At 44.6% G+C, this 288,358-nt stretch overlaps 2 protein-coding genes and 1 pseudogene across 4 annotated transcripts in view; 1 reads left to right on the top strand and 2 right to left on the bottom strand.

The window, feature by feature from the left end:
- ZMYND12 (zinc finger MYND-type containing 12) overlaps nt 1–32,655 on the top strand; it is an 88,205-nt gene extending 55,550 nt beyond the window's left edge. For 2 of the 3 annotated variants that reach the window (XM_088453970.1, XM_088453969.1), the window contains exons 8-9: nt 1,376–1,521; nt 31,236–31,324. In XM_088453970.1, coding sequence (XP_088310096.1) covers nt 1,376–1,486 — 111 coding nt within the window. In that variant the 3' untranslated portion in view covers nt 1,487–1,521; nt 31,236–31,324. Of the gene's footprint in view, nt 1–1,375; nt 1,522–31,235 lie in introns of all 3 variants that reach the window. The other variant, XM_088453967.1, reaches the window with a different exon arrangement.
- A 55,242-nt stretch (nt 32,656–87,897) lies between these two features.
- LOC148480708 (5S ribosomal RNA) lies at nt 87,898–88,015 on the bottom strand (annotated as a pseudogene).
- Nucleotides 88,016–127,182: 39,167 nt separating this feature from the next.
- On the bottom strand, nt 127,183–284,884 carry RIMKLA (ribosomal modification protein rimK like family member A). Its single transcript, XM_088453963.1, has 5 exons — nt 284,722–284,884; nt 172,248–172,478; nt 156,500–156,586; nt 128,710–128,913; nt 127,183–127,682 (listed from the first exon to the last, which is right to left on the bottom strand). The coding sequence occupies exons 1-5, from the start codon at nt 284,882–284,884 to the stop codon at nt 127,234–127,236; spliced, it is 1,134 nt and encodes a 377-aa protein (XP_088310089.1). The 3' UTR covers nt 127,183–127,233.
- Nucleotides 284,885–288,358: the final 3,474 nt, after the last annotated feature.

Here is a 288,358-nt window from a genome sequence, read left to right as displayed (position 1 = left end):
AAGTTTGTGTACATACATGAAATTAATTTATGTTTCATATACACCTTACACACACTGCCTGAAGGTTATTTTATACTATATTTTTAATAATTAGGTGCCTTAAACAAAGTTTGTGTACATTGAACCATCAAAAAGCAATGGTTTCACTATCTCAGTCATGCTAAAAATATTCCGTATTTCGGAATATTTGGATATGGGAGACTCAACCTGTATATTGTGTTTACCTGTCACCCTTAGGTTCATCTATGTGGTGGAGGACAGGGTTGTGCTTCTGTTTGTACACATTTTTAGTCATTGGCAGCCACCAGCATTGGTTTTGCCTATGACATTGACCATAAATATTTTAAGTTAGTCCTTCACCACCAATCCATGGCACCCCTGCATGTGTCCCGAGGCACTCCAGGGTGCCACGGTACCGTGTTTGGGAACCACTGAGTTAATGTATGGGGCAAACGGGATGTAGTTCCGCCGGTCTCAATACCAACATCCGAATCCCGACAAAGGACTTAAGACAGGTGTCGAAGTATTTCGACATCTATCTTAATCAGGGCGCCGGAATGCCAAAGGACACTGGACCAAACGAGGTAAGTCCGGGCGCCCTTAGCATTAACGGCGTGGGGGGGGGAGGGTTAGCTTGAAGGAGCGTAGTGGGGTTAGGGTTAGGTTTTGGGGGGGAGAGTTAGGGTTAGGCACCCCTAGGGGGAAGGGTTAGGGATAGGCACCCCCAGGGAGGAGGTTAGGGCTAGATACCCTCCCTGGAGGGTTAGGTTTAGGGTACTGTAAGGGGGGGTTAGGCACCCCAGGGGGAGGTTAGGGTTAGGCACCACTAAGGGAGAGTTAGGGTGGGGGAGAGGGGTAGGGATAGAGTACTTACCTGCCTTGTTGGGATCTTCTCCCTTAGGGCTGCCAGCATCAGGATATGAACCAGCAGCTATTCAGCCACCGGGACTTCATACCCATTCCTGGGCAAACTACTGCTATGTGTATATTTAACAAGGTACATAAAGTGCAAATGTGCAGTAACCAATCAGATATTTGCCTTTATTTTCTAACTTCCAGTAACTCAAGAAAGCACCAACTTAGTTACTTCCGATTTTCACTTTGTCTGTAAATAACAATAGTTGCTTACTATGAATAATTTTATTTCAACTAGGCTCCTGGCCGCAGTACAGATGGTACATGGAGAATGTGATATGTGTGAAGCTATTGTGAAAATGGATGGGGTAAAAGAAAATTAGGGATAATGAGGGGGGATAAGAATGAACTTATAGTGACAGTCATGGGTAAAGCACTTATTATGTACATGAGCTGACTATGTCCTTCATTACTTAGCCTGTCTCCTGATGAATTAACTAATTTATTTCCCTTGCCATAGATGAAAATCAGGAAGCCAAAGCACTCCAGATCCTCAGTGCTATACTGGATCTCAGAGCACAGGCTCCAAAAAAAGAGCCAGCCAAGATGGCAAAGATACTACATGGACTAACTATGCTGTTCTTCCTCCGCCGGGATTTCCACAAAGTAAGAATCTACAGCAAGGCTTACATATTTGTTAATATACTTGGCTCCTTTTGTAATGAGTTGACTGGAAAAAGGCAAAGCCAGATGTTTTATCAACAGAACATGCAGATTTTCAGGTTAGAACTGGAATTTATTCAGAGTCTTCTAAAATGACTTGTCTGACTTTTGGCAAATTTAACTTTATCTGTACAGTGTGTGTGTAGAGTTGAGCTGCCTTTCGCATAGGCAGATCTGGTTTTCCCATTTTGTCCTACATTGTTTCATATGTGGGTCTACAGTGACCAAACTAGGATTATAATTAATCAGATTTTGATTGGACTGGCTGTAGCCTGTAAATTCAGATGACCAATGGGAGACTGAGATGATGCAAACAAGTAAGCTTTTTTGAAAAGGCAGAACCAGTGTATTAACTTATTACATAAGGTAAACACAGTTCAGGAACAATAATATGGCTTACATGAGACAGCATCTTAAACAAGCAGAGTATTCCCAGCACATTCATGGTTCAGATTGTCCAGCATAGGGAGAGCTGCTGAAGGTGCAATCTCTCCCTCACATTTCCACTGACTAACTAAACTTACCATGTCTTTATACCTTAGCTGGTCTTAATTGAGGTAAGGGTGTGGTTCCTCCCTAGCTACAGGGAAGTTAACCCTTTCCTCAGAATGGGATCACATACCTCCCCCGTTAAAGGGCAAACCTAAATCGCCCGTGGTGGAAGCCCGACTCTCCAGCCCAGTTTGGGACAAAAAAATTTGTATTCATATGTAGACGTTCCGGTCTATGCCGGACTTCAAAGGAAAAAGGCTGGAGAGCCAGGTACCACCTAGTCAGTCAGTTAGAATTTTTCATAGACTGTAACCATTTTAACGGTGCATGATCAGTAACCACAGTAAACCTAGCCCCACAAAGATAATATCTCAATGACTCAAGAGCCCATTTTATAGCGAGGCATTATTTTTCTATTACAGAATACCTAGTCTCTCATGGGAACAACTTTCCACTAAGCTAGAATCGGATGTTCAATGCTGTCAAACTCCTGACACAAAACTGTCCCCAAACACAGAAAAAAGAGATTTTCCCCCCAGCACACTGCAGCAAAAACAATACTTAAATCCTACATGATAATAGAGATTCAGAGGTATTAGTTACATACATTTGCAAATATATGAATATATGTCCCCAAGCCCACATCTGAGGCGTCTGTTTGCACGACAAAATGCTTGGTAAAATCTGGAGACTTTAAAACAGGGCTTTTACACAAAAGATATTTAATTTTGGTGAATGCAGACTGACAGTCCCTAGACCACTCAAGTTTATTTGGAGCACAATTTTTCAAACGATCTCTTAAGGGAGCCGCTAAGGTAGAAAACTGAGGCAAAAACCTCCTGTAATAGCCTGCTAAACCCAAGAAGGACCTTAACTCTTTTTTGGTAGTCAAAACTGGGGCATCAGCTAGTGCCTGTACCTTACTCACAAGGGGCTTTAGACACCCACTGCCCACCACATACCCTAAGTACTTGGTTTCATTTTTACCTAGAACCCATTTTTTAAAATTAGCAGTTAAACCTGCCTCTCTCAAAGACTGAAGAACAACCCTAAGCCTATTAACATGGGCATTCCTATGATGACTATATATGACAATATCGTCCAAGTATGCTGCAGCGTAATTTTGATGAGGATGAAGCACTCAGTCCATTACCCTCTGAAAAGAGGCTGGGGCATTGTTTTCTACTGAAAGAGGCCCAACAGAGTAGAAAAAGCAGTTTTCTTCCCAGCTTCCTCTGTCAGCTCAATTTGCCAATATCCCTTCGTAAGATCAAGGGTAGAAATATATCTGGCCGAACCTAACCTATCAAGCAGGTCATCGACCCTTGGCATTGGGTAGGCATCAATTTGGACACTGCATTAACTCTGCGGAAGTCTATGCAGAAGCTTGTAGAACCATCTGGTTTCGGGACCAAAACAATGGGGCTACACCAGTCGCTAGACGACTCCTCAGTTACCCCTAACTTAAAAATGTCTTGTATTTCCTTGATTTCCTGCGCTTGTTTTTCCCACGGAAGCCTATAGGGTCTTTGTCGAACTACTACTCCAGGCGGGCTTACCAGTTCATGTAAGACTAAATTGGTCCTCTGCGGTTTCTCAGAAAAAACATCTGAGAATTCATTAACAAGGTTCCCCAGGGGAGACTTCAGCTTGTCTGAATTCAAAGGTTCGAGGGATGGAGAGACCCCATCGGACTGAGGAATCTGTGGAACAAGTTCACTATGGCCATTTCCAGGGTCTACAAAAAAACACCTCTTGATCCTTCCATACTTTCAACAGGTTAACATGGTAAATCTGCCTACCTCTACGAGAGTCAGGTTGAGAGACTTCATAATTTACTTTGCCAACATTTCTAATTACTTCAAATGGCCCTTGCCACTTTGCTAATTTACTTCCCTGAGTAGGTAACAACAAACAGACTTTATCACCAGGTATAAAACTCGAGTTTGAGCATTACGGTTATAGAGAATTTTTGGTGCCTCCTGTGCATTTACCAAATTTTCCCAGGCCAATTGACCTAGTAGGTCTATGCGATTACGCATCTGGACCACATATTGAAGTATGCTTTCGCCCTCTATTGGTTGTTCTTCCCATGCATCCCACAGAAGGTCGAGAACACCCTGTGGCTTCCTCTCATGAAGAAGCTCAAAAGGGGAAAAGCCAGTAGGAGCCTGGGGGACTTCTCTGATTGCAAATAACTGTCTCTATAAACTTTAACATAACGTAGACTTTAGTGTACTGTTGAATCTCTCGACTAAACCATCCGTTTGGTGATGATATACTGAGTTCTGACAGATTTAATTTTTAACAACTTTAACACCCCCTGAATTGACTTGGCATAGTTTGTTCCTTGGTCGGTAATAAAATCCAACACTCGAAAAAAGCTTTAATAACTAAGTCGCTACCTGTATGGCTGTAGTGACCCTTAAGGGAAATGCCTCCAGATAACGGGTGGCATAGTTAACCACAACTAAAATTAATTTATAGCCTTTAGACGGTGGTTCAATCGGATCCACTAAATCAACCCCTATTTTTTCAAAGCTGACCCCTACAATTGGGAGAGGGATCATTGGGGCAGGAGAGGGTCGGTTTATTGTTGTCTTTTGACACTCTGGGCCTGATTCAGAGCCGCTCGTAAGCGGCCGCTCGTTCGCTCTGAGCGATGATCGCACAACTGCGCATGCGTATGGGTCGTAATGCGCATGCACAAAACAGTCATTGCAGTCGAAAATCCTGCGCTCGTAAAACAGCGAGGGGCTGCTAATTTGATTGACAGAATGTGCCGTTTGTGGGTGGTAACAGGGGAAGGTGCTTGAAAACGGGGGAGTGGAGATCCGAATGCAGGCGTGCCTAACGGTCAAAAAGGCATTTAATGGTAGTGAATAATTAGTAAAGGAGCGTCATCGACCACGTCACTTGGTTGTCTTTTAGCCTGAACTGCTCGCAGTGATAGCGGGAAGAAAACCACAAGCACTGCGAGCAGTTCAGATGCCTTTCGATGTTCCTGATTAATCTAATAAATAGCGGAGATGACGTGTGATGCGAACGGCAAAGGGGCGTCTTTACAAAATAGCGAGTGCATTTTTCGGACGCTCGCTCAGACATAGAGGCGTCAACACACTGCAAAGAGCAAGCGCTCAATTTAAATATCCGGCCCCTTTTTTAGAACGAGAGTCCGCAAATAGCGCCCGGCTCTGAATCAGGCCCTCTGAACAAGCGGAACAGAACTGTGAAACTTCAGTATAAACACCTGGCCAATAGAACCGGGAGGTTATTCTCTCCACCGTCTTATCCCATCTCAAATGACCACCCCAAGGAACTGCATGGGCTACAACCAAAACCTGCTTTCTGAAAGGGCTCGGGACCACCAACTGTCGTATCACCTCCCCGTTTGTTTGTGCAAAATGGGGATATTTTACTTCTGTTACATGTGACAAGAGGACACCATCCACTGAAAGAACCTGTACAAAGGCCCTTTTTAAAGCAGGATCTTCCCATTTGCCCTTTCTTCAATCATGTTGAGGCGCAAGGGAAAGTGTTAAGACCTCTTCATTAATACTATTTAATTGAACCTCAGCATTATTCCCAGCGCCATGAGGATTAGACGAGCTGCTAGACACATCAGTGTTCCTAGACCTTTCAGCATTACCATGGACATCAGAATGCATAGGCACATTACTAATGAGAGATTCACCCTCGACCAGTCTATTACCGACTTGCACACGTACATGTATTCTAGGCGGAAGAGGGCAAGTCTCTATAGCTGTAAAGACACCAGAAAAATTAGCAATCAATCTGTGGACACATTCCTGATGCCCACCTTAACCACATGAGGAACACACTTGAGCTGGAGTTATTGGGGAAGTCCTTAACTCTGGATCTCCATCTTCTGGAAAATGGGCAGCCATCACCTTCCCCATAGTATGACTTCTGTGCCGAAAACCCTCTTTACGTGAAGAGAAGGGTGAAGCTGTATGTCAGGATTCGTGCTGCTGGATCACACCGGAGGCTGCTGGAGCCGCGCTCCGTCTGACCGGGCTCTGGCGCACTCCGGTGTGTGCCCGCTCTCCCCGCAGCTGTCTACGGCATTCGCTGCATGGAACTTCCTAATGCTGCTGGAGGGATTGCCATTTAGCCATGCTGCCAGCCACTGCCTCTCTCTGCTCCACTTACCTAAGGATGTCTTCACTACCTGGCACTGTTCCTCTGCATCCAAGTTGACTTTTCATGTTCATGGGCGCAGTCATCTTGGATTGGTCACCTGATTCAGCATCTGCCAATCCTGCTTAACTCTGGGGTCAGCTGTGAGTAATCGTCCAACCAGCAACAGACACTGGGTATTTAAACCCTTCCTGGACTCTCAGTCAGTGCCTGTGCAAAGTCTCCTAAAAGTTTTCTTTTGGCTCCTGTTGGATCTACGTTTGTTCCTGATATGAATACCTTTAAGTCACTATTTAGTGCTGCAAGTCACTTAAGAAAGAATTGCTTTCCAGTCCAATTGTGTGGTTCCAAAGCACAAAAAGTTATTTATGTAAAAGGGATAACACGATGTAAGAGTTAAGAATTAGAGTAAAAAGCAATAAAATAGTACAGCCGATACATACGCGTGCGCACTGGTCCCAGTATACAGTCATCAATCCAGAAGTCTGCGGTCTCAAGAAGATGTGTATACACTGAGGTCAGAACACAGCCTATATACCTTACAGGTTTCAGAGTTAACAAAGGAACAAATTGACAGGTTCTCATTGGTTCTTGCTACTGGTCAATCTGGTCATTGGTCAGTTCATACGGTGTCATCAGGGGTGTGGCTCAGTCTTCCAACAGTCACATTTTGTGGCTTCTCGCTGAAGAACTGGTTAATACTGGCTACAACACTGCATACAAGTTATAACATTCTATTCAATAACTCCCTATCATCCATAACTAGCAGACGCATGATGCGACTTCTTTGCAGATAGAAATGGATGTCTGCAAATAAACAGGGATTTAGTATGATACCAAACATGACATGTACACTGTATTCTGAACCTTAGATCTCTTTTAAGTACATCTCACATCATAATTATTAGATAACAATACCTTTAATAACTCTGGTTATTAACTATAATGTGTGGGAACCATTTTATATGTATGCGTTCGCATATGTGCATCTGTGTATTGAAACCAAATATGTGTCTGTATGTATGTGCATACGCATATGAGCGTCTATGTGTACGTTTGTGAATATATATACGAACGTCTATGTGTATATATATATATGTGTATATATATATATAAGATATGTGCGTCAGTGTATGTGTATTGTGGATTCGCATTTGTGCGCATTGGATTGCACCGGCGCAAAGTAGTGCCCTAGTAACACGTCATCCGACCATAGACGACTATATCGTCAGATAATTGTAAAGCGATCATATCCAATTATTTGGCTTTGACAGTCCACCCTTTGATAGCAAACATAAAACTATCACATTCTTAACCTTTTTAGTCATGCATAATAAATTATGGTATGACATAACTCGGTCATTGAACCATCAACATTGCGTTTCAAGAAAGGGTAAAACAACCCTTATACGCCATCTGCGGATCTATAGGGGACCATTGGTAGGATGTGGGACCTCATCGAACCTATAAAGGAAGTTTGGGGGGATTGAGACTACATTATCTATGATGTTTAACGGAACATTTACAATATATTTTATTATACATGACCAAGCCTATTCACATGTTATTATCTGATGGTATATTCAATTTCAGGATTGTAATGCAGTTCTTTATCAACCTTAGTACCTATACCACCACCACTTACCACCATTAGGATTTAATTTTCACGGTTTACCTTGGTGGTACATTTTCCATACTTTAACACAGTAAGAACACATCTGGCACATAAACCAATTACTAAAATGACAACAAGTATAAGAATAAGGAGCTTACCTACAATAGCAATCATTTCCTGGGCCCACTGCCCTAGACCGTAGAACCATTTTATAGGGTTTAGCCATGAGAACCATTCCTCTACCTTTACCTCAATCTCCTCGTACAAGAAGGTATTATGGTCCTTCCAAAATTCCCATTTCAGTTGTAGGATTTCATCCATTCTCCAGTCAATCACCTCTTTGGGGTCATTAGTATTATTGGTGATGTACGTGCAACACTTGACACCAAATTGGGTGGCCAAAGTCTCACAATATCCACCAGTAATAGCTGTCAGGTAGTTTAACACTAGCCTATGTTGTAACAATTCCTTTTTATAAGCCTGTAGCTCCTCACCCGTATACCTGAAAGTGATCATACAGCTCGGTGATGTTGTCTATTAATTTAGCCAGGTCTTGGATGTATCTAAAATTTAAAGTTCCCCGAGTGATCCTGTTGGGATCTAATGCTACCAAACTTTGGAAGCCAGTTGTTTCACTAGTCAACTGCGTGGCTATATGTTCTTCACCAGGGATCACATTTCTTTTGTCATGATGTTCATACTGCGTGTGTATGTATGGAGGTGGTGCGGTTTTATGGATACCAATCATTTCATCATGTGTAAGGGTCATTACCTCTGGGACCAATTTACCTATAAAACATAAACCCTTGGAACTCGGAGATAACCATGAATATGCCCTTTTCCACAAACATAGTATACATTATCTGGGAGGACATAAGGTATATTACGGTCTTGCACAATATCACAAAGTTTTAACAAAACTACCTATGCCTATTGTCCTCATCTGCTCAAGGCACGTTTCGGCCTGAATAACATTTTTATAATAACCCGTAGGAACTTTTCCAATAGATACCACATTCGGTTTGTTCCTACGTCCTCGTCTCTGGGGTTTGTCACTGCTGGTGTGGTGAGCCATTGTCTGTTCCAATAAGTCTGCTTCCCAATCTCCAGTCTTTCTATGTATGAAATGTTCAGACACAGCAAAGACCGATGTATGGAATATTGGCACAGCTTTAAACTAGGGGACCTTGTGATGTTATACTTCCCGTCTATGGACCTCTCTACCCGTAATTCAAGGACCTCAGAGAATTTTAATGGGAATGATAATAATCCTACATTATGTTGTCCCTGAGGCACGTGAGTGCACACCCAACATTCAGTCTTGTTTAAGATCCTCTAAAGGATGCCCGCCCAAATACAGATTTTTCTTGGACTTGCATCGTTGGATGCATTTCTCATCAACTAGGGATCCACAGTGCTCACAGATACAATATTCCTCAGACAATAGCCCCTCACACTGTCTCCGAGTTCCATGGCTAACAGATCTCTTAACAATCCCTGAACTGGGTTTGACCATAGGTTGCCCTGATCATTCTATTGCTCTCTCCTCTGACTCCACTCTATCGACATCACTATCGGCCTCCCTCTCCGTCATCTGTCCTCCGTCACAGAAATAGGAAATCCTGAAACAAATAAGAATGAGAAGAACCCTGGAACAACAAAAAGAAACAGAAACAGATCACCACTCCATTGCTGGAATAGTAATCTGTACACATCTCTGACTCAGGTGTTTTCACTGCAGTCTTTAGTTCTCCCGAGGCTCGCAATCAACAGGTCCACGTTGTCTGTTTCGACTTCGCCTGATACCTCCTTCCGGTGGTTGACCTTTCTGCAGTCAGTGTAATGGACCCAGGTATCTCTTTCTGCTACCTTCAAGGATGTGGTATTGTCATCAACACCTGGTAAGGACCTTCCCACCAGTCTGTCAAACAACCTGAGTGTAAGAAATTTCGGATCATAACATATTCTCCAGGTTCAACATCATGAGTTTGTTTCTGGCATACCTGGTAACAACATTTTCAGTTTCAGCTGTCTACTCATTTTTTATAAGATATTATACAGTAACCTCATTATTACTCTTCAAATCATCCTGCAGACTTATAATCAAATGAGGTTGCCTTCCAAACAGTATCTCAAAGGGGGACAGATTAAGAGGAGGTCTGGAAGTGGTTCTGATGCTATGGAGGACGAGCGGTAAGGCTTCTGGCCATCGTAATCCAGTTTCAACCATGATCTTTCTCAGTTTATTCTTAATAGTACCGTTTACCCTCTCCACCTTGGCACTGGCTTGCGGTCGGTAGGGGGTGTGAAGTCTACTATTGATTCCCATAAGCTTACACATGTTCTGGAAAACATCACCAGTGAAATGAGTACCCCTATCACTTTCTATGATTCTAGGGTTACCGTATCTGCATTCAAACTCCTGAACAATCTTCTTAGCAGTAAACACAGCAGTATTAGTGGCAGCTGGATATGGCTCTACCCAATTAGAAAATACATCAGTACAAACTAATACATAATTGAGATTCCTGCAAGGTGGTAATTGAATTAAGTCAATTTGTATTACCTGAAAAGGACCATCTGTCGGAGGGATATGAGATAGCTTGTTTGGGATTGTCTTCCCGACATTTTTCCTCAAACAAGTCCGACTGGACATTGCCCTCTTTCCAGCTTGAGAAGAAAAGCTTGGTGCACACCAATATGCTCTGACCAACTTGCACATACCTTCTTTTCCCAGGTGAGTCAGACCGTGTGCTGCCTCAGCCAGGCTTGGGTAGTATGCCCTGGGAGCAACAGGCCAACCTTGTCCATCTCTCCAGAGTCCTGAGGACTCCTGACCACATCCCTTCGATCTCCAGACCGCCTTTTCCTGTAGGGAACACAAATCTTGCATTTGAATTAATTTCTGTGTGTCTATTGTCTGGAAGACCATCACTTTGTTAGTTGGTATATTTATGCGTAACCCTACTGCCCATTTGGCAGCTTCATCTGCTCTGTTATTACCCATTGACACCAGGTCTTCTTCGCATGTGTGGGCTTTGCATTTGATGACAGCTACTGCCTTTGGTAACTGAATTGCTGTCAGAAGTCCTTTTATGTGGTGTGAATGTGCTACTGGTGTGCCTGCCGCTGTCATAAAGTTCCTAAGACACCAAAGAGCCCCAAAATCATGTACTACCCCGAAGGCGTACCTAGAGTCAGTGTATATATTAGCTGATTTACCTTCTGCCAACTCACACGCTCTCCTAAATTGCCACCAGTTCAGCCACCTGTGCGTAGTGAGGTGGACCAGCTTCTACAACATCCTTGTCATTTACAACAGCATAACCTGTGCATAATTCTCCTGTGTCTGTCTATGACAACTCCCATCCATGCAAAACGTCAAATCTACATCTTCTAATGGTGTGTCACGTATGTCTGGTCTTGCAGTAAAGGTCTGATTCAAATATTCCATACAATCATGTGTGTCACTATACCTGCAAAACTCACCTCCAACCAGAAACTCACCTCCTTCCACCCTTTGTGCATCTCGAGGTACATATGGTAAGTACGTTGCTGGATTTAACGTATTGCACCGTTTAATGGTAGTATTTGCAGGTGCCATCAGAGCTAGTTCCCATTTCGTGAATCTTGCTGAAAAGACATGTCTGGTTTGGGCAGAATTTAACAAAGCAGATACTGCATGCGTTGTATAGACAGTTGTATCATGCCCTAATACTACGTCCTCGCTCTTATTTACCAGAAGAGCAGTTGCAGCTACACTTCTTAAACACGTCGGTAGTGATCTTGCCACAGTGTCCAATTGTGCACTGTAGTATGCTACAGGTCTGCTAGCATCACCATGTTTCTGTGTGAGGACACCTGCTGCGCAGCCATCAGCTTCCAGACAATATAACTCAAAGGGTTTTTCATAATCTGGTAATCCCAAGGCAGGTGCTCTTGTCAGACTATCCTTAAGGTTAAGGAAAGCCTGCTCTGTTTCCTCTGTGTGTGTGTGACACGGTTGAGTTTTGAGGATGACACTAAGGCCCTCATTCAGAGCCGTACGCTCTGAGCAGAGCGCACGCTCTGAATGAGGGCCGGGCTCCATTTTCATGGAGCGTCCTCCTGGACGCTCGTATAGCTGTGGGTCACCACCCACAGGCTATACGAGCGTGCTTTGTGATGGCCGCGATGGTCTCGACCATCGAAATTGCGAGCCGGAGCCTGCGGTTGAGGTTTTCAACCGCAAGCTCCGGAGTGATTTTGGCTCTATCAGAGCCAAAATCACTCCCACTGACATCACTAGTGATGTCAGTGGGCCGGCTTCTGACGGGAGGCGTTCCCGTGGGAACGCCCCCGTCAGGGAGGCACGCCCCCGGCACGCCCACCAAAGGGGGCGTGCTGTCAATCAACATTGACAGCACGCCCCCTTTGATCGGACACAACGAGCGAAGGACTTTCCTTCGCTCGTCGCGTCTGGCGCATGCGCACGACGGAGCTCCCTCCGTCGTGCGCATGCTCAGTCCATAACATCGACCCACTTGCGAGCGGACAGCCGCTCGCGAGTGGGTCTGAATCAGGCCCTAAGTCCTGCAATGGTAATGCCAAAATAGAAAAACCTGGGATCCACGTCCTGCAGTATCCACACATGCCCAAGAAGGTACAGATTTGCTGCTGGTTTTGCGGCAGGGTCATGGTCTGTATGGCCTGAATTCTGTCCGTTGTCAAGTGTCTTAGCCCCTGGGTTAGACAGTGTCCCAAGTATTTGACCTTAGTCTGGCATGGCTGTAATTTTTCCTTTGCAACTTTGTGCCCTGTTTGTGAAAGATGAAGCAACAACAGTTTAGTATCATTTAAACATGACATAAACGAATCAGAGCACTGCTTGCTGCTGTTTAAAGAAGTCCAACATTTGTTGCAAAACTGCTTCCATGGTGGTCTCTTTACGATCCTTGGCACATTACCCACTGTATCCCACTTCTGACACAACAATGTAACAGGTAAGTTCAGACGACCAATGGGAGACTGAGATGATGCAAACAGGTAAGCTTTTTATTCCAGGCTTGAAAAGGCAGAGCCAGTGTAATAACTTCTTACATAAGGCAAACACAGTTCAGGAACAATAATACAGCTTACATGAGACAGCAGTTCAAACAAGCAGAGTATTCCCATCACAGTCATAGTTCAGATTGTCCAGCATAACGAGATCTGATAAAGGTGTAATCTCTCCCTCACATTTCCACTGGCTAACTAAACTTACCATGTTATTATACCTTGGCTGGTCTTAATTGAGGTAAGGATGTGGTTCCTCCCTAGCTACAGGTAGGTTAACCCTTTCCTCAGAATGTGGGAGAGACCCACTGCGTCACACTGGCTATAAAAAAAATCCAATGTGAAATTATTGACAATCCCCTTCTCATGACCTCACTGACTACATGGAAACCCATACTCAAGAAATTAATAGGGAAATTTACTAAGGTCGAATGACACTGAATGGGGCAAAATCGGGCATTAAAAGCATATTCAGAATTTGCTAAAGGCTAAACACTGCCGACTTTGCTCCATTCGATGTCTAAATCTCGTCCGAGAACACCCGCAAATCAGATGGTAACATGTTTTCAGACACATACACCATCGGTACAACTCGGCAGCACTTTGCCATAGAAAGCAATAGGACCTTGAAAATTTACTAAGGATTTGTATTGTCATCACGGCCGATAAATAGTGCAAATCAGCAGCAAAAGATGCCAATATGAACCCCAAATAGAAATCTCAAATTGAACACCTTTTTCTATTCGAGTCTCACATCTCAACATACTTATCCATCACTGACAACTCCATTCTGGCTGACACAGAAGCACGGACAGATCAGTGAGTGTGCTTCTGTGCTTAAAAAATGAAAACCCGTGTAACAAAAAAAAGAGAAACGAGGTGCTCCCCCCCCCCACCCCAAAAGAACAGCCAGTCCCGGGCTTTGGAGACCCAGTACTGGTTGTGCTAAATACAAGGGGACAAACGACATAGGGGCAACCATCACTCGGCTGAGCTGGTCCTAGTTCTGGAAATAAAGGGGAAAAAATGTGTAGGGTTCCACTGTCAATTCCAGAACAAGCACTGAACTTTTTCTAGCAGGGGTGTAATCCCACAGCCAGGGGAACCCTTTCACTGGTTCCCCCAGCCAAAGCATTACCCCTGACCACTAGGCAGCCCAGGCCTGGGGAGCTGGGGACCCCCCCAATAAAGGGGTCTTCCTCTCCAGGGCACCCCAGGCCTAGGCTAATAGCCCGGGGCTATCCCCGGCACCCCTGGAGCATTGGTTTATCGGGTTAATTATGTAGTGTGGTACAATTGACAGTTGTAAAAATATTGTCTTTTGCTGTGGAACTACAGGTCCCAGCAAGCCTCCCCCGCATGCTGGTACTTGGAGAACCACAACCACATTGAAGACAATGGTGAGAACTGTTCATTGGCTGAGAGGCGGAAGGCTCGCCTCTCTCAGCCAATGAGCACTCAGCACCAGGATTTCTATACTGAAATCCAGCAGTCGAGCCGTCATTCGGGTAGTAGCGTCCTTAGGTACTAATGTCCACTGGTCTGGGATTTTTGGCTTGTTTTTTTGCCAAGACCTTGGATACCTACATGGACAGAAGAGAACGTGATCCACAAATAAGAGGAGGTGATTATGGATTTTTTTTCACATACCCTATAGATTCCTACTGGAGAAGGGGATATGATGGGCTTCAGAGATACATAGGTGAGTATGTGAGATAGTGAGTGTGAGTGTGCTTGTGTGTGTGTGCATGTATGTTTTATTAAACTTGTACTGTCACAGTGTATGTCTTCTGTGGCTTTTCTTCTTCAGGGTCCATAGGGATCCACAGGGATACCATGGGGTAATGTGGTTGGAGAGATCCAGGCACCATACAGTTAAAGCTTTCAGCTCCCAGGATGCCTCGGTTCTTCCTTCATATATACCCCGCCCCAGCCACAGGCCTTCAGTTGTTCATTTGGTGCAGCAGGTTTCAGACGCACCTTTGTAATGGGATTGCTCAGACAATCCTGAGCTTTTATTTTATGTTTTATTTTATTTTCTATTTTTGGGTTGGCAGTACTAAGCATCTGAATTAAGACACATGTACTGAGACAACGTCTACCTCCGCCGGGCCGCAACGCCAGTAACAGGGCTGGTGATTTTGGCGGGTCTCAGCTGAGCTTGCTAGCAGCAATGCTGGGACCCGGACTGCAACTGGATACATGGAGATGTCAGGTAAGGCAATTCCTCGCTTACTGGGAATCGCGCCCGGCAGTCCTTGCATCCGGCGCAGGAGAGGCAGCGGAAGTCGCTGAAGTCAGGTCCTGGAGCATCCTCATTAGACCACCGGGGCCTTATCATTTGACGCCAGGGAATGGCAGCAGACACTTCTGCTGCCACAAGGCAAGCGTACCTGGCCGGTTGTTGCAGCTTAAGGGCGGTAGGAGCTCCCACAGCAGCTCCTTTCCCCAAAAAAGACGCAGCCGCTTCAAAGGTTTTTGCGCGTCTGGGTCGCTCTTTCTAACCGCCTCGTGTAAAGGAGACGCTCACCGTCCACTATCGGTGCTCTGCTGTAACTGTTGGTCTCAGGAGGTTTTGGCTCCGTTTCCCTGTATACCTCTCCCATGGGTCAGGTATATAGTGCTCTATATCGTACCAAGCATTGTATTTTTAAGTAGTTGATTCATAGCCCAGTGCAACTAAATTTGTATATGCATTGTATGTGACTATTTGCTAGCTGTTGTGTTAAATCTGCCTTTTATTTCTGACTGTCAGTTATAACTATCACTGTTTTTCTCCTCATCCCTTGCAGGTGTGTGGGGTTTTTCTTTATACTTCACATTTATTTGTGAAGGTTGTCACATTACATTGCATTGTTACCTTTATACTTGATGTCAAAAAGTAAAGGTAATCAGGAGGGGGAGGCCCCTGTGTTGGTTTCATGTAAAGCCTGTTTGGCGGGCTTGTCCTGTCAGGACTTTATAAAGGATGGTTTGTGTGCTGTCTTTATAAAGAACCACCTCACCAGTCCAGTATACCAGTCCCTGTACAAGAGCCATCTTGGGTGTTCTCCTTGTCTCAGGTTATGAAGTAGTTTGTGGATCATATGGCTACTCCCATACTGCCTCCTTGTATGGGGTACCCACAGCATGCTATGTTTGCACCTCCTATTCATCCTTCCTGGATAGATGTTTATGCCCACTCAAGTCAGAGTATGACTAAGTCAGCTGTTGCAAGCAGACCGGGAGTTACTAAGGCACCTAAGCAAAAGTTATCTTTTTTTCGGTCTGTTCAGCATATGGATTCAGACGCATCATCAGATGATGCACAGGGTTCTTCTCCAGGGTATAGCTCGGGAGAGGAGGACCATCTGTACACAGTGGATGTTCCTTCTTTGGTGAGGGTGGTTAAATCAATCCTAGATATTCAGGATGATGAACCAACCCATAGTAAGAAGGCTCCAGTGTTTAAACACCGGAAGGTGGCCAAAACGGAGTTTCCTAAATCTGAGCAGCTCACTGAGCTTATGGAAGAGGCATGGGGTAACCCGGATAAAAGGTTTTATGTGAATAAATGATTAACATCGTTGTATCCTTTCCCAGCTTCTGAATGTACTAAGTGGGAGGTACCTCCTACTGTGGATGCTCACGTTACGCACGCAGCCTCCCGATGTTTGCAATCTGCACATGCGTACGCATCGCAGTGCGCGAACTAGTCCATACGATCGGGAAGCGTTCACTCTCTGCGCATAGACAGCTTGCTAGAATGAGTCACAGGACACGCCGTTTGTGGGTGGTGACATGGGTTGGTCGATGAAAACGGTGGAGTGGTGGTGCGAACGCATGCGTCCCTGAGCATCTTAATGCCATTTCAGAGGCGTGCATAATTAAGATGCAGCTTCGGTACTTGTCACACGGTTGAAAGTCACATTGAAGCACTTGCAGTGCTTGCAGTAGGGTATGGTCAGCCACAAGTGCTGCGATCGCTTCCGATGGTACTCGATGTTACTGATGTTACATACACATTCTGGAGATGATGTGTATAAATGGGCGTCCTAAGACAGGCTGCTGGGTGTCTACATACACAACGCGATCACACGCCAAGACATAGTGGGCGTGCTAATGCTTTGCCGTGCGATCGCAGATTTGCATACTTTCGCTGCGTGCAAACGCATCTAGCGAGCGGGTCTGAATCGAGCCCTTAGTCAGAAATGCTACGTTGCTTATTCCGTCAGCATCTTCTCTTAAGGATTCTACAGATAGGAAAATTGAAACATGTCTTAAGGCAATATTTTCATAATCGGGAGCTGTTACTCGTCCAGCTATGGCTGGAGCCTGGTTAGCCAAAGCTGTTGAAGAATGGACGGAGGCATTGGAAGACTCTCTACCAGATGCTACCAGATGATGTATATCTCCCACATACGAGAAGCAGCCTATTTGTGAGGAGCTGCAGTAGATGGTATTTGTTAGGAGCTGCAGTAGATGCTGAAATTTTAGCTTTTAAAGCATTAGCAGTTTTAGTAGTGGAGTGCAGGATCCTTTGGTTATGATCCTGGAAAGAAGGCTCTGGAAACCTTACCTTTCTATAAAAATATACTGTTCGGAGCAGAGTTAGATAAGATAATAGCTACTCTGGCAGCTTCAAAGTCTGCAGGTCTGCCATCTACAGGTACGATAAAATCTAGGCAGTTTTCTTTTCGGAACAATCTTCCTCCAAGCCGTCTAGTTTTTGCAGTACATCCAGGCGACAAACTAAGAGGTCTGGGCCGGCCAGACGTCCTTCTTCTAAGCCGGAGGACAAACCCCCGGCCTGATGGGGCGGGCCTCATGGGGCGGGGTTTTTTTTACAGATCCTCCATCAGGTGCGGTCAAGGCCTTGGCCCTTCAGAAGGCCATTCACTCTCTGCTGCAGGCAGGGGTAATAATCCCGGTTCCTGTGTTGCAACAAGGAAGGGGTTGTTATTCCAATCTATTTTTGGTTCAGAAACCAAATGGGTCTCATCACCCTATTCTAAATCTAAAACCCCTCAACAATTTCTGTATGGAAACTCTCCGGTCAATTATTTTGTCAATGAAGCCTGAGGATTTTATGGTTTCCCTAGACATTCAGGATGCGTATCTGCATGCTCCTATTACGCCATCCCACCAACAATTTCTACGATTGCTGTCCTAGAACAACATTATTAATTTCAGGCACTGCCCTTTGCTCTATCAACGCCCCCCTGGGTATTTACCAAGATAATGGCAGTCATGATGGCCTATCTCAGGCATCAAGGAATTAGAATACTACCATATCTGATATTGGCACAAACTCCATTTGTTTTACAACGCCATCTTCAGCTGACCATAGTCTGTCTACAAAATCACGGCTGGATCATCAATTGGAAGAAATCCTCTCTTTCTCCAACACAGCAGATGATACATCTGGGAGCACTTCTGGATTTTCAGGTACAAAGGGTGTTTCTCCCAAAGGACCAGATTGCGGCCCTATTGCAAGTATGCAAACTGTTACTCAAGCGAATGGTATCCATTGTATCAGCGAAGCAGGTCCTGGGATCAATGGTATCCATCTTCGACATGGTGGAGTATGCTCAGTTTCATTCCAGGCCTCTGCAAAAATTGATTCTCCCCAGGTGGAATGTTCAGTATCAGCTAATAAAGTTCCAGAGGATCCTTCTCACTCCAGAGGTTCGTCTCTCCCTCTTGTGGTGCCTGAAAAATGATCATCTGGACAAAGGTCACCCATTCTGGATTCCAAGTTGGGTGCTTCTCACCACGGACGCCAGTCTTCGCGCATAGGGGGCAGTGACAAGTCATCACACCTTTCAGGGAAGATGGACAAATCAGGAAAATCATCTGCCAATAAACATTCTGGAGCTGCGAGCATTATACAAAGCACTTATAAAGGCACAGGACCTACAACCAGTCCAGATCCAGGCTGACAACATGACTACAGTGGCCTATCGCAATCATCAGGGAGGCACGCAAAGTCATGAAGGAAGTGACAAAGGTTCTGATTTGGGCAGAATGTCATCTTCCGGCCATCTAGGCAATATACATACCGGGAGTCCTCAATTGGGAAGCAGACTTCCTAAGTCGTTAGGACATACAGTACATGCCGGAGATTAGTCTGTCCACCTGGGAGTGTTTCAGCTCTTGGGGAACAAAAGGGGTCTACCAGATGTAGACCTCATGGCATCACATCACAACCACAAGATCCTCTGGTAGGGGTCCAGGTCCAGAGCCCCATCAGCAGCATTCCTGGACACCTGGCATTAAGATGGGACCTCAAGCTGGTGTAAATCTTTCCTCCAATTTCCCTCCTCCCAAGAGTCCTCAGAAAATTGAAGCAGGAAGGCGAAACAGTATTACTAGTAGCTCCAGCTTGGCCCAGACGTCATTGGTTCAATGACATACAGAATCTATCCATAGACAGTCCGTATCCTTTTCCTTTATGGCAGGATCTGTTAACACGGGGTCCCTGCTGGCATCCATACTTACCTCGTCTGGCTTTGATGGCATGGCTCTTGAATTTTCCATCTTAAGAGCTAAAGTGATTAAAATCTAAATGCGGCTCTGTGATTCAAACGATGCTTAGAGTATGGAAGCCTGCCTCTGCCCGCATCTATTAGGGTTTGATATTCTTTTGGTCAATGGTTTACCACAGAAAGTATGATCCTAAGGTGTTTACGGTTTTAGACCTTGGTCTCCGCCTGGCCACTTTGAGAGTTCAGGTTTCTGCATTGACAGTCTGGTTCCAGAGAAAGATTGCTTCATTACCAGATGTTAGAATCTTTTTTCAGGGAGTTCTGCGAGTTCAGCCTCCTTTAGTCCCACCAGTAGCACCATGGGATCTGTCTTTGGTTCTTAAGCAGCTACAAGCTCCCCCATTTGAACCTTTTATGAATACCCTTACATTGCTAGAGAGAAATAATCGCTGTCCAGACAATAATTGTGGTTCCAAAGCACAAAAATTCGTATTGCATTCAAAAAGAAAAGTACACGCTTTGATCTAGCACAATTAGCGCAAAGGCAATTAAATACAGAAAATAAGATACAGCCCAATACATATACATGCACACTGGTCCCAGCATACAGTCATCAGTCCGGAAGCCTGTGGTCATCCAAGAAGAATGGCTGTATGTTGGGATATATACTTTACAGATCACAGATAACAACAATGTAGACAAACATAATTCCATTGGTTCTTGGTCTTTATAGTACGCTGTGGTTCATAGGACAGTTCATATGTTGTCACTAAGGGTATGTCCCAGTTCCTCAGATGTTGCTTTGTGTGGTTTTCCCGCTGAAGAACTGGTTTAAACTAGTAAAAACACTTCATACAGCTTTACATTCTAACCACTAATTTCATATAGTTCATATCTTGTGAACGCATGATGCGATTTCCTTGTGGGTCGAACCAGAAATCTGCATATAAACAGTGATTTAGAATGGTACCAAACATGATATGTCTACTAGCTTATGTTCATTAAATATCGTATACATTACATCCCGTGGGCTGTTTTATCAGCAAATGTGTGTTTACTGGGCATAGTTGATGAAAATGGGCCGGGTTGGGCACACTAAACAATATATTGTGAATCTATGCAGCCTGGCTAAAGTATGCATAGCCCATACGTAGATGGCCCAGGAAGGTCGAGTGTTTAAATTATAGATATGGTTAGTTAATACCACCCTGACCCATGAGAAGTATGCATATTTGGTCAGACAAGCGTAATCCAAGTTTGATAAAATCTGGTATAAGTGGATTAATTTGAAATATTATACAAATTTGTCAGAGTAAAGGTGTGTATCCATTAATAGATGGAGAAACGAGAGCACCATTACGACATTGTAATTGTGCTGTCATTTCATAGTCTGTGATGTGCCTACACTGAACGTTCAGTCATTCAGTGTAGGCACATCCATCATCCCCGTACATGCTGAACCTGACATGATCGATGATAGATGTCAAAACTGACCAGTGGGCACGCACATCGCTGGTCGTTTCTGACACTTAAATGCCATGATTTACGGCTGATTACTGAGCGATTGCACATTTACGATGTCGTAATCGTGCAATCGTTCAGTAAGGTCGCGTAGTGGATACGCACCATTAGATTCATCTACTGTGTCCATTTTGCAGTTTGTTTGGCTTGGGCAGGGAGTTGGGGGGAGGGGGCGAGGAGATATATATATATTTTTTTTTTTTGGTGCCTTGATCTGTTTCTGTGTTTAGCTATGTGACTGTATAGAGTGTACAGTTAACACCTAAGATGTGCAATGTGTATGTATTCTATATGTTGCTTGCGATAATTTAATTTGTCCTATTTTTTTGACATGGGACAATTAATAAAAGAATATTGAATATAAACAGGCAGTACACTATACCCAGAAGAATACCTTGATCTCCTACTATTTACTCCTATGTTTGCTGGTAGAATAATTTCTAAACATTATAAATGTCTTTACTCTTTTATTAATACGCTACTACCAAAACTGGCCACTGACTGGATGTCTTCCCCCACCAATTGTTAGAAATAATTCTTTTTTTGTTATTTATTTTTTATATATTTTTTTATAAGAAGGATCACAATGAATAACAGAGATCATAATAATCTAAATCTCACTTATACAAATGATTATCAACCATAAAAGGCCTGTTCCTTCTGAAATGAAAACAGAGATTGTGATCCATTTTTACAATTTAACACAGGAAATAAAACAAAAAAAATTCAGCATACACAACAGTAAAGTAGACCGAACAAAAAAACAGGAAAGGGATAAAGAAGAGAATAGGAAAGAAGAGAAGGAGAAGAGAAAAGGAAAAAAGGGGTCAAAGGAACGATCCCTGGGGTGGATCCCTAAACTGAAAATAAGTAACTACATATATACGTATACATATCCTGTAAATATACACAGATACTTATACATATGCCAATATAAATGGCTGTCACAGGGCGAAAGGGGAGGGAACAGATTGAGAAGCTAACCATGGGCTCCAAATTTTAGCAAAAGATTTAGAAGAATGGTTAATAATACTAGTCATATATTCCATGCGATAAGTATACCAAATGCGAGATAGAATTGTCTGCATAGAGGGAGAATCAAGCATTTTCCAATACGAAGCTAGCTGACCCTTTGTTGCATTAACAATATGGCGCATCAATTTGTTTTGGTGCCTAGTCAGCGTAGGAAGGTCTAAAGGGAGAAGAATATACTTAGGATCATAAGGGATAGGTATAGTGAGTAAATTACTTCCTTCCAAAGACCTACTATTTTAGGACAAGTCCACCAGATGTGGAGAAAGGTGCCCTCAGCGGCACAACCTCTCCAGCACCTATCTGATGTACCAGAATACATTTTGCTCAATCAAGAGGGAACATTGGAGCTGATTCAGAGCCGCTTTCACGATGTGTATGCAAATTGTTTAGGCAGTGCAATCGCACAGCAATGCATTAGCACGCCCAGTATTTCTTAGAGAGCGATCACATAGTGTATCCAGACACCTACCAGCCTGTCTTAAGACGCCCACTTGTGCCCATCATGTGCAGGAAGTGTATGCAACCATCTGTACATGGGATAACATCGGATGCAATCACAGTGCTTGAGGTTGACCATAACCTGCCGCAAGCACTGGGAGCACTTCAGTATAAAAACAAGCCAGGTGACGTGTACTATGATGCTGTCTTATCATTATAAACACCTTTAAAACAGCGTTGAGATGCTCAGGCACGTCTGCGTTTGCACCTCCACTCCCCCGTTTTTAATGGCCAGCCCCTACAAAGGGATTCCCCTGTCACTCACTCTGCTGGGCTGTCTATGCGCAGCGAGCGGATGCATTGTGAACCTTCGCTAAGGTATGTGCACGCGCACTGCGATGCATACACACAATGCATACATACTGCATACCATCGGCAGCAGCAAGCATTTGCATCTTAGTGAGTGGGTCTAAATGAGCTCCATAGTACCATCTATATAATAGCTTGTATGTATTTGCTTTGATTTTAACTAGGGGTGAGCGGGTTCGGATTTCTGAAATCCGAACCCCCCCGAGCCCCCCCGATCCGAGTCCGATCCGAGTCAGGCTCGACTTTTCCCGCCTGACTCGGATCTGAAATCGAGGCAAAACGTCATCATCCCGCCTTCCGAGTCTCGCGGGTTTTGGATCCTATATAAGGTACCCGCGTCGGCGCCATTTTCTCACTCGGCTGTGGACAGTGAAGAGGGAGGGTGGGAGTTAGGGCTGTGTAGTGTAATGTAGTGCTGCTGTTGTCCACTACTTCAAAGTCCATAGGGGCTGGCTGTGTTGTGCTGTGCTGCTGTTGTTAATAAGGGCTGTGTCCACTACTTCAAAGTCCATAGGGGCTGGCTGGACTGTGTTGTGCAGTCAGTTCTCCATAGGGGCTGTGTCCACTCCAAAGTCCTGTGCAGTGTCCCAGTCCTAAAGGGGTGCTGTAGTGTTGTCCAGGGGGTGCTCTGTCCATCAGGGGTGCTCCCCCCAAGTGCTAAAAAAATAATATATTTTCTGTGTTTGTGAATTGTGTGCGCAGTAGCCGCATGTGCATCAACAAAGTAGTGCCAAGCGTGCGCCTGTGTCATAAGTAAAGGGCCGGCTGGCTTGACCGTTAAAGGGTGCTGTAACCCCCAAAGTACACTCCAGTCCAAACCAAAAAAAAAATTATTTTCTGTGTTTGTGAATTGTGTGCGCAGTAGCCGCACGTGCATCAACAAAGTGGTGCCAAGCGTGCGCCTGTGTCATAAGTAAAGGGCCGGCTGGCTTGACCGTTAAAGGGTGCTGTAACCCCCGAAAGTACACTCCAATCCAAACCAAAAAAAAATTATTTTCTGTGTTTGTGAATTGTGTGCGCAGTAGCCGCACGTGCATCAACAAAGTAGTGCCAAGCGTGCGCCTGTGTCATAAGTAAAGGGCCGGCTGGCTTGACCGTTAAAGGGTGCTGTAACCCCCAAAGTACACTCCAGTCCAAACCAAAAAAAAAATTATTTTCTGTGTTTGTGAATTGTGTGCGCAGTAGCCGCACGTGCATCAACAAAGTAGTGCCAAGCGTGCGCCTGTGTCATAAGTAAAGGGCCGGCTGGCTTGACCGTTAAGGGTGCTGTAACCCCCGAAAGTACACTCCAGTCCAAACCAAAAAAAAAATTATTTTCTGTGTTTGTGAATTGTGTGCGCAGTAGCCGCACGTGCATCAACAAAGTAGTGCCAAGCGTGCGCCTGTGTCATAAGTAAAGGGCCGGCTGGCTTGACCGTTAAAGGGTGCTGTAACCCCCGAAAGTACACTCCAGTCCAAACCAAAAAAAAATTATTTTCTGTGTTTGTGAATTGTGTGCGCAGTAGCCGCACGTGCATCAACAAAGTAGTGCCAAGCGTGTGCCTGTGTCATAAGTAAAGGGCCGGCTGGCTTGACCGTTAAAGGGTGCTGTAACCCCCAAAGTACACTCCAGTCCAAACCAAAAAAAAAATTATTTTCTGTGTTTGTGAATTGTGTGCGCAGTAGCCGCACGTGCATCAACAAAGTAGTGCCAAGCGTGCGCCTGTGTCATAAGTAAAGGGCCGGCTGGCTTGACCGTTAAAGGGTTCTGTAACCCCCAAAGTACACTCCAAAACAAAAAAATATATATTTTCTGTTTGTGACTTGTGTGCACTGTGGCTGCACGTGCATCAACAAAGGAGCAGCGCCAAGCGTGCACCTGTGTCCCATAAGTAAAGAGCCGGCTGGCTCATTTCTTAAAGGGTGGTGTAACCCACAAAGTGCACTACTCTCCAGCAAAAATAAAAAAATATTTTCTGTGTTTGTGTGCGCTTTAGCCGCACGTATATATCAATATAACATAAATGGAGGACCAAACTTTCTCCGATAAAAATAAAATAGGGAAAGATCAAGAACCACTTCCTCCTAGTGCTGTTGCTGCTGCTGGGAGTTGTTCATCATCCCAGAGAGGAAGTAGGAACATCACTACTTTTACTAAACAATTGACCCTCCAACAGTCCCTAGCGATGAGGATGAAGTACGACAGCAGTCATCCTGAAGCAAAACGTATAACTGAGGCCTTGACTGCTATGTTGGTGTTAGACGTGCGTCCGGTATCCGCCATTAGTGCAGTGGGATTTAGACAATTGATGGAGGTAGTGTGTCCTCGGTTCCAAATCCCGTCTAGATTCCACCAGCATCCTCAAAGCAGCAGCGACAAGCGTGCGTCTGTCTGTTAAAGGGTGGTGACACCCTCAAAGTGTGCTACACAAACAATTAAAATATTGTTCTTTTTTTTCTGTCTTTGTGAAATGTGTGGGCTGTAGCCGCACCTGCATCCTTAAAGCAGCAGCGACAAGCGTGCGTCTGTCTGTTAAAGGGTGGTGACACCCTCAAAGTGTGCTACACAAACAATTAAAATATTGTTCTTTTTTTTTCGGTCTTTGTGAAATGTGTGGGCTGTAGCCGCACCTGCATCCTTAAAGCAGCAGCGACAAGCGTGCGTCTGTCTGTTAAAGGGTGGTGTAACCCTCAAAGTGCGCTCCACAAACAATAAAAATATTCTTTTTTTTTTTCTGTCTTTGTGAATTGTGTGGGCTGTAGCCGCACTTGCATCCTCAAAGCAGCAGCGACAAGCGTGCGTCTGTCTGTTAAAGGATTACATCGGTGACAGCATCCAAGTAGGCATGTCAGACAGTCCGTACCTGTACTGGCAGGAAAAAGAAGCAATTTGGAGGTCCCTGTACAAACTGGCTCTATTTTACCTGAGTTGCCCCCCCTCCAGTGTGTACTCCGAAAGAGTGTTTAGTGCAGCCGGGAACCTTGTCAGCGAAAGGCGTAGGAGGTTGCTTCCACAAAATGTGGAGAAGATGATGTTCATAAAATGAATTAGCAACTCTTCCAGGGAGACCAGCCTCCAGAACGTACAGAGGGACCTGTGGTTCCAGCAGGGACGAATTAATACTCTGTGAGGATGAGGATGTACACACTGAAGAGGGTGAGGAATCGGTGGATGAGGAGGATGAGGATGACATCTTGCCTCCGTAGAGCCAGTTTGTGCAGGGACAGATTAATTGCCAGCTTGTTTTGTGGGGGCCCAAACGAACCAATCATTTCAGCCACAGTTGTGTGGCAGACCCTGGCGCTGAAATGATTGGTTTGTTAAAGTGTGCATGTCCTGTTTATACAACATAAGGGTGAATGGGAGGGCCCAAGGACAATTCCATCTTGCACCTCTTTTTTTTCTTTGCATTATGTACAGTTTGGGGCCTAGTTTTTCAAACTGCCATCCTGTCTGCCACTGCAGTTTCACGCCTAGATGGGTCACGTGTTTGTGCCGCCCACTCGTGTCGCGTAGCATAGTCATCCAGCTACCTCGGTGCAACCTTTTGGACATAAAAACACTATTGTGAGGTGTGAGGTGTTCAGAATAGACTGGAAATGAGTGGAAATTAAGGTTATTGAGGTTAATAATAGCATAGGAGCAGAAAAACCTACAAATTCTGTGATTTTAGCTGTTTTTATGCTTTTTCAAAAAAATACAGATCCAAAACACAAAACCCAGAACCCAAAACACGGAAGGGTGGTTTTGGCAAAACCAATCCAGATCTAAAACACGAAGAAAGATCCAGATCCAAAACCAAAACACAAAACACGAAAAGTGGCCGGTGCACACCCCTAATTTTAACACAAATTGAGCTAGAGGCAGCATTATCCCAAACCTCGGCCTATTCCTCATAATCTAAGGAGGTACCCAAATCCACCTCTCAAGCCCTTTCATGAGAATCACATTGTGGAGACAGCTCCACAACAGGCATTGTATATAGGGAGAAAATTAAACCTCTGGTTGAGGAGCGTCTCAAGCATAAAGCCTCGAAGTTGTATAGGGGTCTATTAATTAGAAGGTGTTTCACTTTTGAGTGGAAATGCCTAAGTTGCAAAAATTGGATCCTCCTGGATCTGAGAGAACTGGGGAAAACTCAAATCTTTAGTGATATGATTTAAATAGAAAATGTTCCTTTCCTTCGATGGATAAAAAAAAGTCTTGTTTATACCCGGAGGGATATCGGGATTGTGAAAAATTAGAATAACAGGAGAAGGGCTGGGGGCCAGAGCAATTTTTCTATTAGCATAATCCCACATAAATAGCGAGCTGGAAACAATCTGATGAGAGGTGATGTTCTTAGGTCGACGTGGTCCCGGAAGCCAGAGGAGAGAGGATACCGCGGAAAGACCCAATTCAGCAGCCTCAATAGCAACCCAGACCTTCCCAGCACCAGGGTTACACCACTGCACACATTGAGCAAGTTGCGTGGCTAAATAATATCATTTAAAATCAGATATACCCAACCCCCCACTATGTGTAGGATGTGGCAGTAATTTCAATCGTACCCAAGGATGTTTGTTTGCACAAATAAATCGTGAGGTATGGAACTGTAAAAATGTAAAAACATAGAGAGGAATAAAAATTGGGAGAGTCTGAAAAAGTTAGAGTATCCGAGGGAGAACATTCATTTTTACAGAGTTCACTCTGCCTATCCATGAAATAAAGTGACCAGACCAAGAATTCAAGTCTGACTTTATCTGGTCTAAACTACGGGGAAAAGTCGCCTGGAATAACTGGTGGTGGCGATGTGTTAAGAAGATACCTAGATATTTGATTTTTTGTTTTTGCCAGTTAAATGGGAAAGATGTCTCCAGAAAGAGTTTTGTTGACCCAGGAATATAGAAGTCAAGCACTTCTGTTTTACTCGTATTAATGTTGTAGCCTGAATAACCGGAATAAAGGTCAATTTCAGCGAGGAGAGGCTGCAACGATTGAGCTGGGTTCCCAAGAGATATTATAACGTCATCCACATATAATGAAATTTTATGCTTTGAGGAACCAGCTTTTATACCGACAATGTCTGGAGTGTGGCGAATCCTTGCTGCCAGAGGTTCCATGACTAGAGCAAAGGGGAAAGCGAGCATCCTTGACTGGTACTGTTGGCAATGCCAAAAGGGGAATAAGTGGTGCGATTGACAGAGACTGTAGCAGTGGGGGTTCGATATGGGGGTAAAATATCATCTAAATATTTTCTGGAAAACCCCATTTTCTGAAGCACCCCAAAAACAAAACCCAGGAAATACAATCGAATGCCTTCACAGCATCTAATTCCATAATTAGAGAGGGTAACTTCTGAGTATGAATAGAGTGAATCAGGTCGATGGCTCTTCTAGGCCTGACCTCCTGGAATAAAGACTACCTGATATGGGTGACTTGAATGGGTAAGAAGGGAGGCTAAACGGTTAGCCAAAATTTTTGCATACATTTTAAGGTCTACATTTAGCAATGAGATTGGCCTATAATTAGAGCACTGTGTAGGGTCTCTGTCAGGTTTTGGAATTACCACGATATCAGCTAGCATGGAAGCTGGTGCAAAGGATACGCCATCCAAAATATTGTTGAAAAGAGAGGTAAGATGCGAAGTGAGCTCCTTCACATATGATTTATAGTACTGATCTGTGAAGCCGCCTGGACCCGGGGCAGCTGAGGACCGCATGGACTTAATAGCAGACGTCGTCCCCTCTAGTGAAATCTCCTCATTAAGCACAGAAAGCTGGGATTCTGATACACATGGTAAAGGAATATTGGAAAGATATAAACGTACTGTACTCCCTCAGTACCAGTGGAAGAAGAAAGGGGGGGTTCTGGTAAGTTATAGAGAGAGCTATAGAAGTCTCTAAACTCCTCCACCATCACCGCAGGGTCATATGTAAGGGCTCCTAGTTTGTGGGAATAAAATTTGTCTATCGTACTCGAAGCCTGCTTACGCCTCAACTTATTGGCTAAAAGAGTATCAATTTTATCAGCTTTGTCATAAACCCGCTGGTGTAGTTTCTGTAAAATAGCTGCAGCCCGACGTGACAAAAGGGCATTCAGCTGCCCTATCAGACATTCTATCTGAGAAGGAAGAGAATCCCTGGGGGAGCATTTATGTTGGGCCAAAAGAGTGGCGATTTGGGAATCTAAAGACAGAATTTCTTGGGCTGCCCTTTTGCGAATTGCAGAAGCCTTTGCCATTAAATGGCGTCGAATGGGGGCCTTATGGGCCTCCCAGATTATTCCATGTGAGAGATCAGGGGATGCATTTTCCTCAATATAAGGCAACAAAGCACTTATAGTTTCCAAAAGAGTAGAGGGATGCAACAAAAGAGAATCGTCTAAACGCCATTTACGAGTCCCACGTGGAGCCCTATATATATCTGACAAAATATAAACCCCTGCATGGTTGGTCTATGTAAACGGAGTAATTCCAGCATCACTAACTATTGTCGTATTTGATTGAGAAATGTGAATCATATCAATGCGGGAGTAGTGTTGATGTCGTGCAGAGAAATGTCTCTACCGGGAAGAGTGGCAAAGGCGGCAAGAGTCACACAAATTAAGCTGTTTGAGGGAGGATATAAGGGTGAGAGAGGCACTAGATGCTGTTGCTTCTTTCTTCTTTTTAGGGGAACCAGACTTATCCAAGAGAGGGTCATGAACAGTATTAAAGTCCCCTCCCAAGATTATGTGACCCTGTGCAACTCTACCTAATTGTTGGAACAAAGAATTAAAAAATAAGAACCTCTGTACTATAACATAGCGTCCCTCTGTATCAGCTATCGTTTAAGTGTGCACAAATGGGATATTACGGTGAATTAAAATAGCAACCCCCTTTTCTTACAATCTGCAGATGCAAACAAGGTCTGGGTAATTTACTTACCTTGAAGGTGAGAATGAAAACCAGTGAAATTAGTCTCTTGTAGAAAACGATATCTGCTTTCTATCTCCTACAGGTGCCCAGGACCACAGTTCGTTTTCTGGGTGAATTAAGCCCGATAACATTTATAGATAGTAATTTGAGGGCCATGGTAGAGTATAAACAAAATTCCCGAGTAGCGATATGTATAACAGCCAAAAAATTGCAGGAAGGGCATCAACGGCCCACCCCAGGGGGAAGAAAAAAATATAGAATAAGGATAAATATAAAGAGCATTGAGAAAAAATTAGAAAGAGTAAATAGAAAAGAGAAGGATTTCCAAAAGGGCAGAAACCTTGCAAATGAGGTCCTTAATAAGGACCGCTACAAATAGAAATAAATAGACAACAAGAGCATTTACGATAGGGTGCATGGTGTCAGTGGTATGAAAAAAAATGACAAGGAGAGCCTGGTCCCCAACTAGTCAGATAATTCTGAAATATCAAAAACCTTCCCTTAATGGTGGGAAAGAAAACGTGTCACCTAAAAAAGGTCAATATAGGTAAAACATAAGGGAGAGGGGGGTAAAAAAAGGAAAGGAGGTATGTGGAGGGAAGGAAGGGAGAAAAATGGTCTAAAACAGTACATAGTAGAAATATAGAACTAAAACTTGTTACTAAAACTATTTTATATAGCAAGGATATATGTCCTATGACAATTAGCACATTTGCAACAATTCACATATCAAAACATTAATAATTGATATTTAAAGACAAAAACAAACAAAACATTTTCAGCAAGAGAGAATCAACAAAGTAACTGGTAAAGGATACAGCGGAACAAGCCACTGAAGTAAAGAAACAAGTCCTGTGAAGGGTAAATAGATCGCTGGAGTGATGAAGTGGGGCCAGATAGAACAGAAGTACTTCTTGTGTTAGAAATAATTCTTAATGCTCCGTCATTACTGCTAGTTCCAGTAGAGAGATGTTCCTGAATATCTTTCATAGAAGCTATTCCTCCCCCCACCATTGCTTTTTTATTGGCATCACTAATACTGACTCCTGCAATGTGGCCGACTTGAAGCATCCTTTTTCCAAGGCATGTGGGATTGCCCACCAATCAAACATTTGTGGAGACGGGCAGCTTTATGCCTCTATTTACTTGCTGAACTATACCCCTCTTTCTGCAGAATGGGCAATCTTAGGTGTTGTAGACCTGAGCCTCCACATTTCTAAAGTACTTTATAAAAAATGTATATTAAAAAAAAAATGCATTTGGCTGATGACTATCAGATCAAAAGTCAACTGCATTATATGGAGCCCCTGTAATTTAGACCATATATAGATTTTATTTATTAGTAGAAAAACCATATCTGTCCAAATGTAGCGATGAAGTATAAATACCAGTAACAAGTTGTTTTATTGTCATTGTATATAATGTATAATGTGTGTGTATATATACAAACTATTAGTTCAGTGAAAGACTAGTGGCTATTTGTAAAAGGCTAAATCAGGTGAGTCAGGGAGTAGGATTTAGGGTGCAACAAATACAAAAAAAAAAGAGTAATATTAGACAAGGTCGCAATATGTGAGCAGAACTGTGATAGAAAATTAGCATAATGGGCTGTAGTCTGCAGTAACAGGTAGTTTTGCTTTCTTACAGGCACATGAATGGGGCAAGAAACTCCTTCAAATGACTGAACAACTGCCAAAGTATGATAAATCAGACAGCATTGCAGCTCTGCTGGAGAACATTGAAAGGAAATTATCTACTAAACATGTTACCTCCACCTTACAAACAGCTGTGTGATTCACAAAGATGTTATCTCCTCCTTACAAACAGCTGTATGACTAACAAAGATGTTACCTCCTCCTTACAAACAGCTGTATGACTCACAAAGATGTTACCACGTCCTTACAAACAGCTGTATGACTAACAAAGATGTTACCTCCTCCTTACAAACAGCTGTATGACTCACAAAGATGTTATCTCCTCCTTACAAACAGCTGTATGACTAACAAAGATGTTACCTCCTCCTTACAAACAGCTGTATGACTCAAAGATGTTACCACCTCCTTACAAACAGCTGTATGACTAACAAAGATGTTACCTCCTCCTTACAAACAGCTGTATGACTCACAAAGATGTTACCTCCTTACAAACAGCTGTATGACTAACAAAGATGCTGTTTGTCACAAAGTCAGGAATACTGAAGGGTAACCTGGGCAAATTGTATTTCATGCTTATACCTGATTCAGAGTTGGACGCTATTGCAGCCGCTGTTGCAATTTTTGCAGAGTCGCAGTACCGGTAATATGCAAATGCTATTTGCCAGCCTTTTCCCTTGTGCACTAGTCTGCTGTGCAAGCCCTGAGACTCCCACTCTCAATGCCTTTGGACAGTAACTCGGGCGGTACTACTAAATACTCCACCATCAGGCACCATTGCATCCATCATCGACCCATGCACCAGCCTTTGGCTGGCACAGTGTCTCCTTCTGAAATTGCTCTAAACATAGCTTCTGTGGCTGGGAATGCATCTGCACTCATAACCAGGCGCTGGCACTCCTGTGAGACGGTCTTTTTGTTGTGTCGTCTTCAGGTCACCTCCCAGGAATGCCCATAATCCTGCACCGCCAGTACTAATGCCAGAAATCCTGCACACAACAGTATACTCTGTATACACTCAGGTGACTCCATGCGCGTTGGGGTTTTCAGGACTTTTCACACATGTGCAGTAGCAAATAATCGCTCATCTGTGCAAACATCGGCATTGAGTCCACCTCTGAATCAGGCCCGCAGAGTATATTATCCTATAACTGTATAAACACTTGAAAATTATATAATCATTAGCAATCATATACTCTATAATTAGGACATCAGAAGTTATGTTGGCGTTTAGTGCCATTTATAGAACCGTTTTTAGATCATTACAAGACAAGAGACATTTTTGTTGTAAAGTATAAATTCTGTCTGTATGAGAGGTGTTTAATTGTGTTATCAGTTTAATAATAACTATGATAGTGTTTTATTATTTCCTGTAGTAGTGTATGTATGAATTAAACATATACTTTTATCTAACTTGCTGCATCTAAATTATGTATTAAATATTGAAACAGATCATCACTGCACCTTCTAGTTATTGATTTCAGGCTGCTACTAGGTAGCCGGAGTATTTTTCTTGCTTTAAAAAGTCTGCCCTTGATCCCATGAAAGAAATAACTTATTTCAAGAAGCTATAACTTTGCAAGGAGCAGTAATAGTAATGATGTTTATGAACAGGTTAGCCGCCAGATAGGGGGAAAGTAAAAACTCCTCCCTCCGGTGATCTCAGCAAGTCCCGTAGCCCATTACGTCATGGCTCCTGTCCGAACCCAATGCACATGCTTGAGATCTTGCAAGATCTCATTGTGGGCGAACTGCGCATGTACAAGGAAGTCCGGAGATGGCGATAGTACTAGGAAGTATATCATAGCGCCATCTTCATATGGTCAGGGCCGGATTAACAATGTGGCGAGTAGAGCTGCAGCTCCAGGCATCCCCATGAAATAGGACCACAGGACTAGGCGCCGGGCACCGGCAATGTCACTGTGCCCACCTGTCACCTGCAGCCTGCCCATCTTACTGCCTGCCCCCGCTAGCATTGGTGTGCTAACATAGGAAATGGGGGGGGCGCGTACGCAAGGGCTGTTCTTGGCGCTCTGCTCGGTGCGCTGTATGTAAGTGTCGCACATACAGAGAGATAGGAGCAGCAGCAGGCACAGCAGTGCCTTACTCCACTGTCTGAGGAGGAAGCAGCCGAGGCTGCCACGAGGACACCAGGTGTAAATGAGCAATGAGATGAAGAGGGGTATATAAAGGCTCCTTGCACACATTATTTCCACCTTTGAAAAAGCTGTCAAACTACACCGCAAAACACGTTAGTTGTTATTTGCTATAACCCACTAAGTGATCCACAGCTTCATCTAAAGCCTGAACCAACTTGCTAGATATTGAAAGTGCTGCTACCACTTTGGATTTATACTTCATTTTTACACTCCTTTTGGACTGGTCCAGATCTACACACCGCGAACATCTGAGGGCTCCAAGCTCTGCACATAGAATCCGTATGCTAACGGGACCATCCCTCTACCGGTGGAAAGCTTTGATAACTTTAACTATTGAACAGTCCTATTACCAAGGGAGACTGACTATCATTGTATTCTTCTATTAATCATTGAATCCGGAAGTATACATAGGAACATGCTATGTTCATGTGGACCATCACTAGGGTGAGGCATCTTGCTCATATATGATATTTTATATTGTATGTCAAACAATAATTTTTTTATTCAATTGTTTTTATAATTTTAACCATATTTATGTATTACTGTCTACTCAATTTAGCGCCACTATATTGTTTATTTGTTTACCTTTAAGGGTTTGACTGCCCCTATTTTGCTAGTGGCTGCTTGGAAAAACAAACCATTTCAGCAACTACATATAACCTTATTGGTAATTTCGACTTGCCACGCGGACACAGAATTGAAAGGCACTGAAGTACTTCTATGGGAGACAGTGACCGTCAGCTGAGCAGCTCGGTAACAGCCCAATATGACGGATGATTGGGATGCAGTCAGAGGACGCTCCCCAGCAGTTCTGTAATAAGTACAATCTGAGCGGTTGGGCAGCATCTTCTCCCAGCCACCTTTCACAGTCCCAGTGTAACAACATGTGCAGGCATTTAGGTACACTACAGCAGTGCCACAGCCGTTGCCGTTCTGCTAAAGCCTAGATTGCAGTGCCGCTGCTTGTTCCTGATTGGTGGATAGCTTTGGCCATCTGCCAATCAAAGGGGTGGGAAATCTCGCGCTGAAGGTATACACCAATCAAAGTGCAGGGAGCAGCAGCAGCGTGCTGTTCCTGTGAGACAGTGAGGGAGCAAAGGATCAGCTGGTGAGTAATTTCATTATTGTAATATTGTGTTCGACTCAAAAGTTTGAAGAATGGCAGACGAGGCACAAGTTACATTTAGACCATAAAATCCGATTAAGTAGATGATAATCAGACTTTTGCAATGCACTATTGACTGGGATGAGATTCTTTCCTCAATTCCCAGTGTCCTTGATGGGGAGATTTGGTGGGTGGTTGTACAGCATCAGCATGTTAACTTGATCATTACCTGTCATGATAAAAACTGCAGAATACTGAGCCTTCTATAGCCTACATTATTATTCACCATTTCCCAGGCATTTTCACATGGGATGCAGCCACAGGCAGGTGTGTTTTCCCTGCCACTGTCACATCCCATGTGACTGCTGGGTCTGCTTCTCCCCCAGCCATCTCCTCAGACTCATTGGGCTCGATTCTATTCAACGCGATGTAAATAGCGCCGGGAGTGAGCTCCCGGAGCTATTCAATACACCGCGCTGCCAAGTCCGACTAATTATTTCTTCTCTCATCCCTCCGGAGATGAGAGAAGAAATCCGACAAAAGTCCCAGCGCGAGGCTGTTTTCTGCCCTTCGCGCCTGGAAAATAGCCTCGTGCCGGGAAGTTAGGACGGGGAATGCCTGTTATCGCGCCTAAACACCCTGTTTAAGGCGCGAGAACGAGCCTTCCCCGACCTAACATCGCGATGAATTGAATAGCTCCAGGAGCTATCTCCCGGCGCTATTTACATCGCGTTAAATAGAATCGTGCCCACTGAGTCAGAGGAAGTCATTTTCTCTCTAATGAAGGAGCTGGGCAGTGATGTCACCGGTCAGTATGACCACCGACATCATGTGTCCCTTGTGCGCCATGGAATGTCTTGTGATCGGCATTCAGGAGCAGGGGGCATGGAAGTACCCCACTGTGAGCACTATATTGTTCAGTCTGTGCACTGCTCTGCTGCTTCCTGCTCAGAAGGGACACATCGGAATAAAGTCTACAGGGGTGTTACAATGATAAAGGGGTATGCTAGACACTCTCACAGTATTGTGCTGGACCCCCTAGCAATATTGGTTTTCTAAAATATTAAATATGTTATTAAATACATGGGGAGATGTACTAAGCCTTGGAGAGTAATATATTGGAGATAAAGTAGCTGCCAATCAGCTCTTGTCATGTTACATGTTTTAAAATGACAAGAGCTGATTGTTTGGTAGTTTATTTCCCTCCACTTTATCTCTCTCCAAGGCTTATTCCATCTACCCCACATTATTTACCTTATTCATTCATTTTTTTTAAAAATCAACTATTTTGGAAACCTTTTTAAAAAAATATTTGCCAGTTAAGAGACTCCTTGAAAATCAGCCATTCTATGTGTATGTCTGGTTGCTACATCCTGCCTTCACAATACCTTCTAATATCTGTAATCTACCAAGAACTATTTAATTTGAATATTTCATGAAATAAAAGAGAGAGTATTGTGGTAAACAGGTGATAACAGGCAGATGATGGTGGTGATACCAGGCAGGAGGTGGTAGTGATACCAGGCAGGTGATGGTGGTGATAACAGGCAGATGATGGTGGTGATACCAGGCAGGTGATGGTGGTGATAACAGGCAGGTGATGGTGGTGATACCAGGCAGGTGGTGGTAGTGATACCAGGCAGGTGATGGTGGTGATAACAGGCAGGTGATGGTGATAACAGGCAGGTGATGGTGGTGATACTAGGCAGGTGATGGTGATACCAGGCAGATGATGGTGGTGATACCAGGCAGGTGGTGGTAGTGATACCAGGCAGGTGATGGTGGTGATAACAGGCAGGTGATGGTGATAACAGGCAGGTGATGGTGGTGATACCAGGCAGGTGATGGTGGTGATAACAGGCAGGTGATGGTGGTGATACCAGGCAGGTGATGGTGGTGATACTAGGCAGGTGATGGTGGTGATAACAGGCAGGTGATGGTGCTGATAACAGGCAGGTGATGGTGGTGATAACAGGCAGGTGATGGTGCTGATAACAGGCAGGTGATGGTGCTGATAACAGGCAGGTGATGGTGCTGATAACAGGCAGGTGATGGTGCTGATAACAGGCAGGTGATGGTGGTGATAACAGGCAGGTGACTGTGGTGATAACAGGCGGGTGATGGTGGTGATACCAGGCGGGTGATGGTGGTGATAACAGGCGGGTGATGGTGGTGATACCAGGCAGGTGATGGTGGTGATACCAGGCAGGTGATGGTGGTGATACCAGGCAGGTGATGGTGGTGATACCAGGCAAGTGATGGTGATGATAACAGGCAGGTGATGGTGGTGATACCAGGCAAGTGATGGTGGTGATACCAGGCAGGTGATGGTGATAACAGGCAGGTGATGATGGTGATACCAGGCAGGTGATGATGGTGATACCAGGCAGGTGATGGTGATATCAGGCAGGTGATGGTGGTGATAACATCTTGCCTTTTAGATAAATTATATGAAAAATGTCAATATTTATAAATCTTTAAATACATTAGAATTCATTAGCAGTGGTTGTGCATTTTTGAGGGGGGCTACTCAGGGCAGCATCAGCACCTAATTTTTAGTTTTTCATCAGAAATCAGTGAAATAATTTCAGAAATGAATAAAATAAGCATCTGCAACTTATGCAAAGAGTGGTACATGCAATAAATCTAGGGCTGTCACTAGCGGAGTACGAACTGTGGTGTCGCACAAAGGCCCGTGGAGCGGCTTTGTGGCTGCCCCACAGCACCTATATGTGGCTTACAGGGTACCTGGAACAGCATCCTGCAGCCAGTAGCACAGGGTACAGCCTGTGGAGCTGACTGGAGCCACGTTAGGATTCTCCAGGCAGTACTCTGCTTCCTAGAGCCGGCAGCCCCGCCCCCCTAGGAGTGACATCACGGGTTTAGGGGACGGCACAGGGCAACATGGAGCCAATATCAACTTGTGTAGTACGTAGCATCGGGGAAGACTTTGGTATATCCTTCTTATACTGCTATTATGCACATACTGTATTAAGGGAGAAAAAAGGGGGAAATAAGACTTGTTAAAATACAATTTTTAATATATATGTATTAAAAATATATATATGGAGCAATATTGTCTAAAAACAAATATTTATATACAAATTGTGATTTGACAAAACAGTTTCCACTGCAAGAAGCAAAATATATTCTTTAATATGAACAAATATTAAGCAGTGTCATACTGCAATATAACTGCCAGCTATAGCTCTCATATATCAATCAAGAGGATGATACTCCTAGTAGTGAGCACAGATGTCTCCCTCTCTATGTACTATATATATATATATATATATATATATACTCTTTATATTTAACTTGTTAACATCTTCCTCTATTTAGTTATCAATTGTATTCAAAACATCTGAGCATGGGGACAAGTTGCTCCCTCTATCCAGTAAATTCAGAGAGGATATCCCCCTTAATCAAGCATGAGCAGGCAACAGATTAATCTAGGATACAAATATATACATGCGCTGTTCCTCCAGGTTAAATCATTATAACACAGAAAACACATAAGCATAATAATATTGGTTTGATTAAACAATTGTGTGTATGTTGTAGATGGGTAACAGAGGGGTAAGTGTATAATATAATCTTCCCCTTGGAATCTACCTCAATTTAGATATGTCCACCAACAGCCTTTCCTCATAAGTCTATGGGTAAACCATATCACGAGGAGATCCAATTACCGTATCCCTATTGTATTTTCAGTTCCACCTATATGATAACATAGGATTAATATATAATGTTGTAGACCTATAATAGGTAATAAATATTTCATGATAAGATTACCATCTTAAGAGTGGTGGTACGGTACATTCAATAGGGACTTGTGTGCCCATATAATAGGTTTTATACAGTGCATCCAGAAAGCATTCACAACGCTTCACTTATTCCACATTTTGTTATGTTACAGCCTAATTCCAAAATGGAATAAATTAATTTTTGTCCTAAAAATTCCACACGCCATACCCCATAATGACAACATGTAAAAAAATGTTTTGCGATTTTTTGCAAATTTAATAAAAAAACCTACGAAATTACACGTACATAAGTATTCACAGCCTTTGCTCAATACTTTGTTGATGTAACTTTGGCAGCAATTACAACCTCAAGTCTTTTTGAATATGATGCCACAAGCTTGGCAAACTATCTTTGGGCAATTTCACCCATTCCTCTTTGCAGCACCTCTCAAGCTCCATCAGGTTGGATGGGAAGAGTCGGTGCACAGCCATTTTCAGATCTCTCCAGAGATGTTCAATTGGATTCAAGTCTGGGATCTGGCTGGGCCACTCAAGGACATTCACAGAGTTGTCCTGAAGCCACTCCTTTGATATCTTGGCTGTGTGCTTAGGGTCGTTGTCCTGCTAAAAATGAACCGTCGCCCCAGTCTGAGGTCAAGAGAGCGCTGTAGCAGGTTTTCATCCAGGATGTCTCTGTACATTGCTGTATTCATCTTTCCTTCTATCCTGACTAGTCTCCCAGTTCCTGCTGCTGAAATACATCCCCACAGCATGATGCTGCCACCACCATGCTTCACTGTAGGGATAGTATTGGCCTGGTGATGAGCGGTGCCTGGTTTCCTCCAAACACAACACCTGGCATTCACGCCAAAGAGTTCAATCTTTGTCTCATCAGACCAGAGTGTCCTTCAGGTGCATTTTGGCAAACTCCAGGTGGGCTGCCATGTGCTTTTTACTAATTAGTGGCTTCCATCTGGCCACTCTAATATACAGGCCTGATTGGTGGATTGCTGCAGAGATGGTTATCGGTTCTCCACTCTCCACAGAGGAATGCTGTAGTTCTGACAGAGTGACCATCGGGTTCTTGGTCACCTCCCTGACTAGGGCCCTTCTCCCACGATCGCTCAGTTTAGACAGCCGGCCAACTCTAGGAAGAGCCCTGGTGGTTTCGAACTTCTTCCATTTACGGATGATAGAGGCCACTGTGCTCATTGGGACAAAGCAGCAGATATTTTTCTGTACCCATCCCCAGATTTGTGTCTAGAGACAATCCTGTCTCTGATGTCTACAGACAATTCCTTGGATTTCATGCTTGGTTTGTGCTCTGACATGCACTGTCAAGCGTGGGACCTTATATAGACGGGTGTATGCCTTTCAAAATCATGTTCAATCAACTGAATTTACCACAGGTGTACTCCAATTAAACTGTAGGAACATCTGAAGGATGATCAGTGTAAACAGGATGCACCTGAGCTGAATTTTGAGCTTCATGGCAAAGGCCATGAGTATTTATGTACATGTGATTTCTTAGTGTTTTTTTTTTTTTTATTAAATTTGCAAAAATCTCAAAAAAACTTTTTACACGTTGTCATTATGGGGTATTGTGTGTAGAATTTTGAGGACTAAAATTAATTTATTCCATTTTGGAATAAGGCTGTAACATAACAAAATGTGGAAAAAGGGAAGCGTTGTGAATACTTTACGGATGCACTGTATATATATCCTCCAGGAGACATCCTCTTTTTTAGTGACGTGCTTCCCTCTTACATCTGAATAGCTTAAGCACGCTATAAGGGGTTATTGGAGCCATATCCCGAATGTAATGTAGGTATTTTATATAACCAAAAGTTAATGCTAGGATGATACAGGCTATTCATATGTCTACATGGGTTTACTTTAGATGGGATACATTTTTGATACATGAAGTAACACTTTAGAATATATTTGATTAATACACTTTTGAGAAGTCATAGGCTGATGTGAATAGGTTGTTTTTACTAGAAACAAAGGTGTAGAAATCATATGAAATTGTTTGGCTTTACTTATTATAGTATACCTACATAATGATGCATATTAAGAATGCAGGAATATGTTTGCAATTTTCTTTGTATAGCAGCCATTTTTTATGCTCCAGTAAGGGGCTTATCGATCATTGAATGTATTTATGGTTTCACGCTCCATTATGGGGTTTATTGATTATCATATGTATGAATGTTTTATCCTCCCTTGTGGGGCTTAATAATCACTGCAAGTGATACACAAACATGCCATCTAAACTAGGATTATTTGAGCAACACAAAGCCAAAATGTTTGTACATTATTGTTATAGCATAGAGAAGCATCACTGCCCATTTACCATAGTAACCCGGAATGCTAATCATTTGATCGGACAATGGTTAATGTCAATCAAAAAGGAAAACTCTGATTGGATCTCACTAAAATCTCTAGCATTGGAGGAATCTAATGTCCATTACGCTACAAACGCTCTGATTGGTTCTCCACAGATACAATATGAGAGCCAGAGAAGGGAGGTATTCGGGCTGCACTGTGATCAAGCACAGCGAATTGCGTGTCAGAGTAGTCAAGTTTTGGGTCACGTAGGGCACACATGTGAATCGCCAAGCTGGCCTGCTCTCCAAGTATGAGCAGGCAAAGCGCTAGTGCTCTCTCTCATCTCATTCTCCATACAGAACTGTATCACTCAAAAGGTAAGTGGCGTTCTACCCAGGGCCAGATTAAAGCTTGTGGGGTACTCGGGACAACTAAGTTGTGATGAAAAGAATAAAAAATCAGACTGAAAAAGCATCCTCTCCTTATGGGCTCTATTTATTAACATTATTTTTGCTAAAATAATGTGAAAAAGGGTGTTTTCACACCCTTTTCACATTATTTTAGTATTACCTACAGTTACTAAAGGGCAATTGGGGTAGAATTCGTAAAATTCTACTCCAACCCCTAAGTATCACTTATTTTTAGTAAGCAGATCGCATTTCCCATCAATGTAATGGGAAATGTGATCTGACCAAAGTTACTAAAAATAAATTGTGAAAAAATATTGGGGAAAGCCCTGTGATAATAACGCCACCTGGAGGTGGCGTTAACCAGGGTTTCCCACGGTTACCAGACTCCTGCTCCACTCTAACGTGCAGAGCAGAGCCCAGAGCCAGCCCCAGCAATCAGCTGTGTGGTCTAAACAGACCACATGCTGAATTACTGTAAAAAAAAAAGTAAAGAAAAAAAAAAACTTACTTGAGTCCAGGGACCGGAGTTCGTGGCTACGGTGATGTCCTCCCTCCGGTCAGCTGGTCTCCCATGCTGCACTGGGGCCCGGTTGTCACCTGACAGGGTCCCAGTGCAGTATGGGATGTCAGCTGACAGGAGCAACAGAAGACATCACCAGAGGCCCAATAACTGCAGGTAAGTGTAATTAAGGGAGGGGGGATCACGGGAGGGGGGATTGCGGGGGGTCCACGATCATGGGGGGTGGGCTTAGCGACAGGGGCGAGGCTTGGCGACAGGGGGTAGCAGCGATTGCCGATTGGCGCATGTGCGGGGCACTTGTCACGGTATTTTTTGCGAAAATACTGTGATAAGGCTTCAGAGGGGATTCGCAGGGACAGAGCTTTCTCGCAAGCTCTGTCCCTGCAAGGGATTTGTAGTAAATCCCTGTGATATTGCCTGAATTCGCAATGTGAATTCAGTCAGTAATATCACACTACAATCTGCATTACAAATGCGGATTGTAGTAAATAGAGCCCTATATCGTAACAGAGGATCTCTTCCTAGGTTTTTAAGTTCTATTTTGTTCTTTTCCACCTTTACTGACATCAAGTCAGTAGATTGTTCCTCGTAATCTTCCATTCTGGTGAAATTTCTCCTTGTCCTTCTTAGCTGTTCTCTGGGAATATTAGAGATCCATCTTTTATGGCGATTGCTATGGGCATCTAGGTAGCTATTACAATCTACGTAGTTTTTGTATCTAAGATTTTTTTATCTATGATCTTTCATCTAGATTTTTATCTACATTTTTTATCTAGTTGTCTTGCCATCTATCTATTCATATGCTTTCTACTTAGTTCTATTTTGATAATTGTATAAATCTCATGAACTGCACTAGCATTATTAATTACTAATTAATAATAATCTAACAACATCCTTATTATAGTTGATTATCCATTTCCATATCTTAAATGTTTTTTTTCTCCATTTAATATACCTTTTTTATATACCTCTTCCATTCACTAATATATAGATTCACCTTTATATCTATCTATGTTGCTAATATAGATACATAATATTTTTATAATATATTTTTTTATAATATATACATATATATATATATATATATATATATATATATATATATGTAATAGCAGCCTAAGGGGTGAGCGTTGATGAGCGGTGTATGTGTCGTACCTACTTCCTTCTGTATTTGTAATTGGTCCCGACCTTCCATCAGCTTTTGGACCACGCTCCACTCCTGGAATCCCTTAGTCGGTGTGCAGAGAGACAAGGACCCCCCGAGAACCCCCCAGCAAAGTCACTACTCGTTTGACTATGAATTTTATTTAACTGGAACACGGTGTCATGTTACTTTGGTGAATAAAAGGTCAGTTATGCAAATCAACATACAGTATTGGAATTACTGTTGGCTGTAACCGCATTTCAGAGTAAAACAGAATTCACAAATGCAACTACAATCTCAGGATCACATTACATATTCAGATAGCCCTTCAAGACAGTACTCTTAGCTGACTGTGAAACAGATATAGCAGTCCTCCCTGCTAGTATTGGTAGCAGACAACACAGTTCTCAAAGTATGTGGTAGCAATTATTGCTGTTTTCCTTGCAGCACTAGAATAGCAAGTTATGCAAATCTCCTTGTAGAATTAGGGGAGCAGTTATGGCAATCTCCCTGTAGAATTAGTGCAGCAGGTTATACAGATCTCCCTGTAGATTAGGGTAGTGAGTATGAGTTCAGTTTTCACTTCCTTACAGTGGGTAGGCTGAATACTGCAGCTAGCTTATACTGGCTGCCTAGTTACTGAAAGTCAATTCCTTGGGTGCAGGGTTGGCTAGATCACTCCTCAGTGAGGAACAAACTAGTGGGCTAACAATTGGGGATGAGCACTGAGGGCTCTTGACCTGTCCATTTGCGCTATCTCTGTTTTACCTGGCCACCCCCTTCAGCTGGTCTCCCCTGTGGCTTACCCGGAGGATCAGCTGTCTCGGATGTCTACGGCTCCTGGTTAAAACTGGTGTCCTGGCCCCTGCCGTCAGTCCCAGACCCGTGGCAGTATCACAGGCACAGCTCCTGCCCGTCGTATGTTCGCTAACTGTCTGCTCTCCTTATCTGAGCGACTGACACCTGCAGCGTGGCTCTCACTCAGCAGCCCCTGCAGCCTCTGCTCTTCGCTGATTCTTGCAGCTCACATTGGATCCTGACAAGCTCCGTGCCTGCTCTTGTCAGTCCAGCTCTCCTCACAGCTCTGTTTTCCCTCCTAAAAGGCTCCGCCTCCTCAGTTCACATGTCAGGCTGCTCTTTCCTCTCAGGGCTCTTCCTGCTCCTCACTTACTCTGTTTGAGTCCCCTGGGTCCTAAAGCCCTCCTGCTACCCACTGATGTCACAATGTGAGGGGAATGATTAACCCCCTCAATGCCAGTGTTCTTTCACATAAACAAGACCTTCAATTAGGGCCAGACAGTCTGTGTTGGGGCATCACATACTCCCCCGCTAGAACTTTGCGTGTCCTCACGCAATCTCATTAGTAACACAAAGGGCGGAATTCAATTCTCTCCAGCCCCTATCGCGCCTGACGGAGCTATTCTATTCTTGCTCCTGTCGGGCGCGATCAGCTGCCAAGCGCTACATTTCAGCTCGCAGCCCATGGGGGATGAGAGCTGAAATGTGCGAAAAGTGACATGTTTGGGCGCCCAAACATCACTTTTCGCGATCGCGCCCAGCACTTTGGTCGGGTTTAGCTGCTTTACGCGGCTAAACCTGACCTCTATGGGCGCGATCAGCGTGAAATTCTGGCACAATTGAATAGCGGCCCGTGATCTCCTGTCACTTTAGACGGGAGATGCGGGCCGCAAAATCAATTGAATTCCACCCAAAAAGTCCTTATCAACACTTCTTCACACTCCAGGCAGATAATAATTTGTCATTTAACTTTACAACAAAAAGTAAGTATAGACATATATATATATATATATATATATATATATGTGTCCTCTGAACACTTATAATCGGTATCTCAAAGGTCAAACCCCTTTCGTGCCACACTCTGACCTCCTGACCTCTGTGGCAAGCCTATTATTCTCAACCTGGTCAGTGGCAGGAAAGGGGTCAGCTTCACTTTCTATGGGTTGAGCACCTTCCGGACTATGGGCCTGATTCAGAGCCGCTCGTAAGAGGCCGCTCGTTCTTTTCTGACCGATGTTCGCACATCTGCGCATGCATACGGATTTTAATACGCATGCGTGAACCAGTCAGTGCAACCGAAAATCGTTTGTTCACTATATAGCGAATGCCTGCTATTTTGAGTGACAGAAGGAGGCGTATGTGGGTGGTAACAGGGGAAGGTGCTTGAAAACGGGGGTGTGGAATTAGATCGCAGGCGTGCTTAAAGGTCAAAACGGGCGTTTTAAGGGAGTGCATAATTAATACAGCAGCGTCATTGACCACGTCACTTGGTTTTCTTTTACTCCGAACTGCTCGCAAAATAGCGGTTGAAAAAACCAGCCACAAGAAAAGCGAGCAGTTCATACGCTGTTCGATGTGCTCGATTAATCTAATAAATTGCGGACATGACGTAGGATGCGAGCAGCCAGGGGGCATATTTTTCAAAGTTACAACCGCAAGTTTTGCTCGCACGTTCAGACTTAGAGGCGTGAACAGACCGCAATTAGCGAACGGTTCATTTGAATAGCCGCCCCTTGTTTTAGAACGAATGACTGCAAATAGCGAGCGGCTCTGAATCAGGCCCTATGCTCTGACCTCCTGACCTCTGTGGCAGGTCTATCATTCTCAACCTGGTCAATGACAGGAAAGGAATCAGTTTCACTCTCTATGGGCTGAATTGCCAATGGCTCTGGGGTTACACCCCCTACGGTATTTAGCAAAACCGGGCCACACATAAACATAGCAATTCTATGGGATCTTTGAAAAGAGGGCCCCCAGGAGATCCCCGTCTCTCTGCCCTGAACACATCCTCTGGTGGTAATGCTGGAACTTCCGCAGTGCACAACTTTAGCTGCTCTCTAGACACTGTGCTGACTTGTCCATCTCTCTCCCTTCTGATCTGGTAGGCCTATAGGTCGTCACCTGGAATGCCAGCCACTGTGTAGGGGACACTTTCCCACATGGCATCCAACTTGCTGGAACAGTGATTTTTCTTCTTCCAGACTTTATCCCCTATTTGTAAGGGAGTAGCTCTGGCATCAGAATTATAATTTCTCTGTTAAAGGTGTTGCGCAGTCCCCATTTTCTTCGTCACAATTTCTCTGGCTGTCTCTATCCGGTGCTTGTGTTCGCGAACCCACTCATTTTTGGTAGCAGCAGGTTCAGCCACTTCAGGAGTCAGCTCTAAGTCCATGGGCAGCTTGCCCTGCCTTCCGAACATCAGGTAGAAAGGTGTGAAACCTGTGGAGCAGTGTTCAGTCTTATTATACAAGTATGCAAGCTCTGGCAAGAGGATAGGCCACTGGGATCGTTTTTCCGCTGAGAGACTTCTTAACATTCCAATGATAGTCTGGTTGGCCCTTTCACACAGACTATTACACTGAGGATGATAGGCAGTTGTCCGCACCTTCTTACATCCATACAAGGTACAGAGATCTTGAAACAACTGTGATTCAAATGCCGGGCCTTGGTCTGTCAGGATCTGATCAGGGTACCCATATGGCCGGGCAAAGTGCTTGAGGAAGAGTTCGGCGGTAGTCTTTGTGGTCAGATCACGTACTGGGGCAACTACCAGGAACTTGCTGTAGTGGTCGGTGACGGTCAATGCATATTGAAACCCGCTTGGACTGGGCTCAAGTTTAACGTGGTCGAGGGCGATGATTTCCAGTGGACGCTGGCTCTTTATCGGATGTAGTGGGTCTTTCTGACTAGCCACAGGGGTCCTCTTGAGGCAACAGGCTACGCAGCTTCGACACCACTTTTCAACGTCCTCTCTCATTCCTACCCAAAAGAATCTCTTTCTTAGCACAGCTTCTGTCTTCTGGGTTCCAAAATGTTCAGATTGGTCGTGATAAGCCTTGAGCAAGAACTCTGCCTGTTGTCTGGGCACAACTATTTGTACAATGATGTGTTCCGGGGTCAAGGCTGGCTCGAATGATTAGCCCCTGTTTGGGCTTGATGCGATCTCTGTGTCTAAGCAGTTTCATCAACTCAGGGTCAGCGTCAGCCCTCTGTAGCTTAGTTAGATGGCTCTTTTGACAAATGATATCCATTAATTCTCGTAGCACAGGGCTCTCTTTCTGAATCTTTTCCCAGTCAAATCCAAGGGTGTCTGCGTGAGGGTTATCTGGCCTCGGATCTGTTGTGGCAGACACAGGATCGGAGGTTACGATGCGTTGCTTAGTTTTTGGAGGCTTGAATAATGGCATCTCCACATCTTCAGCCCAGTCTCTATCTTCCTCTGTGATGTCTGCAGTAGGCAGGCGGGACAGAGCATCGGCATTGCCGTTAGATTTCCCGCTTCGGTAGGTCACAGTATAACGAAAGTTGGCAGGCGTGACATCCACCTTTGCTCTAGGGCTCCCAGGTGGGCGGTAGACAGGTGTGCCAGCGGGTTGTTGTCGGTCACAATGACAAATGGTGTGGCAGCCAGGTAGTTTTAAAACTTTTCAGTGATGGCCCAGATGAGGGCAAGAAGTTCTAGTTTGAAGGTGCTATAATTCTCGCTGTTTCTTTCGGTCTTTCGCAGGCCTCAGCTGGCATAAGCGATGACTCTTTCACATCCACCCTGCATCTGGGACAACACGGCTCCCAACCCGCGGTGACTAGCATCTGTGTAGGCTTCTCATAGTCTGGGTATGCCAGTAGAGGGGCCTCGATCAGGGACAACTTTAGTTGCTCAAAGGAGATTTGTTGGTCTTCGGTCCATGCGACCAGGGAAGTGCTTCGCCTCTCTTGACCAGACTTGCCTCGCAGAAGCTCATGTAATGGTGCGGCCACCCTTGCAAAGTTCTCAATAAATCGCCTGTAGTAGCTGACAAAACCTAGGAAGCTACGGACATCCTTCACCGTTCTGGGTATAGGCCTGGGTGTCGCTTCTCCTTGCGACCCTTCAATAAATAAGTTGATGAGGGTTTCATCTTCTTGTTCTGCCTCTCATGGTTCTAAAGCTTGAATAGTATGCATGGCTTCCTGTAGGCCCAGGGCAAACTCCCTTAATGACTCCTGAGGTTTTTGTTTTCTAGCATAAAGACGGCCCTTAAGTTCTGACAGGGAGCGTGAGTCAAAGATGCTGGCTAATTTTTTAAATGTGGCTTCCACTGTTTCACGTTGTGCATCAGACCACGCTTTGACCTCACATCGTGCAGCCCCTTTCAGTTGTCCAAGCAAGATCTCTACATTTGCGTGTCGCTCAGTGGATATAGCCGAAACATAGACTGCATTTTGTCTTTAAATTCTTTGAAAGTACTCGTACCTGGTGTACGTGCATCTCCTGAGTACATCGGTAGCCATGGGGCCCCAAAATAATATGGCATGGTAATAGGTGAAGTCTCTGTCGTTGGTAACCTCCTTCTGTTGGGTGAGGCATTTATTGCAGGTAAAAATTTTCGGCCTGATGTTGATATAGAAGATTGGGGTTCTGACATCTTGTCTATTGTAGTTTGCTTCGATCCTGTTCGCGGATGCCAAGTTGTAATAGCAGCCTAAGGGGTGAGCGTTGATGAGTGGTGTATGTGTCGTACCTACTTCCTTCTGTATTTGTTATCGGTCCCGACCTTTCCGTCAGCTTTTGGACCATGCTCCACTCCTGGAATCCCTTAGTTGGTGTGCAGAGAGACAAGGACCGCCCGAGAACCCCCCAGCAAAGTCACTACTCATTTCGATAGTGACTATGAATTTTATTTAACTGGAACACGGTGTCATGGTACTTTGGTGAATAGTTCTCAAAGTATGTGGTAGCAATTATTGCTGTTTTTCTTGTAGCACTAGAATACCAATTTATGCAAATCTCCTTGTAGAATTAGGGGAGCAGTTATGGCAATCTCCCTGTAGAATTAGTGCAGCAGGTTATGCAGATCTCCCTGTAGATTAGGGTAGTGAGTATGAGTTCAGTTTTCACTTCCTTACAGTGGGTAGGCTGAATACTGCAGCTAGCTTATACTGGCTGCCTATTTACTAAAAGTCATTTCCTTGGGTGCAGGGTTGGCTGGATCACTCCTCAGTGAGGAAAAAACTAGTGGGCTAACAATTGGGGATGAGCACTGAGGGCTCTTGACCTATCCATTTGCGCTCTGTTTTATCTGGCCACCCCCTTCAGCTGGTCTCCCCTGTGGCTTACCCGGAGGATCAGCTGTCTCGGATGTCTACGGCTCCTGGTTAAAACTGGTGTCCTGGCCCCTGCCTTCAGTCCCAGACCTGTAGCAGTATCACAGGCACAGCTCCTGCCCGTCATATGTTCGCTCGCTGTCCGCTCTCCTTATCTGAGCGACTGACACCTGCAGCGTGGCTCTCACTCAGCAGCCTCTGCTCTTCGCTGATTCTTGCAGCTCACACTGGATCCTGACAAGCTCCGTACCTGCTCTTGTCAGCCCAGCTCTCCTCACAGCTCTGTTTTCCCTCCTAACAGGCTCCGCCTCCTCAGTTCACATGTCAGGCTGCTCTTTCCTCTCAGGGCTCTTCCTGCTCCTCACTTACTCTGTTTGAGTCCCCTGGGTCCTAAAGCCCTCCTGCTACCCACTGATGTCACAATGTGAGGGGAATGATTAACCCCCTCAATGCCAGTGTTCTTTCACATAAACAAGACCTTCCATTAGGGCCAAACAGTCTGTGTTGGGGTATCATATATATTTATATATATATATATATATATATATATATATATATATATATCTTTATCTATCTGTTATATGTTTGTCTACACATTTGATAATGCCATTTGTTTTGGATAGTATTTATAAACCTTACTTATTATAAGAAGAAATGAAATAATTCACACCAATACCAACTCTAAAATAAATGATAATGTTTTACTTAAAAGCAAATTAATTATACATGTATTATTGTATTATTGTCAAAGCAGACTTACAACATAAAAAACATAAGTTCAGCAGCAGTGACAAAATGATTATCTGCAATGCCTAGCATAGACTCACAAGGTGACAGTCAGCCATGTTTATACTTACAGCCCAGCGCCCCGGGACTCTCTCGACCTACGATCGCTCCTGCTCAACTCGACTGCCTCACCCCTCCCCTATTTCATCAATCTTTTATACTTTTTCCCTCTCTGCTACTGACATATTCTAAAATGACGAATATTAATTAATTAATTCAATATTCATGCGCACTAAACATTTCACTGATAATATGTTATAATCATAACAAAACCTATAATCTCCTTTCTATGTTCTTAAAATTCTGGTGATTGCTTATAGGCCAAGGTTATCCTGATTAGCTCCCTCCTTGTTTAGCCAGATCTGAGACCTATTGTCTCCTAGTCTGTTCGTATTAAACTAACCCATTATTCTGTCTTGCTAGAGAAGAAATGGTTTTCATCAGTTCTAATTTACACCTATTTCCGTAATAACACCTATCCCTTTAGATTAAACAATAATAACTGTTGCTTCAGACACACACCTGCCTACTTTAGAGAGAGGGTATACCTCTTCTCTAGGCCTGAGGCCATTCGACACATGTTGTCCTCTGCAACTTACAACTAATATATATCCTGAATCATTTCTATGTACTCTTAATTGCAATGAAAATAATAATGAAAGACATAAGCATGCATATATTCGTGAATTGCTGAAGGAATATGTACGGCCACATATTCCAGCGTTATCAGTCCATCCTCTGAACATTCTGAACACAACTCAGAAGAAAGTTCATATCTCTCATAAATTGTGTAACACCCCTTTACCTGGGTCTCCTAGGTAATGAGCTGTATTTAAAGATACTCTCCTTGCAATGCTTCACTCCATGCAGTTCTCTTAATTTCAGTGCCTCCACCCGAATCTTCATAGAAAGTGCTCTTCTGGGGAGTGTTCAGGGTCAGGAATACCAGGGGGAGACTCGGGGAACCCCCTGCCCAACATGTACTTAGGCCACCAACACCACAGTAATGTATCACACAGATATGTTGCAAAAGCCACCCTGGCACATTTATTAATGGGTTTGGGATTGCTATTGCTTTTTGTGGTTTTATATCAAAAATATTTGGTAAGATAAACAAATATAACCATATACAAAATAAAGATAAATTGTACAGTCAGTTGTGTATCCAAACATCTAAAGGGCATATACAGCATTAATCAAAAACAAACATAACACATTGTCTTTTCTGTCTTTCGGTTATAAAACCTTCCTTCCGAGTACAAATAATACACAGGCCTATGCAATCACTGACTGGGTAGTAGCTACATCAAAAGCAGCATCACACAGGAACATCACACATACCTCACTCAGCATTAGACCCCACTATCTATAGTGCACTGATGAGTTGGAGCTCATTATCTTCTGCATGCTGTATACTTGGAGAAAGCTGTACCTTAAGGATTTCCACTTGAATGTCAAACACATGAACAAATAACTTTATCAAAGTTCCTCCTTCCTTCTTGTCACTTCCAACAAAGCTTGGACTTGTAGTTCCACAAACTGATTGGTGATGAAATCACACCTTTCTACTTAGTCTTTAGTGCTAAACACATGCACAGAATACAATATTTCTTCAGGGCTAGTTCCCCAGCTTTCCCTAGTCTTCGCTCTACTAGCAATCTCAGTATTTATCAGGAAACATAACACTGTAAATAGCTGCCACTCAGGGTACTTATCTCACATGTCTCCACAGTGTGTGTCTGTCTCTGCAAACTCTCTTCAGTGGATCCAAAGTGATGTTTTGAAATGCTTTATCCTCTTTAGGCTCCCTGGTCCATCAGACTGGAATTCTCCCCTTCAGCTGGGGTCTGTGCTGTGACTCTCCTCACTGTCCTCTCCAGTCATTGCAGCTGCTTCCTCCCTCTCTCCTTGTCTGGACAAAAGCATTCCATTCCTTGCTTCCCCCACTCCACGCCCAGTCTTCCCCGCCCCTGACAGCCTCTGCGTGTCTCTTTGAGCACTGTCTTACTCCAAGGCAGTCTGGGAGATGTAGTTTCTGCATAGTTTCACTGTGATCCTTTTTACTTGCGCTGCCGGCCACCGGCGCCAGCGCTACATACTCCCCCTGTGGAACTGGCACTCTACTAACAAGTTGATGAGCCTGTTCCACACCCCGAAAAGGAACATGGGCTAAAACACTTTGTTTACACATTCACACATACCCTGACAGGTTCCTACTAAGTTAGGTATGGGCCCAAAATAAGGCCATGGGTAGACCCGATGCAGGTGAACTACTTTGGGCACCTCAGTGGCCCTGCCTAACTTGTCATAAGTTAACATCATGGTAGCTCTAGTGGTCCACCTGGGTCGGCTAAGAGCTGAAGGGCCTCCCTCATCTCCCTCTGACACCCCTCCTGGGCATTCAACCTCTCCCCCAACACCTCTCTCTTCTTGTTGGCCTTGAGCCTGTCTCTCAGATACCCTAACTTCTGCAGGTACTTCAGGAACAACTTCCTCCAGCCTTTGTACCGGTCCCATTCTAGGCTGCCCCAAGGTCCTCTCAATAGACCTGGGAGGCCTAGTAGTCTCACGATTCTGAATGTTATCTTCGACTTCCATAGTGGGGGGATCAAATCGGCATTCATCCTCACTGCATTCCGTTTCTTCATTACCTTGAAGAGTTTCTTCTCTCCTCGCAGACCTCAGTCTCCCTGGCTTCCTCCATGGCACCCTATCAGTGGTCCCAATAACTTCTTCCTCTCTGAACCTCACATCTCTCCCAATCGGTAACAGGTGCTGCCTGTGATAGGTCTTTATTGGCCCACTTTGCCCTTCTGGCCTTACTCGATAAACGGGTGCCCCTGATAATTTGGCCACCACTTCATAGGGATCTCTTCTCCATCGATTTGCCAATTTATGCTTTCCTGATATCCCTAGGTACCATAGCAATACTCAATCTCCTACTGCCAATACATTCTCTTGAGTCTTGTTTCTCAAGCCAGATCTGGTAGAAACTTCTTGGGCCAACCTGTGAGCCTCTCTCAGCTCTTCTCGCAGTCTCTGAACATACTGTAAATGTGTCTCCCCCAAGTATAAAGCCTCCATTATTCCAAAGCAAATGTCTACAGGCAGTCGAGCTTCTCTTCCAAACAGGAGTAGGTATGGTGAGTATCCTGTTGACTAATTTTTTGTGCAGTTGTATGCATGTACCAATTGGCTGATATGCCTACTCCAGTTCGCCTTCCTGCTAGTGCCCGAAGTTCCCATCATATTGAGAAGAGTTCGGTTGAATCTCTCTGGCTGTGGGTCCCCTTGTGTGTGGAAAGGTGTGGTCCTGGACTTCTGTATCCCGCACAATTCACATATCTATTTTATCAGCCGACTTTCAAAATCTCTCCCTTGATCAGAATGGATTCGAGCAGGAAGTCCATAGTGCACAAACAATTTCTCCCACAAAATCTCTGCTACAGTCGTAGCTCTTTGATCTTTGGCTGGGTATGCTTGAGCGTATCTGGTGAAGTGATCAGTCACAACCAGAATATTGGCAGTGTTGCTTTCATCCGGCTCTACGGAGAGAAAATCAATACACACCAGCTCCAGTGGCCCATCACTTGAAATGTTTTTGAATGGTGCTGCTCTTTCAGGCAGTGTTTTCCTCAGGATGCAAGTCCCACAAGTTCTGCAATATTTTTCAATGGCAGCTTCCATCTTTGGCCAATAGAAATGATCAGTGATTAACCCGCTTGTCTTCTCAACACCTAAGTGTCCATGCTGGTCATGCAGGGCTTTTAGCACAGCATCAAAATGCTTTTTTGGCAGTACCAACTGCCTTCTCACTCTTCCATCTCTGCGGGTGGTTTCCCTATAGAGGAGTCCCCCTCTGACCACCAGAAATTCTCTCTGTCTATGCAATAGGATGGCTTCTTCTGTTTTAAGGGCCTTTGGCCCCAGCCTCTCATTGTTCTGTATCATCCAATGAATTGCTCCTAGGGACAGATCTTTTTGCTGATCACTCTTCAGCTCTCTCCTACTGAGCCTCTGCAGGTCACCCAATTCTAATTGACTCAGCCAGCAGTACTGCTTAGGCAGTGCAGCTTCCGAAACTCCCAATGCCGTGACACATTCTCTCACAGGTGGTACCACCACTCTTCCTTTGTGGCACATGCCTTTTACTTCTGGAGCTAGCACTTCAACCCACTCCTCTTCAGGAGATTCAGCCTGTCTCCCAACCAACCTGGGCAAAGCATCAGCATCAATGTTTCCTTTGCCAGGACAGTACTTCAGTGTGAAGTCATACACAGCCAAAGCGGCCAGCCATCGATGCCCTGTGGCATCCAACTTTGCTGTAGTCTGGATGTAGGTCAACGGATTGTTGTCAGTATGGACTTCGAACGTAGCACCATACAAATAATCGTGAAGACGATCAACAATGGCCCATTTCAATGCCAAGAATTCCAGCTTGTGCACTGGGTAATTCTTCTCACTGGGCAATAGCCCTCTGCTCACATAGTGCACAGGCCTCATCTGCCCCCCATCTTCCTAGTAAAGAACTCCTCCCAGTCCGTCAAAAGATGCATCTATATGCAGGGTATATGGCAGGTCTGGGTTTGCATAGGCAAGCACTGGAGACTGCGTAAGATTCTCCTTCAATGTCTTGAATGCAGTTTCAATCTCCTTTGTCCACCTATCCCCAAATGGGTCATTAACACGAAGATAGTGTTTCTTCACTGGTTGGGGCACCTGCCCCTTCACCGGGGGGTACCCCTTGGTCAATTCTGTCAAAGGTTTGGCTAATCTGGAATATCCTGGAACAAATCTTCTGTAGTACCCACAGAATCCCAGAAAATACCTCAATTCTTTTAGTTTAGTAGGCCGAGGCCACTCTGCCACAGCTTCCACTTTGGCTGGGTCAGTGGATATCCCTTCTCTGCTAACAATGTGCCCAACATACTTGACTTGCTTCTGGCATAATCTACACTTTTCTAAAGACAAATTCAGTCCTTTGCTTTTCAGTCGGTTGAGGACTTTGAGCAACCTCTCATTATGTTCTTTTAGCGTTCTCCCAAAAATGATTAAGTCATCCAGATACACTATTACTTCATGGAAATTCATGTCTCCCACTATCTCATCCATGCATCTCTGAAAGGTGGCTAGGGCCCCCTTTACTCCCTGTGGCATCCTCTTGAACTGGAAGAATCCCTCAGGACAGATAAAGGCTGTCTTTTCAGCATCTTCTGGACTCATCAGAATCTGAAAGTACCCACTCCTGAGGTCTAGCACAGAGAACCACTGGCTTCCTTGCAGATAGTCAAGTGCCTCATCCACTCAGGGTACTGTGTACTGGTCTGGCACAGTTCGCTTATTAAGAGTCCTATAATCCACACACATCCGAATGTCACCATTCTTTTTACGGGCCACCACTATTGGAGAGGCATAGGGGCTTTCCGATTTTTCAATCACATCATTCTCCAATAAGCCCATCAGATGAATTCTCACATCATACAAATCAGCGGGGGCTAGTCTTCATGACCTCTCTCGAAAAGGTTTTTCATCGGTAAGTTGAATTTTATGTTGGACTCCCTTTGCCAGTCCTAGGTCCCAATCTCCTAGAGAGAAAACTTCTCTCTTCTTCAGCATTTCATTGGTCAGTCTATCCAGATCAGCTTTCTCTGCATCGGTGCCTTCAAAGCATAGCTGGAAACTGTCTTCATCCAACACGCTCTTCTTCTGAGATTCTTCTGTCTCCTCCTTCCGATAGGCAGCCAGACATACTGGGTGAATGGTGAGAACCTCGTAGTATTCTTTTCCACCTTCCTCTTGGCACCAGTGGGCTAGTGTATGGAACAAATGGGCATTTGTCCCTATGATAACTTGCACATCTCTATCCTCTTCATCCGGATCTGGACACACTAGTGCGACTACTTGCACTACTTTTTCAATCCCATCCACTTCTCTTGGAAACTTGAGGCCCACTGTGATGTATCCAAGATACAGATAGCTTTGTTCGCTGAGGCCCCAGATAATCAATCCTGATAATGGGTGTATTTCCACATCAGACAGATTCTCACGAAACTACTTTTCAAACACGATAGACACCTGTGATCCACTATCAAGTAGGGCAGTACACTTGTGTCGATTCAGCAAGGCAGGCACATGTGGTGCTGGGCCTACTAGTCCAGGGGGCAATCTACCCCAGGCAGCAGGCGAGTTCCCCACAGTATTGATGCTTACTTTCTGTAGGGGGCCAGTGTGGGGTCTTCTGGTCCCCCTTTCTCATTTCCCGAAGGCCACTCAGGGTGTCCCTTTCCAGAGCTGCTAGATAGTCCCATGCAGTAGCCTGAGTGTCACTCCGACGAGCGGCTTGCACAATCTCCATCATTGGGCCACGTAAACTCTCCACTATTCTTTGTCTCCTAGTAGTCTAAGGGCAGTGCCACTCTTCCATGTGTTGGATTGCAATGTCTTTCCACACCTCATAGGCATCTTCTCCAGTTGGAATAGGTTGGATACCAGAGAAAGGTCTCAATCTCCTGTACCCTCCATCATGTTGGGTTTTTCCCAGCTGCTCCACAAGTTTGTTCATAGCGGTCAAAAACAGTTTACTCTGTGTCTCAGAGCTTCCATCTGGACAGAGAGGCAAATCTTCTCTTCTCTGAATGTCAGGAGTCAAGCTTCCCACACTTTCTTCAGCAGGACTTGACTCTTGGGTAGCTTCCACCCGCTCACTCGGCTTCAGAGGCAACACTGTGTTCAAACGTCGACTTCCCCCATCGGAAATGACAGCAGGGATCAGTCCCCTCTCTAACCTGGCATGGCTCTGTAGCAGCACAGCACATGCTACCACCTGGCCATCACCTTGCCTGTTCAGGACCTTTGGCCACTGCATCCCTGTCTGATCTGCAATTATCTTAGCGACCTCCTCATCTGAAACTTCAAACATTTCACCACTTAACACAAAGCAGTATTCTGGATCTTTGGATAGTTGTTCACACCAACCATATACCTCTTCTGGTGTCAATCTTGCCATGGTGCCCACCTGGTAGCAAATTCTGAGTTTGTTGCACAAATCTCAGCAGTGCACTCCACTGTAACACCCCTTTACCTGGGTCTCCTAGGTAATGAGCTGTATTTAAAGATACTCTCCTTGCAATGCTTCACTCCATGCAGTTCTCTTAATTTCAGTGCCTCCACCCGAATCTTCATAGAAAGTGCTCTTCTGGAGAGTGTTCAGGGTCAGGAACACCAGGGGGAGACTTGGGGAACCCCCTGCCCAACATGTACTTAGGCCACCAACACCACAGTAATGTATCACACAGATATGTTGCAAAAGCCACCCTGGCACATTTATTAATGGGTTTGGGATTGCTATTGCTTTTTGTGGTTTTATATCAAAAATATTTGGTAAGATAAACAAATATAACCATATACAAAATAGGCATATAAAGATAAATTGTACAGTCAGTTGTGTATCCAAACATCTAAAGGGCGTATACAGCATTAATCAAAAACAAACATAACACATTGTCTTTTCTGTCTTTCGGTTATAAAACCTTCCTTCCGAGTACAAATAATACACAGGCCTATGCAATCACTGACTGGGTAATAGCTACATCAAAAGCAGCATCACACAGGAACATCACACATACCTCACTCAGCATTAGACCACACTATCTATAGTGCACTGATGAGTTGGAGCTCATTATCTTCTGCATGCTGGATACTTGGAGAAAGCTGTACCTTAAGGATTTCCACTTGAATGTCAAACACATGAACAAATAACTTTATCAAAGTTCCTCCTTGCTTCTTGTCACTTCCAACAAAGCTTGGACTTGTAGTTCCACAAACTGATTGGTGATGAAATCACACCTTTCTACTTAGTCTTTAGTGCTAAACACATGCACAGAATACAATATTTCTTCAGGGCTAGTTCCCCATCTTTCCCTAGTCTTCGCTCTACTAGCAATCTCAGTATTTATCAGGAAACATAACACTGTAAATAGCTGCCACTCAGGGTACTTATCACATGTCTCCACAGTGTGCGTCTGTCTCTGCAAACTCTCTTCAGTGGATCCAAAGTGATGTTTTGAAATGCTTTATCCTCTTTAGGCTCCCTGGTCCATCAGACTGGAATTCTCCCCTTCAGCTGGGGTCTGTGCTGTGACTCTCCTCACTGTCCTCTCCAGTAATTGCAGCTGCTTCCTCCCTCTCTCCTTGTCTGGACAAAAGCATTCAATTCCTTGCTTCCCCCACTCCACGCCCAGTCTTCCCCGCTCCTGACAGCCTCTGCGGGTCTCTTTGAGCACTGTCTTACTCCAAGGCAGTCTGGGAGATGTAGTTTCTGCATAGTTTCACTGTGATCCTTTTTACTTGCGCTGCCGGCCACCGGCGCCAGAGCTACAATTGCATCGTCTGGTTTCTTCTTAATCCATTGGAAAACCTTCTTGAAGCATTTCACTTATAGAAAATCAACAACATCATCATGACAAAAAAATATGAATCTTCCCAATGTGTACATAACATTGCTTTACCAATTTCCAACCAATGCGAACTAGGTACTGGGGTTCGACCAGGGGAACCAGCTGTCGGGAATCACACCCTCATGTTTATTTATTCAGCAAATTCATTTTTAACCTATGTAATTTCATTTAACCTTTATTTTATTTCTTCATAAGAATTTGTGATGTATGTATAACACTTTAACTCATACACTGTTTGTAATGTGACACAATATCCAAAGTTGCAGCTGTAAGGTAGTGTGTGCTGCATTTTAATTCAGAATTTCATTGCTTGAAACTCTCTTACCACAATGTCTGTGATATTGTTTATTAATTCCCTATGTACCAAATGTTATTATGTTACTAAATCCTAAACCAACCTTATAACTGTGGGATAGTGTAAAGAGGTGCTTGTACTTTTCCATATACCATTTGTATTTCTATTTTCCGTTAGTAATTATTTAATATGTTTCTTTTAGATTTTTCTGTTGTATTACCTTTGCATCATATTCCTGTGTTATCACATTGTATGCTACAAGCATGTAGTTAAGTGTTACATGATCGCATAGGTATTCCTTTCTCCTGTTTAAGATATGTTACACACATCGGGAGGTAAGGGCAAGTAGCACATCTGACTACCCCTTGGGCAATATACCCCTTGGTCAATTCAAACGGGTCAGGAGGAATTGCAGTAGCACATCTGACTACCGGATACAAGGGCAATTGATGAATCAACAGTTCATAGATAAAGGCTACAAACCAGAAACGGTTCAGGCAGCATTTGAACAAGTAGAAAGAGAAGAGAGAAGAGAGAGAACCCCTTTTGACATATACAGCTAGAGGTACCACACAAAACAAGGCAAATACTTCATTTATCACTCAATATAGTAAAGACTACAGACATCTTAATCGAATTATACAACGACACTGGCATATCCTCCTTGAGGATGAGATTTTGAATGATTTCCTGCCACCCCAACCAAAGTTGATTTTTAGAAGGGCACCCATTTTGAAACAAAAACTTGTACGGAATCATCTAAAGACCAATTTGTTCACACAGAGGACACTTTTAGGTACACAACTGACCCCAGGTTTCTACCAATGTGGGACATGTCAAGCATGTAAATTAAACCCTATTTCCACCAAAAAAAAAATGGTGTTCTTTCAGTTCTAATCAAAACAAGAAAACATATACAATCAAAGATCACCTCACATGCAACAGTATGGGAGTGATTTATCTCCTCACCTGCCATTGCGGGCAGCAGTATGTGGTCTAAGAGAAAACTGAAGGTGAAATTATCAGAACATATTAGGAATATCAGAAAAGGGCTGGAGACCCACAGTCTGTCCAAACACTTTAAGGATAAGCATAAACAGAATCCAACAGACCTTAACTGTCTAGGTATTGTACAAGTACAAAAGAACTGGAGAGGGGGGAAATTTGACAGAAAGATAAATAAAGAGGAGCTCAAATGGATCCTAGAGCTAGGAACCCTTGCCCCAAATGGATTGAATTCAGAAAATGAAGTTACTGCAATCATTACAGGATAATACCTGTTCACTGATAGGTATTGTGTCAACGCGCAACACATGCCGTGCATATAAATTGTTACCCATTGCAACCTTTTTATTTACCCACCCATCATATATGACTTACAAGCTGTCCTAACACTTAACTGTTCATTTCCTGTGGTCAGGTGTTGCAAACCAACAGGAACTTATGTAATTCCAGTTTATTAATTCTTTATTACTGTATCTATCAGGAAGCTAACATTTACTAGCACTATATGAGAGTTTTGACATCATGTTATACCTGGGTACATTAGCATACACAAACATTATGTAATAAAATCCTGATACTTATACCGTTAGTGTTGTCCTGACAAACCAGGCAACCAATCCACCCTATACAAGCAACATTTATGATAACCTTTCTTGTCATTAGCACCATCTGCTTAGTTTCTACAACAACCCCTTGCTACTTAGTGACGTGGATTTGTTTGAGACAAGACTTATCAAATCACCTTGGCAACTCCCCGACACAGGTGACTTGAATAGGTCATCACAGATTCCCCGCCTACAAGACTATATAATCCCACTCCATGAGTTACTCATTACTCCCTGAGGAAGGCCATTTGAGAGCTGACACGCGTAGGAGATCACCACACATCATTAACCTCCACTGTGCCCTCCCGCTTGCCACAAGTCTCCTCCCCGAGAGAGTTGAGCGCGCAGGAGTCCGTGTCTATCTTCTCTTCCGGCCCGCGAGATCTCGCGAGATCGAAGGACAGGACGAGATTTCGACACCGGCACACTGCGGAGACCCAGCCAGTGGTCTGCTGAATCATGGTCTGGACATCGGCAGCGGCCAGAGTGGTCGAAGACCGCCAGAAGAAGCGACTAGTAATGGAGACTAAAAGAAGAAGACAAGATGAGGCCTCACCAAGACTTTGCGGACATTGACTATATACCCCTCCCCCAGGTTCTGTCCCCATTGACTCTGAACACCAGTACAGGCAGTGCAGCGGGTGTGGGACGCCCTCCCTCTGCATTCATTTATCCACGTCACTGACTTGTTCAGGACCATTGCCCCAGCTACACACCCCATTACTCCTTTCGCCCCCTTCCCCCCCTTCTGTTACCTGCTCTTACACCCATCTAGTTTATATTGCACAAGCAATATTTGTACCCCCTAGGTCTACCCATTTAGTAATCATTAACAGTACATTTTCCAATTAAATTAGAGTTTATTTTACTTACACTGGTCTTTGGAATCATTAATTGTTCATATTTCAAGGGAATGTCTTGAACGTCACAAGGTTACTTGCCCTATTCTTTGCAGTTAGCACGGTTTCAAACATAATTTGGGTCCTTTATACATTACTGGGGTTCTCTCACATATAGGACTTCATTCAGAGTCGGTCGAAGCGGCCGCACGGGAAAAGGGGCCGGATATGCAAATGATTCCCTTGCAAGTTGCGTCTCTAAGTTCGGATCGGTAGCTGGCCGACCAAGGGGAGGAAGCGGCCGGAAGACAAAAAAATATGCCCCCTTCTCGTACGCATTACATGTCATCTCCGGGCATATAAGGATTAATCGAGACCATCGGGAACCATCGGAACTGGTCGTAGAGCTTAAGGTTGACCATACCCTCTCTTAAGCTCTACGATCATGTCAGTGTATAAACCTCCCATGTCACATGTGCCATGACGCTACTTTGTTAATTATGCACTCCCATAAACCGTATGCACTCCCATAAAACGCTGTTCGCATAATTAGGCACGCCTGTGTTTGGATCTCCACTCCCCGTTTTCAAGCACCTTCCCCTGTTACCACCCACAAACGCCTCATTCTGTCACTCAAACTACCGACCTGGCTGTGTTCAAGGAGAGAGAAATTTCTGATCGTAGCGGCTAGTTTGCGCACGTGCATTGCGAACTTTACGCATGCGCAGTATAGCGAACATTGGTGGCGTACGACCGTGGGGCCGCTTCGACCGACTCTGAATGAGGTCCATAGTCCGCAGCAGAGCGCGATCCCCACTTACATAAAGGTGGCTGACTTTTATGTTCCCTTGTTCTTATTGTTTGTAGATTTGGGGAATCTATATATAGGGATGTGCAGCACTAGTATCTACCCCATTATATCATTAGTGAGCGCGGAGGCACGGATCCAAGTGATCCTTCTCTTTCAAGGGCAAACAGTATGACCATGGACTAAAAGGATGTAAGGGAGGAAGTGACGCCTGCAACTACAAACAATTATGACCCGATGTTTCAACGGGGATAAAAGAGCAGTGACTCTGCATCCTGACGAAGCCTGGCTACAGACGAAACGTGTCGATTGTGGACTTCATCGATGGGACGCTGATCGGGCAGTTCACCTTAGAACAGTGCTCCAAAGTCTGCCAGCTGACACCTTTTTACTCTCTTATTTTGGATCGCCAAGAAGTGGTGTAGAGGAGGATCATCCACCCATTCCATTCAGCTCCCAAATGGAGGTAAGCTCTTTCATTCAGGAACGGATTGTATGTTGCACCCTCAATCAAGGGAGAATTAATTATATCTTGCACCCTTAATTACGGGAGAACCTCACTGCAGGTAATTATATGCAAGAGCATCTATTTACAACACTTCTTTGAACCTAAGCTGAAGACTGGGGAGAATCACTAAGGTCTATTGACTGCACCTATTCTATATACTTTGCAATATTTCATTAAGTGCCAGTACAATAAGTCGCTGCTTTAGCGCATATCATTTGCACGGATCCTATTTGGAATACAATATTCATGTTGTCAGTTTTGTTTTGTCCTTCCATGTTGTTTTAAGTATACCAGTATTAGGATATTTAGGAGTGACATCCTCTTGATTGAGCTATAGCCGGAAATTATATTGCAGTATGATACTGTTTAATATTTGTTCAAATGAAATAATGTATTTTAGCTTCTTGCAGTGGAAACTGTTTTGTCAAATCACAACTTGTATAAAATATTTATGTTTAGACAATATTGCTCCATATATATATTTTGAATACAAATATATTAAAAAATCCATCTCCTTATAAGTGTGCCCCCACACAGAAGGCCTGATTCAGACCAGCTCGCAGGTCTGATGGGCGTTTTTTTTTCTTCAGGCCACTCACTAAGCTGTGGTTGAGCACCCACAGCTTTTGCGAGTGGCCTGGAGCCCGTCGCAAATATCGCGACCATCGGGCTTGCGAGGAGACCCTGTGGTAGGGTCTCAGCTCTCGCAATCTAGAGGGGACTCCCTGGTCTAATAGAGCAGGAAGTCCACTACTGACATCACTAACGCCAGGCGTTCCTAAGGGAACGCATTCATTTGTGCAGCCATCCCCCCTCCCCGCCTACAAAACAGGGCGAGCTGTCAATCAACATCGACAGCCGCCCCATCTTGTAGCGAGACCCGATGCAGCAGCCGTCGCTGGACAGGTCTCGCGCATGCGCAGTGGGGTACCATCGACCCGCTTGCGAGCGCTGTGCGCTTGCGAGCAGGTCTGAATCAGGCCCAGAGTCTTCTTTTTCCCTTTTTTTCTTCCTTAATACTATTGTTAATGCACGACTCTTGGGAGCACCACTGACTATCCCAGCGTTTTTCAACTACTGTGCTGTGGCACACTAGTGTGCCGCGAGTGGTTGTCAAGTGTGCCGTGGCAGTCAGCTCAGCGCACTAGTACTGTAGTGTGTTTTATTCCTGGGGAGGCCAATGTCGTGTGTGTTTTATTCCTATGGAGGCCAATATGTGTGTATATTTTTATGTGGGAGTAAATATCTATGTTTTTTTATTGGTCACGCACATCGCATCGCAGGATAGTGTGCCTTGGCAATTTTAAAATCTTGTGTAGTGTGCCTCGAGTTGAAAAGTTGAAAATCACTGGACTAACCAATATCACTACTAGTACATTATGTCAATACATAGTAGGATAGATTCCCAAGTTTAACCACTTGCCTGGCATGGTCGCATTTTTCCAACCATCCCAGTCTGTGCGTTACCTGATCTGGTTGCAATAATGCGACTAGTCTGATAAACAGCGTGGGCAGCTGCAGGAAGATAATCTTCCCGCAGCTGCTAGTCTCAAAGGGACCTTGCGGTCCCTCTGCTTCCCTGCACCCTCCCGACAGGGTCTGTTCTGCAGAGTCTAGCCCACTGGGAAAAAAGTAAATTAACCCCCCCTCACCCCCTAAAGTGTACCTGGTTCCTGAAGCTGCTGTGAAAAGGTAAGTTGCGATGGTTGCAATGTTCCCGATGTTCTGATGGTGGTGATCCGATGTTCCGATGTTTAAAAACCCGATTTTTTACCAATATTATTATTTTATTTTTTTTATTATGAAATAATTTTGGATAAGCTGAAATACTGTACATGCTCTTCACCTAATTCACTCAGACAAAAAACTCGACAATTTCTGAGCAGTTTTTAGAAACAAAAATGTCAGATAAGTGGTTAAGGAGAGGCAGACTGAAATTCATATTACTTCCCATTGACTGTTATGGTGCATACACACGGTCAGATTTTTGTTCAGATCTGAACGATAACGATTTAAAAAATCGTTCAATCGTTCATATCTGAAGGGAAAATCTGACATATCTGTCAGATGAACGATTTGAACGATGCGCGTTCCCGATGGTCAGATAATGATATCTGACATCTGATGTGTTTGCAGTCAGACTTGGACGATTCCATTAATTTTAATGCAGTCAAAAATCGTTCAATCGTTCAAATCTTTGGTAAAATCGTTCAAATCGTTCATCTGACAAACTGACAAATCTGACCGTGTGTATGCTCCATTAGTCCCCTCCTAATCCTCTGTGCGGTACTGCCCGACTTGTTAGATAGTAACTGCTATCATACATGACCAGACAGTCTGCTGTATGCTCCACTCCATCCCTGCTGCTGTTACTGTGAATACGGCGAGATGCAATCGGGAAGCCGGCTGACATTATACTGACAGCCGGCTTCCCGACTGTCATATCCCGGTGAGGGTGAAATGCCCAGCGTCTAGATGTAGACGCCACTCATTTCACCGACACCGGGAGACTGCCTTCGATCGGGATGCCGGGCGCCGCGAGCGGACAGCTGCGGAGGGGGAGGGTTAGGTTTAGGGCTCCTGGGGGGGACATAGGGTTAGGCACCCCACCGGGAGGTTAGGGTTAGGCTAGGGGGAGGGAGGGAGGGTTAGGGTCAGGCACCCTCAGGGGGAGGTTAGGGTTAGACAGCGGGGAAGGGGGGGGGGTTAGGTTTAGGCACAGAGGGGGGATTAGGGTTAGGCACTTGGGGGGAGGTTAGGGTTAGGCACCCCTAAGGGAGGGTTAGGGGGGTAGGTTAGGTTAGTTAATACTTACCTAGGGACGATCAGGATTTCCAGTGCTGTCGGGCTGCCGCTGCCGGGATCTGTTCCAGTGTCGGGCTGCCGCCGCCAGGATCTGTTCCAGTGTCGGGCTGCCGCTGCATGCGGCCGGCGGTATTTCATACCAATTCCAGTATGGCTGTACAAAACTGTGCACTGCAATAAACCGTGCTTGCCTACTCTCCCGGAGGAAGTGGGAGACTCATGATTTTTCAGGTAGTGCCCCACACTCCCAGAAGAGTGTCTGGTTCTCCCGCATCTCACCCACTTCCTAGTGAAGTGGGAAGGATGGGGAGATAATAGAAGGAATCATTGCTGTGTAGGGAGAGGTGGGGCAAAAATGGTGAGAATCATGCCATCTTAGCTCCGCCTCTCCCCACTGACTTGCAATTTGCTGGGTGGTTTTTAAATGTTGAGGGAGGGCCCTAATAACTCGTTAGTCCAACCCCGCCCCCTAAATTGGAGAGGAGACTTTATAACTAGGCAAGTATTTCAATTAATTCTGTTCTATCCCTAAACCTTCCTTTAGGAAAAGAATTAACTGGCTGAATACAGAAAGTACTTATACTAAATAGCAGCGTCATAATAGCCAGTCTTTTTGTGATACCCCCAGTCTTGGGAGTACCACTGATTGACATCCTCAAATGTAGAACCCTATAATTATATATTCATATATGTATTTGTGGTATTTGGAACTGTACTTTCAGCACAAATATTTAGTGCAGGCACTGTAGGACTCATGTTTGGCCCTTTATATAATTTCCATTCCCCCCCCCCGGTATTGAGGACTGCCCCCTGCTGTGGACTATTGCTGTTGAGGGGGCACGAGGCCAGAACTTCCCCACTGGACTGAAGGGGGGAGCCCGGCTTGCCCACCTGCTATAATATGTGGCCAGTAACTATGGTGTGGCATGCCGGAGCATGCAAGTACCCGGACAGAGACTTTAAAAAGGAGTTGCCCAGCTGACCGTTGAGCAGTCCTGAGGCGGCAGAAGTACAGTGCGGTGACCGAGGGCTGAGGAGATCGAGGACAGGAGCTGGAGGAGCCAAGCGAGCGGGTCCGCTGACTAGGAGGCGGCTGCTGCGGGTGTGACATGTGAGGGATGGTGCCAGCTGGGAGATGAGGCGGGCCGGAGCTTGTTCGGAGGCGCACAGTGGGAGGCTGCAAGTGCCAGAGGCTGACCTGAAGGAGGAGAAGACCAAAGAGAGCGGTGATTACCCAGTAATGGCCCGACTCATCTGTTAAAGCAGAAAGGTCAGGCACTTAAAACACACACACCAAGTCATCTTTCTGTGAGGTTACCCAGTGACTCAATCCCCAGTGAACAGGAAATTAACAGGGGGACAAAGGCCTTGATTCAGAGCCGGACGCTCTGACCAGAGCGCTCGCTCTGAATCAGGGCCCACCTCCATTAATATGGAGCGTCCTCCTGGACACTCGTATAGCTGTGGGTCACCACCCACAGCATATACGAGCGTGCAGAATGATGGTCGCGATGGTCTTGACCATCGCGACCATCGAAACTGCGAGCAAAAGCCTGCGGTTGGGTTTTTCAACCGCAAGGCCAGGAGTGATTTTGGCTCTATCAGAGCCAAAATCACTCCCACTGACATCACTAGTGATGTCAGTGGGGCCGGCCTCAGACGGTAGGTGTTCCCTTGGGAACGCCTCCGTCTGGCAGGCACGCCCCCGGCACGCCCACCAAAGGGGGCGTGCTGTCAGTCACCATCGACAGCACGCCCCCTTTGATAAGACACTCCGAGCGAAGGAAAGTCCTTCGCTCGTCGGGTCTCGCGCATGCGCACGACGGAGCTCCCTCCGTCGTGCGCATGCGCAGTGGGGACCATCGACCCACTTGCGAGCAGACAGCCGCTCGCGAGTGGGTCTGAATGAGGGCCAAAGACTTTACCAGGCAATGTCAGTAAGTAACCCAGATGGTACTTAATTCAGGCAATTCTAGCATTATAAACATTATCTAGACTGCAATCACCCGTTACTTTGCAATCACCCGTTACTTTGCCATAGCCTGTCAGTGATACCTTCCCTCCGCTGTGTAGGCAGTTTCAACACTCTTCATAACTCCGGCACTAGAAAGAACTGTGATTTCTTCATTGCAGCACCTGCGCCAGTGCAGGTGAGATACAGTATTAAAAGTGAGGATTATTTCCTAGAAGCTGCTACAGTGCTGAGTAAAGTACAGCCACAGTTCCATTATTAATTGCTGTGCATCATCTCCTTTGTCAAGGTCTTTTGCAACCTATCAATTGTTAGTGACAGCTAGAGTTAACCACCTGAACACAAAGTAATCATTCTCAGGATACTTCAGATTCCTCAGAGTGCAGCATAACTTATTGTACAGTAAAAACTGTATAGACTACGTATGAAAGTTACTACAGAAATATATCCATCATAGGCAGAGTCAGCCTTCCACAGTTACAGCTATAAGCGGGTCGATGTAGAGGCCCTGTGCATGCTCAGCGGCCGCACTGTGAGTGCGCAAGCCCTGGAGCGAGAGAGAAATTCTCTCGCTCCGGGGCTTACTACAAAAGGGGCAGCTGTCGATGGTGATCTGCAGCTCGCGCCATTTTGTATGCGGTGGGGGGGGTGGCTTGCCAAACGGAGGCGTTTCCGATGGAACGCCTGCCGTTTGGGGGCGGCCCCACTGACATCACTCGTGATGTCAGTGGTGAGCTTCCGGCTCTAATAGAGCCGAAAGCTCACTGGGGCTTGCGGCCAGGGGCGGATTGGGCCGCCGGGACGCCAGGCCATTTCCCGCTGGGCCGGTCCCTTTATATGCCTTCAGGGGCTGGTGGCAACCTGGTGCGCTTCCACCACCCACCACCTCTATTATATTCCGGGCCGGCCCCAGCTGCCGTGATCGGAGCTGTTCAGCTCCGATCAGGCAGTTACAACTTCTGCGCATGCTCAGTAGCTTACCCTACGAAAATAGCCTGCACTGGGCAGCTGTCTGTCCAATGTGCTCCGCCCCCTCCCTGGCCCGTCACTCTTCAGGGACAGGGAGAGACTTCATGACGGAAGTCTCTCCCATCCTGGCCCACTGTGCCCTGCACCGCCGAGCAAAACCATGGTGCTCGGCGGCATGACAGCTCCTCCTATCTCCAGTCCAGGACTGCCAGGAGCCGGAGCGCGACATCACTCTCTGCGTGGAAGAAGAGCCGTCTGCCCCACACAGAGAAGAGGACCATCCGACCATGCAGGCTGCAGACAGAATGAGCAAACCGGTAAGATAACGGGTGGGGGCGGGGAGGTATGGGGGGGGAGGGAGGGGAGACAGGAGGCTTGGAAAACGGGGCAGGGGCTTGCAGGACAGGAGGCAGGAAAGACAGAGTGTGTGTGTGTGTGTGGGGGGGGGTTATTGAAATTACAGAGGGGAGCAGGAGGCTTGAAAGACTGGTACAGGAGACTTGAAAAACAGGTGGTGGAGGCAGGATTGGCAGAGGGGGGCAAGAGGCTGGAAATACAGAGGAGGCTGGAAATACAGATGAGGCAGGAGGCTGGAAATACAGAGGGGGGCAAGAGGCTGAAATACAGAGGAGGCTGGAAATACAGATGAGGCAGGAGGCTGGAAATACAGAGAGAGGCAAGAGGCTGGAAATACAGAGGGGGCAAGAGGCTGGAAATACAGAGAGGGGCAAGAGGCTGGAAATACAGATGAGGCAGGAGGCTGGAAATACAGAGGGGAGGCAGGAGGCTGGAAATACAGAGGAAGCTGGAAATACAGAGGAGGCAGGAGGCTGGAAATACAGAGGGGTGCAGAGGCTTGCAAAGGCAGGTGGCAGGAACAGGAAAGACAGTGGGGTAGATGTATTATAGCGGCAGTTCCCATGTCGTTATACTGCTTCCTGCTTCGCCTCTTTACCGAGGTGAAGCAGGACGCACTACCGATGAGATGTAAGAACATCTCATCGGCTGGAGAGGGGGAGCGTTAACTCCCCCTCTGGCGCTCCCCGCTAGAGATAGCAGCGCATCAGCCTAGTGCTGATGCGCTGTGTCTCTGTCCCGGCCGGCTCCACTGAGCATGCGCAGGATCTCGCAAGAATCGCGAGATCCCCGCGCGCAGCCTGGAGCCGGCAGCAGCCGCAGCTGGGACAGCGCTATCCCTGCTGTGGGGATAGGCTAGTGCCAGGCTGTAGCTGTCGATAATGACAGCTACAGCCGGCCGAACAGTCATGCAGTATGACCGTTCGTACATAGCCCTGCCGCTCGGCACTGCTATCTTGTAGATAGCAGCGCCGATAATGACAGTGGCGCATAGCGCCCCTGTCATTTACCGCCCAGACCCCCGATCATACATCTGGGAGAAGCGGTATCAGCACACATAACGTGCGCTGATACCGCTTCTGGGCTTCGTACATCTACCCCAGTGGGGGCTGGTCTTGAAATTACAAAGGGGAGCAGGAGGCTTGAAAGGTAGCAGAGGAAGGAAACACAGTGGGACAGGAAGCTCAAGTGACATGGGGAAGGAGGTGATACAGCGAGCAGGAGGCTGGAATGATATGGAGCAGGAGGCTGGAATGTCACAGTGAGCTGGAGACAAAATGGAGTAGGAGGCTGGGGGGTCATGGGGCAGAACACGATACAGAGAGCTGGAGGAGACATTGGACAGGAGGTTGGAGATGACACAGGGAGCTGGAGGCAACATTGGGCAGGAGGTTGGGGAGACACAGAAGGTTGGTAGGGACTTGGAGCAGGAGGTAACACAGGGAGCAGAAGGCTGGAGGAGACACGGGGCACAAGACTTGAGAGACATGGGGCATGTAGCTTGAAAGACACATGGATGAATTGGACACAGAGCAGGAGGCTGGAGTGACACAGGTAGGAGGCTGGAGGGGACATGAGGCACGAGTTTGGTTGAACTTGTTGTATGATAATGACATTGGTTATATTCCTACACAAACAGGCATCTTCTGGTAAATGGGATTTCCTACATGAATAGTGAATACCGACTGTCTGCCAAAGGAGGATCAATTTCTTCAGAGGTTGCCCATCGCAGAGAAACCACCATATAGGTAAGGTGTATTTTTATTTAGTACACACATACACACTGTGTCTGTGCCAAATACATAGTATATGTGTAATATATAGTACATGTGCTGGGGTTTTGGAAAGAGTACAATGAGCTGCAAAACAAAAATGTGGAAAATCAATTCCACAGATGACATCTTTTGTGTTGCAGCTCATTGCTCTGCTCTCTCTATAATTCCAAAACCCCAGCACATCTACTATGTGCAATTCTATTCGGCTCAGGTACTATGCAAACAGTCCAGTCACAGTGATCCTACACCTTCTCATTGCCCCTTCCCATCCTGCCCAGTGCCCCCATTCACAAAGTGTTGCCCATCCAGCTCACCATCTCATGCCCCCCATACCAGTGTCTCCCACCTTGCCAGCCTAGTGTCTACCTCCTTCCCTAACCCAACCAGCCCACTGCAGCTCAGCAAGACCCCCCAGCCAGTCCAGTGTCCCCCATCATTTAATGCAGTAAACCCCCTTCTCCAGCCTAGTGTTCCCTCCCTCCCAGCACCATCTTACTGCCCCATTCCCATCCAGCCCAATGCCTCCCTATATATCACCCACTGCCTCTCCGTCTCTCACTATTTCTCCCCCGTCTCCTGTTACCCTCTCTACCTGTCACCCACTGCCTCTCCCTATCTTCCTCTACGTTACCCACTACCTCGCCATGGCGTCACCCACTGCCTCCCTTTGTCATTCATTCCCAGGTATAACCCACTTCCTCTCCAATGAGGGCACAGCTCGTGGATACAACACTACCTTTGAGGCCATGCCTCTTGTTGAGAAGTCACTCCCACTTTTCCATGAGCGTGCACACAGAGCATTTGTACTGTGTGGCATAATGTGAAAATGGGAGGGGATTACTACTGTGGACATAATATGTATGGAGCATTACAACTGTGGGCATAATGTGTAAGGGGCATTTCTACTTTGGGCATAATGTGTAAGGGTCAGTACTACTTTGGACACAATGTGTAAGGGGCTCTACTACTGTGTGGTCATAATGTGTAATAGGCAGTACTATTGCTGTGTATCGTAACATGTATAAGGGGCACTACTATGTCTCGTAATGTGAATTGGGGTACTATAGTGTGGCCATGACCTTCCCCTACAAGACCACAACCTTTTTTGAGCCGCACGGAGTGAGTATCCCATTCCATCAACAGACCCCGCCTTTCCACAGAGCCCGCCCCCATTAGGGCTGCTTTGAAAAATTTCCCGGGCTGGTTTATCATTCCAATCTGTCCCTGTTTGCGGCAGACGAGACCCTACCACAAAGGTCTTGTTGCAAGCCCCGATGGTCACGATGGTCTTGACCATCGCGACCATCAACCTGGCCGCTCGCTAAAGCTGTGGGTGGTCACACACAGCCTAGTGAGCGGCCAGGAGGCCGGGCCGGAAAATAGATACGGCCGCCCTCATTCAGAGCGAGCGCTCACATTATGCGAGCGCCTCTGAATGAGGTCCTTAGTGTATAAGTGCAAACTAACTCAGTTGCTTACAGTATAAAGAAAAGGAGCGTACCAGCTAAATAAAATCTTCGGGACAAAGCTTGTAAATTTATGTGACTAATGTCATTAAGGTAATAATACTGTTATGTTAGTAATTGCTATTTTGTAATACGTAAACCTTTGAATAAATTTCACTTCATTGGTCAGTCCATTGTTTATAATTGTACCGAAGTGTAGAAAGACTCACCGACGAATCAGGCACCGTATCTGGTAAGCAAATAGGTTACTTCACCACACCTAGCCTTACCTGTGTCGTAGGGGTATTACACTTTGGCGTCACAAGAACAGGATTCGGTGGGAGTCCAAAGTCAAACAGAATATAAAATGTCACGAGAACAACAAGCAATGGGAGATGCCTCCGGAGCAGGAGCACCAGGAGCATTCAATCCCATAACATTACCTTAGTATTTCGGTGCCCTGTGGTCAGGGCCGGATTTCCAACTAGGCATCCTAGGTGCTCGCCTAGGGCCCCGCGGGATCCAAGGGGCCCGTGGATGGGCCCCTTTGCCCGAAGAAGAGGAGCACTGCGTGAGTACCGCGTGACGTCATGACGTCACGTGGTCCCGCCTCCATTCCCAAAGAGCCCCGGAATGAGCTCTCTCGGAGACACAGAGTATGTGCCTGCCTGCGATTGGGGGAAGGAGAATGTGCTCCGTCCCCAGGTCACCTTGTCCGCGGCATGCCGCCCTGTCCCTCCCATCCATCATCTAACTAGCCCCGCCGCGGCCAGCCCCAGTAGCCACTCTGCTAACCAGCCTTCCAGGCCCACCAGCAGTAAACAGCAGCAGCAGCAGCAGTGCTGAAACCAGCAAGGCCAGGTAGGGGATCTGATGAGCTGAAATGATCTAACTAGATAGATATAGATGTATAGATATATATCTACATATATCTATATATAGTGCATATGATATAAAAATGTATCTCAATGGGAATATATATATATATATATATATATATATATATATATATATATTCTCATCTAGTGACATTGTGAAAACTCTACATATATCCAGTAGGTGTCACTAGGTCAAGACTTGACCTAGTGACACCTACTGGATATATGCACAGTTATATACATATAATCTTTATCTTTCTCTCGTGCCCTCCTCGGGGTATGCACCCCCAACATAGAGTCCACAAACAAGAGGCTGAAATATATTTATATAGTGGGCTGGCACTCAGTATAAATGTCCCGTTGCCTGTGTGCCTTTGCTATCAATTGATACACTCGTTGATGTGTTCGCCCACCAGGGGTTAGAGCACTGCACAGCGCAACAGGACTTTGAAGCATATAAAAGATTTTATTCCCAATCTTTTATATGCTTCAAAGTCCTGTAGTGCCATGCAGTGCTCTAACCCCTGGTGGGCGAACACCTCATCGAGAATATATATTGTATATGATATGAAAATGTGTATCTATGTCAATGGGAATAAATATATATATATGTATATATATATATAATACCTACTATTATAGGTAATACCTACTACACCCCTCCAAACAGCGACGGCACTGCGGGAGTCTTAATTAATATAATAAATAACTAGGCAGACACATCAGTGTCAATTTCAACGTTTCATGATAAACATAATTTCGTCTGCCTGGTTATTTATTCTATTAAGCTGAATATAAGGAGGAAAAACAAAAAAATTTTGTATTCACATATAGTGCTATGGATTGTTTGAGGGAGGGGGGCCCCAAATGGTATCTTGCCTAGGACCCTATGAGGCTTAAATCCGGCTCTGCCCATGGTTGCCAACCTACACCGGAGACATCCATGGAACAGATGGGACTACCGTTACCGAATTTATGAACAAAATTAAGGCAATGTTCCGACTCTATCCTCTAAGCGAAAAACAACAAGTTGAAGTGCTGATTGGACAGTTAAAAGGGTCGGCTCTCCGAGAGGTAACCTCATGGCCTGTGGAAGAAAAAAGAAGAGTAGATCAAATTCTACTTCGATTTGCCACTACCTTTGAGATTCGAACACTGTCAGAATTAAAAACCCGATTCTATTCTAGAAAACAGTTGCCGGGTGAAACTCTCTGTGACTTTGCACTAAGTTTGCAGGAATCCTTGCGTGCCATTCAGGCAAGAGATGCCGAAGAGATTAGGGATACAGATGAAACATTAGTGTCCCAATTCATCGAAGGCTCTGGTTCAGAAGGAATCAGATCACAGTTGCGCATGTTGAGAATGCAGTTGCCAGATCATTTGTTTTTTGGACTTTAAGGAAACAGCCATCCAAGTGGTGGGCCATACTCTAAATCAAGAGCTTAATTTCCCTGAAATGCTGGGATTCCAGGAATCCCTGTGTCCAGTCCTGACCCCGGGTTCAGTGGTAGGAAATGTTTTGTACAAAGAACCAATCATACAAAGCATCCAAACTTCTATTACGGAGTCGTTGAAAAATATACAAAGTCAAATAAAAGAGTTGGCCGAAGGTTTAGCTGACGTCTGCAAGGATGTCCGCAATTTGACCAAACAACCGGCTTCTGGTGCCTCTGAGCAGAGGTGGAGAGGAGAGAGGTGAAGAATGGATAATGAGTAGTGGTTGCCACCACCGAGGAGTGGAAGAAGACCAACTGATCAATTCAACACTCAAGGTCATCCAATTTGCAGACAGTGTCAAAGACCTGGACATATTGAGAAAAACTGCGGTTGGACGGAGAATTTAAATTCCCAGGCCCCGAGGATGGAGACCAAGCCTCGGGGAGAACAAGAGTAAGACCTACCAATGGAGAATGGTGGCTCCGCTATAACAAACCATGTCATACCAGTGAGGATGAATTGACCGCCATCATAGATGTTGACCCTCTGGTCCATAATGGGAAAAGTCATCTGGTTCCATGTGAGATGTGGGTATGGATTCATCAACCAGGATGACACTAAAGAAGATGTCCACTACACAGCCATCAAAAAGAACAATCCCAGGAAGTACCTCTGCAACTTGGGAAATGGAGAGAATGTAGAGTTTGATGTGGTCCAAGGAGCGAAAGGTCTGCAAGAAGCAAATGTCACTGGTCCTGGTGGCTTTCCAGTACAAGGCAGCAGATATGCCGAAGAGCGTAAGCATTATTGGTGCCATTAACATCGCAGAATTTTCTACACAATTACCAGAGAGACCGAATTATTAGCTGAAAAAGACGAATCCGTCATTAACAAAGAGAGGCACTGCTGCAGAGTCCACAGAACGTAATTGGGTCACGGTCTTCTCCCGAACCAGAGACTGAGAGCGAATCTAGAGCAGAAGACCTCTATCCTAAAACAAATTATCACAATCCAGAAAATTTGAATTTCGTTAAACAAGAAACGGATCCCAAAAGGGAGAACCATATGGTCACAGCGGAGGAATCGGAACTTCCTGAAACCAATTGTCCAGATCCTGTTAGCTTGAAGTTTGAACCTAACATCCCTAGTGACACTCCTAGTACAGATAAGGAAGCAGTGACGGATCTCTTCCCAGAGTGGTATCACCCTGACCGCGAGTACATCACAATAAGCTCTGAAGAGGTACCTGCAATTTTGAAACAAGTCTGTAGCAGGTCAGGGAAGAGATGGAAAAGGAACTCAACTCATTAGTTACAAGCAATTGGAGTGCCTAATAGCTGTTGTGATCGCCTAAAAGTATCAAACTAGAATGTTATTTGTATAATGGTTGTTGATAACACTTGTAACAAAGTTGTTCTTGCTACACTTGTCATAGTGTATCTAAAGATGAAAATTGTAAATACAGTTTGCTTAAACTTGTGTGAAACATGCCAGAGGACACGCATGATTCAGCGGGGAAGGATGTGATACCCCCAGTCTTGTGAGTACCACTGATGGATGTCCTCAAATGTAGAACCCTATAATTATATATTCATATATGTATTTGTGGTATTTGGAACTGTACTTTCAGGCACAAATGTTTAGTGCAGGCACTGTAGGACTCATGTTTGGCCCTTTATATAATTTCCATTTAGCCCCCCATTCCCGGTATTGTGGACTGCCTCCTGCTGTGGACGATTGCTGATGAGGGGGCATGAGGCCAGAACTTCCCCACTGGACTGAAGGGGGAAGCCTGGCTTGCCCACCTGCTATAATATGTGGCCAGTAACTATGGTGTGGCATGCGGCGGGAACTGTTAGTGCTGGTTGAAGGGATGGACAGGCACCTGGGCCATCTTGTACCCCCTATCAGAAATTCAATAAAAAGGCAGGCTTACGCAGTGGTCCACCGCCGGCTGCGTGCGCTTGGTTTTCTTCGGTATCAACTGTTTTTTTTTTTCGTTATTGCTTAACTTAAATTTGGACTTGTCATTTTTCTATTCTTAGGACAGGAGTGGAGACGGAGACGGACACGGCGTAGCAGATGCAATGCTGCGGAAAATTCCCCTCCTAACCCCTCCCCTTCCCAACCCATCTCTCCCTCCCCGCCCCCATACTCCCCAAGTAACCCTCCCTCCCTGGGCCAAAACTCGGAAAATGGCCCTCCCTCCCCTGCCCACTCATCCCAAAATTCCCCTACTGACCAAGCCTCTTCAGGGCAAATCACTCCCCCTGAAGATTTAAATGGCCACCCACCCCTGATGGAGGAGCAGCCATCTTCGCATGGACATATTTATGGTAATTTTATTTTTTAATTAACTATGTAGAATACAATTGTCTTCATATTTACAGGATATTTGTGTGTACTTGTACATGATTTTTAAAAAAAATTTAGGCCAAACAAATACAAATTGAATTTGGTTTATATATTTGATGGTTGTCCAAAAAAAAAAACATTAATACATTATCACAAAATACATGACCTTATTTTTTGTATTTGCTAGGCCTACAAATGTGCCTGCCTTTTTTTCTATAAAATTTTTGGTGTATATATCAACTTCATTATGTCCCACACACTTTGTAGGGCATAAAATAAACTGAAATTGTTCAATGTTTGTGACTCATATTTTAACCAATAATTAATTTTTACAATTTTCTACTCTACAGATCCACAGATGCTTTTCACATTTCTGCGGGAGGAGCTGGGTATTCTGGCGGAAACATTAGCCAATGCTCCAAATAGCATTGGCGAAATATTACAGGCATTGGACCTTGCCGGAGTTTAATTATTTTTTTTTGTGTGTGTTTTCTAATAAATTTTTGATAATTAACATATTTTGTCATCCTTTTTTTATAGTCAAGACCTGTCTAATCCAGGCATATAAATGGGTTTTGGCCTTAATATTTTGTAAAAAACGTAGTTATTAAATGTTTTTTTTTTTTTTTTAAATGGTCACATTGATTTGATATGTATTTTTGTTAACAACATATTAATGGAGCATTTGCTAAAATATCATACTTTAGCCAACATTGTAAGGCATACACAATAATAGTGCAAAGTAAAAACAAAAACATTTTGCCACAAAAATACATCGGGAAAATATTTGGACATTCAGTTACTCATTTTAAGAAAGCTTGTTTAATGTGTTTTTTGGTTTTTAAATTTTAAAATGAAAAAAAATAAAAACTGTAGCAGAAAATACAATAGGGTCCAAAAAAACAAACAAATCTCATGCCACAGAAATGTTTCCGGAACATGCTGAATGTATTATGGTTAATATTGGCTTATAGAAAATTAAAAAATTGCTAATATTTTTAAAAATAAATTCCTTTATTTTTCCAAAACACAGCAAGGAACATGATAACGAAGTTACATTAAAAAACACACACTTGGTGTACACAACGAAAAACTTGTGAGAAAACAAAATCAAGAACTGTACAAAAAGGAGAAACACATGGCTGTTCAAGCCAGCAAAAGGGATTGTTGTTTATCCAAGCATAGACAAGGGCATTCACAATGTGTTATTTTGGTTTGTTCATTGTTGTAATTGTGGTAGGGTATAGGGAAATAAAAATAAATGTACAAAATTAATAACATGTTGAAAATTAAAAACTCCCTAAAGTCAAAACAGAGAAACAATGACAAATATATGACAGTTAGTTAATATTTTAAACAAAATCATTTTGCAATACATACCTACCAAAATAAGAAACAACATCATTGCGTCTGGCCCCTCTGGACAGTCTCACACCGCCTACCTCCTGGGGGCCATCCTCTGGCTGCATGGGTACTCGACTTCTTATGGCGATGTTATGAAAAATCCCACACAGGACCACAATACGTGAAACCATAACTGGTGAATACATTAGGGCGCTACCAGAGTGGTGGAGACATCTGAACTGACCCTTCAATAGACCAATACAGCGTTCCACCACCTGCCTGGTGGCAGTAAATGCGGAATTATATTGGGTTTGTGGCCCTGTTGTGGGGGCCAAAAAAGGAGTCAGAAGCCAGGGCGTGCAAGGATATCCACTGTCACCTGTAGGGAAGGAGTTTATTTTTAGTAATATATGTGTTTTTAAATGTAATTTAATAAAAAAAATAATTTTTTTAAAAATTAAAAAAAAGTTTAACTTACCCAGAAGCCATGCATCACCAGCTTGCAGGGTTGTTAATTTTGGCCAAATCCCTGAATGTTGGATCACATATGCATCATGAGAGCTGCCAGGAAATTTTGTATTCAGGGAGAGGATCTGGAGGGAGGCATCACATAGCACCATCACATTCATGGAATGGTAATGTTTATGGTTGTGATATATGTGTTCCTTTCATGCTAGAGGCTAAAGTGCTATGTGAGTCCCATCCACTACCCCTATGATGTGTGGAAAGCAAGCAATCTCAAAAAACTGCTGCTTTGTCCACAACAAGGGCTTCCTGATCCAAAGGCATACTAATATATTGTGTAATATTTTTTAAAAAAGCATTCATCACACGCCTCAGGATCCTGAAGAATGATGACGGTGATATGCCACCCACCAGACCCACAGTGGTCTGGAAGGACCCTGAGGCGCAGAAATGTAACACCGCCAGCAACTGTGTCAGTGGTGATATTGATGTAGGAATGTGTATTTGGCTTTCTAGATCATTCTTTATTATTGAAAGAGTGTCTAGGATAATGGTGTGTAGTAGCCAGTAAGTAGTTAACACCTAATCATCAGGCATTCCAAAAAGGGTGACCTGTGTTCAAAATATCTGGGGCCTTGCATGCCTCCTATGCCTACGATGAGGAGGACCAGGTTGGTTAGGTGGTTGAAGCATGGTGAGGATTAACTCACCCATGTCTCTCTGAAATGTGGGTTCATAGAAATTAGTAGGACTGATGAGACAAACAAACACATAAATAACTTAACTTTGTCAGAATTAATCAGAATCTTACAGGGTTGGGTAGGGCCATCTTTCCAAAAACCTACATTTTTTTTGTTAGTTAAAAATAAATAAATAAGTATTTTCTGTAAATGCATTAAATGATGTCGGTGCACTAAACATTATTTAAATTTTAAGTTACAAATCTTCATTTTTAAAAACAAATTTATTCACGACTTTAGAAACAAAAAAATTAAACAAAAAAAAATAATAATTTACCTCAGACCACAATAAAATGGGCTGGAACAATCCTCAAAATGCCAATATACACACTCCAAAACTACATTAGGGACATAAAGATTATATATTTATTTAAAAAATAAATTAAAAATAAAAAAAACAGGACTCTGATACACTTACCTCCGACCACACTAAAGTGGGCAGGAATATTCCTAAAAAAAAAAAAAATAAGAAAAAACAAGATAAAAAAACTTTAAAAAAATAAATAAATAAATAAAAAATTTCAAGACTCGAATACACTTACCTGACTTGCAAGCCGATGATGTTTTGTACAAATAACCCAAGACACTCCAACAAACTCAAACAAACTCAAACAACCAACAATGCACAAGTAATGGACCATTTGGGTTGCCCTTAAATAGGGACGTAACACAGCAGAAAATTGAACAATGTGGGTTAGGTGTGCAATTTGCGCAGAGAAACAGGGATGTAGGCAACATGGATGCATGCTCAACCAATCCAATGATGCGCTCACATCTCATTAAAAGACCTTAATGTAGGTTAGGTGTGCAATTTGCGCAGGGAAACATGGATGGACACAACATGGATGCACGCTCAACCAATCCAATAATGTACTCACATCTCATTAAAGCCCACAATTAAGGTTAGGTGTGCAATTTGCGCAGGGAAACATGGATGGACACAACATGGATGCACGCTCAACCAATCCAATGATGCGCTCACATCTCATTAAAGCCCACAATTAAGGTTAGGTGTGCAATTTGCGCAGGGAAACATGGATGGACACAACATGGATGCACGCTCAACCAATCCAATGATGTACTCACATCTCATTAAAGCCCACAATTAAGGTTAGGTGTGCAATTTGCGCAGGGAAACATGGATGGACACAACATGGATGCACGCTCAACCAATCCAAAGTTGCGCTCACATGTATAAAAATGTCTCAAAATCACACTAGTACTCATGCTTTCTCAAATTTGACCATGGAGACAGAGGAGCATGGAAGCCAGAGTCAGCCATTAGAAAGTAAGTTTTTTGACCAATAATGACCAATTCCTTAAAATTTGTATGTTAAAAAAGGCAAACATTTTTTTTTTAAAATAACATGTTGTAGGTGGCCAACAGTAAGAAAGGAGGAGTGAGGAGGAGCCAGGCCCAAGCAGGAGAAGGTCCAGAAACCCTCTTTTTTCGAGGGCAGAAATGGAGGCCTTGGTGACTATGTGCAAGGCCAATATTGTCCATGCACCCAGAAATATGGGGGCTGGACAAAAAGACAGGATCTGGGAGGAGATAGCCAGGGCTGTTAATCGTGTTGGGAAGACACACAGAACCAATATTGTTATGCGTAAAAGGTACATATTTGCTAGTGTGAATGTTGGTTTATAAATGTTTTTATAAATGTTGAAGGAAATACATGACTAAATTAACACTAAACATTGACAGATGGACAGACTTCAAATATCGGCTGAAGAGGAAGCTAGGAAGTAGGGCCGACCATGCCAGGGGGACAGGTGGTGGTCCCATCCCTGAGGAGCTGACCTTAACAGCTTTGGAGCAGCAGGCTCAGGGGTGTATAGAGGAAGAGGAGTTAGTCGGCGTGTCCAATATGGACACTGACATGGCCGACTTTAATGCTCCACATGGCAGAGAAGGTAAATCTTTATGAAAAAAAATGTTTAAAAAAAAAAAAATGAAAAATTTGCCTAACAATACTCTTTCTTTACAGACCCCGAGGAGGAAGTGCCTGCTCCTGAGGTGATGGCTGGGCCCAGCACATATGAAGGTTCTGCAGGGGATGATCCAATTTCTCCATCTGGGGACCCTGTGGAGCCCACTCCAGGGTCACCACCCGCCCCAGCATTGTCTCTCCTCACCGAGTTGGTCGACAAAACTCAGGAGAATAATTCTGTTCTCCTGATGATGGAGACAATTCTGGTGAGGATGGATGGCAGATTGCTGAGGGTGGCGGAGGCCCTGGAGACATGTGCTGGGGCCTTGGTTCGATCGGCAGATGCCCAGGAGTAGACAAACAGAATTGCCATGATGGAACGAGGCTCCTTTCCTCCAAGGACCACTACCTCTGGCAGCCCAACAGCCACTCCCCAAAGTATGGCGAGCCCTATGCCTAGGCCAGAGCCAATTCCATCCGGCTCTGGCCAGGCCAGTCGGTGTGTTACACGCCAGTCGGCTGTTCCGAAAAAGCCTCTTCAGCTGAGCCGTCCCAAACAAAGAAAATAGCCCTGGCTATCTGATCCTACCCTTGTTGATGTCCAGTCCCCATATTTCTAGTCACCAATGCCTCCATCTCGGTCCTTTTTTTTTTTTTTTTTAATTATTTAAGTTTTGTCATAATTGTGCATGCTGACAAATGCGTACCGAAAATGATTGATATTCGTGGAAAAGAAACAACTGAAATAGTGTCTTTTTTAATTTTTAAAAATATACATGTTTATTAAAGGTATTGATAAAGCATAGGATTTGCAAATATTGGTGCAGGCTTAAAAATGGCAAAAAACCCTAAAATTAGGAAAAAACAACATATAATAAGCCTAAACCATGACATTAATTTAAACTTTTTATTCGCTAATGCAAACGCAACTAAAACAATTACAAGCCAATTACCAGTGTTATTAGCAACAACAAACGATTATTAGCTGCTTGCATTGTGTGGCACAAACTAGAAACATCAAACATAACATCAGTCACATTCGATAGTATCGATTGTACTCTGGTGCTTGAGAGAGCACATACCCAACCTCAAGCTGTATGATCAGCCAGGCCTCTAACCTGCTCGCAGAGTGACGTTTTACTAGAGTGACGTTTCCGGCCTTCTATGTCGGTCGTAGCAGGTAATTTATGTATGCCCCTAAAACGCCCTGAAAATGGTGAGGAACGCCTGCGTTTTTAGACCGCCACCCCCATCAACACCCACAAACAGCCTTTCATGTCAATCAACTCTCAAAGCCACTTCCTGTTCATAAGCCCAACAATCGACAGCATTTTGGATTGCAAGGTCTCGTACGCACATGCGCACAACTTACCGTACGAATGCGTGGTTTGGAAACATCGGATGCGTACGACCGAGCGGCCGCTTACGACCAACTCTGAATGAGGTCCAAAGACTTTACCAGGGAATGTCAGTATAAATAACCCAGAGGGTACTTAATTCAGGCAATTCTAGCATTATAAACATTATCTAGACTGCAATCACCCGTTACTTTGCCACAGCCTGTCAGTGATAGACTCAGCACCTAATATATGTAATCTCCCTCCATCCCTCCGCAGTGTAGGCAGTTTCAACACAGTATTAAAAGTGAGTATTATTTCCTAGAAGCTGCCACAGTGCCGAGTAGATTAAAGTACAGCCACAGTTCCTTGATTAATTGCTGTGCATCATCTCCTTTGTCAAGGTCCTTTACAATCTATCAATTGTTAGTGACAGCTAGAGTTAACCACCTGAATACAAAGTAATCATTCTCAGGATACTTCATATTCCTCAGAGTGCAGCATAACTTATTGTACAGTAAAAACTGTATAGACTACATAAGAAAGTTAAATACTACAGAAATATATCCATCGTAGACAGAGTCAGCCTTCTACAGGGACAGCTACAGTTTACTTAAAGGACTTCACAGGCCCGGGCTTGCAGCATCCAAGAGTAAGTGTCAGTACAAGCACAAGGGACAATATCAAGTGGCAGTGCAGTAACACCAGTCGTCAGGAAGTTTTAATATAGAAACTACAAAGTATTTAAAAGTGCACCAACGAAAAGGGTTTTTTTGGCCAGACTTTGGGGACTGCAACGGTTTTAACTATTGTTATACATAATTAGATAATGGTATTACTGTATTAAGTGTATGGTTCTTAGTGTATAAGTGCAAACTAACTCAGTTGCTTATAGTACAAGAAAAGAAGCCTTCCAGCTAAAAAAAATCTTCGGGACAATGCTTGTAAATTTATGCGACTAATGTCATTAATGTAATAATACTGTTGTGTTAGTAATTGCTATTTTGTAACACGAACACCTTTGTATAAATTTCACTTCACTGGTCAGTCCATTGTTTATAATTGTACCGAAGTGTAGAAAGACTCACCGACGAACCAGGCACCGTATCTGGTAAGCAAATAGGTTACTTTACGCCTTAATTGCCTTAATTATAAGGCATGTCAGCACATCTCCAACCGTTAGTTTTGTAAAATGGTTTTGGCATATTAATACAGCATAGCTAGATGGGAATTGTAAGAAGACAACTTAATAATGTGCTTGAAAACTTCAGAAAGCAAACAACGGGGAAGCTTTTTATTGTAGTGGCAAATCCTCTTCATGCTTCTGGCCACCAAAGGCCACAGCAAGTGATGCGGAAGTAGGATGGGGACAATATTTTGTTTCCTTTGAAATGTGTGGCCTACTGAACGGAACACTGGGCCTGATTCAGACCCGGTCGCAAGCGCTGTGCGCTCGCAACTGGGTCGATGGTGGCCCAGAGCACATGCGCACGATGGAGCCGGCTCCGTCGCGCATGCGCCAGACCCGGATAGCGACGGGCACTCCGTCGCTCCGGGTCTCGCACCAAAGGGGGCGAGCTGTCGATGTTGAGTGACAGCTCGCCCCCTTTGGTGGGCGGGCCGGTGGCATGGCTGCCTAAGCGGAGGCGTTCCCATGAGAATGCCTGCCGTTTGGGGGCGGCCCCACTGACATCACGAGTGATGTCAGTGGAGAGATTTTGGCTCTGTTAGAGCTGTAATCTCTCTGGGGCTTGCGGCCACGAGACCCTACCACAAGGGTCTCGTCGCAAGCCCGATGGTCGGGATGGTCTTGACCATCGCGACCATCATCATGGCCGCTTGCTGTAGCTGTGGGTGGTCACCCACAGCTATGCGAGCGGCCAGGAGACCGTTCTAAAAAATAAAAAATCCGGCCCGGATTCAGAGCAAGCGTTCTGTCAGAGTGTCCGGCTCTGAATCAGGGCCACTGCTCTTTCTTTTTTACCAAGATGCCTAGTATTAAAGTCTGGTTTCAGACATTAAAACTAGCAGGGGAAACGTTGGCTTGGGGTTAGCTATGGACAGGCACAGAGTTCTTGTTGAAGTGAAGGCCATTGCTGTGTTGCACTTGCAGGGAACGATGATGGCAATCTCAATGGTCTTCCCATTTAGGGGATAATTCTGATCGATCTTGTGGGAGTGTTGTGGGAATGTAGACAGACTTCCATGTACATTTGTGGTGTGTACACAGAGAAGGGATGCCTATTTTAGATGGAACTTTTGCACCCAGCATGGGCTGGGTATAAATCCCGATGCTAATGATCGTGGCTGTGAACAGAAAAACAGTGGGTGACTATGCTTTCCACATGAAGATTGACAGATACTCGGCATAGATGGGCCAATAATTGCATTAGTATAAGGTAGTGAGCAGGCTGCCGTGGTCAGGCCCGGCGACAGGGGGGTACATAGGGGACATTTGTACCAGGCCCCGAGAGTCCAAGGGGCCCCGACCCCTCAGGAATTTTGGGAGCCCACTTCATGTGTCCCCCTTGCCTCTGCCACCTACTGTGTAAGTTGCTTACACAGCAGCTGGCAGAGGCAACAATAAGCAGGGCACCCGGCACAGCTACTGCAGCTAGATCCACTGGGGCTGGCACAGACAGAGATGGTGGATAGCAGCCGGCGCAGTGTGCGTGACATCATTATGTCACGCCACTGGATCAGGGAGGAGACGCCGGCCGGGCCCAGACTGGGGAAAGCGTAAAACAGGCAGCTCAGCAGGTAAGTGTGGTGCGGGGCCAGGTGGTAAGGAGCTGCAGATGAAAGAGGGGGGTGACAGACGCGGGGGCTGGGGGAGAGGAGGGTGTACAAGACACAGGTCCTGGGGGAGAGGGGGGTGTAAAAGACACAGAGGAGGTGTAAAAGACCGGGGCAGGGGGAGTGTAAAAGACAGAGGCTGGGGGAGAGGTGGTGTAAAAGACACAGGGGCTGGGGGAGAGGTGGATGTACAAAGACACGGGCTGGGGGAGAGGGGGTGTAAAAGACACAGGGGCTGGGGGAGAGGTGGATGTAAAAAACACAGAGGCTGGAGGAGAGGGGGGTGTAAAAGACACAGGGGCTGGGGGAGAGGAGGGGGTGAAGACAGGGGCAGGGGGAGTGTAAAAGATGGGCTGGGGAGAGGGGGTGTAAAGACAGGCGCTGGGGATAGGGGGGAGTTAGAGACACAGGCTAGGGGAGAGGGGGGTGTAAAAGACACAGGTCCTGGGGGAGAGGGGGTTGTAAAAGACACAGGATGGGGAAAGTGTAAAAGACCAGGGCAGGGGGAGTGTAAAATACAGGGGCTGGAGGAGAGGGGGTGTAAAAGACACAGGGACTGCGGAGAGGGGGGGAGTAAAAGACACAGGGGCTGGGAAGAGGAGGGGGTGAAGACAGGGGCAGGGGGAGTGTAAAAGATGGGCTGGGGAGAGGGGGTGTAAACACACAGGGGCTGGGGATAGTGGGGAGTTAGAGACACAGGCTAGGGGAGAGGGGGGGTGTAAAAGACACAGGGACTGGGGAGAGGGGGGGGAGTAAAAGACACAGAGGCTGGAGGAGAGGGAAGTAAAAGACACAGGGGCTGGAGGAGAGGGGAAGTAAAAGACACAGGGGCTGGAGGAGAGGGGAAGTAAAAGACACAGGGGCTGGGAAAAAGGGAGAGTAAAAGACACAGAGGCTGGAGGAGAGGGGAAGTAAAAGAAACAGGGGCTGGAGGAGAGGGGAAGTAAAAGACACAGGGGCTGGGAAAAAGGGAGAGTAAAAGACAGAGGCTGGGGGAGAGGGGGGTGTAAAAGACACAGGGGCTGGGGGAGAGGAGGGGGTGAAGACAGGGGCTGGGGGAGTGTAAAAGATGGGCTGGGAGAGAGGGGGTGTAAAAGACACATGGGCTGGGGGAGAGGGGAGGTGTAAAAAACACAGGGACAGGGGGAGAGTGGGAGTGTAAAAGACACGGGCTGGGGGAGATTGGGGTGTGTGACAGACAGGCTGGCAATGAGGGGTGTGACAGACATGGGCTGATAAAGAGGAGGGGGCACAGGGCAGGGACAAATCAAGAAAACAAGTGGGCTGGGGAAAATGAGAGCTGAGATACACGAGGGCTCAGGAATACAGATGAATTAAGGCTTGGGGGATAATAATACTGAGAGATACAGGCGATATGAGTGGATGGCTGCAGAGGCACAGGGGATGAGGCTGGAGACAGAAATTGTACTGGAGTGAAGAGGGCTAAGGCTGGTACAACACAGGCAAGGATAAGGCTGAGAGACACAGGGGATGAGCCAAATGCCAACCTGTACTTACTGAGAGGGGATACGGGGCCCCAAGATTTCTGCTGCCGTCCCTGGTTATTAGCATTAGTATAAGGTAGTGAGGGGAGATATTACATTTAAGGGTAGGAAGCTGTTTATAGGTGACATGGCGTTTTGCAGGGGATAGGCCCCATCTGGGGGTTACATCAGGAAGGGCAATGTAGGCAGCTTCTAGATCTAGCCAGGAAGTGGACACTGGGGGCGAAAAAGAGGTGACAATTTGTGAGAAGTGGGAAGCCAGGTAATAGAGTTTAATGTCCAGGAGACCCCTGCCACTAGCATCTGCTGGTCTTTTCAAAACAGTGGTTGAAATCCGGGGGGGTCTTTGGTTCCAAATAAAATGGACCAGAGCCTTCTGGATATCATGAAGGAGAGTAGCTGGTACAGCCACAGGAAGTGTTTGAAACAGGAAGAGCCACTTGGGTATAATGTTCATTTTAAGCGATATGATCCTGCCCAGCCAGGAAATAATGAGGCGAATACAAGAAGTCAGGTCAGCCTGTATTTTAGAAAAGAGGTGGAAAGTTCTCGCGATAAAGGAGGTCATAGCGACAAAATAAATAAATCCCCAAATATCGAATCCGATTGGGTTGTCATTTGAACTTGAAATCGGCCTTTAGAATCTCGGTAATTTGAGGGGACACGTGGAGCAGCATGGCTTCTGATTTTGAGTAGTTAATCTTATAATTAGAGACAACACTAGAGGACCGCAGGACTTTGAAAAGATTGGGAAGGGAAATCAATGCCTGAGTTAGGGAAAGCAGGATATCATCTACATCTTGAAATGAGTGCGCCCCATCCGCCCCTCCCATATATTCGGGTGGGATCTGATCTGAGAGGTAAGCGGTTCTATCACAAGGGCAAAAATCAGGGGACAGGGGGCAACCCTGCCGGATACCATTGTTAATGAAAACGGGTTAGAGAGGGTACCATTGATAAGAACTGTAGCAGAAGGAGCAGAATACAAAGCTAGGACCCCTGTGAGGAAATCACCTGTGAAGCCAAACGCTTAGAGGGCGGCCTTCATGAAACCCCAGGAGATCCTATCTGCTTTTTTTGGCATCGAGGAAGAGCATGATAGTAGGAGATCTCCTGGTGTTTGCGACATGAATAAGATCAACGGCACATCTGGTGTTGTCTCTAGCTTGATGACCAGGGACAAAAGCGACATGATTGTAGTAGATCAGTTGGTTCACCAGAATCTTAGCATAGATCTTTAAATCTAGGTTAAGGAGGGAAATGGGTCTATAGCTGACGCAATTAAGTGGGTCTTTACCCTCTTTAGGGATCACAATGATTCTGCCTTCCAGCATTTCAGTAGGGAAACAGGTACCTTGGAAAGCGTTATTACAGAGGGCGTTCAGGTGGGCAGCAAGCAGATCTAAGAACTTCTTATAATATAATAAAACACTAAGAGAGAAGTAAGGCTTTTTGTTGGGGCACACTAGGAAGAAAAATTCAAAGATATTAAATTTAAAAATTAACCTTCAATATGTATATTAAAAATAATATTCAGAGGTACCAGTAGTAACAAAATTAATTGGCGAAAATATTTAAGACAATTTCTGCAATTCACAGACCACACAAGAAAAAACGATATCAGTGAATATACTTTAATGAAATAGGAGAGCACCATGGATAATGGTATACAAGTTACACCATGTGCCGTCCTATTAGCCCCATTGAAACAGTGCAGTTATTTTATCCTACAGTACCAGGTCTTCCTAGATGGTCTCCCATACCAGTACTAACCAGGCTTTTACTGTATCGCTTCCAAGATCAGACGGGTTTGGGCATAATCAGTAAAATATGACTGTAGGTTAATTAGTATCACTGAAAATAATTGGGGATCTGCCCTATGCACATGGTATAAACTTGTTAGAAAAATGTAGGACTATTTGCAACAAACGTCCAATTAATTGATGATAGATTTTCAAAAGAAGGAATGCAGAGGCATGCCTTACTACTAGTGATGCACACAGTTCATAGTAGATAATATAACTAAAGATAATGAAAATGGCATAAGTGTACAACACATGTGATAAAGTCCTAGATCAATTAGTATTACACTGAATACGCAAAGTAATAATAAATAATAAGTAAAATTTATAAATTAGCCACAGAATAACTGAGAGCCGCACCTAAATGTCTCTTGAGCTGTACATATACACTCAACATAGAGGATATAAGCACCCTTTATGTGCTGGGTGAAAACACTGTTAGATACTATAGAGTGTCAAATGCTAGGGTTTAGTGTCTCACATAAATCTCAACAATACACATCTATGTTTGAACAAGCAAACTAACAGAAAATCAGCATGTAAATAGGAACGTCATGTATACATTTATGTCAGTTCATCAGATACCAAACTCAACCTCAGTACATAGTTTAAACTGACCAATATAATAAGCTGTCAGTAAGTTGCAACCTGATCAAAAACATTAGGTTGTCAACCTAAATAGACAGCTATAGGTTGATCAGGCAAAATAAACCATCAGAAAAATACACAGATAAATCTTGCGCAGAACCTTCAATAGGGGTAATTATTAAATGGTTTGTTATAATTAAACCACCATAGAAAATCACTTTATAAAAAAAAAATTTCTCAAAACAAATGTTCTTGTAGCAATATGTTCGATATTAAATAATTTTCATGCTTCTAAATCTTCTTCTCAAGAGTATATCGGTCTGCCCAAAAAGTCACAAATATCACTCACTGATTTCTTCATATACACTGTGGTGTCTCTTTGTTCCTCAAATGAAAAATGGGAGACAAAAGAGGACCACAATAGTGTAATACAATTTTTTATTTGACAGTATGTTTAAAATATATTGAGGCTGCGTACCAGATTAAAGGGTGTATAATAACACCATCAAGCGTGTGTAGATAATAACAACAGGGTACCTCCTGGGTTCAAGAATCCACCCTCATCGCTTTACAGTCTGGGATAGCTGGTCCTCAAGATAGTCACCAACGCGTTTCAGCTTACTGAAGAGCCTTTGTCAAGGTGTGTTTGGGCTAGACCACAGATCTTTCTTATATCCCTCCCCATGTGTTGTGATTGGTTGATACCCGTTTCTTACAGTCAATAGGGATATGACTTCATTCACAAAAAATATAACATAAAGGACATTTTATGTGTCCCCCCTTGACTATTTGGATGTCAATAAATACTGCACAATGTGTATAATTTGTTAAAATCCGTATGCGTTCCACCGCGGTTTACGCGTGGAGCGCTTACACTTCCGGGGTCCCCTTCCGGGGCTTTGCCTGTTGTGCGTTCCACCGATGCTCGTGGGTGGAACGCATCAACTTCCAGCTTCTGCCGGAAGGATTGCTGGAGTTTCAGTCTGCCGGAAGTAGGTGGTGTCCACAGCGTTCCATCTCTTTGCCGCGTGGAACGCAGACACTTCCGCTACCTCCCTGCTAAGTACAGCTATGTAGTCATAGCAACGCGGTATCCATCAGAGCCATCACATACCATACGACTTCTATTAATTGATGGATTTAGTGTGGCCCATACCATCCAATAATCGGGGACACATAATTACAGTTATATAAAGTGCATAAGTGTATATAAATGTATATATAAAAATACATAAATATATAAAAAATTAATAAAAAATTCATGCCGATCTGAAGAAGTTAAAAATGGGAACAGTAAAAGGGATTAATATACATATAAAAAAACCGATTAAAAATGCATCTTTAAAAATCACCTTTTAAAACCATTATAAAAACCACTTCAGCTCAAAATCCATATTTAATCCTTTAGGGTGCAACGTTCCCATCTCATAGATCATCTTCATTTCTGTTTTTGCTAAACTGTTATCTATTTTCTTTTTCCTCCAATCCTTTTCAACTATTTTTATACTCATTATCTTATTAATGCCAGAAATAGAGCTATTGTGGTATTCTTTGAAATGACTGGAAACTGAGTGTTTATCGAACCCTTTTTTAATGTTTCTCACATGCTCAGACCATCTTTCTTTTAGGGAACGAGTTGTGCGGCCTATATATTGAAGACCGCATTTGCACTCAATGAGGTATATGCAACTGGTACTGTTGCATGTGATAAATTGAGAAATATCATGTACGATCCCAGTATTTTTTGAACAATATTGTTCTAATTTGTTAGCTTGTGTTAGATGGTGCTTACACATCTGACACATACCACAACGGTAAAATCCTTTTGATTTAATCCTATTTGTTCTTTTTAGTGGGATCGCACTCTTTACCAATTTGTTCTTTAAATTACCTGCTTTCCTATATATAAAAGTCGGTTTGTCAGGAATAAATGGTTTTAAAACTGGATCTTTTTGTAAAAGGTACCAATATTTTCTAATCAATTTTTCAATAGTTTTATATTGTCCATTAAAGGTGGTAATGAATGGTATTTTCAAAGTCTCTTGATTTGTATTTTTAGGTTTTGGTACCAGTAAGGATTCTCTGTTGATTTGTTCCATTTCTCTGATTGGGTTCTCTAATTCTTTGTTAGAGTAACCTTTGGCATACAATTTATTTTGCATAACTCCTGCTTGTTCCAGGAAAACGTCTTTTTCTGTACAGTTTCGCCTTATTCTTCTAATTTGTCCTTTCGGTATGTTCTTGAGCCAAACTGGATGGTGGTTACTTTTTATGTTTATATATGAATTACTATCAGTGGGTTTCGTATGATTCTTCATATGTATGTGATTATCCTTAATATAAATATTGAGGTCTAAAAATATAATATCTGTTTTACTATGATTGAATAAAAGACAAATATTAAAAACATTCAGATTCAATTTATCGCAAAAGGTTGTTAGTTCTTCTTCATTTCCTTTCCAGATAAATATAATATCATCTATGAATCTATACCATAATATTAGATTTTCCATGAATGCATTATTGGTCCATATGTTTTCTTCTTCCCATAATCCCATGAAAAGATTAGCATAAGAGGGGGCAAAACGAGTTCCCATAGCGGTCCCCCTCTTCTGTTCATAAAAAGTCCCATTATGCCAAAAGAAATTGTTTGTTAAAATAAAATAAATACTCTCTAGAATAAAATTCATTTTGTTCTCACTCATATCGCTTTTGCTTAAAAAGAACTTAGTGGCTTCTATGCCTTTTGTATGTTCAATAAGAGTATAAAGACTACTCACATCTGCCGTTACTAAGATGTAGTCCTCTTGCCACTCCAAATTATTAATTTTGTTTAGGATGTCTGTGGTATGCTAATCTTTTTATGGGATTATGGGAAGAAGAAAACATATGGACCAATAATGCATTCATGGAAAATCTAATATTATGGTATAGATTCATAGATGACATTATATTTATCTGTGATCCCACTAAAAAGAACAAATAGGATTAAATCAAAAGGATTTTACCGTTGTGGTATGTGTCAGATGTGTAAGCACCATCTAACACAAGCGAACAAATTAGAACAATATTGTTCAAAAAATACTGGGATCGTACATGATATTTCTCAATTTATCACATGCAACAGTACCAATTGCATATACCTCATTGAGTGCAAATGCGGTCTTCAATATATAGGCCGCACAACTCATTCCCTAAAAGAAAGATGGTCTGAGCATGTGAGAAACATTAAAAAAGGGTTCGATAAACACTCAGTTTCCAGTCATTTCAAAGAATACCACAATAGCTCTATTTCCGGCATTAATAAGATAATGGGTATAAAAATAGTTGAAAAGGATTGGAGGAAAAAGAAAATAGATAACAGTTTAGCAAAAACAGAAATGAAGATGATCTATGAGATGGGAACGTTACACCCTAAAGGATTAAATATGGATTTTGAGCTGAAGTGGTTTTTATAATGGTTTTAAAAGGTGATTTTTAAAGATGCATTTTTAATCGGTTTTTTTATATGTATATTAATCCCTTTTACTGTTCCCATTTTTAACTTCTTCAGATCGGCATGAATTTTTTATGAATTTTTTATATATTTATGTATTTTTATATATACATTTATATACACTTATGCACTTTATATAACTGTAATTATGTGTCCCCGATTATTGGATGGTATGGGCCACACTAAATCCATCAATTAATAGAAGTCGTATGGTATGTGATGGCTCTGATGGATACCGCGTTGCTATGACTACATAGCTGTACTTAGCAGGGAGGTAGCGGAAGTGTCTGCGTTCCACGCGGCAAAGAGATGGAACGCTGTGGACACCACCTACTTCCGGCAGACTGAAACTCCAGCAATCCTTCCGGCGGAAGCCGGAAGTTGATGCGTTCCACCCACGAGCATCGGTGGAACGCACAACAGGCAAAGCCCCGGAAGGGGACCCCGGAAGTGTAAGCATTCCACGCGGAAACCGCGGTGGAACGCATACGGATTTTAACAAATTATACACATTGTGCGGTATTTATTGACATCCAAATAGTCAAGGGGGGACACATAAAATGTCCTTTATGTTATATTTTTTGTGAATGAAGTCATATCCCTATTGACTGTAAGAAACGGGTATCAACCAATCACAACACATGGGGAGGGATATAAGAAAGATCTGTGGTCTAGCCCAAACACACCTTGACAAAGGCTCTTCAGTAAGCTGAAACGTGTTGGTGACTATCTTGAGGACCAGCTATCCCAGACTGTAAAGCGATGAGGGTGGATTCTTGAACCCAGGAGGTACCCTGTTGTTATTATCTACACATGCTTGATGGTGTTATTATACACCCTTTAATCTGGTACGCAGCCTCAATATATTTTAAACATACTGTCAAATAAAAAATTGTATTACACTATTGTGGTCCTCTTTTGTCTCCCATTTTTCATTTGAGGAACAAAGAGACACCACAGTGTATATGAAGAAATCAGCGAGTGATATTTGTGACTTTTTGGGCAGACCGATATACTCTTGAGAAGAAGATTTAGAAGCATGAAAATTATTTAATATCGAACATATTGCTACAAGAACATTTGTTTTGAGAAAAAAAATTTTTATAAAGTGATTTTCTATGGTGGTTTAATTATAACAAACCATTTAATAATTACCCCTATTGAAGGTTCTGCGCAAGGTTTATCTGTGTATTTTTCTGTTATAACTTAGGTGTATTGTGGGTATACATCTTTATAACCTGTTGAAGCATTTCCTTCTTACACGTGAAGCGCTCAGATTATTAATACCTTGTTTTACAAAATAAACCATCAGCAATGTAATTATATATTAATAAAGTTCAAGAAAGAAATTTGCAAGCTGACGAAAAACGTATGTAATATCAGCCTTAGTAGGCAGTTATGAACTGAAAATATATGATGCTCTATCAGCGATTTGCAGGCTAATCAAAACAATAGTAAACAATTGAAGCTGACCAGACAAAGTAAACTGTCAGCAACATACGATACCAGTGTGGAATGATAAGGAGTCCGGTCCGTGCACTGACTGGGTCTCCAAAAAACATTAGCAGATTAGTCATAAACCGAGAACGCGCATTTTGCCCATGTTAAGGCTTGTTCACCTCTTGTGAACCTCATGGCAATTAGCAGTCTAATTTAACCGTGTATTGTGTACACGTCACTTACCCCCAGATCGAATCCCAATACACGCTAAGAGTCAGCGCTAATCGGGGTAGTAACCCCACCCCCGTATTCACAGATTTGCTCCATAGGTCCTAATACAACACATTCTCCGGTTAACCATTGGAATGAATCAGGGCGGCCGCAATGCTTTCTGGTAATTGTAGTCAAGTAAATCAAAATATCACAGAAGAGTTAACCACTATAAATCATAATGGGACAATTTGAGGAACTTATGTAGAAACCTATATTTAATATTACATTAGCCATTTTGGTTCTGTGCAGAATTTTTCATTTTTCTCTTGTATGATAAACTTCTTATAATATGCAGCCGTGAACCCATCTAGGCTGGGGGACTTACCAGATATTTGGTTCGGTATAGCTTGTTCAGTTTCATCAGATGAGATCTCAGCATTGAGGTGCTCGAGAGCGCTAGTGGATAAATGTGGGACTTAGCAAGAAAGTCAGAAATGAGCTGGGAAGTAGGGATGGATAATGGTGTATCTGAGGTAGCTGTGAGGTTGAGATTGGAAGGCAGTCCTAATACCTGCCGTGTTGTGAATCAGTTGGCCATGGGAATTACGCATAGAAATAATAATTTTGTGGGTCCTAGCTGAACAAAGGCGAGCTGCAAGAATTTTGTCTGCTTTGTCCCCCTTCTCAGAAAAAGTTTGTCGAAGCCATCTAAGGTGCTTGGCCACATGTTTAGAGAGAAGGAGATCAAGTTTGGATTTGGTCTCCTGGAGGGTATTCAAATTAATAGGAGTGGGAGCAGATTTGTGTATAATTTCTAAGGTGTGAAGTCGAATAGAGAGTTTGTTGATCTGAGTAAGGGATTCTTTTTTTTTCGGGACGACATACTGATCAGGTGCCCTCGCAGTACTGCTTTATGTGCCATCCAAAGAGTAGCTCTAGAAATATCCGGGGGATCATTAAGGTCAAAATAATCTTTAATGTGAGATTTGATGGAGGAGAGTACTTCTGGGTTATGGAGTAGAGAGTCATTAAGACGCCAAGTCATGGGACGAGGGCGGAGTAATAAGCCAGAGATATCAATAGAGATGGGAGCATGGTCAGACCAAATGAAAGGGTGAGCCTGGGCTGAATTAAGATGTAGAGTAAGGTTGTGACTGAGCAGGATCATATCAATATGAAAATACGAATTGTGTGGGTGGGAGTAGAATGTATACTCACGAGCAGATGGTTCCTTAATTCTCCAGGAATCATAAAGGATTTGAGACTTCATGAGGCTGATGAGGGATCGCGAATGCCGCGAGTCCGGAAAAGGAGAAGATGGGGCCACAGGAGAAGAACGGTCTAGAGTATTATTTAGAACCGTGTTGAAATCCCCAGCAACAATAAGTTCACCGTGGCGGAAACGAGAAATGATGGGGTCTAGTTTGGAGAAAAACAAATGTTGACCTTGATTAGGAGCGTAAACATTTACTAGAGTACACAGTGAATTATTAAGCTTACCAACTAAGATAAGTGGCATTCCTTATTAGCACTTGAATCAGAAAGTTCAAAGGTGAGATGGCGAGCAAATAGGATCGCGACCCCAGGTTTTATAGTAGCATGATCACAAGCTTGATATGTGTCAGGGTAGGCCCAAGAACAGAGTTCAGGGTGGGAGTTATGCAAAAAATTAGTTTCCTGTAGGAAAATAAGTCACCCCGGTGGAGCTTAAGAGAAGCAAAAAGCTTTCCCCGTTTCTGTGGACTATTAAGCCCCTTCACATTAAAAGATTAGACACAGAGACCCATGGGCAGAAACTGGAAAGTGGGGGCTAATAAAAATGCAGGGGAGAAAGCAGAAAAGGATTAAAAGGTGTAATGAGAGGTCATCAGAAAAACAGGAGAGAATGCGAATGAAGGGTATAGGAGAGAATGTAGCATGGTCAGTGGAGGAGAGGGATGGGGACAGGGGAAAGACCGAGAGGAGGGAGCAGGGTAAATGCTCACTCGGCAAGGTAGGCCAGGACCAATAGTGCTGACAGTGGGAAGGGATACTATGTGACAACAAAGCACATAGGTTAGCGAAAGGGCTAAAGCCCTAAGGAGGCGTGGCTGGGCAGCACAAAAGTGCAACATGTGGATGATATGTGTGTGGGAGGGAGAAGGGCCCCTCTTGAGGAACCTGAGAAAACAAACAAAAAAGTGGGTAAAGAAAGAAAGTACATGAAAATCAGGGAGAAACACAGGAGGCAATAATAAGAAACTGAAATAAATGGCGAGAGAATAAAATTATACAATAACATAATTGACAAAATGATAATACAACAAAAAAAGAAAAAAATTCATAATACGATTGGTTACTCACATAAACCATAGCCAGAAGAATACTAAGAAAGGTTAGGAAATATGGGGAGGCCGGGGGGAAGAGTCAGGAAGACAACCCAGGGTGCCATTATAACAATAGCGTAACATAATGAACAACCTAATATATCAGATTACAGTGTAATAAATAAAAAAAACAAAAGTGATCCCTCAGTAGAGGGAGGAAGACCTCAGTGTGTCCATTGCAACAAGGTTGGGGAACAGTAAATAAACCTGGTGCAGAGGGTCAAGTCCCGGAGGGTGGAACCGGTGGCGAGGATGAGACAGGGATGGTTGACCAATCACACCATGGGGGTCTGCTCTAAAGGACCTAGATGGTAGTGGAGGTAAAGCAGCAGTCATGGCTCCGTCCGAGGTGAGACCCAAAGTAGAGAGTAGAGAGTAGGGATTGAGCTTCAGGAAGCAACTTGGCTGTAAGCAGTTTTCCCTGGTGCCAGACCATTAAACAAAAGGGAAATCCCCAGCGATATTTAATATCCTTTTGATGAAGCATAGTAGTGACGAGTTTGAAGTCCCTGCGTTTAGCCAGGGTAATCGGGGAAAGGTCTTGAAAAACTTGTAAGGAAGAATTATCGTAGGTTATCATATGAAGTTTACGGACTTCCTTCATGATGGCTTTGTTGGCGGTGAAATAATGCATTCTGGGAATGACATCCCTATGTTGGGATTGGTCTTGTGAGCGAGGACCTAGTGCATGCCCGTTCAAGAAAACGGGCATTGAGGATGGGCTCACTAGACCTAGTGAGCCCGCTCAAGAAAAAGATAGTCTTCAAGGGAGAGCTGGGTGAAGAGTTTTTTTAGATAAAGTTCAAGATGAGTAGGCTCAACCTATTCAGGGTTCCCTGAATTCTCAGGTTGTTTCTCTGTGCTCTGTTGTTCTGATCCTCTTGAACGTCTTGCAATTGAGTAATATCCTGACCTATATGATGAAAATCAGTTTCTATGGATTGTTGGAACAACACTACTTCTTTAATGCGACGTTCCAGCTGATCAGTCCTATCCCAATTTGACCGACATCAGACTTCAGTGAATGGAGGGCTTGAACAGAGGCTTTGACATCTTCTACTTGTTTGAGAAGGGAAAGAAAGTCTCGGCATGTAAGAGGTCCGAGATAGTCTTCTTCCGAGTCAGAATCAGAGCGTTCATGAGAAGAGTCAAGTTTATTGTGTTTGGATTTAGAAGGAGTTTTCTGTCGAGAGAGATAGGGAAGGAGGTCACCTCCTGAGGTTTTCTTCCCACTTTTAGGCATGTTAGGGAGAAAATGTGGAAGTAGGGGAAACAGAGAGGGAGCAGAGTTCCGCAGGTGTCACAACAAATAAAATCCCAGTGCAAAATCTATAGTGTATGGAAAAAGAGGAAAAACCAGAATATCTGATAGAGTTTATGTAATATTAATTTATTAAAGAAATAATGATCAGTTTTAATCATAAAAATAGTCCAAAACATCTTTTGGCGTAAATGTATAGGATAAAAATTAGAACTTAATACCGGTATACAAATAACATATCACATGATGAAGACAGCAAATAACACACAAACAGATATAAACAAAAGTCTGTGTCCTGCTAAAATCCGTAAAAAAATCCTCTTTATAGATCACAAAAAAGTAGTTGGCGGTGACGCGCTCCAGGCTTTTGATCACCCCGATATTGTAAAAAATTTAAGATTTTTAGAAAACGAGTATAGTCTTGTATGCTGGCATCAAGGTCATACCTTAATGTATCTTTAGTATGACACATGTAGCCAGCTGGTTCCCAGTCCCCTCAGAGTTCCAGGTTCCATATAGTAAATCAGTGTCCTGCTGCAGGCTAAAATAGCCGTATGATCCTCGCTGATTGCGCTTCCAGTGCTATGCTGAATGCCTCTAAGGCAATGAGTAGAGATGTCTGTCGGCAGACTTAAGGTCCTATCCATTTAACGACATGAAAGTATGAACGTCCAGCGTTCAGACTTTCATGTCGCTGAGGTGCGTGCACCACACTGAAAGATGTTCACTGAACGTCTTCAGTGCAGAAGCCCGACCTCCCTCTCTATTAACATGCCGAACCTGACGACTGTCGTCAGGTTGATGGACATGTTCAATAAATTGTCGGGGTCGGCAAGGACCCAGCGTGCACGCGCATCGCTGGTCCTTGCTGGCTATCCACTTGCAGACTTTCTGCATGTTCCGACCAAAACCTCGGCAAATGGATAGGTCCCTTTACCTTACACCTCTGTCCTCCAAACCTGACAGCCGGTGCGGGATCAATGTACTCTACTTTCGACGTTTCACCTGTTGCACAGGCTTATTCAGGATTGTAGAGAGATCAATCCTCTACCATTGCCTCCTCTTATATAGCGTGGTTTCTCTCTTGCACATCTAAGAAGTCACTTCCGCCCTTCTGATGCCAATATGGAATCTTTGTTCACCCCTTCTTCCTCGTATGTGGGTCTTTTAAAATCCTTCATGGGGAATATAGAATAAGAGGATCCTGTGTCTGTGGACCATCTAAGGTGGTATTATACCATATATTGCATATATTAAAGACACAAGGACAAACATATATACAACAAAATCTTTTTAGTGGAAATCGGGGGAAAGAGGGGATGGGCTAATTCTGTCATGATGATATGTCCCATCCAGAAAATTAAATAATAAATATAGATAATAAATATAGATAATAAATGTAGACACTTAAGCCTGAATTGCATCCTATATTCAATCCCACTAACATAAGGAGGGGAAGTGGATATAAATAAATAATAATAAATTAACAATGAATAATTAATGAGTAAGTCAGGGAATAGGGGAGATTCTACCGACATTTATTTTGTAGTGGTCACTCATTAAGGAATGGAGAAATCTCTAGATCTATATTCATACCTTTAGGATACCTTGTTTCAAGCATGAATATCATTTCCGCTTCTTTTTTGCCTGGGCTTTTTCAAACGTTGGTCCTCTCCAATTGCGAGAAACTTTTTTTATTTCTACAAAATGCAGGTCTGATGGATCTCTATTGTGTTTCTGCAGAAAATGTGCTGGAACACTATGGTTTTCCCTTCTATTTTGAATGTTACATAGGTGCTCCTGAATCCTCACGTCATTTCCTTCTGGTCATCCCTATATACTGTAGCCCGCAGGGGCAAGACAATAGGTAAATCACACCTTGTGTGTTACATGAAATGTGTTCCATTATTCTACATTCCCTGTCATTTGAAAATTATGTTATTTTTTTCACAGGTTTTGGATCTTTCCTCCTTCTTGTTTTTCTGCATGCTGTGCAGGCTTCACATCTATCGAAACCCTTTCCCTCCAGATTGAGCCATGTTCCTCCTTCACCCTTACTGGTTTTATGGTGGCTTTTGACCAAAGTAGATCTCAAAGTAGGAGCTCTTCTGTATATTACTCTCGGACGATTGTGTAAAATTTCTTTCAAATCTTCGTCCGCCAACAAAATATGCCAATGTTTCTGTAGACTTCTTTCCACAAGCTTGTTTTGCGCAGAATAAGTGGAAGTTTTGTAGGGCTGCTTTTGTACTTTAAAAGATCCTTGTGGTCCATAACATCAGCTTTTCGACATGGTTCCTCTACGTCTGTCCGATGGTAATTATTTTCCACGAAATGGTTTACCAGTTCTTTAGATTATATTTCGTAATCTGCTCTCCTCAAGCAGTTTCTCCTTATACATCTGAACTGGCCTCCTGGGATGTTTGAAATCCATGTTTGCTGGTGATTGTTATTTGCGTCCAAATAGCTATTGCAGTCAGTTGGTTTCGTAAAAGTCTTAGGGGCATATGTATCAAAGCATAATGTGAGTTAAAATTGTGAGATATATATCACCAACCAATCAGCTTCTAACTTACAGTTTGCAGGCTGTGTTTAAGAAATGATAGTTTGGAGCTGATTGGTTGGTGATATATATTTAACAATTGTATCTCGCATCAAGCTTTGATACATATGCCCCTTAGTCTTTAATTTATTATTCTCCGCGAAGATCGTCAAATCCAGAAAGTTTATGTTCTTTTCACTACTTTCACTAGTGAATTCCAAATTAAGTCCATTTTCATTTAAAGTATTAATGAAAGTTCCCAAATCTTCCTTTGTGCCCTTCCAGACGATAATAATATCATAATATACCTTGCCCACAATTTAAAATTTTCTTTGTATTTTATATTATTCCATATATTTTCTTGTTCCCATTGTGCAAGAAATAGGTTTGCGTAGGATGGTGCGAATTTAGAGCCCATGGCTGTACTTTTTTCTTGCAAATAAAAGACACTATTAAACCAAAAATAATTATGTTTTAAACTGAATTAAATAGCTTCCATAATAAAGTCTATTTGTAATTGTTGGAAGTCTGAATCCTCCTCTAGTCTTTTCCTTACATTGGTGCAACCTGCTGTGTGATCTATGCAGGTATACAGCAATTTTATATCGCACGTGGCTAGCAGGAAATCCTCTCCCCATGCAAAGTCACTCAAAATGTCCAAAACCTGTGTTGTGTCTTTTATACGTCCCTGCTTTTTTTATAACTACAGGTTGCAGGAAAGTATTCACAGGTTCGCTGTTAATGAACCTATACCTGCTACTATGGGTCTGCCTGGAGGATTTACTGGATCCTTATGTATCTTTGGTAAAAGATAATACACTGGTATAATTGGCTTCTTGGGGTATAGATAATCATATTCTTTCTTGAACAGTATACCAGTATATAGTCCTTTCTTCAACCATGGGATAAGGAGTTCTATATAATCCTTTGTGGGGTCTTTTGTTAATTGTTTGTATATTCCTTTATCCCATAATTGATTCAAGGCTTCTTTATTATAGGCTACTCGATCCATTATCACAATAGCCCCGCCTTTATCAGCTGGCTTAATGATAATGTCTTTGGCTTCACTGAGGGATTTTAGGGCTAGGTTTTCTTCATGATACTCCATTTTTTCTTATTATTTATTTTCTCAGGTATTCTTTGTATATCATTTTTTTAAATGTATTAATTAAATAGTGGGTAAAAAGTTGATTTTGCTTTAAGATCTGTATGTTTAAAACCCAATGTACTTTGACCTTCCTGATTGATCTCTGGTTTATTTCCTTTTTCCTTAAAATATTTATTCAGCGTAACTTTTTTATAAACTTATGCAGGTCTGTCACTATATCAAATTTCTTTCATTTGTTTGCAAATTTAAGTCCTTTTTGTAAAATCTTAGTTTTTACTCCACTAAGTTCGCATTTACTTATGTTGAGGATGCCCTTTGAATTGATTTCCTTGATCCCTTGTATCTCAAAGTCAAGAGGTGCAGGTAGGCAGTTAGAGGGGAGACATCGGTAGTCAAAAGTGTAAATATGGGTCACAGTTCACGTAAGTCCAGGAAGGGTCACCGCCCGGGAGAATCTGATTTGTTAGTATTTTTGGATGTTTGGTCAACTGGGGCACACACCAGTATATTTTCAATAATTTTGTGGCTCAGACAAAGTTTGTGTACGTACATTAAATTCAGTTATGTTTCATATACATCTTATACACACAGCCTGAAGGTAATTTTATACTTATTTGTAATAATTTGTGCCTTAGACAAAGTTTGTGTACATTAAACCATGAAAAATCAAAGGTTTCATTATCTCTGTCATGCCAAAATTATTCCGTATGGGAGACTCAACCTGTATGAGCTTTCTCACATAGCCACACTAATAGAACATTTCAAAATAGTGAGACTTATTGTTTCCCAAGTATCATTACTCAGTGGGTATCCCAAATCTGCCTCCCATGCAAGTTCATGGGTAGTGAGTGAGGGGGGCTCCAATGTCAAAGTAAAGTGGTATAGAAAGTACCCCTGTCGGTAGGTTGATATATGCAAAGCTTTTCTATTGAAGAAGGATTTTGAGGAGGAAGAGAAGATAGTGAGGAGGTAACAAAATGGCTATAATTGATTCTTTTGACTTGCATGATGTTTTGTTACTATCACTTATATGCACCAATAAATTGTATTTCTGTATTTTAATATAATACTGAGTCTCAGAGTATATTTACTGGTTGACATAGAATCATAAAAAGATGCAAAGGGCTACAATCCTAGACCTGATCAGTGAGAACTTATATTTCTCTCAACACATTTGAGGATTTTCTCAATTTGCACAACCAGGCCGGTATAACAACAGCATTCAATACAGATGACTGCAATAACAACAATTCCAACCAGAAACACAACTGGAGCATAATTACAGTCTATGGGGCATATTCAATTGGAAGTGAGGTTTAGCGAGCTAAAAAACCTTGCGCCCCTCGCACCCAAATTCAGAATACCGTGCGTATGCGTGCTCCCGATACCTGCGGTATCCAATTTAAAAAAAGTGGTCGCAGGGTTTTCAGCTCTGAAAACCCTGCGCCCAGGCATCTCCGGTGATTTCTGCGGCTCCCGATGGAGTCTATCTTCACACTGGAGAGGGGGCTGCTGGGAGTCCCGGGGGCTGCTAGGAGGCTCCAGGAGCTGGTGGGAGGGGATAGGGCTACTGAGATGTAGTTCTCAAAGCGCCCATTCCGGGGGGAGCACACAGACACTGGACACACACCAGGAGCCACACAATCACAACACTCATACACACACACTTACAAACACTCAACACACACACAATGACATGCTCACCCTGCAGCAGAGGACTCGGCTTCCGACGCTGGATACAGAAGAAGATGCAGAAGACAGCGCTGCAGAAGGTAAGTAATTAAGGACTAATTAAGCTAATGGGTAACTTCCAATTGCTTAATTAGTCCTAAGGAGGGGTTTCGCCGGGGTCCCAGAGCAAGTCCCACTGATTTTTCCTAAAGATAACGATTTTAGGAAAAATTACACTTGCTCTGATGTTGCGTGAAAAAAAAACTCCCGACAGTCAAAAAAGAAAAAAACCCAGCACCTAATTGAATTGCAAAAATCCCACACCTACAGAAAAAACCTCGCAGGTGCGTTATTTTTGCAATTCACGCACCCAATTGAATATGTCCCTATGTGGGGAGTATTCAACCTGCGCTGGAGCTATTCACTTAACTGAGATTACCCCACCACGTGGGTCCCCGAGTCCCACATCGTACTGAACCTCGCAGCTCATGAAGGTGCGAGGTAAAGTCCACGGAAAAATCACCAGATCGGTCACGATTTTTCGGCATGGGAAAAATGCTATTCAATTGATTCAAGGGATTTTGGTCGGCAAATAGTTGCAGGGTAAACCCCCTATAAATTCTTACCTCAGCATCAATCTGAGTAGTCAGGACAAATTAGGGCCAGTTAATTTTACTAGCTCTATTTATATCTTGAAAAAATGCTATAACACAGATCTCATCTGTAATGCTGGCCATACACGCTGCAATTATCGGGACGATCCATCCGATATCGGCGGATCGCCGCGATAATTGTAGCGTGGGGGGGCGACCGAGGGTTAAATATTGCTCGGTCGGGCATGCTGGATTGTCCAGCATGCCCGTCCGATGTGATATTTACCCGGTAACTGTCGGCCGCATCGGGCAGTGTATGCCCAGCGCGGCCGACAGACAGACATTTCCTGTGTTCCTTCCTACGAGGGTGGAGCGCAGATGTCGGGCTATACACTGTGAGATTTCTCTCACAGTGTATGCCGCGGACATCTGCGGCTGGCAGCCGGCCAGATAAAATGTCTGTCGGTCTGACAGACATTTTATCTTGCCGTGTATGCCCAGCATTAGGAGTAGAATTTAAAAATCTTGATAGAATGCGCTTTTTCTGCTATTATAGCAACAATATTTGCAAGAGATTTTCACCTGCTAAAATGTTTTTTTTTTATTATTATTATTATTATTATTACCAAAATGTATTTAGTTTTAATATCATAAAGAAAGAAAAAAAAACCCAATAATATGTCTTGTACCAGCAAGTTTATTAAAAATTATTATTTTTTTTTCATCAGGTTTAGCGCAAAACAGTCATTTTGGTGTTCCATTGCAATTGTGAATTTAAAGAATAATAAAATTCAACAGCAGAAATTGGACGTAAGCTGTGCCCCTCCCTCCAAACAAAAAAGAAAATATACATTAACAAGCTTTTAATAAATAGCATTACTTAGTATTACTTTTTTTACATGTTTTAATTTTACATTTATTTACAATTGCGAAGATCTTTATTAACACTGAAAATTGTCATTGTGAGATACAAGCAATTAGTACACATACAATTTACATTATAGCTTGCCTACAGGTGTATTTATATATCTATATCTATTGGTACACATTTGACTGCTCATGCCTCTTAATCCATACAGTGCACTCACAATGTTCCGATGTAAGGGTACATTTTTTCGTGAAGTAATGGAGCGTACACACGGTCAGATTTGTCAGACTTGTCAGATTTGTCAGATGAACGACTGAACGATTAAACGATTTGAACGATTTGGACGATTTGACCAAAGTTTTGAACGATTTGAACGATTGAACGATTTTTGACTGCATTAAAATGAATAGAATCGTCCAAGTCTGACTGCAAACCCATCAGATGTCAGATATCGTTATCTGACAAACGGGAACGCGCATCGTTGATCGTCCATCGTTCAGGCATGTCAGATATGAACGATTTTCCATCAGATATGAACGACTGAACGATTTTTAAATCGTTATCGTCCATATCTGAAGAAAAAATCTGATCGTGTGTATGCACCATAATGGTGCATACACACGATCAGATTTTTTCTTCAGATATGGACAATAACGATTTAAAAATCGTTCAGTCGTTCATATCTGATGGAAAATCGTTCATATCTGACATGCCTGAACGATGGACGATCAACGATGCGCGTTCCCGTTTGTCAGATAACGATATCTGACATCTGATGGGTTTGCAGTCAGACTTGGACGATTCCATTCATTTTAATGCAGTCAAAAATCGTTCAATCGTTCAAATCGTTCAAATCGTTTAAAACTTTGGACAAATCGTCCAAATCGTTAAATCGTTCAGTCGTTCATCTGACAAATCTGACAAGTCTGACAAATCTGACCGTGTGTACGCTCCATAAGACTGACTTCTAGCAGTGATATCTTTATTATTTAGATTATTTTCACGTGTGCATAACTATTTCACAGTGTCTGCAATCAAAAGTCCAGTTGTTTCAAAATTGCACATACAGTATCTAGCACAAAAAATTTGAACCATAAGCTGACAATGGCTGTAGTTATTTTGTTTGTTGTACTAGGCTGCACATACCTTGTGCACTAGACACTTACCAGTTAGTGAAATAACTTTTATTTTCTAAAATAAATACATCATGCTTAATTTTCATGCTAAACCCAGCTGAAAGCAGTACTATATTTGGGTTTCAGAACATATTTCCTCTCGCTTTTGTTTAAAAATAGCTTTTTGCATGTGTATTCAACACTGGATGTCATGTGAAGTACTGCTGAACTTAATCAACAGAGTGGAAAAAAGTGCATTTATGAACTAACAAGTTACAATATAATTAAAAGCAGAATAAAATGAAGCACATTCAAATGAACCAACCTCTACACGATTCTTATGTACTGAGTACTATTATTAACCCCATGGTATTAATGGCTTCCGCACCTTCAAATTGCTTTTATTTATTGATTGTATATGTCCTAATGCAACAAATATATTGCTTTATCAAGCTGTACTTTTCAGTCATGTATTTATATCATCAGACAGAACTAATTATATTGATGCCCTGAGATATAACACAGCTCTGTGTTTCTGCATGCAGACGGCACTTTAGAGGAAACTCAAATTCACAGCTCTGCTTGATGAAATAAGGGCAAGGCTGAAAAACACAGACGGAAGCCAAAAATATAAAGAATTTAGTACAAATTGCAGTAAGCCATGTACAACCCAGTAAATTATAAGTCTAGAGATGCACAACCTCGTTTGAGTGTATGAATCATGTTACGTTTAAGTTATGGAGTGTAAATACAGGGATTACAGGTGCTCGGGAGACATTTTTGGTGCATAGTTTATTCTTATAGAAAATCCACAAAATCTGTATCCCACACCCCTATGGTGTCATCAGACATGTCACCGGCCCTCTGAGCGCTCACTTGTGAGTACTCTGATCCTTTCTGAAATGTTGTCATATTTCTTGTAAAGCTTGCTTATAATGCCTGCGGATATACTATGACAGATTGGTGTCTCTTTCTATGATTAAATGTATTCAATTAACTTACAGTATTACTGAGATTAAGGGTGATGTCTGGTCCTTCTGAATATTAGGGAGCCCCTGAAGTGTATCAGGTTGTCTAGCACTGCACTAACGTCACCCCTGTTATCTTACCTTCCAAGGACAACATTTCATAGAAAGTTGATGCAGTTGGCAAATATATTTGTAGTAATTGGGTCAGTGCTTGTTCACACCTAATAATGATAATGCATGAAAATCACACTCAAAATAGTATAAATGTTCTTTTTATGGCTGAATCCTACCATCGCGTTCTAAAATTTGAATGCACTTTTACAATACACCAAACCGGTACAATGTATTTCTCATGCATTATTGCATTCTACCAGTATAATACGTTCAACCACATATGGAAAACTCATCGCTACAGATGGTCTACAGCTAGCATTAGTTTTCATGTTCATTCCACTGGCATATGTGTGAAGAAGGCATCAAGGTATGTATCATAAGTCTAAGCAATTGAGCAGGCCTGAAAGGAATAAAAGGGCATTTGTTCTGGCCCAACTTTATGCTTCCTTACAGAGGCACCGTGAAAGGTGAAGCCCTAAAATGGCTTCTGTCTCGTGCCAAAGGAATACAAGAGTCCCCTTGTTATGTATCTCCTCCATCAAGAGAATTCCTTTACCCGGATGTTCTAAAGATCCTGGAGTCAAATTGTATGTAGCCGTGGCATGTAGTCAGATTCAGAACCTAATGAAAATCTTTACCCTTAGACCGGATATTAGAGCAAAACCAAATCAGGTCCTAACCTAAAATCTAACAGGGAACCAAATTTCACCATAGGCACAATTAGCCTGTGCCTATGGCTGGCAGAGGGTGAGAAAAGGGTCCCTTCCCAGCACTGTCACTGTCAGGATAAAAGATGAGGCTAGTAAATGAAATGGCTCCCAACCAGGGCTGGGCAATAAGCGGCTGTCCAGCTGCTGTTGAACTACATATCCCAGCATGCCCTGCAACATTTTCAGCATGACCAAATATCAAACTGTGGCAGGGCATGCTGGGATGTGTAGTTCCATAGGAGCTGGAGGGCCGCTTATTACCCACCCCTGCCCCAAAGAATATGTGCCTGTAGTCTCTATTGATGTAATTCAGCCCTGAATCTAAAGGTGCGTACACACTGGGCGATTAAAGTGGACGACTGAACGATAACGTTATCGTTCAGTCGTCCACTTTATCGTCCATTGTTAACACAAAAACGGTGAACAATAATGACGACGCGCGTTCCCGTGGGTCATTCGTCATTATCGTTCATCGGGTTAACATGCAGGTCAACCTGACGATGTCGTCCGGTTGCTGCATGTTATGGAATGGGGGAGAGAGCCCAGCGCTGAACGATATAGTTAATGATATCGTTCAGCGGATGTGCTCAATGTCATGAACGACATTGAGCACAGCCTGCCAGGGACACACTAGACGATATTGCTCAGGGAGCATATCGTCTAGTGTGTACGCTCCTTAAGTCTTTTAAACTAGTCCGTCCGGCCAGAACCGTTTTTCACAAACTGTTATCCTGAGGATCTGAGGATATTAGTATGCATTCTACATTAACATTAATCTACATATAGATCTATATATACACACATGTAAAAGTTGCCCCTTGCTTAATAATGCAAACTTTTTCCTGACCCCAGTAATATGATATTTGCCGTGGACCCACTTAAAGCAGTCTGCATACTGTATAATAATGAAGTATGGTGTATAGAAAACAGCAAAGTCACTTACTGTACAAGGGCAAATTTGGCTGAAAATCTTTGAACTAATGCTGTTATAACAACTATTTTTTTCAAACACTAAAAATAGGTCAAACTTTTCAGAACTAAATAGTGGTTGTCTAAACTGTTCTGTCTGTCCTACATCAAGGATACAGGTTATTTATTTTTTAAGGAGCTGAGATTTTGTAAATATGTAACATGTATGGCACATTTTCAGCACCAGTATTTCCATCATTCATAATGACATTACAAAGCTTAACAGAAACCCAGCAGGACTTGGTAACAATAGCACATTTTATCAGCTAATGTGTAGGTATTTTATGGGCTGAAACAATATTGATGTGTACAGGATTCATTAGTAGTATATGTCAAATGAGGTAATCAAGGCATTATGTACAAAGCACCCAATGCCTCACTTATTTCACAAGTTCAATGGCAAACAGTATTTTACCAATACATTGAAAAAGTAGCAGCTATATTTTCCTTGTGATTAATGTGGGGCACATTTTAAAGCTGGGTACACACTATGCGATCTGTTGTACAATATATCGTTCCATCATGGACGCCCCATCTGTCGTTCATCGCATCGTCCCATCTCCTGTTCTGCACAGCAGATGGGACAATACAATGAACGACGCCAAGATGCATTGGAATGATTCAATGTGCCGTCATTTACCAGATTGTGTAGTGTGTACAGCTCTGGGAACACTCATCGTATAGTGTGTACAGCTCTGGGAACACACATCGTATAGTGTGTACAGCTCTGGGAACACACATCGTATAGTGTGTACAGCTCTGGGAACACACATCGTATAGTGTGTACCCATAAGTAACAGACTTTGGTTAAAGAATACCCTTCTTATCTGTTGCTTTTTGCAGAGAAGTTTGACCCCTATTTAACACTATAAAAAACTGACACCTCCTGACTTCCAGCCTATAGCTGATCATTCATATTATTGCATAGTTTAAAAAAAAAAACTGTACAATTATCATTTAACAAATGTTGCACTATTGTTTTTTAATGATTGTCCACATTATGTAAAGTCTCATCTGATCCTGCATACAGCATGGGACTGAGGCATGAAGGGCCATCGTGGGAGTGCAGTGATAGGGGATCTAATACACACCAACCAAACTCTATGAGAACTTAGTCTTGTAATGGCATAGTACATGCCACTGTAAAAAGATTAAATTATTGTAGGTCACATTTTTTTTTTCCAACTACATTCATAGCATACTTGCCTAGACTCCTGGAAGTTGCGGGATTCGATTTTTCGGGTAGCGCCCCGCCCCCCTGGAAGTGTAGGCAGACCTCCCGCATCCTGCTCTCTTCCTAGTGAATCAGGAAGGATGGGGAGATTTAATGGGGAATTTGCAGGTCCGTAGGGAGGGGGCGGGGCAAAATGGCGCAAATTGCGTCAATTAGCCCCGCCCCTCCTCGCACGAATTGCAAACTTTCCTGTGAAACGGTCGGGGCCTAATTACGTCAACATTCTGCCCCAAACCGACCTGCAGCAGGCTGCTCCCGGAGAGGACTTATCAAAGTCTTACCGATGATAGTATGATAGTTTTGCACAAGAAATCATTAGAACTGCTACATAATAATATCCAAAGCACGTGATGTAAAATAGTTTGGGGCTACATTAAACTTATAAGTTATAAAAGAGAAGTGACAGATAAGGTGTTAGAGGGCATACAATCATCAGATCCCCAATATGTTCTGCCTGGATTTATGTGCTTTATTGTCTGTTATTCATTACTGTTCTGAGTCTTCCTTAGCTTTATCCTTCTACTCCAGAACTCACAGGACCCACATTATTAATTAAAAAATAAGTTAGGAAGCAGCTGTTCAAATCAGTCTTGTTCTACTGTTCATATTGTAATTGAGTTGAGCTAAAATTTACTGGCTCCATTCCATATGCATATGGTTGTGTGAGCACGCTTAAAACAAACAAACAAACAAACAAACAGATGAAACATCTTACTTCACCACTACTTTTGAATAGATAGCCACAATGTGGGGTAGATGTACTAAGCCTTGGAGAGAGAGAAAGTGGAGGGAGATAAAATACCAACCAATCAGCTCCTGTAATTTTTTCAAACACAGGGCCTGATTCAGATTTGGGAATAGAGCGAGATATCTTTCTCAACTGTGAACCTGAACAAACCATATTGCAATGCAAGGGGTCTAAACACATAATTTATTTTACATGTGGGGTAAATACTGTCTGCTTTTGCATGTAGCCCACAAATACTGCACAGCTTTATTATTACTCTACAATTTAGATGTCAGTTTGGAAACACTCCTCCCAAATCTAAATCTCTCTGCACATTTTAAATCTGCCCCACCTGCAGTGCAGCATGGTTTCACCAAGATGATCAGTTGAGAGAGATATCTCACTCTATTCCCAAGTCTGAATCAGGCACACAGCCTGTAAAATGGCAGTTAGGAGCTGACTGGTTGAATCTGAATCTCCCCTCACTATGTAGTGTTAAATTCTAGCCAAATGCAAGTACATCAGTAAGGCCCAGCCCACTTCTATCTATAGCTGATGCTAAGCCACACCCTCTCACACTGTCAGCCAGAGACCTGTATTAACCACTTCTTCACCGCTAATGAATGAGTCCAGACTAACTATGTTATTCCATTTATTGACAGGAACAAAGCAGAGAGCCAATAAGGGATAGCAATCGATCAACAATGGATAACCACTGATGCCCGCTAGATTTTCCATTGATGACTGAGATCCAGTAGTTATCCACCGTCAATGGCATAGAGTCCCGCAATGTTTTTTTTCTCCCTGGCGTTGGGACATGGAGCATGGCTCCACCCCTGATGTGGCCTAATAAGCTCCGTCTCCAACTGATTGGTCCGCTGCCCAGTAGGTAAAAGAGCAGGCATGCCCAAGGGTGGGCGAAACCATCAAAAATTCCTCGTCAATTGTTAACCCAAAGATGGCCATCTCTAATAAGAGATGGAGCTGGATTGTATTAGGACTTCCAACTTTGATTGTCAGGAGAGCAAATAATGGTGTAACTTCCGTAGGAATGAACCAAGCACCCATCTTCATTGGTGGTCCTCCCCACCAGGTAACTGAACCCCTAACAGAGTAGCAATGTATAATTTGAGTGCACAGTGTGGAACCTGATCCCTAGAGGAGAGGGTAGGGCTCTCAAGCTGGAGGTGCCTACTGGGGATTTCTCATGTACCTCTGTGGGCCAGTCCGACCCAGTGATTATATAATCAGGATTATATAATGACTGCAGCACAGCTAAGCTATCTGGCCTAGATACAATGGAATTTAGCTTTACATTGTGTAAGAGAGAGGAACAAAAATAACCAACTCTGTCTTATGACGTAATACATGGCTACATGCAAGCAAAAAAAGGCAGAAGATAGAAATAAAAAATCAATGTTTGATAAAAATAATATATATAATAATCATCATCATCATCTGAAGGTTTTAACAGACAGAAGCTACTGGGTTCATGTTCATTTACGTATTTAGCTCCCTGTTCAGTAACATCATCTGCATAACTAAATTTTTATTTATTTTTTTCTAGTACGCTTTAATGTTCACCATACTAGTTGCATTGTCTGGAATATATTTACTGCAGAATATATATGGCTAATAGTGCTGTTTGGGTAATACTTTATTCATCTAAATGTCAATGGTTAATTTATGCTGCAGTGGGTGTACTTGTACTATCAGGAGTAGAACACTAAATCAGGCTCTATCTTTCTTGATATGGAGAGCAGCAATTTCGTACCAATCCTAGAAAGGGGTGCGTGCTTCTATAGTTTTGCCCTAGTACATTACCGAGGGACAATGTTTCTTAAGTTTATTATTTGGTAGATTATTATATTGTGTTGGGCAGGGATTCCTTAAGCATGTATATGCTTAAAACCTGGACTGTTAGGGTGCCTTGAGGACAGAGATTGGGAACTACTGCTGTAGGGTGTAAGTGTGACCATAGTGATGACCCCAAAATGTTCCTCTGGAGTAGCATGTCATTGAAAATGTGGACACCACTCAGCACTGTAAGGGCTGTAAACAATGTTAAAATTTCATGAAACTAAACTGCAGTAACAGATTAAGGGCATATTTTCTATTTATATGGGTCAATCCAATTACCCACGAATGCATCACATGTGCGAGTCAGCGCACTTTACTGCATCATTAATTAGCTCAAAACTGCTCGCAGCCCCATACGAATTCTGTCAGAGAGCGGGCCGCAAGGGGTGAGAAATGTGTTGCAATTGCGGGCGTTTTAGCACAGTGGCAACGGCAACTAGCACCCTTTGCGGTTTATTGGATTGAGCTGATAGTGTTTTAGACCTGATAATATAATTTGTTATTACCGCTATTTGCAGCAATAACAAATTATGAATCCTCTGGATGTAATATTAATCACACACAGGGACAGAGGCTCTGAAAGAAGTGTAATGTTCGCTGATGCGATACACCCCATGTGTGATACAGAGCATGCACGGTTTACTGACTGTGCATGTGCCGCGGCCATAAGAAATGATCACTCGCTGAAACAGGAGCTCTGAAAGGAGCCCGTCCTTGTGGTGTGTAAGAAGTTAAATGCTCGCTGATGCGATATAGCTCATGCACGATACAGCTCATGCACGATACAGCGCATGCACGATACAGCGCATGCACGTTTTACTGGCTGGGCATGTGCGGCGGCCATTGGCAGGTAAGGTTCCTAGGGAACCCTCTCACGGTCATTTCTGCTGTAAGTACAGTAGTCCATTGGCTACAGCAGCTAATGCAAACAATAATACAGATAACATAAAAAAACATGTGCAATACCATGGTATGCAGGTGGAGATAATAAGGCCAAAAATATGATTAATTAAATAATCCTAAAGCATAGGTAGCTAGAGAAATATATATATATAGGCCTAAAATAATATTAGAGCAAAGAAACCGGTCTGTAGGATTTTAATATCCAACTGGAGAAAAGCTGGTATAGTAATCACAGGCAGTATTAGTGCAGCAAATAGAGCAGATTAGTAAAGCTCAAGAGGAAAAAGATTCTATCAGTCCAAAATGTTAGTAAAATATCACAACATGGCATCAATTAGTGCAAGAAAGAGATTCCACAGAGTCTTATGGTCGCATCCAGCATCCAAACAATAATAGGAAAACCAATATTGTGCAAGGTAACTCAGCCAGTTCATATACATTCAACAGTATATTAAACAACAGCAATCTGCTGTAAATACTTAACAATCCGGAGATTTGTTGATGGCCGGCGGCAGAAGGACCTCCACTACTGGCCCGGTCTTCCCGGCTTTGTAATAGTGATGATGCAGAACTGCTTACCGCACGTGGTGCACTCTGCACTCCCAGCCGCTGATCGATGATGGCACAAGACCGCTGGCTGCAGGTGGTGCATTGTGTATTCCCCACTGTTGGTTGATGGTAAAGCAAGTCCGCTGGCCACACGTGGTGCACTGGATCCGTATGCGGTACTTCCGGTTTCCAATAATAGCGTTCCACCTGCGTCCCACAGGTCAACTGATGCGTTTCTCCGCCCAATGACGTGGCGGTTTCATCAGATGAAATCTGCATCATCACTATTACAAAGCGGAATGGAGATAATTGTGAGGGTGTAACAGTGCGCACAGAGAAAATGCCTGTAACATCCAATGCACCGCACCACAATGCCCTCATTGAATGTATATTCTTTGATATCTGCTGCAGTCCCTCCATTTCCGATAGCAGCCGCAGCCCCTATAGGTTACCTCCGGAACCCTCCCTGGCACCAGCTGCCGCACATGCATGGTTAGTACACCGCACATGCATGGTTAGTACACCGCGCAGGCGCAGCAGTCCCGATAGAGGAGTGAAGATGCAGTCACTTCCCTCTGATCACATCGTAGGGACAGGCTCCTTTTGGAGCCCCTGTCCCTGCCGGTGTATATTGATACATTGAGACTGTATCTAATTTCTTATTGCCATGAATAGCGGCGATAAGAAATTTCAATTACCGGATATAAAACCTGATAATGGAAAAATATGCCCCAGAGATTTAATGGTGGGTCGGGGTAGGGTCCTCATCTGGTGTCATAGGGAATTCTTTAGCTGGGCAGTGGAACAGGAGAATCTGAGAAAGCTAGGAGGGAGTCATCTGTAATGGATTCTGGAGAATAAGGGATGCAGAATGGTATGGTGGACGTTGAGTGGGCACTTGGGAGAGAGATCAGTCTTGCTACGACATTTAGGAAAGCTGGAAGCCCGTTTTGGTCTCTGGAAGGATCGTCGACCCTTGGCCTTGGGTAAGTGGTGTTATTTATTATTTTGTTTATTGTTGCTTGGTTTGCTACTATGTTTTATTATATTTTAATATATGTTTCTATATTATTTTGTTTTATTAGCAAAGTTTTCGAAAATGTGGAAATTGTCGGCTGTTTTAGCTGTCTTGAGACTATTGTTTGTAATCTTCTTCATCTGTTTTTGTAACAATTATCTCCTGTTGTTCTCTTGCCATTTTTATGTGATTATTGTCATGATCTTTAATAATCTGCAATAAAGATATTTTGAAAAGGAAAGCTGAAAGCATTGCTAAATGGAATGTAAACAGGGGTTAAAGTGGGCCACCGGAAAAGGGTGGAGCTGCCTTCCGCCACCTCTATTTGCTCAGTCTTGGCCCTGACTGCCCACGCTATGCCAGAGCACTCTGTGCTGTGCACCACTCAGCACAGTAGATGATGATGAGCAGTGCACTGTAATTGCAGAGATCAGGTGCCCAGCAACACCTGTTACTGTTACGAGCTAGTGCTGCAGAGCAGCAAAAATCACTAGGAAAATGGAAGCGGCCATTTCCCCGTTGACTAGCGCATGCGCAATGCTGATGTTCCCCGGGAACACGGCACAGGCGTAATTTTACTAGAGGCCCGCACATGCACAGTAGATTCTGGCACTAAGCCAGAATCTACTGCCAGTGCTGCACCGCGGGACCACCAGAGAGAGGGGGCCCGCACTAAGTCTGTACAAGGGCCCCCTCCTCTCTTGAAACGCCCCTGGTACTTGTGTCAGCGAGATAATATTTATATATTGCCTGTTCCTTTTAAGAACATATATACTAGAGTGATTAGGATCACCTCTGCACAATACGAGGATACTTAAAATCAATCATCCAATTGTCGAATGATTTTTGTTCCTATACTGCTTAAACTGCTCAAGGGATGAAGGAGAGCATTTCAGCTTGAAAAAGGCTACAGCGGTAGCCGAAACGCGTTGCTGCTCTCTTTTTACAATACCGGGGATTCTGTCTATATCCAGCTACCCACTACAAACCAAACGTGGCCACCTCCTGTTACCTGCTGCCTGCTACAGTCTGCACACTGCTAACTACCATGGAGACGAGAGCCGGACGCGGCACGGCTTGACATTGTATCCAGCTGCCACCCCGCATGACGACTGCAGCGATAGGCACATGCTGTTGGTGACAGACACACTTAAGGTGCATACACATGCAGCGATTTTTTGGACGACTAAACGATATCGTTATCGTTCAGTCGTCCAAAAAATGTCCAGTTTCTGTCCCAAAACAATGAACGATAACTGTATTAGCGCTTACACATACCTCTGTTCTAATACAATTTTTATGAGGTTGGGATACCTCCTGTGTGTATAGCAGCTAGAGGGAAACACAGACTCCTGGAGCGCGGACCTATTACAAAACCTGATGAACGATAACTACCAATGCATGCTCACGTTTGTAGTTGGTAGTTATTGTTCATCGCCCGGACCTCCCGTCCAACCTGACGATAATGTCAGGTTGAACATGTTCGGGGATGAGGGAGGGTGGCAGGAACTGAACAAAATCGTTCCTGATTTCGTTCAATGTTTCTGCTCAGTGTCATTAACGACACTGAGCACACCCCTGCCGGGGACACACGGGACAATTTCGTTCATGGAGCGAATCGTCCCGTGTGTACGCACCTTTACTGTAGGACCGTGTCTGTCGGCATGTGCACACAGGACAAAGAAGAGGCGGCAAGTTAATGTGATGTAACCTGTGATCTCGGGCTGAACGGGAACATAAGTCTGCTATACATTTACTGTGTTGGCTGATTAAAGCAGTGTACACACAAACATACTGTGACGGGCTATTTATCTCCATCCAATTAATGGAGAGCTGGTTCTGACACTACAAAATATACATTTTTTTTTTTTGTATGCTAAAATCTCCAGGAAATTGTTTTTTTACAGACACAATTCGCAACAGTGCCAGCTTTGTGGATACAATTTATAGTCTGGAATTAGGATATTAGCCAGAGGAGCACATGCCCTTTGGATTACTATAGAGATTTGGCTACATCCCTGCTCCACATTGAGACCAATATTGTCACTCATTTTTTATATATACAGCCTGATCAGCTCCACTTTTTATTAAATTGCATAATTTGCACATGATATATTGTGGAATATCTGTTTATATTGTCTTATTAATTTTTATGGTTTATGCTAGTTTTTTATTTGCTTATTAAGTAGAAAATGTAATTAACTTGTTTATGGTCTAAATTAATGTCCCAACAAGGGTATAATTAGCGCAGTATATATGTTTTTTGGTTTATGTGAGATTGGCAAATACCTCTTTTTTAATACTCCTGCAATCATACTTTGTTCTCCTGTCTGTATAGCGCTGGGTGTTTTCTATTTTCTTTTGCCCCTGTTACTTGTGCCAGATATTAAAATTGCACATAGCACATGTGCTGGGGTTTTGGAATTGTAGAGAGCAGAAAAATGAGCTGCAACACATAAAAATGTCACGTGGAATTGCTTTGCCACATCTTTTGTTTTGCAGCTCAAAAACCCCCAGCACATGTACTATGTGCAATTCTCATGTATTTGGCACATTCTCTCACAGCAGGTATATTACGCAATTCAGTTCTGAATGAGGGTCTGATTCAGAGATGGATGATATTGCATAGCCACAAGGAAGCGCCTGTGCAATATCGTCCAAATCAAATGCATCAGGAGCATACTTGCCTTCTTTTGAAAAAGCATTTCAGGGAGATTGTGAAAGCAGCACCTATGAGCGCGTGTTACAGTGGGCGTGTACTGATAGGCGTGTCATAAACCTGACTTACATCCAAATAAAAATGAGCCCCAAAGCAGTTAGTAAGGTCTACTTGTTGATGAAAACACACTGGGGTCTATTCATGGAGCAGAGAAAAGTCCTGTATTGCGGTAAACAGACCTGAAGTTCATTACTTCTCCAGCGGTACCAGCGGTACCCCCGCTCCATGGCTGAATCACATCACCATACTTTAGTATGGCATGTGCAATTTATTAAAGGACGGAAAGGTCTGCTTTCTGCTTCTCCTTTGTGTTCATATTCACCATCTCAGGATAGCATAATCTGAGCATCGTCACAAAGCAGGCAGGGAAGTTGCTCACCTCCCTGTCTTCTGCCCGCATTTCCCAGCGTTCGGCGCTGGCTCTGCCTCCTTGATGTCCCAGCAGCCACTGCAGCCTCCCCTGACCTCAGCCACCGATGCATGCGCAGGAAGGACCTGCCTTCGCGGACATGTATACACAAATTGCTACTTATCAAAGCTATATATCACATCAAACCAATGCGATATATAGTTATAGGTAACAATTTAGTTTTCATTTTATTTATGAATAAACCCCACTGACACTTTTCAGGGCTTGCTCATCTATTGTGTTTTACAAGGGGTTCCATATAAGTGGCCATGAGAAACCTTATATGAAAATGCATGTAGCCATAGGGATCATTGGGCCTGATTCAGACCCGCTCGCGAGCGCATAGTGCTCGCAAGCGGGTCGATGGTTGGGCAGTGCGCACGGGTGGCGTGCGCAGTGCGCGTGACCCGGAGCGAGTGAGAACTTCACTCGCTTGGGGCTCGCAGCAAAATGGGGAGGCTGTCGATGTTAATCGACAGCTTGCCTCATTTTGTAGGCGGGTCGGGGCGGGTGGCTGCACAAACGGAGGCATTCCCGAAGGAACGCCTGCCGTTTGTGGGCGGCCCTACTGACAACACACGTGATGTCAGTAGTTTACTTCCTGCTCTATTACAGCAGGAAGGTCACTGGGGCTTGCGGTGGACGAGACCCTACCACAGGGGTCTCGTCGCAGGCCCGATGGTCATGATAATCGCGACCATCGGCAGGCCGCCCACACAAGCTGTGGGTGGTCACCCAAAGCTATGCGAGCGGCCTGGAGGCAGATTTTTTTTTTTTAAATATCCACCCTGATTCAGAGTGAGCGCTCGCAAATAGCGAGCGCCTCTGAATCAGGCCAATTGTGCCTCATAACAATGCAGGGAAATGGCACTGATTATACAATTTGAACGTATATATCTCTGATTTTTGTTTGCATTAGTTGCAGTGAGAAGCTAGATCAAAAGGTGGTCCCCTTTTGATAACATAACCGTGTGTTTAAAAGAACATGGAAATGTTTCCCTACCATTATGTTATTCAATCCAGCAGGAATTGCCACCAAACATAACATATCTACCATATACAGTGAACATTGTTAATTTTCATGTGCACCTCTATGTTGCTAGCCACAACATGACGTTGTGGCCATCACATTTAATTCAATCACCTTCTGTGTTTTACTGAGATGGGTGAGGCCTCACATTATTGCCCCACCCAGCGAAGATCATTTAAGCCCTGCCCAGCATGTACATAACTACCATAGGTGCAGCTGGTATGGGGCCCAGAGCTGAGGGGGCCCCACTTTCCTTGTCAAAGTTACATATGTATATACATTTTTCACCATTGGGTGGTAAATAGGGCATACTTGCCAACATTTCGCACCCTCCTTCCTGGAGGGAGCTGTCGGGCATTCTCGAAGGGGGGAGGGTCGTGGGGGAAAGGGGGCGTGGCCGGCAAATTTGACGCAAATTTGGGGGCGGAGCTTGGGGCGTGACAGCGCAATTGCGTTATTGTGGCCCGGCCCTCTCTTCACAATGCCGATATTAATGGCATTGTAAAGCAGGGGGCAGGGCCATGATGACGCGATTCAGCGCAAACCGCGTCACTGGCCCCCTGCTGCTGGGGATTTACACTGTAACCGCGGGGGAAGCTGGACGGGTTGCCGGGGGCCGGGAGGCTTGCTTGCCTTTCCTGGGGTCTGGAGTGGCACCCGATTTTCAGGAGGCTCCCGGACGAATGGGGAGGGTAGGCAAGTATGATATAGCGGCCCTGACAAACTTTTGCTATGGGGCCTTCAAATACCTAGTTACGCCCCTGCTGCCCAGCATGTATGCTTATGATGAGGCACACAGGCAGTTGTCTTGATTCTTGGGGTGGGGAAAATACTCCTGCTTATATATAGCTGTTAATGAATACAGGAATATTTGCATTGTGTAGCATATAATCACTAAAATAAACAATTACATTGGTTTGGTAATAACATTCACCTTTATAAAAAGGTTATAAAACCTAAGCCAAACTCAATCGAAAACAGGGTTTGTATTGGCACAACATCAAAGGAACTATGGCCCTCAGAGCCGTACGCTCTGAGCAGAGCGCACGCTCTGAATGAGGGCCGGGCTCCATTTTCATGGAGCGTCCTCCTGGACGCTCGTATAGCTGTGGGTCACCACCCACAGGCTATACGAGCGTGCTTTGTGATGGCCGCGATGGTCGAGACCATCGCGACCATCGAAATTGCGAGCCGGAGCCTGCGGTTGAGGTTTTCAACCGCAAGCTCCGGAGTGATTTTGGCTCTATCAGAGCCAAAATCACTCCCACTGACATCACTAGTGATGTCAGTGGGCCGGCTTCTGACGGGAGGCGTTCCCGTTGGAACGCCCCCGTCAGGGAGGCACGCCCCCGTCAGGGAGGCACGCCCCCGGCACGCCCACCAAAGGGGGCGTGCTGTCAATCAACATTGACAGCACGCCCCCTTTGATCGGACACAACGAGCGAAGGACTTTCCTTCGCTCGTCGCGTCTGGCGCATGCGCACGACGGAGCTCCCTCCGTCGTGCGCATGCTCAGTCCATAACATCGACCCACTTGCGAGCAGACAGCCGCTCGCGAGTGGGTCTGAATCAGGCCCTATGACAGCACATTACTGCACCGCATTGCAATTAAAGGATTTAAAGAATCACAACATTTAAAATTAACTTTGTCTTATACAGTATACAAGAGCTGAAAACAAAATTTCTACAAGAGGAAACTAAGCAGAAGTAAAGATATTTTAGGTATTATTAGATCTGGCTCTAATCTGCCACTGCTGGAGCCCCTCTGTGTCCCTAGGTATGATATGTTATGTATGCGGAGGCAGCCATTTTTGTGCACTGAACTAACTGGTGTTAAGTTTTTTTTATTAATTAACAGTTTCTTATATAGTGCAGCATATTCCGTTGCGCTTTACAATTGGAACATTAATAGAACAAAACAGACAGATATATAGGTAGGAAGGCCCTGCTCGCAAACTTACAATGGAGACACAAAGTGCCCAAGTGATGCCAATATCCCCTAATGCAACAATAAGTCCCATTCTCATGAATTTTGTTTCAGTTGACATCACAGCTCCATGTAGGTGACAGGAGTACTGGAGTATAGGCCATTTTTTTCAGTGTTTTATATTACAGTATCAATAAATTGCATCATTTTACAGAGATGGGTCACACAAAGTTGCATCATAGATTGATTTACTTCTGCTTTTAGATAACTTGCCAAACACTTCAAATATATTTTTCTCTTTTATAGAAGAAATGGCAGCTAAAATAAAATACATATTTACCAAACATATTCTTTCCCCAACAAGTAGCAGAACCACTGTGCTTACATGCTTGCACTTCGGGGAAATTTCCCCTACACAGCAGTCATGATGCTACTTCTTTCCCTGAAGGTGAAATTTGGGTGGGTTCAAGCAGCAATGTGTCAGTTTCTAAAGTGAGATAGATAACGCTGTTCATTTATAATCTTTCTTACAATCTAACCCTGTGATGTTTATATGTGACACTGGGACAAGAACTCCCACCCTTACACTATTTGGCAGGAGGGGAAGATATTAGGTATTGCATTTTAACTGAAGTTAGTTAAAGCTGAACTACAACCTAAAACCATATATTTTTGTTCACCACTTTTACATGGCTGCAAAAGGGGTATGTGAGCAAGAGACCAATCAAAAGCCGCATAGTCCGTGATTGTATTGTTGCTTCTCATTAGTGCTCTTGCTCTAGCACAGTGTCAGCTGCCGGAGATGGCTGGGAGCTGCGGGAGAGAGATAGAAAGATCTCTCTCCAGCCCCTGGAGCCTCCATAGGCTTACAGTAGTTTACAAGATGGAGTAAATTACAGGTCTAAACTCTGAAAAGCTTCACTTTTTGGAGTTTAGTACATAGGGGTCAGTTCATAGTCCCCATTGTAAATAATGGGAACTGCAATCTGAAGTGCTAATTAGCACTTTGCCAGAGATTTCCCCACATAGGGAAGGAGCAGGGTGAGCGCTGAATGCGGTAACAAACGCCATCTGAAGATGGCGAATGCTCTCGCAGTCAACCTCCGAAAATATAGTATTTTCGGTGCATGATTTTTCTCCCCATTCTTGTGAAGGGGACAATGGGCCATTCTGGGAGTGATAGGTAAGCAAGAGATATCTGTGATATCTCCTGTATTACCTTTTTGATGAATGGTCCCGAAACGTAATTTCTATAAAAGCAGGTGAGAATGTTCATTTTTTCCACTGCTTTTGTAGAAATTAAGTGATCATGAAAAGACCCCATAATGTCACAACTTTAAAATAAATAAATCTCTGCACCAAAATTCTTACAAAGCAGTTAAGAGTAACTACTAAGCGCTGAGTAATATCAATTCCTTTACTTGCTTTGACTTTGTATACAAACTTGTTTTATTGGTTCTTTTGTGCACTAAAACACAGTTCAGCAGAGAAGTTATCAATACAGAGTGACCACACACACCGACTAATTCTGCAGTTCAGGACAAGCGCTTGGAGACAGAAATAGGGCCTCATAGCATTGAACATAAGTCCTTCTGTCCACCATAAAAATTAATTTTCCTGCATTGGTCATGCTCCACAATTTGCTTTCGTGTTTAGGTCTACTACATTTAGAGGATGATCAAGGTGTTCATATGCTAGTGCTGTATAGTAAGGATGTGTCTGTGCAAGTTACAGTAGGCATGACCCTGTATAAGTGTGCCCTATTTAGAGTTAAAAAGATTATTATTGGTTGAGTGCCTCCAGCCAACTGAGGACAGAGTCAACAGTGCGAAATGTCAATAGGGACAAATGGTCGACACACGCATGGTTGACATGTTTTTTAAAAAAAATTTAGGGTTAGGGATCAGGCATTTGCCAGAGGGTTAAGGTTAAACTGCGGAAGGTGACGGTTAGGTGTTTAGGCATTTGGGGGAGGATTAGGGTGAATATTAGGCTTAAATTACCAAAAGAGTTGACCATTTTTGTGTTGACCATTTGTCCCTATCGATCTTTTGTACCTGCTGACTATTTGCACTGTTGACCATTTGTACCGGTGACCTTTTGTCCCTGTCGACATACTGACTGTCTACCATCGATCTATTGAGTGTTTATCTGGAAACTGTCGATCTTCTATACCACACCCGTTTTGGGGAGTATTTAATTTAATTAAAGTCATGTGGCTGTACATTATTTACTTATTTATACTTTATTTGTATGCTAGACTAGAGTCTTATGTATCCTGGTCCATTATACTGAACCAATCAGATGGCGAAATTGCTTTTTTTAAGGACCACCAAATCAGCCAGGGCAGCTCCAGCCCCACATTGACCAGGCTAGATATGGTTCTCACTGTGACACATTGTGAATTTTCCAGTTTTAGGGGCATATGTATCAAAGCTTGATGTGAGATAAAATTGTGAGATATATATCACCAACCAATCAGCTCCTAACTATCATTTTTTAAACAAAATGTAAGTTAGAAGCTGATTGGTTGGTCATATATATCTCAAAAATGTATCTCACATCAAGCTTTGATACATATGCCCCATAGTGTGATCGGGCAGTTTCCTGCTTAAAATGATGCTGGATTTCACACCAACAGAAAGAGAGACCCAATTCTTATAGGGCATACTGAATAAGGACAGAGGAATGCAATTGTGAAATCACATATATGTTTATACTTTCTTTGCATAGTTTTGCATTAAACTGTAAATGAGGCCCTTAATGTTTAATTTAGACTAGGGATGTGCAGGCTCGGATAGGTTCGAGTTTGCACGTGGAGTTCGGATTTTTCCCTCCAAAAAAACGGAACTCAGAACGAGGCAAAACGTCATCTTACATGGACGAACATCATCATTCCTGGTCTTTTGTCCAGGAATGATGATGTTCGTCCATGTAAGATGACGTTTTGCCTCGTTCTGAGTTCCGTTTTTTTGGAGGGAAAAATCCGAACTCCACGTGCAAACTCGAACCTATCCGAGCCTGCACATCCCTAATTGAGACTGTAAGCTCTTGTGAGCAGGGCCCTCTACCCTCTTGTGCTTCTCCTTACTTTATTTTCATCTACTTCTTACTCCCTACTAGGGCACCTAACACTTGGTTGCTTATGCTCTGTTGCTTATTTGGGTGTTATGGTAACCAATGTATCAATGTATATTATCCTCATCCTTGTACTGCATTGTACTGTACTGTAAATCACTTTTTTGGTTATGTACTTTGTAAGGCGCTGCGGAACACTTGTGGCGCCATTTAAATGATAGTAATAATAAGTGTACTTCATTAATAATAAGTAAACTACATTCAGAAACATACTATATATGATAATCATCATGCTCATTGTGTTTTAAGTTTATTTTCAGTCCTTGTATGCTTTGATATTGGGTCACTGTGCACAATAATGGCTGCGATAGTCCAGCGTGAATGGCCCACAAAATATAATACACACATTGATATTTACTGTTTCAGAGTAATGTTATGTAATATAATATAGATAAACAATTAGGATACTAACTTACAGCATCACTCCTCAAGATGTTCTGCAGCATCTAGGGTTTTTCCATCACTGTCTTAGTAGCCTAGACCCTCACCCCAAACAATACTGACTCATAGTTTGTAGGAATTTCTTAATTTCTTGTATGTGTCATTTTTTTTCAATTGAGGAATATACGAGGTATGTCAAAGCAGGCTTTGCTTATACACTTAGAAGCATAAATTTATATCACACCCGATACTAAACTAGTGCAGTATTAGTAGATGGATTATTGTTAAAATATATCTGTCCTCAACAATTAACAAATTCATATCCCTTGGACCCACAATCCTATACCATATTTACCATCAGTTCCTCCTTTGGGACTGATATATATTTCTGTATGGAGAAACTCCGCTGTTGGTTCTGTCTAGTTCCTAAATTTACCATCCACCAGGTATATTAGTACATATTGTACTACTTTGGAGTGCTTGTAGATGATCATTTGTACCCAAATATCTGCCATAGTGCTCAATAGTATTGTGAGTACAATATTTGTTGTAACATATGCTAAGTGTTCCTCTCTGGCCGCATACATTTTATGGCTTTGTGAAACCTATACACTGTGATAATGGGATGTAGTCCGCATCCCAACAGTCACAATACCGATAAAGGCATCCCGGCTGTCAGATTACCGATAAAGGCATCCCGGCTGTCAGATTACCGATAAAGGCATCTCAACAGTCACAATACCGATAAAGGCATCCCAACAGTCACAATACCGATAAAGGCATCCCGGCTGTCAGATTAACGATAAAGCCATCCCGGCTGTCAGAATACCGATAAAGGCATCCCGGCTGTCACAATACCGATAAAGGCATCCCGGCTGTCACAATACCGATAAAGGCATCCCAACAGTCACAATACCGATAAAGGCATCCCGACTGTCACAATACCGATAAAGGCATCCCAACAGTCACAATACTGATAAAGGCATCCCGGCTGTCAGAATACCGACAGATTGCGGAGGTAAGTATTAGGCTTAGGGTTAGGGGGAGGGTTAGTCTGCGGGGGGCGTTATGGGGAGGGTTAAGGTAAGGATTATAATACTTACAAAAATCTGTCAGGATTCTGACTTCCAGCATCCTGACCGTCGGTATACCGTACCCATTTGACCATGCAGAAAGCATGCATGGCTGCTTAGGGCTTTCTGCACAAGCTGGGCCACATTGTGACCACTTACACATTGCCTTGTGGGATGACTTTATTTCAAGTTTGAGGTGTTTTTTACCCTTCTCCCTTATTGTACACTTTTCCTCATTTTCTCCTGTTCCCTTGAAAAATGTGAAATTAATGTATTATTAATAGGACAGTGTTAGAAACAACATTTATTCCATATCATCCATTTGAAAGGCATATACTGTATGACCACATATGTAATGGTTGGTCAATTGCAATGATTGTTCATATTGCAAAATCGACAATTATAAAAAATTATTGGTCAAGTGTGCAAATTGTTGAAGGATGTATTGCTATATGTATGTTGCCATATGTCATATCTGATCATACAGTTACCAAACAATAGAGGAAAAGGAAACGCTGGCCCGCAGTGCAATATTTATTTCTAATAACTCAGGTGACTGACAGCAGGGTGCATGCTCATTGTATGTGCAGCATGCGGGGGGCACTATGCAGACTTATCACTTACAGCTTATAGTCATGTGCCCACTTTATCTCACATAATACAGTACAACTGGTGGATGGAACAGAAACTGTGTGCCTTTTACATCATCTAATCTGCCCCTCATTATAATAAATCACCACCATGCACCCAAGGCATGCCCTTGCTAGGTACTTTGGGTCTCATTCAGAGGCGGTCGGAGGATGCAAGCGGTCGCTCAGAAACTGGGCGGCCGCTTGCATCCTGACCGCCCGCCTCTGTTGTGGTCGTTAGGCTGTGGGTTAACACCCACAGCTCTAACGACCGCTCCGGTGATGGTCGCGATGGTCAGAGACCATCGCGACCATCGGGGCTTACGACGAGACCCTAGAGTAGGGTCTCCCTTGTCGTAAGCCCCGGAGAGCTTCTGGCTCTGTCTGAGCCGGAAGCTCTCCACTGACATCACTAGTGATGTCAGTGGTGCCGCCCCCAAATGGGAACGCCTCCGTTTGGGCTGCCACCCCCCCGGCCCGCCTTCCAAACGGGGCGAGCTGTCAATCAACATCGACAGCTCGCCCCCTTTGGATCGAGACCCGCTACGACCGGCGCTGTCGGTCGTAGCGGGTCTCACGCATGTTCTGTGGGGGGCCATCGACCCGGTCCGAGCGCATCGGCGCTAACGACCGGGTCTGATTGACCCCCTTTGTACCTGTGACACCCCTTCTCAGCTGTCCTGCTTGCATCTGTGTCAGATATATATCATTGCTGCCAAGCCTCATGGGGAAAATATGATAAATATTGCGATATGGTGAAGAGAGAGATTTTTCTCCATTAACAAACAGATGCCTTTGAGACCTTATCCTAATGCCAATGACACCTTGATATACAACCCCAGGATATGATTAACAAGATAATCTTTATGAACAAAATTACAGATTATTATCAAAATAAAGAATATGTTTGAACATTAAGGGGTCTATTTACTAAGCAGTGTTAGGAGACGGAGTGAAAAGTGATAAGGTACCAGCCAATCAGCTCCTAACTGCCATCTCACAGGCTGTGTTTGAAAAATGACAGTTGGGAGCTGATTGGCTGGTACCTTATCACTTTTCACTCCGTCTCCTAACACCGCTTAGTAAATAGACCCCTAGAACATTAAAACATCCAGAGATGAGGAATAAGTTTTTTTTAACATGACATCCATTTGTTTGCAATGTTATGTTCCCCTTTAAACACCCACTTAAGGCTCAATTCAATTAGGCACAACATAGCTGCGCTCGCAAGTAAGTGCGGTTAGATGCAGCATTTACAGTACTGCCAGACTCGTGGAATTTTGTTCGTACCCTTATAAGGCTGCGTGCAAAAATCCACAAGTCTGGGGTGAGAATGGGCAGCGAGGGGGGCAAGTTCCGTTATCATTGCCGGCGTTACTACGCTGCTGCAACGGCAACTCTTCCCCCTCACTCATAATTGAATTGAGCACTTAGAATTTATTTGTTATTTGCACCTGTAAATTGCTATCTCACAAGTAACATTGTTACCAATGAGGCACAATGAAGCAGCAGTATTAGAATATCTTTATAGCACTAGAGTGGCTCAGAACATATTTCTTTGCACTTCTGCAAGCCCCGGTACCGCGAGTTGGCCACTGTGATTGATAATTGCATTCATTTACATTGAAAGAGAGGTAGTTCACTTGGTAATATCATTACTGATGCTATCTGTCAGTACTGGGGAACACGGCTTTGGCACATTGATGGAATCCCTGATTTCCTCTACATCAGAAACACTATTACTACAGCTTGATCCATCACTCGTAGTGTAAACGCTGGCAGACGCATGTGCTTTTGTTTTATTGATTTCTTGGGGGACAGAGACTGCAGGTAGCAGAGGTATCTCATTTGGCGGCCTACTGGGGAGTAGAGATATTGCATAATCTGCTATAATACCACCAAGATCTAATTTACATGCTTGGTCAAATTCAGTAAAACCAACATTTGCATTAGCTTCACAAACCACAAAAGAACCATTTTCCTTTAAGAGAAGGTCGATGCCGCATATATCCATTCCAAGGATGGTAGACACTTGCAGAGCCAACAGTTTTCCTTGCTCACTGAGAGGGAAACTTGTGCCCACACCACCTGTAAGACACAACAGTACAAATTAATAATGGACAGGCTGACACACCATTTGACAGTAATGTACATAAAAGCTTGGTTATTATGAGCTTAGTGAGGTACCCAAAATATCTGTAATTTTACTCCATTGTTCCTCTCCTTTTAAAAAGTTACATGAAAACCAGGAGGGAGATTCACCTTTTTTTTTTCTTTTAAACGAAACCACAGGTTTCCCCATCTGGCTGGAAGTGTGAGGTTGTAGACACAGCATGGTCGCACAACCGTTGTGCAAGGGTCCGTCATATATAAAAAGACTTCCGCTCTATAAACAAAAGCTGGCATGTGGCAAACATGGAGAAAATATCGGCTTATCTTCACAATACCTCCCATAAGTTTCTTATGGTTTAGAGCGACTGGTTTTCATATCATAGCACCACACCACATGGGACCCTGCCCTCTGGCTTCTCAGACCTCCTGCTTTATTGTTACCACTTATCCACTCTATCATGGTGATTTTTCTTTCATATAATTTGGGGATCTTTGCTTAGGCTCCCCTAATCTGTGACACTGACCCGGACAAGGACTCTTCTCCACTTACCCTATCCCCCAACACACTTCTCTTCTCTTCCTTTTCTTCTTCTCCCTATTCCTTTCTTTTCTTTTCTCCCATACTCTTACAATTTCAATTTGTTCTCAGTTTATGTTTTGTATTGTTATTTATAGTTCATCTCAACATGTGCTATGGCATCTAACGATTCTCTTTTCCCTATATTTTTGTTCCTCTGATCAGTCTATTGCTAGATTTGCTCCTACAGGTATCTATGCAAATTCATGTATATTATGTTTTATATATCTCTATTTAGTTGTCTATGCATGTAGCTTTCTATTTTTCTTATCTTTGTAAATGTATAATAAACATGTTGAAAAGAAAGAAAGAAAGAAAAGACTTCCGCTCTGAATTGCTGGTGAGACAAACCTATCAGCAACAGTCCTAAAATGATACGTAATTTCAGCATTTACAAAAAACCCATCTCCATCCATCTGCACTTACCTAAGCAGCAATTGCTTTGCATTCTTCCATCAGTAGAACAGCGCAGCATAGAGCCTATCACACGGCCTCCTACAATCACCACTCGGACATCCTTCCCATGAGACTCCTTCACATATCTCTGAAACAAGTATGGAGCATCGTGCCGAAGCAGATGGGATATGTCCAGTAAATGGTGTTTATCTTGTGCAAGAAACACAGCTTTCCCTGGGAAATAAACCAGAACATTATTACTTATTGTGCAAGTATCGACAGCATATATATTGTCGCAAGATCAGGTTCAGGGGTGCCATCTCCTGGGGTAGATGGTAGCACTTTACATGCAGCAGCCAATCAGTCCAGGGACTTGGTATAAGTACCCAAACATAGTTTTATTAGACATCATAAAAAAACAAAAACGTAACATAAATCCTAAAGGGACAGAGGTGAAAGAGAAAGATGGGGGAGCTGAGAAAGTCGGATGAAGGGGGACAGAGGTAAAAAAGAGAGAGACAGATGGTGAGGGCAACAGAGATGAAAGAGAAAAGGGGAAAGGAGAGTCAGAGATGAGAGAGACAGATGGATGGAGGGCAGAGATGGGAAGACAGAGAAAAAAAGCTCTGAGAATGATAGCTAGTGACATGGCCAGGATCAGATTAACAATGGGGAGTATGGAACTGCAGCCCCAGGCCTCACCATCAAAATAGGCCTATCATCATGACTACATAACTTTTACATATTCAGGGAGCCATTAGGGCTGATAGTGTAGAGGTGTACATGCCCCATGGTACTGGCCACCCCTGCACAGCACTGGTTGCAGCTCTTCCACTTCTTAGGCCCTTGATCATTTTCAACTCCAGGCCCAGGCTCAATCAGAGAAAGTTGGGCCCCACTGATTCATAGCCACATCCTCTATCGCGGCAGGGCAGGGCCTAAGGAGACGGCACTGATTGCTATAGCAGGAAGCAGGGTTAATGAGGCCTGGCAGCTACTGGAGCACTGCACTACTAAAGTAAAGTAAATCCAATGAGTACCAGGTTGAAACCAGGAGAAAAAACTAGTATAGTATACTGTATTTGCCTGGTTTTCTGCATGACCATCCACCAGGGCAGTGATAGCCAACCTGATACACTTTAGGGCCACATTGGGCAGTCTTCAAACCTTTATGGGGGTACTGTGATATAGATGATGCTAAGTCCTGTTAGTATGATGAGGATCAATGATAAATGTGAAATTGCCCTTATTTAAAGGTATATTTATTTATATATTATAATATGGTGCTCCTTTAATGGCTGGCCAGTGCCACTCCTCTCTGGTCAGATGACCACACACCTTCAGCAACTGGTCAACCCTGGTGGGCCCTTCATTCCCATGTCTGACATTGTCCAGGCCCATGTGGCCCTTAATTTAGCCATACTAGTATATGTAGGGTCCGGCACTCCACAAGTATATCAAATACAAAAAGTATTTAAGTATAATAGCAGCAGTAACATTTCCGGAACTATTCTGACCTTTATCTAGCTTACATAGGGCCATATTCAATTAAAAGCGAAAAGCCAAAATCCACGAAACAGTATAGCTGATTGCGACTTTTTGCCTGTCGGAAACTTATCTCCGTATTCAATTCCACCTGCTTTTCGCGTACGCGGAAAGTCAATAGGTGAAAAAGATTCGCCTCTGAGTAGCAGGAGAAAAGAAGTGCAATATTTTTATTTTGGTGTGCAAAGGTGGGGAAACCACTCAGAGCCCTTGGGACCGCCCCCCAAAGGACAACTGCGTCAAAAAGTTCCTGAAAAAAAAACACCCCAAAAAAGTGCTTTGATTTTGGGGTTGAAAAAGCACAAAATGGGGGGACAACTTCGCAAACTAGCAAAATAAGGTTCTGGGGGTGCTCTAAGAAGGGGTCAAGTGTTTTTTGGGATTGCAGGTGCTTTTATGAGGGAGGAATTTCACTTTTATTAAAACTTCACTTTAGAGACATTAAAAGAAGCTTGCACCCATTTTCAGGTACCCCAAATTTGGCAGGTCTACTTATTTTCTCCCCAAAAATAACGCTTTATTGCATTCTTCACCACTTAAGCAAATACGCTAATTAAAGGCAATTGTACCAACTTATGTACCCCAAACTGTTTTATTAGGACTAATCGGGCACTACTACATTGATCCCCAATGTTTTTGCATCTTTTTATGGGGTTCAGGATGATGTCCCCGATTTGGACACCACTTTCTGCCTGTTCTGACTTTGCGTGTCGTCGTTTTCTTTTGGAATTGAATAGGGCAAATAGAGGGTACGTGCACGATAAGTTTCCGCGTCTAAAAGAAGCGATGTAGGCGAAAAGTCCGGCATGCAAAACTTTATCGTGGCTGCGAAACTAACTGAATACCGCCCATAGCAACAAAGCTCACAGGTATAAAAAGGCATACACCAGAAGTTCCCAAACACGGTCCTCAAGGTTCCCAAACAGTTCAGGTTTTAGAGATATCCATGGTTGAGCACAGATGACATAGGGCCTGATTCAGAGCCGCTCGTAAGCGGCAGTACGCTCGTTCCGAGCGATGTTCGCACTTCTGCGCATGTGTACGGTTTATAATACGCATACGCGAACCAGTCAGTGCGGCCGAAAATCGTTTGTTCGCTATATAGCGAATGCCTGCTACTTTGAGTGACAGGATGAGGCGTATGTGGGTGGTAACAGGGGAAGGTGCTTGAAAACGGGGAGTGGAATTAAGAACGCAGGCGAGCTTAAAGGTCAAAACGGGCGTTTTATGGGTGTGCATAATTAAAACAGCAGCGTCATTGACCACGTCACTGGGTTATTTTATGGCCAGAACTGCTCGCAAGATTGTGGTAGCAAAAACCAACCACAAGAATTGCGAGCAGTTCATACGCTGGTCGATGTACTCGATTAATCTAATAAATAGTGGACATGCGAGCGGCCAGGGGGCGTATTTTTCCAAAAAACGACCGCAAGTTTTGTTCGCTCATTCAGACCTAGAGGCGTGAACAGACCGCAAAGAGCGAACGGTTCATTTGAATAGCCACCCCTATTTTCTGGACGAGCAAGCGCTAATTGCGTCCGGCTCTGAATCAGGCCCTTAATTCGTACCTTAGTATCTCAGCCAATTTGAGGGCCGCTTTTGGGAACCTCTGGCATACACATTTAAAAATTGCACTAAAACATCATAACATACAGCAACATCCAATATTGATATTTCAATATGCAGTCAGATTGTTGACGGAGACAATGTCGACACAAGAATGTAAACTAATATGATGCTGACAGGGCTGCTATCATGGGGTCCTGCAGCCTGCCTGTGATCTCACCTGTGAAAGAAGCAGTTTGCTGTCAGAATCATCTGCATGCTGCAGGGCCCCGTCAGTCTCCAATGTTCTGCTGCTGTGGTGGAGGCTGGGCCTGGAGGCAGGAAGGCTCCTGTAAGTACAGGAGCATATGTGCACCTAACACACATATTTCATAATTATAGGTCATACCCAGACTCGAACACTCTCACATTGCAGTCAGACACCTTACACATGAAGCTATTTGCTTCTTAGTAAGAAGCCAGCAAATTCTGGGCCTGATTCAGAGATGTACGGTCATCTGAGGATGAACGTACATCTCCGATGTTGAAGAGTCTGTGCCTGCGCAGGTGCAGAACAGGTCATTCGATCTTGCTTGCACACCCACCAAGCAGCAGCATGATTGACATGCTGCAGGGTTTGGGGATTCTGAGCGGGGCCGTGGCTGGGCGCAGTTCCTGGACACGGAGGCGCGTTGCCTCCATTTTCCGTGAGGGACGAGGCCAGGGTCTGCGTCAGCGGATGCAGATTCCTGGCCTCTTGCGTGACCAGGCACCGGCCAGGGTGTGGCAAGCTTCAGCTCCCACAGCCTGACCAAAAGAGCAACCATCGAGTTGGTCGCAGTGCCGGGATTGCAAATGCAGCAAGGATGTGCCTGACACCTCATTCTGCATTTGCATGTGAGATGGACAGATTTGTACAGCCGCTTGTGTGCAGCTATATAAATCCATCAATCTCTGAATCAGGCCCTCTAACTATATAAAGCTATTTAAATCAGTATAAACAATTGCAGCTGAGCAGATCTATGTAGTGTGTGGCTGCAGGAGATTGGATGTGTGGATGACCACCACATACAGTGGTGCTTAAAAATTTGTGAACTCTTCAGAATTTTCTATATTTCTGCTGAAATTTGGCCTAAAATTACCTCAGATTTTCACACAAGTCCTAAAACTAGATAACAAAAAACAAATCAAACTAAGGAGACAAAAAAATTAGACATGTTCATTTTATTTTTAGGAACATGATCCAATATCACATATCTGTGAGTGTAAAAGACCTTTAGGCTTACATATTTTAAAGGTGAAATTAAAATCATGTATGAGAAATGGATTGGGGCATATTCTCAGTGGCTATCAGAAGTTGATGAACGTAGTCAGAGGAAATTAAATTCTCTGCAGCTCCAGAATCCAGTAGGACGGATACTGTCTTAGAATCTGGATTCCCCAAGGAAACAGAACTATGAGAAGAGTGGAACAAGACTCCTAATCTGGCCTCTACCTTGCAGATTAGGAGCGACCATTTCACGGCCGCTTTTGAGCAAGAATCCAAGACATGGTCAGCGGCACCACAATAGAAGCAAAGGTTCACTTGGCGGCATCTAAGGCTTCCTTAGTGGAGAGACGGAAGTGATTTACTTGCATAGGTTCTTTTGTAGAAGGAGGAGAACTTGGATGAAAAGAAGGACAAACTCTGAGTCACTCATTTCAACACTTTTCAAAGGAATGTTCTCGGAATCGCAGGTCTATTTTATTGCAGAGTGAGATCAAGTCATCAAGGTTGTCAGGCTGGTCTCAGGTGGTCAACTCATCTTTGAGTTTGTCTGAGAGACTGTTGCAGAAGGCAGCTACAAGAGCCTCATTATTTCAACGTAACTGGACCAGTGTTAGGGAAGTTGGCTGAGACCTAACTAAAGGTGCAGAGTCTAACTCGTCGTGGTTTTCACCAGGGACCCCCGCAAGGGCATTTGGGCTTGGCTGCGCCCGACAAGCATGTCGTGGTCCCCTACTTAAGTTTCCCTGTACTGGTGGATGATAATTAGAATACTCTGGATGAAGATGATAATGAGAGTGCTCTGGATGGAGATGGTAATGATAATCTGCATGGAACCGGACAGGATTCACCGGAATGGAACCAGACTGGATTCACCGGAATGGAACCAGACTAGCTTCACTGGAATGGAACCGGACAGGATTCACCGGAATGGAACCGGACAGGATTCACCGGAATGGAACCGGACAGGATTCACCGGAATGGAACCGGACAGGATTCACCGGAATGGAACCGGACAGGATTCACCGGAATGGAACCGGACAGGATTCACCGGAATGGAACCGGACAGGATTCACCGGAATGGAACCGGACAGGATTCACCGGAATGGAACCGGACAGGATTCACCGGAATGGAACCGGACAGGATTCACCGGAATGGAACCGGACAGGATTCACCGGAATGGAACCGGACAGGATTCACCGGCATGGAACCGGACAGGATTCACCGGCATGGAACCGGACAGGAACTGGAGCCAGCGGTGCAGCGAGGTGGGAATCTGCACTAAGAAATAGAGAATACTGCAGGAGCTCAAATGGAATCAACAGCTAGGCTGAAGACAACATTGCACTGGCAACTTGCAAGATGCAAGGGACTTCCTTAAACACCCTGGGCTGTCCATGAAGTGGATCACGGAGTAAGGCGACAGTATATTGGGATTCCATTGGCTGTAGGTTAGTCACCTGATTCCAAGTAAGATGGCTGCGCCAAGGAAGTGGAGCCGGCGGGAGAGAGCCTATGTGGGACGCCAGAGAAACTTAGATACGGTTGCCTGTGGGGAGAAACAGGGTGCTGAAAGTGGGAGAACGGCGAGCAGCACTCCAAGCTGCTGCCGCACCAGTGGCTGACTGACAGTAAGCTAGGACAGCACGACATGCTGACGCCATGGATGATAATTGGGAACGTCGATGTCCCCCGGCATGCCAGCATACACTTCTAACAGGCAAGTGGCAGGGTCTGGTACTGGGGTAAGTATTGCAATACATAGACAATGAGGTCTCAAAGTAGTAAGTATTCCAATACATAGACGCTGAGATCACAATGTAGTAAGTATTCTAATACATAGATGCTGAGTGTCAGGACTCGGACTGTTAGGCGGCAACAGAGGTCCCGGTCAGCTGCGCCCCAGCTATCCAGATTCCGGTACACTCGCCTACGTACTCGTTTCCCCCACAGCTGTGTGCAGCATGTGCCGCATGGTACTGTTTGACGCTGCTTGGGAGCCTAGAAACTAGTCCTGCTTCCCAGTGATTCTCACTCACCTGGAGGTCGTCTGTCCATGGGCGCAGCCATCTTGGTTCGATCAGGTGGCCCTGTAAATACCAATCCTATGCACTCCTAGGATCAGCTGTTAGTGTGTGGCCAACCAGCAACTGACACTGGGTATATAAACCCCTCCAGGATCCCCAGTCGGCATCTGTACATCTCCTTAAGGTTTCCTTTTGGCTCCTGCTGGATCCACGTCTATTCCTGACTTAGAGCATCATCGTGTACTGTTTGCTAGTACTCAGTACAGTACTAGTTTCCAAGCCATCGTCTTCTGGGCATAGCCCAGCATCTTGCACTCAGAACTTTGGGCCTGATTCAGAGCCGTTCGCTATTTGCGGTCGTTCGTTCAAAAACAAGGGGTGGCTATTCAAATGATCCGTTCGCAAATTGCAGTCTGTTCACACCTCTAAGTCTGAACGAGCGAGCAAAACATACGCTCGTTTATTTGTTAAAAACGCCCCCTGGCCGCTCGCACCATACGTCATGTCCGCTATTTATTAGATTAATCGAGTACATCGACCAGCGTATGAACTGCTCGCTATTCTTGTGGTTGGTTTTTGCTACCACAATCTTGCGAGCAGTTCTGGCTATAAAATAACCCAGTGACGTGGTCAATGACGCTGCTGTATTAATTATGCACACCCATAAAACGCCTGTTTTGACCTTTAAGCACGCCTGCGTTCTGATCTCCACTCCCCGTTTTCAAGCACCTTCCCCTGTTACCACCCACATACGCCTCATTCTGTCACTCAAAATAGCAGGCATTCGCTATATTGCGAGCACATGAATTTCGGCCGCACTGACTGGTTCGCGCATGCGTATAACGATCCGTACGCATGCGCAGATGTGCGAACATCGCTCGGAACGAGCGTACTGCCGCTAGCGAGTGGCTCTGAATGAGGGCCTTTGTTTTTTATTACTGAGGCCAGTTCAGTAAGGTCTCTACAGTTACCTGGGGTTTATCCTGTGCTCCTACATACTTGCCTTCATTCTTCATTATCATCCACAGTTCTACGGTCCCTGCATCAGTCAAGTGGATTACATCTCATACTTCTGACTGCGGATTTCTGCTGGCCTAACGCCGGGACTTATACTCAGCCATTACCAGCATATATATCTCTCAGCATTTACAATCATTTGTCATCATTAAAGTTCTGCAACTTTATTCTCATCACCTCATATCAAGTTCAAGTTATTACATAGGCTGCCTTCATCAATTATCATTATTATTTGTTTCTCCAGCTATGCTGTCGTATGAGGAAAACATATCTAAAGACCTCGTCAGTTTGTGCGAACGGTATCACTACCAGTAATGCCTGCTCCATCACTGGAGGCCAATTTCCCCAGAGTCTTGACACTGAGGTCACAATGTAAAAAGTTTTGCGATACAAAGACACTGAGGCCACAATGTAGCAAGTATTACAATAAATAGACACTGAGGTCACAATGTACTAAGTATTACAATAAATAGACACTGAGGTCACAATGCAGTATTGCAAAACATAGACACTGAGGTCACAATGTGGTAAATTTTTCAATACGTAGACGCTGAGGTCACAATGTAGTAAGTATTGCAATACATAGACATTGAGGTCACAATGTAGTAAGTATTGTAATACATGGACATGAGGTCGCAATGTAGTAAGTATTGTAATACATGGACATGAGGTCACAATGTAGTAAGTATTACAATACAAAGACACTGAGGTCACAATGTGGTAAATTTTGCAATACGTAGACACTGAGGTCACATTGTACTAAGTTTTGCGATAAATAGACACTGAGGTCACAATATAGTAAGTATTGTAATACATTGACATGAGGTCACAATGTAGTAAGTATTACAATACATAGACATTGAGGTCACAATGTAGTAAGTATTGTAATACATGGACATGTGGTCACAATGCAGTAAGTATTACAATACATAGACATTGAGGTCACAATGTAGTAAGTATTGTAATACATGGACATGAGGTCACAATGTAGTAAGTATTACAATACATAGACACTGAGGTCACAGTGTGGTAAATTTTGCAATACAGTCAAAATGTAGTAAGTATTACTCTTTCGAACAAAAGGCCTGATTCTGCTGTTCTGCTATTCTGCTTATACGTACGCAACACGGTTGCTAATATCAGCGGTGGTATGTAAATGTTTGCATTCACATTGCGATCGCAGCCTGACATAAAGATGCCCACTTCCGCTTACTCACATCTGTATACTTTGACAACATAGAAACAATCAGTAACATTGAGTAACATCGGACAGTTAGGAAAGCCCAGACCTTACTCAGGAATTGCTTACGCTATTGCCCTCAGGGCCAAGTGGATAATTTATGCATGCCCCTGCAACGGCGTTGAAACGCACTGACACGCCTGCGTTCGCCCGACCACCCCCCTGTCACCACCCAAAAATGGCACTACCTGTCAATCTCTCTGGCATGGGTCTGCGTAGACTCTGTGGTCGCAGTTCCAAATGCAGTTTCTGGCTTGCGCACACGCACTGCGATGCATACACATGCGCAGTGCGAATTAATCTACTAATTGCGTGCGTATAAGCAACTGCGTTCCTTGCTGAATCAGGCCCAAAGACAGTGAGCTCACAATACAGTAAGTATTGCAATACATAGACACTGAGGTCACGATGTGGTAAGTATTACTCTTTCAAACAAAGGTGCTAATTCAGCATTGCACAGGTCCTGCGTGATCGCAGCAGCCCATTTAAGGGGCGGGGTCAGCTGACATTCCCAGAAAACAGGGGCGTGTCTGCCCCATTTTCTGGGAGTGGCAAGGCCAGAAGCTGCATCCACAGATGCAGTTTCCAGGCCTTGCAAGCCTGAGTAAGCTGAGGCCTACTTATGTCGCAGTGCTGAGATCGCAAATGCAGCAGGGGGTGTCACACAACTCCTTCTGCATTTGCATGTTAGCAAAGAAGTAGTAAGTATTGCAATACTAAGACACTGAGGTCACAATGTAGTAAGTACTGAAATACATAGACACTGAGGTCACAATGCAGTAAGTACTGAAATACATAGACACTGAGGTCACAATGCAGTAAGTACTGAAATAAATAGACACTGAGGTCACAATTTAGTAAGTATTGAATTACATAGACACTGAGGGCAAAATGTAGTAAGTATTATAACCCTCGTTACATGTAAGGAGTGTGTAACTATTCAGATAGCAAAATCAAGCCCATCTCTTAAACCACAGACAATGAGATTTCTGGAATTTTTTACCTTTTATTAATACAGACTGGAATGATTGTCTATATAATATAGCTGTGGTTCTGCAGAGAAGATCACTGTACATGTGGTAGCAAATAAAATAAGATGGTTGTTGTTAGATCCAAGTTGGAGAATGGACCTTTGACATCACAACCACGTGACCATTGCAGGGCCCGACTGGTACCTGTGTTACTAACCACGTGGGCATAGAGAGGAATATAAACCTATGGCAAGTGAAGCCACACTTTTGGCCCCCCCGTTCTAAACCTTGCCCCTCCCCCTTTTGCAGCGGGTCACGTGGTTGTGATGTCAGATGTCCAGTACACCAAAGTGCTGTTGATACAGTACACTCCCTGTCTGATATCTGTAGATATTACTATTTAACTATGCAAACACATAAGAAAAAGAAAGACACAATCATTGTAATGCATGCATAACACTTACACAAGATTCCTAAGAGACATAAAAAGCACAGTCTCGGTAATTGGTCTGACGAATGTCTGAGCAGTTCCATCTTTAGTGACTTTCACTGCTACTTTCTGAATCTTTCCATCTCCACTTGGAAAGGTACAGTTAGTCCCATTGGCCACTCATTTCGATTGACCTGCTTGTCTTTAAGTAGCAAAAGGTATTTTTCTTGTAAGTTGGTACAATTAGATTACCATTTGCAATGATATTGTAGAGTAGTCAGGTACCCACACTTCCAACGATTCCAAAAGATGTTGGCAAGACAGTGCACCTGTTTCTACTGTCATTTGTACAAAGTCTTTGTAATCAGATTTTCCAGGTGGAATGGTTGACACATCAAATTTTTGTGTAAGAAGTGTGGCTGGAGTCAAGATGACTGGCATCTCTGTATCGGTATAAATTGGTACAAGCGGTCTTGCGTTGATGATAGCTGAAACTTATGCTAAGAGAGTTGTAAAACCTCATGAGCTAATCGCTTAGAGTTGATATCTAACAACATAGAATCAAGAATACGTTGAGAAGTTCCAATCATACGATCCTAAACTCCACCTATGTGGGAAGAATGTGGCGGGTTGAACACCCAAGAACAACTTTGATCATGTAGATATCTCACCACATTTGCGTTGTCAACATTGTTTGTCTTCATGTCCAGCTCTCTAGATGCCCACACAAAATTAGTTCCAAAGTCAGAACGTAGTTGTTTTGCATGTCCTCTGATGGGGAAAAACCTTCGTAGAGCATTTATAAACCTTGAAGTGTCCATTGACTCAATAACTTCAATATAAATAGCATGAATGCTCATGCAAGTAAACAAAACAGCCCATCGTTTGCTATGTGGTCAACCTCTTGTCCGACGTGTAACGACTGTCCATGGTCCAAAGACATCTAATCCCATGTATGGTAATGGACATTCCATGGTAACATGTTCAGCTGGCAAATCCGCCATCTTTTGCTCTTGATATTGGCCCCGCAGTTTACGACATCTAATACACCTGTGTATCACAGCAGCAACACATCTTTTTGACCCAACAATCCAAAACCCTGCTGCACGGATAGCACCTTCCGTGAAATGTTGTCTGACCTGCTCATGATAAAAACGTTTACCTCATATGTATAGTTAGGTATGTATATGCCATGCACCTCCTATGTATAGTTAGGTATGTATATGCCATGCACCTCCTATGTATAGTTAGGTATGTATATGCCATGCACCTCCTATGTATAGTTAGGTATGTATATGCCATGCACCTCCTATGTATAGTTAGGTATGTATATGCCATGCACCTCCTATGTATAGTTAGGTATGTATATGCCATGCACCTCCTATGTATAGTTAGGTATGTATATGCCATGCACCTCCTATGTATAGTTAGGTATGTATATGCCATGTACCTCCTATGTATAGTTAGGTATGTATATGCCATGTACCTCCTATGTATAGTTAGGTATGTATATGCTATGTACCTCCTATGTATAGTTAGGTATGTATATGCCATGCACCTCCTATGTATAGTTAGGTATGTATATGCCATGTACCTCCTATGTATAGTTAGGTATGTATATGCCATGTACCTCCTATGTATAGTTAGGTATGTATATGCCATGTACCTCCTATGTATAGTTAGGTATGTATATGCCATGTACCTCCTATGTATAGTTAGGTATGTAAATGCAATAACAATATGGGTTATCAGTAGCCAGTGTTATTGACCTTAAACACCTGTATGTATACGTAGCAAAAAAAAAAAAAACACTTTTCTTTATGGTATCTGACTTCATCTTACAATTGCATGGCGACGGAAACAATGCAGATGTTGCTAAAAAACAATAAATGCACTTTTGTGGCTTATCTTTTTATCATAAAAAAACCCTCCATTTAAGGATGAGCCGATACTTATGGGCCAGTGCTCTGGGCTTGCCCCCCAGGCTAAAAGTTGCCAGCCAGCCCCTGGTCTGCAGGGTTTTTATCTGTAGACACATAGGCCCTGATTCAGACCCACTCGCGAGCGGCTGTCCGCTCGCAAGTGGGTCGATGGTCTGCACTGAGCATGCGCACGACGGAGGGAGCTCCGTCGTGTGCATGCGCCAGACGCGACGAGCGAAGGAAAGTCCTTCGCTCGTTGTGTCTGATCAAAGGGGGCGTGCTGTCGATGTTGATTGACAGCACGCCCCCTTTGGTGGGGGTGCCGGGGGCGTGCCTCCCTGACGGGGGCGTTCCCACGGGAACGCCTCCCGTCAGAAGCCGGCCCACTGACATCACTAGTGATGTCAGTGGGAGTGATTTTGGCTCTGATAGAGCCAAAATCACTCCGGGCCTTGCGGTTGAAAACCTCAACCGCAGGCTCCGGCTCGCAGTTTCGATGGTCGCGATGGTCAAGACCATCACGGCCATCAAACTGCACGCTCGTATAGGCTGTGGGTGGTGACCCACAGCTATACGAGCGTCCAGAAGGACGCTCCATAGTTATGGAGGCCGGCCCTCATTCAGAGCGTGCGCTCTGCTCAGAGCGTACGGCTCTGAATGAGGGCCATAGTTCCATTGTTCCAGAAAGAAAGATCTTCTGATCTTTTCCTCCCTGTTACTAAAATACACATGGAACCTTATTGTTTGGTTATATATGTAACCTAGAACTACCTTACTATCAGTGTAGAATTTAACCACATCCGGTTTGATGTTTAATTCTGCTAATATAAGCTCTGCTATTTCTGCTTCTAGTACAGCTCCACACAGTTTGAGTCTCCGAATAGTGTGTTGAGGTTGTGGTGCCAGCTTAGCCTTACCTTGAATGAATCCAACCTGGCAAGCTCCCTTAGGATCTGTTACCTTTAGGTAAATGACTGCAGCTACAGCCTTTGTTGAAGCACCTGAGAAAATACAAATCTCCTTGCGTTTGCTGCACTATGTGACACAGGGGTGTAGCAATGTGGAACTTGGATTTGCTATATGGTACGTAAGGAATCTTTCCACATCTCCCATTCTTGTTACCTTCCTAAAGGTATTGGTGCGTCCCAGTCTTGTGAATCAGCTGAGCAGAGACTTCCTTTGCATCGTTACTGGAGCTACAAAGCCAAATGGGTCATAGAGAATGTTGACAGGATACCTCTTCGGGTGTATGGTCTTTCTTCTGTTGGCATTTGGAATGTGTCTGTCTTTATATCCACACTTATTCCTAGACTGCGCTGAATTGGAGGAGTATCAACACCTAGATCTAAGTTCTTTAAATCCTTTGCATAATCTTCCGAGTTAAACGCCTTCATAACTCGGGTACTATTCGAATCTATCTTGTGAAGTCTCAAATTAGTAACATTTAACATCGTTTGAGCTCTTTTGAGTAGATGTATAACTTCATCTTCAGTAGGCAGGGATTTAAGTCCATCAAAGTCATTGTGTCATTGTACATAAAAGTACCTTTCAATGAATTGCCTTGTATCAGTGCCATATTACATTTCTCCCTCTTGAGCTGTTTTTGAGCCACTGCAGGTGAAGGACTATTACCAAAAACATGCACTTTCATTCGGTAATCAATGCTTTCATCATGCACATCGTTGTTGCGGTACCGCAGGAACCTTAAATAGTTTATATTGTCTTCTCTAACAATGAAGCAGTAAAATATCTGTTGGATATCTGCTGTTATAGTGACTAGAGATGTGCAGGCTCGGATCGGTTCTGATTCTTCTGCCAAGTTCTGATTTTTTCCGCCAAATTTCCGGTCTCAGAAAGAGGCAAAAGTCATCTTTTATGGACAAACAACATCTTTCATGAACTTTTGTATAGAGATAGAATATGCGGTAAGAAGTTATAAGCCTGGAAACTTAAACACAGCCTCACACTGAGGTCACAATGTAGTAAGTATTGAAATACATAGTCAATAAGGTCACAATGTAGTAAGTACTGACAGAGCCGTAACTAGGGTAGTGAGGCCTGTGTAATGGCACAGGGCACCGCAGGACAAGGGCCGCTGTTCAGGCCTGTCAATTTTATGTTATTATCATTCTCATTTGTAACTTCCTCTTATTTCATCCCCAGCATCTCCTGGCCTCCACTATCTCTTCCCTGGCCCTTCCCCATGAGGCCATTCCCCTTTTTATGGGTGCGTTATGTCCCTATTTAAAAAATGGCAGGGTGCCAATGCTCTTTTTGGTACAGGGCACCAAAAGTCTAGTTACGGCTCTGAGTACTGAAATACATAGACACTGAGGTCACAATGTAGTAAGTACTGTAATACATAGACACTGAGGTCACAGTGTAGTAAATATTGAAATACATAGACATTGAGGTCACAATGTAGTAAGTACTGAAATACATAGATACTGAAGTCACAATGTAGTACGTACTGAAATAGATAGTCACTGAGGTCACAGGGCCTGATTCAGAGTTAGGAATAGAGAGAGATAGTACTTAACTGTGTACCTGGACAAACCATGATGCAATGCAAGGGGTGTAAATACATAATTAATTTTTTGCATGTAGGGTAAATACTGGCTGCTTTTACATGTAGCCAACAAATACTGCACAGCTTTATTATTACTCTACAATTTAGATGTCAGTTTGGACACCTCCCTCCCAAATCTAAATCTCTCTGCACATTTTAAATCGCCCCACCTGCAGTGCAGTATGGTTTCACCAAGATGATCAGTTGAGAGAGATATCTCTCTCTATTCCCAACTCTGAATCAGGCCCACAATGTAGTAAGTACTGAAATACATAGACACTGAGGTCACAATGTAGTAAGTGCTGAAATACATAGACACTGAGGACCTCATTCAGAGTCGGTCGTTGCGGCCGCACGGTCGTACGGGAAAAGGGGCCGGATATGCAAATGATGCACTCGCAAGTTGCGTCCTTAAGATCGGATCGGTAGCTGGCCGACCAAGGGGAGGAAGCGGCCGGAAGACAAAAAAATATGCCCCCTTCTCGTACGCATTACACGTCATCTCCGGGCATATGAGGATTAATCGAGACCATCGGGAACCATCGAAACTGGTCGTAGAGCTTAAGGTTGACCATACCCTCTCTTAAGCACTACGATCAGGTCAGTGTACAAACCACCCATGTCACGTGTGCCATGACACTACTTTGTTAATTATGCACTCCCATAAAACGCCGTTCGCATAATTAGGCACGCCTGCGTTCGGATCTCCACTCCCCGTTTTCAAGCACCTTCCCCTGTTACCACCCACAAACGCCTCATTCTGTCACTCAAACTACCGACCTGGCTGTGTTCAAGGAGAGAGAAATTTCTGATCGTAGCAGCTAGTTTGCGCACGCGCATTGCGAACTTTACGCATGCGCAGTTTAGTGAAAATCGGTGGCGTACGACAGTGCGGCCACTACGACCGACTCTGAATGAGGTCCTGAGACCCTGATTCAGAGCCGGACGCTCTGACAGAGCGCTCGCTCTGAATCAGGGCCGGCCTTCTTGTTTTTTAGAGCGGCCTCCAGACCACCCACAGCTATAGCGAGCAGCCAGGAAGATGGTCGCGATGGTCTTGACCATCGGGCTTGCGACGAGACCCTTGTGGTAGGGTCTCGTTGCCGCAAGCCCCAGAGAGATTTCGGCTCTCACAGAGCCGAAATATCTCCCACTGACATCACTCGTGATGTCAGTGGGGCCGCCCCCAAATGGAGGCATTCACATGGGAACGCCTCCATTTGGGCAGCCACTCCCCCGGCCCGCCCACCAAAGGGGGCGTGCTGTCACTCAACATCGACAGCACGCCCCCTTTGGTACGAGACCCGGAGTGACGGTTTGCCCGTCGCTATCCGGGTCTCGCGCATGTGTACTGGGCCACCATCGACCCGCTTGCAAGCGCATAGCGCTCACGAGCGGTTCTGAATCAGGCCCTGAGGTCACAGTGTAGTAAATATTGAAATACATAGACACTGAGGTCACAATGTAGTAAGTACTGAAATACATAGATACCGATGCCACAATGTAGTAAGTATTGAAATATATAGAAACTGAGGGTCTCATTCAGACCCGCTCGCGAGCGCAGGACGCTTGCAAGTGGGTCGATGGTACCCAAATGTGCATGCACACGATGGAGGGAGCTCAGTCGTGCGCATGCGCGAGACCCGGCGAGCGACGGGTTAGCCGTCGCTCGGGGTCTCGCACCAAAGGGGGCGTGCTGTAGATGGTGAGTGACAGCACGCCTCCTTTGGTGGGCGTGCCGGGGGCGTTGCTGCCAGACAGTTCCCATGGGAACGCCTAACGGCTGGGTCCGGCCCCACTGACATCACTAGTTGATGTCAGTGGGAGTGATTTTGGCTCTGATAGAGCCAAAATCACTCCAGGGCTTGCGGCAGCGAGACCCTACCGCAGGGTCTCGTCGCAAGCCCGATGGTCGCGATGGTCTTGACCATCGCGACCATCATCATGGACGCTCGCATAAGCTGTGGGTGGTAACCCACAGCTATGCGAGCGTCCAAGAGGCCGCTCCAAGTTGAGGTAGGAGGGCCCTGATTCAGAGCGAGCGCTCTGGTCAGAGCGTCCAGCTCTGAATCAGGCCCTGAGGTCACAATGTAGTAAGTATTGCAATACATAGACACTGAGGTCACAATGTAGTAAGTACTGAAATACATAGATACCGAGGCCACAATGTAGTAAGTATTGCAATACATACAGTAGACACTGAGGTCACAACGTAGAAAGTATTGCAATACATAGACACTGAGGTCACAATGTAGTAAGTATTGTAATACATGGACATGAGGTCACAATGCAGTAAGTATTACAATACATAGACATTGAGGTCACAATGTAGTAAGTACAGTATTACCATACATAGACACTGAGGTCACAATGTGGTAAGTATTGCAATACATAGACACTGAGGTCACAATGTAGTAAGTATTGCAATACATAGACACTGAGGTCACAATGTAGTAAGTACAGTATTACAATACATAGACACTGAGGTCACAAAGTAGTAAGTATTGCAATACATAGACACTGAGGTCACAATGTAGTAAGTATTGCAATACATAGACACTGAGGCCCTGATTCAGAGCCGGACGCTCTGACAGAGCGCTCGCTCTGAATCAGGGCCGTCCCTCCTACTTTTTGGAGCGGCCTCCTGGCTGGGAGTGCTTTTGGCTCTATCAGAGCCAAAAGCTGGGAGTGCTTTTGGCTCTGGGAGTGCTTTTGGCTCTATCAGAGCCAAAAGCACTCCCACTGACATCACTAGTGATGTCAGTGGGGCCGGCCCCAGACGGTAGGCGTTCCCATGGGAACGCCTCTGTCTGGGCAGCCACGCCCCCGGCATTCCCACCAAAGGGGACGTGCTGTCAATCACCATCGACAGCACGCCCCCTTTGGTTTGAGACCCATAACGACGGCTTGGCCGTCGTTATTCGGGTCTCGAGCATGTGCACGACGGAGCCGCCTCCGTCGTGCGCATGCGCACTTGGGGAACATCGACCCGCTTGCGAGCGCTCAGCGAGCGGGTCTGAATCAGGCCCTGAGGTCACAATGTAGTAAGTATTGCAATACATAGACACTGAGGTCACAATGTAGTAAGTATTGCATTTGGGACCTAATTCTGAGAGTATGCAGTCGGAATGCCGACGGTCTAAATGCCGACGGTCGGCATCCTGACTGTCTACTCTCAGCAAGTGTCTAATGACAGGTGTCAAAATCCTGACACCTGTCATTAGACCTACGCTGGGAGACCGACACCCGGCTTACCGATCGAAAGGAAGCCGGACGCCATGCGCGGACAGTTGCAAGGGGGGGAGGGTTAGGGGTTCTCGGGGGGGACTTAGGGTTAGGCACCCCCCCGGGAGGTTAGGGTTAGACTAGGGGAAGGGGGGGTTAGGGTTAGGCACCCCCCCGGGAGACTTAGGGTTAGGCTGCGGGGAAAGGGGGGTTAGGTTTAGGCAGTTAGAGGGGGGTTAGGGTAAGGCACTTGGGGGAGAGGTTAGGGTTAGGCACCCCTAAGGAAGGGTTAGGGTTAGGGTCACAAAGGTTAGGTTAGTAAATAGAAAAAATACTTCACTGCCGGGTTTCCACTGTCGGGATTTGAACCGCCGGCCATGCGATCCCATTCTGAGAGGCACGTAATGCGGTTGCGGCTCTTGTCACTTTGTGTGATCATGGTCCCATGGGAAGACCACCAGTATTCAGTCAAACACATCTATGCGCCTGCACCACCAACTACTGAAAGCAGCCGTCATAAGTGTTATCAGCATTTCCACCAGCCCCATTCTTCGTCCAGGAGTTCTGATTAAAATCAGACGGATCTCTGCATACGCACAACTCTCAGTAAAAGAATATCAGAGTACACACCTATGACAAGCCATAGCATATATATTTTAATTGCACGCGCGCCGTTACTACTCACTAATATGCAACCCGCAACGCACTTTCCTAAAAATCACTCAAATTGCAAGCAACAAGGAATCAGGCCCTTGGTATGGATGGATGATGGAGGAATGGGAGATGTAGGAATCATACCGGGGAGATTCTAGAAAATCAGAGGTTACAGGGGGAGATTTATGAAATCTTGGGAGCAGTGGCGGCTCCAGAGGTGGGGCTGCAGCACAGTCCAAATTTCAAATAGTGAGTCCTGGCCGGTGATGTTTGGCAGTGTTTTGAAATGGCAGTTGGTGTGGCTCCCCTATTCCAATTTTGAACTGCACTGCAGCCCCCCCTCTGGAGCCACCACTGCTTGGGAGAGAGATAAAGTGGAGAAGTTGCCCATATCTAATCAGCTTCATTTTACACAGGCTGTGCTAGAAAAATGACAGTTAAAAGCTGACTGGTTTCTATTCGCAACTTTATCGCCCTTTAAGATTTGATAAATCACAAACCAAGTTTTTTGTATCTTGCTGTGTTAAACTAACATGCAGGTGCAAATGCAAGATTTCTAGAGGGAGAGCGTGATTCCAGATTTTTGATTTTAGAGCAAATCAAAAAACTCAAAACAAGCTGCAATAATATTAAAATTAGAAAATTACAATGTATGTACATGTATTAAGTATTATTAACATATATTAAATAAAAAGCATAAAGCTGTACATTAAACCACTCATATTATTTTAGCCTCCGTTAAATAAATCATTCTTAGGGTGGGTACACACCTGAATGACCGCAATCGTGCCTATGTTCAGGGCGAATTGTCTTCACCCTGAACAATGCATGAGTGCCGGTTTACACTTAAAACACTTAATGAATGACGAAACGACCACTGTTCCCACCTTCATAAATATGAACAGCCTTGCAGCACAGCCAATCACACGATATCGCATGCGACCGCGGGCGCAGGGCCGGTGCAATATTTCCGGGCAGCCTAGGCAACATTTCACCAACTGCCCCTGCTCCCTCTAATTCATAATATGCCACGCTTCAGTATCTCCAGTTTATAGTATGCACAGCATTATCCCAAATTCATAATATACTACAGTGCATCCGGAAAGTATTCACACCGCTTCAATTTTTCCACATATTGTTATGTTACAGCCTTATTCCAAAATGGAATAAATTCATTTTTGTCCTCAAAATTATACACTCAATACCCCATAATGACAACGTGTAAAAAGTTTTTTTGAGATTTTTGCAAATTTAATTAATAAAAACAACTAAGAAATCACATGTGCATAAGCAAGGCTGCCCCCTGTCCCTTCCCCCTTAAAAAAGCTGCAATTAAATGTGGTATTAGTATTTTAAATAGAGTATTAATAATTATACTGTATATGTCCTTGATAATTGGTCAATAATTAGCTTACTTATACATTTTGACACCTCTTGCCCCCTTCAGTCTCTCCAGCCCAGTCCTGCTGTCCAACACTTGTCTCCAGTTCAGCCCCACAGCAAGTCCCAGCCCAAGACAATGAGCCCCATCCCCAGGCAGTGAGCCCCAACCCCAGGCAGTGAGCCCCCGCCCCAGGCAGTCAGTCCCACAGCAAGTGTCAGCCCCAGGAAGCCACTGTCAGCCCAACCCCAGACAGCAAACCAGTCAGTCCTAGCCCAGCCCCAGGCAGCCAGCCCCAGCCCCACACTTACCTTCTACAGACAAGCCGTAGTTCCTCTGTCCACTCCACTCTCTGTATCAGCGTTGCAGCACAGCACGACGGCATGAAGTCACGTGCGCCGGCAGCCGGATCATCGTCCCACTTTTGCAGGCTAGGAAACAAAGTGGGCAGTGGCAGCAGCGGGAAGCAGGCGACCGGGTGGCAAGCAGTCACCCCTGATGGCAGTCCCGGCAGTTCCCCTCCTGATGGTGGCCCTGAGTGTGGTGGCAGGTTGGTAGGTGCAGGCGGTCCCGCTGAGTGTCTGGGCCCGGGACTCCAGTCCCAGCAGTCCCCCATTGATGGCGGCCCTGTACATAAGTACTCACAGCCTTTGCTCAATACTTTTTGATGCACCTTTGGCAACAATTACAGCCTCAAGTCTTTTTGAATATGATGCCACAAGCTTGGTACACCTATCTTTGAACAGTTTCGCCCATTCCACTTTGCAACACCTCTCAAGCTCCATCAGGTTGGATGGGAAGCATTGGTGCACAACCATTTTCAGATCTCTCCAGAGATGTTCAATCGGATTCAAGTCTGGGCTCTGGCTGGTCCACTCAAGGAAATTCACAAAGTTGTCCTGAAGCCACTCATTTGATATCTTGGCTGTGTGCTTAGGGTCGTTGTCCTGCTGAAAGATGAACCGTTGCCCCAGTCTGATGTCAAGAATGTTCTGGAGCAGGTTTTCATCTAGGATGTCTCTGTACATTGCTGCATTCATCTTTCCCTCTACCCTGACTAGTCTCCCAGTTCCTGCCGCTGAAAATCATCCCCACAGCATGATGCTGCCACCACCATGCTTCACTGTAGGGATGGTATTGGCCTGGTGATGAGCGGTGCCTGGTTTCCTCCAAACATAACGTCTGGCATTCACGCCAAAGAGTTCAATCTTTGTCTCATAAGACCAGAGAATTTTGTTTCTCATGATCTGAGAGTCCTTCAGGTGCATTTTGGCAAACTCCAGGCGGGCTGCCGTGTGCTTTTTACTAAGGAGTGGCTTCCATCTGGCCACTGTACAGGCCTGACTGGTGGACTGCTGCAGAGATGGTTGTCCTTCTGGAAGGTTCCCTTCTCTCCACAAAGGAATGCTGTAGCTCTGACAGAGTGACCATTGGGTTCTTGGTCACCTCCCTGACTAGGGCCCTTCTCCCCCGATCACTCAGTTTAGATGGCCGGCCAACTCTAGGAAGAGTCCTGGTGGTTCCGAACTTCTTCCATTTATGGATGATGGGACCTTCTAAGCAGCAGATATTTTTCTGTACCCTTCCCCAGATTTGTGCCTCAAGACAATCCTGTCTCGGAGGTCTACAGACAATTCCTTGGACTTCATGGTTGGTTTGTGCTCTGACATGCACTGTCAAGTGTGGGACCTTATATAGGCAGGTGTATGCCTTTCAAAATCATGTCCAATCAATTGAATTTACCACAGGTGGACTCCAATTAAGCTGTAGGAACATCTCAAGGATGATCAGTGGAAACAGGATGCACCTGAGCTCAATTTTGAGCTTCATGGCAAAGGCTGTGAATACTTATGTACAAGTGATTTCTTAGTTGCTTTTTTTTTTTTTTTTTTTAATTAAATTTGCAAAAATCTCAAAAAAACTTTTTACACGTCATTATGGGGTATTGTGTGTACAATTTTGAAGACAAAAATTAATTTATTCAATTTTGGAATAAGGCTGTAACATAACAATGTGGAAAAAGTGAAGCGCTGTGAATACTTTCTGGATGCACTGTATATAGAATATGCCACACAGCAGAGTGATCAAATCATAACTGCCGCCAATTCATAATATGCCACACAAATTCATTATATGTCACTGAGCCGTGAATTATGCCATTTTTCAGGGACCCATACCCAGTATCCCTGACGTGAGGGGGCACCTCTGCTATAGACAGAGCGCCGTAGTACAAATACCTTACTTACCAAACTGCCACCACCAATGGAAACGATTTAAAGAGGCCACCGGTGCTCTATAGCCCCAATAATTGCACAGGCTCAACAACAAGATGCCCACACAGTTAATCTTTTGCTTAACCTTTCCACAATTGCGCAGACTCTGCATCCCAGATGACCACACAGCTCGCTGAGACCCTCTGCGTCCCGTACTTAACAATAGTTGTAGCGTTATCCTACCGGACTAATAATCTCTTCAAAGACTAGGTTTTGGAGCATATATGAAATAAACTAATAAAGAATACTTTATTTACAGAAAAAGGAGTACAATCCTTAAAAAAGGATGTTACAAAAGGTACATACATGTATAGCAAGCAATATTAAATAAAAATGGAATACTTACAAATTAACACTCAGCTAATTTGCCTGGAAGGGACAGGAAGAAATGCAAGGACTGCAGGTTAAAAACTCTTACTCTTTCACTTCTCCTAACATTGCTTAGTAAATAGACCCCTTAGAATCATTTTACACAAGTGATCATAATTAGCTGCTGGTTTGAGTGAAAACCAATTAGATCCCAGAAGGTTATTGGGATAGAATCAATACCTTGAAAAAAATTCCTGCACAGACAGGCCAAAGAGACTATTGTGTGGGGCACTCTTAGTTAATGAATTATAATAGTAGAGAAAGTGAATAGTTTGTTAATTTAAAACATAAACTTTTAATAATACTTGTTAAAATAATAGTGTGCCAGACACCCAGAAAAATATGGTAAGGTGTCCACTATAAATATATAAAAAATATATTTTTTTGGATTGAAAAATCACTAGTTTTAATAGCAAAGCCCTGCTTTACAGAGAAAAACTTGATTTATAGCAGGAAAGATTAGGCGAAAGTAATATGAGCTATCTCTCTATCCCATATATGGAGAAAGAAAAGAAAAAAGAGACTCACATATAGATATTTTATCGTATAGATATATATATGTATAATAGCAGCTACAAAATTAACACTGGTAATATATAGTATCTTTTTTATGCATGGGATTACGATGAATAATCTTAATAATTACTATAAGACACCAAAGATTGTAAGTCAGCTCAAAATATTGTAAAATAATGTAATTAATTGTTTCTGGTCAGAATTTGCAAGGAAATTGTCTCAGGTCTATTATTTGTATCAACTCAGAATACTCTGCGAATAGTCTGAATCAAAATTATATTCAAGTGTCACACAATAAAAATGTGTACATATAAAAATTGATGAGAAGTTGATATCATACAATTAAATTGTGTACATATAAAAATGAGAAGTTGGTACATAAATCACTTGCATATGTGGCACAAAAATAGACTTATGAGTGAATAAATGTAAAGAAATAAGAAAAGTCAAAACATTGCTAAGTGTCACCCCACTTCTGCTTTTGCATGGAAATAGTGCAAGCCGTGCAATGAGAGAGTGAGGAGACTGGTGTCTATAGAAACAACAGCAATGGTAAGGTCTGTTAGGGCTCTGCCAGGTGTTAGATAGACCTTGTTACCATAAAGACATTGCAGGGTTAAATGCACCCAGGAACAATCAGACCACTACCAGGAGAGATAGAGAAATATCTAGTAGACCATGCACATAGTGTTTAAATACAAATAATTAGTCCAATACTATGCTGCTGTGTTCTCTTCCTGTCAGCAATGCACAAATCTATTAATCAAAAGCACAGTAGCGTCTGCTTAGAATCGCACAGCGGCGATCACATGTCTCTATGCAGTACACCCAGCGGTTAAATGCACATCTCCCAAGTCAGATATAGAGGAATGCCTATAGTGAATCGCACAATAGTAATCATACATTGATACTCAGCTGACAAGGGCTGTAAGTCTCCAGCTCTCAGATAAGGCTTCCAGTCCGACTTAGGGAAAACCGACTCTGCAGACAAACATGCAGTTGCGGACATGTGACCGTAATCAGATCAGCTGATTACGGTCACATGACCGCAACTGCATGTTTGTCTCAAATTGAATCAAACACTATTTTCTTAATATATATAATGATCTCTACCTTCATCTTTAATGTGTGTTATTACCATCTTTAGTAGTTTCCACATACTGTAGATATATATACTTTAGAAATATTTTGACCAGCTGCCGTTAGAATGTATGTCATTTGCTGCCCTGTCTTGCTTTCCTTAGTTTATTTTACTGTGTGACTCAAAAGTCTGATGTTAATTATGCAAATTTAAATTACTACTCATCAGTATATATATTTTTTAGATTTTTCATCTACGACTTTACCCTGTATATAAATTGTCTCTCTGTGTTATGACCTGTGTCTCCTGGCTATATCCCTTCTGGGATCTAATTGGTTTTCACTCAAACCAGCAGCTAATTATGATCACTTGTGTAAAATGATTCTAATTGTTGAAGTGATTTAAACTGACCGGACTTGAACCTTTCTACTCACATTGAAAATGGCGTCAGAAGGACGCTGAAACGCGTAGGTGTCTGTCACTGATTTTTATACCTGGCCCCATACCCACCACCGAAAGCCCTCCTGCATATTCAAGTATAGACGCTTCTGCATATTTCTGAGCCTCTACCATCACTGGCCAACAGCGTCCCTCTCCCTGCATCATCCTGGAACATGGAGCCTTCTGCTAAATACCTGCCCTTCACGGAGCTACGGAGTGGCCGCACCACCCCTTCCTGCAGTCTCCCCGCTAGTCGGGTCGAGCGCTCGTGGCCAACGCGTGCATGCTGGTCAGAGCACTTACTCTTTCCTAGAGTACGGAGCCCTTTGCCATCCTCGTGCCGGACCCGGAGTTCTGGAGCGGCCACCTACTCCCCTCTGCATCTCCATCTTCAGCTGGGTTGAGTCCGGGAGGCCAGCCATCCTCGGTCACTGCATCTTTTACCACCCATACTGGATCACAGCAATAAGATCTGTGTCTGATCAGCCTGCATGGAAGGTAACACTGTACCAACTTTCCATTGTTTACATTACATCTATCCATTGTGTCTCATTGCCGGATGATGCACAGAGTATCATATTTCTAACAATTGTTACATTATCAGCTAAGAGCTTCTTGAGGGCTTATCATTAGCCATTGACTTTGCATGTTTCTGGTCCGTGACTGAGGGGTCTATTTACTAAGCAGTATTAATAGGAGAAGTGAAAAGTGATAAGGTGCCAGCCAATCAGCTCCCAACTGTCATTTTTCAAAATACAGCCTGTGAGATGGCAGTTAGGAGCTGATTGGCTGGTACCTTATCACTTTTCACTTTTCACTTCTCCTAACACTGCTTAATAAATAGACCCCTTAATATTTTAGACTGTTCAATCGCATGATTTTTACAATCAATATAGTTGCTACATGTTTTCTGATTGCCTTATTTGATTGACATTTGCACTGGTTTTTTCACTATAATAAATATACAATTCTTTTTTAGTACATACTTCCTGTATTGGTTTGAGTGACCCTTATTTGTGTTTAACAGATTCTGTGACTGCTTTATTTTGTACATACCATTTTCCGATTAGTGGGAGTAACTACCCCACACAACCGCATTGAGGGGCCTATTCATCAACACTAAAATAACATTTTAAGGACATTTTCCTTAAATAATGTTATTTTGGTATTCATGAACAGACTTAACACAGGAGATGTCACAGATATCTCCTTGCTAAGTCCCCCTGCGTTAATTTCTACACTCCCCATACATTAGTATGGGGATGTGGAAATTATGGTATTCATCAAATTCTGAAAATTATCAATTTTGGAATTTGATGCAGTTACTATTCGCCACTGTGAGGTGGCGAATAGCAGAATCCACTTACCTGTATCAGCGTGTGCAGGTCCCCCGACGAGTCCCTCCGGCGCTATGCTCCGTCCTCAGGCTCCGGAGGCTGGTCTGTCATGTGTGCTCCCCAGCAGAGCACAAGAAAGTTTAGAAAAGGAAAAAAAATTTTTTTTTTTTTTCTAATCTGTCATGTGGTCTGCAGGGAAACCACATGACAGACCAGCAGGACGGAGCCGGAGGCTGCTGCGCGGACAGGTAAGTTGGGGGGGGGGGGGAAGGTGAGCGGAGGGGGGAGGGGGTGGGTACGAAACTTACCGCATCTGTAGGCAGTGCTGCGCAAGCGCTGGTTTTACAGATGTAACAGCGCATGCGCAGCACTGTTTCCAGACGCGATAAGTTAGTGTAGAGGGAAAAGTATTTATTTCCCGAAAAGCTGTCATCGCAAAAATGACAGCTTTTCGGAATAGATACTTATGGAGAGGTGGAATGATGAATTCCACCTATAATTAGCTAGAACTCCATGAGAGTTCTAAAGCTAATTATCTCCATTGAATTTTTATGTTTACTGAATAGGCCCCAGAATCTGTTAAGCTTCTATCAGCCCCTCAGTGCCTGGGCTATATTTTGTTGGTCCCACTGTAATCACTGTGGGCTTAGGTCCTGATTCAGACTTGGGAATAGAGTAAGATATAGCAAGTAACGGTACATCTGGACAAACCATGTTGCAATGCAAGGGGTGCAAATACATACTTATTTTATGCATGTGCGTTAAATACTGGCTGCTTTTGCATGCAGCCCACAAATGCTGGACAGCTTTATTTTTACACTGCAATTTAGATTTCAGGTTGGACACCTCCCTCCATCTAAATCTCTCTAAACATTTTATATCTGCCCCACCTGCAGTATGGTTTTACCAAGGTGCACAGTTACTTGCTATTTCTTACTCTATTCCCAGTGTCCAAGAAAGGAGAAAATATTGTGGAACAATCACTAATTCCGAATACATATAGACTAACAGTGTTAGACCTGGCTCATGGTTACATAGCTGCAGGACGTTTAGGTGTCAGAAACCTCTAAGATAATGTTTTTTTCTGGCCAGGGGTCCATAAAGATGAATCTGACTATCCCGTTTGAGAGAAAAGCTATGGATTTGGTTGGACTTCTAAAGTCTGCCCGGGGTCATCAATATTATTTAGTGGTAGTACACTACAAGATACCCTGAAGTGATACCATTGCACAATGCGTCAACAAAGACATTTGCTAGGGAACTAGTACATCTTTAGCAGAGTGGGAATACCTAAGGAAATTCAAACGGATCAGGGTATCCCATTTGTGTTAAGAATTATTAAAGAGTTCTGCTGTCTGATTAAGGTTACTCATATAAGGACCTATGTGTGTCATCCTCAGACTGATAGTTTAGTGGAGAGGTTTAAAAAAACTTAAAAAAACATGCTAAAGAAAGTGCCAGAGCACCTGTGAGAGGCTGATAAAAGGAGTCAGTTTCTCTAGTCTGTCTCTCACTGCATGAGGAGCCTGATGAGGCAGAGAGAGAGAGAGAGACTATTGCTTGTGACTGTAAGTAATACTGTTTTGCGAGTTGGACACTAGTACTTTCCTACATGAGCAAGGGAATTGTATTGTGGAGCTACTAATTGGCTGCTGTGTGCAGGGTACTGCCGTCTACCCCAGAGAATATATATATATATATATATATATATATAGTTACCACACGACTGGCACTCCACAATAGAGATGAAAATCTTGCCTCGTTGCCTTCCCTTGGATAAGATCCAAATAATATAGCAGCAGACAGACGGCACTCGTAGGACTTAAAAATAATCAGGAAATGTGCTTAACCTTTTAGGTAATTTTAGGTATGCTATTAAAATGACCTAAACGGTTAAGCACTTTTCCTGTTTATTTTTAAGTCCTACGAGTGCCGCCTGTCTGCTGCTATATATATATATATATATATATATATATATATATATTCACCAAAGAGAATTTTATTATTACCTTGATGCCCTCGAGTGTTTTTCACCACAACAGGATATCCCAGAGGTTCTGCTGCATTTATCATTTTTGAAAACTCATCATGGCCACCTGTCGAATAACAATAAAAAAGTTTACTTATTTCAAGAAAGGAGGAGGCATTTCTCCCAGAAGGGCTAATCCTGAGTACAGTGTGGGTGGGGTGCGGATATGTTGTGGTGATGTACATCAAGCGTATTCAACATGTGGCTCTTCAGCTGCTTTGGAACTACACATCCCAGCATGTTCTGCCACAATTTTAGCATGCCCTAATAGCACAAATGTGACTGTGCATGCTGGTATGTGTAGTTCCACAGCAGCTGGAGGGCTGCATGTTGATTACCCCTGAGGTACATTGTATTCAGGGCTGCCATCAGAAATTGTGGGGCCCGGGACTAGCAAAATTGGCAGGGCCCCCCTTTCCTCCGCTACCTTATTCCTACAAGAAAAACATTTGGCCAAAAAATATCATCATCCAGCCAGGAACCCCTTATGTGCATTCAGCCAGGCCTCCCCTCTTATGTGCGTCCAGCCCATCCCCCCCCTTATGTGCGTCCAGCCCATCCCCCCCCTTATGTGCGTCCAGCCCATCCCCCCCTTATGTGCGTCCAGTTCATCCCCCCTTTTGTGTATCCAACCAGGACCCCTTATGTGCATTCAGCCAGGCCTCCCCATTATGTGCGTCCAGCCCATCCCCCCCTTATGTGCGTCCAGCCCATCCCCCCATTATGTATGTCCAGCCCATCCCCCCCTTATGTGCATTCAGCCAGGCCTCCCCCTTATGTGTATCCAGCCAGCTTCCCAATGTGTCCAGCCTTCCCCTCCTTTCACAGGTACAGCAGCGCTTTCAAACTTACCGGCTACTGTGCCTGTGTGGTGGGCAGGTGCTTGATACAATTCTAATTGTTATTATATTATCACATGTCTTGCCTGATTCATCACGGATCGCAACTGCAACAGCATACGCAGATCGGACAATGGTACATAATGCGCATGCATCGCAGTGCTCATGCGTGAGTTAGCATTGTGATTGCTCTGCGATCACTCACTCAGAATGAAAGCCATCATCGAGTGAGTGACGGAAGATCAGCGTTTGGGGGTAGTGACAGGGGAGTGGTTGGAGAAATGCAGGCATTCTTGTCCATTTGAACACCGTTGCATGGGTTTGCATAAATTAGCTACTGCAATGGCATACGCAGCTTGAGTACTTACTGCGTGCAACGAGGTTAGCAATTTCTGAGTAAGGTCAGACCTGCTGTAATTCTGCACGAGGGGCCGATGTTCCCGATGTATACGCAGGACTACAAGGTATTACGGATGTGAGAGAGCGGTAGTGGGCATCTCTATGCTGGCTGTGCAACAGCTTTGCGATTGCATTCATTAGCATATTTTCGCAGCAGACCTCCGTGTATAATCGCAGTTGCAATCGCAATATCGATCCGTAGTGAATCAGGTCTTGAATTTGTAATACGGAGGTATATTTTGTGGCAGAACAATCAATAGCATACAATTTTATGTTTCATTATATAGACAAAATTACTCATTGATAAATGGCACTCTCTCTAGAGCAATATAAGTTTGTTTGACTTACATTTAGTTGTCAAAAAAATGGTATTAAATTATTCATGAGTTTTGCTGCCCTGTTCACTAAGGAATTGTTATGTAATGCCGGCCTTAAGGATGCCTCCTGTCACAATACCGAGAGCGGCAGCCCGACGATGGTTGGTATCCCGACAGGGGTCAGGTAAGTATACTTATTCTTCCCCCAACCCTAACCCTCCCTCCTTTTAGCCTAACCCTAACCCTCCCCACCCCGCACCCTATCCCTCCCCGTAAGTGCTTAAACCTAAGTCTCCCCCCTTTGTGCCTAAACCTAACCCTGCCCCCTTACTGCCTAACTCTAACCCCCCAGTGGTGCCTAATCCTAACCCTCCCGCCTAGAGGTTCCTAACCCTAATCTTCCCCTCCAAAACCTAACGCTCTCCCCCTGCGGCTAACAGCTAAGGGCGCCACGGATTTACCTAGTTCGGGCTGGCGTTCTTCTGGATTCCGGCGTCGGGTTTAACATAGGCGTGGGTATTTTGACGCCTACCTTAAGTTCCTTGTCGGGCTTCCCCGTCGGGATTTAGACCGGCAGCATTGTGGCCGCCGGTATTATAACTACGTCCCGTTTACCAGATGCCACCATACTGTATGTTTAAGAAAAAGCAAAGTGAAGGAGTATTGATTTATTTAAATAAAAATACTTTATCTTAAATATAGATTAAAAGTAAATGAACAACAAGCCACAAATAGAAGATATTTACTCCCTCTTTGATGTGTTTTTTTTATAAGGCATAGGCTACTTCATTAGACAATGTGGCTTAAAATGTCAGAACCCCCTTACATCATCACAATAATGTATTTCAATTAATTAGCAACAAATAATTTATATAATAATAAATATGACAAAGACAAACATCAAGTTAAAAAGATCAGTGACGGGGTAACAGTGGCGAAACTACAGAGGGTATAGTTGCTATGGGGCCCGCCGCTTCGGGGGGCCCGAGTTCCAGCAAGCAATCTGCACCTTTTTTTTTTAATATTAGGTCAATATAATTTTTATTATTTTAATAAAAGTTTATTTAATCCTTCGGGTCTCACCGGGAGTCCTGTACTGAGGAGAGCCAGATCTCAAAGACTCGCGAGATGATGACGTCATCATTTAGCGAGTACGGAAGCAGTGCAGGAGAAGCCTGCGTTGGACAGATCAAACACCAGACACACTCTCGCTTTTGCCGATGCTGGTGAGTACAAACCGCCACCCCTCCCCAGTTCCGGCCCGAGTCCCAATCCTAACATAGGGCCTGAATCAGATCCGCTCGCGAGCGCATAGCGCTTGCAAGCGGGTCGATGGCCGGGCAGTGCGCACGCGCGAGCCCCGTAGTGAGTGAATTTTCACTCGCTGCGGGACTCACTAAAAGACAGGGTGGCTGTCGATTGTGATTGACAGCTTGCCCCGTTTTGTAGGCGTGCAGGGGTGGGGTGGCTGGACAAACGGAGGCATTCCTGAAGAAACGCCTGCCGTTTGTGGGTGGCCCTACTGACATCACCAGTGATGTCAGTAGTGAACTTCCTGGTCTATTAGAGCAGGAAGTTCACTGGGGCTTGCAGTGGACAAGTCCCTACCATCTCGTCACAAGCCTGATGGTCGCCATAATCGCGACCATAGTCAGGCCGCCCGCTAAAGCTGTGAGTGGTCACCCACAGCTTAGCGAGCGACCTGGAGGCCGGTTGAAAAAAAAAACGTCCCGCCCTGATTCAGAGCGAGCGCTCGCAAATAGCAAGCGCCTCTGAATCAGGGCCATAGTCTCCCCGCTGCTGCTGGTCAGAACTCAGACAGTCACAGACGGACACACTCCCGAGTCCCGCTGCTGACACTGAGTACACTCGGGCCCTCCCCAGTGCCGGCCATACCGTCCCGAGCAATACACACCCCTTCCTTAGATGACAGAGGGGAGACAGTGAGGTGCTACAGGGGGAGTGAGGTGCTACATGGTTAGAGCGGGGAGTGAGAGGTACTACAGGATGACTGAGGGGAGTCAGTGAGGTGCTACAGGGGGAGTGAGAGGTGCTATGAGGTGAGGGGAGTCAGTGAGGTGCTACATGGTGACTGAGGGGAGTCAGTGAGGTGGTACAGGGTGAGGGGAGTGAGGTGCTACATGGTGAGGGAAGCACAGCACATATATATATATATATATATATTAGGGGTGAGCGGGTTCGGATTTCTGAAATCCGAACCCCCCGGAGCCCCCCCGATCCGAGTCAGGCTCGACTTTTCCCGCCTGACTCGGATCTGAAATCGAGGCAAAACGTCATCATCCCGCCTTCCGAGTCTCGCGGGTTTTGGATCCTATATAAGGTACCCGCGTCGGCGCCATTTTCTCACTCGGCTGTGGACAGTGAAGAGGGAGGGTGGGAGTTAGGGCTGTGTAGTGTAGTGTAGTGTAGTGCTGCTGTTGTCCACTACTTCAAAGTCCATAGGGGCTGGCTGTGTTGTGCTGTGCTGCTGTTGTTAATAGGGGCTGTGTCCACTACTTCAAAGTCCATAGGGGCTGGCTGGACTGTGTTGTGCAGTCAGTTCTCCATAGGGGCTGTGTCCACTCCAAAGTCCTGTGCAGTGTTCCAGTCCTAAAGGGGTGCTGTAGTGTTGTCCAGGGGGTGCTCTGTCCATCAGGGGTGCTCCCCCCAAGTGCTAAAAAAATAATATATTTTCTGTGTTTGTGAATTGTGTGCGCAGTAGCCGCACGTGCATCAACAAAGTAGTGCCAAGCGTGCGCCTGTGTCATAAGTAAAGGGCCGGCTGGCTTGACCGTTAAAGGGTGCTGTAACCCCCAAAGTACACTCCAGTCCAAACCAAAAAAAAAAATATTTTCTGTGTTTGTGAATTGTGTGCGCAGTAGCCGCACGTGCATCAACAAAGTAGTGCCAAGTGTGCGCCTGTGTCATAAGTAAAGGGTGCTGTAACCCCCGAAAGTACACTCCAGTCCAAACCAAAAAAAAAATTATTTTCTGTGTTTGTGAATTGTGTGCGCAGTAGCCGCACGTGCATCAACAAAGGAGCAGCGCCAAGCGTGCGCCTGTGTCCCATAAGTAAAGAGCCGGCTGGCTCATTTCTTAAAGGCTGGTGTAACCCACAAAGTGCACTACTCTCCAGCAAAAATAAAAAAATATTTTCTGTGTTTAGCCGCACGTATATATCAAATCGATATAACATAAATGGAGGACCAAACTTTCTCCGATAAAAATAAAATAGAGAAAGATCAAGAACCACTTCCTCCTAGTGCTGAAGCTGCTGCCACTAGTCATGACATAGACGATAACATGCCATCAACGTCGTCTGCCAAGGCCGATGCCCAATGTCATAGTAGAGGGCACATACAATCCCAAATGACAAAGTTCAGGAAAATGACCTTGAAAAAAACATTTAAATCATCTGAAGAGAAACGTAAACTTGCCAATATGCCATTTACGACACGGAGTGGCAAGGAACGGCTAAGGTCGATCCCTAGTATGTTCATGACTAGTGGTTCAGCTTCACATGACGATGGAAGCCCTCCTCCCACTAAAAAAATCAAAAGAGTTAAGCTGGCAAAAGCACAGCGAAGAACTGTGCTTTCTAAGAAGATATCACAAATCCCCAAGGAGAGTCCAAGTGTGGTGGTGGTTGCGATGCCTGACCTTCCCAGCACTGGACGGGAAGAGGTGGCTCTTTCCACCATTTACACGCCCCCTGCAAGTGCTGAAAGGAGCACCCACAGTCCACTTGCTGATATGCAAATTGAAGATGTCACTGTTGAAGTACAACAGGATGAGGATACTGGTGTAGCTGGCGCTGAGGAGGAAGTTGGCGAGGAGGATTCTGATGGTGATGTGGTTTGTTTAAATCAGGCTCCGGGGGAGACAGTTGTTGTCCGTGGGATGAAAAAGCCCATCACGGTCATGCCTGGGCAGAAGACCAAACATTCCACCTCTTTGGTCTGGCAATATTTCTATCCAAATCCGGACAACAACTGTCTTGCCATATGTACCATATGTAAAGGTGAAATAAGTAGGGGTGGGGACGTCAACCACCTAGGAACATCCTCCCTTATACGGCACCTGCAGCGCGTTCGTAAAAAGTTACTGTCAAGTTCAGAAACTTTGGCTAAGACCGTAAGCAGTCCAGGGACACCTAAATCCCGTTGTCCTGTTGTATCCAAGCGCCTGCAAACCACACCGTCAACTCCCTCCTCGTCAATTTCCTCCTTAGTCAGGATCGGAAGTAGTCCTGCAGGCCATGTCACTGGCATGACTGACTCTCCTATCCGGGATTCCTCCGGAGGATCCTGCATTGCTACTCCTACTGCTGCCGCTGCTGCTGTTGCTGCTGCTGGGAGTCGTTCATCATCCCAGAGAGGAAGTAGGAACACCACTACTTTTACTAAACAATTGACGCTCCAACAGTCCTTAGCGAGGAGGATGAAGTACGACAGCAGTCATCCTGAAGCAAAACGTATAACTGAGGCCTTGACTGCTATGTTGGTGTTAGACGTGCGTCCGGTATCCGCCATTAGTGCAGTGGGATTTAGACAATTGATGGAGGTAGTGTGTCCCCGGTTCCAAATCCCGTCTAGATTCCACTTCACTAGGCAGGCGATACCGAGACTGTACAGAAACGTCAGAAAAAGTGTCCTCAGTGTCCTGAAAAATGCCGTTGTACACAATGTCCACTTAACCACGGACATGTGGACAAGTGGAACAGGGCAGACTAAGGACTATATGACTGTGACAGCCCACTGGGTAGATGTATCACCTTACGCAGCAACAGCAGCAGCGTCACCAGTAGCAGCATCTCAGAAACGCCAGCTCGTTACAAGGTAGGCTACGCTGTGTATCACCGGTTTCAGTAAGAGGCACACCGCCGACAACCTCTTAGAGAAACTGAGGGAAATCATCGCCCAGTGGCTTACCCCACTTAGACTCTCCTGGGGATTTGTGATATCTGACAACGCCATCAATATTGTGCGGGCATTACATCTGGGCAAATTCCAGCACGTCCCATGTTTTGCTCACACAATAAACTTGGTGGTGCAGAATTTTCTGAAAAGCGACAGGGGCGTGCAGGAGACGCTTTGGGTGGCCCGAAAAATTTCTGGCCACTTTCGCCATTCAGCGACTGCGTGCCGAAGACTGGAGCGCCAGCAAACACTCTTGAACCTGCCCCGCCATCACCTGAAGCAAGAGGTTGTGACGCGGTGGAACTCAACCCTCTATATGCTTCAGAGGATGTAGGAGCAGCAAAAGGCCATACAAGCCTATACATCCACCTATGACATAGGCAAAGGAGGGGGTATGCACCTGACTCAAGCACAGTGGAGAATGATTTCCGTGTTGTGCAAGGTTCTCCAGCCCTTCGAACTTGCCACACGTGAAGTCAGTTCAGACACTGCCAGCTTGAGTCAGGTCATTCCCCTCATCAGGCTTTTGCAGAAGCAGCTGGAGAAAGTGAAGGAGGAGCTAAGACGGAGCGATTCCGCTCGGCATGTGGGACTTGTGGACGAAGCCCTTCATTCGCTTTGCCAGGATTCCAGGGTGGTCAATCTGTTGAAATCAGACCACTACATTTTGGCCACCGTGCTCGATCCTAGGTTTAAAGCCTATGTGGTGTCTCTCTTTCCGGCCGACACAAGCCTGCAGAGGTGCAAAGACCTGCTGGTGAACACACTGTCAGCTGAAGCGGAACGTGACACGTCAACGGCTCCTTCTTCATTTTCTCCCACAACTGGGGCTGCCAGGAAAAAACTTAGGTATCCTAAGCAACCCGCTGGCGGTGATGCAGGGCAGGCAGGACCAAGTTTGGACATCTGGTCCGGACTGAAGGACCTGGCAACAATTTCTGACATGTCTACTGTCACTGCATATGATACTGTCACCATTGACAGAATGGTGGAGGATTACATCGGTGACAGCATCCAAGTAGGCATGTCAGACAGTCCATACCTGTACTGGCAGGAAAAAGAGGCAATTTGGAGGCCCCTGTACAAACTGGCTCTATTTTACCTGAGTTGCTCCCCCTCCAGTGTGTACTCCGAAAGAGTGTTTAGTGCAGCCGGGAACCTTGTCAGCGAAAGGCGTAGGAGTTTGCTTCCACAGAATGTGGAGAAGATGATGTTCATCAAAATGAATTATCAGCTCTTCCAGGGAGACCAGCCTCCAGAAGGTACAGAGGGACCTGTGGTGGTGGATTCAAGTGGGGACGAGTTAATACTTTGTGAGGATGAGGATGTACACACTGAAGAGGGTGAGGAATCGGTGGACGAGGAGGATGAGGATGACATCTTGCTTCCGTAGAGCCAGTTTGTGCAGGGACACATTAATTGCCAGCTTGTTTTGTAGGGGCCCAAACGAACCCAATCATTTCAGCCACAGTTGTGTGGCAGACCCTGGCGCTGAAATGATTGGTTTGTTAAAGTGTGCATGTCCTGTTTATACAACATAAGGGTGGGTGGGAGGGCCCAAGGACAATTCCATCTTGCACCTCTTTTTTTTCGTTGCATTATGTACAGTTTGGGGCCTAGTTTTTCAAACTGCCATCCTGTCTGCCACTGCAGTTTCACGCCTAGATGGGTCACGTGTTTGTGCCGCCCACTCGTGTCGCTTAGCATAGTCATCCAGCTACCTCGGTGCAACCTTTTGGACATAAAAACACTATTGTGAGGTGTGAGGTGTTCAGAATAGACTGGAAATGAGTGGAAATTAAGGTTATTGAGGTTAATAATAGCATAGGAGCAGAAAAACCTACAAATTCTGTGATTTTAGCTGTTTTTATGCTTTTTTTCAAAAAAATACAGATCCAAAACACAAAACCCAGAACCCAAAACACGGAAGGGTGGTTTTGGCAAAACCAATCCAGATCCAAAACACGAAGAAAGATCCAGATCCAAAACCAAAACACAAAACACGAAAAGTGGCCGGTGCACACCCCTAATATATATACATACATACATACATACATACATACATACTGTTAACACGTGGTGCTGAAATGAGGATTCCAGACTGGCAGGTATTTTTGGTAAAGCAGTGGCTTTTTAATAGCAGTAAACACTGCACCTTAGCATACGTGAGTTTAGGCCTGGATACATATAGGCACATAACACAAAATAAACAAACAAACAAACAAACATAAAAGTCTCAGCACTTCTTGTGCTAATCAGTCATCAGTCTCAGCTGCAATCAGTTGGCCATGCTCTCCCAGCATAGAACTCGGACCCTGGCACTACAACACTGTGGGCCTGATTCAGAGCCACTCGCTCTTTGTGAGCGCTTGCTCTGAATCAGGGCGGGGATTTTATTTTTCTCCTGCCCGCTCGCTAAGCTGTGGGTGCCCACCCACAGCTTGTGCGAGCGGACTTTAGATGATCGCGATTATCGCGACCATCGGGCTTGCGAGGAGACTTTGTGGTAGAGCAGGAAGTCCACTACTAAGGGAACACCTGCGTTTGTGCAGCCACCCCCCCCTCCAAAACGGGGCGAGCTGTCAATCAACATTGACAGCCTCCCTCTCTTGTAGCGAGCCCCGGAGCGACTGAACCTCAGTCGCTCACTGGGACTCGCGCATGCGCACGTCGGACACGGCGCATGCACAGGGGCCAAACATCGATCCGCTTGCGAGCACTATGTGCTTGCGAGCGGCTCTGAATCAGGCCCTGTGTCCCTAGAACCTGGCTGCTAATCAGCATCAGGGCAATGAGCAACAGGTGTATGAGAGTTTTAACCCCTTCCTGTGCTGCTGACTTTCTGCTGGCTCTGGGCAACCTGGAAAACAAGGAGTTCCATATCTCCACTTTGAGCTGTGCAGCCCAGAAAACCCAAAATTCCAAACTTCTATTTTAACTGCAGAATGTGCTGGTCTTGTTTTCCTCTCCCTTGGAGGGAGCTTATCCCACCAGAATGTGGGCAATTCAGGTGAGAGACAACCCCTCTCACCACAATACATATATACATTTATATATATGTATACACTCTGGTTGAGACCTGAGTTTGGGGGGCCCTTAAAAATGTTGCTATGGGGCCCACAAAGTTCTAGTTACGCCCCTGGGTACACATAATAATAATTATATATTATCGAGCACATATTTTAATATATAATTTGGTAGTGGAAAATGCTCTATTGCTTACAATCTACAGTATATGTCTCCTTATGCACCTCATGAGGAGCACATTGAGCATATTACTACCTCTAAAGGGGTGTTTAACCTCCTCAATACCAGATGCAAATATATTCATCATGTCCACTATGTCACTCTTATGAAGGAGTTCTTCTCTATATTAACAGGCAGTGACTGAAAAGCTTGCTCTGCACAAACACGCAGTTATTGAGGCATTCATACACAAGGGCAAGGCTAGAGATGTCGCATCAACTCAAATGGCTGCAGTCTCAGCTTTTTCTTGTATCAGACACTGGGCCTGATTCAGCAGAGGACGCAGCAAATTTTTGGATGCAGATTCCCCTGGCAACGAGCATGGATGAAACCCCTGACAACGAGCATGTGGGTACACTTTTAGGGGCTGCAACTGCAGCCTCTGCTTAGTTAGTTTTATTTTCTCTTATTTTATTTTCTATTGAGCAGGCAGCAGGTCAGTGTAATTGCTTCCACTGTTCCAATGGCCAGAGCACTGCCAACATGGTCAGTGACCTTGGCGGCTCCTAATAGCACAGACAGGAGCCAGCCGTGGCCGGTACACTGGGGACAGGTAAGGCAGCTCTCTGCATGCAGGAAGCCGCATCTTAGTGCTTGCTCACCACCGGTCAGGGAAGCAACCCACATGTGCCAACAGTGGGGTCCCGGTCATCTTCGCACCCCACTGGATCACCAGGGAAAAGGACTCTTCATTCCCTTTGCAGAGATCTGGCAGTTGACTACTTCAAAAGCTTGGGTAAGGAGTGTCGTTTTTCGGGGTTACACTCTCACCTTCCGTGATCGCCCTCCAAGCCAGTTGTTTTCCACTGCCAGAAAGGCAGTGGCTTTGAGGAACTCAATTCGGTCTCTGCTGGCCTCCAATGTCATGATTCCAGTTCCTCCTCCTCAAAGAGGAACAGGTTTCTATAGCAACCTGTTTCTTGTCCAGAAGCTGGCCGGCTCCTTCCGCCCAATCCTCATCTGAAATTGCTTGACAAGTACCTCCAAGTTCCACGTTCTGGATAGAATCTCTTGGCTATCATTCTGGCAATGGAACCTGGGGACTACATGGTTTCCTTGGACATCCAAGATGCCTATTTGCACATTCCCATACATCTGGCTGCTTGTGTATTTACAAAAGTCACGGCGGTAATGGCAGCGCATAACAGATGCAAAGGAGTTCATATCCTTCCTTAGCTGGACAACCTCCTTATTCTGGCACAGTCCCTAGATGTCCTTTAGGACCATCTTCATCTAATGGTACCCCTCCTTCAGTCTCACAGATGATCAACTGGAAAAAATACACAATCTCTCTATCTCAAGTTATGCTTCACTTGGGAGCTGTGATGGAATCAAAGGTTCTGCTCCCCAGATTCAAGTTGATTGCATTACAGGACAAAGTTCAGACCTTTCTTTGTCATCACAGGCTGTCCATCCATGCCTGCATGCAATCTTGGGCACATTGGTATCCACCTTCGACATAGTGGAATACACCCAATTTCACTCCTGACTTCTTCAGTTGGAGCATCTCTCCCAATGGACCCGCTTCCACCTTCATCTCCAATCTCAACGGATTATCTTCTCTTGGGAAGTGCACCACTCCTTGATGTGAAGGCTCCTTCTCTCCCACTTGGACAAGACAGACTGGGTCCTTCGCACAACTGATGTAAGTCTTCGAGGTTGGGGGGCAGTAATGTGCTATCACACCTTTCAAGGTCAATGGTCAGCTCTGGAAGCTTTGCTTCCGATCAATATCTTGGAGTTTTGGTCAGTTTACATAGCTCTATATCAGGCCAAGTTCTTTCTCCAGCATAAACCTGTCAAGGCTCAGTCCGACAACGTGACAGCTGTCACCTATGTAAACCGTCAAGGCGTAACCCACAGCAGAGGGAGCATGAAAGAAGTGAGCCGCATTCTTCATTGGGCTGAGCGGCTCCTTCTAGCTCTGTCAGCGGTTCACATCCCAGGGGTCCACAATTGGGAAGTAGACTTCTTAAGCCACCAGGACATGCACTCGGGTGAATGCTCTCTTCACCCAGAAGTGTTCCTTGGCCCACTGGTTTCGCTTCACTATCCGCCATGCCTACCTTTTGGCGGACCTACCAGCCCCGGTGTGTGGTCATTCCACTAGGTCGGCGGGGACATTGTGGGTGGCTGGTGTCCGGCACACTGTGACACATGTCACAGTGTGCCGGACACCAGCTGTTACTTACCGGGTCCGGTAGCACTGGAATCTCGGTCGGCAGCGGGCAGCGGCCAGGGAGTCCCCGGTGCCCTCTGCTGAGGCGTCCTCCCCTGGTCCCCCTCGCTGGGTGGCTGCAAGTGCAGGTGGCCGCGGCTCCCCTAGGAGCGCAAGAGGGAGACTCTGGCAACAGACAGATCCCAGAGTATAGGCTCCATTACCTTACTCAAGCGTTGCTGTGTATACTTGCTATCCGCTCCTGACCTTGGCTTTGTTCCTGACCCGTTTTTGTCTGATCCCTGGCACTGTAATTGGTAATCTGGTTCTGAACTTGGCTATCCTTCATGACCTGCATACATCTGCTCCCTGGTGAACTGTTTTTTTAAGATTTGGAAGGAGGTAAAGAGGAATTTATGTAAAGCCTCTTCAAGGTATAAACAGTTTGCGGACAGGAAAAGGAGGAGGGGTCCCGTATTGAGTCCTGGTGATAAAATCTGGCTGTCAACCAAGCACTTGCGATTGAAAGTTCCTACCATGAAATGTGCTCCCAGATTCCAGTAGACCACCAGGAGGAATATGAAGTGAAACAGATTTTTCACTCCAGAGTTTCTAGAGGAGCTGTCCAGTTCTTGGTGGAATGGAGGGGCTACGGTCCTGAGGAGCACTGCTGGGTCGGTGCCCACCCCTAAAGCGGGTGTTCATGTCACAGTGTGCCGAACACCAGCTATTACTTACCGGGTCCGGCAGCACTGGAATCTCGGTCGGTGGCAGGCAGTGGGCGGGATGTTCCCAGTGCCTGCTGCTGAGGCGTCCGCTTCTGGTCCCCCTTGCTGAAGGCTTCAAGTGCAGGCGGCCGCGGCTCCCCTAGGAGCACGTGCGCCGACCTGCAGGGAAATTTAAAGGGACAACTGCTACAAATGTGAATTCACGTTTGGCGCAAGATTTGAACTCCCTATAAGAGGGAGTCTCTGGCAACAGACAGGTGCCAGAGTATAGGCTCCATTACCCTACTCCAGCATTCCTGTGTATACTTGCTATCTGTTCCTTACCTTGGCTTTGTTCCTGACCCATTTTCGTCTGATCCCTGGCAGTGCGTTTTGTAATCTGGTTCTGACCTTGGCTATCCTCCGTGACCTGCATACGTCTGCACCCTGATACCGTCTTGTCTGTTTGGTTCTGACCCGGCCTGTTGACTATGCTGAAAGTCTTCTCCGCTCCATCCAGAACTTCACCAGCACCTGTATAGGGGACCAATTCTGAGGGCCACGACCTTTGTGTCAGACGCAGCCAAGTCCATACCTTCTTACGAGGGTCCCTGGTGACCACCGATGGCACGTTAGACTCCGCGCCTCAGAAATAGGTCTCGCCAATCCCCAAAATACGGGTTGCATCAATTATCTACCCGAGAGTTGCGTCATTGTGGCATCTCTGCTGAGCAGCTTTGCAGGGCGGCCACATAGTCTCCCGCCCACACTTTCATCAAGTTCTATTGCTTTTATACCTTCGGATGCTGGGTCCAGGTGTAGAGCACTGAGTGCAGCACAGGAGCGTCCCCTCCCTTAGATTGACTGACTGCTTTGGGGAGTCCCATGGTTCCCAGTGTCCCCCATAGATCATAGAGAAAAGGGGATTTTTGTCCTTACCTGGTAAATCCTTTTCTCTGAGTCCATGGGGAACACTGGGCACCCACCCTGATGCCCCTGGCTGGTGGGCTTTTTTTCTTTGGGTCTTTTACGACTCTCTTCTCAATTGCTTTTGGACTCAGATAAAAGGATTTAATAGGCAAGGACAAAAATCTCCTTTTTCTGCGCACATGCACAGAGTTAAGGGTACTCGCTCCCAAATGTTGGGAGGTATGCATCAAGGTAAATCCCTGATAATGCTGGTGGCAATGCTATCAGGAGAGCAGCTGCATATTATGAGGTATTGCATGGCAAGGGCCCTAATCCAGTGAAATATTATTATAGGGCAGAGTACCAGAGTCTGGACCAGCACCAATAATACTAGAAGAAGGTAAACACCACCACTGTCTGCAGGTTTTCTGCCATCAGCTGCAGCACCAAATGGCATAAGTACATCTGCAAAGTAGTGCAGAAAATGCTTGGAAGGCGGCAGTGACGTGTGGTGAGGTAAATGGCTGGGGAGGCACTGGCTAATATCAGAGTCAGATTTACAGATACATATATAAACCCAAGGGTTAATGTTGGCATTATACAAAGGTGCAGCAGTATATAGTGCTGGAAATTCAGTGTGTTTTGATCAGGGATGTGCAGAAAAAGGTAGACATGGGAGGCAGTGCTAAATTTCCAGCCATACACTTTTTACTCCAGTTTTGACTATAAAAGTGATTCTAATAATAAAAAGAATAGATTTATAATATTTTCTTGAAATTTTTCTTATAATTTTTATAGTGAAAACTTTGGAATATACCTAAGTATGACAAGAAAGGCTCTGCTAACTTGCCTCTCCTGACCGCTGTTCACTGGATGGGGGGTACAATATGGTTTTGGAGGACGGGGGGGCTTTGGTCCTCAGGTACTCTTAAGGACGTTGCATGGCAGTAGAAAGCAGTGCACAATGTATAGTAATTGGGGAATCCAGCAGTGACTTACAGAATCACCCTGGGAGGATGGCTGCATGCCTGGCTCCAGCTGCAACTGGTGGGCTGTCAAAAGGTTGCATGCTACATACGAACAAAAGGGTACTATGCGCCAAGGACCTGGGCTACAGGAGGATGTGTGGGTAGACCGTACATGCCCTCTCGGCTACACGGAATAGGAGAATTTATAGTCACAACGCCATACCTCCCAAATGTCCCGATATCTGAGTGACAGTTCTGCTTTTCAAACACTTTACTAATGTCCTACCCATGGGCCGCCGTGTCCAGCTGGGACACACACAAAACCACACACACAATACTCTGTTATCGCTGCTATGCTATGGATGAATGGATTCTGCGCATGCCCATTACGTGCTGGGAGAGGCTGGGGCAGACCAGCAGCGGCCAAAGTGCTGGACTCACCCCCCAGTGTGATGATAAGCACAGGACAAGCAGGACACTTGGTTACGCCTCTAAAACGTCACAATCCAGGCCCTCTTTCCCAAGATGTCCCATATCCGCATAGAAGAATATTGGGAGGTATTCTTTGCCCACAACTTACTTATTCTATGATAGTGTAACTACGAGAATAAAGAAGTTTTGCCCAATAAATATCTTTGAGTCTTTCTTCATTAGCACAAAGTAGTGGGGTACCAGCTGGTCTGCCATTGCCCCTTATTAATATTCCTTACTCTTTTTTAGCTGCTCAGAATATGGCTAACTACATGCAGACGGGATGTGGCCAATATCCCGACCACGTGGATTCCAGCGCTCAGAATGCCGGCACCGGAATCCCGACACCTGTCTGAATTCCAGCGCCAGCATCCTAACCGCCAGCATTTTGAAGGTAAGTAGCGGGGTTAGGGGAAAGGTTAGGGTTAGGCATTAGTGGGAGTCTTAGGGTTAGGCACTAAAGGGGAAGGTTAAGTTTAGGCAGTGTGGGGGGGGGGGTTAGGTTTAGGCACCTGGGAGGGAGGGTTAAGGTAGGGAGAGGGGGAGGGTTAGGATACCTACCGACATAAGTGCCGGCATCCCGTACCCATCCCCATGCAGACATATAAATGGTGTATACAGATGAAACAATTCAGTTGCAACACACAGTAAGCAAAGTTTAGTTATTTGTTGTTTGTTTGCACATGTGTTTAATGCGTAAATAACATGTACACTTTAAAATGACGACTGCACTGTAGCAACTGGACAGATTGCGAGATGTATGTTACACAATTCCGAATATTTCTTTAAACCTACCGTATGAAAAGGTATCAGGTAAAGGAATTCCGTGTCCCGCTAATTCCTGAAACGTCCAGAACTTATTAATGCAGTTTAAAATGGCTTGTGGGCAATTCACTAGGCGGCAGCCCAGTTTTTCAAGATGTCGCAAAACCGTTATATCGCTGTCAGACTGCACTGTTGGAGTCGGTACCCGCACCAGTATCACCTGAGGGTAAGCAGTCACAATCTTCTGATTAATTTGCAAGCCTGGAACAGAATTTTATGAGAGATTAAATGTCACAAAAAAACTGAATAAAAAATCATACCTGCCCTATATTATTATTTTGCCTATATATTATATAAAGTGGACACAACCACTGCAATAAAATATATCATAGTATGGAGCACAAACACGGGAAGTAAGAATTTAGAAACAGAATAGGTACAAGCGCTCAACCTGCAGTGCGAGTGTAGGGGAGGAAAGGGAAGGTAAATGTATAATGTGGGCCTGATTCACCACGGATCGCAACTGCGTATGCAATTACGCACGCAGTTCAACTGCAATAGTATGCTAATCCATTGTGATCGCTATCCCGCCGCAGCACTACACAAGGACATAAACTTACCTAGCACACATCCATAATGCAAGACTGTGAAACCATTGGTACAATCGAGTACCATCGCAGCTTCACGCACAGTTGCACAAGCTCGTACTCAGAATTGCTAACTTCATTGAATGCTATAAGACCTCAGGCTGTGTATATGGCATCGCAGTGGTCAATTTCTGCACGACCCTGTAACGGCGTCCAAATGCACTGGGACGCCTGCATTTCGCAGACCCCCCCCCCAGTCACCACCCACAAACCGCACTCAATCACTCTACAGAGGGTCTGCGTAGCCACTGCGATCGCAGTCCCAATCGCAGTGGAGCGTTCGCACACACACACTGCGACGAATACGCATGCGCAGTGCGTAACAATCATCCAATTACGAGCGTATTTGCAGTTGCGATCCTTGCTGAATCAGGCCCAGTGTGTGTCTGTACGGGGTGGGTGTGGTGGAGGCAGACATATTGGTTGTGGTGGTGTATGAAGTGGTGCAGATGTTCTGTATAGTTGATGAGTGAGTGTGGAATAATGAGAGAGGACCACACAAGGTGAACCCCCCCAGAACACATAAACTTATAAACTACACACAACTCACAGTGCAGCCCCAGAATAAATCAGACTGTTGCACACACAGCACACATCCACATCACACTCATACTTACATCACACACATCACCAAATACACTTACATACCCTCCAACATGACCCCTTCCACCAGGTACAAAATGCTCTGCTCCTGGACTTCCCTCTCAATGTATGATTGCAGTCACCTGTGAAAAACTCTTTTCATCAATTAAGTAGTTCAACACAGGTGACAAGGAGTTAGTGAGTGTTCCACGTCCACATGTTGGAGAAACTGCCCGCCTGACACACCAACGCAGACCAGACTGTGCAGGGTGCTGACACAACAAGTGTCCCCACCCCGCACAGATGACTCCATACGCCACTGGTAGCAGACGCCACTGGTAGCACCATCATTCATCAGATGAGTCAGACCCCAGGGGCCCGTGGGGTCACCTCTCCTTAACATCCTCTCTATGCAGACAAGCACTAGTGAGCACGACCACCATGGGAAAAGCTACACTGCAGGCCTAAGAGAGTTGGGAGCTCCCAAGGGACAGAGCAGAGGGCCTGATTCAGAGCCGGACGCTATCAGCTGTTCGCCCGCAGGAGGTACGTCCGTCCAAATGGCAAAACAAGCACTCACACGTGTGGTCGCTCGTAGCGAGTCTTCTGCCCCATATTTCCACAACCCCTCCTCTAGCTAACGAGCGTCCGAAATAGCGAGCGCACTACTCGTTTTTGGATGAAGTGTTCGCTCGCACAATTCCGACCGGAAGTAGGCCTGTCATTTGTCGATTGCCTTGTTTTTCCTTCGTCAAACATCCGTGAATCGATTGGTGCGAATCATTACCTTAATTTACTTAATTGTTGGTCTAAAGTTTTCAATCTTGTTTTTTTTTGAATGTCAATAAACTTTATTGTTTTGTGTTCATTTTGGTCCGTAGAATCCGTCCGCTTTTAACGGCAAACTTTTTATTTTTTCAATCCAAAGGCAGTTTGTTTGCTTTTTTAATCGCTTTTTTTTTTGTTTTACATTTTGTAATTGTTTTATTTCCAGCTTGCTAACGCATCCAAATGCAGCAAGCCAATCATAAGTCACAATATATTTTTAGGGGTTGTTCACATGACTCACACATTAACGAATAGAATTCTTCATGTTATTTATGAAAGTACATTAGCCAATCAAAATTTAGGGGTCCCTGTAATAAAACTGATTTGTGTAAAAAAAAAAACAAAACATTGCCATCATGAGAGCCAGTGCTTTTACACGGGTTGAGCTGCTGGTGCTCACTGAAGTGATAGATCGGCGAATAACTGATATGCCGCCCCCCGTCACCAACCAATGCAAGCGCCGGGCGTACGCGGAGGTGCGGCGCAGGCTGCGGGCCATGGGATATTGTCGGACCATCGGCCAATTAGAACGCCGGTGGTCGAATTTACGACGCCGGTCCCCACACCTGCTTGCGTATCTTCGGATGAGGATCCGTCAGCGTAAGTGGATATTTGGATGTTTATATATCTAGGACAACCTGTTGTTACTTTTTGTCTTTGCTAATGGAAATTTGCATTAATGCGTGTGCATGTGTGCAATATGGGTTTTTTTCGGGCTAAATGAGACCTTGTTATTGTTTTTTTTTTTTAAGATTAATATTTTATTTTTGGTTAATGTTTTGCTAATATTACAAACTATACATCATTTAGGTCAGGAGTGGATCCAGAGACATAGACGGTGGCGTGCCCGACCCCTCTCCCCAACTCCCACCATCTCCTCCCCTGCCCAATCCTCCCAAATTTCACCACCCTCCCCTGACCTGGTCATCCCTATTTCCCCTTACTCTCCTGCTTCCCAAATCCAAATCACCCCTCCCTCCCCTGTCCTACCCATCCACATTCCCACACCCTCCCCTGATGCACCCACTCCTGAATCCAACCCCTCCCCTTTATCCCCCCCGGACATTTCGCCCCCATCTTCACCCATCCACTGGCCCACTTCGGAGGAAGAGGATCTGGGCCAACCTGGCCCTGAACCTGCAGGTATTTTTTTGTGGTTGTTTGCAATTATTGTGTAAAAATGTGCCCTATATGCATACACTGTTGTATCCCTGCTTACAATCTAAGGGCAGTCCATTTTTTGGTTATTTTTTGTTTATTTTGGTTGTTTTTTTTTTTTAAAAATTGGCTTAATTTTTTTTTTACCTTTTTTAAAAAACGCATTTTTATTTCTTTGTAATTTTTTCTGATTTTTTTTACCTAAATTTTTGAACAATTTATTCATGTTTCTAAACAAAATAAACTTTACAATAACCACATATGCCAGATACAAATACAAGTTTCATTGTTTTTTGTTTAAATTTCTACAATAAAATAAATATACAAATGGTGTAAGGATTAATTAAGATCCCAAAGTGATTGTTCCAACCACTATTCTCATGTTCATGTTTTTTTTGTTTTGTTTTGTTGCCAATTGGTAATGTAGGCAAATTTATGTTACCACTATAGTTTTGCCACAAAATTAGCATGGTATGTAAACTTTATTTAACTGTAAATAATCCTGTTTTTCTTGTAAGTATTTGTAAAAAAATTCACATTTATTTGAAACTCTTTGAGGGGACATTTGGACCAGCTGATGGTCGCAATGGACCATTTGATTGTGTTTTTGCGACATTAATTTATTATGTTTTTTTCTTTTGTTAATAAAAGCTGTTTGTTTAAACCAATCTCATTTATTGTCTCCAAAATTAGCTCACAAGGTCATTTTTTGCCAAAATTTTTGGTGTAAACATTTTGGTTTATGGATTTTGCATACGAAAATGCAAACAATGTGGCATACGAATTTTTTGGAGTAAGTATTCTTTAAAAGTAAATCTTTAATATATAAAAAAGTGGTTTCCCAGACTTTAAAGACATATTTGTACATTCCAAGAATTGGTCCAATTGACATTAACTCCATAATGTTTTTAAAAAAATACCTTATGTAATTATTTAAGTTATTCAAAAATATCCATGCAACTCCCATAATAATTTAAAAAATAATAAAAAAGGTAGGCCCAACTATGCAAACATGTTGTTAATTGTGATGTTGTTTTTAAAATTGTTTTGCCCAAAAAAGTTACATTTGTTAAAAAAAAACCTTGTAAATTAAGTTAAAAGGTACTGTCCATTTGCTGGTTTTTCTGGTAAACTAAAACAAACAATTTTAAAAGTAGTTTATTATACAATTTATCATAATACAAAGCAAATACACACAAAAAATTGAAAAAAAAATCAAGAACTGCTTGAAGATGGTGCATGCCAACATGTTGTCCCAAAATCAGGTAAGAAACACATTTGTCCAGGTGTAAAGGTCATATTGGAGTCATGAATGTCACAGGTGAGCATTTTCAGGAAGTAAGAAGGTTGTTGTTTGGATTTTGCAAAAAAAAAATATTTTTTTTTAAAAAGGTTAAAATTTGAAACATAGGATAGTAAACACACATAATTTTCAGTCTTCACAATGTCAACAAATGTAAAACCAAGGAAATGCAAATACCTGAAAAAGCGGGAAACGACATCATCACTTATGGCCCCTGCTGACAGTCTCCTCCGACCAACCTCGGGGGGGCCATCCTCAGGCAAGGCATCCTCTGGCTGCATTGGGACACCACTCCTTATGGCGATGTTGTGAAAAATCCCACACAGGACCACAATTTTGGAAACCATAGCCAGCAAATACATGATGTCGCCACCAGAGCGCTGGAGGCATCGAAATCGGCCTTTTAAAAGGCCGCTACAACGCTCCACCACCTGCCTGGTGGCAGTAAGTGCGGAATTATATTGAGTTTGTGGCCCTGGTGTGGGAACCAAATAAGGAGTGAGCAGCCAGGGTATGCAAGGGTAACCACTGTCTCCTGTGAAAAAAAACAAGCATTCAGTACCATTTCTAAGTCAACAGTGTTTGCTTAAAAAATTAGGGGTACCACTTACCCAGAAGCCACGCGTCACCAGCTTGTAGGTTGTTTAATTTGTGCCAAAGCCCTGATTGCCGGATGACAAATGAATCATGTGCACTTCCTGGATATTTGGCATTCAGGGACAGGATCTGGAGGGAGGCATCACATACCACCATTACATTCATCGAATGAAAATGCTTGTGGTTCCTAAATATGGCCTCCAGTGCTGCTGGAGGCTGAAGTGGTATGTGAGTGCCGTCCACAACCCCTATGATATGTGGGAAGCCTGCAATTTGGTTACATTTCTGCTTCACCACATTAAGGGAACCCATATCCAATGGCATATTAATAAAATGATATAGGTGCTTAAACAGTGCATCCATGACCGCCCTCAGGATCCTTGAAAAGGAGGATTGGGAAATGCCTGCAATGATCCCGTGGTCTGGAAGGATCCTGAGGCGCAAAAATGTAACACCGACATTAACTGCGTAAGTGGTGGTATTGCTGTTGGATTGTTGATTTGCCTTTCAAGATCACTCTCTGTTAATGAAAGAGTGTCTAGGATGATTTGGGGTGGTAGGCGATACCGCCGTAAAACCACATCATCAGGCATTCCAAAAAGGGTGACACGTGTTCTAAATATCTGGGGCCTTGCACGCCTACGAGGCCTACGCCTAGGAGGATGTTCAGGTTGGTCGGGGTCGTGGACCATTGCCACTATTATTCGCCCAACATCAATCTGAAATGTTAGACAATGTAGTTAATTTTCTAAAATCTAAAAACAAGAAAATATACTTATCTTTTTGACACATTAAGAAGAATCAGGGTTAGGTAGTGACATCTTGAAGAAAACCTACGAATTAGATTTAACATAAATAAAAACACAAAAAATAAAAAAAAAAAGCCTAAGGCCAAAATATAAAGAATGCATGCACTACACAGATGTTGTTAGTGTCTGATTTTATTCTATTAATCCAATGTACGCTAACGCCACAGACAGGAGCTGTGCAAAATATACGCAATAGAGGGCAAAAAAGATCGCTAAATGGTACTCTAACGCCAGACAGAAGCTGGGCAAAATATACGCAATAGACGGCAAAAAAGACCGCTAAATGGTATGCTAACGCCAGACAGGAGCTGGGCAAAATATACGCAATAGAGGGCAAAAAAGACCGCTAAATGGTACGCTAACGCCAGATAGGAGCTGGGCAAAATATACGCAATAGAGGGCAAAAAAGACCGCTAAATGGTACGCTAACGCCACAGACAGGAGCTGTGCAAAATATACGCCAGACATTTCGCATTTTTGATGGCCAAATAATCATTTGGGCAAAAATAAAAAAATAATGCATAATGAGATCCCTTAAAAAAACATGATAAATGTTAACAATAAACAGGGTCTAATGTATCTCAATAAACACTTACAGGGTCTAATGTATCTCAATAAACACTTACCGTACAAAGACGATCCCGAAACTCGAAATGCAGTCCACCAGACGAAAGGAGATAAAAGGTTAAAAAAACTGAAATATAAAAAAAATATATTAAAAAAAAAAAAAAAAATTTTTCCTAAAAAAAGTAGAAAAAAAGCGAACCACCAAACTTACCTCAAAAACAAAAAAAAGGCTTAGTACAAAAACGCAAAAAACAAAAAAACTCTGACAACTCTCAGCAACTCTCGACAGCACCTTCACAAACAACTCGGCACCTCCAACATCCACCAACCACTTCTATCAACCCACCCCGAAAAAAGGCCACAAAAAAGCCTTAAATAGACCTAACTTTCCCGCTCAAATCAAAGACACTCAATAGATGCGCCCGTATAATGCACACGCATCTATAAAAACGTCACGAGAGCGCACAATGGGTCTGCTGAATTCATGGATTGAATCATGTCACAGAACAGCAGCAAAGCCAAAATCCTGGACAACAAAGTAAGTAGCTCCAAAATGAAAGTTAGCAACCCAAAAAACTAAAAAAAAGTAGAAATTAAAAAATATATATATTTTTTTTTAAAGGTGTGGAGACTGACAATGAGGAGGCTGCAGGGCCTAGTACCCATGCCAGGACTAAAAGAAAAAGGCAGCCGCAATTCACAAGAAAGGAGATGGAGGTTTTGGTGCAAAACTGTATTGACAACCTGGCACAGGTGCCACGAAATATGGGTGCAAGCCAGAGATGGAAACTGTGGGAGGACATAGCCACTGCTGTCAATGGGGTTGGTGACTGTCCGTTCAACCAAAGCGGTCAAACGCCGGTACGTAAATGCTCTCACCTAAGTCCCAAAATGTGGAGGAACATTTCAAATCTAAAATTACTTTTTTTACCAACAGATGGAGTGACTTCAAATATCGGCTAAAGCAAAAGTTGGCTGATAGGGCTAGGCATGCAGGGGGGACAGGTGGTGGGCCAACCCCTGTGTCACTGGAGCTGACCGATTTGGAGGAGCTGGCACAGGGGTGTGTGCAGGAAGAGGAGGTGTTTGGCGTGTCCAACATGGACACAGACATGCCAGACTTTGCAGCTCCACATGTTCCCGCAGGTCATTGAGATAAAACTGTTTAATTTTTTTTGTTTTGCAAAACTTAAAAATGTACTAATATTTGTATGATCTCTCTTTTTCACACAGGCACAGAAGAGGACGAGTGTGCTCCAGAACTGAGTTTTGGCAGCAGTAGATCTGCTGGCTCCGCAGGGGAGGAAGCAGTATTTCCGTCTGGAGACCCTGTGGCGGACAGTCCAGGGCCTTCCCCCTCGCAGGCAGTGGCCCTTCTCTCAGATCTCAATGAGAAAATGGATAAAAACACCGAGATTCTGATGATGGACGCCAATCTGCTACGGGTGGTGGATGCCCTGGAGGAAAACGCTGCGGCCAATGTCAGACTAGCTAATGCCCTGGAGCAGCTAGTCTGCCTGCGCATGTTGGAGCAGGCCTCCCTTCCTGCCGGAACATCAGGGTCCTCCACCTCTGGCACAACATCAGCCAACCCTCCAAATGTGCCTAGCCCTATGCCTAGGCCAGAGGAAACACCAGCTACCTCTGGCCAGGCAAGGCGTTCGACCAGACGAACAAAGTCATGCTCCCTCCAACATCAAGCCAAGCGGGGGAGAAGGCGTTGACAGCACTGGCAAATGTCCCCACATTCCATCTCTGTGTTTGCCCCATATTCTTGCACCTCAAAACCTCCCTCTCCTTTCTTGTGAATTTTTTTTTTTTTTATCATTACTTTATATATTTGAAGTCCCATAAAAAATATTTGGACCGTAAAATTACCCTAATTTTTGCAAAAAATGTGAACATTTATTTATTTACAAATAAAAAAACAATAACCCAATAAAAATTGTCTAATTCATTCTCAAATGGCTAAAAGGGACTGTAACAAACATAATTAAATACTTAATAAAGGTCATATACTTAAAAAAATGTTTAAGTTAAAAAAACAAAAGGTAACAGGTAAGTAAACAATAACACAAGCCAAGCAATTAGTAGCCGATTGTCTTTCTGGAATACAAGAAAAACATCTAACATTTTTACCTTTATTAAAATATTTATTTTGTGATTGCTGTGATTTCTAAAAACAAACAAATAGGAACACAACATGCATTCCAAATTTAGCTAATATATCCTGGCCATTGCAAATCACGTTCTCGCAAGTGATCCAATTATTAGGTGATTGGTGTTGTGCCTTGTAAAGGAGAATAGCAAAACATCGATTCGCTAAGGGAGCTACGAAGAGACCATCGTCTTTGCGAGATCCAATACCCTACCACAAGCTGAACGAGCAGTCATAATGGAAACTGGATCACACAGTGACGTATCCAAAAAACCGTCCAAATTGGACGTTCGCACAAAATAATACATGTACGCCCAAAAAACGGCTGGACACACCTGCGTTTTCTCATCTCCACCCCCGTTACCACCCATAAATGGAACATTCTGTCAATCAAATTACATAGGTCACTTCCTGTTCGCTGTGTAAACGAGCGAACGAAAACTGACCGCAATAATCCGGCCGCACATGCGCAATGAGAACCGGACGCATGCGTGATTTAAAACAATAGAATGCGTACGAGCGAACGGCTGATAGCGTCCGGCTCTGAATCATGCCCAGAGGGTGCAGTATACCAACTGCCCAGCTACCAGTAGGATCATTCCTGTTTTCGTACTGGTGCAGGACCACTGATCCTGAATTGTCCTGCACCCAGTATAAACACCCCTAAGTGCTCATATTTATTCAAGGCTGTAGACCAAAGGTCCAGCATGGGAGACGTACTGGTCCAGAGCCGAGCAATAAAGGTGCTCCCTAAAATAATTAACTCACTAACATCCCCCCTCCCAAACATATATTATGTAAACACACAACGGGAGTATAGTCACCACTATACTGGTAAAGGTATCCCCCAAAAGAACAGACCCAATTGTGTCTTCTCCACTATTCTCAGTGAAGCACTGTGACTACTCAATAAACGGATTAGTCCCTACTACCATCTCCTCTCATTATTCCACACTCACTCACCAAGTATACAGAACATCTACACCACTTCACCACCAGAACCTACATGTCTCCCTCCACCAGTCCCACCCTGCACAGACACTTACTTAGTCCCATATTACACATTAACCTCTCCTCCACCCTTACCGTATAGGTTGAGCGCTTGTACCCATTCTGTTTCTAAATTCTTATGGATCTGGCAGAAACAGGTACTTCTACAGCACGGAGCAGCACACACCCCTCTCCCCTTTCCATAATACACAACCTACTAGCCCAATCCCCCACTACACCAAACCCAAGAAGCGCTGTTCAACACTACCTTTTTAAAATGTGGGAAATGTCTTTAGGTAGTGTACTTTCTTGGTTTTTTTTAGGTGAACTAATGCAGAGTTGAATCACCCGTAATTGCTCCTCCATTGAGTTCAAAGAACTGAAGGCATATAATCACCCCTATGCTGAGTTGTACGTATCTTTGTGGTGTATCCGCTCCCTAATCTGTAGGCTTGGTTTGATACTCATCATCATCCTAAATGCGCACTTGCACCAGATTATATGGTGCAAATGATACACCTGGAAACAGGTTTGTTGCAGTTCCGTTGACTGTCTAAACTTTGCTTACGCGACAATGCCACATTACAGCCTAGTTACTCCCCTTCAGGTGCAAAAGATGTGCTTGTAATGCGCATGACTCTGCATCACCCGTACACTTGGTACCGAAGCATGTGTAGTGTAAAAAAAGCAAGATACGTTCAGAATACAGTTTACATCTAACTCAGCATCAGGACCATGGGCATAGCTATAGTGGGTGTAAGTGCTGCCATTGCTATGGGGCCCAGAGGCTTAGGGGGTGGGTCATATAGTTGTCTACCAAGTTCCTGAAATTACCTGCTAAGAATTTGGGGACTGCCCAATGCCTGGGCCAGAAAAGGGAGACTTGTCAGTGGCGATCTCTCTTTCCCTCTGTCACAAGCCGCCTATGCGAACGCCAGGCGATCATTCACTGAACCCCTCCTATCAGCTGTTTGTCATCCCTGGTCTGATCTGAATTGGCTCCTGTGGCTATTTCCTTCTGGTGCGAAGGCTAGTCTGATGCCGGTGATAGCGTTTTCACGTGTTTCCGGTTCTGGTGTTGGTCTCCTGTGTCAGTCGAGTAACCAGTTCTCCTGTCTGCTTTGTATTGCTCCTGCCGTTTGTGTCATCCAGACGACATAGTCCGCATTCCAGTCTTCTGCCATTTGTGTCATCCAGGCGGCACGGTCTGCAGTCTAGTCTCCTGCCATTTGTGTCATCCAGGCGACATGGTCCGCATTCCAGTCTCCTGCTGTTTGTGTCAACTCGGTGTACTGCTGCTTGTGTCAACTCAGCAGCACAATTCGCACATAAGCGTTCAGTGTGCGCATCAAGTGTACTGCCGCTTGTGTCAACTTGGCGGCACAAATCGCACATCAGCGTCCAGTGTGCGCAATCAAGTGTACTGCCGCTTGTGTCAACCTGGCAGCACAAGTTGCATGATAGCGACATCCTGCCAAGGTTTATCAGCCCTCAAGGTTGCTACACGGTCCAAAGGCCGCATCTTGCTTTACGGCCCAAAGGCCACAACTTGCCAAGGGTTATCAGCCCTCAAGGCTGCTGCACCTCATCAGTCCTCTAGACTGTTTAACGGCCACAACTTGCCAAGTATACCAGTCCTTAAGGCTGTTGCGGGACTTGTCCTTGAATATACCTCTATATCATAACATTATCACCGGCCACACAAATTGACCCAAAAAGTGCAAGAACTTTCACTTCGGGTTGAGGAGACCCGGGGTGCTCTTGCTCCATCAGCTGCGGTCGAGCCCAAATTGAATTTGCCAGACCTGTTTACGGGAAACCGCAAAGACTTTTTAAATTTCAGGAAGAGTTGTAAACTCTATTTCAAGCTCCGACCCAGATCCTCTGGCTCTGAGGTCCAACGAGTTGGGATCGTTGTATCCCTGTTACAAGGGGATCCTCAGACTTGGGCCTTTGGTCTTCCTTCCACAAGTACTGCACTGCTGCCCTTCTTTTCTGCATTGGGTCTATTCTATGATGATCCTGATAAAGCAGCCTTGGCAGAGGCTAGCCTTCGATCTCTGAAGCAGGAGTACAGGGCGGCCAAGGATTACTCTACGGAGTTCCATAAATGGGCTATCGACTCTGGGTGGAATGACTCGGCTCTCCGGAGTCAGTTTCGATGGGGACTTTCTGATCAAATAAAGGATATTCTGATACAATATCCTTCTCTTGAGAGCTTGGATGACTTGATGAATCTGGTCATTCGTATCGACCGGCGACTGCGGGAGTGCAGAGTGGAAAAGAATTTGCCCTCTCTGGCTCCACGATCTCCCATCTGGATGTCTTCGCCAGAGCCAGAAGAGCCAATGTAAGTGGGGGCTTTTTGTCTTCCAGCAGAGGAGAAGCGCAGGAGACGCTCACTGTGGTGGTAAAGGACATGTAGCCCAGCTTTGTCCTGTAAAGTCTGGAAAAGGTAAGGTCTAGGTGCATTAGGGGAGTTACATCTAGGCCTTGCATCCATCTCTCCTGAAAATTCAGTCCTCATCTCCACACTAATCAAGTTATCTAGTGCTCAGATTTCCATTCCTGCCTTCGTGGCTAGTGGAGCTGCAGATCATTTTATGGACCTGTCACTTTTGAAAACATTGGGCCTTGAGCCCTTATATAATCTAATCGCATTTATTGGTCTCAATGGCAAAAGTCTGTCCAAGGTTCCAGTTGCCTTTCGGACCCCTCCTATACAACTGGCTATTGGAGCCTTGCATCTTGAGAAATTGCCTTTTCTCTTACTTCAGTGTCCACTGGCTCCTGTGGTACTGGTATTACCCTGTCTTAAGAGACATAACTCAGTGATCCATTGGCAAATGGGTGAAATTCTTCAATGGGGATCCTCCTGTTTCTCTCAGTGTCTTTCTTGACCCGTTCGTATTGCAGCCGCCATCCCATGAGAATCTTTTGTCTATTCCCGCTCCATATCGTGACCTGGCTGAAGTATTTTCTAAAAAAAAGGCCGGCGTCCTGCCACCTCATCGGCCATATGATTGTGCTATTGATCTCTTACCTGATACCAGACTGCCCAAAGGCAGATTATACACTTTGTCTATCCCTGAGAGTAAAGCAATGCAGGAATATATTCAAGAGGCTCTGGATAAAGGATTTATTCGGCATTCCAAGTCCCCCATAGGAGCAGGCTTCTTTTTTTGTCCAGAATAAAGATGGATCACTCCGACCCTGCATTGACTTAACAGCATTAAACAAGATCACCATCAAAAACGCGTATCACCTGCTGCTCATCTCTTTTCTCTTCGATCAACTGCGGGAGGCCATTAATTTTTCAAAGATCGACCTAAGGGGGGCATATAATCTTGTCCACATCAGAGAAGGAGAAGAGTGGAAGACGGCATTCAACACTCATTCTGGGTATTTTGAATATCTCGTCATGCCGTTCGGTCTCTCCAACGCCCTAGCCGTCTTTCAGGACTTTATCAATGAGGTTTTAAGGGATTTTCTTGGAGTCTTTGCAGTTATCTACTTAGATGATATCCTCATCTATTCCAGGTCTTGGAGCAGCATCATCTACACGTGAGACTCTTAGACAACAATTTGTACGCCAAGTTGGAGAAGTGTTAATCTGAGGTGAAAGAGGTCTCCTTCTTGGGTTACGGCATATCCTCTCATGGATTCTCTATGGATCCAAACAAAGTAAAGGCCATCTTGGATTGAGAGTAACCTGCTACGCTGAAGGCCATCCAGTGTTTTCTTGGTTTTGCAAATTATTACCGCAGGTTTATTAAGTCTTTCTCCTCCATCGTCGCACCCATTGTCGAATTAACCAGGAAAGGGGCTAAGGTTGCTAATTGGTCTACCAACGCCGTTCAAGCTTTTCCTCTGCTCAAGTCAGCTTTTGTTTCTGCTCCTGTCCTTCGACATCCAGATCCGGATCTTCCATTTGTTGTTGAGGTGGATGCCTCTGAGATCGGGGTGGGTGCCATCCTTTCTCAGAAGGGTTTTGATGATGGCAAATTACATCCATGTGCCTTCTTTTCTCGAAAAGATTCTGCAGAGAGAAATGATGACGTTGGGAATCGGGAGTTGTTGGCCATCAAGTGGGCTTTTGAGGACTCGAGGCACTGGTTAGAGGGGGCTAATCATATGATCACAGTCTTAATGGACCATAAGAATCTGTCCTATATTGAGACCGCCAAAAGGTTGAATGCTAGACAAGCACGATGGGCCCTGTTCTTCACCCACTTCAATTTTATCATCTCCTTTCGGCCTGGGTCCAAGAATCAGAAGGCAGATGCCCTCTCATGAAGTTTTCTTACCACGCACCCTCTTTCTGTTCCAGAAGAGACCATCATTCCTGCTTCCCGTATTCACTTGGCCTTGACTAGAAGTTTGGCAGATTCTCTCTGGGAGTGTCAATCCGAAGCTCTTTCTGAAAAACCTCCGGGATTGCTTTCTGTTCCCGAGAAATTTCGTAAAGCAGTCCTGAAAGACTTTCATTCCTCCAAGGCTATTGGTCATCCAGGTATCTCTAGGACTCTTGAACTACTATCCCGTTCAGTTTAGTGGCAGTCCATGTCTCGGGATACTCATGAGTTTGTTTTGGCTTGTGACATCTGTTCCAGGAACAAGACGCTTCGGACTACTCCTACGGGTCTTCTATGTCCACTGCCTACTCCCTCGAAACCTTGGACTCATATTGCTATGGATTTTGTGGTAGATCTTCCCTCTTCTTCCCGCTGTTCAGTCATCTGGACTATTGTTGACCGGTTTTCGAAGATGGCTCATTTCATTCCACTCAGCAAACTACCTTCAGCTAAGGAGTTGTCAGTACTGTTTTTCCAATGTCTTTAAACTTCCTGGGCTTCCATCATATATAGTCTCTGATCATGGGTCTCAATTTGTTGCCCGCTTTTGGAGATGTTTTTGTGCCGACCTAGGTACCAACGTCAGTCTGTCATCTGGGTATCATCCACAATCCAACGGACAGACTGAGCGGGCCAATCAGTCCTTGGAACAGTACCTCCGCTTTTTCATCTGCAAGTATCAAAACGACTGGGTTTCTCTTTTGCTGAATTTGCCTTCAACAATTCCTGTCATTCGGCTTCTTCTGTTTCTCTGTTTTTGTGCAATTTTGGGACGCATTGTAGAAGTAATTCCTTTGAGACCACATCAACCAGAACTCCTTCATCTTCATCTGTCTCAAGGTTTCGGTCAGTCTGGAGGAAGGTGCATCACTCCCTTCTCCAAGAATCCGATCGTTCCAAGGTTTGGGCTGATAAACATCGTAGGCCATGTAACTTCAAGGTGGGAGACTTGGTTTGGTTGTCCTCCAGGAACATTAATCTTCATCAGAGGTCACAGAAGTTGGGTCCCAAATTCATTGGCCCATTTAGAATCATTTCACAGGTTAATCCTGTGGCCTTTCGACTAAAATTACCCAGGGTGCTCAGGATTAATAACACATTTCATTGCTCACTCCTGAAGCCGGTCTTCTTCTCCCCCAGGTTTACTCCTATATGTTCAGTCAGACCTCCACCAGTTCTCATTCAAGGTCAACAGGAATTTGTGGTGGAGAAGATCCTTGATTCCAGACTCTCACAGGGCGGCCTTCAATTCTAGGTCCACTAGAAGGGGTAAGGACCAGAGGAGCGTACTGTACTTTGAAGAAAAGATTTTTTTTTTACTTTCCTGACAAACCAGGGTCTAGGGGTTCCAGGCGATCATTCACTGAACCCATCCTATCAGCTGTCCGTCATCCCTGATCTGATCGGGATTGGCTCCTGTGGTTATTTCCTTCTGGTGCGAAGGCTGCTCTGATGTCGTTGATAGTGTTTTCACATTTTTCCGGTTCTGGTGTTGGTCTCCTCTTTCAGTCGAGTATCCAGTTCTTCTGTCTGCTTTGTATTGCTCCTGCCATTTGTGTCATCCAGGCGGCACGGTCCACATTCCAGTCTCCTGCCGTTTGTGTCATCCTGGTGGCACGGTCCGCATTCCAGTCTCCTGCCGTTTGTGTCAGCTAGGCGGTACAAACCACACTCCAGTATCCAGTGTGCGTTCCCATGGGAACGCCTCCGTCTGAGCAGCCCCCCCCAGGCTAGCCCACCAAAGGGGGCGTGCTGTCACTCAACATCAACAGCACGCTCCCTTTGGTGCGAGACCCGGAGCGACGGATTGCCCGTCGCTATCTGAGTCTCATGCGCTCTGGGCCACCATCAACCCGGTTGCGAGCGCTCAGCGCTTGTGACCGGGTCTGGATCAGGCCCAGTGTGCGCAATCAGGCGAACTGCTGCTTGTGCCAACTCGGCGGCACAAGTCGCACATCAGCGTCCAGCTTTGTGAAGCTGGGGGGCAGTAATTGAGCTTCAAAATTAGGACTGTCCTGTAAAGGGACAGTGGGCCAGATTCAGACCTGTTCGCACAGCTGGGGCATAAAATGAACGAGAGCATTATTACTATATGGTGCATAAAATGAACGAGTGCAATATTATGGGGCAGAAAATTAACAACCATTATGGAGAGACATGTCTCTCTAGAAGCACTTAGGAGGGGCCCCTTTACAATGTTGCTATGGGACCTACAAAGTTCTGGCTCTGCCCCTTATAAGGACCATGTATACGTAACCCTGGTTAAGGGTTAAAATAAGTACTGTACTCATAAATGATTGTAATATTAATAAATGTACAATTTGTGAGGTAAAGTATATGTATATAGATGTATTTATTGTATTCATGTACATGGCCCTTTTATAATTTATGTATACAGGTACAGTATATCTATTTCATGTAGTTACATGTAAATTTATATGGTACTTCTTTCTTTGGTGGGGATGTGTCTCATACTTCATCACTAGAAGAAGGGCGGAGTGATTTAGATGGGTGTGGTTTGGTTCCTGTCAGAAAAAGAAGGGCAGTGACAGAGAAAGAGAGGAGGAGCTGTCAGCAGACTGAGAGGGCTGGAGTTCTCACCCCCTGTGTCCCAGGTGGCAGCTGAGTAGTAGATAGGCTCCTGGGTAGTGATGGGAAATGTAGTTCATTTTGGTGAACAGTTCATTATGATCTAGTTCACTGAAAAGAATAGTTCAAATGAACAGTTCATGTAGTTCATTTAGGTCATTACATCACTGGCTCTGAAAGAAGTGATTGGAAACCTAGAACTAGTCTATTACACAAACAGTAGGGATTTCAACTACTAGCTCATTAGGTGAGTTATAGTCTTGTTCAAATGGTCAGCTATGTTTAATATGTCTGATCTTTTAATATTTTAAAAAAGCAATATATAACAAACTACTAGTAGTAGTGACATGTTTAGCTCTGCAATGTTAATTTAATTGTTGTTATAATGTTTATTTCCATAATATACAAGTGAGAGAGACCCAAATTCAGAGTATTGTAACGTGTCACCTTTTTTTTCTTTTAAAATACAGTAATTACAAGGAAAAAAACTTTGCCTCATTTTTTAATTGCACCCATTAATGTCACTTAATGCACACCAGAGCTACTGTAGATTAACAATAGGGCGGGTGGGATTACAGCCTCCACATAAAAATAGGGGGATGGTCTCAATATGGGCAAGTTCTTTACCTGTCCTCTTTAGAATGTTTTATACATTACACCTATAAAAATTAGCTCAGTACAGTAAAGATGGGAGGAAGATGGATCAAACCTTAGAGAGAGAGATAAAGTAAAGAAGTTATGAAAAGCATAGTCTATAAAATGACAGAAGCTGATAGGTTCCATTTTATCTTTCTTGAAGGTTTGATACATCTCCCCCTATGTCTTGTAGAGTAAACAGAAGTACAGTATATACAGTAGCATGCAGCACTCAGCACTGCGTCATAAGCTGATTAGGAGTGTATCTTGTGAATTAATATACTAGGAGAATGAATCCTGACAATATACATCAGATCCATACAATGCATATGTCTGATCACAGCAGTGCCACCTGTGGTCGTTTAGCAGTATTGACTCATAACTGTATGTGAGAGAGCTAATGGGGAATGTATCATGTGACTTTTGAACTACTCAATGGGCACGATTCAATTCAGCGCGATGTAAATAGCGCCAGGAGATAGCTCCCGGAGCTATTCAATTCATCGCGCTGTTAGGTCGGGGAAGGCTCGTTATCGCGCCTTAAACAGGGTGTTTAGGCGCGATAACTGGCATTCCCCGACCTAACTTCCCGGCGCGAGGCTGTTTTCCCCGGCGCTAAGGGCAGAAAACAGCCTCGCGCTAGGACTTTTGTCGGATTTCTTCTCTCATCCCCGGAGGGATGAGAGAAGAAATCATTAGTCGGACTTGTCAGCGCGGTGTATTGAATAGCTCCGGGAGCTCACTCCCAGAGCTAATTACATCGTGCTGAATAGAATGGAGCCCAATGAGTCATCATGACAATATATTTCAATCAGCTCCACATGAGTCACTGACCTATTCGAACTAGTGAACTAGAATGCCTGAATCTAGTTCAATGAGCTGCACAGTCACACACACATACAGGGGTATTCAATATGAAACGTTAACTTCACTGTCGAAGTTAACGTTTCATATCGGAGTTTTTACCTGCGTTAAAATATGGGTGCGCGCTCCCGCTTATCCCTGTATTCAATATAAAATTAACGAAAACGGGAAACTCCGAATTTGGATTTGCGTAAAGTTACGAATTTTTCCTTAAAATAATTGTAAGACCCCCCTAAAGTTGTAAAAACATGGGGGAACACTATGGGTACCCCCGTTTTAGCCTTTAATTGAAAGTCGGGGATTTAAATAGCCGCAGCAGGTGTTTTTTTCCCGACATTGAAGAAGTGTTGCAGAAGAGCACTTAGGTTATTTTTTTCGTTTTTTTAAGTGGTCCCATCAAATTTGGGGTACATGAAAATGGGTACTAGCATATTTTTATGTCCCTAAAGTAAGTTTTTAAAAATTCTGCATTTGTGCACCTGCCGCTATAATTATATTCTTCAAAACACCTGCCGCATATTTGCAGAATAGCCCTGAACCTATCTGCCTATTGTTAAACAATTTTTTACCATTTTTTTTTTCACCCCAATTTTTAAATGAATTTTTTGGGGTGTCCCTATTTTTTTTTTTTTTTTGACACAGTTCTTTTTTAAATGTCAGTCCCAGGGGTGCAGGCTATTTTTTTTAAGCCTGCACCCCTAAACCCCAATTCTGCACTTTTTTTCGACACCTATTCAATGGTGAAAAGTTATCCCCGTTTTTTATCAAAGACTTATCGCAGTTTTGAAAAGTCTTTGATAAAAAACGGGGATAACTTTTCACCATTGAATAGGTGTCGAAAAAAAGTACAGTGTAAAACTAAAATCTGTGATAATGACGTCATAGCTCCGATATTAACGCAAAAACGATGTTATCGCACCCATATTGAATACCCCTGATAGTCTGAGCATAGCAGTGCCACCTGTGGTCGTTTAGCAGTACTGAGTCATGCCTACTGGAGCTGCTGTGCTCTCTCTGTCACTGTGTTTAACTCCTCCCACTTGTTTTAGATCCTGATGAACTGTTCTTTGCCAGAGCTGTGAACTGAGTGAACTAGTTCATTTTGAAGATCAGTTCATTTTGAACTGATCATTCGTGAACTACCCATCACTACTCCTGGGCAAAGGGGGGTGGATTTGGAGAGGGAGCCCAGCCGGAGCTGGGGAAGCAGGTTGACAGCGGCGTCCCAGTAAGCAGCTCACCGTGCGGCACTTTGGTGGAGTGACCGGTAGTGTTGGTCCCAGGAGCCGGGTCAGAGGCCCGAGGTCATGGAGATGCAGCAGCAGTCGTCCCGATGGGGGAGCTGCACGGTGGGAACGGCGGTGAGCAGAGGCTGTGAGGGGCCGGAGTCATGGCCCATTACTGCATCTGAGTGGCTGCATTCCAGAAGGTGGGCACGTATGCTCATAAAATTGAGGCAGAGGCAGAATAGCAGCAGTAGCGGCCAGCTGAGGTGTGGAACCAGACATGAGAGGTGGCAGCTATAGGAAGGAGGCAGGCTACTGTCGGACAAGGCTGGGGTTAATCTGTTAGTGTATTGAAGCCTCACCATATGCTCTTTAATCGGCAGCTGAGGTAGTGATAGCAGCAGAGCCCCGGCAGAGAAATCCTCAGTTCCATAAAGGCGGTGGTATGAACACTAATGCTGATCAGAGAGTAGACTCCAAGCTCTGCACATACATAGCTACTGTACATTAGTAGCACAGGAGTGCAAGTGTGAAAAATAACACTAGTATTGATGGCTGACATTTGTACTACCAGCCATTGAGCTGGATAAACTTCCCTAAAATACTAGCCTTAGCAAATAGCTGGGGGAGGGGGAAATGCATATATATACAGTATATGGATAAGAATACATTTGAAGGTATAAGGCAAACTACCAACTCAGGAAATATTTAAAAACTCAGGAGGTGGATTATAACTAAATGCTATTCTCTTAGAAACATTTGCAACACAGGTATCAACTTTATTTATCCCTCAGTGGATATAGACAGCAGCATACAGGAAAAGTTACCGTCAAAGGATATTCCGACAACAGAACTTTTATAAACTAAAAGTTAGGAACAGCATATTATCGACAAGTGTCAAAGGGACTACAAACTTACAGTGGTGTAAAGTACTTACCCCGTATTAAACAAGTTGAGGACTTGAAATGTATGAACTACTTTATGACCACAGGTGTTACAGTAAAATATGACTTGTATTACCACTATATACATCTAATGGTGTGTACACACTACACGATATGCTCCCTGAGCGATATCGTGTAGTGTGTCCCCGGCAGGCTGTGCTCAATGTCGTTCATGACATTGAGCACAGCCGCTGAACGATATCATTAACGATATCGTTCAGCGCCGGGCTCTCTCCCCCATTCCCCAACATGCAGCAACCTGACGAAGTCGTCAGGTTGTGCTGCATGTTCAGGCGATGGACAATGTCGGAAACGACCAGCGGGAGTGCGCATCGCTGGTCGTTTCCGACATAAGAGTGCACGATTTATGCAGGATTACTGAGCGACTGCACGATTACGATGTCGTAATCGTGCAGTCGCTCAGTAATATCGCCCAGTGTGTACCCACCATAAGTTATTAATTTATATACAAGGATTGAGTGTTACTCTGTTCAGTTAAATTTTACCACTCATATTGTAATTCGGTTATGTGATTACATAATGTCTATACAAGATGTTATTATTTGCGAGTGTCAGTTGTGAGCTTAAGTAATATTATAAACATGCAGTGATTTAGTTTAAGTGTAAGTTTATCCTCATTTGGGTTTTCCCAAGTAGGCCCAGTCTACTACCAATACTTGCGTGGAGGCACTGATTTAATAGTAATAGGAGGTACACCACTTAACAATGAGTTTAAGGGTGGGAAAAACAGATTACATAGGAGTTAGTAACCTGGTGTCCCTTTAGAGCAGGGGTCTTCAAACTTGGCCCTCCAGCTGCTGTGGAACTACACATCCCAGCATGCACTGCCACCTTTTTGATATAACAGCATGCTAAAACTATGGCCCTGATTCAGAGCCGGACGCTCTGACCAGGGCGCTCGCTCTGAATCAGGGCCCACCTCCATTAATATGGAGCATCCTCCTGGACGCTCGTATAGCTGTGGGTCACCACCCACAGCATATACGAGCGTGCAGGATGATGGTTGCGATGGTCTTGACCATCGCGACCATCGAAACTGCGAGCAAAGCCTGCGGTTGAGTTTTTCAACCGCAAGGCCAGGAGTGATTTTGGCTCTATCAGAGCCAAAATCACTCCCACTGACATCACTAGTGATGTCAGTGGGGCTGGCTTCAGACAGAGGGCGTTCCCTTGGGAACGCCTCCGTCTGGCAGGCACGCCCCCGGCACGCCCACCAAAGGGGGCGTGCTGTCAGTCAACATCGACAGCACGCCCCCTTTGATGAGACACTCCGAGCGAAGGAAAGTCCTTCGCTCGGCGCGTCTCGCGCACGACGGAGCTCTATTGTGATTCTGTGGTTGAAATACAGAAAACAATCATAAAGCTAACATTCTTCAACCTATTATTTAGTGTCTTTTTACTGACCATAGATTAATAATTCAGTACAGTGATTTACAACTAAATATATATAATTATCTGTTGCTGTTGGCATTGTAATTGAACCTCAGTCATACTGGTTGTAAAGGCAACCTGATATATGCTCTTATTACAGAGGAACAGATAGGCTAGACACATCATTTTACACTGGCTATGAGCAAAGCAAGGGGCCTATTTATTAAAGTCCGCCTTTTTGCCACATTGATTAACATGTTTTTGCCACTATTCCAAGTGAGAACAGATTACTTAACTGGACTGTTTATCAATGAAGTCATGTCCCAGTGGCCGGGTTGGCTGGTTTAAACCACCTTGGTTTAAACCAAATGTTTTTCTTTTTAAAAAACACTCTAGCTTTTTTATTATACTGCGACTATAGGCACGACGCAGTGGCTTCTTAAAAAAGGCCTATTATAATGGAAACCCCTTGGTATTAATCCACATTCTTGTTGCTTGTGGTCTTCTTTTGAGTAAGCTGAACCAATACAGTAAATTCACACACAGCAGAGAAATAGGGAAGGTGAACCAGATCAGAGAGGTACAAAATCTGCCTAGCATCAGCTAAGACTCCACAAACTCCTCCCCTAACACTCTTACGGGAAAGGAGAAAACCACAATTAGCATACTCAATCTGAAAGGGAAAACATCTCCAACATATTAAAGAGGCAACACCTCATAGTTTAATCTCCTTCATGTTTATTTAAATTCAAAAACTTCAGTCCTACTGAGATGAGTGGAGGGAAAAGTTAGTCTGACTCTCTTTTGATGAGATAAAAAATCAAAGCCAGGTGGAAAAGTATCACCGTATTCAATTCCAAATACTATTTGCGTACACGAAAACGCAATGCAATGTAATAGGCGAAAAAGGTGGTGAAAAAAAGTGCAGAATTACGATTTTGGGGTGCAAACATCGGGAAACCACTCAGCACCCTTGGGACAGCCCACCAAAGCATATCTGCGTCAAAAAAATCCCCCCAAAAATTAAGAACATCCCAAAAAATGACATTGAAAAAGGGGGCAAAAAAGTACAAAGTTGGGGTACAAACTTAAAAACTAGTGAAATAAGCTTTTTGGGGGGGTCTGCAAGTATGGGGGAGGTGTTTTTTTGATTGCAGGTGCTTATTGAAGGTGCGTTTATTGCGTTTTTTAAAACTTCACTTTGCGATTTTTAACCATGCTAGCGCACGTTTTCATGTACCTCAAATTTGCTGGGACTAGTTATTTTCTCCAAAAAAACCTGCTAAATGCTATTCTTCACCACTTGTGCAAAGACGCTAATTAGCAGCTAATGAGAGCATTTAAGTACCCCACATACCTTCAGCAGAGCTATCTACATTTATCCCCAATGTTAGTGCATCTTTTGGGGGTTGTCAGGCTGATTTCCCCAAATCTGACAGCACTTTTTGCCTGTTTGCATTTCGCCGGGTCTCATTTTTGCATCCTTTGGAATTGAATAGTGCGAAAAGCGGGGCCGCGCACAAAGTTTTCACCTCCAAAACACGCGAAGTCAGCGAAAAGTACAGAAGGCGAAACCTTTCCGACTTCGCGTCTAATTGAATACGGCCCTTAGTCTGACTCTCTTTTAAAAAGATAAAAAAATTAGAGCTGAAAAGGATGTAAAGCCAAGTGCAAAGGCCTCTAAACTAGTGGTTTGTGCTCAAAATGTTTAATGTCAATGGCATGCCTAGTGCTTTTTTGTGTGTGTGTAACCATGAAAAGCGTTAATGACAACAAAACTTATGTATCTCGACCCCTCAATATTCTCTCACAGTTGTGGTGCAGCCACATACAGAGACACATGAGACTTCAAACAGTGAATAGCCTATGAATTAGGAGCGAGGGGATGTTGCCATTGTAATTGTGTATAAATGCCGGCAATGGCAGATGAACACGCCCCCTTGTGGCTTGATCTCACTCCGGACTTGTGAATTTTTGTACGCACCACTATGGAGGTGCGAACAAATATCCACGAGTCTAGCCGTACCATAAGTTCTGCATATAGTTGTACTTATATGCGAGTGCAACTGATTGGTGCCTAATAAACTGACCCTTTTGTTGTTTTGTGTAACTTGCTGGAGAGTTGTGAATTATTGATCAACTACACATAAGTATACCTCCCAACATTTTGGAATCGGAATGAGGGCATGATTGTGGCATTCCGGGGGTGTGGTCACATCATAGTGAGCATTTGCCATCAATGGCTGCTATAAAGTAATACCGTTTAAATCCACTTGCAAATTCGAACTGTCCAGCTGAATTCTGGATGCTTGGGAAGTATGCATAACCTACATTTACACCAAATAGCAGAAAGTAGATTCTAGAAAATGCAATTTTGTATATAGTACATTTTACACAACATATTGATAAACAATAGGTACAAATTATAAATTTTCTTACTGGGCAAATTGATGCTTCGCAACAGCAGTATATTTTTCTGCTAGAGTGGATCAGGAATCTTGTTACATTTCAATCCTGGGGGTCTGTATATGAATGGGTGAAGAGCCCTATTGTCCATTATCAAATCGCTCTATAAATGTAATGGGATACCGCTGCTGGCAAGTTTAGCCAACTATTGCCGACAAAGGGCCTGATTCTGACTCGGATGCAATTGGGTTTACAGATGCACCTTGTGGATCTCGGCATACTGCGCTGTAGAAAAAATTCAGCAAAACAGGCATGCGCACACGGACGGAGATTGCAAGTTCTGACTGATTTTAGCAGACCACTCTTTACGTGTAATAGGTGTTACTGGGCAGTAACTGGGCGGTGACCATGCGGACAAACGGAATTGTTGTGTCTAGTCGGAATGTTATGGGAGTATCACAGGTGTGTAAAGCTGGCCACACATCTAAAGAGTATCTGTCCAACCAGCCAACTAGTTGGAATGAAAATCTGGTAAGGTATGAAAGCAAATGACAATCAGCAATTTGCTACCAAACGCTGGAAAATTTACAAAACTGTTGTTTGAACAAATTGTTTAGATCAAACATTTAACAAACTTGTCTGAACAACCATTTTCATCTGTTTTCTGGCATTTAGGAGCAAATTGCTGATCATCAGTTACTAATATACGTTACCAGATTTTCATTCCAACCAATCAACTAGTTGGCTGGTTGGACAGATAATCTTTAGATGTGTGGCCAGCTTAAGACTCCCACACAGGGGGGGATTGGGACACCAGGACATTGGGACATTTCCCGCTGGGCCGGGCCCCATGCTCCCCTCAGTGGCCGCACTCCCCGAATGCCTCCCCCCCCCCCATGCCTTGCCGAATTATATAACTGTGGCTACGCGATAGGAGACGAGCTTCTGCAAATGCACAAAAGGTGGCTCATTCAAGCCAGAGCAGCGGCTGGTGATAAAGCGAAGGTGCTGACTGTGTGCCACGGCTGCATTAAGAGAAACTGACCCTGCGGCAGCCAGGTTAGAGACTGGGGTCGGGCATCACACTGATCGGGGCCGGAGCCGGCTTGTCAGACATTTCTTCACCTGGTTGGCCCCTCTCAAGGGACCAGCCAACCGATCAACTTGCTCAGAGTGGGTTGCATGAATTAGCCCTCCTCTTCCTGCTTCTCGCCTGAGTCACTGCCTGTGACTGAGCCTCACCCTGCGTTCCCTACTCATCACACGGACTGCCCCAGCCCCTGGCTCTCTGCTTTTCACAATACAGGAAGACAAGGTAGGAAGAAACAGTATTTACATGCAGATGATGAAGGACTTTTAATTACTAGATCTCATGGGGCTGAAACATGCAAACACAGTTAAAGCACCAATGTGTTACTAGCCTTTCAGAACCATTAGACATAAAATAAAATAATAATAAAAAAAACCTGCTAATCATATTTAAACATGTATATGTAAAAGTTTCCATTCATGAGATGTCTGACTTTACTTCACATGTAGTGTAATGTACTATTCTCAGCCATTGCCCGTAAAGGTGGGTAAAAAACTGCACTCAATGGGCCTGATTCAGCAGAGGACGCAATACCGATATTTATGCATAACGAGCAATTGTTTACTATTGTGCATGCACAAACGCCTCACTGCGCATGCGCAGCTATTGCAATGCGATTTTGTTTGAACAAAGGATCCATTTGCAAAGTGAGTGACAGGTTGTCAGCATTTGGGGGTGGTAACGGAGGGGTGGTCAGAAAAATGCAGGTGCGTTTGAATGTTTGAACGCCATTCCATGGGCGTGCATAAATTAGCCATTGCAATTGCATTCAGAGTACAGTAAGAGATCTCTCTGCGTGTCAGGAGAGCTGCAGTGTTTGCGGCTGGTCAGACTTGCCTTACATGCTGCGTGTATGCCTGATGTGCGTTTGATAATACCAATGTTTAGGCTGTTGCACACCATCGTACAGATGTGAGAAGGCACAGTCGGTGTCCCAAAGCTCAGCAGTGCTTTGGAAGGCATTAGCATATTTTAGTAACTGTGGCCCTGATTCAGAGCCGGACGCTCTGACAGAGCGCTCGCTCTGAATCAGGGCTGTCCCTCTTACTTTTTGGAGCGGCCTCCTGGCCGCTCGCATAGCTGTGGGTGACCACCCACAGCTATAGCGAGCGACCAAAATGATGGTCGCGATGGTCAAGACCATCGCGACCATCGGGCTTGTGACGAGACCCTTGTGGTAGGGTCTCGTTGCCGCAAGCCCTGGAGTGCTTTTGGCTCTATCAGAGCCAAAAGCACTCCCACTGACATCTCTAGTGATGTCAGTGGGGCCGGCCCCAGACGGTAGGCGTTCCCATGGGGACACCTCCGTCTGGGCAGCCACGCCCCCGGCACGCCCACCAAAGGGGGCGTGCTGTCAATCACCATCGACAGCACGCCCCCTTTGGTGCGAGACCCATAATGACGGCTTGGCCGTCGTTATTCGGGTCTCGCGCATGCGCACGACGGATCCGCATCTGTCGTGCGCATGCGTACTTGGGCAACATCGACTCGCTTGCGAGCGCTCAGCGCTCGCGAGCTGGCTACAAACTAAGTCGACCCACCGACATACAGTCAGTTGCATAAATATTGGGACATTGACAGAATTTTCATATTTTGGCCTCTATTCACCACCACAATGGCTTTGAAATGAAACAAACAAGATGTGCTTTAACTGCAGACTTTCAGATTAAATTTGAGGGTAATTACATCCAAATCAGGTGAACGGTGTAGGAATTACAACGGTTTCTATATGTGCCTCCCACTTATTAAGGGGCCAAAAGTAATGGGACTATCAACTCAAAAGCCATTTCATGGACAGGTGTGGGATATTCCGTCGTTATTTCATTATCAAGTAAGCAGGTAAAAGGTCTGGAGTTGATTCTAGGTGTGACATTTGCATTTGGAATCAGTTGCTGTCGACTCTCAATATGAGATCCAAAGAGCTGTCACTATCAGTGAAGCAAGCCATCATTAGGCTGAAAAATCAAAACAAACCCATCAGAGAGATAGCAAAAACATTAGGTGTGGCCAAATCAACTGTTTGGAACATTCTTAAAAAGAAAGAACGCACCGGAGAGCTCAGCAACACCAAAAGACCCGGAAGACCACAGAAAACAACTGTGGTGGATGACAGAAGAATTATTTCCCTGGTGAAGAAAAACCCCTTCACAACAGTTGGCCAAATCAAGAACACTCTCCAGGAGGTAGGTGTATATGTGTCAAAGTCAACAATCAAGAGAAGACTTCACAAGAGTGAATACAGAGGGTTCACCACAAGATGTAAACCATTGGTGAGCCTCAAAAACAGGAAGACCAGATTAGTGTTTGCCAAACAACATCTAAAAAAGCCATTACAGTTCTGGAACAACATCCTATGGACAGATGAGACAAAGATCAACTTGTACCAGGGGTGATGGGAAGGGAAGAGTATGGAGAAGGAAAGGAACTGCTCATGATCCAAAACATACCACCTCATCAGTGAAGCATGTTGGTGGTAGTGTCATGGCGTGGGCACGTATGGCTGCCAATGGAACTGGTTCCCTTGTTTTTATTGATGATGTGACTGCTGACAAAAGCAGCAGAATGAATTCTGAAGTGTTTCGGGCAATATTATATGCTCATATTCAGTCAAATGCTTCAGAACTCATTGGACGGCGCTTCACAGTGCAGATGGACAATGACCCGAAGCATACTGCAAAAGCAACCAAAGAGTTTTTTAAGGCTAAAAAGTGGAATATTATGCAATGGCCAAGTCAATCCCCTGACCTGAATCTGATTGAGCATGCATTTCACTTGTTGAAGACAAAACTGAAGGGAAAATGCCCCAAGAACAAGCAGGAACTGAAGACATTTGCAGTAGAGGCCTGGCAGAGCATCACCAGGGATGAAACCCAGCGTCTGGTGATGTCTATGCGTTCCAGACTTCAGGCTGTAATTGCCTGCAAAGGATTTGCAACAAAGTATTACAAAGTGAAAGTTAGATTTAGGATTGTTTAGTTTGTCCCATTACTTTTGGTCCCTTAAAAAGTGGGAGGCACATATAGAAATCGTTGTAATTCCTACACCGTTCACCTGATTTGGATGTAATTACCCACAAATTAAATCTGAAAGTCTACAGTTAAAGCACCTCTTGTTTGTTTCATTTCAAAGCCATTGTGGTGGTGAATAGAGGACAAAAAATGAAAATTCCGTCAATGTCCCAATATTTATGCACCTGACTATATATATATATATTATATATATATATATAGAGAGAGAGAGAGAGAAAGAAGTGGAGGATATATAAGCGCCACCTGGATTCCAATTACACAGTAATATAGACTAGATAATAACTAATTGCACTTTCCCATCAGGTTCTAGGTGTCAGCTGAGTACAAGAGGTACAAATAGCAGTGGTAACCTGCTATTAAAAAAGTTATTCAAAAAGTGAACTTGTGTATAGCGACAACAGTGCTTAATAGTAAATACATATTTAGTATTTTATAAGTGTAACAATGTCATGAAGATACAGTGTCCTAGTGCAAAAAATAAAATTAAAACATATCAGTAATAATAATACAATAAGTAAGAAAAAAAGGTGTTTTAAAAGAGGCTGTGTGTATACCTTTAAAAATATTCTCTGATAATTAAGTGTATAAGCTACCCTACCTCAAGGGTAATGTGCATTACCCTTGAGGAAGTCTGTGGAATGGACAAAACGCGTTGGGAGGCTCCATGCCTGCCTTACATGAACTTACCTGAGAGACTTACTAATAAGATAAGCACTGGGCACTTTACCATTGACTTGCGTAAACTTGCACTAAAAATACTTACTCTGCTTAGTTTAAAATCCCTCTTTTAAATATTGATTTTTTTTCCTGCTATATTGTGTTTTTTATGCTCATTTCTTTTATATATTATTTTTCTTATTAATTTAATAAATATTGTAACAAATTTTTATATATAACATTGATGGGTCTTTAATTTTTAATTGAAACATATATTGGGTTTTGTTTACATATCTATCGTCCACCTGGACCACCCAATCAATTTCTGGAACATTTTTCTGCCTGGCCCCTCACTTCCTATCCTCTGACATCTCCACCATTATTATGGGTGATTTCAATATCCCCATTGACAGTCCACAATCCCCTCATGCCTCCAAACTTCTCTCCTTAACATCCTCTCTTGGCCTCTCCCAATGGACTGACTCCTCTACTCATCAAGATGGCCACTGCCTTGATCTTGTATTTACCAGACTATGCTCAGTTTCTGATTTCACGAATTCTCCTTTCCCTCTCTTAGATCATAACCTTATCACCTGCACACTCTCCTCCATTACATCAACCTCAATGCCAAGCAAATCAACCAAACCTCCTCAAACCCGCAGAGATATTAATGCTATTAATTTTGAACAACTATCCACCTCTCTGCAACAATCACTCTTACCTATTTCTAATTTCACTTTTCCTGAGTCTGCTGTATCACACCTGAACCAGACCCTAGAACTAGCCCTTGATGAAGTAGCTCCAGCTACCCATCACATTCCACGTAGACTTAGACGTGGAATTCCAAATTTACAAGACACCTACAAAGACTCTCATGTAAAGTAGAACGTCAGTGGCGAAAGTCTCATACTCCAAGTGACTTCCTCACATATAAGACGATCTACCACTCTTATCGTAATGCACTGGATAATGCCAGACAGACATATTTCCAATCTGTTATCTCTGCCCAAGCCTCTAACCCAAAGCGACTTTTTAATACATTTAAATAACTTCTTACCCCTCCGTCACCCAACCCACCTGCTACTATCGGTGCACAAGATCTTGCTTCCTATTTCAAAAACAAGATTGATAATATCTGAAATGAAATGGTATGCACTTCCTCAGCCAGGGTCTTGTTCAATTCCCTACCTGAAGCCAGTGGCACGTTCTCATCATTTGACCCCACTAATGAAGATGAAGTAGCTACACTCTTCTCATCCTCCTACTCTACTACCTCTTCTCTTGATCCTATACCCTCACAAATCAGTAAAGCTCTGTCTCCTGTGCTCATTCCACACTTAACTAAAATCTGTAATCTCTCTTTCTCTACTGGTATCTTTCCATCACTGTTCAAGCATGCAGTGATCACTCCCATTTTTTAAAAAAAAAATTCTGACCCTAACTCTCTCTCAAATTACCATCCTATCTCCCAGCTACCTTGCCCCTCCAAGCTACTGGAGAGACTTGCCTACACTCGCCTCACACAGTTTCTTAACACCCACAACTTATTGGATCCACTTCAGTCAGGCTTTCATTCCCAACACTCCACTGAGACAGCACTGACTAAGGTAGTAAATGATCTGGTCACTGCCAAGGCTAAAGGCCATTATTCACTTCTAATTTTTCTAGATCTCTCAGCTGCCTTTGACACTGTTGACCACTCTCTTCTCATACAAACACTATAATCCATAGGTCCAAGACACAGCCCTTTCTTGGTTCTCATCCTACCTAATTGCTTTTTCACTTTTCGCTTTTCTGATTCTACCTCCACTTCGCTACCTCTATCAGTTGGAGTACTACAAGGTTCAGTATTAGGTCCTCTGCTTTTCTCAATATATACCACCTCTCTTGGCAAACTAATCAGCTCTTTTGGTTTTCAGTATCATCTGTACGCGGACGATACTCAAATTTACCTATCCTCCCCAGATTTGTCACCATCTGTGCTGGTCCGTGTCACTGAATGTCTCTCTGCCACTTCATCGTGGATGTCATCTCGCCACCTCAAACTTAATATATCCAAAACAGAATTAATTATATTTCCACCGGCCAATAGCAGTTACCAACCTGATATCTCTATTACTGTTGACAACTCGACAATTAACCCCATTCCACAAGCTCATTGCCTAGGTGTCATCCTTGTCTCTGAACTGTCTTTTGTTCCCCACATTCAATCTGTCTCTAAATCCTGTTACATACATCTAAAAAACATAGCCAAAATTCGACCATATCTTACGCAAGACACTGCAAAAACTCTAATACACGCACTCATAATTTCCCGCATTGACTATTGCAATAGTCTCCTTATTGGTCTTCCCAAAAACAGGCTCTCCCCACTACAAAATCCATTTTGAATGCAGCTGTGAGGTTGATCTTTCTCACCAAACTTTCAGTGTCTGCTGATCCACTCTGTCAGTCCCTCCATTGGCTGCCGGTCTTCTACCGTATTCAATTTAAAATACTTACACTCACACATAAAGCTATTAACCAAACCACACCAACATACATCTCTGCACTTATCTCAAAATATCTTCCAACCCGACATCTCCGCTCTGCACAAGATCTGCGTCTCTCATCCCCACGCATTACTTGTTCCCATGCACGGTTACAGGACTTTTTTCGGGCTGCACCCACCCTGTGGAATGCCCTCCCACGCACAATAAGACTTTCCACTAGTTTCCATACATTCAAGCGTTCTCTGAAAACTCACCTCTTCAGACAAGCTTATCAGATTCCAGAACCACCCACATTACCTTTATACCTCCCTATCTAACTCTTTTCTTATAGTAAACACCTATCACATCTTCTCTTTCTTCAATTTAACATCCTCCTAACCCTAGGCCAACTTTCCAGTGTGATTTGAATTATACAGCCCACCAAGAACATCTGCAATCGGGCTGGACCAATTTGCAATATGTAGCACCTCTCCTTGTGTATCAACACCTATTTCCCTATAGATTGTAAGCTTGCGAGCAGGGCCCTCTTACCCTTATGTATGTCTTTTATGTATGTATGTATGACTTTTACAAGCCAGTATAATGTTAATGTTGATTCAAATTGTAAAGCGCAACGGAATTTGCTGCGCTATATAAGAAACTGTTAATAAATAATTAAATAATTACATATAGAGGCACATGCTCTGTAGCATTATTTGCAAATTTTTGCATTGATACTTTATCTGTACTAGATATACCTATATAGCTTATGCACTTAATTATCAGACAATATTTTTATAGTAAACACCTATCACCTTTTTTTCTTACTTATTGTATTATTATCACTACCGATATGTTTTAATTTTATTTATTGCACTAGGACACTGTATCTTCATGACATTGTTACACTTATAAAATACTATTTATTTATTTATTTACTATTAAGCACTGTTGTCGCTATACACAAGTTCACTTTTTGAATATATATATATATATATATATATATAAAGCTTTTTTCTTCTCCAGAGCCTCTGCTATCACCATCCTGAGAGGTGGAGGAAAGATATTTGATGTTGCTCCTTATAACGTGACTGCAGGGGGCAATACATGGGGATTTATATAACAATAGTGCAATGGAATGCCTCAGGCAGCATAGAGTGTTGTAAAGAAGTAATTATTCCCAGCGCATGCCCAAAATAATAACCAGAAGTCTATTTGCTGTAGATGAAAAATTTGAATATATTAGATAAAAATGGATTATAATAGATAAAAATGTTAATTAATAAATGATAAGAACGTGTATAATATTCTATAAAATTGTTTACATTTATAATATATAATGAGCACCTTATACCGGTATACAGGACATTTGTCACGACACACAAAATCACAAAAACATCAAAATGCCACATTGAATATCACATGTAACATATAACAGATATATGAAACAGCTGTGTGTTCCAGATTAACATGTATTTCAGAATCCTCATTAACATATATAGTCCAGAAAATAAAGTGCCAATGTGCCTGATAGTGATACATCTAAAGCATTTTACTCCCCCCAGTATCAGTCTTGGTACGGTTCACCACAATAGATGTATATAAATTGTGCCTTGTGGAAAGAGGCTAAAGGTCATGCCTCCTCATGTAAACTGGTTCCCGGTCCTTGATGTCCCGGGTTCTGTCCGGCTACTACTGTAGTGCTGCTGTGGTCAGGCAGGTATTGCCAGTATGCCGGGTATAGGCGCAGCTGTGGCAGTGTGTGGAAGAGTTTGCTGGCAAACTTACCCGTACTCCTGTCTTCTGTGATCAGCAGTCGGTGCGGGATTGATGCGCTCCATTCTCTCAACGTTTCGCCTGATCACAGGCTTCTTCAGGATTGTCTAGTGGTACAGGTAGTGTATAATGCCGCCGTCGGCCAGGTCAGTGTGGTCCGTAGACGCAACATCGGGTAACCATAGCGACAACCGTTCGCAATGGTCGCAGCCATCGGTCGTCTGAGACTCAAGTTGGCCACACACTAGACCAACTTACATCGAACCATCCAACTAGTTGATTGGTTGGAATGAAAATCTGGTAAGGTATGAAACAAATGACAATCAGCAATTTGCTCCCAAATGCTGGAAAATGGACAAAAACTGTTGTTTGAACAAATTGTTGTCTGAATGACCATTTTCATGTTTTCTGGCATTTAGGAGCAAATTGCTGATCATCATTTACTCACATACGTTACCAGATTTTCATTCCAACCAATCAACAAGTTGGATGGTTGGATGCAAGTTGGTCTAGTGGGTGACCAGCTTTAGAATGACTAGCAGAACTGCCAGGAGGACCAATGAAGACCCTGACCATTGCTACAAAATGGGGGGATTCGCCCGTTTTGTAGATCAGTCGCGGTCGCCACCCCTGCTCCGCCCCTCAAATCGGCATATAAATAATGCCGTGGCTTAGGGAAACTGAAAGCTATTTTGCATGCGCAGATCTCTCACAATCGGTGTTGGACACAAATTATCAGGCTTGCGTACAACACTGAATCAGTCTCCTAGTACACTATACCTGATAGGATAGCACCATAACTGTGGTACCTGTTGATGCAATTGATATCACAAGTACAATCTGCTTCTTCAGCTTTGGATATTATGGGGGCGATTCAATTGTTTTTTAAGCTGCGGTAATTAATGGGTGCCAAATGTTGCAATTCAATTGTTTGTGAACCAATTAGCAGCTTTGACCTAATTTGGATGTACTATTCACAGCACATTTACTGGAGTAGTGCTGTGTCTATTTAAGTGATTAATGCTGTGCGGGCCACCTGCGTCGTCCTCCAAGTAATGGTGGTGAGGAGATGTGCACTCTGTAACACTCGATTTGTGCTAGACATACCCTATTGTGCACACCGCAAGCCTGACCCTCAGGGGTGAGAGATGCATTGGTGGCAGACTTGATACATTATATACCAACTAATATAACTACTAACCAGGGTGTGCTGATTTAAATCATGACTTAAATCACATGATTTGTTTAAAAAAGCACTGATTTAAATCACATATTAAAAAAAAAATAAACAAAATTCAAGGTGTTTAATGTATTGTTAAAATTAAACCAAAGAAAAATATCCACAGTCAAATACCCTTCTACCACAATAGTCAAATTCCAAGCAAAAGCAACCCCATTCAATGACCTCTTGTTTGACAATGATGTTGTGTCAAAACTGTGGCACCAATAGATTATATAGTGTATAGTACTGCTGGTCATGTGGGCCACTCCCGCGACAGGGCCCCTATGCAAAGCAATACAACTGGAACACCTCAAATAAAAATATTTTTTTGGGGCAGACGCGTTTTTATTGTGGGCGAAGCCGCAGAAAACAGCTAGTCCTTTACAAAAGCAAGCATATGCAGCGCACAGCACACCCAGTGTCCCAGCTACCAGTCTGAACGCACTAACACAGCAGAAGCATGAATATGCTCTGCAGCACTAAATAGCTTTTACTTGGTACTGTGGAAAAATGTTCTTCATCCAATACAGAAACAATAGCTCTAGACAGTGGTGTAGTGCTAAAGCACAATCTCCAGAGCATCAGAGCTATCCAATATGTGGGGAGATAGCTATCCAACATGTGGGGAGAAATTAGGGACGACCTCGATGGTTAACCACTGATGGCTGATGGTTCACAGCTGTTTCATACCATCAATAGCAACCATTAAATGCTTCTTTTTTAAGCCTGAGTTGCGTACTCCAATCACTCCCGGAGCCAAAAGGACCCTTAGGGGGCAAGGGTCTTCATGCTTCCCTCCGCAGCAAGGCTCGTGGTTGCCCCTTTCTCCCCAGGGTTGGCTGAACCTTCCCCCGGGAAAGAAAATCTTCAGCTCTCCCCAAATAGAGATGACTACTGAGTGAATATCTCAGATGTTCAAATGATTGGAGTCATGAAAAGTTAGGTGTTTCGAGACATTAGAATCAGCAGCAGAGCAGCCGCCTCTCTAAAGTAACACAGTAAACACACTATCACAGAACTGTATGTAACTCAGGGACAGGCAGTGACACACTAACACAGAACTGTGTGTAACTCAGGGACAGGCAGCGACACACTAACACAGAACTGTGTGTAACTCAGGGACAGGCAGCGACACACTAACACAGAACTGTGTGTAACTCAGGGACAGGCAGCGACACACTAACACAGAACTGTGTGTAACTCAGGGACAGGCAGCGACACACTAACACAGAACTGTGTGTAACTCAGGGACAGGCAGTGACACACTAACACAGAACTGTGTGTAACTCAGGGACAGGCAGCGACACACTAACACAGAACTGTGTGCAACTCAGGGACAGGCAGCGACACACTAACACAGAATTGTATGTAACTCAGGGACAGGCAGTGACACACTAACACAGAACTGTATGTAACTCAGGGACAGGCAGTGACACACTAACACAGAACCGTATGTAACTCAGGGACAGGCAGCGACACACTAACACAGAACTGTATGTAACTCAGGGACAGGCAGCGACACACTAACACAGAATTGTATGTAACTCAGGGACAGGCAGTGACACACTAACACAGAACTGTATGTAACTCGGGGACAGGCAGTGACACACTAACACAGAACTGTATGTAACTCAGGGACAGGCAGTGACACACTAACACAGAACTGTATGTAACTCAGGGCAGGGCCGGCTTTAGGGGTGTTCGACCAGTGTGGTCGCACAGGGACGTCACCCGTAGAAGGCGGCACCCCTCCCCAACATACCGATTTCAGCGGGACAGTACTGTCCCGCTGTTCCACCTGCGGGCCGAAGTGGCCAGCGGGTGGTCAAATCGGGAGGCTGGGAACCCCCACCGCCGCAGCTGTGCGGCGGTGCCGGACCCCCAGAGAGTGAATGGATGCCGCAAACCATTCACTGACGGGAGAGGGCTGGGGGAAGCCCAGCCAGTGATAGAGTGCTGGGCTTTACCCCCAGCCTGACATTATTTGGAGGCGTGCCATGCGGGTACGCCTCCAAATAACATCACAAAGGTGGTGTGGCCTACGGTAATTAGGCCACGCCCCCACATTTGGTCGTTAGGGCGCTCTCTCAAGAGCCAGCACAGGCCGCTCAGAACCCTGGAGCCGGCCCTGACTCAGGGACAGGCAGTGACACACTAACACAGAACTGTATGTAACTCATGGACAGGCAGGGACACACTAACACAGAACTGTAAGTAACTCAGGAACAGGAGGGGACACACTAACACAGAACTGTATGTAACTCAGGGACAGGCAGCGAGTGTGTAAGCACAGTGAGTAACGTGTGTGTTGCTCATACTTACAGCAGCCGGCCTGGTACCTCCGCTCGGTCAGTCCCTCCCTGAGTACCGGCACAGCCAGCAGTCTCTCTATGCAGTATGCATTCCAAAAGACCCGTGTACCGAGACACTGTCTCAAGACACACCACTGAGCTGAGTCATGTGGCTCGACTCAGTTCACAGTATCGCTTTGCCCAGCAATATCCCCAAAAGGAGAGAGCTTCAGGAAACTAGGCGATAAGTCTGCTCATAGAGGTCTTGCCGAAACCCCCACAAAAGCGACACACTTAAAAAAAAAACACAAAAAGGTGAGGCGAAAAAGTAAAAAAAAAAGCAAAAAAAAAAAAAAACAACAAATAAATAGGCCCCAGCCCAGGGAGAATTAAAAATTATCCTTGCCCCAACCAAATGGCCAAGGCAAAGGAAAAATGGTGCAGCCTGAAAATTAAAGTGCAGTTTCAAAGTTCCATATTACCAATGGCCATCCCTAGGAAAAATTAATAGGAAATGCAAATAAACATTAGGAGTAGCAGTGTTCTCCCCAGAAATTTTTTCCAGCCGGGTGGCATCAAGAAGTATCCGGGTGGGGGCCTTTGCAATAATAAAATGTTTTAAACCCTGACCTTAGTTATAATGATTTAAAGTTGAAATAACATTTTATATATTAATTCTCCTCTTTATCTTTTTAGAGGCCCAGTCGTCTGATTATGAAAAAGCTGCAAAGTCTGTAGGATCTGGTCCTTTTTATACAGCTCCCAGATTCCGTCCCCCAAAGTTCCAGGTGGTAGGCTGTTCCTTGCTGGGTGGAGCACCCACAAAAAAACAGCCTGGGGAGAACACAGAGTAGTATAAATCATATACCATTACAATTAGGGGGACAACATTTAAAAATAATAATAATATACTATATTTATGTATTTATATGTGTATATATATATATATATATATATATATCTATATCAACACTGCAGCCCGGCACTCTCCATAGTAGGAATGAAAAAATGCTTGCTAAGGTGCCATTCCAGACTGATCCAGTCATTCCATAGCAAATGTGTATAGGACGGCACTCATTTGCTATATATATATAGTATATATATATATATATATATATACAGTCAGGTCCATAAATATTGGAACATTGACAGAATTTTCAGATTTTGGCCTCTATTCACCACCACAATGGTTTTGAAATGAAACAAACAAGATGTGCTTTAACTGCAGACTTTCAGATTTAATTTGAGGGTAATTACATCCAAATCAGGTGAACAGTGTAGTAACTACAACGGTTTCTATATGTGCCTCCCACTTTTTAAGGGGCCAAAAGTAATGGGACAAACTAAACAATCCTAAATCTAACTTTCACTTTGTAATACTTTGTTGCAAATCCTTTGCAGGCAATTACAGCCTGAAGTCTGGAACGCATAGACATCACCAGACGCTGGGTTTCATACCTGGTGATGCTCTGCCAGGCCTCTACTGCAAATGTCTTCAGTTCCTGCTTGTTCTTGGGGCATTTTCCCTTCAGTTTTGTCTTCATCAAGTGAAATGCATGCTCAATCAGATTCAGGTCAGGGGATTGACTTGGCCATTGCATAACATTCCACTTTTTAGCCTTAAAAAACTCTTTGGTTGCTTTTGCATTATGCTTCGGATCATTGTCCATCTGCACTTTGAAGCGCTGTCCAATGACTTCTGAAGCATTTGACTGAATATGAGCATATAATATTGCCCGAAACACTTCAGAATTCATTCTGCTGCTTTTGTCAGCAGTCACATCATCAATAAATACAAGGGAACCAATTCCATTGGCAGCCATACATGCCCACGCCATGACACTACCACCACCATGCTTCACTGATGAGGTGGTATGTTTTGGATCATGAGCAGTTCCTTTCCTTCTCTTCTCTTCCCATCACTCTGGTACAAGTTGATCTTTGTCTCATCTGTCAATAGGATGTTGTTCCAGAACTGTAATGGCTTTTTTAGATGTCGTTTGGCAAACTCTAATCTGGTCTTCCTGTTTTTGTGGCTCACCAATGGTTTGCATCTTGTGATGAACCCTCTATATTCACTCTTGTGAAGTCTTCTCTTGATTGTTGACTTTGACACATATACATCTACCTCCTGGAGAGTGTTCTTGATTTGGCCAACTGTTGTGAAGGGGTTTTTCTTCACCAGGGAAATAATTCTTTGGTCATCCACCACAGTTGTTTTCCGTGGTCTTCCGGGTTTTTTAGTGTTGCTGAGCTCTCCAGTGCGTTCTTTCTTTTTAAGAGTGTTCCAAACAGTTGATTTGGCCACACCTAATGTTTTTGCTATCTCTCTGATGGGTTTGCTTTGATTTTTTAGCCTAATGATGGCTTGCTTCACTGATAGTGACAGCTCTTTGGATCTCATATTGAGAGTTGACAGCAACTGATTCCAAATGCAAATGTCACACCTAGAATCAACTCCAGACCTTTTACCTGCTTAATTGATAATGAAATAACGAGGGAATAGCCCACACCTGTCCATGAAATAGCTTTTGAGTTGATAGTCCCATTACTTTTGGCCCCTTAAAAAGTGGGAGGCACATATTGAAACTGTTGTAATTCCTACACCGTTCACCCGATTTGGATGTAATTACCCTCAAATTAAATCTGAAAGTCTGCAGTTAAAGCACATCTTGTTTGTTTCATTTCAAAACCATTGTGGTGGTGAATAGAGGCCAAAATCTGAAAATTCTGTCAATGTCCCAATATTTATGGACCTGACTGTATATATATATATATATATATATATATATATATATATATATAAAATGTCCACTTGAGACCAGTAGCACACTCCATAAACCAAACTTGCAGAGTGCACGGCATATAAATGGTCATAGTAAAGTGAAAAAATGAAGCCAGCACCTCCTCTTTGTCAAAATATCAAAAAAGACTTTGGGCTCTATTTACTACAATCCGCATATTGAATGCAGATGGTAGTGTGATATTATCGACTGAATTCGCATTGCGAATTCAGGCAATATCACAGGGATTTACTACAAATCCCTTGCAGGGACAGAGCTTGCGAGAAAGCTCTGTCCCTGCGAATCCCCTCTGCACACTAGTCACGGCATTTTCGCTAAAAATACTGTGACAAAGTGCCAGCGCATGCGCCGACCGGCCGCAGCTGCTACCCCCCCTGGCGCTAAGCCCTGTCCCTGTCGTTAAGTCCCGCCCGTGACCCCCCCCTCCCTTAATAGCACTTACCTGCAGTCATCGGTGCTCTGGTGATGTCTTCCATGCCTCTGGTCAGCTGATATCCCATACTGCACTGGGACCCGATCACCTGATGACCGGGCTGCAGTGCACTATGGGAGACCAGCTGACTGGAGGGAGAACATCACCGGAGCCCCGACCAACACTCCATGGAGTCAGGTAAGTAAATTTTTTTTTTAACTTTTTTTTTTTGCAGCAGAGATCTGCTTGCGGTCTGTTTAGACCACACAGCTGATCACTGGGACCGGCTTCGGGCTCTGCTCTGCCTTTTAGAGCAGAGTATGAGCCCCTTAACCGGGGAGACCCTGGATAACGCCACCTCCAGGTGGCGTTTTAATTACAGGGCTTTCCCCGGTATTTTTTTACAATTTATATTTAGTAACTTTGGTCGGATCACATTTCCCATTACAATTATGGGAAATGCGATCTGATTACTAGAAATAAGTGATACTTAGGGGTTGGAGTAGAATTTTACGAATTCTACTCCAATTGCCTTGTAATAACTATAGGTGATACTAAAATAATGTGAAAAGGGTGTGAAAACACCCTTTTTCACTTTATTTTAGTAAAAATAATGTTAATAAATAGAGCCCTTAATATGATAATACATAAAGCATTAGAAATCTACTGGGAATATTAGCAATTCCATTGGGAATGGTAACAGTAGATCAAGGCATATAGGGATCAACATAGCAGTGTAACCAGCCAGAGTAATGCATTTCAGCCAAACAGGAAAGGCCATGAAATATACTCATCCATGTGCAGTAAGTGAAAAAATAGGGTTGTGGAGTGAATCCATCAGTCAGAAAGAAAATATCTGTGTATTGCATTCTAGCCTTGTAAGGGGAATAGCAAGTTATTTCCTGTCAAAATATTGGAGAAATTGATTATGTAAGCATATTTTATGTACAAATTTTATATGCCTGATTGTTCAACTATTCTAAAGGTGCCCACACACATAGTGATATTTTACACGATCTGGCCGATTCCGACACATTGGAACGACAGATCGTGTAAAATATGGCCAAATCGTGAGGAAATTGTGAGTCCCCACTCACGATCACGATGCGATGCGCCTACTCGTTGGTCACACATCGCATCTTCAGATCTGCCGTGCAGTAGGGCACATCTGACAATCTAGGACGCGATGCACTGTAAAAAGTCTGACTGCAGGAGAGATCGTATGAAGATTGGGCACCAAATCATGTGCAGATCGTGTGCTGAGCTGCCGGGGAGAGTTTCAAGGGAAATCGTACACATCGGCTGATCGTGGGCATATCGGTATGTGTGTGGGCACCTTTACAGTTGGCCATTGTGCCACTTTTTGGGTGTTTTCTGGTGAGCGGGTCTTTTTTAGAAAATTGTTTCGGATCATATGGAACCTACTATCAACGTTTTTTGGATTCATGATATTTATAAGCAGAGGAATAGACTGTGAACTGGATATTCTGTAAAGGAACCCTTTTAAGACATTTTATTGGTGACAATTTGAACTAATTCTGAATACTTTCTGCTTGAATGATGTCTAATACCGACACCTGCAGCTGACACCAAAGGGATTCCTGCAGAATACCCTCCCAAGAGAAATTTATAGAAAAAAGGTGTCTGCGCTGATGTCAGTATAAAAACACAGTACTTGTTAATAATAATAATATTTATTATACATATAAAATGAACTGCAGTTCAATAGATAGAACAAATAGATCTAAACATACAATTGTGTAAGCCTATAATGAATTCCTAAAATCCTTGAGAAAAAAGATATTAATCTTGAGGTAGAAATATCTTAATATGAACAATTGGACTGGGGTTCCAATATGACAAGATCTAAAAAATAAAAAAGCACAAATATAGACACATAATAATGATCACCAACAATTACTATAAGCGACCAGATGAAAGATATTCCAATGTGACGAAGTCTAATGAAAGCACAAATGCAGTCATGTATTGTGTGATCACAAACAGTGGCCCAGATGGTAAGCAATCACGCAGCAAATATGTCATATGATGGAACGCTGGTACTAGAACCAGCCGCTCCTGAACAAGGTCACAATACGGTCACCAGTCCTGATGCTCGTATAGGGGAAGCCAGGCTTCACAAGGCTTACTCCACTTTAAGTAATCCAGGCAAGCTGAAGGCAAAGGTAAGTGTAATCACGCCGCTCCAGCGGCTCCCGACTGATGACTGGAGTTGCAGTGAGAATATCCAGATGTAGGTGACTCAACGCTGCGTGTGAACTCCAGGTATGTGTAGTCACGCCGCTCCAGCGGCTCCCGACTAATGACTGGAGTAGCAGTAAGAATATCCAGATACAGATGACTCAGGGCTGCGTGTGAGCTCCAGGTAAACGGCTTGCAACAATTGTGGGCTTCCACGTGTGGGGCAAATCACAAGAGGCCGCACCACAAGATCACTGAAGATCAGATTCTTGAAGACGTTGTAAGATGCCTTTTTCCTCAGAGATTTTGTTTTAAATGCAAATGGCCTTTAGATGTTTATTTATACTAAATGTGTCCTTTAGCTCGTTTTCTAAAAATATTCACAGGCTCCTCCTGAACTGCAGATACGGTCCTCAGTGGTATAACGTGTTGATTGATCATATGCAGTGAAGTCCTTCTGGTTTACAGCAAGAGTGTCTCAGAGCAAGGTAACCCGCAGCCTGCTCTCCCAGGTATTAGATCATATATATATATCATGTCCACTTGAGACCAGTAGCACACACTATAATCCAAACTTGCAGAGTGCACGGCATATAAATGGTCATAGTAAAGTGAAAATATGAAGCCAGCACATCCTCTTATATATATATACTGATCTGCACTCTTTCAACAGCATTCTGATATCGTCAGTGTGAAGATCGCAACATGCATTCTCAACTTATGAACCGCAGAGACTTAAAGCACCGAAATGTACATTATATGACCAACTGTTAGGATGAGCATGAGGCAGGAAACCAGAGACAACCAGTTGTTAGATGCTGGACTGTGTCTATTTGACTCAACCTGTTAAATGCTCTGCAACAGATGCATTCTCCTGGGAACCAATGGCATCAGCGACAAGCCTCTCTATTGTGTTGTCTGTTTCTGTGAGAGTAGAAACGTGTGTGTTGTGACCCCAGTCTGAGTCTTCTTGCTGAATGCTGATTGACAGGGGTTTCTTGCTGATGCCTACATCTGGTCCAGAAGTGCTGTGTATGTATAACTGTACTTGGGTCTGTATAATTCTTTGCGCTAAATTGTGCTTAGATTATAGCGTGTAACTGACTGTACTTTTACTTGAAATATCACTTTGTGCTTTGGAACCACAGGTAAAAGGTCTGGAGTCTTTATTTACTATATGACTGCGTACGCAAAATAGTGTCATCCTTAGAGGTTTATAGGCAGGATATTAGAAGGTATAGGCAGGATATTAGAAGGTATAGGCAGGAGTGTATAGAGGTTCTAATTCAATATCCTTAGTTGGGGGCTCATAGTGAAGTCACCTACTCACACGATACATACGGTTATCGATATCTCACCAAAGGGTGGAGTGGCCACATGCAGGGTTTACCTGCAACCGCTCGGTGCTGAGAAATCGCTACCCGTTTTCGTGTGAGCCAGGGACGCTGACTAGAATCCAGGGACAAGAGAGGAAAAAGTTTGTTTTCCTTTGTTGATAGAACCTTATGTTTAGAGGGGTGCCGCAGTATTGAGCACGCGGTTGAGTCGCAGTTTTGCACACAGTCAAGACGCACTTTTGTGTACGCAGCTAAATGTTGTCATACAGTTATGTGGTAGTCGCATTATTGTGTATGCGACTGGTCGCACAATAGTGTATACGTACTTCCGGTTGTACTGCCACGTGTTTAAACAAAGCCGTTGAGGTTTACATTCTTCTCAATTGTTGTCAATATCTGGGTTAACGTGTATTTTTCTGCACAGGAAAAAAGTGTGTAACAGTGAATATTTGTTGGTAGGGGTAACTTGTTCCCTAAAGTTAGAGGTACTGTATGACCTTTAAGGGCTAAGTGCTAGCCGCTCGGTAAGCAGCTTACCGTTCAATACACAGTAGCAGGTGTACATGTTGTCTTTGTTGTAGAGAGGTGCGTGGAAGTAGCCGACTTAAACTTCCATAGGTGTGGAAGTTGCCTTCTTAAATCTTATCCGGGTGTGTGGAGTAGCCTTCTTCAAATCTTCACAGGTGTGTGGGCGCTGCCGTTTAAATCGTCCACAGGTAAGTGAAAGTATCTTGACTGTCTTTCACTAGTTTAAATCTGTATTGAAAAACGTACGAGTTGTCTCAGAATGGGAGCCATGCAAACAATAGAGATGTTAGACAATGATGTGCTGCTAATGGAAGCGCCGCTTGGATCGGCCCGTCGTATTATGCATACTAAGTACGGTACTTATGCAATAAGGTATTGTGATGTATGGTTTAAAATGACGATGAAGAGTGTTATACCATTTCCCAGAATTGGTAGTTTTGATAAAGATGTATAAGATAATGTCCGGGATCACATCAGCCTGATACGCTCCCGAGAGAAAAAGGTCAAATATTATTAATGTTTAAAGTTGTGGCAGCATGAAGAGGATACGTGGCTTAAAAATGCGCAAGCGACGCAAACTAGCGTTGCGAGCACATTGCCAGAGAATACATCCGCGACGCTAAATTGCAATGCGGACGAGCCGAAAAATGGCGCGCAAGTTCAGCAAGGTAGCGTTGTGGAAAGTATTGCCAGCAGTTCACGCGCACCACCTCCACCTTATGTGGATGGAGGTGCAAGTACAGTTATCAAAAATACCCATAAAAATGTAACAAGCAATTTGTACCCTCTCTTAAGCAACCATAAAGAAAATGTTCATGATGTGGATGATGAGCCTATTGTAATGTCTGCCATTTCCCATGCTGTGCAGATGATAGATGCTGCACCACAACAATCACGAGTGGTGCAGCCATCTCCATCGGTAACAGTAAGGGAAGTGCTAGCCCCCTCTGCACCCATAGAGGAAGTCGTTAATACCATACGTAGCAGCAGCAGATTAAACCCCCAGCCAGGTAACAAGGTCAAAGGTAGCAGCGCTACCAGTCTGCATCCCATTCGGACAATAACTGTTCCGAATGGAAATGCAGATGCGAACGGTGTAGTGCCCACGAGGGAAGTGGTAATGCATTGTCCGTGGACAACAGCAGAACTGAATTCCATCATAAATGATTTCCCCGATCCCAAAAAGGAACTAGCCAAATGTCAAAGATTTTTGAGGAATTTGGGTGGTTCTCATGAGCCAACTAATAAAGATTGGCGTGTGGTGTTAAGGGCCTGTCTACCACCCAATACCAATGTGACAAAATTTATCACGGATTGTGTATTGGATGGTGACGTTCCCTTAACAGACCAAGTAAACCAAGGTAACATTTCCCGCATTGTAACTCAATTGGGTATATATTTTCCGGTAGTAGTTAACTGGAACAAAATTTTCACTATAAAGCAAAAGGAGAGTGAATCTGCAGAAGATTATTGCGACCGGGCTCTGCAGGCTATCACCCAGTACACTGGGATAGAAGATAAAGATAGCACTCACCACAGGGGAATGATAGTCATGGTACTCATGGACGGTCTTAAATAAAACTTAAAGACTCGGGTTCAGACCTCACAACCTGGCTGGAGGGGAGCCCCATAAGGGATATGCACAGAGGCCAGCAAATATCCAGCAAGCACCAACTCCAATTGTGGCCGTTAATGCTTTATTGGAGAATGGTAGCCAACGCTAGGGGTCAGGTCATACCTGTAGTCTACAGATAGTCAGGTTAACGGGAAGTACTAGGGAAGAACCGGTCATGATGGTTGATGTAGCTGGTACTGAATATCCTTTTCTTGTAGACACAGGGGAGACCAGGTCAGTGATAAAATCTCCCGTTAATTTACAGGTGACCAACGAGACAGTACCAACAATGGGTGTAACAGGTAAAGTGCAACATTATCCTTCAACATAGTCCACAGAGGTTACTATTGGGCTGTTGCATACCAGGCATTCTTTCCTTCTGGCTGCTGCGGCTCCTACTAACCTATTGGGTAGAGATTTGTTATGTAAGATGGGATGTGTCATATATTGCACCCCTGATGGTGTATTTCTAGATATCCCAGAAAGAGTAGCGCACGAGGTGCGGGATATGTTAGACACTCCCCAAAGGATAATGTATTACTCTACCAGTTTAAATGAAAATCCATCTCAGGTAGATCAAATGTTGTCCCAAATTCCACATTCCTTTTGGACTTAGGATGGACAAGACACTGGATTAATGGCAAACGTAAGCCCCGTAATGGTAAATTTAAAAGGCGGTAGGCAAGCTCCAAAAATTCCCCAGTACCCACTAAAACAGGAGGTAGAATTAGGGGTTATTCCAATAATTGAGCGATTATTACAACAGGGAATTTTAATTTGTACAGCTAGTGTAGCCAACAGTCCCATCTTCCCAGTGAAGAAGAGTGGTGGGAGGGGTTATAGGCTGGTACAAGACCTTAGAGGTGTTAATAAAGTAGTAAAGAGCCAATTCCCCGTAGTGCCAAATCCAGCTGTCATTCTTATGCAGATCCCTCCAAATGCAACCCATTTCACTGTCATTGACCTCTGTTCTGCTTTCTTCTCTGTGCTTCTCCACCCTGACTGTCAGTATTTATTCGCATTTACATACAGAGGTGTACAATATACATGCCATGGTTGCCCCAAGGTTTCATAGACAGCTCCAGTATCTTCTCCCAGGCCTTGCACGACTGTTTACAATCTTTTCAACCTGCCAATGGATCTGTTCTAATTCAATATGTGGACGATTTATTGCTATGTTCTGATTCGTTTATGTCATTTTTGAATGATACTAAGCTTTTGTTGCTTCGTCTCTCGCATACAGGACACAAGGTTGCTAAGGACAAACTACAGCCGTGCCAATCCTGAGTAAAATATTTGGGACACTGCCTAACCCAGGGGTTACGACATCTCACAAATGATAGAATCCAGGCCATACAGAACATGACACTGCCGCAGAATCAACAGCAAATTCGTACCTTCTTGGGAATGTGTGGATACTGTAGAATGTGGATCCCAGGTTTTTCTATTTTGGCCTTGCCTTTGCAGGACTTAGTCTCTTCCTCAAAGTCCGATCGTGTCATACACACAGAGGAATCAGAGCAGGCTTTCCTTAATCTTAAGGATAGTCTGACAAAAGCACCTGCATTGGGAATACCTGATTATGAAAAACCTTTTGATTTGTATTGTACGGAAGCCGATGGTTGTGCTGCAGGTGTCCTCACACAAAAACATGGTGATGCCAGTAGGCCCGTAGCATACTACAGTGCCCAATTGGACACTGTGGCAAGATCACTCCCCACCTGTTGGAGAAGTGTAGCAGCTACCGCTCTATTGGTGAGCAAAAGTGAGGACGTAGTATTGGGTCATGATATGATTGTCTATACTCCCCACCCTGTATCTGCTCTGCTGAACTCTGCTCAAACCAGACACGTCTCTTCAGCTAGGTTTACCAAATGGGAACTAGCTCTAATCGCACCTGCAAACATCACTGTTAAACGTTGCAGCACGCTGAACCCAGCAACGTATTTACCATATGTACAACATGATGTACAAAGGGTGGAAGGAGACGAGTTGCTTGCGGGAGGTGAGTTCAGCGGACATAATGATGCACACGATTGTATGGAATATCTGAATCAGACCTTTACTGCTAGCCCTGACATGCATGACACACCTTTAGAGAATGTAGATGTAACTTTTTACACGGATGGGAGTTGTCATAGACAAACAGACACAGGTGAATTATGTACAGGTTATACTGTTGTAAATGACACAGACATCATAGAAGCTAAACCTCTTGGTCCTCCTCACTCAGCCCAGGTGGCAGAGTTAGTAGCATTAACTAGAGCGTATGAACTGGCAGCAGGCAAGTCTGCTAACATTTACACTGACTCAAGGTATGCGTTCGGGGTGGTGCACGATTTCGGGGCTCTATGGCGTCTGAGAAATTTATGACAGCAGTAGGCACACCAGTTGCACATTCCCGACGCATAAAACATCTTTTAGAAGCAATCCAACTGCCCAAAGCGGTGGCAGTAATAAAGTGTAAAGCCCATACATGTGAGGATGATCCGGTGTCACTGGGCAACAGAGCCGATGAAGCTGCAAAATGGGCAGCAGGGTTAAAAATGTTTTCTCCAACTGAACAAATTATGTCTTTCCAAACAATTGATATGCTGAAATTAATTCAGATGCAAAATTTGTGTTCAATCCAGGAAAAGTCCATCTGGAAGTCTAAGGGATGTGGGCAAGGGTCCTCCGGGCTCTGGAGGGACGGACAAGGTAAACCAGTAGCCCCCAAGGCATATTACCCCAGCCTGGTTGAGGCAGCACACGGTCTGACTCATCTGCGAAAGCAAGGTATGTGCAAATTGGTAAGAGCATACTGGTGTGCACCAGATTTTTCTTAACAAGCAGAAAAGAGAGCAATGTCCTGTCTGACCTGCTTGAGAAAGAACATAGGGATAGCGATCCCTACCGAACCTTCCCACATTCCGACTGATGGACCTTTCCAGGTGATGCAAATTGATTTCATCCAATTACCACCCTGCAGGAATCTCAAGTATGTATTAGTGTGCACAGACGTATTTTCTAATTGGTTTGAGGCCTACCCAGTGGCCACTAATACTGCTGTGTTTACTGCCAAGAAAAAAGTTCAGGAATTTGTATTCAGATACGGTATCCCTAAAATCATCAAGAGTGATTTTCACAGGTGATGTTTTCCAAAATATGTGTAAGCTGATGGGTATTAATAGCCGACTTCACACCCCCTACCGACCGCAATCCAGTGCCAAGGTAGAGAGGATGAACGGGACTATTAAAAATAAGGTAAGTAAAATCATGGCAGAGACTGGACTAGGATGGCCAGAAGCGTTACCGTTGGTCCTGAATAGCATAAGGACCACTCCTACACCCCCTCTAAATCTGTCCCCATTTGAAATACTGTTCGGTAGACAACCTCATTTGATTATAAGTCCACAGGAAGACTTGAAGGGTAACAACGAGGTAACTGTAAGGTATCTTATATCAATGAGTAAGCAATTAAAACAGCAACAGCAGAAACTGAAATTGTTGTCCCATGATATGCCTGAAACTAACTGTCATAATGTTGAACCAGGAGAATATGTTATGATCAGAAATTTCTTGTGTTCAGGTTGTTTGACTGATCGGTGGGAAGGTCCGTACCAGGTGCTGCTGACAAGTACTACATCTTTGAAGGTGGCTGAGAGAGATACCTGGGTCCATTCCACTCACTGCAAAAAGGTCAACCAACCGGTGGAGAAACAAGTCGGAGACAAGGCTGATAGCGTGGACCTGACGATCGCAAACTTGTTCCGGGAGGATTGAAAAGGTCGTAGAACTAAAAGAACTAAAAGAAATTTGCAGGTCTTGTTGTGGCAATGGACGGGCCTGCTGTGTTCATTTTCATATTCTCTTTTAGAGTGTTCACCATTCTGGTTGGTTCTGGGATATCCGATTTCTGTTATGGGGGACCGATTGAGGAGATGGGAGCTGATGGCAGTGCTGATGGAGTGGAATCAGGAGGAGTACTATGCCAATCAGGGGAGTGTCTGACCAGTCTTAGTACTGTTATTGTTGAGAGCTGTTATTCCGGATACTCGGGGACGGTGTGGAAGTTTATCGTCTGAAGATTCCTGTATTTGTGAGCTTTGTGGGTCCCTAGTTGATGAGAACTGTATTCAACGGTGCCAGCCTAAATATAACTCATACTGGGGTGGGTATCCTTTAGAGGATTATCATAGCATGGTAGGCAAAATATTAAATCAAACTGATTGCTGGGTGTGTTCACATGTGCCACAGGGACAGCATAATGTAGGGTTGGTGCCATTTCCAGTGAATATCACGGAAATTTTAGAATTGCAAAAAAGGGAAAACATTGGATGGAAAATTCCTCTCATCCAAACCACCTCATTTTAAACTCTATCAATTCCAAGTAGATAGATCACTTTTGTGTTTGAACATAACTAACCCCAATAAACCCGGGAGTTGGGAAGTGACAGGGAATAATCAGACGATGACCTTTTCACAGATAGCTGATAATGAGTCCGTAAATCATGATCTGTTACGTTCAATTAAATCTAGTGGGAAACATTTTAGGTACCGGTATACATTGAGTTCCACCAAAGAAATTATTGGTAAGGTACCAGATGGATATTGTGCTAAAATAATACAACCAGAAACTTGCATATACCAGATGGAAGAGCCTGAGATAGGCTTGTTTGCAAGGGAAATGTGTTTAATTATAATGATGCACACCATCCCTTATGTTCTCCCCGATAATGTGTATTTTATATGTGGAAGAAAGGCGTATAAGTGGCTCTCCCCGAGTTCCGAAGGTTTGTGTTACCTGGGAAGGGTAGTCCCAGAAGTTATGACCCTCACACATGTTGAAATGCTTGGTATCCATAAAAACACACCATCACCATACCTTCACACGCAATATGAACACAGAGACAAATGAAATATGATACCTGAAGACGTGCATAAAGCCACTCAGTTAATTAGTGAGACAACTGGCTTCCAAGTTTTAGTCGCACTGGATCCCACCAGGATCGCTCGGGGTACATAAAATTTTAGATATATTCAGGAACTTGCTAAATTGATAGATAATATCACCGAGATGTATGATGACACATTCAGGTATACAGAGAGAAATGCAAGCGTACAAGAAAGAACTGGTGCAACACAGGCTAGTGTTAAATTATTTAACTGCTGTTACTGGAGGGTACTGCGTAACTTTGGCCACCCAATTTGGAGTAAAATGTTGCACCTATGTCACCAATGATACCAGTGACTCCAAGGAGGTGATAGAACGGAAGAAGGATGAAATTCTGCAGCTAAAATGGGTGTTTCGTAAGAACCATAATGCTTCAGTGGCTGAAGTAAGGGAGAAGATAGAAGGATGGGTTTCATGGCTGAACCCAGTGAAATGGTTCTCAGGTCTAGGGGAATGGGTCCAGGAAGTAATCGCCAGCATAGGCAAATTCTTGATCCTTATACTGATTGTCATCATAATAATTGGCATATGTGTCCGGTGTGTTCCTATTGTGTTGAAGTGTGGAAAATGTAAAAATAAAGTAAAACGAAAGAACGAAATTATGATGGTGGTCAGTAATGACAATATGAATACCGAGGTAAATATAGAACTGCATTACAACCCTGTACTAGTAAATACCATCATTTAATGTATTATATTTAGACCTGCATAGAATGTATTATTGAAATGTTATTTTTAAAACACCTCAGATAATGTAAAGTCTCAAATTCCCCTTCAAGATTGCCTTTATAGGACTGGTGTATCCCCACACCTTTCACATGATCTTCCAAGATCCACAGTGTGCGTATAATAGTAGTTTTATGTCCCCACTCAGAGACACATTATTGATGGAATAAGAACCACCTTGTGCCATCCCATAATAACACAAAATAATATATAAATGTAAGCCTAAATTAATTTTTAAAATCAGATTGTGATAGCATGTTGTTCGCTATCAAAGGGTGGACTGTCGAAGCTGGATAATTGGCTGAGACAAGATCAGCTTAAAATTAGATTGTAAAGACACCATCTTGCAACTGGCCGCAAGACGCCATTTTAGAAAATGAGATCGCAAGACGCCATTTTGCGAATGGCCGCCCATGCGCCATTTTAGGTAAACTCACACTTAAGTACATATGGCGATATTACTATTAGCATCATGCGATTGCTTCTTTCACCATTTCTCATACACACATTAATACGCACAATTGCGCTGTTAACTAGTCGCATATTAGCGAATGCATAAGATCCTGTATGAAAATGCTGTTTATTAGCTTCATGCGCACGCATCTGCCCCAAGTTAACTAGCGTCTTTATATCAAACCCCAAATACTTACACAGTACATATTCACATAAAAATCTCATAAGCTTTAAAGTAAAAGATTCAAGTTTGTTCATTTATTATAATTGCTGTGAAATAAAGGTTATTTGGTAGCTAAGGTTTAATACATAATAAGTAAGTCATGTTTGATATTATACTGATCTGCACTCTTTCAACAGCATTCTGATATAGTCAGTGTGAAGATCGCAACATGCATTCTCAACTTATGGACCGCAGAGACTTAAAGCACCGAAATGTACATTATATGATCAACTGTTAGGATGAGCATGAGGCAGGAAACCAGAGACAACCAGTTGTTAGAGGCTGGACTGTGTCTATTTGAATCAACCTGTTAAATGCTCTGCAACAGATGCATCCTCCTGGGAACCAATGGCATCAGCGACAAGCCTCTCTGTTGTGTTGTCTGTTTCTGTGAGAGTATAAACGTGTGTGCTGTGAACCCAGTCTGAGTCTTCTTGCTGAATGTTGATTGACGGGGGTTTCTTGCTGATGCCTACATCTGGTCCAGAAGCGCTGCGTATGTATAACTGTACTTGGGTCTGTATAATTCTTTGCGCTAAATTGTACTTTAATCATAGCGTGTAACAGACTGTACTTTTACACAGGTAAAAGGTCTGGAGACTTTATTTACTATATGACTGCGTACGCAAAATAGCATCATCCTTAGAGGTTTATAGGCAGGATATTAGAAGGTATAGGCAGGATATTAGAAGGTATAGGCAGGAGTGTATAGAGGTTCTAATTCAATATCCTTAAAATGATAATACATAAAGCATTAGAAATCCACTGGGAATATTAGCAATTCCATTGGGAATGGTAACAGTAGGTCAAGGCATATAGGGATCAACATAGCAGTGTAACCATCCAGAGTAATGCATTTCAGCCAGACAGCAAAGGTCATATCCATGTGCAGTAAGTGGTGAAAAAAAAATTATGCAGAATCACAGTACACAATAAGTCATAAGCAGCAGACTGAACTAAAACAATGCATCACCAAATCAAAAACATACATATAATAAAAAGGTTCAGTATATAATCATGCGCCAGACTTAAATCCAAACATGAGAGAAAAAAAAAAGAAAAACTTTTAGAGATCTCAGTCCAAACTGTCCAATGCTTTCACCCACAATGGGTTCACCCACAAATTTGCGAGAGATGTGATGTATTTCCTCCGATAAATTACAATATCATAGGGGAAAAAGGGGAAAGAGACAAACAATATTGTATCAGTTTCAAAGAGGTATTGCAAAGATAACACCTCAGTGTTAAAAGTTCGAAATGGAGTGTTCCAGACAGAAGCTTCTTTCCATAGTAAAAGAGCCCGGGTGCACTTGGAGTTGGAAAATATACACCCTCTGTGTGTAATGTAAATATACAGGTGCTCACTTGTATGCTTACATATATATGGATGTCAGCAGGCACATAAAGGTTTCTTTATTTCCCCACAAGTCATATAGCGATCACCATATAACAGGGCTCCATGGGTCAGAGTACCCTGTTCCGGCCCTCTTCACTGCGCCCTATCTTCTGCGTTACCAAAAATGGGAGCGTGGCATAATTACCATAGGCCACGCCCCCAACGTGACATTATTAGGAGGCGTGCCCGCCTCCAAATAACGTCAGGCTGGGGGGAGCCTCACTAGCTGGGCTTCCCCCAGCCCCTCTCCCGTCACTGCATGCGCGCAGCATCCATTCAGAGTTTCCGTGATCCGACACAGCTGCATCGGTGGGGGTCCCCAACCTCCCAATTTGACCACCCACAGGCCACTTCGGCCCACGGGTGGAAAAGCGGGACAGTACTGTCCCGCCGGAAATCGGGTTGTTGGGGAGGGGTGCGCCCTCTATGGGTGGCGCCCCTGTGCGACCGCACAGGTCGAACACCCCTAGAGCCGGCCCTGCCATATAAGGGGAAAAAAACAGACTGATGGTGTAGATTGAAAAATACACGCTTATTAAAGTAAAATGAGAAAGTAAAAAGGTAACATATATCCATACCAGATGGTGTATGGTCTCATATGCGGTCCAAGCAAAAAATGAAACCCGGGTGTTCAATACTGGGACATCATACAGGACTGGGCAGGATAAATAATGCACCTTTTTGAGACACTGTTTATAATCACACTTTCTATGCGTTTCAACGCACTTCAGGCATATTTTTCAAGTAGAGTGACCTGAGTATGTAGGTCCAGATACATGTGCAATGAAGCGTGATTTATTGGCATTGGCGGGCATGTGACATTATATATATTTGTAAGTAGAGGTTAATATACCTCGTTTGCACCGTCTACTTTGTGCGGTACCATGTTTGTTTATTGTTACTATGCCTACCGTGTAGCCTGATATTATGCCCGCTAGCTTGCATACAGGTTTCATGTGACCTGTCGCTACTTTGTTAATGTTTTGAGTGTTGCTGGGCAGCGATCGTGACACTTCCGGTTTACGAGTGCTCCTGGTGACGCACTTCCGCCATGCCGCGGGCGCGTGTTTCAGACGGTTACAGGTGAGTTTGATTTCAGTTTAGCGTGCAGGTATTTAGCTTGATGAAGGGTTGTTATTGTTATGCTCATGATGAAGGTGTTATGCTCATGATGAAGGTGAAACGGCTGCTGTCGGGCGTGCAATGCTGCATGGGGATCTGTGACCACTTACTGCACATGGATGAGTATATTCCATGGCCTATGCTGTCTGGCTGAAATGCATTACTCTGGCTGGTTACACTGCTATGTTGATCCCTATATGCCTTGACCTACTGTTACCATTCCCAATGGAATTGCTAATATTCCCAGTGTATTTCTAATGCTTTATGTATTGTCATATAAAAGTCTTGTTTAATATTTTGACAAAGAGGATGTGCTGGCTTCATTTTTTCACTATACAGTCAGGTGCATAAATATTGGGACATTGACAGAATTTTCATATTTTGGCCTCTATTCACCACCACAATGGCTTTGCTATGAAACAAACAAGATGTGCTTTAACTGCAGACTTTCAGATTTCATTTGAGGGTAATTACATCCAAATCAGGTGAACGGTGTAGGAATTACAACGGTTTCTATATGTGCCTCCCACTTTTTAAGGGGCCAAAAGTAATGGGACAAACTAAACAATCCTAAATCTAACTTTCACTTTTTAATACTTTGTTGCAAATCCTTTGCAGGCAATTACAGCCTGAAGTCTGGAATGCATAGACATCACCAGACGCTGGGTTTCATCCCTGGTGATGCTCTCTGCCAGGCCTCTACTGCAAATGTCTTCAGTTCCTGCTTGTTCTTGGGGCATTTTCCCTTCAGTTTTGTCTTCATCAAGTGAAATGCATGCTCAATCGGATTCAGGTCAGGGATTGACTTGGCCATTGCATAACATTCCACTTTTTAGCCTTAAAAAACTCTTTGGTTGCTTTTGCAGTATGCTTCGGGTCATTGTCCATCTGCACTGTGAAGCGCTGTCCAATGAGTTCTGAAGCATTTGACTGAATATGAGCATATAATATTGCCCGAAACACTTCAGAATTCATTCTGCTGCTTTTGTCAGCAGTCACATCATCAATAAAAACAAGGGAACCAGTTCCATTGGCAGCCATACATGCCCACGCCATGACACTACCACCACCATGCTTCACTGATGAGGTGGTATGTTTTGGATCATGAGCAGTTCCTTTCATTCTCCATACTCTTCTCTTCCCATCACTCTGGTACAAGTTGATCTTTGTCTCATCTGTCCATAGGATGTTGTTCCAGAACTGTAATGGTTTTTTTAGATGTTGTTTGGCAAACTGTAATCTGGTCTTCCTGTTTTTGTGGCTCACCAATGGTTTACATCTTGTTGTGAACCCTCTATATTCACTCTTGTGAAGCCTTCTCTTGATTGTTGACTTTGACACTTATACACCTACCTCCTGGAGAGTGTTCTTTATTTGGCCAACTGTTGTGAAGGGGTTTTTCTTCACCAGGGAAATAATTCTTCTATCATCCACCACAGTTGTTTTCTGTGGTCTTCCGGGTCTTTTGGTGATGCTGAGCTCTCCGGTGCGTTCTTTCTTTTTTAGAAAGTTCCAAACAGTTGATTTGGCCACACCTAATTTTTTTGCTATCTCTCTGATGGGTTTGTTTTTGATTTTTCAGCCTAATGATGGCTTGCTTCACTGATAGTGACAGCTCTTTGGATCTCATATTGAGAGTCGACAGCAACTGATTCCAAATGCAAATGTCACACCTAGAATCAACTCCAGACCTTTTACCTGCTTAATTGATAATGATATAATGAGGGAATATCCCACACCTGTCCATGAAATAGCTTTTGAGTTGATAGTCCCATTACTTTTGACCCCTTAAAAAGTGGGAGGCACATATAGAAACCGTTGTAATTCCTACACCGTTCACCTGATTTGGATGTAATTATCCTCAAATTAAATCTGAAAGTCTGCAGTTAAAGGACATCTTGTTTGTTTCATTTCAAAGTCATTGTGGTGGTGAATAGAGGCCAAAATATGATTATTCTGTCAATGTCCCAATATTTATGCACCTGACTGTATGTATATATATATATATATATATATATTATTGGTGAGCGGGTTCGGATTTCTGAAATCCGAACCCCCCCGAGCCCCCCCGATCCGAGTCAGGCTCGACTTTTCCCGCCTGACTCGGATCTGAAATCGAGGCAAAACGTCATCATCCCGCCTTCTGAGTCTCGCGGGTTTTGGATCCTATATAAGGTACCCGCGTCGGCGCCATTTTCTCACTCGGCTGTGGACAGTGAAGAGGGAGGGTGGGAGTTAGGGCTGTGTAGTGTAGTGTAGTGTAGTGCTGCTGTTGTCCACTACTTCAAAGTCCATAGGGGCTGGCTGTGTTGTGCTGTGCTGCTGTTGTGAAATAGGGGCTGTGTCCACTACTTCAAAGTCCATAGGGGCTGGCTGGACTGTGTTGTGCAGTCAGTTCTCCATAGGGGCTGTGTCCACTCCAAAGTCCTGTGCAGTGTCCCAGTCCTAAAGGGGTGCTGTAGAGTTGTCCAGGGGGTGCTCTGTCCATCAGGGGTGCTCCCCCCAAGTGCTAAAAAAATAATATTTTTTCTGTGTTTGTGAATTGTGTGCGCAGTAGCCGCACGTGCATCAACAAAGTAGTGCCAAGCGTGCGCCTGTGTCATAAGTAAAGGGCCGGCTGGCTTGACCATTAAAGGGTGCTGTAACCCCCAAAGTACACTCCAGTCCAAACCCCAAAAAATATTATTTTCTGTGTTTGTGAATTGTGTGCGCAGTAGCCGCACGTGCATCAACAAAGTAGTGCCAAGCGTGCGCCTGTGTCATAAGTAAAGGGCCGGCTGGCTTGACCGTTAAGGGTGCTGTAACCCCCGAAAGTACACTCCAGTCCAAACCAAAAAAAAAATTATTTTCTGTGTTTGTGAATTGTGTGCGCAGTAGCCGCACGTGCATCAACAAAGTAGTGCCAAGCGTGCGCCTGTGTTATAAGTAAAGGGCCGGCTGGCTTGACCGTTAAAGGGTGCTGTAACCCCCAAAGTACACTCCAGTCCAAACCCCAAAAAATATTATTTTCTGTGTATGTGAATTGTGTGCGCAGTAGCCGCACGTGCATCAACAAAGTAGTGCCAAGCGTGCGCCTGTGTCATAAGTAAAGGGCCGGCTGGCTTGACCGTTAAAGGGTGCTGTAACCCCCAAAGTACACTCCAGTCCAAACCCAAAAAAATATTATTTTCTGTGTTTGTGAATTGTGTGCGCAGTAGCCGCACGTGCATCAACAAAGTAGTGCCAAGCGTGCGCCTGTGTCATAAGTAAAGGGCCGGCTGGCTTGACCGTTAAAGGGTGCTGTAACCCCCAAAGTACACTCCAGTCCAAACCAAAAAAAAAATTATTTTCTGTGTTTGTGAATTGTGTGCGCAGTAGCCGCACGTGCATCAACAAAGTAGTGCCAAGCGTGCGCCTGTGTCATAAGTAAAGGGCCGGCTGGCTTGACCGTTAAAGGGTGCTGTAACCCCCAAAGTACACTCCAGTCCAAACCAAAAAAAAAATTATTTTCTGTGTTTGTGAATTGTGTGCGCAGTAGCCGCACGTGCATCAACAAAGTAGTGCCAAGCGTGCGCCTGTGTCATAAGTAAAGGGCCGGCTGGCTTGACCTTTAAAGGGTGCTGTAACCCCCAAAGTACAGTCCAAACCAAAAAAAATATTTTTTTCTGTGTTTGTGAATTGTGTGCGCAGTAGCCGCACGTGCATCAACAAAGGAGCAGCGCCAAGCGTGCGCCTGTGTCCCATAAGTAAAGAGCCGGCTGGCTCATTTCTTAAAGGCTGGTGTAACCCACAAAGTGCACTACTCTCCAGCAAAAATAAAAAAATATTTTCTGTGTTTAGCCGCACGTATATATCAAATCGATATAACATAAATGGAGGACCAAACTTTCTCCGATAAAAATAAAATAGAGAAAGATCAAGAACCACTTCCTCCTAGTGCTGAAGCTGCTGCCACTAGTCATGACATAGACGATAACATGCCATCAACGTCGTCTGCCAAGGCCGATGCCCAATGTCATAGTAGAGGGCACATACAATCCCAAATGACACAGTTCAGGAAAATGACCTTGAAAAAAACATTTAAATCAGCTGAAGAGAAACGTAAACTTGCCAATATGCCATTTACGACACGGAGTGGCAAGGAACGGCTAAGGTCGATCCCTAGTATGTTCATGACTAGTGGTTCAGCTTCACATGACGATGGAAGCCCTCCTCCCACTAAAAAAATCAAAAGAGTTAAGCTGGCAAAAGCACAGCGAAGAACTGTGCTTTCTAAGAAGATATCACAAATCCCCAAGGAGAGTCCAAGTGTGGTGGTGGTTGCGATGCCTGACCTTCCCAGCACTGGACGGGAAGAGGTGGCTCTTTCCACCATTTGCACGCCCCCTGCAAGTGCTGAAAGGAGCACCCACAGTCCACTTGCTGATATGCAAATTGAAGATGTCACTGTTGAAGTACAACAGGATGAGGATACTGGTGTAGCTGGCGCTGAGGAGGAAGTTGGAGAGGAGGATTCTGATGGTGATGTGGTTTGTTTAAATCAGGCTCCGGGGGAGACAGTTGTTGTCCGTGGGATGAAAAAGCCCATCACGGTCATGCCTGGGCAGAAGACCAAACATTCCACCTCTTTGGTCTGGCAATATTTCTATCCAAATCCGGACAACAACTGTCTTGCCATATGTACCATATGTAAAGGTGAAATAAGTAGGGGTAGGGACGTCAACCACCTAGGAACATCCTCCCTTATACGGCACCTGCAGCGCGTTCATAAAAAGTTACTGTCAAGTTCAGAAACTTTGGCTAAGATCGTAAGCAGTCCAGGGACACCTAAATCCCGTTGTCCTGTTGTATCCAAGCGCCTGCAAACCACACCGTCAACTCCCTCCTCATCAATTTCCTCCTTAGTCAGGATCGGAAGTAGTCCTGCAGGCCATGTCACTGGCATGAATGACTCTCCTATCCGGGATTCCTCCGGAGGATCCTGCATTGCTACGCCTACTGCTGCCGCTGCTGCTGTTGCTACTGCTGGGAGTCGTTCATCATCCCAGAGAGGAAGTAGGAACACCACTACTTTTACTAAACAATTGACCCTCCAACAGTCCTTAGCGAGGAGGATGAAGTACGACAGCAGTCATCCTGAAGCAAAACGTATAACTGAGGCCTTGACTGCTATGTTGGTGTTAGACGTGCGTCCGGTATCCGCCATTAGTGCAGTGGGATTTAGACAATTGATGGAGGTAGTGTGTCCCCGGTTCCAAATCCCGTCTAGATTCCACTTCACTAGGCAGGCGATACCGAGACTGTACAGAAACGTCAGAAAAAGTGTCCTCAGTGTCCTGAAAAATGCCGTTGTACACAATGTCCACTTAACCACGGACATGTGGACAAGTGGACAAGTGGAACAGGGCAGACTAAGGACTATATGACTGTGACAGCCCACTGGGTAGATGTATCACCTTACGCAGCAACAGCAGCAGCGTCACCAGTAGCAGCATCTCAGAAACGCCAGCTCGTTACAAGGCAGGCTACACTGTGTATCACCGGTTTCAGTAAGAGGCACACCGCTGACAACCTCTTAGAGAAACTGAGGGAAATCATCGCCCAGTGACTTACCCCACTTAGACTCTCCTGGGGATTTGTGATATCTGACAACGCCACCAATATTGTGCGGGCATTACATCTGGGCAAATTCCAGCACGTCCCATGTTTTGCTCACACAATAAACTTGGTGGTGCAGAATTTTCTGAAAAGCGACAGGGGCGTGCAGGAGACGCTTTGGGTGGCCCGAACAATTTCTGGCCACTTTCGCCATTCAGCGACTGCGTGCCGAAGACTGGAGCGCCAGCAAACACTCTTGAACCTGCCCCGCCATCACCTGAAGCAAGAGGTTGTGACGCGGTGGAACTCAACCCTCTATATGCTTCAGAGGATGGAGGAGCAGCAAAAGGCCATACAAGCCTATACATCCACCTATGACATAGGCAAAGGAGGGGGTATGCACCTGACTCAAGCACAGTGGAGAATGATTTCCGTGTTGTGCAAGGTTCTCCAGCCCTTCGAACTTGCCACACGTGAAGTCAGTTCAGACACTGCCAGCTTGAGTCAGGTCATTCCCCTCATCAGGCTTTTGCAGAAGCAGCTGGAAAAAGTGAAGGAGGAGCTAAGACGGAGCGATTCCGCTCGGCATGTGGGACTTGTGGATGAAGCCCTTCATTCGCTTTGCCAGGATTCCAGGGTGGTCAATCTGTTGAAATCAGACCACTACATTTTGGCCACCGTTCTCGATCCTAGGTTTAAAGCCTATGTGGTGTCTCTCTTTCCGGCCGACACAAGCCTGCAAAGGTGCAAAGACCTGCTGGTGAACACACTGTCAGCTGAAGCGGAACGTGACACGTCAACAGCTCCTTCTTCATTTTCTCCCGCAACTGGGGCTGCCAGGAAAAAACTTAGGTATCCTAAGCAACCCGCTGGCGGTGATGCAGGGCAGGCAGGACCAAGTTTGGACATCTGGTCCGGACTGAAGGACCTGGCAACAATTTCTGACATGTCTACTGTCACTGCATATGATACTGTCACCATTGACAGAATGGTGGAGGATTACATCGGTGACAGCATCCAAGTAGGCATGTCAGACAGTCCATACCTGTACTGGCAGGAAAAAGAGGCAATTTGGAGGCCCCTGTACAAACTGGCTCTATTTTACCTGAGTTGCCCCCCCTCCAGTGTGTACTCCGAAAGAGTGCTTAGTGCAGCCGGGAACCTTGTCAGCGAAAGGCGTAGGAGGTTGCTTCCACAGAATGTGGAGAAGATGATGTTCATCAAAATGAATTATCAGCTCTTCCAGGGAGACCAGCCTCCAGAAGGTACAGAGGGACCTGTGGTGGTGGATTCAAGTGGGGACGAGTTAATACTTTGTGAGGATGAGGATGTACACACTGAAGAGGGTGAGGAATCGGTGGATGAGGAGGATGAGGATGACATCTTGCCTCCGTAGAGCCAGTTTGTGCAGGGACACATTAATTGCCAGCTTGTTTTGTGGGGGCCCAAACGATCCAATCATTTCAGCCACAGTTGTGTGGCAGACCCTGGCGCTGAAATGACTGGTTTGTTAAAGTGTGCATGTCCTGTTTATACAACATAAGGGTGGGTGGGAGGGCCCAAGGACAATTCCATCTTGCACCTCTTTTTTTTCTTTGCATTATGTACAGTTTGGGGCCTAGTTTTTCAAACTGCCATCCTGTCTGCCACTGCAGTTTCACGCCTAGATGGGTCACGTGTTTGTGCCGCCCACTCGTGTCGCTTAGCGTAGTCATCCAGCTACCTCGGTGCAACCTTTTGGACATAAAAACACTATTGTGAGGTGTTCAGAATAGACTGGAAATGAGTGGAAATTAAGGTTATTGAGGTTAATAATAGCATAGGAGCAGAAAAACCTACAAATTCTGTGATTTTAGCTGTTTTTATGCTTTTTTTCAAAAAAATACAGATCCAAAACACAAAACCCAGAACCCAAAACACGGAAGGGTGGTTTTGGCAAAACCAATCCAGATCCAAAACACGAAGAAAGATCCAGATCCAAAACCAAAACACAAAACACGAAAAGTGGCCGGTGCACACCCCTAATATATATATATATATATATATATATATATATATATACACATACACACAGTTGTGTATATCCGGCACTCAGTTAAAACTGAAAGACAACTACCTGCGTGCGCTTGTTTCAATTGTAAATACGCAATAGCTGACTGTTTTGTCTAACGAGTGGGCAGACAAGGCACTACAGGTTTTTTTAATAAATTAGTGTGTCCATGATAAAAAAGTAATCATGCATCATAATCCTCCAATGGAAGTCAACGTTTCTGGGCCACGAGGGACCCCGTCATCAGGACAGAGGAGATGTGCGGAGAAAGTCCGTGCGTAGGTGGCAAGGATATAAATATATATAGAAAGTCCCAGGTGCTGTACCGGCGGTCTGCTAAATGAACGAAGATGGCACACAAAGTGCTGCAAGGTTTCGGGCTTTATTTGCCCGTCGTCAGGCTACAAAACATTTTTGTAGCCTGACGACGGGCAAATAAAACGTTTTGTAGCCTGACGATGGGCAAATAAAGCCAGAAATGTTGCAGCACTTTGTGTGCCATCTTCGTTCATTTAGCAGACCGCCGAGTACCGCACCTGGGACTTTCTACTGTTATGTAGCAGGCACTGCGGCTCAATGCACTTGTGGAAGGAGTGTGCTGGGTCACCTGTTGAATATATATATATATATATATATATATACAGTGCTCGAAGTGTGCCGGTATACAACGGTACGATATACCGGCACTTCCTCCGAGCACTGAGACCTGTTGCGTCACCCGCCGCAGATGTTTGTTCTTGCAATAGATTGCAAGAACAAACTGATTGCCATGGAAATACAGCGCACAGCGCCTCCGTCATTTCAAATCTGAGGCTGTCCGCGAGCTAATTGGAGCTCGTGAACCGGCAGCCAATCAGAAGCGGCCGCTCCTGATTGGTTACGGGTCTGTGAGCGCCAATTAGCTTGCAGTCAGCCCTAGAATAGAAATGACGGAGGCGCTGTGCGCTGTACTGTGTGCAACCAGTTTGTTCCTGTATGGCAGCAGTAATGTGCTGCACACGTCCCATTCCGGAGCCGGCCGTCAATAAGCAGCAGTGCCCCGGTGACGACACCTTCATGCGGCCCAGGGCCGGACTGACCATCGGGGCCGATGGCCAGATCCAGGCAGTGCCGCGGTGGGGGGAGGCGGACGGCGGCAGTGTTCATGGCCACAGCACTCTGTATAGGCAGTGCTGTGGCTGCCTGACTGAATGACATTTCCTGCCTGCCCTGCTGCACACCGAGGCACCCGCCGCCACCACGCCTCCAACATCAATATATGTGGCTGGTGTGCAGCGCTAGACACTCAGCCCGCCTCCCTCGATCCCCGTTGGACCCCCTCCCATTGTGCTGGCAGGAATGAGATGACGCGGTGACATCTTCGCGGGTTTGTCTCTCCTGCCACACGAAGAGCCAGGAGCCGCCGTGAGAAGACCGGATACAGACCCACCCAGGCAGACGCCAAATGCCCATATCACTGACAGGGAGCAAGCGATGGAGGAGGAATTCTGAGGACAGTATGGGGAGCGCAGGATAGAGGTAAGTTGGAAAGAGCTGCATGAGGGGGAAGCCACATGAGGGAACATATGCTGTGTGAGAGCCAGGGGGAGAGCTACGTCACGGGGAGTGCTGTGTTGGGGACATCTGTATCAGGGGGAGAGCTGTGTTAGGGACATCTCCATAAGGGGGAGTGCTGCTTCAGGAGAACAACTGCGTCGGGGAGTGCTGCGTCAGGGGAAGAGCTACGTCAGGGGGAGAGCTATGTGAGGGATAAGGTTCAGGGGGAGAGCTGCATCAGGGAGAGAGCTGTGTGAGGGATACGGTTCAGGGCGAGTGCTGCGTCAGGGGGACATCTGTATCGGGGAGAGCTGTGTCGGGGACATCTCCATAGGGGGGGAGCGCTGCTTCAGGAGAACAACTGCGTCGGGAAGAGCTGCATCAGGGGTAGAGCTACGTCAGGAAGAGAGCTGTGTGAAGGATACGGGTCAGGGGGAGTGCTGCATCAGGGGGAGTACTGCATCAGGGGGAGTGCTGTGTCAGGGATAAGGTTCAGTGGGTGTGCTGCATCATGGGGATAGCTGCATCGGGGGAAGCTGCGTCAGGGGGAGAGCTACATCAGGGGGAGAGCTGTGTGAGGTATACAGTTCAGGGGGAGAGCTGCATCAGCGGGAGAGCTGCGTCAGGGGGAAAGCTGTGAGGGATAAGGTTCAGTGGGAGTGCTGCGTCAGGGGGATAGCTGCGTCAGGGGGAGTGCTGCGCCGGGGAGAACTGTGTGAGGAATACGCTTCAGTGGGAGAGCTGCGTCAGGGGGAGAGCTGCATCAGAGGGAAAGGTGTGTGAGGGATATGGATCAGAGGGAGAGCTGCTTCATGGGGAGACCTGTGTTGGTGAGAGCTGCATCAGTGGGAGTGCTGTGTCACGGGGAGAGCTGTGTGAGGGATATGGTTAAGGGGGAGACCTGCGTCAGGGGGAGTGCTGTGTGCCATAGAGTGTTATAAGGGGTATTACTGTGTGGCATGTATAAAGGGCACAACTACTCCATGGCATAATGTGTTATAACTAAGGGGCACTACTGTGTGCCATAATTTTTATAAGGAGTTCTACTGTTAGGTGTGGCATAACGTGAATGGGCTCTTTGGCATAAAGTGAATGGGCTCTACTGTGTGGATTAATGTGACCAAGGGACTGTACTGTGCAGTGTAATGTGACTAAGGGACACTACTGTGCGGTGTAATGTGACTAAGGGACACTACTGTGTGGTGTAACGTGACAAATGGACACTACTGTGCGGTGTAATGTGACAAATGGACACTACTGTGCGGTGTAATGTGATGAAGGGGCATTACTGTGTAGCATCATTTTAATTGGGGGAACTTTTGTGTGGTCACGCCCCTTCCCAGCAAGACCACATCTGTCTTTTTTCGGCACGCGCCTTCGGCGTGCATCCTCCCTCATTTGTTGTGTATGACGATGCCAATGCTCTTTATGTACACAGGGCACCAAAATGTATAGTTATGGCTCTGCTTTGGTTTGCGCAGAAGTATCCTCCTTTTTGTTCAGCACCCCATGCCCTAAAAAATTCCAAACATGAACACTATCTAATCCTGTACAACTTCTAAGTTGGGTCTTGGTCATTTGGAAAAATGTCTTCCCTTTATGTGTGACCTGCCCCAATGAAGTGCCAGCTTTACCTATCAGAACCAACCATATAATTTTATGTTCTTCTAATAATAATATTTGTAAGAGCATAGACTAAAAAGAGGGAGGAGTCAGGAATAGTAAGGGGAGGAGTATATGCCAGCAGCCAGGTGCTGACGCATGGTGACCATGTGTGTTTTAAATGCCAGGGCCTATTTTTAGTACCAGTCCGTCCCTGATGCGGCCTGATACTGCGCTGATACTGGTAAGTGCTAATCAGTGCTCTTTGGCAAGCTCTGATCTAAGTACTTACCAGTGAAGTTTTAGTACCCTGTGACATCCGCTCACTGCTTCCCTTTTTATATAATAAATATATTAAAAATGTATACATTTGTTCATTTCTGTGCCTATGCCCTAACATACAGTATACCTAATATAATATTGTGGCAAGGCAAGATGTGTAAGAGGCACTACTACTGCACTAATATATTATAATGGGCACTTCAGTGTGGTACTCTACATTGATGAAAAGGGGGCGTGCCTTAAGATCGCACCCCTATTGAGTGGCCACGTCCCCTTTTCCGCCATGCAATCACCTTTGGCACATACATAGGTACAATCCAAAATTTTCCATACCCCCACTTCAAAATTCCCACTTCATATATATATATATATATATATATATATATATATATATATACAGTCAGGTCCATAAATATTGGGACATTGACAGAATTTTCATATTTTGGCCTCTATTCACCACCACAATGGCTTTGAAATGAAACAAACAAGATGTGTTTTAACTGCAGACTTTCAGATTTAATTGAGGGTAATTACATCCAAATCAGGTGAATGGTGTAGGAATTACAACTGTTTCTATATGTGCCTCCCACTTTTTAAGGGGCCAAAAGTAATGGGAAAAACTAAACAATCCTAAATATAACTTTCACTTTGTAATACTTTGTTGCAAATCCTTTGCAGGCAATTACAGCCTGAAGTCTGGAACGCATAGACATCACCAGACGCTGGGTTTCATCCCTGGTGATGCTCTGCCAGGCCTCTACTGCAAATGTCTTCAGTTCCTGCTTGTTCTTGGGGCATTTTCCCTTCAGTTTTGTCTTCATCAAGTGAAATGCATGCTCAATCGGATTCAGGTCAGGGGATTGTCTTGGCCATTGCATAACATTCCACTTTTTAGCCTTAAAAAACTCTTTGGTTGCTTTTGCAGTATGCTTCGGGTCATTGTCCATCTGCACTGTGAAGCACCGTCCAATGAGTTCTGAAGCATTTGACTGAATATGAGCATATAATATTGCCTGAAACACTTCAGAATTCATTCTGCTGCTTTTGTCAGCAGTCACATCATCAATAAATACAAGGGAACCAGTTCCATTGGCAGCCATACATGCCCACGCCATGACACTACCACCACCATGCTTCACTGATGAGGTGGTATGTTTTGGATCATGAGCAGTTCCTTTCCTTCTCTTCTCTTCCCATCACTCTGATACAGTTGATCTTTGTCTCATCTGTCCATAGGATGTTGTTCCAGAAATGTAATGCCTTTTTTAGATGTTGTTTGGCAAACTCTAATCTGGTCTTCCTGTTTTTGTGGCTCACCAATGGTTTGCATCTTGTGGTGAACCCTCTATATTCACTCTTGTGAAGTCTTCTCTTGATTGTTGACTTTGACACATATACATCTACCTCCTGGAGAGTGTTCTTGATTTGGCCAACTGCTGTGAAGGGGTTTTTCTTCACCAGGGAAATAATTCTTTTGTCATCCATCACAGTTGTTTTCCATGGTCTTCTGGGTCTTTTGGTGTTGCTGAGCATTCCGATGCGTTCTTTCTTTTTAAGAATGTTCCAAACAGTTGATTTGGCAACACCTAATGTTTTTGCTATCTCTCTGATGGGTTTGTTTTGATTTTTCAGCCTAATGATGGCTTGCTTCACTGATAGTGACAGCTCTTTGGATCTCATATTGAGAGTTGACAGCAACTGATTCCAAATGCAAATGTCACACCTAGAATCAACTCCAGACCTTTTACCTGCTTAATTGATAATGAAATAACGAGGGAATAGCCCACACCTGTCCATGAAATAGCTTTTGAGTTGATAGTCCCATTACTTTTGGCCCCTTAAAAAGTGGGAGGCACATATTGAAACTGTTGTAATTCCTACACCGTTCACCCGATTTGGATGTAATTACCCTCAAATTAAATCTGAAAGTCTACAGTAAAGCACATCTTGTTTGTTTCATTTCAAAGCCATTGTGGTGGTGAATAGAGGCCAATATATGAAAATTCTGTCAATGTCCCAATATTTATGGACCTGACTGTATATACGGTATATACATATATATATATATAATTATATTGCTGCTTATACATTTTAAGTGCAAATTATGTCATATTTGCACTCTCTCTTGGTAATGCTCCTGTCCTGATGAAGGTCATGTGCGGAGACCGAAACAGCGACTGAAGGAGTATGTATTAATTCTCTGTGAATAAACAATCTTTCTGCAAAGACCCCGGCGAGTGCTCTCTATTTTTCTATCTATTTGGATTATACATGTGCTGTCCTACAACTAGGACTCATGTGAGGTGACACCCCAGGCATTTACACTTACCTGACAGTGTGTGCCAGCCACCCCTTGGATATATAATATATATAAATATATATATATATGTCATGGTAGGTGCATGCAAGAAAGACACACCATGCACGGCACTGCAGTATATCCGAAAGTGTATTTAAGCAAATATCATGTCAGCAGCAACGTTTCTGGACGGCGCAGGGTCCTGTCCTCAGCCTGTCATACACAGAAATCACATGTTAGGTACCCAGAGTATTTATTGTGAGACTATGCGTCAAAGTCTTTTACATCTGGCACTTTACCTAAGTAATTTATCATTTTATCTTATTGTAATTAATTGTTGTCTAATTATGTTATACAAATAAATATGTATTTTTTATAAAAAGTAGCCCAGAGTGGTGTTATCTAGACCATTGTTATCTTCAGTGTAATTTAAATTAGTTTATGTACTAGAGACTTTAGCAATTTTGCACATAACACTTTATTATTATTCACTGTTGAAACAGGTTATGCATGGTTTGTAATATGGCCGCTGACAACCAAGTCCTCTGATTTATGTTTTTTCTAAGGGCGGACCACCACTGCCACATATTCTTGGATATAGCAGCCACCCTTATTACAATTATTATAATTTGCACATTGGGCCTGATTCAGACCCGGACGCTCTGCCAAGAGCGCTTGCTCTGAATCAGGGCCATCCTACCTATTATTGGAGCGTCCTCCTGGCCGCTCGCATATCTGTGGGTGACCACCCACAGCTTATGCGAGCGGCCAAAAAGATGGTCGCGATGGTCAAGACCATCGCGACCATCGGGCTTGCGACGAGACCCTGCGGTAGGGTCTCGCTGCCGCAAGCCCAGGAGTGCTTTTGGCTCTATCAGAGCCAAAAGCACTCCCACTGACATCACTAGTGATGTCAGTGGGGCCGGCCCCAGACGGTAGGCGTTCCCATGGGAACGCCTCAGTCTGGGCAGCAACGCCCCCGGCACTCCCACCAAAGGGGGCGTGCTGTCACTCACCAGCGACAGCGCGCCCCCTTTGGTACGAGACCCATAGCGACGGCTTGGCCGTCGCTATTCGGGTCTCGCGCATGCGCACGACGGAGCTCCCTCCGTCGTGCACATGCGCACTAGGGCACCATCACCCCACTTGCAAGCGCTCAGCGCTCGTGAGCGGGTCTGAATCAGGCCCATTGAACCAATATAAGGGTCTGGTTATAACAACAGTCAGGCGCAAAAATCCTTACTTGTTGTTCTACATATATATATATATATATTTATATATATATTGCGGTAAGGAAGACTTAAGCTGGCCACACACTAGACCAACTTTCATCCAACCAGCCAACTAGTTGATTGGTTGGAATGAAAATCTGGTAATGTATGGGAGTAACTGATGATCAGCAATTTGCTCCTAAATGCCAGAAAACATATGAAAATGGTTGTCAGACAAGTTTGTTAAATGTTTGATCTAAACAATTTGTTCAAACAACAGTTTTTAGTCCATTTTCCGGCATTTGGGAGAAAATTGCTGATTGTCATTTGCTTTCATCCCTTACCAGATTTTCATTCCAACCAATCAACTAGTTGGATGGTTGGATGTAAGTTGGTCTAGTGTGTAGCCAGCTTTATAGATGAAGTACCCAAACTGATTCTGGGCTTGTGCACCACAGTGTATTTTGTCAGGATGACCATAGACCAGTCAGCATTACATAGATCATGCTCACATGAGCCGTTGACAAAGGTTCTTAGGGTCATACAGTGCCTTGCCAAATGGTCCTATCACTAACAGACAGCTTTCTCTTTAACCATCGGCCGGCTTGTCCAGCATCGTTCACCCAGATAAATGCCCCCCAAACAGTCTTTTAATGCTTACACTCCTCCCCTCCCAGATTGACAGGCAAACAACACCCCCAACTTGCCTTCTTAATGGAGTTCTTCACAGCTGTTCTGTTTGATTCATTACATTGAGCAAGCTGGATCACTCAAACAGGTAACACACGTCTTCTCAGGCTTAACCACTAAATACCCCTGGTTTTCCTGCAGCATATTGCTCCCATTGCCACAATATGCCCTCTCCCTGTAACAATCCTGCATTTGCCCCTGCTCTTAACCCTATATAGGGCCATATTCAATATGGGGATAAAAGTCAGAGATCGGACTTTTCGCCATCATCGACGTTTATTGCAGGGATAAAATATCGGGAGCGTGCCTGCTTATCCCTGCATTCAATTAGGATCCGGTGAAAACGGGACCCGGCGGAAAGGTAAGTATCGAAAAGTCCTGGGAATTTTTGGGAAATCATCCTGGCACCCACTTAAAGATGGTCTGGCATAGGGGATCTCTGTGTAATTTGGCCTGCTAAAGGTAGTCAGGGTTTTTATATAGCCGTGGCAGGTGCATAAATGCGGCTTTGGTAGAAGTGGTGAAGAATAGCAATTAGGTTTTTTTTTATTTTTTTAAATAACTAGTCCCATAAAATTTGGGGTACATGAAATTGGGTGCAATCATATTTTTAAGTTCCTAAAGTTATTTTTTAAAATTCTTCAAAAATGCACCAGCCGCATTCTAGAAAACACCTGCCACATACTTGGGGACCCCCCGTAAATCAATTTCGCTAGTTTAAAACTTTGTTCCCCAATATATTTTTTTTGGCCCCAAAATTAAAGTACCTTTTTTGGGGTGTCCAGAGAATTTTTTTAAAAAAATTTTTGGACACAGATTACTTTTAGGGGACATTAAAAAGGCTGCAGGCTGTTTTATTTTATTCTACACCCCTACACTTTTTTTCGCCATGTATTGTATGGTGAAAACTTATCCCCGTTTTTTAACAAAGACTTTTCGCACCTGCAAAAAGTCTTTGAAATTGAATACGGGGATAATTGAAACAGGCGAAAATGACGTCATCGGGCGATACATTTTCGCCGATAATGGCTTTTTGCAGCCTAATTGAATACCCCCCTTAGTGACTAACATTACTGGTCCAGTGAGCTCCTCTCACTTTTCACTCGCCGTTGATATTTGTATTGAGATAGCCGCTAGTGGCGTCTCAGGTAGGCCTGCTGTATACAGAGACGCACCATTGGTCGTATATATCGGTGTTCTGAGCAATCCTATGATCACTCAGAATGTCCTTCGGTAGTAAGCCGCCGGACCTTAACCACTGCGGACAAATTCGCAGTTGCAGACATGCTTACAAACCACTTGTGAAATGCCTGCGTTTCAGTCGCCACCCCCGTTACCTCCCACAAACACTCACTGTCTGGTCTGTCGATTACACTGTGCCCAAGTCCTCACTGCGACTGCTGTCAGTAAGGAAACTTGGCGCATGCACAGTGCGACTTATATGCATGCGCAGTACAAAATAATCGCTTAACTACGCAAACTTTGGCATTCCAGCCGCCTCTGAATGAGGCCCTTTTTTATGACTCTTTAATCTTAATTTGTTTCCAGTTTTCATAATTTGGTCCCAGTTTTCCTCTGCAGTGTTCAGAACAAGCATCTCAAATGTGCACAGTGAGGAATCACTTGAGATCTGTCCTGTAATCCTGATGCTTTTATCAGCCATTAGCAGTCTGTGCAGTCCTCAATATATCACTTCAGCTAGCTTACTATAAATACCGGAATAATAGATCTGAAGAGTGAATGAAGAAGGTATGCTCATAGATCAAGTTCACCTAAACAGTTTAATGTGCTCCCTTTATATTGATGACTGATGTGCTTTGATTTGTGCATAGCTGCAATTGTTTAAATAACTTGGAAGAGTAATGCCATGCGCCATAAGGCCTGATTCAGAGATTTACTTAACTCTATCTATGTAAATCTCCAATGTTTATTGATCTGCGCGTACGCAGGAGCCGCACTGCCCATGTGCAAATCTGATTCTTGACATGATGATTGACATGCTGCTGGCGTTTGGTGGCAGTGATGGGGAGTGTCTAGAAAACGGGGGCGTGTCGGCCCTGTTATTTGGCCGTGCCAAAGCCAGTAGCTGCATCGCTTCACTGGCCTCGGCAGTGTGATTTTGCCAGACATCCTGACACACCTGAGGGTTACTCAGAATTCTGATGTTCACACAGAAGATCCGATGCTGCATCTTTGGACGCAGCAGCGGGTCAGAGGAGGCGTCTTTTTACTTATGACACCTTCTGAGGCTTTTGCACAATTTCGCACAGCTGCTATGTACTAAGACAGTGTCGGAGATATTAGATTGCACCTCTGAATCAGGACCATAATGCAGAATACAAGAACAGTGTAATGCAACTCAGCCACTCTTATTATTTCCTTCAATAAAAGGGATATGATAAACTAAAGCAGTGTGTCAATAGCCATGGAGATGGGCATGGAGTAGAACACTGCAGCTTCTTACCTGTGAAACTGGCAGCTACTGCTCCTTCATGTCTTTGATGGGATTGGAAAGTGACGCTTGGTATCTCAAACAATCACCACACTCCTACTCTAAGGGGGTATATTTGTTAAGGTGCAGGTTTTTAGAAGTTGAGATATTGTCCATAGCAACCAATCAGCTTCTACTTATTTATCTTGTACCTCCTAGAACAGGCATGGGGAACCTCACACCCAGCGGCCGTATAAGGCCCGTGGAATCATTTGGTCTGGTCCCCTGAACTTTTTCATCTGGCTAGAAGGGTGCCTAGAATGGCACCCTGCAGCCAGAATCTATGCATCAGTGTCACCTGGAGTATCCTTAGGACGCTTCAGACAGTCACACCGCTGCCATTACAGCTCCCCGGAGCATCCTCAGGATGCTCCGGGCATTGCTGTAATTACTGGTGATTGTGGCCCCGCCCCCGTGTGACATCACACTTAGGGGGTGTGGCCTGTTATGGGCCTGGAAATAATGTTATATATATCAAAATGGCCCTTGGCAGAAAAGAGGTTCCCCACAGCTAGAATCTGATTGGTTGCTATGGGCAACATCTCCACTTCTAAAAACCCACACTTTAGTAAATATACCCCTAAGGGAGGATGCCACCCCTTACTTCTAAGGTAAACAGCATGGGGAGGTGGGCAAGTGTGCCTCTTCTGGGAGTACAGTTCCCACAATGCACAGAGCTGATGGTCTCTGGTTGCCACCTACAGTGGGGTGTAAGTTAGAGTTTTGTAAGGTACAGCAGCGATCCAGGAGTATAGCCAAACTACATGGTAATCTGGGGGGAGATGTAGCAAACCTTAGAGAGAGAGAGAGTTGAGAATTTGCCCATAGCAACAAATCAGTTTATAACTCTCATTTATCTAGCACAGTCTACAAAATGACATACGCTGATTGGTTGCAATGGGTAACTTTGCCACTTTCTCTCTAGGAGGAGGAGATGTAATAAGTCTTAGAGAGAGATAAAGTGAAGAGAGATAAAGTTCCAACCAATCAGCTCCTGTCACTTTACAGGCTGTGTTTGAGAAATTGATGGTTAGGAGCTGATTGGTTGGTACTTTATCTCTCCAAGGCTTGGTACATCTCCCCCTCTAAGGCTTGATAAAACTTCCCCTGGGGATCTCCCAATATCCCAGTAGTGTCCACGATATCCCATGAGAGTAGGTACTATTATGAACTGCTGGTGTGACACAAGGGGAGATGTATTAACCCTTAAAACGTGATAATGTGGTGTGATAAAGTACCATCCAATAATCTCCTAACTGCCACATTACAGGCTGTGTTGAAAATTGGAATTTAGGAGCTGATTGGTTGGTACTTTATCACTTTTCAAGGCCCTTAGTCTGTATACAAAGCACAATGGATCTTGTAGTGGAAAAAAGCCACGACCGCTGGACAATAGTATTTGCGACACTCAGTCGCACACAGATATACAAGTGTTGCATATCAAATTAATCAGCACAGTCTCCTAGTGTGTCCTAGCCACATCGCATTGCAACTAAGATACATTTTTGTGTGAAAAAGACACTTGGCACAAGCAGAGTTGCACGGGAACTGGAGCACCAAGAGGGGGTGTTTGGCATGGCTGCAGCAATGATGTGAGGGGCCGGATTTCCTGCTAGGCATCCTAGGCGCTCGCCTAGGGCCTGGCGGGACCCATGGACGAGCCCCTTTGCCCGAAGAAATGACATTATCACAGCGCTCCCAGAGGAGCACTGCGCGAGTACCACGTGACGTCATGACGACACGCGGTCCCGCCTCCACTACCAGAGAGCCTCCAGGCAGACTGTATCACTGTGATACAACTGCCTGCGCAGGTGCGCCGCAGCGCTCAGGAGGGTCCCCGCCGACGTCGCTGCGAGACCTGTCCACCCGCCAGTCTTCTGCTGCCGCTGTTGGAGCCACCAGGACCAGGTAAGTCTAAGTGGGGGGCTTTGATGGAGGGAGCTATGAGGAGAAGCTGTGATGGACGGGGCTATGAGGAGGGGCTGTGATGGAGGGGGCTATGAGGAGAGGCTGTGATGGAGGGGTGGATTTCCCGCTAGGCATCCTAGGCTCTCGCCTAGGGCCCGGCGGGACCCATGGACGAGCCCCTTTGCCCGAAGAAATGAAAAGCTTACATTTTCGATCGGTAAGCCAGGTGTGGGGCTCCCGGTGTAAGTCTAATGACAGGCGTCTGTTTTCTATGCCTGTCATTAGACCTCTGCCGGGATCAGACAGTCGGGAAGCCGGCAGTTGGGATTACGTCCCTCGGCTTCCCGACTGCTACCCCTTTTTACACCACAGAGTGGCTCTTGAGGAAGACACATGTAATGGCGCGCGGACGCGCTTTTGCATCACGTTAATTTGATATGCGACACTTGTATATCTGTGTGTACCTGAGTCTGTATATGAAGCACTTGGAATGAAAAAAGCTGATATGAAAAATGAAAAAAGATGTTACATTGTAGCACTTTGTATACACATTCAGGAACTTGCACACAGATTAATACCTATGCATGGCATATCTTTCTGTAAGCCTAAAGTAATTTGTATGAAATGGTTGATAACATAAAACAATAACTATCACTCGCTGCACAGTAAATGTAAGCATAATGGCAAACATCTCATGTCTGGTCACAATATGGGTTCTTTTATATATGTACCTCTGAATGTGTCATTTGCCACTCTCCCGTAATAGCCATATATGCATGTATTTGGGGGGAGGGGGATTGTGGCGCCATGGAAGAGTAGGACACACTCCTGGATCCAGCTGGAAGAGGCCTTGATAACATGATTCCTATCAGACTCACCTATATTGTGTGAGGCCTGATTTGCGGTGGGCCGGACTCCTTAATGCAAATAAGGTCGTTATGGTGCTTTCCCCTACTGTGCAATGGTCTGTCATTGCACAGAAGGCCTGATCCAGATTTGTACATAAATGCCGATGTTTACGCAGATGGAGTGATTATTAGCCATTGCGCATGCATATAAGCTCCACCACGCGCGCGCAGTGACTTCATTGTGATTACGTTCGCACAGAGGATTCCTTCACAAAGTGACAGGTAGTCAGCGTTTGGGGGAGGTAATGGGGGGTGGCTAGAGAATCGCAGGCGTGTCATCCAGGACCGTTTAAACATTGTTTTCTGGGCGTGTATAAATGGGCCACTGCTTTCGTATTTGCAGCATGAGAGCCCTCTGCGTGTGTGGAGACCCGCTGTGTCTGTGACAGGTTAGACCTACTTAGCAGGATGGTGGCCGTCTGATCTGCGTTAAATGTTTCCGGATATGTGCATGAGCGGCAGATGTGAGATGCTTTCAGTGGGCGTCTCCATGCACTGGATGGCAGGAGTCATTATCATATTTTCGCAATTGCCATCTGTGAGAAATCTCAACTGCGATTGCATTTGCGTACAAACATGAATCAGGACCAGAGGCCCTTGGTCCTTCCAAAAAGAAGGCAAGTATGGTCATCATTGGTATGTTTTGAATAAATTGCATTTTATGTTTCATGCTCCTTTTAAGGAAAACTGCACTCAGTGTATGCGCTCAACTGCTTTGAACCACAGATTATGCTTTCTCAGCCAAACTATCCTTCCAAATGCAATGAAAAAAATCCTCGCTCAGTATAGATATACTGTACTACATGTGATGTCAAGTGAATGAGACACATAAACTTCTAACATGTCTAACAGATCAGAAGCAAGATGGCAGCTTTTGACTTGCAGGCAAATGACTTTCTGGAACAGATACCAAGCTACGAGTTGGTTTAGCACTTCCATTGCATAAATAAGCAGGATTTGAGAATGTTTAAATACACTGGCTGAGGGCAAGAACACAATTGGAGATGACTTGTGAAACTGATTGAAATGAGCTGCTTCAGAACCCTCAGGGGGAAATCCAAGGACATCCAAGTTAGCTTTGAAAGTGCTGCAAAAATCACTTTTTAAAAAGCTTTAGACTTATAGGGGCCTATTTATCCATTATTATTTGCGGGATATCCCCTGAAAATACCCGCAAATAATGTTTCCCTCAAACTTATAAATGGGACCACAACCGATATTGGAAACCTATGGTTGCTTTCTTGCCAAAATTACCAAGTTCCGGAATGCAAAGCATTCCGCAGTTTGGCCTCGATAGCTAATGCCATTTGAAGATGACTATAGCCATTGTAGCGTAAAGTCTAAACTTTGCAAATAGCACTTGGAGAGGGATCTGTAGGATCTGTCAGCAGACCGCACATGCACATTTACCCCCCACCTCCTATTTATGTCTTCAGATTTATGAACAGTGAAAGAGGCAGAGCTCATACAAAAGTAGTTAGCATTAATTCAAACGTGTTTTTTTGGGAGGATTAGGGTTTGTATTAAACAGGGCAAAACCTACTTTATCCTGTTGTTGGCTAAATGTTGGGCTGAATGCCTTACCCAACGGCACCAAAGGCATGCTTTCAATAGACTGAATTTTGCATGTTTAGGTGTTAATCAGAAAGTGAGAATTCCCCATGGTTGATGAGAACTGCCTGCTTTTATTCGTGACTATGCCACAGGCAGTGCTAAATGGGATGCAGTAAATTTACCGCCACCCGGAATGCCGGCCGGCGGAATCCCGACAGCGGAAGGCCGATCGGGGACTAAATATAGGCGTCGAAATGCAGATGCCTATCTTTAGCCCCACGGCAAAATCCCGACGCGGGAGGGGGGAAGGGGGGTAGGTTTAGGGTTAGGCGAAGGGGGGGTTACGCACCCCTGGGAGGAGGTTAGGGTCAGGCACCCCTCGGGAGGGTTAGGCTAGGTTTAGGCAACCCAGGGGGGGGGGGGGGTGGGCGCTTATGGTCAGGCACTACCCCAGGAGTTTTAGGGTTAGGCACCACCAGGGGAGGGTTAGAGTTAGGGGGGGACGGGGGAGGGTTAGCATACTTGCGAGCCGCTATCGGGATGTCCTCCCTTCGGGCTTCCGGCATCGGTATGAGAACCAGCGGCCATTCAGCCGATTCCATGCTAAATACATGTTCACATAATACAGCCATGGCCGAAAGTTTTGAGAATGACAAAAGTATTGGTTTTCACAAAGTTTGCTGCTTCCTTTTTGTCAGATGTTACTATAGTATACTGAAGTAAAATTACAAGCATTTCATAAGTGTCAAAGGCTTTTATAGACAATTACATTAAGTTTATGCAAAGAGTCAATATTTGCAGTGTTGACCCTTCTCTTTCAAGACCTCTGCAATCCGCCTTGGCATGCTGTCAATCAACTTCTGGGCCACATACTTCGGATGGCCGCCCATTCTTGCATAATCAATGCTTGGAGTTTGTCTGAATTTGTGGGTTTTTGTTTGTCCGCCTGCCTTTTGAGGATTGACCACAAGTTCTCAATGGGATTAAGGTCTGGGGAGTTTCCTGGCCATGGACACAAAATTTTGATGTTTTGTTCCCCGAGCAACTTAGTTCTCACTTTTGCCCTATGGCAAGGTGCTCCATCATGCTGGAAAAGACATTGTATGTCACCAAACTGTTCTTGGATGGATGGGAGTTGTTGCTCTTGGAGAAAGTGTCTTTTTGCCTTGAAACTGCGGCAATGTCTTATTAACTATGAATGTGCTTATTTAGGATCATTGAGGGTCATTGTTTCCTGTTGATTTAGCTTTTACCTTTATTAATGCAGGAATAATTGACTCAACCCCCTTTGGCAAGACCATCCTGTTTTGTGGGCCAGTGTCTTTAGATGCACCATCTGCCACATCTTTAAAACTTGCACCAGCCCTATGGCAGGTGCAGATTATCCATCTGATTATGGCCTCCTACGTGAACTGCACTCTAAACATAACTATCAGCGACATGCCCATGAGACAACCATAAGACGCAACATCTCCATGCATCTGATTAGCCACCCCGTTACCTCCCATTCACCAGCCAGGAATGCCCCATACGTTTCCAATATACTTCTGCTACCATGTGTCCAAATCTGTACTGCCACTCTGTATGCACAAAATCATGACGCTAGTGCAGAGTGACTCAGGAGCATGAGCAGATGAAAAACTTTGCTCCGATGCATGCGAAATCGCTGCTGCGTTTGACCCACCGCCACCAAGGGTGCAGGGAATAACTTGCTGCTAGATCATGAGGGAGGACCCCATTTTTTGGAATGGTCCCCATTTTCCGAGGATTTCCAGCCCTGGGCTGATCAGTTTGGGGCTGGTTTTACATTATGGCAGGGGGACTGCACGCTGTGTCTCCCTGCTGTAGTGATAGCCCACCTGCTGGTTCAGCTTGATGCTGGTTATAGGAAAACAGGGAGGACCCCATCCCTTCCCCCCCACTATTTTCCTGTACTAGACCAGGCTGAAAGATTATGAATAATTTTTTTTTGTAACTCTTTCGTTACTTTTAACCCTAAGAAGTCTGCACAGATCAGTGATCTGTGCAGTGCTACCCCCAAACTCGACTGCACAGGTGGTTTTCGGTCGGTTTACACACTGAACATTAGTAAATCTGGGTATTCTATAGTCTTCTATATAAAACTATTGATTGTGTGTCCGATGTTGTAAAGTGTTCTACACACTGTCTGTTTTTTAGCTCTAGCATATACTGTATGCAGGTTGGTCAGTTTGCCATTTTTTCAAAACTGACTGTTAGTTAAATATGCCCCTTAAGAGTGTATCTGCACCGATTTCCAACACCTGCACACACATGCTGTGTCTAGGACTGCATCTCCCGCTACCTGCATACAAGTACATCATTCAGTCTGCATTCATCATCTAGGCTGTCCTGCACCATGCACTCAATCCAGAAGGTGTCCCATTATACTCTGGAGCAGTGGGTCCCAAAAGAAAAAGGAAAAAAGAAAGCGAGAAACTGTGTTATTCTTACTAAATATGCCCCCTCTGTCTCTCTCCCATTGCTACCTCCATGTCTCTCCCTTTGCCCCCTCCATGTCTTGCAATTGGCCCCTTCCATGTCTCTCCCTTTGCTCCCTCCACATCTCTCCATTTGCCTCTCTCCATGTCTCTCCATTTGCCCCTATCCAAGTCCCCCCTACTTCCCATTAATTGTGATCGCCAGCGCCGTTCTGCATCATCGCTTCTCAAATCAGGTCAGACACTTCCTGTCTGATCTCCCGCAATGCATTGTAGGACCTCAGTCAGACACAAGCAGACTCAGGATTCACTGCCCGTTGCTTTATAATGGCAGCCCCCAACTCCCGCCGCTTCACTCTCCTTAATACATTGGCCAGCCTTTTTAGGCCACCCGGTGACAGCGCCGCAGAACCTCAGGGAGCCACGGCCCACAGTTTTCAAAATCTGCTCTGGAGCTTCATCTACGTCCTACATTTAGCATTGTGCAGCACATTGTGATTAATTTTCCTGCAGACTGTCACCGGTACTACAGGCATTCCGTTGTGGTCACTCTTACCTGTCTGTCCTGCTTGGCAGTTCTAAGTACTGTATTGATCAAGTTTCATTCTCAGTCAGTCACACCATACATATATTATAATTGGCCTCATGTGAAGGAGTCTTTGTAAGGCCTCAAGCTTCTGCTGTCCAATCATCAAGCTAAGTCCATGGGTCCTGATCAAAACCCTGTCACAGGATTTATAACAATCAATAGTACAGACTCAGGAGATTCTGTCTGACTCAGACAAATAGGATATACTGCAACTTTCCATTTGAATGCAGTACTATAAAGTTGCAGGCAAATTGTTTTCAGTGGTTACATATTCTGAGACTGATGCTGAAAGTTATACATTATTATTCTCTACAGAAAATGTTCTGCATTTACTGTAACATATTGAGGTGCAATTTATATTTATACAGGCTTATTTTTGTTTATGGTGTTAAGGGGGGGGGGGGTAAGGTGCTATGGTGCCTTGGTGTTATGGTATGGTTGATGGGTGTGGTGAAGTGAAAAGGGAGGAGATGAGAATGGTGGGGAGGGGAGGATATGTAAAATGTATGGATGGATGAAATGAAAAAAGCCAGGCAGAAAGGGTTGGGGGCCAAATCTTTTGTTGGAGAAGCCACAGTGCTGCTCCTTATGGGTCCCGGGCAGTGCGGGGGTGTGGGAGGGGTGAGACTCCGGGTGGGGAAGTTGGTGGACCCTTTCAGGGTGCTCCTTGATGTGCGGTTCAGTGACCAGCACGTATCCCCTGCTGGACCTATGGTCTACAGTCTGTGAAGTCTCACTGAGTGGGTATTGGAGCTGGGTGAGTAGGGCACCGAGACGGTGAGGGGATAGTCTCGGAGTACTTGCCTACCGGTAGGATTTTTGGTAGGTGGTGTGTCAACGTTGCGGCCATGTGGTAAGATGATGCTTGTAATGGTGGTAAGTTGCGAAAGTCAATTGGAGCACAGGTCGTGCTGCGGGCTGTGGGGCTGCTTGTTGCTGGAGGTCACCGGACCTGTGGTGGCGGGCGGCCGCTGTGCGGTGTTCGTGGTGGTTTGGTCCCCCTTGCTGGTGTGTGAGCAGCTGGGCCGGCTAAGCCGGAAGGGGGAACTGCTGGGAGTGCGACTCCTGTATTGCAATGCCGGGGGGGAGAACAACTGGCGGAGTGTGGTCTGCCCGGGACTTTCGAGGTAGAGGTGCACTCGTGGGGAGGCTGGCATGGTCGGTCACTAGTGGTGTGAACGGTGGCCAGCCAGAGTGCGTCCAGGTGCTTGGTGGGGGGCGGCCGCGATCACCGGCGGTCCTTGGTGGAGATGGGGAACGTCGGAGGATCGGGCCGGGTATCGTGGGGCGAATGGGTGGTGTCTCCAACGCGTATCAAGGAGGTTGTAAGTGTACAATGCTAGTGGAGGTGTTAAATACTCTACTTCCGGAAGTGGGTGTGTGGTCAGGTGATCTGTGGGGCCAATCATGAGGGGGATTTTTCAGTATGTGTGTGGTGTCTTGTAAGTGTGAGCGTTGTCATTTCACGTAGGGTTGGAGGTAGTGGTCGATGTATTGTGAAAGATTTAATGAGATGGAATTGATGCCGGAAATTATGGGTCTGCCTGGTGGGTTTGTTGTGTTTTTGTGTACCTTGGGTAGTAGTATAATTAGGATTTTGGTACTTACCGATAAATCCCTTTCTCCGATTCCACAAGGGACACTGGAGCCTTAGTACAGTGGGGGTATAGAGGTGGGTTAACCGGGAGCTGGCACCTTTAAAAAATTTGAATGGAAGCTAGCTCCTCCCTTCTATACCCCCCTACAGGTCAATCTAAATAAACTGTGCCCGAGGGGAGCTGGAAAGTAAGGAGAAAGGAGACAGAAAAGCTACAGCATTCATGTACAAAGAAGTAAACAGTGTTATGAAATGAAAATCAACATTCTAATCAGACTCTGGAAAAAAAAACAACCGTCTGAACCTGGAAAACAATAACTAATGCAGGTAGAGCAGTGCAGGGCGGGCGTCCAGTGTCCCTTGTGGAATCGGAGAAAGGGATTTATCAGTAAGCACCAAAATCCTAATTTCTCCTTCAACCACTAGAGAACACTGGAGCCTTAGTACAGAGGGGACGTCCCAGAGCTCACATCCCGGGTGGGAGAGTACTGAGAAACCTGCAAAACTGCACGTCCAAACTCTGAAGCAGAGGCCGCAAAAGTATCAAAATGGTAGAACTTTAAAAAAGTATGCCTGCCTGACCAAGTGGCCGCTCGATAAAGCTGGTTTAAGGAGACTCCACGAGCAGCCCCCCATGAAGGACCTACCGAGCGCATTGAATGCGCAGTAATGGAAACAGGTGGTTGTCTTGAACCCGCCAAATAAGCCTGTCTGGCAAATCCATCTAGAAATGGTCTGTTTGAAGCCGGCCAACCTGGACGCGCCAGATCAAACCGAACAAACAATGCATCAGACTTTCGGAGAGAAGCAGTTCTGTCAACATAAATCGGGAGTGCTCTGACAACATCTAAGGATTTAGAGGCTGGAGACTTATCTGTAAACACAGGGACCACAATTGGCTGGTTTATATGAAAAGCAGATACTACTTTTGGAAGGAAAGACTTATGAGTACGCAACTCCGCCGTATCCTCATGGAAAATGAGATAAGGTGGACGACATGATAAAGCACTCAGGGCCTGATTCAGAGCCGGACGCAATTTGCGGACGGTCGTTCAGGAAAAGGGGGTGGCTATTCAAATGAACCGTTCGCTCTTTGCGGTCTGTTCACGCCTCTATGTCTGAACGAGCGAACAAAACTTGCGGTTGTTTTTTGGATAACTACGCCCCCTGGCCGCTCGCATCCTACGTCATGTCCGCTATTTATTAGATTAATCGAGTACATCGACCAGGGTATGAACTGCTCGCTATTCTTGTGGTTGGTTTTTCCTACCACAATCTTGCGAGCAGTTCTGACTATAAAATAACCCAGTGACGTGGTCAATGACGCTGCTGTATTAATTATGCACACCCATAAAACGCCCATTTTGACCTTTAAGCACGCCTGCGTTCGGATCTCCACTCCCCGTATTCAAGCACCTTCCCCTGTTACCACCCACAAATGCCTGTCACTCAAAATAGCAGACATTCGCAATTTAGCGAACAAACGATTTTCGGCCGCAATGACTGGTTCGCGCATGCGTATTATGATCCGTACGCATGCGCAGTTGGGCAAACATCGCTCGGAGCGAACGAGCAACCACTTGCGTCCGGCTCTGAATCAGGCCCTCAGTTCAGACACACACCTCGCTGAGGCAAGCGCCAAAAGAAGAACGACCTTCCAAGTTAAATACTTTATCTCCACCATCTGTAACAGCTCAAAGGTGTCAGACTGGAGAAAAGACAGCACCACATCCAAATCCCATGGTGCCGTTGGAGGTACAAAAGGAGGCTGAATTCTGACTACTCCTTGGAGAAAGGTCTGGATATCCGGCAATAAGGCTAATTTCCTCTGAAAGAAGATGGACAGCGTGGATACCTGTACCTTTACGGAACCAAGACGAAGGCCTACTGTTAAACCAGCCTGAAGGAAAAGAAGGAGACGAGATACCTTAAATACAGACGGAGGTGAATTGCGTCGTTCACACCAAGTTACATACGTCTTCCATATACGATAATAATGTTGAGACGTAACCCCCTTCCTAGCTTGAATCATGGTTGGAATCACACTTGATGGGATACTCTTTTTCCTGAGGACGGCCCTTCCAGTAGCCACGCCGTCAAACGAAGCCGCCTTAAGTCTTGATAAATAAACGGCCCCTGAAGAAGGAGGTCGTCTTGTAGAGGAAGCGGCCACAGTTCGTCTATCAACAGACTCTGTATGTGTGAGTACCACACTCGTCTGGGCCAATCTGGTGCTACTAGTAGTACCTTGACGTTTTCTCGCTTGATTCTTTGAAGCAATCGGGGGATGAGAGGGAAAGGAGGGAACAGGTATATGTAGTGAAACGGCCACGGTGTTGTCAGTGCATCCACTGCTGCTGCCTGCGGGTCCCTCGTTCGGGAGCAGTAAATTGGTAATTGGTGGTTCAACCTCGACGCCATTAGGTCGGCCTAAGGTGGGCCCCACCTCAGAGTCAGTTGGTGAAATACTTGTGGCTTGAGGGACCATTCCCCTGGATGAATGTCCAGCCGACTGAGGTAGTCGGCCTCTCAATTTTCTACTCCTGGAATAAAGATTGCAGAAATCGCCACTGCAAATTCATCTGCCCGAAGCAGAATTCTGCTTACCTCCCTCATGGTGGCTCGGCTTCTGGTGCCGCCCTGTTTGTTTGTATACGCCACCGCTGTTGCATTGTCCGACTGTACTCTGACTGCCTGACCCTGAAACAGAGGATGCGCCAGCTGGAGTGCATAAAACACTGCCCTTAATTCTAGAATATTTATATGCAGTCCTGCCTCCCACTGCATCCAGTGACCCTGAAAATGTTTTCCCGGAGTCACTGCCCCCCACCCTCTCAGACCTGCGTCTGTGGTGAGGAGAATCCAATCCCACACCGCAAACAGTCTTCCTGCCAACAGGAAGATGTTCGAGTTTTGGGGGACAATAGGACTCGCTGGTGGAGAAAGAGGTGTGTGTCACGATCCAGTGCAAGAATTCCTCTGTGGAGGACGGTGAGCCGAGGGGTTCGGGTGACTAGGGGAGTGACTAGACTAGGTCTCCTAGTTGCGGCCAAACCCAGGTTTGGCTAGACCTGCCCAGAGGCGCGGAGTCTAACTCACTTGGTGATTTTTTCCAGTGACCCCTCCAATTGGGATTTGGTTTTCAGCTGCACCAAGTGAGCAGGTCGCGGCCCTCTGGACAGGTACCTGGGAATGGCAGAAGACCGGAAACTATAATGAATGCAATGGCACTGGAGGTGAATGGAATGAATGAACTCTGGAAATGGAACTAAATGCTATAACACAGGCATGGACTGGAAACAGTTAAGTATGCAGAAAAACACAGACATATACTGGGGATTGCAAAGGCAAGCTCAGAGTGGACTCAGGGAATATATGGAAATGCTAGAAATGATTGGAGCTGATTACCAGAGACAAGACACTGAGCAAAGAACACAGACATATACTGGAGATTGCACAGACAAGAGCAGAGTGGACTCAGGGAATATATGGAAATGCTGGAAATGATTGGAGCTGATTACCAGAGACAAGACACAAAGAGAAGTCAGGCATACACTAGGAGAGTGCTAAATGCAAGTGCAGATTTGCACTGACAAGACACAGGGCAGATTGACACAGATATGTGCTGGGAGGTCCAGCTGTGGGTTAATTAATACCAGCAGGTAATCTGACACCTCAGTGACACAAGGAAGCTGCAATACTAGCAGCACATATACAAAGACACACAGACATAGAAAACAAAAGAGTCTGGATACTGGGAGAGAACTACTCTCAGACTAAGAATACTGGAAACTGGAGAACTGTGAACAGGCTGAAGTAACTCTCTGAAAGATTAGCACAGAGCAACGCTGGTATCACTGGAACAGAGAAGAAGTTGAACAGCAACTTCCTGGAGTTCTGGAGGCGGATTTATACCCAGGGGTAGCAGATTACTGGAGCACAGCATCAGCTGATTGAAATCATGCTACCATAGGTTAGGAATACTGTCACATGAGAGGAACTGTCATGGCGGCACCCATGATGGGAACTCCGATCCCCAGCACACACAGCCGACCATGGAAGCTCGCAAAAAGCACCTAAGGCAGAATACTCTGCCCCACATCCATCACTGCACCAGACGTCTGACCGCAAGGAAGTCAGGGGAAGCCGGCAAGGAGGTGAGAGAGGCCGATCCTAGGCTGAACCCTGACAGTACCCCCTCCTTTTAGGGTGGGCACTGAACACCCATAAAGGCTCAACTGGAACTCCTCAGAAAGACACAAAAAATATATTTGAAAAACACAGGAAACTCGAAAATCTTGATTGAAGATACAATAAGAACTGGAAAATTTAGAAGAACAAGGTTCCCAATACCAGATGGATTCTGAGACTAATAATTGGAAGAAATAGTCAACTTGGTCCAAGAAAGGTTGGTCACCAGGAAGTCATCGATTCTTCTTTTTCCGAGACTTTTTCGAACCACTTGCAGAAGAAGACTTAAGTTGCAAAGTGTCTTTCATGGGAACTACCAAAATTGTTTTTTCATCGTACTCAGGATCATAGTCAGAATCTGTGTTATAATTCATCATCCTTATGCCTCCTTGAGTCTTATCCTTCTGGACAGGTGGTTTTTGTACTGGATCTTTTTGAGAAGGACTCAAAGAAATGCATCTGAGATTAATGGCAGAGAGTGGTACTCCAGAACTTGAGACTTTGTTGAGATGAGTATCCTCGAGAGAACTGTAAGGATAAGTTGGACCAAATTCTTTAATGACTGCCGCAGTAAAGGCTACTAAATCTGACAGCATCGGATCCTTTGAATCATAAATAGGCTCAACCCAGTCCCAAGCTTTACCTCGGAAAGATGAAATTATAAATTTTACTACATTAGTAGGCTTGATTTCAGACCATGGAGAGGATTTCATAATAGCGATGAAATGATCCACCAAAGCATAATACTGCGTTATATCTCCATAAAAAAAAATGGACATAGAAACATCAGATGGATCCTGAGGTATACCTTTAAATGTAGTGGTAGCATCATCTTGTGAACCTCTTAACGGATTGGGCACTAAAACATTTGACTTTGACACAACACTAGAAGATTCTTCCTTGAGTAAAGAACCAGAGATCTTCCCTTGGGATACAGATCTTGAAATCCCTTTTTGAGATGTAAAACTTGACTTTCCCCTGGACTATGAGACTTGATACCCCCTGCCGGGGTACATAACTAGAAACCTCCTCTGGAGGTATGATGCTTGAACCCCCATCTTGGGGAGTAACACTTGGAAACCCTTGGTCTTGGGGTACAAGACTTGAGACCCCCTCCTGGGGTAAGACACTTGAACTCTTCTTCGGAAATGTAATACTCGAAATCCCCCCTTGGGGGATGGCACTAGGAATCCCATCCTGGGGTGAGACACTTGAAGTCCCCTCCAGGGGAATAACACCACGAACCCCATCTTGGGGCATTACACTGGGAACCCCGTCCTGGGGTAAAACACTTGAATTCCCCTCCTGGGGTATAACATTGGAAAACCCATCTTGGGATGAGGCACTTGAAATCCCCTCCTGGGGTATAACACCACGAACCCCATTTGGGGCATTACACTGGGAACCCCGTCCTGGAGTAAGACACTTGAATTCCCCTCCTGGGGTATAACAGAGGCACTTGAAATCCCCTCCTGGGGTATAACCCTGGGAATCCCATCTTGAGGTATAACACTTGGAACCCCATCCTGGGGTGAGACACTTGAGGTCCCATCTTGGAGAATAACACTTGAAATTCCCCCTTGGGGCACAACACTGGGAACCCCATCCTGGGGTGAGACACTTAAATTCCCCTCCTGGGGTATGACACTGGAAACCCCATCCTGGGGTGGAATACTTGAAATCCCGTTCTGGGGAAGAATATTTAAGGCTCCCTCTTGGGGCGTAACACTAGGAACCCCCTCTTGGAGTATAGCATTAGAGGACCCTCCTTGGGGTACGACACTTGAAACCCTCTCCTGGGGTATAGAGTCAGGAAACCCCTGTTGAGGTACTTGACTTGAGGCCCCTTCCTGGGAAACAAGATTCAAAACCTTCTTTTGGGGTGAGAGACTCAAGGCCCCCTCCTGGAGTACAGAACTTGACACTCCCTGTTGGAGTATGGGACCTAAAACTCCCTCTTGGGATGCAAGAACACAGACTTCCTCCTGGGGTGAGTGGCTCAGAACCCCCTCTTGAGGTATGAAACTTGAGACCCCCTGCTGGGGTGCGAGACTTGAGACCCCCTGCTGGCGTGCGAGACTTGAGACCCCCTGCTGGGGTGCGAGACTTGAGACCCCCTGCTGGGGTGCGAGACTTGGGACCCCCTGCTGGGGTGCGAGACTTGGGACCCCCTGCTGGGGTGCAAGACTTTGGACCTCCACTCGGGGTAAGGAAGTTGAGACCCCTCCTGGGGCTACTGACTGGAGTCCCGTATTGGGAAAAACAGAATCCGGACTGGGACCGATGGAAATGGAATCCGGGCCGTGACCAGTAGAAATGGAATGAGTAGTGTCCCTGACATTAGAAGGTTGAAATATCCTCCCAATATTTCTTAGACGAGGGTTGAAGCATCTTCTAGCAGGGCCCCAATCGAAAACTTGAACTTTCTTTTGCTCAGTGGACATCACCTCATCTGTAACTGAAGAAACAGGAATCACTGATGGATGATGGGGAGCACTGAAAGCGCAGACATTGGGAGTCACACACTTGTCACCACTTCTCAGTGGGCGCAGAGTACAGTCCTTAAGAAGTGATCGTCATAACCGCAATATAAACAGAGATGCAGTTCCCGGCGTCGCTGACGTTCAACCTCAGTAAGTTTAGGGCGCAGGAAACTTTGATGCTTTACTTTAGTTTGTTTGGAAAAGCTGTTAGTCAAGTCACGAGTAGCACTAGAAAGCTTGGGAATAACTTGAAAAATTTTGGGACGGAGATTTTGTAGTTGTTCTAGAAGCCAATAGAAACTCTTGAAAGGTTCAGGGTCACGCATATCAGAAAATTGGGGAACCAGAGGACACTTGAGAGGTTCACTAGCTTGCACAGAAAATTTTTCATCTGTAGGTGTAATTGAAACTTCAGAACAAAACTGTGGAGAATTCACTGGCGGAACTTGTGGTGTATCTGGGGACAAAGCAGCTAGAACTGAATGAATAACCATCATTTGACTAGAGAGTTCTTGCAGCTGCTGTCTGACGGATTGCAAAGCTGTCTCCTGTGCAGTCACACGAAAGAGTAAATCCTGAAACCCTGCATCACCCTGGAACCCGGCGGTTTGCATATTGGGCTGTTCAAACTGTCACGATCCAGTGCAAGAATTCCTCTGTGGAGGACGGTGAGCCGAGGGGTTCGGGTGACTAGGGGAGTGACTAGACTAGGTCTCCTAGTTGCGGCCAAACCCAGGTTTGGCTAGACCTGCCCAGAGGCGCGGAGTCTAACTCACTTGGTGGTTTTCTCCAGTGACCCCTCCAATTGGGATTTGGTTTTCAGCTGCACCAAGTGAGCAGGTCGCGGCCCTCTGGACAGGTACCTGGGAATGGCAGAAGACCGGAAACTATAATGAATTCAATGGCACTGGAGGTGAATGGAATGAATGAACTCTGGAAATGGAACTAAATGCTATAACACAGGCATGGACTGGAAACAGTTAAGTATGCAGAAAAACACAGACATATACTGGGGATTGCAAAGGCAAGCTCAGAGTGGACTCAGGGAATATATGGGAATGCTAGAAATGATTGGAGCTGATTACCAGAGACAAGACACTGAGCAAAGAACACAGACATATACTGGAGATTGCACAGACAAGAGCAGAGTGGACTATATGGAAGTGCTGGAAATGATTGGAGCTGATTACCAGAGACAAGACACAAAGAGAAGTCAGGCATACACTAGGAGAGTGCTAAATGCAAGTGCAGATTTGCACTGACAAGACACAGGGCAGATTGACACAGATATGTGCTGGGAGGTCCAGCTGTGGGTTAATTAACACCAGCAGGTAATCTGACACCTCAGTGACACAAGGAAGCTGCAATACTAGCAGCACATATACAAAGACACACAGACATAGAAAACAAAAGAGTCTGGATACTGGGAGAGAACTACTCTCAGACTAAGAATAGCTTGGAAGCTAATACTGGAAACTGGAGAACTGTGAACAGGCTGAAGTAACTCTCTGAAAGATTAGCACAGAGCAACGCTGGTATCACTGGAACAGAGAAGAAGTTGAACAGCAACTTCCTGGAGTTCTGGAGGCGGATTTATACCCAGGAGTAGCAGATTACTGGAGCACAGCATCAGCTGACTGAAATCATGCTACCATAGGTTAGTAGTACTGTCACATGAGAGGAACTGTCATGGCGGCGCCCATGATCGGAACTTCGATCCCCAGCACACACAGCCGACCATGGAAGCTTGCAAAAAGCACCTAAGGCAGAATACTCAGCCCCACATCCATTACTGCACCAGACGTCTGACCGCAAGGAAGTCAGGGGAAGCTGGCAAGGAGGTGATAGAGGCCGATCCTAGGCTGAACCCTGACAGTGTGATCCTGACCACTGGGAGAGAAGGTCCAATTGAAATGGCTGGGCATGAAATCTCTCATATTGAATCGCTTCAAAGGAAGCCCCCATCTTCCCTAGAAGGTGGATACAGAGATGTACAGACACTCTGCGATGTCACAGTATCAGATGCACCATGCGCCGAATGGAGGAAACCTTGGGGTAGGAATACCTTTTGTTCCACTGTGTCCAATATCATGCCCAGGAATAGCAGGTGCTGTGTTGGTATCAGAGGTGGTTTTTGGAAATTGAGAATCTACCCATGTTCCAAGAGAAGACTCTGAGTTAAATAAATATCCAGTAACAAGCGAGCTACTGACGGGGCCTTGATCAGGAGATCGTCCAAGTATGGAACAATGATAACCTCATTACTATCATGAACACTCTTGGTGCCGACGAAAGACCGAAAGGTAAGGCCTGAAATTGCAAATGAGAATCCAGTACCGCAAATCGAAGAAATGCCTGATGAGGAGGCCAGATGGGGATGTAGAGATAGGCATCCTTTATGTCTAGAGACACAAGAAACTCGTCCTTCTTGAGTCCTGTTATAATGCATTGGAGAGACTCCATCTTGAAACTGAAGGCTCGAAGATAAGGGTTTAGATCCCTGAGGATGAGAATGGGTCTCATTGAACCGTCCGGCTTGGGCACCACAAACAAGCTGGAATAAAAACCCTGACATCTCTGAGGGGTCGGAACACTCACTACCACCTGAGACAATAACAGTTTTTGTATTGCTTCCTGAATTACCGCTCGCCTTTCTGATGCCAGAGGTAAACCGGTTGTGAAAAAATGAGAAGGCGGTTGGATCCTGAAATCCAACTTCAGGCCCTGAGTAATGATGTCCCAGACCCAGGCGTCTGGACAGGATTTGATCCACCCTTCTTTGTAGTGCCGGAGACGAGCTCCCACCCTGGGATCCCCCAAGTGAGAAGGGAGAGCGTCATGCGGAAGGCTTTGCTGCAGTCTTGTCCTGCTGAGATGCGGATGCAGAGGATGCCGAAGCTCTACCACGGCCTCTGGAACCGCGGGAAAAGGCCGGAGCTCCTCTGGAACAACCTCTAAACCTTCCAGGTGGACGAAAGGACCGAAAGGATGGTCCTGCTGTAGGTCATCTAGGAGGAGGAGCAGCAGATGGTAGGTACCGGTAAGTGGATTTACCACCTGTAGCTTGTGAGATCCACCTATAAAACTCCGTAGAGGCTCTACTGCTCTCTTGGACTCCGCATCTGCTTGCCATTGACGCAGCCAAAGAGCTCTTCTAGCTGAGATAGCTAAAGCCGAGGACCTAGCCGAAAGACCACATATGTCCTTAGAAGCTTCCCCAAGGAAAGAAGCTGATTCTGCAATCTGTTCGGCCAGCTGAATGAGATATTCAGTCTGTGTTCCGGTCTTAAGGCCCTCTGCAAGCTGCGTTGCCCAAGCTTCTACAGCCTTATTTACCCAACAACTAACTAGCGCGGGATGCAGGGATACCCCTGCAACTGTATATATATACTTTAATGTGTTTTCCAGCTTACTGTCAGAGGATTCTTTTAGTGAAACAGCCCCAGGTACCGGGAGTACTGTCTTTTCAGAAAGATGGGACACTGAGGGATCCACTGCTGGAGGAGTTTCACATAATTTCCTACTTTCTGGAGGAAAGGGATAATAAGATCAGAGTTTCTTTGAAATTTGAAACTTCTTGTCTGGGTGTTTCCATGCTGAGGTTAGGATTTCATCCAACTCCTCTGACGCTGGAAAAGTGACATCCTGTTTAAGTCTCTTACTAAAAATAGACAATCTAGCAGTCACGTCTAAGTCCTCCACATCTAAAACTTTGTGTACTGCAGTAATGCTTCTGCGCCCTGACTAGCAGGTTCTGGCTCTTGAAGAATTTGAACCTCATCTTCTTCAACCTCGCCCTCTTCTGGATCCTGCATTACTTCCTCCTCTGATTCATCCCACCGCAAGGGATTTTGAATCAGTCTCTTATTAGGGACATTATAAGATGAGGCTGCAGGAGGGCCTGGGACATAACCTTAGTAAGTCCCTCAACAGATCTGGCTAATGAACGAGCCCAATCTGGTTCTGAAACTGATCACCTCCCTGCCTGCGAGCCGCTTCCAGCTCTGCCGACAGATTAGACATAACAGATGTCAACTGATCAGACCATATAGGCTGGATAGGTGAGTCAGCAGTCTGTGACTGAGAAACACACTTGTCCAACAGTAGGGAAACATTAGACTGTCCCTGTGTGAATTTCTCTGCACAATTCTTGCAGGAGATGATTTTTGTGCAGCCTTAGAACCCTTGGTAGACATGCTGGCAATATCTTGTCTCACACACACACACACACACACACACACACACACACACACACACACACACACACACACACACACACACACACACACACACACGTGAAGGGACAGAGTTAATATAGAGACTGTGCAGAAAAGGAAAGGGGCATAGAGGGAGATATGCTATGACCCTTTGCAGCGCTAAATAAAAAGTGCTATTTTTATGCTGATGAACAGCTGTACTGGCCTGATTTTGTCACAGAGCCGGGAAGCCAGTCAGTCAACTCGTGCAGCATGCATAAAATGGCCACCAGCCTCTCTATAGAAGCGCTGGGGCTGCTGGAACATGCAGAAGCATGTCTTAGGCTCCGCCCCCCGCTATGGTGCCCGCTCTCAGCGCTAGCGGTATTGCTGCAGAGTATACCCACCTGATCGTCCTGGTTCGCCTACTAGCCAGGGAGCCAGGACACACTAACCTGCGGCTGCCTATGCTGCCGGCAGCGGGCTTTGCTGTGGGAGCCAGCGACGTGCGCCGCATGCAGCGCGTCTTGGGCTCCCCAGAGACTGAGGTCTCTGTAGCAGGAGACCTCAGCGCACACCGCAAGCAGCTGCAGTGAGGTCTCCCCAGCAGCTCCAACGGCGCAGACAGGCAGGGGCAGTGAGCTGCCTGTCTGTGTCCTCACTGCTTGTAATGTTGCTAGAGGAAAGATGATTCTATTTAGAGCCCTAAGGAGTTTAGGTCCAGCTCCCAGGGCACAAATTTTAGACTGACCTGTAGGGGGGTATAGAGGGGGAGGAGCTAGCTTCCATTCAATTTTTTTAAAGGTGCCAGCTCCCGGTTAACCCACTTCTATACCCCCAATGTACTAAGGCTCCAGTGTCCCCTAGTGGATGAAGGAGAAAGACTGGTATGACGGGGTTGGGATTGTGTATGAAGTTGAACTCCTGTTTGGTGATGATACCTTTGTCTAGTCCCATAAGTAAGATGTGTTTGAGTGCTTGGCTGAATTTGTGTGTCGGGTCAGATTTGAGTATCTCATATGTGTCTCTATATTGGAGGATGCGTAGTGATTCGAAGATGTAGTTGGTTTTGTCTAGTAAGACTATGGCCCCCCCTTTGTCCGCTGGTTTAATGATGAGGTTTTTGTCCGATTTTAGGTTGTTGCGTGCGCTTTTTTCTTTTGAGGTGAGGTTATGGTTGTGTTGTTTTTTCAGGGTGTTGAGTCTGTTAATGTCTTCTGTTACTAGATGTTCAAACGTGTGTACGAGATGTCCTTTCAGGTGGCTGGGGAAGAAGTTGGAAGGGGGTCTAAGTGTTTTGCGTTTGTATTGGTTCTGGGTGGGTTCCTTGGTGATTGGGTTGAACATGAAGTATTTCTTGAGGGTTAATTTCCGGATATATCTGTTAACATCCAGAAACTGTATGTTTCTAATTTGTTTAGGTGATTGTGATGTGCAAATTTGAGTCCTTTGTTGAGGAGTGAGTTTTCGTCCGGTGTCAGTGTGTGGCTGCTGAGGTTGAAAATGCCTGTGGCAGAGGGCGGTGTGGGATTGGTCATGGTCTGTGTTTTGGTAGTTTGTCCACCTCTACATCCTCGTCGCTTTGGTCTAATTTTCTTTTTGTCCTGTTTGGGATATTCATGGTTGGTGGTTGTAGGCAGGCGCGGTTGCCTGCCTCCAGGTCTAAAAAATGGTGTGCCCATTGTTCTTCTGTATTTCTGGGTGTACATATCGGTGGGGGTGGGGGTTGTGTCTTGGTTTGAGTGATGTCTTCATGCCTGGTTGTCTGATTGGGGATTCCTCTGAATGTGTTGACCCACCCTTGCTTAGGTGATTGTCTGGCTAGATTTTCGTAATGTTCAGTGTCTGATGGGTCCTCTACTTCGTGTATGCTGAAGGATGTGTTTATGTCTGAGTCTTGCACACAAATCGCCCACGTCAATCACGTTACGTCACTCACCAGGGAACCCCGACCCGCTGGTGCAGCACATGACCCAACACATTAACACACGCCGATCTACATATACACCCACCAAGCCCCCATCCCCTTTGGTCGTACTTTATCCCACACAACACTGCAGCCATCACCCGTCCCTACACACCTGCAGCACATTATTACAGCAGCCTCTCCCCGGCCCTACACACCTGCAGCACATTATTACAGCAGTCACTCCCCGTCCCTACACACCTGCAGCACATCATTACAGCAGCCACTCCCCGTCCACACACACCTGCAGCACATTATTACCATTCACCATCCCCCTCATGATTGGCCCCCCACAGATCACCTGACCACACACCCACTTCCGGAAGTAGAGGATTTAATACCTCCACTAGCATTGTACACTTACAACCTCCTTGAAGAAGGAAGCACACTGCCGATACGCACTGAAGACACCAGCATCACGATACCCGGCCTGATCCTCCGACGTTCCCCATCTCCACCAGGGATCGCCGGTGATCGCGGCCGCCCCCCACCAAGCACCAGCATGCACTCCGGCTGGCCACCGTTCACACCTACAGTGACGACCACACTAGCCTCCCCACGACTGCACCTCTTCCTCGAAAGACTTGGGCAGACCACAATCCAACAGGTGGTTCCCCCCCGGCATTGCAATACAGGAGTCGCACTCCCAGCAGTTCCCCCTTCCGGCTTAGCCGGCCCAGCTGCTCACACACCAGCAAACAAACCACCACGAACACCGCACAGCGGTCGCCCGCCACCACAGGTCCAGTGACCTCCAGCATCAAGCAGCCCCACAGCCCGCAGCACCACCTGCGCTCCAACTGACTTTCGCAACTTACCACCATTACAAGCATCATCCTACCACACGGCCGCAACGTCAACACGCCACCTACCAAAAATCCTACTGGTAGGTAAGTACTCCGAGACTATCCCCTCACCACGCGGGACGGTGCCCTACTCACCCAGCTCCAATACCCACTCAGTGAGACTCCACAGACTGTAGACCACAGGTCCAGCAGGGGATACGTGCTGGTCACTGAACCGCACATCAAGGAGCCCCCTGAAAGGTTCCACCAACTTCCCCACCCGGAGTTTCACTCCTCCCACACTCCCGCACTGCCCGGGACCCATAAGAAGCAGCACTGTGGCTTCTCCAATTAAAGATTTGGCCCCCAACCCTTTCTGCCTGGCTTTTTTCATTTCATCCATCCATACATTTTACATCTCCTCCCCTCCCCCCCACACCCACCCCATTCTCATCTCCTCCCTTTTCACTTCACCACACCCATTAACCATACCATAACACCAAGGCACCTTACCCTTACCTTATCACCAATCTAACCAGTGCAGCACGCGGTACTCCCGCACAAAGGTGCAGCACTCCACCGACCCATTACACATCCACACACCCACCCACCCACATACACATTCTAGAAACCAACACCATCCCACGTACCATCCACCCAACATCTTCCCCAACCCCCCCCCCCCCCATTTATCTACCCCATCACACTCACCACCACCACAGCACACTGGAACACGCCTCCCGCCATTACACTTGAGCACAGTTCAATCCCCCTTTCGACTCGCACTATTATTTTTGTTTATATTTAATAGAAGAATTTTATTATCCAAATGTTATTCTAATTATCTCCACAGTGTGCTTTCTTTATTTGATTTGGTTTCTACTTATATCAGTGTTGTACATATTTATTTGAGTGGGACCTAGTTTGCAAATTACATGTATATTTCTTATGCTTACTGCAACAGTCTTCTCTCCTCTCCTGCATTTGAATGGGAGTTTTGTTTTTATTTGTCATATAAGTGGTGGTTTGTTATTGCAACACTTTGTTACTGATTCATTTTCTTGTCTATTTCTATGTTTTTTTTATCTGTACTTCAAAAATAAAGATATACCTAGTTTGAAGAAAGAAAAAAAAAACACCCAAAACACTGTTAGGTGTTCTGTGGCCAATGGATGTCAGTGGTCCCGAGTGGGAGCAACGGAGAAGAACAACTGCAAGTAATTTCTAAGCAAACAGTCTGAATACCAGCCTAATAGAACTTTGCAATGAAGTAAGTAGGGACAAATACTACAATTGTCCAACTTTCACTAAATAGTGTCAGGAGGAGGATGGACATCATACATGTGGGGTTTCTGTAAAGATGCACAAACTGTCCAGGCAGGGAGAGGTTTCAGGTAGGTTGCCTATTCCCAGATGAAAGAGTAATTTCCTGGTGTGTTAGGGCACAAAGAAGTCTATTCATCATCACTTATTTTCTACAAAAGTAGGTGAAAAGCAAAATGTTCACCAACTTTTGTAGAAATTAAATATCTGGGCCATTCATTATAAAGGTAACTGCTTACCTTCCAGTACCGATCTAGCCTGCTGTCCCATACAATAGTATGAGGACCTAATTATATCAAGCTCAGAAATTACAACATTTTCGGAGCTTGGCAGCAGTTACCTTGCCATCTTCAGATGGCACTGATTCCCAAACCCCGCTCCTTCCCTCCGCCCCTCTACGGCTTCTTGTGCCAGATGTTGGGTTCTTTGTGCCTACGCATGAATCCAAGTTCACACATACGCACTAGCACTGCTGATTCAGCCTTCACAAGGAATCGCGGGAAAGATGACCTTCAGATCAGCAGTCTTCCCACCGGAACAATGTTGAATTGCTTTGCTGATTTTGTATTCACCCCTGTTACTCGCAGCAAGGTTGATGCTTACTTATAAGGGGCAAATATCATGGGCTCCCCATGATGAATAGGCCCCAAAGAGAGTACAGAATTAGATCATACCTTTTGTATTTTGTCTCTTCACAGTAATGCCGCACCAGAATACCTCATCTCTGAGGATGGTGAAAGAGACCAATTTCTGCCTGTGGCCTTAGAATAACGGTCATTGCACTGTTCGCTTAGGCATCCTATATTTGTTATTCCACTATTCCATGTCCCAGTTGTTGCCCATACCTCTTAGATTGCACTATAAGCTTATTTAGTCAGTCATATGTACACACCATTTCATTGTACGTAATTAGTCTGTATTATGATCCCCTTAATGTACAGTGAGGTGTAATATTTTGGTGCTTTATACATATAATGATAATAATATTAGGAGAGAAAACCCAAAATTGTAAATGATTAAATGCTGAAGACATTGCAGAAGCATAAAGCATTAAAGTCTTGCCAGGCTTTATCTATTAACACAGGGGTACTAGGAGGACAAGGCCAACTTCTGCAGTAGTTTGATATTGACCTTCAGATTGTCTAATCAATACGCAAAAAAACTTTCCTTAAACACCTATTCTAAAAGCAGCAAACCTCTAAAGCCAAAGGATTTCCAGCACAAGTCCTCCATGCCTCTGACTACTCTGCCCCCCTGAATCTCCACCACTGCTTAACATAAAGAAGGGGGGAAGGGTGTGGCATGTCAGTGTCCCAAACGGATATAGAGTTCACTCTAGGGTGGGCAGTGTGCCTTTGGAGTGCTACTGCAAAGGTGTGTGGTAACTCTGGGAGGGATGTGGCTTCATGTCACCTCCCTTTTTTTGTAACTCTAGGGGTCATGCCCAGCACTCACGGAGATGCTGGGCTGCCACCAGGCTCTCCCCTCACTGTGAACAGATGCATCTATTCACCAGTCATGAGCGCTAAACTGCAACTTTTCCCACCCGCAGGAAGCCTCGGCCTGCGGGTGGGGACAGTGAGTGACAGTGAGTGCCACCATAAGAACAGGGCACATTTTGTCATTTTAAAATGAGGCAGGGCGCGCACCCCACTGAAACAGCCTTACGGGAACACTAGCAAAAAGTAACTGGTTCAAATCCAAATTTGATTGAAGCAAATAAATAAGGTTTATCAAGGAAGCATGAAAAAAAATAATCTCTGCAGAAACCTGTTGGATGGCTCCTAATCAGCAATATGTTGGCGTGACTGAGCCTTGGCTCCAGTAGATACAATACAATACTGAAACCCTTATTTCCTACCATTACCACTCACTAATTTCCATTGCCTAGCCTCAGTGGAGTCACAGTAGCATGAGCGAACAGAGCTGCATTCATGGATTAATATATTACCCGAAGGGCATAAGCAGGGACGTGTGGTGAGGTAAATGGCGGGGGAGGCACTGGCTAGTATCCGAGCCAGAATTACAGATACATATACAGTGGGGCAAAAAAGTATTTGGACAGCCACTGATTGTGCACTTTAAAAGATGAGAGAGGTCTGTAATTTCCATCATAAGTATACTTCAACTGTGAGAGGCAGAATCAGAACAAAAAATTCCGGAAATCACATTGTATGATTTTTAAACAATTTATTTGTATATTCTTTCGGAAAAAAAATATTTGGACAATCAAAAAGTTTAACTCAATACTTAGCAATTACAGAGGTCAAACGTTTCATGTAGTTCTTGACCAGGTCTGCACACATTGCTGCAGGTATTTTGGCCCACTCTTCAATGCAGATCTTCTCTAGATGTATCCTGTTTTGGGGCTGTCGCCGGGCAACACAGACTTTCAACTCCCTCCACAGATTTTCTATTGGGTTGAGGTCTGGAGACTGGCTAGGCCAATCCAGGACCTTGAAATGCTTCTTACGGAGCCACTCCTTAGTTGCCTGGGCGGTGTTTGGGGTCATTGTCATGCTGGAAGACTCAGCCATGTTGCATCTTCAATGCTCTTACTGAGGGAAGGAGGTTTTTCCCCAAAATGTCACGATACATGGCCCCATTCATCCTCTCCGTAATACGGATCAGTTGTCCTCTCTTTGCAGAAAAGCATCCCCAAAGAATGATACTTCCACCCCCATGCTTCACAGTGGGTATGGTGTTTTTGGTTTGCCACTCATCATTCTTCTCCCTCCAAACACGGCATGTGGAGTTTATACCAAAAAGTTCTATTTTGGTCTCATCTGACCACATGACATGCTCCCAGTCCTCCTCTGGATCATCCAGATGGTCACGGGCAAACTTTAGACGGGCCTGGACATGTGCTGGCTTAAGCAGGGGGACCTTTCGGGCGATGCAGGATTTGAATCCATGACAACGTAGTGTGTTACTAATGGTAACCTTTGTGACTGTGGTCCCAGCTCTCTTGAGGTCATTGACCAGGTCCCCCCGTGTAGTTCTGGGCTGATCCCTCACCGTTCTCAAGATCATTGATACCCCATGAGGTGAGATCTTGCATGGAGCACCTGGTCGAGGGAGATTGTCAGTGATCTTGTATTTGTTCCATTTTTTTATAATTGCGCTAACAGTTGATCTCTTCTCACCAAGCTGCTTGCCTATTGTCGAGTAGCTCATCCCAGCCTTGTGCAGGTCTACAATTTTGTCCCTGGTGTCCTTAGACAGCTCTCTGGTCTTGGCCATGGTGGAGAGGTTGCAGTCTGACTGTTTGAGGTTGTGGACAGGTGTCTTTTATACAGTTAACCAGTTCAAACAGGTGCCATTAATACAGGTAACGAGTGGAGGATAGATGAGCTTCCTAAAGATTAAGTAACAGGTCTGTGAAAGCCAGATTTCTTTCTGGTTGGTAGGTGTCCAAATATTTATTTTCCGCAAGAATATACAAATATATTGTTTAAAAATCATACAATGTGATTTCCGGAATTTTTTGTTCTGATTCTATCTCTCACAGTTAAAGTGTACCTATGATGGAAATTACAGACCTCTCTCATCTTTTAAAGTGCAACAACCTGCACAATCGGTGGCTGGCCAAATACTTTTTTGCCCCACTGTATAAACCTGAGGGTTCATGTGGGCATTATACAAAGGTGCAGTAGTATATAGTGCAGGAAATTTTGGTGAGTTTCAATTAGGGATCTGCGGAAAAGGTAGACGGGAGGCAGTGCCTCACCTGTCATACACTTATTACTCCAGAGTCTTCACTATAAAAATGATTAGAATAATACAAAGACGATATTTGTAATATTTTCTTTAAATTTTTCTTATAATTGTTATAGTAAAAACTGTGGAGCTTACCTAAGTATGACAGGAAAGGCTCTGCCTCAGCTGACCGCACGTCACTGGGGCATAGAGGACTGTGGCTGCTACTGATTCCGGCTGCTTCTGGGGCCCGACCCTCCCTTTGCACCCAGTTACTCTGCCATCAGCTTCTCACCAGTGTGCTGATGCAGAGCACATCTCTGTCACTGTCTCTGCTTATTGTGACTACAATTTTACCCACTCACACATGTCTCCTGCAAGGAGCATAACTACCAGGCTGATTAATTAGTGAATCATATATATGAAATGTTATATGCAATTAGGATTATGGAGACTATATATATTTTTTTTTAAGATAGCTGCACCCAGGGATTGGTGACCCGATCAGCTGATCTGTGCTTTCAGCTGAGGTGCAGTGAAAGTCCCAGCTGACTGCACAGATCAGCTAACTGGGTCAGAGAAGGAGCTCACCGATCCCGGGGTGCAGGTAAACTAAAAATGTTTTATATAGTCTTCTTAATCATGTTTATTTACTATAACAAACATCTATTTTCTTTATGCATGCAACCAGTGTCCTATTCAACACAAGCTGCATGCTCGTCTCCACACTTTGCACTGCCTTACTGGCCATGTGCAGAGTGTGCCCCTTTCACTTTTGTAAAAGCCCGATGCTGACATATTTTGCCGGGACAGAGCTTTTCTCTCAAACTCTGTCCCATGATGCAAATTTAAAACATTCTTGAGATATTTTCAAATACTGCAATGCGAGTTTAGTCGACATTATCGCATCACAACCGCATTTTATTTGTGGATTGTGATAAATATGCATGTTAGCCAGAAAGAGGCTTCACAGAGTTTAAAACATTCTTCCCACTAGAACAACAACTTATAAAGGTCATAAGCCATCCTAGTTATTTAAGTAAAGAGCAGGGCTATTGTTCTTCACCTTGTCACAAGAATCCATGGACACTTTCCCCAGGTAAAAGGGGCTGTAAGCACATTTTATAAGGCATGTAATGTTTGTTGCTTTCTGATTTGAATCTCCAGGAGACATAAATTACTTGGTAAATTTATGGCAAATAGAAAATTATTGAATCATCTGTAGAGTGCTTGATATGTCTGTACTATTAGCCTGAGCAGCATCAGCCCACCTTCTAGGACCTTACTGATGGACTACTGATAAAGGAGTGGTGGAGCTAGGTGCACTCCGACAGTAGTTACCATAGTTACGCCCTGTATACCTGTATGTACATACTTTATTAACATAAAACTATAACCAAAAATAAAAAATGCATGAAACCTTATAAAAATGCTATGGGTAACTACAAAATAACAAATAACAGTGAGAGTCACATGGTGGAACATGCTGGCCCCATGTGCACTTCCCGCTGACAGCCATTAATGATAAAAATGACAACATCCACATTAACCCACCCTGGGCCACCTTTCTCAGTGCACATAATTATCTAAACATTTGCCTACCACTGCTGTTTGTCCAATTTACAACAACAGCTGAAGCATGTGCTTGGCCACCATTGCTACTAAATACAGTACATTCAAAAATCAAAATCAGGCAGCCTAAACAGAAAAGAGAGACTCTAAATTAAACACATAGGGCTAAATGTAATAGGGTCAGTTTTTTTTTAAATGTGCGAGTATACAGCTACTGTATACTCGCACATTTTTAGAACTCAACCTATGTAATAGGGTACGAGAGCATGCAAGTTTCTCACTGCAACTCGCACTACAACTCGCACTGCCAAAACTCGCATCAAAATGTTTTCCCATGGAAAACATACAACACGGCCAATGTAACAGAATTCAAGTTTTTAACTTGCACATATTACTTAAAACTCGCAAATAAAATAGACCTGCTTCAGGCTAGCGAGTATAGCCTGAGCAGGTGCGAGTTACACAGAGGCGTGCACAGATCAGTGAGATCTGTGCACGCTTTTGTGTTTAAAAAAAGCTATTAAAATGATAAAATAAAATAAAAAATTACGTGGAGTCCCCCCTAAAACCACAATCAGCACTGGACTTATCTGAACTGGTCCTGGTTGTGAAAATCTGGGAGAAAAGATGTAGGGAGCAAAATGAGTAGGGGTCCCCCCGTATTATCCACAACCAGCACCAGGCTCTTTCTAGTGGGGATGTAATGCATCCGCTTCTCTCAGCCAATGAGTGGTTCTGACTTCAATTTTGAAAACCACTTAGTTACTAAAGGTTACTGGAGAAGGGGACAGACCGGCACAAGGGACATTATAAGTATGTAGTGTGAGTGCAGGTGAGTGTGTGTGAGTGAATGAGTGAGTGTATGTGTAATAAAATAATAAAACATTCAGTGTCTGTGTCCTGTCGGTTTTTTAATATTTCTTTTGCAGGTGAAATAATAGAAGCACCATTTGGCTCTTAATACCCCGCATGCTGGTACTTCTGGTTCCTCAAGTACCAGCATGCAGGGGAGGCCTGCTGGAACCTCTAGTTATACTGTAAAGGACAATATTATTTAGTCTATTTTTTGACACAATCAGCCCGGCACCCACCACCCAGGGGTGCAGGGGATAGCCCCGGGCTATCAGGCCAGGGGTGCCCTGGAGAGGGGGAACACCTTCATTGGGGGGTCCCCACTTCCCCAGGGATTCCCGGCCTGGGCTGACTAGCATGGGGTTATAATGCTTTGGCTGGGGGACCCCGTGAAGCGGGTCCCATGGCTGTGGCATTACAACCCCACCAGAAAGAGTCCGGTGCTGGTTGCGTATAATACGGGAGACCCCTACTTATTTTGTCCCCTGTACTTCCACAACCAAGACTGGCTCACTGAGCCTGGTGCTGATTGGGCTTTTAGAGGGGGGCCCCACGCCTTATTTAAATTTTTTTTTACTGTTTAAATTGTTGTGCTGCAGGGTGCAAGTGCCACAGGCACCTATTATTTTTACTCGCACCCTCCTGAGGTGGGCAGCAGAAATCTGGCCAAAGTAAGTGCCAAAACTAAAAGCGTTGTTCGCACTGGTATAGTGTTTTTTTATTTATTAATTAAAAAGGACACCGCGCACCGTAGGCGTGCTCTTAAAAGGAGGGGCGTGGTCTCAAAAGAAAGGGACATGACAACACAATAGTATTCCCAATTCAAATTACGCCACACAGTAGCACAATCTTGATTCACATTACACCACAAAGTAGTGTCCCTTATTCATGTATGACACACAGCAGTGCCCCCTTTACACAATGCCCACAGCAGTAGTGCCCCTTACACATAATGCCCACAGCAGTAGTGGTGCCCCTTATGCAGTGCCCCCAGGAGTGATGCCCCCCACAGTAGTACCCCCAATAGTAATGTCCCCTGAGTAATGCCCCCAGTAGTAGTGCCCTCAGAAGTTATGCCCCCTAGAGTGAAGCCACTTACACACAAAAAGACAAACCATACTTACCTTAAGCCCCGCTCCTGCGTCTGCTGCCTCCGGTCCTCCTGACTGCTCCTCTGAACTTTGGGAGAGACATCATGACGTCTCTCCCGTAGTGCACTACAAACTGCGGGAGCCGGAGCTCAGGAGTGAGTTCCAGCCTCCAGCTGCCACTGCGGGGAGGGAGCCAGGCGCCCGCTGGTAACAAAATCTCAGCAGGTGCCCGGCAAATGGAGCGTCCCTGTGGAGCCTGGCTGAGGTGGGTCGGAGGAGACAGAACTGTTTCAGTCTCCAAACAGAAGTGATGGAACGCTGTTCCGCCCCGTTCCGACCCACTTTAACCCCTGCCTGCGGCACTCGAGTCCACCAGCCCAGCAATTTAATTTCGCTTGTCGCTTTAGACAGGGGCTGTGGGTGTCAGAATACATTTGAATTTCCATCTCCAAAAGAGAAACCGTTGGAAGGTAAGTGTAAGTGTATAGGTGATTTCACCAGGAAGATCTGCTTTTTATGCTGGCATGAGGCTTCTGTCAATCTGCTACAGGAAGATTGTATTGGCAAATACATCTCTAAATAAAAGAAAGCTCCTACAACCATTTTATTCTTCATTCATAATTAACTTAGATGTGACAGCTCTACAACCAGAACATTGGCAATGTTGTAAGATCCTTGTTGCAACAGTATCTCTTAAAGGACTATTTACAGATATGAACCACGGTAAATCACATTGTCCAATCTTAATATGACATGCCACTCCACTCTGTTAAAAGTAAAGTATCACCTTCCTACGCCATTAGACAGCTGAAGCTCATCTCACATCTTTATGTCCCAAATCAAAAAGTGGTGACTGCAGTCCATTAAGCTGCTGTGATATAACTTTTCCTGTCTCTGGGTGGAATTCACCAATCAATAGTGAGTTTCTGAAGAGCAAGTTTGTAAGCATGTGAGACACTTATGTCATCCACTTGGTACAAAGGGGTGATGAAAGAATAACGGACATATTTAATAAACTATAAACCCATTACTTATTTCAGGTATGTTTTTCAACTCAGTAACACACAGGCCCTCATTCAGAGGTGGTCGCAAGAAGTGATCGCTCTCTGAATGAGGGCGGCTGCTTGATTTTTTTAAGTGCGGCCTCCTGGTCGCTAGCTAAGCTGTGGGTTACCACCCACAGCTTAGCGACCGACCAGGGTGATCAAGACCATCGCGACCATCGGGGCTTGCGACGAGACCCTAAGGTTGGGTCTCGGCAACCGCAAGCCCCAGGGAGCTTCCTGCTCTGATCGAGCAGGAAGCTCCCCACTGACATCACTGCTGATGCCAGTGTGGCCGCCCACAAAACGGCAGGCGTTCCTTAAGGAACGCCTCCGTTTGTGAAACCACCCCCCAGCCCCTCCTACAAAACGGGCCGAGCTGTCGATCAACATTGACAGCTGGCACTTTTATTGTGAGCTTCGGAGCGAGAGAGTTTCTCTCTCGCTCCGACGCTTGCGCACGCGCAGTGCGGCCGCTGCGTGTGCGCAGGGCCTTAACATCAACACGGTTGCGAGCGCTCAGCGCTTGCGACCGGGGCTGAATGAGACCACCAGTCTTTGATAAATATTAATGTTAAATGTTATCTGTCCTTGCTCCTTGACAACCCCAAGAATTTTCTAATAAGGCATTTCAATCTGCCACAAATTTATATCCAACTAGGAAAATCTAGATGCATGCCGAGGCGCTCTGAGCTGCAGCTAAGAACACTGCCAAAGAGAATGATTGTATTATAAACACTCCTCACAATGGACTATTTCTAAATCACTGTGATAATTGCTTTAGCATGTTGATAAGTAGATATAATGTAGTTTCAGTTAAGTGCAAGCTAAATGTTGGTTCTAACCTAATCTTCTTTGCAATTTTAACAGAAAGAAAAACATAAAATTAGTTATTGTATATGTGCGACTAATATGTTTGGTAATACAGTTATTATGTACAGAATATATTTTGTATATGCTTCTGGATGGCATTATACATATCCTGGAAAACATATGTAAGAAATGCATGAAAAATGGAATGATGGAGTCAATAACACTGCTCAATTTAATGCGAATTGAATAATAATAATTGAATTCAGCACGCTGCCATGTCAGAGAATGCCCATTCACGTGCCTTGAACATGGTGTTCAGTCGTGTGAACCGACATTCTCCGACATAAGTGCCCAGCGCGATGCTGTTTCTGATGCGCTTAGGGCAGAAAACAGCATCGCATCAGCAATTTTGTCGGATTTCTGCTCGCACCCCCGGAGGGGTGCAATAAGAAATCCTTCAGTTGGACTTAACAGCGTGCTGAATTGAATAGCACCGAGAGCTCCTTCCCGGCGCTATTCAATTCGCGTTGAATTAAAATTAAATTGAGCCCAATGACTGTCTTTTGAATGTCATTGTGTTGGTACTTGTACAATATGCAGGCTAAGTGCAAAAGATGCTGGTACTCACCTTAATTTACATGACTTATTGTAGCTTCAAAATTCTGGACAAGACACTTATTTTATTTGTTCCTTACAGATGTGTCCTGACACGTTTGCTGCGCCATAAAGCCCCTCTCAGGGTGCCAGGTCCCGTGAGATTTTTCTAGCACCGGGCCTCCTTTTTTTTTTTTATGAAAATGTATCTAAGTCGCAATGTGATGCGACTACAACTCACCAGCAGACTGTGCTAATTAATATGATATGTGACATCTGTGTGCAACTCAGTCTCTGAATCTGCATACGAAGTGCTACAATGTAGCGGCCACAGCTTTTTACCAAGTTCCGTTGTGCTTCATATACAAATTCAGGTGCGCACAAATATACAAGTGTCACATATCAAATTAAACAGCACTGTCTGCTGGTGCGTTCTAGTCACATTGCATTGCGAATTAGATGCATTTCAGCAAAAAAAGACGCCCGACACTAGCAGTTGTACAATACCTGGTGGCTCACTCATGCCAGGAAAGTCACGCTGGCGTATTGAGGCTAGCTGTATGAGAACACATCCGTACATGATTTCATCGCATTCTTCCGATTTTTGTAACTATTCAAAATGATAAAAAAACTATATAAAAAAGGTGACGGTACTGAGGACCTGATTCAGCAGCGGACGGATTTGCTATCGCAGCTGCTAACATGGTAACAGCTGCAATAGCACTAATATGGTAATACTTGCATTACTGATCCGAGCTGCGTCCAAAAATGGATAATCTGTGTTACCATCGTCCGGCTGAGTGACCATGGGGTCACTCAAGCCGACCACCGCATAAGCACAAAAGAGGCCAGAGAATCTCCGTCAGCTGACTGGAGATCCTGGCCTCTTCAATTTCCCCCAACGGTGGCGACACTCCTCTGTTTTGGGAAAAGGAGGTCGTCAATGCTCACTCCCTGCCCAGAAATGGCAGCAGACTGTCAATCAAGCAGTACGGGTCCTACGCATGTGCAGATTCTCGATAATCGGGTATCTGCTATCAGCAGTGCATGCTGAATCAGGCCCTTGGGCCCTGAGTCCCACTGAGTACTAGAAGGGTAAAAAGGGGGGGGTTAGGATTAGGGAGTCTAGCGGAGTTTGGGTTAGGTTTGGGGGGGGGATTGGGGTTAGGCACTCCTGGGGGGGGAGGGTTAGGCACCCCCAGTGAGAGATTACGGTTAGGCAGCCCCCGGAGGGTTAGGTTTAGGGAGCGGTAAGAGGGGGTTAGGATTAGGCACCCCCGGGGGGAGGTTAGAGTTAGGCACTAGGGGGGAGGTTAGGGTACTTACCTGCCCCAGTCAGGATCTTCATCCTGTCAGGCATCCGCTGTCGGCATTTGAACTGGCGGCTAAACAGCCTCCGGGATTGCAATACCATTCCAACACATGGCCTACCAATTATTATTTTTTATCGCTATCTTCAAATGCGACATGCAATGAGTAACTGAATTGCAGGTACAGCTCTGCAATTTTACATTTCCCCTTTGAGATAGATCCTCCATTCTCTGACTGCCCATAAATTTGTCTCTAAAGTGTTCTCCTGTTTGTTGGGTGGAGAGGCTAGTGACTCATTATGAAGCCTCTGTGATACATGGGAATCTAAATTGGGTATACTGAGGGATGGGGTTTGGTCTATTGTTTTGAGTAAGCCGCTGCGTCAGCAAGATTCCAACAAATTCAGAAGTTTATCCTTCATAGGGTTTGCTGGACTACTCCAGTTAGACTGGCAAAACTAGGGAGGAGAGCAAATACTAATTAGTCTAAGGGGGAGATTGAATTAGCCGCAGTAAATTAGTGCACGCTAATTGATCCCCTGGGGCTATCCAATTAACCCGAAGTCAGTCCAGCAATAACTATTATCTGGGATTTTCTTTCGAGACCTCAGCAAGGTTCGAAAAAACATCTGCGATAACTATCCCGTTTTCGTGGTCGCTGCACTTTTTGGGCAAAAATAACGGGATCTAATTGAAGTGACCGAAAAAATTGCGATAACATTCAAAACATTGCAAAAAAAGTGATGGGAGGGATCTGATTGGATCCCTCTCAGTGGGAGCATTCCGGTAAGAACCCCATAGGCCTCTATTGGGTAACACCACCTGAAGATGGCGTTACCCACTGGGATGAGGCACCGGTATGCGCTTTGTACATATGGGGTATGAAGTAAACCCTGAAAGCTATGTTTTCGGGGGGGGTTTACCGCAGATGGTGTAATGGTTAGCGTTACTGCCTCACAGCACTGAGGTCATGGGTTTGATTCCCACTATGGCCCTAACTGTGTGGAGTTTGTATATTCTCCCTGTGCTTGCGTGGGTTTCCTCCGGGTACTCCGGTTTCCTCCCACACTCCAAAAATATACTGGTAGGTTAATTGGCTCCCAACAAAATTGACCATACTGTGTATGTTTGTGAGCATGTGGTAGGGAATATAGATTGTAAGCTCCACTGGGGCAGGGACTGATGTGAATGGTAAGATATTCTCTGTACAGCGCTGTGGAATATGTGTGCGCTATATAAATAACTGGTAATAATAATAATAATAATTTTCCCCTTTAGTACATCCCAGCCTTAGTTGCCTGTGAGATTACAAGCGTAATTAACTAAGCTATGATGTATTGCACAATTACTGTCTGGGTTTACATAAAAATTTGTAATATATCTGTGTCAATGTCAACCAGGGGTGCCAGAATGGGGGGCAAGGGGTAGTCTCGCCAGCCCCCCAAACATTTGAGAGGGGCGCACGTCTGATCTAGGATGGAGGAGCAAGGGAGGGGTAGACAGTCAGTTTAAAAGACCACACATTACACCTCCTCCGTGCAGTGCAGGCAGGGGCGTAGAGAGCCACGCGGGGCCCCGGTAAAGAGGGGGTGTGGCCTAATTTCAGAAGGCGTGGTCACGCTCCCTTGAAAAAAAATTAAGGCCTTCATTCAGAGCCACTCGCTATTTGCGGTCGTTCGTTCTAAAACAAGGGGTGGCTATTCAAATGAACCGTTCGCTGTTTGCGGTCTGTTCACGCCTCTAGGTCTGAACGAGCGAACAAAACTTGCGTTCGTTTTTTGGAAAAATACGCCCCCTGGCCGCTCGCATCCTACGTCATGTCCGCTATTTATTAGATTAATTGAGTACATCGACCAGGGTATGAACTGCTCGCTATTCTTGTGGTTGGTTTTTGCTACCACAATTTTGCGAGCAGTTCTGGCTATAAAAGAACCCAGTGACGTGGTCAATGACGCTGCTGTTTTAAATATGCACACCCATAAAACGCCCGTTTTGACCTTTAAGCACGCCTGCGTTCTGATCTCCACGCCCCGTTTTCAAGCACCTTCCCCTGTTACCACCCACATACCCCTCTTTCTGTCACTCAAATTATCAGGCATTCGTTATTTTGCGAGCACATGAATTTCGGCCGCACTGAGTGGTTCGCGCATGCGTATAACAATCCGTACGCATGCGCAGTTGGGCAAACATCGCTCGGAGCGAACGAGCAGCCACTTGCGTCCGGCTCTGAATCAGGGCCTAAGAGTTTTGCGCCGGGGAGGGGGCGCTGTGAGCCCCTCAGCCCGGCGCAAAGCCAGTGGGGGGCGCGATCAGTGTGATCGCTCCCCCCTTCAGGCATAGGAGATTGCTGTGGCTGCTACTTAGCAGCCGCAAGCAATCTCCCGCTGCAGCCCAGCACACGCTGTGTGCTGGGCTGCTGCAGAGGGAGGGAGGAAGTGAGGGGGGGGGCGGCGCCGGGCCTCTCTGGAAGCCCGGGCCCGGGTAAACTGTGCCCTCCCCCCCCCTCTCGGCGCCCGAGTGCAGGGGCTGCACAGCCTATTCCTATAATACACAGCCCCAGGGGCGTAACTGGAATTTTGCATAGCAAAATTTAAAAGGGGCCCCCCAACTCAGGTCTCAACCAGAGTGTATACATATATATAAAGGTATATATGTGTGCATCACTCACTCCACTCACCCTGTAGCACCTCACTCCCTTCACGTTGGGGACGATCTGGCCGGCAGTGGGGGGAGGAAGTGGCGGGCCTGGGTGTATTCAGCGTCAGCAGCGGGATTCGGGAGTGTGTCTGTCTGTGACTGTCTGAGTTCTGCCTGCAGGAGCGGGGAGACTATGTTAGGGTCGGGACTAATGGTGGGTACACACTGGGCGATTAAAGTAGACGACTGAATGATAACGATATCGTTATCGTTCACTCGTCCACTTTATCGTCCATTTTTATCACAAAAATGATGAACGATAATGACGACGCGCGCTCCCGCGGGTCGTTCGTCATCATCGTTCATCGGGTTAACATGCAGGCCAACCTGACGATGTCGTCAGGTTGCTGCATGTTGGGGAATGGGGGGAAGAGAGCCCGGCGCTGAACGATATCGTTAATGATATCGTTCAGCGGGTGTGTTGAATGTCATGAACGACATTGAGCACAGCCTGCCAGGGACACAGTAGATGATATCGCTCAGGGAGCATATCGTCTAGTGTGTACGCACCATCAGGCTGGCACTGGGGGAGAGAGGGTGTGGGTTGTACTCACCGGCGTCAGCAAAAGTGAGTGTGTGTCCGGTGTATGGTTTGGCCAACCCGGGCTTCTGCACTGCTTCATCATGACGTCATCATCTCGCGAGTCTTTGAGATCTTGCCGCTAGCGGCTCTGGCTCTCCTCAGTACGGGACTCCCGGTGAGACCCAGAGGATTAAATAAAACTTTTATTAAAATAATAAAAATTATACTGACCTAATCTTTATTTAAAAAAATGAAAAAAAAGTACAGATTGCTTGTTGGAACTCGCCCCCCCCCCCACCCCCAAGTGGCGGGCCCCATAGCAACTGCATACTCTGTAATTATGCCACTGCACAGCCCCTGCCTCCTGCTCCACCAGTGCTGCTGCCAACTCCACCCTGGTGGTCCCACCCTCCTCTTCTTCTGTGGTGATGCCCTCTTTTTTCCTCTGTGTTACCGCCCCCACTTCCCCCTCTTCTCGGTCGTTCTGCCCCCAGTCCACACAAGGCAGGAACAACAGTCTTGGCTTAGGCTGGTTACACTCTGGAACGGGCGATATATAGCGTAGGTGCATCAGCCGGTGTGTACCAGCGATATGTCTGTGAGCGCCACCGGTGAGAGACATATCGCGTCGGCTGTGCAGCACATCCGATGGCCGATATATATCTGCAGATATATCAGCACATGGTGCTGTATGTATGGGAGGTCAGCCTCCCGCCCGTACACCTGCTGCAGAGGCCGCAGGTGACTGACATCACAACTGGGCGGGCACATGTAAATGCCCTCCCAGTTATGATGTCAGCCACAACACATCGTGCCGATGATTGCTAAGTGTGTATGCACTTATCAATCATCAGATAAGACGGCAAATCGGCCAGCTGGGCAATCCATTGTCCTAGTGTGTACCCAGCTTTAGACCCGGTTTCCCGGTTGTTCTGCAGTTGCTAAAAACAACACACAGGCTCTCATTAGCTGCTGCAATAGGACAGAGAAGACCAGGAGCATCACTGTGACAACAGTCCAGATAGACTATAATCAGACCCAGCAACAGGTATGTTGAAAGGGTGGAGAGGTGGGAGTATTATAAAAGTATTATTGCCCCCAATGATTTTATTTAGAAATAATATTATCCATTTAATATAAAGTTTTAAAATGTATTATTAATTCCACACCCCAAATAAATAAATATTTGTGCCCCATAAAAATTTGTATTAATTGTTTTGGACCCTTAATTGTTAGTGACAATTAAATACATAATGTGCCTTTTCTTATGTTCTGGCCGGACAGATGCCTCAACGAGCACGTAGTTTGTGCAATCTCTCCGTCCACAGGCAACTCTAGTGTTTTTATTTCATGCAATTTACACTCGAAGCACTATGAGAAATTGGGTTATTGATTTGTAGCCTTGTTTGAAAATAGAGGTTTTCTGGCAATTTTTGCCTTTGCATTTTTTTTTTTTGCGTTGGCTGTCAAAACTAGTTTACTTTTGACTGAATACAAAACATCATAATATGTAAAAGATAACTTCTAAAGAGTATACACTCTTAAGGCGCATACACACTGGACGATATTTCTGAATGATTTGAATGATAACTTCATCTTTGAACGATATATCATTCAAATTGTCCAGAGTGTATGCACTAAGTGATGAACGCTGTGTGCTCCCGCGGGTCGCTAGCTATATCCCCAGTCGTCTGTACATGCAGCTCAATATGTGGATATAGTTAACGATGCCATGCTGCATGGCCCTGCTTCCCCCCCGCGCAAGCGCTGTCATTGCTGGCAAGTGTGTTGGCACTTATCGATACCGGCACCCCCTCCGCTGCTGCTCAATACATACACACATCCTCCAGTGTGTATGCAGCTTTAGAAATAGATTTAAAAAAAATCTAACTACATAATAAACATACAACATATTCAATTATTGCTGACCTGAGAGAGTCTAGTAAAGTATAGTAAATCAGTATCAGTCAATGCAGCAAAATTAGTGGTTGCTGAAGAACCTCATGGCCAGCAGCACTCTTTTTTTTTTTTTTTTACAAAGTTAACACTGATCATAACAGTTGGATTTATGCATGTCTTAGTCAGCTGACTTGCAGGCTGACTTTGTATTAAATGATTTTTTGCTCCAGTTTGCAGGGTAAAGACCTATTTAGTTGCAAACAGACATTTTTGAAGAGTTCACCTCTGTGCCAAGATGTCCTCTCCTGCATGGTCTCAAGGGTCTAGAAGGGAGATACCCCACTGCTGTACAGATAAAACTTATATATCTTACCCAGCTTGCCATCAATGACAGTGAGGGCAATCTGATCCATTAGCACCAAAGTGAAGCACACCTCCCGATCACTGCAACGCTGCCTCAGAGCCTCCAAGATACACATCTGTGGGTAATCTTCCAGGATATTTCTGTCTGTTAAGAGCCACAGCTTGGAGCACATGGTGACGGCGGATAAAAGCAACCAAGTGCAAATAATAAAAAAAAGCAAAATGCAAGAATGTGCAGAAATAGCTGGCCAAGGTCAGTGCTTTCCAAGCCCAAGGTCTGTGTGCAGGCAGCGAATAACTGTTCTACTTGCTCTGTAATAAAAAAGCAGCTGCATTAAACCAGTATCCTGCAGCCATGCGCCATAAATAGGGGACTGTAACCATCTACTCTACAACAACATAACACACAGCACCATGCAATATGCAGTGCACAAACCCCTTGATGCAATCAATAGGGGCGGGCCTTGTAAAAATCCATGGCAAATTCCATTCATTTTAGCTGGGGTTGTAAATCACACCTGCACATTTGTCTTCAGTTTCATTTGCTTGGTCTATTTTTTTTTTCTTTGTGTCAGTCTGATTATTTACACTTCACGGATCACCGTCCGCACAATAAATAGCAGATGGATGATGTGTCTCTGGATCCTGTTACCTGCAGCGCTGAATAGAGACGTAGCAGGGAGAGGGTTATTGCGCTAATGATGATGTGCGGCTCACTGACTACGCCTACAAATGTCCGGGCCCAGGGAGGCGATAGCCAATCATATTGTGGGTTCTCTGTCTCGAGACTCGGCATGACACCAATGGCAGCGCTCGGAGGCTGGTGAGGGAACTGGGGAAGCTGGCTGGGTACCAGTAGTGACTCTTTAATGGACAGAGATCTGTGGCTGGGACACAGCTGTTTCTACTGTGCTATGCTGTGTATTGGCATCTTAGTTGCACTGCAGACATGACACTGTGATCCATTTCATGGCTTACTTATTTTTGATTAAGTTTAGTTGACAGATTGAATTCATTGGAGTTAATTTATTGGCATAAAATAGCTTTTTGCATCTATGGCTAATGTTTAATATTAATCACTTAAAATAAGCAGATTGTTATAGTTAATAAAGTTTTATTCCTACATATATATTTATATACCATTGAAATAAATTAAAACAAAGTTTACATGTTAAAGATAAAAAAAATCCTGCAAACTTATTCATATACCAGTGAAATAAGATAAAAAGTTTAAATGTATGTGTTAAAGAAAAGAATATAATAACTTAAAAGCAAGGTGTTCCAATGCTACATAGGTGGCGTTTGTTCAGTATTTCTCTTTCATGTAATATTAATTTGAACATTGTGTTGTATTTTCTAATAAAATAATTTTCATATATTGGTTGAACATAAGTCACTTACTAGAATTAATTAGCTTCATGTGTAGCCGTAATTTGGAACTGGTTTTATACCAACTCTGCCTTGTGCTTGGCCTGCCATTGTGAAGGCTGCATTCCAAGGATACAGGTGTCATTTGAAGGATACAGAGTTTATACTGGATTTGGTCTGGATTTTGCCCCACTCTCTAACTTCTTTAATACTACAAGTTCTCAAACATTACAAACCCTGCATGCTACTACTCCTCAATTTCAGCCTCCAACCAGGGCCGTTTCTAGGGGCTGGGGCTCCCAGTGCGAACAGACAAAATGCGCTCCCCCCTTGCGCCGACAGAAAGGGGCATGGTCTCACAGTAATGGGTGTGGTTTCACAATAAGGGTCATGGACTCAAATGAAATAGACTACCTTATGAATAAATTACATTAACATAACCATAGGATTAGGGACAGTAAAACCAACTGCTGTTATCCTGTTTCCTGTTCTAAGGCACACCATCAGTCCCGACCCCCCCACTATAGAAAAAACCACATCGCTCCCCCACAGAGGATATAACATTGCACCCCCACATAAGAAATAACATTGCTCCCCCACAGTCTGAAGACCTGTCCTCCTCAGTATATTCACCTTCCATCATATAGAGAGCCATTTTGTTGTACTAAAACAAATTGGCTATATATGATGGAGAGTGAATATACTGAGGAGGACAGGTCTTCAGACATGTTTATTACAAAATGGCAGAGCTTAGGAGAGTGGTAGCAGGATCCGGAGTGTACTTCTTGGGACAGAATGAAGGAGCCGGGTCATCAGGGGCACAGGTCCAGCAGGCTGTCCGACGACAGGCACGGAGCTTGACACTTGGAACTTGAGATTCAGTTGGTGGGCACCGGAGCGTTCCTGTGCAGAGTGCCGATCCTCCTCCTACAGCCTGCTAGGGATCGAGGCTGTCATGACGCTGCCGCATCATGCGGTGGGTGGGGCCAGGAGAGACCGCCGGAGGTGGGACCAAGCGGCGAGTGCAGGGCAGCAGTCATTGCTGCCACTGCGACTCGTCTGTGTGAGTCTGACTGACAGGGCCAAGGCAGAGCGCCCCATGTAATTGCACGGGTCGCCCGCCCCTAGAAACGGCCCTGACTCCAACAACTTCACCTGGTAAGTTGACACATTGTTGTTTAACATTATTCCTGCATTCTGTCTTCACACATTTTTAAGTATGGCATCTCTGTTATTAATTCATTTTCCGTTGTACTATTATGTGCCATATACTGACTGCTTTGCTCTCCATACTGCAGCATCATGGACTCCCTACTCTACCATCCCTCCCCTGTCCCCTTTCTTCCCAATCCCACTTTCCCAGTATCTCCACCCACTTCAACCTACTGTACTTTTTCTTTTCTCTGCGATTTCCCACTGCATTTTACACTTCCATAAACTACTCATCCGGCCCACTGTAACCTATGTAGCACACACCCAAGATGACTGGCTCACCTGGTACTTTTAAGGGCAGGATGAATTATCCGATTAACTATTTATGCAGTGGGTAATGTCACGCTTTAAACACTTAAAACCACTTTATTACCTCCTGTCCAGGATAGCACAGAGGTCCGCTCATGCTGCACATCACTCCCGGCTGGTGCAGAGGTAAGTCTGTGCTGCTCCTGCCCCGTCTGCTCAGTATCCTGTCACTGAGCATGAAGATGGCTCTCCGCAGTTCCTTGCTCACAGCGTGTCTCCCCAGCATGGTGGGAGACAAGCTGCAAGCCAGAGGTTCCTCCAAGACCACAGTATGGGTGCAGCCATGTTGGACTCCTGACGCTCTTCCTCCACTCAGAACGCTGCTCCCAGACCAGCTGATCACAGCATCCAATTCCTGGGAATCCACCCCTGTAAATTCCATTTCTTGACTGGCCCACATTGCCAGTACATCATCGCTTCTCACTGAAGTTACAGCTCTGTGCTGAGCTCTCAGGTACTCAGTATCTGAACAGACCCAGGGCCTGATTCAGAGCCGCTCGCAAAAAGCGAGCGCTCGCTCTGAAACAGGGCGTGTGTTTTGGTTTTTTTGCTGCCTCTTGGCCGCTCGCACAGCTGTGGGTTACCACCCACGGCTTATGCGAGCGGCTATGATGATGGTCGCGATGGTCAAGACCATCGCGACCCTCGTGCTTGCAATGAGACCCTTGCGGTAGGGTCTCGTTGCCGTAAGTCCAAGTGGACTACCTGCACTATTAGAGCAGGAAGTCCACTTACTCGCTAGTGATGTCAGTAGGGCC

The sequence above is a fragment of the Taudactylus pleione genome, unplaced genomic scaffold (genome assembly GCF_031769625.1).
Source record: "Taudactylus pleione unplaced genomic scaffold, aTauple2 ptg000604l, whole genome shotgun sequence".
NCBI lineage: Eukaryota > Metazoa > Chordata > Amphibia > Anura > Myobatrachidae > Taudactylus > Taudactylus pleione.
Note: the sequence above shows the minus strand (reverse complement) of the source record. Positions and strands in the feature narration are given on the sequence as shown.

Bases quoted from the DNA above. Each gene is read 5' to 3' on its own strand.
- RIMKLA (XM_088453963.1), bottom strand. From the start codon at position 284,884: ATGTGCTCCAAGCTGTGGCTCTTAACAGACAGAAATATCCTGGAAGAT. The intron at 172,479-284,721 runs GTAAGATATATA...ATTCTGTTCCAG, and splicing joins TGTCATTGATGGCAAGCTGG to GCTTGCAAATTAATCAGAAG. The intron at 156,587-172,247 runs GTAGGTTTAAAG...GTTATTCGACAG, and splicing joins ACCTGATACCTTTTCATACG to GTGGCCATGATGAGTTTTCA.